This window comes from Mytilus edulis, chromosome 1 (genome assembly GCF_963676685.1).
Source record: "Mytilus edulis chromosome 1, xbMytEdul2.2, whole genome shotgun sequence".
Lineage (NCBI taxonomy): Eukaryota > Metazoa > Mollusca > Bivalvia > Mytilida > Mytilidae > Mytilus > Mytilus edulis.
In genome coordinates, this window is record NC_092344.1 from 101938727 (window position 1) to 102227084 (window position 288358).

At 32.0% G+C, this 288358-nt stretch overlaps 9 protein-coding genes across 34 annotated transcripts in view; 3 read left to right on the forward strand and 6 right to left on the reverse strand.

Annotated features, from left to right (window-relative positions):
- Nucleotides 1-2718: 2718 nt before the first annotated feature.
- LOC139495167 (uncharacterized) lies at nucleotides 2719-4421 on the forward strand. Its single transcript, XM_071283396.1, has 4 exons — nucleotides 2719-2978; nucleotides 3245-3301; nucleotides 3664-3765; nucleotides 4353-4421. The coding sequence occupies exons 1-4, from the start codon at nucleotides 2802-2804 to the stop codon at nucleotides 4419-4421; spliced, it is 405 nt and encodes a 134-aa protein (XP_071139497.1). The 5' UTR covers nucleotides 2719-2801.
- Nucleotides 4422-10821: 6400 nt separating this feature from the next.
- LOC139516420 (NADH dehydrogenase [ubiquinone] 1 alpha subcomplex subunit 12-like) lies at nucleotides 10822-17760 on the forward strand. Its single transcript, XM_071306501.1, has 4 exons — nucleotides 10822-10978; nucleotides 15472-15554; nucleotides 16021-16093; nucleotides 17501-17760. The coding sequence occupies exons 1-4, from the start codon at nucleotides 10881-10883 to the stop codon at nucleotides 17667-17669; spliced, it is 423 nt and encodes a 140-aa protein (XP_071162602.1). The 5' UTR covers nucleotides 10822-10880; the 3' UTR covers nucleotides 17670-17760.
- A 5280-nt stretch (nucleotides 17761-23040) lies between these two features.
- LOC139516335 (haloacid dehalogenase-like hydrolase domain-containing 5) lies at nucleotides 23041-35662 on the reverse strand. The gene is made up of 8 exons (XM_071306388.1): nucleotides 35118-35662; nucleotides 29874-30080; nucleotides 29005-29208; nucleotides 28550-28586; nucleotides 27333-27507; nucleotides 26173-26218; nucleotides 25592-25731; nucleotides 23041-24510 (listed from the first exon to the last, which is right to left on the reverse strand). The coding sequence occupies exons 1-8, from the start codon at nucleotides 35229-35231 to the stop codon at nucleotides 24117-24119; spliced, it is 1317 nt and encodes a 438-aa protein (XP_071162489.1). The 5' UTR covers nucleotides 35232-35662; the 3' UTR covers nucleotides 23041-24116.
- Nucleotides 35663-50882: 15220 nt separating this feature from the next.
- On the reverse strand, nucleotides 50883-177255 carry LOC139516163 (dedicator of cytokinesis protein 3-like). 23 transcript variants are annotated; one of them, XM_071306064.1, is made up of 57 exons: nucleotides 176940-177108; nucleotides 174918-175013; nucleotides 162529-162569; nucleotides 159035-159090; nucleotides 158266-158368; nucleotides 156550-156695; nucleotides 149340-149460; nucleotides 147491-147657; nucleotides 145903-145984; nucleotides 145452-145512; nucleotides 144329-144397; nucleotides 142349-142418; nucleotides 141271-141419; nucleotides 134518-134649; nucleotides 133729-133755; nucleotides 131471-131595; nucleotides 130916-131014; nucleotides 130481-130544; nucleotides 129613-129719; nucleotides 129021-129204; nucleotides 128190-128287; nucleotides 127321-127413; nucleotides 126421-126521; nucleotides 126074-126152; nucleotides 123407-123462; nucleotides 121753-121864; nucleotides 121054-121246; nucleotides 119889-120022; nucleotides 119206-119235; nucleotides 116891-117016; nucleotides 116031-116174; nucleotides 111496-111612; nucleotides 109537-109635; nucleotides 108700-108794; nucleotides 108098-108176; nucleotides 105867-105967; nucleotides 105568-105626; nucleotides 99830-99978; nucleotides 96188-96276; nucleotides 83983-84081; nucleotides 80827-80887; nucleotides 75427-75672; nucleotides 74866-74952; nucleotides 74332-74487; nucleotides 73597-73738; nucleotides 73058-73227; nucleotides 72510-72776; nucleotides 71867-71950; nucleotides 70947-71081; nucleotides 69910-70004; nucleotides 69219-69291; nucleotides 67342-67479; nucleotides 63583-63634; nucleotides 62936-63043; nucleotides 62255-62361; nucleotides 61736-61828; nucleotides 50883-54793 (listed from the first exon to the last, which is right to left on the reverse strand). In XM_071306064.1, exons 1-57 carry the CDS (start codon nucleotides 176983-176985, stop codon nucleotides 54266-54268), a joined length of 6540 nt encoding a protein of 2179 aa, XP_071162165.1. In that variant the 5' UTR covers nucleotides 176986-177108; the 3' UTR covers nucleotides 50883-54265. The 23 variants fall into 23 exon arrangements, with proteins under 23 accessions (XP_071162165.1, XP_071162173.1, XP_071162182.1 ...); XM_071306072.1 differs by lacking the exon at nucleotides 133729-133755 and having other exon boundaries at nucleotides 176940-177255; XM_071306081.1 differs by lacking the exon at nucleotides 119206-119235.
- On the forward strand, nucleotides 177165-226381 carry LOC139516326 (zinc finger protein 277-like). The gene is made up of 13 exons (XM_071306375.1): nucleotides 177165-177312; nucleotides 183970-184159; nucleotides 186590-186681; nucleotides 187142-187224; nucleotides 191331-191422; nucleotides 193215-193279; nucleotides 195292-195337; nucleotides 196664-196796; nucleotides 197598-197674; nucleotides 198851-198950; nucleotides 200343-200435; nucleotides 205364-205488; nucleotides 226059-226381. Exons 1-13 carry the CDS (start codon nucleotides 177219-177221, stop codon nucleotides 226249-226251), a joined length of 1383 nt encoding a protein of 460 aa, XP_071162476.1. The 5' UTR covers nucleotides 177165-177218; the 3' UTR covers nucleotides 226252-226381.
- Nucleotides 226382-236047: 9666 nt separating this feature from the next.
- On the reverse strand, nucleotides 236048-261577 carry LOC139516276 (uncharacterized). 3 transcript variants are annotated; one of them, XM_071306295.1, is made up of 2 exons: nucleotides 261483-261577; nucleotides 236048-238945 (listed from the first exon to the last, which is right to left on the reverse strand). In XM_071306295.1, exon 2 carries the CDS (start codon nucleotides 238904-238906, stop codon nucleotides 236312-236314), a length of 2595 nt encoding a protein of 864 aa, XP_071162396.1. In that variant the 5' UTR covers nucleotides 238907-238945; nucleotides 261483-261577; the 3' UTR covers nucleotides 236048-236311. The 3 variants fall into 3 exon arrangements, with proteins under 3 accessions (XP_071162396.1, XP_071162381.1, XP_071162387.1); XM_071306280.1 differs by lacking the exon at nucleotides 261483-261577 and adding an exon at nucleotides 243149-243386; XM_071306286.1 differs by lacking the exon at nucleotides 261483-261577 and adding an exon at nucleotides 240249-240459.
- An 8239-nt stretch (nucleotides 261578-269816) lies between these two features.
- LOC139516366 (chromosomal protein D1-like) lies at nucleotides 269817-275256 on the reverse strand. The gene is made up of 3 exons (XM_071306430.1): nucleotides 274780-275256; nucleotides 271440-271995; nucleotides 269817-269954 (listed from the first exon to the last, which is right to left on the reverse strand). Exons 1-2 carry the CDS (start codon nucleotides 275254-275256, stop codon nucleotides 271492-271494), a joined length of 981 nt encoding a protein of 326 aa, XP_071162531.1. The 3' UTR covers nucleotides 269817-269954; nucleotides 271440-271491.
- Nucleotides 274938-282097, reverse strand: LOC139516266 (trichohyalin-like). The gene is made up of 2 exons (XM_071306269.1): nucleotides 282026-282097; nucleotides 274938-278698 (listed from the first exon to the last, which is right to left on the reverse strand). The coding sequence occupies exon 2, from the start codon at nucleotides 278696-278698 to the stop codon at nucleotides 275300-275302; it is 3399 nt and encodes a 1132-aa protein (XP_071162370.1). The 5' UTR covers nucleotides 282026-282097; the 3' UTR covers nucleotides 274938-275299.
- Nucleotides 282098-287218: 5121 nt separating this feature from the next.
- Nucleotides 287219-288358, reverse strand: part of LOC139516448 (microtubule-associated protein futsch-like) — a 28946-nt gene continuing 27806 nt past the window's right edge. For both annotated transcript variants that reach the window (XM_071306572.1, XM_071306582.1), the window contains one exon: nucleotides 287219-288358. This exon is cut by the window's right edge and continues 1736 nt beyond it. The gene's annotated coding sequence lies outside the window, so the exon portion shown is untranslated.

The window sequence follows — 288358 nt, forward strand, 5'->3', positions numbered from 1 at the left end:
CACACTGATCAAAGAGGTTAAATCCCTTTAAATTTACTTCTGCCAACTCGCCCCAATTATGAAACTAATGGTTAAAATCTCGATGAATAATTATTATACGTCTGCCGGCAAAGTCGCCCCACTTATGAAAACGTATCGTCACATAATAAAAAAAAATCGAAATTTATTACATGATTTTGATTGCAATTCAATTATGTTTCACTTCTTGAAGGGTCTATGTATTTCCTGCAAAATTTTAGAGCACACAGAGACATATATATGTCTCTGGAGCACATAATTGCAAGCTACATCACGAAACACCTTGAATCCAACAACATACTTTGTGACTTGCAACACGGCTTCAGGCCAAATAGATCATGCGAATCCCAAATGATATCACTAATTCACCAGCTGTGTTCAAATAACGACAAAAACATACAAACCGATCTAATCATGATGGATTTCGCAAAAGCCTTTGACAAAGTTCTACACAACCGTTTACTATATAAACTTAATTTTTTCGGTGTATCAGATCAAGCCACAAACTGGATATCTTTCCTTTCAAATTGTTCACAAACAGTTATGCTACAAAACCATTCCTCTGACAACATACCAGTTACATCAGGTGTTCCTCGGGGCACTGTATTACGTCCAATATTATTTTTACATCGAGCGGATGACCTTGAGGACATTCCGATGTATTGCTATCGCCTCAATTTCCATTATGCAAATTAGTTTTGGGTTTTCAACCGATCTTTAAAAATTATAGACCCGCGGACAATATCTAGTGCAAAATAACATTACTTATCGCTTGTTTTAAATTATTTTTTTCAATGGATACTCCTAAAAGTACTTTTTTTAAACACAAATTAATAGTATGAAAATGTTTTGTCGTTAGAGATATATATAAAAGTAAAAAATTATTGATAATTTTTTTGGAACATTATATATACATGATACTGTTATATATTTAATATAATATATAACAACAAACCAGTGTATACTCTGAGACTATTATTATATTCGTATAATTGTCCCAGGTATACTGATTTGTATCACTACAATATAGTTATTACGGTGCACAAGAACTTGTGGTCATCCGATGTTCTTTGATTAATATATACATTAATGACTTACTTGACTATTTACATCACAGTTAAATCAGGCTCTTTGCTGACGATAGCATCATTTACCGACAGATAAAATCAACATCAGATTGCCTTAAACTCCAGGAAGACCTAGAAGGGGCAATCAAATGGGAACAAGACTGGCTAATCACAGTTCCACCCTGACAAATGCAACATACTTCGAGTGACCACAAAGAAAACACCTATCCATTTTTTTTATAACATGCACGGTCACATTCTTGAGTCAGTTTAAAATGCAAAATATTTAGGTATAGCTATATCATCAAATTTAAAATTCAAAAGCAAATAAGACCCTTGGATTCATCAGAAGAAATTTAAAAATAAACTCAATAACCATCAGAGACCGAGCATACCAAGTCCTTATTAGACCAAAACTTGAATACTGCTGCACTGTCTGGGACCCTTACACAACAGAGAACATTAACTCCATAGAAAAAGTCCAAAGACGTGCAGCGAGATATGATGCTCCAACTACAAATATACTGAAAGTGTAACAAACATGATTAACACACTTCACTGGCCAACATTACAAGAAAGGAGACTCAAAAGCAGATCAAATATGTTCCATAGAATAACAAACAACAAAATTGCCATACTGACAAGTTTATCTACAGGATGAAAATGATAAATATGATTCTTTAAGTCAAAAAATTAATTATATATAGTTAGACCTGATTTTGACACACTTTAGTAGTGTGTTTTGTGTGGTACGAAAACAGTTTTTGGATCATGTTTACATAATGGCCATAAAAGGACTATACAAACAAGGTCTATTTACTTTAGACCTAAGTCTATTTACATAGTGGCTCTTATCAACTCTTAATTAAACAAAGTTTGTTTACATAGACTAAAAATAAACAATCATCCAGGTTACGTAATGCACAAACTGATCCAAAAGTAATAAACTGAGCAAAAACAACCAAAAAAAAAAGGGGGGGGGGGGGGGGGAGATTGATAGATTGATTGTTGGTTGCTTAACACAAAACAAAAAAAAAAACCCAAAAAAAACAATAAACTTCGTTAAGCAAATCCTGATATTCAGGGTCTAGAACTAAGTATTCATTAATTTCATAGTGATTTTCCATGTTTACTTTATTATGTTTTTATCATAAAATGATATTTTTGCTATATATATTTTCAAGACTAATAAAAAGATTTTATCATTTATTACTTAGAAGAGGCATATGCATGAGACAGGCAGTTTTATTAGTCATTTTTATTACCCTTTTGAAACTTCTTGAATTTTATATTACACATGTCATATACAGTTCAGCTAGATATATTTAGCCTACTCACAGTATTCTTTTTTGTTACTTTCCAGAGGTGTGCCTGAGACAAAGGTTTTATATATATACTAATATGTGATAACTGTTGTTTCTTATTTGTGTTTGTAACTTGTGTTGTTTATTATATTTGTAAAAGAATATTATATTACAATGATATTATATTATGCTCCTTGTGAGCCCATTTTATGGAAATAAAGCATCTTCTTCTTCTTCTATACAAACACTGGTAATATAAAGTGTGACATGGTATGATAATGTAATAATTATCTTGTTAAAGAAGTCTATTGATTACTTACTGTACAATTAGGAACTTATCTATTTATTGAACCATGGAAGTATTATATTGACAATACTTCCATGGTTTAACCAAGACCAGCCAAAGGCTACAATGAAATTTGGTAGGAACAAAAAAGTTACAATAAATTCGTGGAATGGGTATGTTGACATTCACTTGGAGAACATGCCAAACCAAAAATCCATTTCATTAGGGGCAGATGAAATGGAACAGTTAATGGAAGTCTTTACAAGAAATTTTGCGGATACGAAGAAAGTGATTGAAAATAAGGTAGAGTAAATTTTTATTTCAATTACTAAACGTAGAACTTTGCGACTTTTACTTTTCAAAAAAACATTTAGCGAGATTTCATAAAAACAAAAAAGAAACGTCTTCATTTGAAAGTTGTATGCATTGCTGAAAATATTGAAATAAATTTTTAAAATTCAAAGATTTAAGCGTAGTTGTTTATTTTATGTTTTTTCTTTTTCTTTTAAGAATAAAAAATTATATCCCAACAAGGAAGTGATTTTTATGTTATTTTTTTTTCATTGTAGACCTCCTCGCAAAAACCTCCCCAGGAGGTAGCTACATCGCCAAAATCAACCAACAAGGTGAGGATAACAAATCTATTTATATGAATTTCATTGATAATTTAATATTTTTCAATATTTTATTGGAAAGAGCACAATAGAGGCGTGATCCAAATACAGACAATTATAATATTAAACAACATATAAATGAAATAAAGATGCATATAACAAGTCATAAGCCAATTCTATGTATACCAACCAATACATTATAAACTGATATTGATACCATAAACTTATACATCAGTATATTATTCTAGATAATAGATTGTTTTTTTTTGTCTAAATAGAAAATTGGTTTTCACGATTTTTATATAATATTGTAAACCTAATGTAAGCAAAACTTTGAATTACATTTCTCCTGTAACTTTTTTTATTTTCTTCAGATCACCAAACGAAAACGGAAACTGACAAATGTTAAGAACAATCCCATTTGTTCTGAGCGAGGCGGTAGAAAGTCGCCACAAAACTCAGAAAGTGAAGAAGTGGTAAGAAACACTATGTTGAATAACTTTTTATTATCTATGTTTTTTTTAGTTAAACGTTTACATATTACACATACACAAGTTCGATATTTTTTCTCTCACTTTGTAATGTTTTTTATAGAACCGTCTATTTGTGAGATACATCTCCCACAATCGCAAACTTTAACTTTTCTGTGCATGGAACTAAGATCGGTTTAGGTCGTTTAAGATGAAATTGTTGAAATATTGATGTTGAATTTGAACGATCAACAACCATTTCTATAACCGCTGCCATAGAAAATCCAGTGGAATGTATAGGATCAGAGATATACCTATAATTTTTACTAAAAGAAAAGTTCTACTATTCACTGATCTTTCAAGATCGTTTAGATTGTTTTCTATTATATATCATCCATGATTGTGAACTGATTCAAAATATACTATTCATCTCTTTTTTAAACCCAATTTCAAACATGATTTTATTTTTATTTACCATTTGATTGGTTTAAAAGTAAGAATAGCAAGTATAAATTAAAAGTCCTACATATGTATGGAGATAACTTCTTAGTTTTATAATTTCTAAAATATTTCTTATTTTTTTTTAATTTCAGGAGCAAATCTTCACCACAAAAAGACCAAAGGTTATTGAAATAACGGACTCCGAATCGGATTTCGAATGAGAATTATATACATGTATAAACATTTAAAGAAAAAACTTATGTGAACAATTTTGTTGTAAATATATATAAACATTTAGAGAAAATACCATACCACAAAAAGACCGAAGGTTAATGAAATAACGGACTCAGAATCGGATTTCGAATGAGAATTATATATAGACATTTAGAGAAAATACCATATGTGAACATTTTGTTGTTAATCAAATATAATTTTGTAATTGGTATTCAAAACTTGAATATTTGGTTGATATATTTTTTTGTATTCTTATTTGAATAATCTGATCTCATTATTTTTGTATTTTTTTCTTTATTGATATACTATCAATAATTTACCAATGACAATACAACAATCACTTTTTCAATTGTCCATGGAAACACTTTATCGGATAAGTAGAACATGTCAATCCTCAGAAGTCATTAGATATTTCTTGGTAACATTCCCAACTTTGATTTTAAAGCAATTTGTAGATTATTGCTATGATCAATTTATACAAAGTTCTAACTTCTACGATTTAGATATTTTTTATGTTGGAGAAGAGTTGATTGATCAGCGTAACGTCGATTTTAACAACATGAATTCTTCATATGCTTCATGTCTATTACATATTGTAAAACATTGCGGGTATTTACGAGAACAGGAGATTTTATCATACTTACAACATTTAAATGCCGTGTTCGTTTTAAGAGATTTCAGGGGGTGTTTTAAGAGAGATATGTGGCATTTTATTATATGCAAAGCTGTACGGAGAACATGTAGAAACTAACTAATCTTCATATATGAAAATATTAAGCAATTGTAGAGTAGATATCAGATGTTGCTGGTGGTATTTTATGTTCACATCAACCAAGAATATGTAATTTTATCTAATAAAAATATTAATATGAATGTAATTGTTTTTGTTTTGATTTGGTTCCTTTATATAGTAATACTCAAAACATTTTCTATCAGTTTATTGTTTGATTGCATACGAATGAAGATGTCGTGATGGGAGACCAAAAGCCTTGTACCTTTTGAATGTCCAACAGACTTCTATGCTTGTTGTCGGATCTACAGGTTGTGGCAAAACATCCTTTGTTCAACGACTTCTTGAAAATGCAAATGGAATGTTTAAAGTTCCCCCAGTGAGAGTTCTGTATTGTTATAGCTTTTGACAGGATAAATTTGAGACAATGATGCATACCGTTAAAAATATCTCCTTTCATGAAGGATTACCCGATGAAAAAGAATTCAGTCCCTACAAAAAGGAACACACTGTATGTGTAATCGATGATTTGTTAGCAGATGCAAAAGATAACAAATTACTACATCAGATGTTTTGTGTTCAACTTGGATCTCATCACAGTTTCACACCCATAATTTTTATCATACAAAATTTATTTCAAAATGGTAAAATTATGAGATCCGTGAGTTTAAATTGTCACGTCTTTGTGTTGTTTAAAAACAAGAGAGATCAATTGTAAATCAAAACTCTCGCACGTCAAATGTATCCTGGAAAAGCTTCAATCTTAATAGACATATATATATAGTTATTCGAAAGCGACTGATGATGAGTTGTTTGGTTATTTAATTATTGATATTTCCCCGTCCTCACAAAAATATCAGTTGAGAACACAAATTTTCCCGGTTGAGGATGTAGTTATTTTCAAACCAAAAAAATTTAAAATCAACTGTTCTGAAAAAGCACTACTTGATTTTCTACAATATTCTTCTCATGTACTAGTTAGTGTTCTCATTAAAACTTTAGAAACGAAACAGCTTAGATGTGTGTTGGATATTATTTACAATGTGTTGAAAGGTGTTATAAACATATCACAATCTGATAAAAAAAAACGTTTGCGAGAAAACAAGTCAAATATTTGATGAAGGGTTAAATGTTAATCAGCGAAAAACAAGATTGCAAAAGATATCCAACATTCTACCATTTCTAATCAGTACACATTTTCAACATGCGTCAAGAATTAATACTGATACCAAAAGATAAACACAAACAATTAATTAAAACTGAAATAAAATTCAGAATTGAAAGCAAGGGAAATAAGACTTCCGACGAGGAAGATTCGATCAACCATCCACCAAAACAAATTGAAGATACCACTCCACCTATAGCTGACCGTGAAAATAAACAAGCGGATGATATGTTACAAGAAGGCGGAGCATTTGACGACAGAACACACCTATCAAATTTAGAAACGCCTGTAGATGTAAAGGGGTAGAGACTACCTTTACTACTACTAAAGAGAGAGTTAAGATGACACCGCTTACTTTCCTTAAGCGATCGAAACAACAAAGAAACAAGAGCGAACGAAGTGTACGAACTAAATGGTTAACATTCCGATTTTAGTTACTGATATTTTTGGTGGTTGACAATGGATGAACTTATAGCTGACTTGTGTGAAAAGTATCCAAACGATAACACTGAACTTAAAAATGAAATACAAACACTAAAACATAAACTAGATGAAAACTTTAAGTCGCAGACTGTTTGAAAATATTCAGCAACCACTCAAATCTGAAGAAGCATCGAAAGAAATGTGGTATCAAACATATACATGCAAACATTGTAGTGCAAAGTTTAAAAACTGTAGTGACTTGTTTGAACACGCCAACACTCATCATCCTTTACCAAACAATCAAAGTCAAACAGGTAGTGGTAATGTTTCGAAAAGTGTACAGAAACAAAACGTTCGCAAAACTAAAAAATAAAGATACAGCTGCTCTAGATGATGTTTCAAACAGACATACAATATACCCGTTATATACGTTGGTTGGAGAAGAAAAATACGATTTGCTTACATTTTTCACTGACGTCAGAGATGATATTGTTAAACATTTACAAGCTAAAAGACAAAAGCTCAACCATCTCAAATACTATATTTCAATAAAAGTACAAATGAGTCGACAAAAGGAAGATGGAGTAATGGAAACTACTGAACCGCATTTTTGCAGCAAAATTGACCATATTTTGACGGCCGAGGATGTGCACGAAGAACATCACCTAAACGCATCCTTCCAGAAAATGTTCAAATCATTCGATGAATTCATTCGAAGAGGTTCATCCTGGACATTGAAAAAGATTATACACATGGACTTATCTACAGGAAAATACAGCCCTATCGGTGGAAAATCTTTCTTTCCACTACCACTTTCTCTAAGTAAGACTGGTGCAGTGTTGAATATTCAAAATAAAGATGATAAATGTTTTGTGTACTCTATCTTAGCATCCATCGATCCTCATTCGATAAATCCTCAGAGAGTGAGCCACTATGTTGATCATGAAAAAGAATTAGATATGAGGGGTATAGAACTTCCCGTTACACCTCAAGTTTATCCAAATTTGAAACCCAGAATAAGATAAGCGTAAATGCTATCGGATATCAAGACGGAGATCTATTTCCGCTATATATGAGCAAATTAAAAGGGGGGAACATCAAACATGAAGTTGACTTATTGTATATCACAAAAGGAACACAAAAACATTGGTGTCTTATAAGGAATCTGAATCGACTTTTGTACAAAGTAAAAAGTAAAGGTAGAACTTATCAATTTTGTAGACGATGTTTTCAAGGGTTTACCTCTAAAAAGGTTCTACAAAAACACAGTGAATATTGTAACAAACATGACATACAACACACAATAATTCCAACTGCGGGATTTTACAGTTGAATCAGTATGGGAAGAAACTAACCGTACCATGTATTTGCTATGCTTATTTTGAAACTTTCTTAACAAGTATGAAGACGTGTTACCCCAACCCCGATGAATCTTCTACCACTGCGAGCGCAAGTCTCCAACCCTGCGGATTTGGATACAAAGTAGTTTGTACAGTTGATGATCGATACACCAAAGAAACCAAAATTTATCGAAGGCCAAATGTGAGTAAAACGTTTCTTGAATGTCTTTTGCAGGAAGAAAGAGAAATTCAGGAAATATTAGAAAACAAAATCAAAGAACCCTTGCAAGTGACAGTTGATGATGAAATTGCTTTCAATCAAGCTGTAAAATGTCATATTTGCGATTGCAGTTTTGATGAGTCGACGATTCGAGTGCGTGATCATTGCCACGTGAGTATATAGAATTGTCATAAATCAAGTCAACCATTTTCTCAAATCGACACACAAACATTTGCATTTCGACTTCGTCCATCGTGATATGACACTGATCTCGAATGAATACTATTATAAGACCTACTTATTGTACATATTGTTAACTTGTTCTTGTCCTGAATATGCATGAAATATTTGCCACTGGACGTTAAGCAACCAACAATCAATCTATCAATTTCCCCTCCCCCTTTTTTTGGGGTTGTTTTTGCTCAGTTTTATTACTTTTGAATCAGTTTGTGCATTACGTACTGTTTTCGTACCACACAAAACACACTACTCACTTTGGTTCTCTAAATAAATGAACAACAAGAAGAGATTATTAGTCAACTTTGTGATTACTGCACTAAATGTGGTTATTGGTATATTTGACTTGGAAATCCCCACTAGGGGCTACACTAATAGCACATTTTCAGGTGCGGATCCAAGAATTTGAAAAGATGAGGGCCTAGCTAGCCAATTTTGGACTGTAGCGATACAATGGGTTGGTGGGCTCGATCCCTGCCCTCCCTTTAGTCCACCTCTGTTTTAAATATGTAGCAAATAAAAGTAAACGAAATAATAGATTTTTTTATATTAAGGGCTAGTTCCGTATTTGTTATTTGCGCATTTGTAACTTATCGTATGAGAATCGGGCGTGTAGTGAGAGTTCCACGGTCCCTTTACAAGTTAAGAACTCATGCAACAACTCGTTGGTTGCCAGTTGCAGGTCAAAATTAATTTCTGTCCTTATCCAATATGCCCTCATTTTCCAGTGGGGGTCTTAAGTTTGGCGACTTTCGTCCGGCTTAAGGGTTTCTATTACAGGACCTCCCTATTGTATTAATTTATTTTTCATTTGATATCGTCCTGAACATGCATATTTCATGAACGTTCAGGACGATATCAAATTAACAATAAATACAAAAGGACGTTCCTGTAATAGAATCCGTTCAGGATGAACTTTGAGGTCTGCAAACTTTAGATCGTCACTGGAAAATGATGGTATATTTTGACACACTTTGATTCTCTTAAATAAATGAACAGCAAGCAGAAATTATTTGTCAACTTTGTGATTACTGCTTTAACTGTGGAATATATGTCTGTATATTGGACAGTCTTGGATACCTCCACAAATAGCTTCAATTATGGTACATTTTTCATCGGCAGGTGCGGCTCCAGGAATTTGAAAAGGTGAAGGCTTAGTAAATTTTCTTTCGTTTCGTTCCGTTCTTATTCCGTTTCGCATTTTAGTCCTTTCCGTTTTCCAGGCTACATTTTATTAAAAAATCTAAACTTAGTGATCAAAAACTGTAGTTCAGTTGAGTATTGGTAAAGTTTGCTTAAATATCTAAACTATTTAATTTTTAAACATAGTTAATAATTCAAAAATTGTAATTATTTGGTGAAATTTTTCAAAATTAAAAAAAAATTATACATGTAAAATTGAGAATGGAAATGGGGAATGTGTCAAAGAGACAACAACCCGACCAAATAAAAAACAACAGCAGAGGGTCACCAACAGGTCTTCAATGTAGCGAGAAATTCCCGCACCCGGAGTCGTCCTTCAGCTGGCCCCATAACAAATATATAGTAGCCCAGTGATAATGAACGCCATACTAATTTCCAAATTGTACACAAGAAACTAAAATTAAAATAATACAAGACTAACAAAGGCCAGAGGCTCCTGACTTGGGACAGGCGCAAAAATGCGGCGGGGTTAAACATGTACATACAATACATACAACACGTTATGCGAGCAACTACAAAAGTGATTCTGTATATATTGGTGGGGGATAGTACTATTCAATATATAGTGTACATATATTCTTGCAATCATGGTGGTGGTTTTTTTTCTACATGCCGTAAACATACTGTAGCGGTGTGATTGTCCTTCAAAGGATGTGAAGATTTGGAAGAAGAAGATAAAAAAAATCCAAAAAACAAAAATTTGAAAACTTTTTAATATTTTGAATTGTTAAGTGCTACACGGACTGCAGTCTGAAAAAAAACCAACCCACACTTTCCACTTGCCTACAAACGCAAGTGGATAGTCGTGAGGGGTTATATTTAATCTGACTTGTCTCATTTGTGGTCACACTCAACTAGTAAAATATCATGACAATTTTCATAATTTAATTTTTGAATTTTTAGTCACAATGTAAATCATTGCAATGTCTATAAACTATCTCTAGTATATCTGTGACATTTTCATTTATTGAATATGTCAAATTCATGCCTTTTTAGGGTTTTATCTTGAATAAATATATATTTAGGTACGAACGAAATTATGTGGCGAATGTTCGCTATTAACCGGCAGGAAACCAGTTTGTAATTTGATGGTAACCAGTCGCAGTTCCGGTTATCTCAAAACTCAAAATGAGCTTCATACGACCTTATACTGAGGTCTTCAGGAGCTTCGGGCGAATAATTAAACAGAATGGAGGCATTATGAGTTCAGTTAAAACAATGTTTTAGTTAGTATTTATTTAAATATGCATGGAGATTTAAATAAAAGGTCATATGAATCACATAATCATAAGGTCTATAATTTTACTTGACATTGATTGACCCAAACAAAAATAAACCACAATTTTGTATGTGTGTAATCATTTAAAAGGCGTGAATGATGTACAGGCTTTCGAAATGGAAAGGTCACCCAATTTTCCCTCTGTCTTGTCTCTTTAATTTTAAATCAAACATATGGACACCAACTGTATAATGTTTTACACCTACATTTTTTAATGAGTATGTACATAGTGTAACCGGAGAGCATGAATTTCATTGCAAAATTGCATTTCTCCACTGGGAATCGAACCCGTGACATCTGTGTTACAAGGCAGTTCATTAACCGACTGAGCTTAAGAAGTACTTCCTTAGCTCAACCGCTTACGGCTGATAAAGTATCTATTAAGTTTTCTAAGGGAAGCAATCCTGGCACAATAGTCAAACAGGCACATCCATCAGGAGTGTACCCATTAAATAAAACCAAATGTAATTTAAACATAAAGGTTTTTTTTGGGGTCAAAATATTGTTCTCTTAATCCTTATTCTGACGAGACCCCCCCCCCCCCCCTCTTTATTATCAAATCCTGTATCCATTCAAAATTGCATGATGATCATCAAAATCTGTAAAAGGGTTCAACCTAAATTTTAACCACCTATGTATGTGAAACTCAAAATGAATGTTACTTAATTACTTCTGTATATAAAGGTTCAATGAAGGTGCTACCACTTAGGCTTTAAAACATTTTCCTGCTCCACAGTTTTGTCATATAGTAATGAACCATATTAAAGGAGTATTAGCTGTGAAAGTCATATTCACCAATTTTACTCAAATTCTTATATTTGATTTATAACATACTAATTGTATCTCCAAGTTACAAATAGGTCCAAAAGAAACAATTTACAATGCATGGGCTCTCTTAGCATTTTGTACATATTTTAGATCGACCACCATTTAATTATCTATTGAGATGACTTCCTACCATCATATAACCACATATATATATATGAATTTGTAATCTGTCTCCAACTAAGGGGTGAAATCGAATACAAATTCAACTAGGGTTAGAGTATAGGCTTGCAAGTCAATAATTCATCAGTGATGTTTTAGCTTTTTTGACAAATTTTGGCCCAACAAACTGCTTATAAAACACAATATTATTTAAATATTCAGCTTTTATTAATACTTTACACAAAAAGAATTGTATTTTGATTGTTTGTCTAAATCGTACATGTAGCTTATTTTATTTTATTTAGCAAGCATTGATGTGTTCCTTGATTGCTTGAAAAAAACCAAATAAAGTTGTAATGTCCTGATATTATAGATATATTGTCTTAAGAAGGGTGGAATTGTTTTTATAGGGACATTGCAACATTTTTTCAGGGTATTTATAAGATAATTTAACAAATTTTTTTAGTTTTTGAAGTACAGAGAATTTTTGTCTAAATTGTACATGTAGCTAATGCCCCTTTAATGTGCATTATTTGGATGGAAAGTTGGCTCATTGGCACTCACACCACATCTTCCTATATCTATTAACAAGAATTGATGTGTACCTTGATTGCTTAAAAAAAAGAAAATTAAGCTGTAATGTCCTGAAATTACCGGTATAGAATATAGATATATATAATATTGTCTTTAAAATTATGGAATTGTTTTTATTGGGACATGCAACATTTATCAGGGACCTGGGTATTTAACATAATTTCGTGTATTTGAAGTACAGGGAATTGACAAATGTGACTGTTTAATACAAAACATAATTTACTTTTAGTATAGACACCTTGCAACGCTTTAAGGCATGGCAGGACATATATGTAGAAAGAGTACAATTTAAATGCAGTTTTAGAGATTTAAAATCTTTCCAGGCTTTTAATGCCTTTTTTAGCTCACCTGGCCCATAGGGCCAAGTGAGCTTTTCTCATCACGTAGTGTCCGTCGTCTGTCGTCATCATTAACTTTTACAAAAATCTTCTCCTCTGAAACTACTGGACCAAATTTAACCAAACTTGGCCACAATCATCATTGGGGTATCTATACTAGTCAACAAAAGAAACGATACACGACTTTGAAATAAAATTTATCAAAAAGTATTAAATATAAAAAAAAATGAGATACACTATTTTAAAAAGCTTTCATTTGCAATGTATTCACATGTGATAATGAAACTCAAAACTTGTCAGAAAGCATCTAAATTCAGTGTAAACGATCGTAGGGTGCAAATTAGTTTTGCAGAAAGTTGAATAAAAAATCGACACATAATTTTCTAAGTTCTAAATAAAATTTCTAATTTGTTTTAAAATATTCAATATGCTAATCAAGTAATGTTCATGTGGTAAGTAATGAGTTGAAATATTGTTTTTTTCAAATTTTTGGGAAAAATGTGTTTTTTGAAATCTCAAAAAATCCAAAAAAATATTTTTTTATTTTCGTCTCAAATCAATGCTTTAGATATGAAAACAACACACTGTAAATTTGGAACCTTTCGGATAAGTTTTAAGATTGTTACCGCTTTTTGAATATCACTTTACACAAACTGTCTATGGTAAATCAGTTGATAATGTATACATTTTAACGATTTCTTGTGGGGACAAACTTTGCTTAACAAATAAACGAAGAAACTGTATGATTATTAAAAACAATTTGATGGCAAACACTGTCTTTACCTTTAAATAAGAGGTTGGCATCATTATTTGGAACTTCTTTTTTTAAAAATTGTCGTTTTATGTAAATTTTGTAAAAAACAAAAAATCGCGAAAAAAACGTCACGAAAGGAAAAAATATATTTTTTTTAACGGATTTATATTTCCATAATGATTCAGTATTACTTCTTTCAATATTGGTCCATTGAATGGAAAACTTTATCTTTAATTTGAAAAAAAGTCTTGTATCGTTTCTTTTGTTGACCAGTATAGTTTCAAAAATGTGTCTGCTGACCCGGCCAACCAAACAAGATGGCCACCATGGCTAAAAATAGAACATACTGGTAAAATGTAGTTTTTGGCTTAAAACTCTGAAACCAAAGCATTATTATAAAGCAAATCTGACTTAAGGGTAAAATTGTTTATCAGGTCAAAATCTATCTGCCCTGAAATTTTCAGATAAATTGGAAAACCGGTTGTTGGGTTGCTGCTCCTGAATTGGTAATTTTAAGGAAATTTTGCCGTTTTTGGTTATTATCTTGAATATTATTATAGATAAAGATAAATTGTAAACAGCAATAATGTTCATTAAAGTAAGATCTACAAAAAGGTTAACATGACCAAAATGGTCAGTTTACCCCTTAAGGAGTTAATGCCCTTTATAGTCATTTTTTACCAATTTTTCGTTCATTTTTGTAATCTTTTACAAAAATCTTCTCCTCTGAAACTACTGGGTCAAATTAAACAAAATTTATCCACAATCATAAATAGGGTATCTAGTTTTAAAAATGTGGGTGGTGACCCAGCCAACCAATCAAGATGGCCACCACGGCTAAAAATAGAACATAGGGGAAAATGTAGATTTTGGCTTATAACTCTGAAACCAAAGCGTTTAGAGCAAATCTGACAGGGTTAATTTGTTTATCAAATCAATATCTATCTGCTATGAAATTTTCAGATGAATTGGACAACTGGTTGTTGGGTTGCTGCACCCTAGTTGGTAATTTTTAAGGAAATTTACGGTTTTTGGTTATTATCTTGAATACTATTATAGATAGAGACAAACTGTAAAGAGCAATAATGTTCAGCAAAGTAAGATCTAATAATAAGTCAACATGACTACAATGGTCAGTTGACCCCTTAAGGAGTTATTGTCCTTTATAGTCAATTTTTAACAATTTTCATTAAACTGGTAAATTTTTGTAAGTTTTTACAAAATATTTTCCTCTGTATCTAAAGGGCCAAGTCTCTAGTTTGTTTAAGCCAGCAGAAACAGGTATAAAGCTTGGGATATTTGAATGCAACACCTGTTTGTAATGCAATTTCTCTTTTATTAAAGTATATGCATTTATAAAAAATGATATGCATTAACACTAAATGGAAATTAATTTTCATAAAATGTAATATTAAAATAACTTGTTTTAATAAACACTTTTGTAAAGTTGACGTTACAAAGTCAATGTTAATATGCACTCTTAAAATATGCAAAGCAAAATATGCCTTAACAGTGGCAGATCCATACAGTTTCATAAGTGGGGGCCCACTGACTGCCTAAGAGGGGGCCAGCTCCGGTCACACTTAAGTGATTCCCAATATAATCAACCAATTTTTTTCTAGATAAGGGGGGGGGGGGGGGGCCTGGGCCTCCCCTAAATCCGCCTCTGCTTTATTACTTACTTTTCCAAATACATTGTCAGTTGAAATTTGTGTGTACCATATTAAAACCACCAAAATTCACATTTTAATGTTTGTTAGTGGTGGTAATATTTATAAGATGATATTACATATATATGTGCTAATCTTCAGTTTTGTATCCTTGTAGTACTGATGATCTCAAAGAAGGAACATTAAAAGGCACAGATAAATATGGAAACAACTATTATGAAAATAACAAGTATTTCATAGGTTAGTTGATTAATGGACATTAGGGAAATGTATTTCCAAGTTAGATTTAAAGATTACTTTTCCTAAGATAAAGTACAGACATGATGGATTCCTAGTTCAAGATAATCATCAGGCAAATGTCAGATGAAAAAAATATTTTGTATGAAGGGAGATTTAGGGTGTAAACGAGACAGCAACACAATTAAACCTTTAATTTGATTTTTTTATCCAATGGGAAACAACTACTAGGTAAGATAAATGTTGGTCCCTTTCTTATCAGTTCATGAGTCACAACCATGGTGTATTATGCAGGGATGATAATAATTTCACTTCTTATTAGAGCATCACATATTTATGGTAAAAAGGAGATCACAAAAACAGGTGGTTATGCAGTTAAAAAAATTCAATTTGAATGACATTTACATGTACATAGAGGTATGCCTAGAACTGTATAATCATGATTTAATGCTACATTTTTGAATTGCAGGTAGAAACCGTTGGATTGTTTATAATAGAAATCAAGGATTTTGCTATGATTCATCTCAGATTCCTGCAGAGTGGTAAGTAAAAATCATCCCATACAGATCAATTAAACTAAATTCACTTTTCTTTAAGTTGTAGAATTTTACATAGCAGAGATTTAAGTGTTAGCCGTGACCATCCGTCTGTCTATACGTATGTATGGACCAAAATAAGTTTTAGTTCTCTTATTTGGTTTGCATTGATCAACCAAATGTTATGAAACTTATACACAATGCTTACCGTATTACCACAAAACCCAGATCAAGTTCAATTTTGGTGGTGCCACTTTTATTGGTCTAGAGTTATGCCCCTCTAGAAAGTTATATGTGATTAGGGCATCATCTGGACATAGACTCCATTTATTTTTAATTAGGATTTAGTTAAATCACCTCCAGCTTTTTTCTGCAAGCTCGGTAAAACATTATGGTATGTTAAAATATGCAAAAGCACCTGATTTAACCATCTTCACTAACCCAGGGTTACTATCCAGTCCCCTTCTCACCACCCTTTGCAGATTATGCCAACATTTGTGATTTCAATGCTGCACCATCGGTAGATAGAAGTGATGCCATACTGACATCATCATTCTTGACCACTTGAACTCTCTTCAGTGTAGAGGTGTAAAACTGGTTATGTCAAGTGTCTACAAATTTCCTCAAGCAGGAACTAAAAATATATGTTGTCATCCATCATTTGCACGAAAAACATACCCAGGAACTTCAATTAGTTAATTAAGAACTTTAAAATTTGTTCTGTGTTTTGGAGATTTAGACTTGTTGCACAATCAGCATATGTCAATTGATTATTTATATTTTCTACATTTACACATTATCATCTTAAAGATGCTTTTTGATAGGATGCAGCCAGTTATAACTGTGGCTAATAAAAATCATTACCTTGTGTTCCAAAATGCTATCTTAATCTGTCAAGGTTAGAGAGGAGGGGACTGGGTCTTTGGTTAGCCAAGATGCTGGTATGACATTCAGGGGGAAAAACAAAGTTATCTACCTGACATTTATGGCAAGATGTGTATAAAAATACAATTTCTGTGACTGTTCCCTCCAGAAATATGAAATATATTAAACCAGTGCAAATTTACTTATTATTAACACCTTTGCAGTATATAAAATGGGTACATTTGTAGATATCAAATTATTCCCAATGGCAATGAGACAACTATCAATGTCCCAATGGCAATGAGACAACTATCAATGTCCCAATGGCAATGAGACAACTATCAATGTCCCAATGGCAATGAGACAACTATCAATGTCCCAATGGCAATGAGACACCTATCAATGTCCCAATTGCAATGAGACACCTATCAATGTCCCAATGGCAATTAGACAACTATCAAACAAAAAAGAAAAGGAAAGGGCAGTAAACATGAACAACCTGACTTTGCTTTTTTGTATGTATTTAAAATCCATTGTTTTATTTTTCAGGCATGGATGGCTCCATTATTCAACTGATGAAACCCCTATCGATAATCCTCCAGTAAAAAGGAAATGGATGGTAGATGTGCACACAGAAAACTTATCTGGAACTAAAGAATGCTATGTACCATACAGTACCACAAGGCCAAAAATAGAAAGTTGGCAACCTCCACAATGAAGTCAACAGTTTCTGTAGTGATGAACATATTTATAATGGACATGGAGAGTCGAGTTGTTTTCGTGAATTGATTAAAAAAATTAAAATTAAATTTGTATGATTATTATTATTCTCTATAAATATAAACTGTCATTCCATCTCAGAAAGTAGATGTAATACATTGAAAATTAAGGACCATACCTATCTTCCTGGGTCAGTTACTCTGAATTAGAAGATAGCTTTTGTATAAAAATATTTGGTTTACATACTAGTAATCATTGTTTTAAATACATTACCGGTATGTCAAAGATTGTATATGTGAACAAATTTTACAAAGAATTCAAAATAGTTATAGATAAAAGCCTTAAACATTTGATTTTTTTAAAGTTAATTTGAAATGTTTACAACAAATATACATACATATTGAATCATGAAAAACGATCTATTTTTGTCTAATAAGGGCAATAACTCCTATAAGGAGTAATCTGATTAGTTGATCCATATGGAAAGTAGGAAGAAATTGACATTCTGAGCATTTTTACTATGTCTTATTTTCTCTTATCATGATTTAAATTTTGAAATTATCTTGCATTTTATTAAACCCAATGTATGATTAAAAACCATGGTGGCCATGTTGGTTAATAGAACAAAATACTGTGGTCTAGACATCTTAAGGATCAACCGTGTAAAGTTTAAATTGTTTCATGGTCTATTACTTTAAGATAAAGCTTTTAAAAAAACAGAGGATGGACAATAAATGATGGCAACACCTATATATAATGACCCTAAAGTGCCAGATGAGCTTACAAGAGAGGGTTAGAATTGACTGTTTCTGGAATTGACTGGGGCCTTTATGCGGTATGAGCTTTGCTCATTGTTGAAGGCCGTACGGTGACCTATAGTTGTTAATGTCTGTGTCATTTTGGTCTCTTGTGGATAGTTGTCTCATTAGTAATCATACCACATCTTTTTTATGTTGATAAAATTCTACAACCTCACTATGGTCAATAACAAAGAATTCCTAAAAAGAAAACTAAAAATCACCTGGTCTCCATTGTCCAACACTTCTATATTCTGGTACAGAAGCTAGAAAGTGAGTTTTATTGTTTGAACTCTTTTTGGATCTGTCAGGTGCCTACAGTTAATTGCTTTTTTTCTTATACAAACTTGGTAAGCATGTAAACAATAATGAATCGTAATGTAGGAGCACTTTCTAGATATGTTACACCTCCTGGTTTTCATTACCGTTGGAGGTGGAGGTAACGTTACCATAGAATATTAACACATGCAAATTGTTGTTTGTTTTTTTAAGATATAAGAATTTTTCATCAATCTTCATGTAAACAAGAGTGCACATGCTGAAATGTCTGTCCTTCTTTACAAACATTGATGTTATGTTGATAGTCCCAAATATAAAGCTTTACTACAACTATCACATCATTTTAACATGATCCAAGAAAATGAGGTCAAGGTCAGATAAACCGAACTTCACCTTACAATCATTCAGACATTCTGTACACCAAATACGCTTTAAATATAGTTGACATTTAGCACATAGAAGAAACAAACTAATCTGATGTTCAGTGGTTGCCGTTGTGGTTAATAAATGTTTCTCGTTTTTTTATATAGATTAGACTTGGTTTTCCACATGTCATTTTTGGGGTCATTTATAGCTAACTGTTCAGTGTGAGCCAAGGCTGTGTTGAAGACTGTACCTAGACCTAATATAATTGTTTACTTTTACAAATTGTGACTTGGATGAGAGAGTTGTCTCGATGGCACTTATACCATATCTTCTTATATCTATAAACCAAGAAAACTAAAAATTTATTAATGAACCATGAAAATGAGGCCCATGTCAAGTGAACGCTGCTAAACAGACATATACACCTTACAATTGATAATGTTTTAAATATAGTTGACCTTTTGTATATATAAGAAACAAACTAAACCAGGAAAACTGAAGATTGACCAATGAATCATGAAAATGAAGCCATGGTCAGATGAAATTTGCCAAACCAGACATATACACCTTACAATCATTCCATACACTAAATATAGTTGACCTTTTGCTAATAATATAAGAAAAAAAGACCAAAATACCAAAAATCATTGAGATGAGGTTAAGATCAAATAAAACATACCAGACTGACAAGTTCATTGTAAAATATTTTCACACATCAAATATAGTTGATCTAAATGCAAACAGTATTAAAACAACAGACCAAACCGCAAAATACTCAACTTTCACAACTAAACCATGAAAATGAGGTCAAGTTCAGATGACATGTGGCAGTTGGACATTACAGTAGACCTTAAAATCCTTCCATACACCAAATACAGGAGACCTATTGCTTATAGTATCTGAGGAATGGACTTAACCGTGTTCACTGATCCATGAAATGAGGTAAAGGTCAAGTGAAAGCTGTCCGACAGGCATGATAACCTTGCCAGGTATGCACATACCAAATATAGTTGTCATATTACTCATAATAAGAGAGGACCACTATCCCTATGTGTCCAGCTTTCTGCAACAAAAGTTGCATGGCACACTTTTCATTTCCTACCCAAAATATTTTGTTAATAAATGTATTATAAAAGGATGTAAAGGTAAAATATCTTTGTGGGTACAGAATTGGCATTTAATGTCAAATGTGTAATTTTTGCATGTTTTCAATTCAGAAATTTGCATGGTGGATTTCATATGTTATATCCTGTTGTTTTTTTGTAATTTGGAGAATTGGGTGTTGCTTGAAGATCACTGATATCATAGTCTCTCTTTTATTTTGCTGTGATAGACAAATTATTGCAAGCATTTATTTTCATGATATTGATATGACCAACTAAAATTTAAGATTCATTAGTGTGATTTCAGGAGAAGCTACAAACAGATATATATGGTTCTTATATTGGAATGCAAGTTTTTTTTATTGTATACTCATCTAATGGCATTAATTCAAACCTCAGTCACAATAATATCTGAATATTTAGCAATTACAAATTTTTTAGACCATGCAATTGAAAGGATGATAAATTTTATTGTCACCTTTCTATTTTTGAAGACTATGTTGATCACTAGATGTCTTTAGGTCATGTGTTTTTTTGGTTTACTGCCTCTTTAATGTATACACTCCATATCTTTATAAGAAAGAAGAATAATCAAATCTGTATATATAACTGGACTTATTAAAGAGATAATCTTCCATGTTCAAAATAATTTAAACTTTATGAGCACACTATCACATTAATATTGTCACTGGGCAAACAAAATCTTTCCGATTCCCAAGTTCCCTAGATATGCACATCAATAAGTTTCATGAAATTCTGTTGTGAGGTTTCAAAGGAGATGTGATGACAAACTGTTTAGTCAAAAACTCAAGTTCAAAGGGCATCTGTTGGGGTCAATAAGTGCAAAGGGGCATAACTCCTAGAAAATCTGTTGCAGGAGGTATAATAAGGTATAATAAGGATTTAAAAATGGAACAGGAAGAAGTTCAATTGACCAGAGACTTTCACTTAGTTGATTTCATAGCAGGTTTCAATGTTTGTTCCTTCTGGAATTCATATGTTATATTGCCATGACTTAATTTCACACTTGAGTGGTCTGCTTAAATGTCCTGCATGATGTCTGTAACTCAGCAACTAGAAATGGTAGTACAACATTATCTGATCTTGTCCAACAAATGTCATATGGCCTTGACCTCAATCTTGAGCTATCAGATCAACTTTTTATGGTGGATCAGGGGTGGATCCAGCCATTTTAAAATGAGGGGGGTTCCAACTACATGGCCTCATTCAAATGCATTGATCGTCCAAAAAAAAAAGGGGGGGGGTGGTTCCAACCCCAGAACCCTCCTCCTGGATCTGCCACTGTGGATGTTGGTATGGAACTATACATATCTCAACAATATCTTATGTAACAATTGACTATGTGTGCATCTTACATATTTCATATGACCTAATTTTCATAGTATTTGTCCAAAGCTCAGGTCATTTGTGTTGTTTTGGTTCCGGTCTCTTTCTCTTTCCACCGACTAGACTTATATTTCAAATAAAATGAATTCAATGTAACCCAGACTCCAGATGAGTTTTCCCTATGTTGTAATATATGTATACAAGAACAATTTCAAATTGAATCCTGGTTGATCAGCCTTTGCTCTTAATCCTAAATGCTGCGTGCTAAGTGGAGAAGCAGCAAACACCAAATGTCAAGTCTTTGTTTTGCCCAAGCAGGTGATGCTCCTGCAATCAAGGCTAGCAAGCTGGCTACCACAAAACCATCAAGACAGTTCAGTAAAAATAACCAGATGCTCCGCAGGGCGCAGCTTTATATGACCGCAGAGGTCAAACCCTGAACGGTTGGGGCAAGTATGGAGACAACATTCAAGCTGGATTCAGCTCTGAATTTGGATTGTGATTAAATAGTTGACATAGCATAGGTTTCTGCTGATGCCCCCCTAACATATAACATTATAAAGGGACATAACTCAAGAACTGTAAAAGTGAAGCTGCCAAAAATTGAACTTGAACTGATTTTAGAGGTAAATAGCATTATATACACATTTCATGAAATTTAGTTGAGACATACTTAATTTAGAGAACAGAAACGAAAAAATTCTTCAATTTTTCCACTTGTAAAGGGGCATAACCCTAGAATGGTAATCAAAGTGCTTGTAATCACTGAATGGTAAAGATTGTTTTAATTTATCAGTTGGTAGTAAAAGTGAATATTGCATTGTATATTGTATATAGCATTGATTTAAGTTGATTCAACTGCTATTCTGGAGAAAGAAAGATAACTCTAATTTTCAACGAATATTTCATAGAGCATTGGTTTTAAGTGATTCAACAACCATTCTGGACAAAGAAAGATGACTCCAATTTATTGTCTTGAAACTACAAAATGCTTGTTTTGGCCCCTTTTTGGCCCTTTATTCCTGGACTGTTTGCCCCATAACCCTTCAAATATATCCCAACCTTTTACTTATGGTATTAAACATTGTGGTACAATTTCAGAACAATTGAAATACTTATACACAACTTATTGTCCTGACACTAGAGAAGTGCTTGTTTTGGGCCCTTTGGGCCCCTTATTCCTAAACCTTAGGGACCATAACCCCAAAAAACAATCCCAAGCTTCCTTTTGTGGTTATAAACATTGTGTTAAAATTTTATTGGTTTCTATTTACTTATACTAAAGTTATTATCCGGAAACCATCCGTCTACGGACGATGCTGACGACGCTGACGTGATACCAATATACGACCGCAATATTTTGCGGTCGTAAAAAAAGCACATAAATGAAACAGAATGGAAACTAACATACCTAGTCAGGTGATAGTTATATGGCAATATTATTAAAATGTTAGATGTGAAAAATTTACACACAATATTCAATATACAGTAGATCTTAATCTATTTTATTTGTTTAATCATGACATGCAAGCCCTACGGTTGCAATAATTTTAAGAATGCAAGCTGGAAAAAGAAATAATAGTCGGTCATATGTTTTAGGAATTTTCTGTCCTTGTTCTTTTGACTATTTTATCTTTTTCAGATACTTTAATTCATTGTTCAACTATAATTGTAGTAATTCAAAACTACTAAAACCAAAATATTGGAATTTTGAATATTCTTGAACAATAGATTGTTTTTTAAATTCCAGTAATTTTAATTGTGAATGCACTGGGTTTTTTTCTCCAAAAATTTCCAAAATTATAGCAATTCATTATAAAACAAGGAGATGTAGTATGATTGGCAATGAGACAAATAACCAAGAGTTCAAATGAAGCTGATTTAAGCAACTGTTGGTCACTGTACAGTCTTCAACAATTAGCAAAACCTTGACTGTATAGGCAGTTTAGTTGCCTATATATTAATTTGTAAAACTGTTCGTCAGCTGAAGAATTCAAAATTCAAATCATGTAAAACCAATAGTGAATATGCAATATAAAATATTATCTCCACAAGTCGCGAAAAAAATAAATAATCTACAAATTCAGTACTTTTGACAGAATACAATGATGGACTTTCCCATTTATTGTCATTTTTTTATAAAATGTTACAGTTCTGAAACTTCAGGAAATAATTGCATCATTCTGGAAATATTATCTTTCTGAATTCTATGAACAATATCATTTTTAAAAGGGTTCTTTAAAACAATCTTAAAAATATTGAATTATGCATAAACAGTTTAAAAATCTTTTCAGTCATAATATCATAAAACTATTATTGCAATCATGTTTTGATTATCAATGAAATGTATGATAGAGTCATGAGAGTAATCTATGCAATTACAAGTACTCACATCTCTGGAATAATGATATAACAAAGAAATAATAATAACAACAATCTAAAGATGACCATTTAAAAAATAATAAATAATAATGACAATAAAAACAATAAAAGGAAGTGTATACATTAACAAGATTCTTATCCTTAAAAACAAATCCACTAAAATCTTTAATATCATTGTTCTTTTTGAAAGACTAATTGAACTGCTTCATGGACATTTTGCACAACATAATTTGGTTGTTTTAGATGAGGGTCTAAAACAAAGTCTCTATGATTATGGTTGGACGGTTTCTTGTTGTCATAAGTCACATAGTCCCGAGACGAACAATATACTCCTGTGCATACTAATATTGAGTGACAGTTCATAGCGTAATTACTCTCTAACTCTTCGTCCTCTATAGTATTGACAACGGAACTAATAAGTTCATCATCATCTGAGTCCACATCAAGAGTTGAGGAATTCCCTGCTATAACTCTCTTTTTCTTCATGTTTCTCATTTGGTAGGCACGATTTTGTAAATATCTGTTATATAAATTGGCACCATAAATATCTGTTTCTGGATTATCCCTACAATATAAAATCAAAGCTTAAAAACACATAGAAAATCAACAAGGACCTTGAGTTGAGAATTTATTTTCTACATAAGAATTGTAATTTAAAAAATTCAGACAAACCTCAATCTTTGTCAAATTTATTTACTAAGGAATAAAAGAGAAGACTAAACTATATTTACACATATCTAAAGGAAGCTTCATCCTTTAAAACTACACAAGTACTCAGTCTAGACCTGTGTGAACAAATGTATAACAATACAATGATAAGTTAAAGGAAGTTGATGAGCAAATGATGTGAACAGAGGTGGTTTTAGGGGGAGAGGTAATCCTTATGGAGCTACATATATGGTTAATAAATTGGCCTGTATTTTAACAAGCCCCATCTTTCACATTGCCTAGGGGACCCCTCCATGTCATTATAAAATCCTGGATCTGTTAAATCAATATTTCCTACTCAACAAAAATGAGGTTAAGTTAAGATAAACCCTGTCTGAAAAATGTATATCTAGTTTCTCAAATTTTTATTTAGATTAGACCGTTGGTTTTCCTGTTTGAATTGTTTTACACTAGTCATTTTTGGGCCCTTTCTTACTGTTCCGTGAGAGTAAAGGCTCCATGTTGAAGGACATGCTTTGACCTATAATTGTTCACTTTTTATACATTGCCTTGGATGGAGAGTTGTCTCATTGGCACTCATACTACATCTACTTATCTATACTTGCAATGATACAATTTACCAAATATAAATTCTTAAAACACATAAGTGAGAATCTAATGTGATAAAAAAAAAATATCAGCATAAGAGACAAAAACACAAACATCTATATAAAAGTTAAGTTTCCATATCAAAATGTATTTTTCTTATATATAGCTTTATGTTAATAGTTTACACTGTCACATCCACTTTGAAGTCTTTCGGATGGCATTTGTTGAAGCAGGACAAAAATTAAATAGAGAAGTCAAAAGACTAAAAGATGACAACTCAATCGTAGTGCCCCATATCTACAGTTTTACACACCATATACTTTCAAAGACATGAAATAGAATAGCTATAGACTGAAATATAGTAATTTGTCTATTTTAGTATTACATACCCTATACAATATATATTATCTACATTTTCCCATCCTAATTGTTTGGCTTGCTGATAAAGTAGATGGTCTGCATGATGGTAAGTTATTTCACTTGGTTTACCTATCAATGCTGTGTATTTTAATTCTCTGCCTGAAAGTTTCTGAAAGAAGAAAAAACACAATTGATGAAAGCAGGGTTACATCTTGTAGAAAGGTATTTAAGTCTTTGATCCAAAATGGAATTCAAACTTTTATTAACTTTTATGACAAAATCATTTAGACTTTCATAACTATTTTAATACTCTCACAATGCAAAATATCCTTCTGCTTCTGTGTTTTACAGAACAAATCACTATTGTGTCTAAACCTGTATGATAAGTAAATAAATCAAATGTCTTTACATCAACTTAAAACATTTTTTATCCTTAAACATTGAACTTAATAACCAGAGCCAAATATGGTCCTTACCGAACATTCTCCTTTTTATGATAAGTCCTAATTTTTGGCGACAATATAATATTATTTTTAAATTTATTAATGTTGAATAAAAAGTTAATGTAGAAATATTAAACTCCTTTAGCTACTGTATCTGACACACTTACTTGGTAGAGTTGTTCTAAACATACAAGAAAACATCCATGTCCAAATCTGAAAATAATCATAATAAATGTATATAAAACTGTTTCCATAAAGTAACTGTTATAAATCTTAATGCTTTATCTGAAATACACAACTGATACTATTTCTTTACTCTAAAGAAATAAACTTTATCATCAGTTCAAAGTATTTCAAAAAATTACTTTAATTTACTTGTGTGTATGATAATCAAAAAGACATTTGTATAAGGCTGCTACAATAATGGTATATGTTTGTTATATCCTTGCTGCATCTAAACCAATGGTAAACAGCTATAATGTCATTGAAGGAATATATCCAGGAATTGAAAATAAATTGCATATAAAACAGGTACCACAAGATTTTTAAACCATAACAGCCAGAAACAGACAAACATTTTTAAGTATTGCAGTTATACTTTTGATGTTTGCTAATACTCATCATATTGTCCTGTACATGTTTGTATGTACAGATTTATTTTATATATTGTAGAATAATTATAACACGAGTGATGGAGATTACATTTTACTTATGTGTATTTTCCATGTTATATTTCTATAAGACAGTAGAAAACAGTCCATGTATAAAGATGTCACACACAAATTTCTTATTTTATAAGCTACTTTTTTGTAATTTCAGTTCCTAAGTCCAATTTGATATATTTTGATCAATTCATTGAACCTACATATATTCTACCGATTCCAGTTCTAATTAGAGGAGGATTTAGGGACGAGACCCCTTTAAGGAGCTATATATATGATAAATGCTTAGACAAAAACAATGCATCATTCCAAATGTTAGCTTGCAAGAGGGTCCTCCCTTCTTCAAAATCCTGGATATTAAAGACTTCTGTTCATTTTCCACATCTATAAAAAGCTTAAAAAACATACAAAACAATATGCTGCCTTAATGCAGAAAAATATCTCATTCACATGCACACATGACATGTAAATTTGTACATGTTTTAAAATACGCCTGGCAGCCTATATCACATGATACAAGATGGAAGCAAGGAAATCTTACCTTGATATATCACCTGTAACATATGAACATTTATTAACATGGGAATCTCACATTTGTCCTATATGTATTATTCACAATGAGTGAATTATAACCAAAGCTTAAAATGAAAGAAATATGAAGTTACCTAGGCATGGAAGCTTCTGCCATCCATAATAGATCCATATTACAGGCTAGAACTGGAAGATGTGGATAAGGGATTTCACTTGGGGCTTCGTTGGGTTTTCCATTGGCCAATAAAATGTCAACTACCAGTTGTAAATGTGTCTCCCATCTCACTGGTTCCCCAAATAATATCACAGCTGCAAAATAAAATATGGAAATAATTTTTTACATATAATAATCTTTTTTATCCCTTTGGATAACATTGAGGAGAAATGTCAAATTTATTCCTTAGACAATGTAGTTGGGTATATTAAATGTTATTGACAGATTCCTTCAAAATAATGTATAATTCACTTATTTATACACATATATTTGTTTCTCAGAATCTAATGTTAATTTTAAAAAAGTAATTCATGCTACCATTTAGTGACCAATGGTTTTATTGATGTCTTTTCTTTAAGGTTCTTTCTTATGTTTATGATGTTCTGATAAGAAACTATGAGTCATCCCATTTCAGTGAAAATTTATTATACTGCTTATATGGATATTAAACATATTGGTTTTCAAAAGGCACTCATAAAGGCTGTTTTAAATGTTTGTCAGCATCTTATTTATGGCTTCATCTGATCTAAGAAAGAAAGGAGTAAGTTCGGTAAGTGCCATATTTGGCCCCAATTATAAAGTTCATGGTTACAAGACAATAATTGTTTTAAGTTGCCTTAAAGACATGTGAAAAAGTTAAACAGAGCTGTTTTTGTCAAAGTTTAATTCTAAAACAACGATTTTTACATTCCAAAACGGTCAAGATAAGGGATTTTGGTGAAATTTGACAACATCAGCGGGATTTGAACCAAATAAAGGACCAGGAAACATAGAGCGCAGGCGTCGACAAGCTTAATATTCAAATAAGACATGTTAAATGTCTTCACAAACATTATTTTAAAAGATCTTTGTTGTCGACGTATGCGCTCTATGTTTCCTGTCAAATAATCCTTGGAAATTTACCCATTTTCATTGATTTTTTCGTGAAAAATCAATATGAGTACAACTTGTGACGTCATAATGAAACGCAGAAACGTAAAATTTTAAACAAAATGGCTTATATCCTATCTAGTCAATGTATTAGCTATAATTTATCGTGATACATGTATTGGTCAATAAATCCGAATTTGAAATTTACGCTAAAAAAGTGGGCCATTTTAGGACCTTATCGAACATACTCCTTTCTTTAAAACCTACCCTCAATTCTTGGAAAGTAATCTTGAAATCCACACGGCTGGAAAAAACAAACAGAAAATCATAAAATTACCTTATAATACAAATTAAAATAAAACTCATTCTTAATTTAGAGGCAAACAATTTATTAAAATCCATGTTTTCTTTTTTTTGACAGCTGTTGTGGAGATGGGTATAGTTCTACAGATTTGGCATTGTATGCATCTCATTTATAAAAGCAATTGTTCCAAGTCAGGAAATTTGTTAGTTGTAGTCTTAAGTTAGACCTGATTCGATACGTCAATGAATTTGTTGTGAGTGGCAGATATTTGGTAGTCGTGTATAATACTAGTCTAGAACATATTAGGATATCCATATACATGATATATGTGATGAATTGTAAAATGTGGTTTACACCTAAATACACTTGTGCATATGTAAATTTTGTGGTTTAATGTCTTTGTATTGTGGTAACTTACAGCAGATTTGCGACGTTCATGATCTACCATATCAAGATTGGTAAATATATGTCGTATCTCGTCTACTGTTATCACATCATTGAATCCTAGGCCTTTAGCAATATCTACAACTGGCCCTTGTCCTGTGACTAACACTTTTTTGTCATGGAACTGTCGAAACATTTTCAGAGGACTGTGTGACATCACAACCTGATCTGCGTCAACCTGAAATAAGCATCAACAATTACTAAAAAAATGTGTATAATTATTTATCGTAATAATATGGATGGATAATTTAATTAACTACACAATTATTGAATTGTAATATTATGACAAATCTATTCAAACATATTATACTTAGATTTTTGTTACTTAATTATTAGAGAATGAGATTTTGCCACTAGAATTAGGATATAAAATTCACTGACACTCTTTTGTTTTTTATTTTAATTCTGAAAAAAATAAATCAATTCAATGAAAAATGATTTTAATCAGCTTAATTTCAGTTTGTACATATTTATTCAAATCATGGTATATTAGAATAACTCTACCAGTAAATGAACAGCTTGTATTCTAATTGTAAACTCAAGTGAATCCACTGCAAATTCTTGTACTTTTTAGTTATAGAAAGACAAATTTGGAAAACAAAAGTTGTTCAGACAAAAACAAGAATATGTCCATAGTACATGGATGACTCACTTACACCATCATTTTCTATGTTCAGTGGACTGTGAAATTAAGGGCAAAACTCTAATTTGATGATTATTTGTGTAGTTGTAACAGTAAAATTTACAGGAAATAAAATGCACTTTGTAAATTCAAAGCATTTTGTAAAAAGGCTATAACTCATAAAACAAGTTCCATAGGAATACTTGACAACAAATTAATACCTTTATTTTTAACCATTCTGATAGCTGTTCAGCTTTTTGTTGTCGTAAACTATTGCCAGCATTTGTAACAAAAAGTGTAGGAACTTGAAAATGTCCATGTCGATCTATCAGCAGTTCAAATGCAGCTCTAGCTGATGGAAGAAGACGTTTTCCTCTTACAATGACACCATCAATGTCAAAAAGGAAACCAAACTTACCACATCGTGTCTAAAACATAAATAAACACAATAAAATACATTTGTACATGTACATAAAAAAAGATCATTAAGATTAAAATAATCATACAGTACAACTAACTTGTATGATATATTACTTCTCAAGGTGACTACATTGACTCAATCCAAGGTCACAATCAAGGTAACTTATACTGGTAATTCACTTTTAAAATAAATCGTTGTTCAGATTTTCAATTAATGAATGTTACTTTTATCACAGAAAATATATCGCTGTTCAAAAGGAATATGAGAAATAATGTATAGATATCTGTTCAAAGAAATAAGCAAAGAACATTTTAGCATTTACCCGACAAAAAAAACCCAAAAATTATACTAGAAATGTTCCTTTTCCCTAATATACATGTAGTGCATTCCTGGTTTATTTCATCTGACAAAACATTATTTAATTTATAATTACTCACATGATTTACAAACTATAGGTTTAAATTTACTTTTTATTATCTTATGGATCTTATTCTGCTAATTTAAACTAATCTTAAGTCAAGTAATTAGACCTAAAAAGCAACACTGCATTTATTTATATCAAATTTTGTTCAAGACAGTTTTACAAAGGATCAGAAGATTTGGTCCCAATCAATAAGGAATATCAGTATTATTAACTAATATAGATCTTTTTAAGCTTAGGTGGCTAGGCCTAGGGCTTACTTAAACCTGGGACACCACAGTATTTTCAAGTACAGACATTTTAACCAACAAGATATCTTACTTACATGCAATAGGATTTATGGTAAATTAAAAGACTTTTTCAGACAACAGTAACATTTTCAAAACTGGGATACTGAACAATATAATAGTCAAAGCTTATATATAAAAGCTTTAATTGGTGAGCATTTACAGGAAAAATAAAATTACATATATAGTAATAGTTAAAACAATTTTGTAAAATGATTAATTTTTTCGATTTTCAGCCTAATGCAATTACATTCTGTTTTTACTTAATTAACACAGCACTAAATGAGAGTTGTAATTATCTAAACATCAGTATGAATAAAACTTGTTTCAATACGACTTCAAAACTTTCTAAGTCATCTTAGCAATTTTCTCTCCTAAAACTGTATATAACTGCCTTATTTTCCTCTTAATACTACCAAGGGAAGACAATAATTGAATCCCAGCAGGTTATATTGATTGATTGTTGGTTGCATAACATCCAGTGGCACCCAGCAGGATATAGACATGATAGAAGTTTGTGGAAACTTTTAAAAAACCCAACTTCAAGTCATTTTTTATAGCCTTGAATGTCACAGGTTATCAGAAAAGACAACATTGAATATGTCAAATTACAAAATGATTTTGAAGAGGCTCACAAAAAAAGGCTCTTATAAATATATGAACAGAAACCAAATATTATAGTTTGCTTAACTTCATGAACTTTCAAAAACATAACATATCATGAGAAGGATGGATTGAGTGTTGGTCCAGTGACAAATATCTCATGCATGTTCAGGATGATAAAAGTATCATTTTAAAAAGTTAGATGTGAAAAGAAATTCAAATTCATAAATAGACAGAAGAAATAAATTAACTATTCTGACATCTATACAGGTCTATTTTACTTTAAAACCAAATATTTAATACTCAATTCTACTGCAGAAAGAACAGATTGATTGAGGAACAAGAGGGGATAGAGGTCTTATACAATATATTAATACACTATACAGCTGCGGATCAGGGGGGTGTCTGGGGGTTGGAATGATCAATGCATTTGAATGGGGACATGTAGTTGGACCCCCCCCCTTTTTACCCTGGGTTGGGGCCCCCATCCCTTTTTAAAATGGCTGGTTTCGCCCCTGTATTATTCCATGTTTTTATTTTTAATATATTATCTTTCATACAAGAAAGAAGTGAGGAGAGATGATTTTAAATCAAACATTTACTTCAATCACATGAGAATCATGCTGTTTCTTTAAAAACAAAGCTTGCAATTTTGCTTCCAACTTAATCTTAGGAGAATCTAATTTTCATACTGTGTACCATACATATGACAAACTGGGATCTCTTATTGACTTTAAAATAAAAAAATATACAAAATTTAAATAAAACTGTATGCAAAATACTAAGGATTTTCTTATCCAAAATATAAATAACCTTAGCCTTATTTGGCACATCTGTTGGAATTTGGATCATCAATGCTCTTGAATTTTGTACTTGTTTGGCTTTCTAGCTATTTTGATCTTTTGCAATATTTTGAATTAAATAAATGCAGATTGTTGCAATGGTTACACCAAAAAGAGATTATTTTTCACCATTATCACTAATAAAATCTATGGAAGATGCTCATTCCATAAATACAAACATGCATAACACAAATAGTAAGCCTTATTTGTTAGATAGGAAGGAAATAATTATGAGTGTCAATTTTACGTTTTTTTTCCTAACTGTGTACTGCTTCCTTATAAGACGTGATTCCGACTTGGGTGACTGGAAATTTCAGTATATATAAATGGTGTGATTTTCCCCACTCACACATTTACTTGTTACAAACAACTCTATATGCGGTAGTTGTGGTAGTTGTTATTTTACCGGTAAGTTTTTGTTTCTATGTAATATTTTAATGAGTGTGGTAGATTCTTGTAACAAGCTGTCTCTATTAAAAGCCTCTAATGAAACTGGACTACATGCTGTTTTTAAAATCTCACTTATCAATAGCAGTACATGGCAAATGTACATGAAGATACAAAACATTTGCTTGGCAATGAATACATGTATCATTGATAATGGTGCAGTTGCAAGCAAAAGTGAAACTCACAAAACAAATTTTCCTGGTTAAAGATTTACATCATGATCTACATCATGTACATGTACATACTAGAATACAAAATATTTGTTTTTTCGAATTTAGTTCTATAGATAAAGGAAGATGTGGTGTGAGTGCCTAGTCTGAATTTTACAACATGAGAAGTAATCAAGCTTGTTTGTCTTTATTTTACTTGTGAATGATGTAGGCTATATTTATTGTAGATCTATAATCTTAGACCAATATTAACAAGAACAAATGCAGAAAAAGGAGATGTTTTATTTATTTCCATTAGGGCTCATAAAGCATATAATTATTCAAACATCAACAATAAACGATAATCAATTATACATGTATACAAAGAAAATTTAAGAAAAATCTCCTTCTTAGGCACACCCCAACATGAAAAATCACTTTTAATAAATTGGCAAATTTTGTTGCTAAATGTATGTAACTTAAAAGCAAATGCCACCCAGGGACAGTGCTGCATGGTAAGGTTGGAGACAGACACACATGGTAAATATATATGTATGTAGACTGTAGATCATTTGTAGATAGACAATTTAGATTAAATATTATGAGCTTAGCAGATGCGTAAACCTGGCTTGTTATCCTTGTGTCTGGTGCAGAGGGGTTGATACATTTTGTACATACACATGTATTACATGTATAAGGTGTCCCGACTGTACGACTGGACACCAAGGGAGGGTGACATGTCCAAGTATTACATGTCTTTACATTGTATATACAAATGTATAGTACATATGTACCAAATAGAAACAAACATGTACCTAAATATTAAAAAAATGTGGGAATCATTCTGTTGGTCTATCATGTCTATGATTAAATACATTCAAAACAAGAATGTGTCCATAGTACACGGATGCCCCACTCGCGCTATCATTTTATGTTCAGTGGTCCGTGAAATTGGGGTCAAAACTTTAATTTGGAATTAAAATTGGAAAGATCATATCATAGGGAACTGTGTACTAAGTTTCAAGTTGATATAACTTTAACTTCATCAAAAACTACCTTGACCAAAAACTTTAACCTGAACTTCGCACTATCATTTTCTATGTTCAGTGGACCATGAAATTGGGGTCAAAACTATAATTTGGCATTAAAATTAGAAAGATCATATCATGGGAAACATGTGTACTAAGTTTCAAGTTGATTGGACTTCAACTTCTTCAAAAACTACCTTGACCAAAAACTTTAACCTGAAGCGAACTGACACGCGGACGGAGGCACAGACCAGAAAACATAATGCTCCTCTATTATCGTAGGTGGGGCATAAAAAAAATATATTATTAGCGAGTCTTTAGAATAGAATAGTATACATGTATATTTATTTCCCAAACTACAGGGCCCATTAGGGCATAAAATCAGATACAATTGATTGACATAATAGACAACTTTCAAGTTAAATGCATTTCAGTCAAAAACTTTGGTTTTAGTGAACACCATTGGTGCGTTTAGGGGTATCGTCACTTCCGTTCATATGTTGAGTGACTGGTTGGAAAACTATGATGATATATTGCACGAATTATTCGGCAAATTGAATTCTCATAGATGATAATCAGCACTGCTGTCATAAGGGAATTGTGATTACATACCTACATGTACAGATCAAACAATATTACTAGTTTATCCTGCACAATAACTATTACTAAGACGCTTGATGAATGTTGAAAGTGCAGGGATACCGGCAATTCCCTTTATCTGGTAAATGAGATCTAAAAGGGGTGCATAATTGACGAGTTTTTTCTGGTGAAGGAAAAACTTAAAAGTGGTCTATTGGCATGATTGATAGAGGGTATTTCCCATGTAATCCTCATGCCTAGTGCAGATCGAGAAGCTAGATCTATTTTGCCTTGATCAATCAAATCACAAACAAATTACATTTATCTGCAATTTGTACATTATCCTACTATTAAACACATTAGTTTATGTCTTGGAAAACCAAATTTGGGTGAAAACTATAATTATATATTATTACTTCCCCTTGCATATAATTTTGTGTATAACCACGCTGTATTTGTGTAAAAGTATAGAATATTGAACAACTTATCAGGACCATACATCATTCATAAATACCTTTACACATTTTTCTTCCCTCTTCCTATTTTTTTATTTGTTCATTTAACACTAAAACTGGCGAATGTTTATGAAAGGTCAAGTTGGGACAATCAGCTGATTTAGTTTTCAAAATTATCTTATAATTTTAAATTTATGAAACAGAATTGAACTAAAGTATAATGAATTACTTACGGAACTTGAAATCTGTTTGTTGAATTGTCGTTTACAGCAATGTTTAGCCAATCTCTTCACACATAAGTTCAAATTATTCAGTTCTTGAAAGTTTAATTTTCCAATGATCGACATTTCTTTAAATAAAGACCTTGACCTCGGATAAACAATGTGGAAGGTGTGACTTCAGCGACCAATCACTTGTTCAGAAATGCTAAGACATTAAAAGACTGGTTCTTCGACGACTTTTTTTTCCAATAGGTGATCGTAAAGAATCAAAACATCTAATGCTAAACCGGTTGTTCAGCATTCGGAGCACTCTTTCTGTAGCAAGTAAAGATAAAACCAAAGAACTTCCGAAAGTTTTGTATGATGAAATTCTTGCATCATGCAGGGACTTTCTATTCTAATATTATATACTATATATATAGTAAAAACTGTCACTGCATCATGTCATGTTGTTCTGATCTGTATCATTTACATCAACATTTAAAAGAAATGTTTATTTACATTTATCAATACTAATAGTAAAAAAGAAGGATTTGTATAGTGCACTATACAAATCCTTGTAAAAACCAAAGCAGTGTTTGTTTTAGAGACCCTGTTGATAGAACTTGCCTGTCAATGAAAACTCTGTGTGGAATTTAAAGATGGATCTTCTCTGAAATGACATGCCGTTCTATCTTAATAGATCTATAATTTTTAGGGGGGACTTATGATCCAATTTTTCGGTCTGTTTTTTAGTTGTAATCTCTGGACCTACCTTTTTAATTTTTACTCTTTTCGGTCCTGCCTTTTTATTTGTTTGTCCTGACTTTATATTTATGTCATTCTGCCTTTTTTTTGCCAAGTTGCTCATCCTGCTATTTTTTTTACTCAAATTCCTGCCCTGCTTTTTTCAAATTTCACCCTGTCCCACACAGGCATTTGTCTCAGAAAGAAATTTCCTATATCCTAAATCCTGGACCGCCCATAAAGGCAGCATTATCATTGCTTTAGGGTTACCTGTTGCCTGTAAACGTAGCCAGCGCAATTCCCATTTTAAAAAGGCAGTGGCTATTTGACCGGCACCGGCTAAATAGCAAATTTGCTATTTGACCGGCACCGGCAAAATAGCAAATTTGCTATTTAGCCGGCACTGAATAAAACTGTTCATTGATGTGATTATTAGAGAATAAAAAAGATTAATAATAATTTAAAATCATTTTATCATAATATCAAGCATTAAAAATATAGTACAATAAAGAAAATTATTGAAGATGTTCATAAATAAATAATTTATAACTTTATAATATTAATTAAAAGCATGAAAACACATTTGTATGTAACATTACTAAATATATTTTTTACTAAAAAATATTTATAAACCAGATGCTCCGCAGGGCGTAGCTTTATACGACCGCAGAGGTTGAACCCTGAACGGTTGGGGCAAGTATGGACACAACATTCAAGCTGGATTCAGCTCTAAATTTGGATTGTGATTAAATAGTTGACACAGCATAGGTTTCTGACACAGAATGAATGTGTTCTAATGAACTTAAAATTTGTGTTTTCTCTTAGAGCAATTCACTATGCTGTTGAATATTAATCCTCTCAAAAAAATGTTTGAAGAAATTTTCTTTTTTATTTATGAAATTTCAAATGAGAAAAATTGAACCCAATTTTCAATTTTTTTAATCACATCCCCCTTTCCCTTATTCCAAAACTAATCTCAATTAAAATTTCTAATGGAGTTTGCAACAATAACTACTCATTTAAATACATCATAAAATATTAAGATGTAAAAAAACTGCTTGTTATCACTGAATGGTAAAGATTATTTTAATTTATCAGTTGGTAGTAAAAAGTGAATATACATTGTATATTGTATATAACAAAGATTTAAGTTGATTCTGGACAAAGAAAGATAACTCCAATTAAAAAAAAATCTTGCTATTGCACAATATTTTGCAATTAGATATTTCTTGCTTACTATTCTGGACAAAGAAAGATAACTCTAATTAAAAAAAATTTTGCTATTTCACAATATTGTGCAATTAGATATTTCTTGCCATTGCGCAATACTGTGCAATTGAAAAGACTTGCTATTGCACAATACTTAATATAATAATTTTAGATCCTGATTTGGACCAACTTGAAAACTGGGCCCATAATAAAAAATCTAAGTACATTTTTGGATTCAGCATATCAAAGAACCCCAAGATTTTAATTTTTGTTAAAATCAGACCAAGTTTAATTTTGGACCCTTTGGACTTTAGTGTAGACCAATTTGAAAACATGACCAAAAATGAAGAATCTACATACACAGTTAGATTTGGTATATCAAAGAACCCCATTTATTCAATTTTTGATGAAATCAAACAAAGTTTAATTTTGGACCCCGATTTGGACCAACTTGAAAAATGGGCCAATAATCAAGAATCTAAGTACATTTTTAGATTCAGCATATCAAAGAACCTAACTGATTCATTTTTTGTCAAAATCAAACTAATTTTAATTTTGGACCCTTTGGACCTTAATGTAGACCAATTTGAAAACGGGACCAAAAGTTAAGAATCTACATACACAGTCATGACAGTTAGATTCGGCATATCAAAGAACCCCAATTATCCAATTTGGATGAAATCAAACAAAGTTTAATTTTGGACCCTTTGGCCCCCTTATTCTGTTGGGACCAAAACTCCCAAAATCAATACCAACCTTCCTTTTATGGTCATAAACCTTGTGTTTAAATTTCATAGATTTCTATTTACTTATACTAACGTTATGGTGCGAAAACCAAGAAAAATGCTTATTTGGGTCCCTTTTTGGCCCCTAATTCCTAAACTGTTGGGACCTAAACTCCCAAAATCAATACCAACCTTCCTTTTGTAGTCATTAACATTGTGTTTAAATTTCATTGATTTCTATTTACTTAAACTAAAGTTATTGTGCGAAAACCAAGAATAATGCTTATTTGGGCCCTTTTTTGGCCCCTAATTCCTAAACTGTTGAAACCAAAACTCCCAAAATCAATCCCAACCGTTCTTTTGTGGTCATAAACCTTGTGTCAAAATTTCATAGATTTCTATTAACTTAAACTAAAGTTATAGTGCGAAAACCAAGAAAATGCTTATTTGGGCCCTTTTTGGCCCCTAATTCCTAAAATGTTGGGACCAAAACTCCCAAAATCAATACCAACCTTCCTTTTGTGGTCATAAACCTTGTGTTAAAATTTCATAGATTTCCACTCACTTTTACTAAAGTTAGAGTGCGAAAACTAAAAGTATTCGGACGACGACGACGACGCAGACGACGACGACGACGACGACGCAGACGACGACGACGACGACGACGCAGACGACGACGACGACGACGACGCAGACGACGACGCCAACGTGATAGCAATATACGACGAAAACATTTTCAAATTTTGCGGTCGTATAAAAATCTGTACTACATCACTACTCCACATTACCAGATTTTGCTGAACACTTTCTGATCGCCTTAAATTCTTTGCGAACAGAACGAGACCTCAAGACAAGTGGTATATTTCAAAAGAGGACTGTTTCAGCATTCTCCGGAATGATTCACCTGAATATAGATATCAAGAGTTGGTGACACCATATGCTTGGGCATATATCCTGAAACAGTTTTCACTCAGGTCTGAAGTAAAACTGGAGCAGAAAGAGAGATTATATGGACAGCTACAACAAGCCAAGGCCAAATGAGGGTCAATTCAAAAAGTTACTCTTGTATCTTTCATCAAAGTGTGCTTCTCCCGTGTAGGCATATACTCAAACTAAGAGAAGTTAATCACGAAAATTTGTTTGTTGAAGCAGTGTCAAATCGTTGGAAGATTAACACAGTCAGGACATCACATAGATTATTTGATGATACCAGTCAGAGGCAGATTTAGGGGGGGGGGGGGGTAGGCCTCCCCCCTTTTTGGGAAAAAAATGTGTTGCTTATATAGGGAATCATTGAAGCGTGACTGGGCGGGCCCCCTCTTAGGTCAGTCTGTGGGCCCCACTTATAAAAATTTCTGGATCCGCCAATGCCAGTCATCAGTGTGCTCTATCATATGTACACCAAAAAGAGTGAGAAAAATTTCTCAAAGCACAAAAAAACAGGGAGACACAAATTCTGTTACATGATGATGATATAAATGTAACAGACAATAAAGAAAATGATACTGATAATGTTCATATATTCGAAAAATCACGAAAACTAGTCTCGCAAGAAGAAGAACGAGATACTGCTCAACAAGAAGAACACCTATTGGATTCCAGTTGAACTTTGTGGATCGTGTGTTTCGCATATATTACTTCCACCAAATATGAAGAAACGTGGAAGGCCAAAAGGTTTGACCCAAACTGTCATCGGTCTTCAAAAAAAGAGTACCCGAAAAAGCAATTGTGTGCCATTTCATAAGAAAAGTTCCAAAGAAATCAGGGCATTTTATGAAAAAATGGTGGGTTGAACCTGGTTTTGTGGCATGCCAAACCTCCCGCTTTAATGGCAGTGTTAATTACGTGGTTAATTATAACATTAATATGACAACATTACACGACAGGGTTACAATAAATAGGAGAAAATATAGGACAGAGAAACAAACAAACAAAAGTCTTAAAAAGTGTGTCATAATAGAATCAAATCGGTAATTGGCAAATGGGCTATTGTAAACATTGATTTAATTATTGTCGAAAAGATGCATGAGAAGCTATTAAGAGCGTTTATAAAGAGAAGAAAAAGAACCCTACCTACATATGCAACATATGCACACATGATGCAGATTCAAAGGAAGCCAGTGTATTGTGAAGTTCCTGTTTGGAGTGGCAACATTTATCTTGTGCTAGATTAAAACAACTTCCAAAGGCAAAGAATTGGTTTTGTAACAATTGCAAATGTTAAATCTGACATGTGTCCTTTTGAAATTCGTAGCAAACAACTTTTAATATTGTCTTTTTTTTTTTTGATGTACGGTGTAGTTTTACATAACACTATTTTTATAGCATGGCAGGATATTTAAACCATAGATTTTACACATCTTCAATATTACTATTTTTTATTGTACTGTATTTTTAATGCTTGATATTGTGATAAAATGATTTTAAATTATTATTAAGCTTTTTTATTTTCTACTTATTACATCAATGAAGTTTTATTCAGTGCCGGCTAAATAACAAATTTGCTATTTTGCCGGTGCCGGTCAAATAGCAAATTTGCTATTTAGCCGGTGCCGGTCAAATAGCCAGTTATCATGCAGATGGTCTTTTTGAAAAATGAGACTGAAAGCCTTGACCATGCACATATAAATGTGTAATACATATCTTTTTTTATATTGATTGGAGAGTTTGTTGCTCGTGTTATGTCACAGTTTACTGCGGAAATTTAGACAAGGAGTTCAACTCAAAACAGAGACATATACTTCGTAAAGTTATGTTATTGTTACATATAATGTATCGATTTTCTAGATTTCGATATTTCCGTTTCCGACACACCGGAATCTCAATAGAAAAAAAATACGACACTGTTTTCTCTTTTTTGGACGGTGATCCTTTGACGCCTTTTTGCGAACACTTCACAACTTGTCCACCAATGGGTCTTCAATGTAGCGAGAAACTCCCGCACCCGTTAAGCGTCCTTCATCTGGTCCCTTAAAACTATGTATACTAGTACTGTGATAATGGACGTTATACTAAACTCCGAATTATACACAAGAAACTAAAATTAAAAATCATACAAGACTAACAAAGACCAGAGGCTCCTGGCTTGGGACAGGCGCAAAATTGTGGCAGGGTTAAACATGTTATGAGATCTCAACCCTCCCCCTATACCTCTAACCAATGTAAAAAAGTAAACGCATAACAATATATACGCACATTTAAAATTCAGTTCAAGAGAAGTCCGAGTCCGATGTCAGAAGATGTAACAAAAGAAAATAAATAAAATGACAATAATACATAAATAACAACAGACTACTAGCAGTTAACTGTCATGCCAGCTCCAGACTTCAACAAAACTAATTGAAAGATTATGTCTTCATCATATGAATATCAGGCACAATCCTTCCCGTTAGGGGTTTAGCATCATACTATCATAAAATATATGAGAAGAACATAACCCGTGTCATGCCAACAACTGTTTTTTTTTTTAAATAAATGTGTTTAGTTCCGATGCAAAGACCCTACCAGTGAATCAATATTAAAGCCAAAATATGCAATCTTTAATGACCTGACGACAGTATCGTAACTATATCCCTTCTTAATAAGTCTGTTTAAGGTTTTATAAGCGTTTGAGTTGAATTCTGACATTTTTTGCATGAACCCAATCAATTGCATGCCACAGGTTTCACCGCATACAACATCTACCATGACTAAAGACAACTTCAAATACGAGTTGGGAACATATAGGCATTCATGTAGGAAACAAAATATAAAGATATGATAGTTAAAATAAATTCATCAAGAAATCCAGACTATAAAGCAATCTTAGTGCATAAATTTAAATTGCGATAGTTAAATTGTGCAATTTGGTAAGTTGAAATCAGGATTTGCCAAAGGGTTATAATCGGAAAAATTATGTACATTCCCAAGTAATAAATAAAATATTCGAGCTTTAAAATAACAATTCAAACAGAAGCTGTAAATATATATTTTCATCTGGCTTCTTCTATTCACAGTCAACTATATATCTGGGAACAGTATACCTAACTATATATGTTCCTGGTTATATTTACTAGTTTGTGATATCGAAAACCCTGGTGTAATAATTTTTCAGTAATACATAAATTTCTCTCGCTAAAATCAAATTAAAAGATGAAGTTACATGTTGATTTCTTATTAAAACTAGACATGGACAATGTCACCCCACCCCTCTTCTGGTCTGCCATATGCATGATATGCGTGGGTATAGTTCCACTTATTATAGATTTGACAAACAGTGATGTTGTAAATACAATTTGAAATTGTTACGCTGTCTTTATGTAAGACACCAATGATTCCCCCGTTTAGCTATAGGAAATTATAAATTTAACACTATGTATGACGATGTAACTGTAAGGGGATATAGCCGAAAACACCATGACCTCTTTGTGCAGCTAGTACAAGCAATTAACAAATACCTGTCGGTATGTTGAGTATAAAAATAAAAATCCTGTGGCTATGCACACCTTCATAATGTGTATCAACATCCTACAAAATATTAAAGTTGTACCTCCGAAACTGTAGGAGGAGATAGCCAAACAAGCAATCTATCCTAATCAAGACTGACAGACGGACGGACATGGTTAAATCAATATGCCCCTGTCATTTTGTCGGTTGGGCATAAAAACCTGTATATCAAATTCTTACATGCTGTTGTTTATAGAGACCGTACATTTAGATACCAATACGATCAACGATCCTTGTCTTTAATAGCAGAATTGTGTTTTCAGTATTATGACCAAACTCAGTAAAGACCCGTCTAACTTGCATTTAACTGATAAATTTTGCAATACTTATCGTTATCTCGATGATATGTTTACGTTAAACAATCAAGAATTTTCTCTCTATATATATACTGCCGAAATTTACCCAAAGGAACTTACTCTAAATAAATCAAATCATAATGTAAACGGTAATAAGAGGGGGTGCAATAGGTGGGTGGTCCGTGAACATGTTTTAAACAACACCTCGATTTTGGTAAGAATAGTTTACGACAAGTGCAAAAATGCTGATAACAGAGAACACAGTGGGTTGAAAACAGTTAACAGTTTAGATTTATAGTTAACAACACCTTAAAAAGGGCCAAAAAACAGGTAAATATATAAAGGTTTTGCCTCCCCCTAAATAAATGTCATTTCCTAGATTTAGACATTTCAGTTTTACACGTTAAACTCCACACTAACCTTGACGACAAAAGGAACGTTTTTAGTTTCCTATTGTTAATTTTCCTTTTCTGGATGGTGATGTTCCTTAGGCACTAATTTAGTATATCTTACGGTGTTTATATTTACAGCTCATTTCCTATGCGCGTGGCTGTTTTGACGTTTTGGATTTTGATTAATGAAATCTATGTATTATCGGTAAATTATTAAGTCACAAATTACTAAAAACCTTTACTAATTCTTCCATAAGGTTCGGGTTTGAAGTTTGGTTGTACCTTTAGAAAACCCGGCCACGTCCTCTCTTTTTAAACTGATTTTCATAGTTCGTTATAGATCTTTATATGTTGTCCTGTTACACCACTGTCCCAGGTTATAAGAGGGTAGGGACCCCACTAACATGTTTAACCCCGCCATATTCTGTATGTATATATATATATATATATGACCGTCCATGTCAGGAGCATGTAATTCGGGGGTTGTCGTTTGTTGTTGTGATACATATTTGGTTTTCATTCATTTTTGTTTGTATATATACATAGATTGGGTCGTTGGCTTTCTCGTCAAATTGAATTGTTTTGCATTGTCATTTCGGGTACTCGTATATACTGTGTAGTATGGGCTATGCTCGGCATTGACAAAGTCCTTGCGGTAATAGGTCATTTACACATCTTCTGTTTTAAATCAGTAAATGCGAGTTTTTTTTTCTATCGCAGGTGCTTTGTGTCGATTGTTTGTATGTTCTTTTTTTTCGAACTTCGTACCATCGGATGTTTACAATTTTTTTCAATATTGAACATGCTGTTAACATATTTCTTCACTGGTACAGCTCACGGTTTCAATGGAGATCCCTATATATTAGTACCTTAAGACCAGGGTATCTTCATGTACACATTTGTTCTTTATTCGTTTGTTGATCTATCAAACTACTGTTACAAAGGTTAAGGTGAGGGCTGCATGAAAATTCACAGGCATGTTTATCCCTGCCACATTCTGTTTGTACCCGGCACTGGCAGTTCCAAATGCGGTAGTTACTTGTAGCCTGTAACTTATTGCATATTGTTGATTCAGACCTGTCGTTCTTGATTTCCTTAAATTGTGTTGTTGAGATTAGCTATTATTTTTTCTTTAGAATTGTTTTAGATTTTTCATGTCGGGGTGTTTTGTAACTGACCGTGCTATACGTGGATAGTAGTTTCTTTGTCTATCACACCTCATCTCCTTGTTTTTATTTTGTATTCATATAGGTAGCACCAGCTCAAAGTAGATTTTAAGCAAACTTATATTTGAGAGGGAACTGTGTTTGGCATCCACGACCTTACACAAAGGTACACAAATATTGATAACAAAATTTTGTCGAAAATATACTGCGTATAAATTGTATATATGAATTCTTTTTGTTGCTGTCTCTTATATCGTTATTTTTAGAAATTGAAATTTGTGTTATGGTTATAGTATGTCCCTGTTTTGTACGCTTTGTATATATACTAATCGACACTAAATCAGAAGTTGTCGTATTATGTTGATTCGTTGTCAAGATGTTTGCGCTGATGTCAGATCTTTGATTGTTTCGATAAAATCATTTCCAACATGGGACGATCTAAAGCTTGAATTATTGCATAGACACTGCCTGTCAATTGTCGAAATATGTACTTTTTAAATTAGTACTCGCTGCCTCTCTTCTACGCATGGGACATTTAGTAGTTAGTGCAAACCGAACTATATTTATAGGAGTAAAAAGTATATACATATGTCAGATGGGTTAATATGTCAACCTTTAGTCTGTTACCTCGGAAAATACTTAATGTATGATTAAATAGACGGAACCTTCTTGTACGAAATAATGTTCATATAGCCATCGTTCCGGATATAAATGTAATACTTGTCACTGGTTGATAATATCCACACATTTGTTTGTTCAGCTATACTAGATTTACGATTCTGCATGAGAAGCATGACATGTTAATCATGACTTCACATTTTTAAATGAAATTGTGAACATATAATGTTAAAACTTGTGAACATAATTGTGTTAAATATTGTTGAGAAAAAGATAATTTATTATTTGAAGTCATCATCTCTGAAATAAACTATATACAAGTACATGAACAATACAAGTGCTTATCATTTATCATGAAAAGAAAACACTTGTGACCAATGAATATCAGCTTCATTTTTTGTCGAGCCTTCGACTTTAGTCGAAAAAGCGAGACTAAGCGATCCTACATTCCGTCGTCGTCGGCGGCGGCGTCCACAAATATTCACTCTGTGGTTAAAGTTTTTGAAATTTTTATAACTTTCTTAAACTATACTGAATTTCTACCAAACTTGGACAGAAGCTTGTTTATGATCATAAGAAAGTATCCAGAAGTAAATTTTGTAAAAATAAAATTCCATTTTTTCCGTATTTTACTTATAAATGGACTTAGTTTTTCGGCGAGGAAACATAACATTCACTCTGTGGTTAAAGTTTTTAAAATTTTAATAACTTTCATAAACTATCCTTGATTTGTACCAAACTTGGACAGAAGCTTGTTTATGATCATAAGAAAGTATCAAGAACAAAATTTTGTAAAAATAAATTTCCACTTTTCCGTATTTTACTTATAAATGGACTTAGTTTTTCTGCGAGGAAACATTACATTCACTCTGTGGTTAAAGTTTTTAAAATTTTAATAACTTTCATAAACTATCCTTGATTTGTACCAAACTTGGACAGAAGCTTGTTTATGATCATAAGATAGTATCAAGAAGAAAATTTTGTAAAAATAAATTTCCACTTTCGTATTTTTCTTATAAGTGGACTTAGTTTTTTTGCCAGAAACAAAACATTCACTCTGTGGTTTAAGTTTTTAAAATTTTTATAATGTTCTTAAACTATCCTGGAATTCTACCAAACTTAGACAAAAGCTTGTTTCTGATCATAAGATATTATTCAGAAGTAAATTTTGTTAAATTTTTTTTCACTTTTTCCGTATTTTATACTTATAAATGGACTTAATTTTTCTTCCAGTTAACATTACATACAGTCTGCAGTTAAAGTTTATAAAACATTTATTAGATTCATATAAACTATCCTGGATTTTTTACCAAACTTGGAAGCTTCTTTCAATCAAAAGACAGTATCGAGAGGGAAATTTTTATTGATGTTTTTCCTCATTTTTGTTGAGTCTGCGATTAACAGCAAACGTAGGCGAGACACTGGGTTCCGTGGAACCCTTACGAATTTTTTATCACAGTATTAAAGTCTAAAATATTAAAATTAAAGGATTTAATATCAAAGTCTTAAAAAATAAATGGAGCTACTACACACTACTTACTAGACATGTTTACAAAGCATTTTTGAAATGAATTTTACTACATGGGTTGAAGGCTGGTGAAAGTATATATAAATTGAAAGTATATCATAATACTTATTAATTCACATTCACAGCGGGTCTCTGTTAGTACAACCAGACTTTATTGATGTTAAAGTGGCATAAATAAGTATTTATGAATAAGTACAATAATCATTACCTAGATTTACATTTTACTTTCAATGAATTTAGAATTATTTGTATGTACCTGCTTCAATTTATTTGTAGCTTTACAGTAGGTGTTACATAATCATGTAAATTTATTTTCTGATCCTTATTGTTAATATTGTGCATATATTCAATTAAGATTTTTACTGTATCAATATGTATGATATACATATGTGTATATATGAAATGTCATTATGTTAGCTTCTTGAAATCTGTCATGCTTCACATGTTTATGATGAATCATGAAAAAAATGATAGTCAAACTGAAAATAAACTACAAGGAATGGTTGTACTTAAATAAGTCAGAAATACACATTTACCTTTTAAGGGCATACGATACAGTTACAGGGGGAGGTAATGACGTTGCTAACGAAAAATGTTATTTTCGCGACGTCAAACTATGACATATCGGGAAAAGATGCATTTTTCGACTGATTTTTATCATTCAAACTGATTTAATTTGAAAACGAGTTCATGGACCCCTATTTTTTAAAACGGCAATTTGTTTCATTTTGCAAGGAGATTATGTGACCCAAATTTTATAAAACTGTAAATAGCGCAATTTTTTTAATTTTGATAAACATGCAGCAAAAAATGACGTTTTTTCCTCTATTCATGAACATTTGATAAATATGAGTTATTTCTGAATAAAAATTGCATAATTTGTAATGATACTTATAAAATACAGAAATTACCGATTATTTAACAAAAAAACAATTTGTGTTTATCTTTTAAAACAAAAAAGTTATGTCTTTCTTTCGAAAAAGAAAATATGGACACAAATCTGAATTTTGAGCAAATATACAAAATTTCGACCTCATTTTACTCAAAAAGAAGCACATGAAGGTATATTTTTTATTACATATTTGATTTAATCAGATAAAAAATAGCCTATATGCAAATCTTCATCAACTTGTAAATACAGGTTCAAAACTGTATCGTATGCCCTTAAAAAGATTTATTGATAGAATGAGTGTTGGTTGCTTAACGTCCAGTGGCAAATATTTCATGTATATTCAGGACGATCCATAAATTTTATTTTTTAATTAATCCTATGCTATATACGGATGGGGGTACATTCCTAATTATAGCTCTAACAGGCTTATCAACAGGAAAACAACAAAAAAAGACGTAACAATGGGAAATCAGTAAGACAACAAACTGTTAAGCCTAGATCATACTACATGTCTCACTTCAGAACAATTATTTTGATATCTTAATTGACACTGTATTGGAGACTCTTTATTACCATTAAAGGTGACGAATATTGTGTTTTTTTAGATGTTGAAGAGGCAGATGTGTAAAATAAAAGGCACAAACACCAAAAATCAAAGAGGTTGTAAGAACTGAAGGGTAATGACTGCTTCAATTGATCAGTGTGAAGTAAAACTAAACATGGCGTTTGTAGTTGAGTCAACTACACTTATGGACAAAGGAAGATAACTCAAATTTTAAAGACACCATTCGATCTTTTTAGAACACATATTCGATTCCTGCAGCTTGCACACGTTATGCTTTTTCTTGATAAGAATAACATAATTTTGTAACTTGAATATCTGAGCATATTTTTCATTGATAAATTTCTGGAAATGTTCATGGATAGGATGTATAAAATTGAGAATGGAAATGGGGAATGTGTCAAAGAGACAACAACCCGCCCAAATAAAAAACAACAGCAGAGGGTCACCAACAGGTCTTCAATGTAGCGAGAAATTCCCGCACCCGGAGGCGTCCTTCAGCTGGCCCCTAAACAAATATATACTAGTCCAGTGATAATGAACGGCATACTAATTTCCAAATTGTACACAAGAAACTAAAATTAAAATAATACAAGACTAACAAAGGCCAGAGGCTCCTGACTTGGGACAGGCGCAAAAATGCGGCGGGGTTAAACATGTTTGTGAGATCTCAACCCTCCCCCTATACCTCTAACCAATGTAGTAAAGTAAACGCATAACAATACGCACATTAAAATTCAGTTCAAGAGAAATCCGAGTCTGATGTCAGAAGATGTAACCAAAGAAAATAAACAAAATGACAATAATACATAAATAACAACAGACTACTAGCAGTTAACTGACATGCCAGCTCCAGACTTCAACTAAACTGACTGAAAGATTATGATTTCATCATATGAACATCAGGCACAATCCTTCCCGTTAGGGGTTTAGTATCATACCATCATAACATATATGAGAAGAACATAACCCGTGTCACTTTATTTATGATCCTCAAAAGTTGTGAAAGACCTTGGAAGATTTAGATATCAATTCAGTACCATAGGGTTTTGAATGCATTTCATGTAAGCTTTACCCAAAAAATGCTGAAACTGTCATTTTTAAGATCATTTATGTGTTAGGGTAATACATTGTTTTGTCGGGAGCAGCTGGATACTACCGCTGAGGTCCAACCCTGAACAGTTAGGACAAAAATGGACACAATATTCGCTCTTGATACAGGTCTAAATTTGGATTTTAATTAAATATTTGACACATAATTGAAGCCCCCCTAAAAAAAAGCCCAACAAAAAACCCTACCTTTTTTGGGCAAAAATTTTGAAATCTGAAATGAAAAAAATAATGGCCCCCTTCCCCTTTTTTTCCAAACAAAAAATCTTTCCCTCAAGATATGGTCACAATCTCAAATTTTCAATAGACAATTTAAAAGCAGTGTAAGGAAGGTAATACAACATTGTACAACATTTTACAATTTCGTTTTTGGATTACTTCCCTTACACTGCTTTTAAATTGTTCATTAACTAGGAAACACTTGTTTTCACCCCTTTTTTGCCCCTTATTCTTAAGCGGTTTGAGCCATAACCCCCAAAAGCCAATCCCAACCATCCCTTTGTGGTATGGAAACTTCTGGTATAAGTGCAGAGAGATCCATACACCTATCCACAAGTTATTGTCTGGAAACTAGAAAAAAAGCTTTTATGGACCCTTATTCCTAAACTGTTAGGACCATAACCCCCAAATCAATGCCAACCTTCCTTTTGTGGTTATAAATCTTGTGTTTAATTTCATATATTTCTATTGACTTATACTAAAGTAATTGTGCAAAAAACAAAAACAAATGTCTTCGGACGAGACAACATGTTACCAATATACAACCGCAATTTGTATTGCGATTGTATTAAAACTTCTATGAAGGATAGACAATCCAGTGGCGGATCCAGAGGGGGGGTTCCGGGGGTGCGCACCCCCCCTTTATTTTGGCCTATCAATGCATTTGAATCGGGACATATGTTCCCCCCCCCTTTGCCCTGGGCTAGCACCCCCCCTTTCGAAAATTCCTGCATCCGCCACTGGACAATCAATTTCAGTAATATTGACTTATTTAAAGGTCATGTCTTGCTGATTTTTTGCCTCAATTAAAGTTTCTATCTATCCTTTAAAATTTCAAGATTTTGTAAAAGTTAACATGAAATTGCGAACAATGCAATTTTCCATATAATAACAATAACTCCTTTTTTATAATTTTAGTGGAAAAAAGAGCTCATATAGTTTTTTTACAAGAACGATTTTTTGAAAATAAGTAATATTGTGATATAAGCTATGTGATGTAAGTTTGAGTGACAATTACTTTCATTTTCCCATATGCTTTGTTTCAAATGATGTCAGTGATCTTGGTTGAAAGACCCCAAAACTCATACTGGCCTGCAGACAAATGGGCAAAATTTGATGGCTTTCAATATTTCTTCTTTATCTATTTAAAGAAAGGTAATGACTATATCATTTCTTCTTCTTCTCTTAAAAGAAATATATTTATCTACATTATTTCTTCTTCATCTCTTTAAAGGAATCTATTGACTATATTATTTCTCCTTCATCTCTTTAAAGAAATCTAATGGCTATCATAATTTTCATTTGAGTTTGTATTCTGGTCTTAATACTGATCATGTGACCTGATGCTTTAAGGTATAGAACTACTTATTCAGGACCTGTCGAAAAGAACATACATGAAAGTAGTAAATGTTTTAAACTGAACTTTTTTGGTAGTTTTGGTGTCATCTGTAAGCTTGGGGATTTGGGATCACTGTAGAACCCTTGTTGAAAATTTCTTTTGAATATTAAAGAAGTATAGGAGGACACATTATCCCTGTTGTTTAGATCAGAAGTACCTGTTTTTGTACTATCAAACTTCCAGGAACCAGTACGCTCTAATATGTAATTAAAGGTATGTTGAATTTTTCACCACAAGTCAGGATAAGGTATACCGGTAGTTTTGATATGAAATAAACGCCACTTTATTTGAAATTAAGACCGAGTAGCCATTACAGCTTGAAATTGAAATTTTTTACATAGAAAGCAATGGGGCTATGGATTAGTGGTTTTATACCTTAAGGATATTAAAGGTAGTCAATATTGATCTTTATACAAGTCTTCTGTTAGGTAGAAATTAAATAAACAAGCAAAGTTTTCAACAATTTATTGTCCACCATAAGACATCATGACTCTCTCATTCTTATATTATGCATAAATACATGTTATCTGAATAAATAAACCTGTACATATGTAAAACCTATTTACAATTTAGTCACATTTATTTGTATATTCCAGTTTATTCAAATCTACGTTTTCATTTCATTTCATTTCATTCAAATTCATTTTTGCTATAGCAGATGAATAAAAATACATTTCATCTTTTTCAATTATGTATAATATAAAAAGTAGGTTTTGTTTCATTCACTTGTAAAATTAAAAAAAATATCTATTAAAGCATATAATAGACTATGATTATTTTCAAGGCTCATAATGGTTTACAAAACATATTTTTCACTTGTAATTTCAGTTCACAAAAATATCTCAAACATCCAAATCAGCCCAGTTAATTATTTGTAAAGTTATATGATTTTTGTTAAAAATCATTCTCAAATATTTTGCAGTAAAACCATTCTAAGCATTTATATAACATTGAAATTATAATGTAGCCTGAGTGATTAAGACAAGGTAGATATTTTTTAAATGTTCTGTTAAACTTTTATTTTTTGAATCGGTTTTAAAAACATACAGTGGTTTACTGTGTTCTTGTTATGAATTAAATAACAAAACCTAATCACATTTTAACATACTTAATTAATTCCAGTGAGAACATGTCAATATTTCATTCTTTTTCAGAGCTGCTTCCAAAAGCAAAATCTTCAAAACAACCTTAAAACATAACAATCTTGTAAAAAAAAGCATGGAAAATTATAAATTAAAAATTCTGTGGCTATTCTCACAAATATAACCATATATTTATCTTTAGCTACCAGTAGAAAAATGATGTAAATGAGTATATTTCAAATATGCTTATATACCGTTATTCAATTTCTTTGATTATTCACACATACACTTTAAAGCTTATCATAAAATGTCCTACACAAATCTTCTATTACATTGTAGGAAAATACTTGTGACATTGTTTGATAATCTGACCATATTCTATATAAAAACAACAACTCGTCATGGGTGTTTAAAGTACATTTCCTTTCATAAAATGTTCACTTCTTTTAACAAAAGTTGGTTAACAATGGTTTCAAAAACATGCACACTTACATATATAGAAAAAAATAAAAATATGTTAATCTAAAATTCATTATCTTCTCACTAAAACAGCACCTCTGACAGAATTCCCCCTTTTTTCTGTATATTAGATTGCAAAAGATATAGCTTGTTTATTTGTCTTGTGCACAAACAAATAAAATACCAGTGGCGGATCCAGAGGGGGGGGAGGGGTGTTCCAGGGGTTGGAACCCCCCTTTTTGTTGGATGATCAATGCATTTGAATGGGGACATATGGTTGGAACCCCCCTTTATTCTGGGTTGGGAACCCCCCCTTTTTAAAATGGCTGGATCCACCCCTGAATATAATTCCTATCCTCTATCATTTAAGGCCACAATGATCTGCAGAAAAGATATTTTATACCACCTCAATATAAAATTAGAAGAGGAATTTAACATTTTGACTTTTAAGACTAACCCTGCTATTTTTTAAATAAATACTGTACTTATATACTTCCCGTTTTCAATAGTTATCTGTTACTTTAATTGAGTTTAATGAGATTTTGAATTGAATGAGATGTTCTACCTTTCAGCAGTATTTTTTATAAAATGTTAACAATCTATACATATATAAAATACATAAAAAAAAACAAAAAAAAAAATACAATAATAATATACATCAATAATACACAAAAAAATACATTAACAACATTGACTGTCATGTCAGGAATGTTATACTAAATAACAGAAATAAAGCACTCACTCAGATAATTCTCTGATAGAAATAAAACTATAAACACTTTCAGAGTCAATGTGTTATATGAAGCAGTTTATCAATTACTAAGATCTGGACCTTAACCTATAAAGTAACAGGAATCAAGCATCATTAAAATGCAAGTAAATGTCCAAAAGAGTCTACTGACAATATATGTATATGATACTTGCTTACATTGCAATGCATAACAGACAGTTAAATTTGTGTAAACTATGATTATTAACCAAGATCAGCCTATAATAGCAGTCATCTCTACCAGGTATTTTTGCCTATTTTGATCCATACTTTAAATAAGGAATAAATTGTCCTTTATGCATCAAGAGAGATCAAGGTGAGATATTTTTATCAATCTTCTTCAACATAGAATATATTCATTGATAATATAATGTCAACCAGAATTTACAATAACAAAACAGAAGTTATCTCCCCTCGTTTTGGTATGAGATGAATAAATATGGATACTAATCATAGACATCTCCAAAATATGAACAACTACAGATTTTCCCCAGATTAAATAACCTTTCATTTTGTAAAATTTTGCTTTAGAAAAGAACATGTCCTTATTTTTATCCAATGTAAATGGCAATGCCATATCAATTAACTTGAATGAAAAAGTTACCATATGATAAACTGTAGTGAAAAATCCTTGAATTAAAAGACTAAAACTACAATGACGAAAAGTTCCTGACAATGACATATCCTTTTATTCATAATACATTGCCACAGATTTTGAAAAGTGGTCATCTGAAGGTTTTGACCATCCAAAGTTGCAAAGTACAGACACAATTTTGGAATTTCCCCTTACAAATAATACTAAGACCAGCAGGTTTTCTTCAAGAACCACCAATGAAATTTTTTTTCTCAAGAACTCTGATGCTGTATTCCATAATTATGTGACCTGAACAATATTTCTAAAAACTTGATAAACTTATGAAGCAAAATCTAAAGATGGACATGACAACAAACCCAAACTACTGGTAGGTTGTCTTACACCAAATGTGAGATTCTAAATGAGATTAATAATTTGCATACATCAAATCTAAAAACATGTATACATGAGCACCTGGTACTAAATGGAAGATTCTTATTGGTTTTTTAATTTTTAAAATTATCATTAAAGCTGATTCCAATTTATCAATAGATAAATATAATAAAAAAATCATTAATAGCACCAAATTGCCTATTCGTTTCAATAAAACATTTTTTGGCAAAAAATAGAAGAAAATGAAAGTTTTATATTTCCAAATACTGATCAACCTTTACAATCTCATACAACAAACGAGTAAAAACAGACATCATTTTCTTAAGAATCTGTTCACACAATAGTTCATCCAAGTTAGTAAATTAAATCGATAAATGATATAATGTGCATATAGGTTTTTAAGAATGAACAGTTTTTTTCATTCTATGATAAAGTGAAACCTCCATGAACAGGCCAATACCGGGTAAAAATAATTAACTTATAGTTAAAATATGTGGCAATCATGATTTTCCACTATATAAATATTACAAAATGAAACATAGATATAGTAAATAATTTAAAGACTGGATGATTCTAATTCTAGGTTTGTATGTGTTGTACTAGATGATGCATTAGATGATTGTGACGAATTTGACAGTCTGGTTGGTCTTTGAGGAATAGGTGGAGGAGGCTCATTCCCTAAGAACACACTATCATGTGACCCACTATCACTGATGGTACTAGTCCGTGATACTGATTGTTTGTTACCATTCACAACATTTGTTATATTTATAACTGATGGTCGACAAGGATTGCAGTTGTTATAGTTACTATTGGCAGGCTCACTGTCTGATGGAATTCTTCCACTTGGTATTGCTGGCATTCTGCTAGAGGAATGAGATGGAATAGGAGGAGGTCCAGATCTAGGACTTGTTCCAGGAGAGAATTCTAGTTCATCTGAAGTGTTAGAATGTCTTGGTGAAGATTTGTCAGTATAATCCAGAGCCACAGTATTACGTATTAGCACTGATCTTCTAGGAGGAAGAGGTGGCACAGGCGCATTTGATTTAGAAAATCCATCATCTGTTTTCTCTAAGTTCAACAACTGAAAAAATAATAATGAAATAATTAATAAATCTATTAAAATATACATACATTCAATCATTGACAGCATATGGGAAGGGTAAATGCATATAGTATATAGTTGTAAAAGTTGTAACATAGCTGATTTATTTTTGAAAAGTGTTAATAAACACTACTAGTACCCATGCAATAACTGTTTAAACAATATCCTTAAACTCTTTACTGATTTATGCTTTTACCAACTCATTGTTTATCTATTTTTTAATTTTGATAATTATTGATATTATAACAAGTGTTTTGCCTGTTTTAGATCTTCATTGGTTGAATTTCATCTATAATGACAAATACCATTCATTGCTTTCAATATTGTGACAACATGCAAAAATTGCTTGTTTGATGATGTCATGGGAACAGAACACATTTATTTTACATTGATAAAGAAGAGCCCCAAGTTTGCCTAAATAGCTACTAATAAAAGATAATTTGAAACCAATTCTACCACTTCATCTTCAGAAAATTTGTCATCTACACTTGACAGTTGAGTTTCAAAAATATTATACTGGTAAACACTTTTGAAGCTTTGTTTTTAACATTGAAAAAGACTGTTGGCTTTTATGTGCTATTGTTTCTTTCTTAATTGAAAGAAGAATCTATGTTTCTCTTTGAATGATCTGGAGTTCATTACTTTAGATCTTTGACTTTAACATTTTTTAACCTGAATTTCATTTTTATTTTCAAATGTATAAGTAAATTTTATGATATAAAATTGAACAAGAGTGCACACGCTGAAATGTCTCGCCTTCTATATTAATCATTGATATTATGTTGATAGTCCTAAGTATAAAGCTTTATTACAACTGTCTCATTAACTTAACATTAACCAAAATAACTAAACAAAGACCAATGAACCATGAAAATGAGGTCAAGGTCAGATGAACCATGCCAGGCAGACATGTACAGCTAACAATGCTTCTATACAACATATATAGTTGACCTATTACTTATAGTTTAAGAAAAATTGACCAAAACACAAAAAATTAACACTGTGCAATGAACTGTGAAAATGAGGTCATGGTCAAAAGAAACCTGCCCTACTGACATAAAGATCATAAAATATTTCCATACACCAAATATAGTTGACCTATGGCATATAGTATTAGATAAATAGACCAAAACTCAAAAACTTAACTTTGACCACTGAACCATGAAAATGAGGTCAAGGTCACATGACATCTGCCCGCTAGACATGAAAACCTTACAATCATTCCATACAACAAATATAGTAGACCTATTGCATATAGTATGAAAAAAACAGACCAAAACACAAAATTTTAACTATAACCACTGAACCATGAAAATGAGGTCAAGGTCACATGACATCTGCCCGCTAGACATGTACACCTTATAATCATTCCATACAACAAATACAGTAGACCTATTGCATATAGTATGAAAAAAACAGACCAAAACACAAAAATTTAACTATAACCACTGAACCATGAAAATGAGGTCAAGGTCAGATGACACCTGCCAGTTGGACATGTACACCTTACAGTTCTTCCATACACCGAATATACACGCCCTATTGCTTATAGTATCTGAGATACGGACTTGACCACCAAAACTTAACCTTGTTTACTGATCCATGAAATGAGGTCGAGGTCAAGTGAAAACTGTCTGACAGACATGAGGACCTTGCAAGGTACGCACATATCAAATATAGTTATCCTATTACTTATAATAAGAGAGAATTCAACATTACAAAAAATCTGAATTTTTTTTTCAAGTAGTCACTGAACCATGAAAATGAGGTCAAGGACATTGGACATGTGACTGACGGAAACTTCGTAACATGAGGCATCTATATACAAAGTATGAAGCATCCAGGTCTTCCACCTTCTAAAATATAAAGCTTTTAAGAAGTTAGCTAACACCGCCGCCGTAGCCGCCGTAGCCGCCGCCGCCGGATCACTATCCCTATGTCGATCTTTCTGCAACAAAAGTTGCAGGCTCGACAAAAACTCATAGCGATATTGCTAATACTGTTTCATCCTATACACTTCTGTCATATACAATAAACACACAAAACATTTTGTTATTTACATAAGCTGAGAGGTATGGATGCAAAAGCATGAGCTTGGTATTTTCATTCAAGAAGTAACAATGCAAAGGTGAAAACATGCAGTTATATCTTCAAAAGGTTAATCTTAGAAATGTACGGACAATTTTCATTTCTACCTACACAAAAAAAAAGATAACGACAACTGCTTTAAATTAAATTTAAAAAAAAAATTAGTTTCTCCTATATTTAAGAAACTGTCTTGTGTATTTTAGGTAAAAATGAACAACCATAGACCTTTAGACAATACTATTTGAATGTGTGTGTGTTGGGAAGGAGGATTTTTTTATTTTTTTAAATCACAGCAATAATGGTAGGGAGTTCTTTGAAGTCTTTTAGAACCATTTTTAAAATATAGGGTATAATTCTATTTAAAACCAATTGAAATTGACAAATTTTCATAAGTTTTGAGCTCAATTGGCACAGAGAGGAAGCATAGCTTTGAAACAGCTACACATTTCATGAATATTGCAACCTCAAAATAATCATTTTTATATAATTTATATCCTCAGATAGTTTCAACAATCCCAGATGAACATTTATAATAAGAAAGAATAGGTAAACTAAAACCACCAATAAAAAAATATATTTCAATTATTGTGAAGTTCATTTGCCTGACCAAATGATTTAAACAGTGTGTTATTGATATATTGTATATTGTGCAAAATAACTAAAAATACATAAGTTAAATTTAGTTTTTTTCTTTTTAAAAAGTGGGAAAAAGTCTATCTTTATTGCTGTTAGGAAGCCAAATTAAAATATCTTGCGATAACAAAAGCATTGTCAGAAAACTATCCTATTGGTGAGACATTTCTCTAAAAAATTATATTCAATGGTGAAAACACCTTCATAAACCAAATCCCTGCCATAAAAAAAAACAATTGGACAGTACTCGACTGAAACATGCTGACATTGTTACAGAATAACTATTATTCATTAACTGATAATTAACATGGTGATGAAATATGAAATGAGTAGTGAATTTTAAGGCTGAAAATGCTCATAACAATTCTGCAAGCAAACTTGAAATATTGTTAAAATTAGTCAAACAAAGGAAACTATGGTGTTTGCTGTTTTAAGCATGGTTGTTGGATTTCAATACTTTCCTTTTTATACTACTTGACATTTTCAGTGTTACTCTCAAATTTCTGCTTTTACATTTTTAATAAAGTTGCCATTAGTTCACTAAGGAATATCACTTGGTGTCTATTGTTATCTTATTTTCAGCACAGGAGTAAAGATAAATAACTCTTGCTGGAAACAAATACCTTGTTTTCTCAATAGAGAATTTTTAATTTGCATAATCAATGATATCTATCAATCCTCAAGCATATTTGAAAGAAGAAGATCATTTATTACTTTTGTGCCTGATTAAAACAATGATATTCTTGTTGTTTGAAATTTGAAAATAAATGAACACCTGACTATTGTAGATGTCTTTTGTATATTTGTGTTGGGTTGCTGTTTCATTGACAAATACCCCACATCTCATTTTTATTTATAAGCATATTATATGTTATAATGCAACATTAGATAAAAATTATATAACAGTAAGGTCATAATTAAATTTATTCGTAATCTCCAATCTCCATTCAATTAATTTTTGATTCAAATAGATGTCACCCAAATCAAGTTCAGTTTTTTTCTCTCTCAATAAATGTAAGTAATGGGTATAATTATGACCTTATATATGAATTGCACTATCAAATTGAAAAACTTTCACCTAAAACAGCATTGCAATAACTCACCAAGAAGTCTTGCTAAAAATGAACAATGTAACAAGTTGACAGTTTGCATTCATGCTATTAAGTACTTGAAGAATTTTTTTTAGTGTAGGCAATAATATCATATATAACCTTACCTATTTACCACTCGTAGATTTCAACTACAATTTACAATTTTATGAATTTGTGGAAGTTTACCGGTAGTTCTTTTTCTGCCTTATTATTGTCAATGTGCAGTGAAAACTAGAAGGAATTTAGTTTTTAAAGAGTAGAAAATCCAGGGAATCTGACAAGATATTAAGAAGTAAAAGTCACAACACTAAGAAAATAAAAAAAAACAAATGCCTGGTATAGTTCGCAATATAATCAAACACAGTAGTATGATAAATTGTCATATTCCTGCGTATATCCCCTTTAGAAACCATGAACACTCAACCAATCAGTAGCAGTCTATTAACTGTGAGATAACTTTTAAAACAGCATAGTATAATGATGAGAGGACAACATCAAATAAGTCTAGAGTGGGGCGCCCATATTCGCCGGGGACACAATTTCGCCGTTATATGATTTTGGGGTGTAAAAACTTCAAAGGATGGCTGAAATGAAGAAATATGCTGGTGAATTATATTTTTATAACAAACATGATTATTTTTTAAACTGAGACAAAATTTTGGCAATTACCGCAAAGGACCGAAAAACAGACAACGATTTTGGGCCGATTTCCTGAATGAAAAACACGGTTTCAAAGAGGCATTTCTAAGTAATTCTTTGACTTGATTGCCCTAAATTTCAGTTCTTTACACCTTTAAAATGTCTGCTATTCATCTATAATGAAATTGATTTGATAAACATTGTTTAAAGCTGCAGTTATTTGGTTTTAAATAGATGTGTAAAAACGGCGAATATGTGTCCCCCATTGACAAAACATCAGGAAATTTCAAACACCCTTTAGTCTCACTTTTAAGATGAGTATTTTCAAACAAACACGTTTTCAAGCTTAAGAATATTTTGCATTGGAAGTTATCTTCATATAGAAATATCAGTTTACTTCAAAAACATATAGACCGGAACATAAACTGTAGAAAACATTGAAAGATATGGCGAAAATGAGCACCCCACTCTATAAAGAAAGATTTTAGCTTTTGAGAAACTTACAATAAAAGCACTGTCCTTGATTAAGGATAGAAAATATCAAAAAGCTGAAAACCCTAAACAAAACAAAACAAAAACATGAAGGGCTGAAATAAATGCCCATTAAAATACTGAAAGAAGTCAGGAAATCAACAGAAAAATATTTACGCACATAGAATTTCACTCAGAAACAATATAGTGATATACATTTGTATAAGGTACTATCACAAAGGGAACATAAAATAACACAATGCAGGGTAGATGTATGAAAACATGATGTAAATAATAAATACATCTAATATATCAACTTTTCATGCTGTGTATTCACAAACATGCATACATATATATCCAGACACTGTGTACATGTTTACATCTAATCACTAACAAAACCACACATTTATTCCTCACACATCTTGATCAAACTTTCACTAAAACATTTTACTAAAATGGGATCATTGTAAAAAATTCACTAAAATGATGAAGATGGAAAGATATGACTTCCAGGGTTAAGCATTTGATCCTCAAAGACAAAAGCTTAGCTGTAATCACCATCTTAAAACATCAATAATGAACCATTTTTTTAAGTATAAATTAATAGTATTTCATTGTTCTACTAAGGTATAATAATCTAAATCATATGTATATGCATGCATATGTAATCGGAATAAATTCATCATATGTATATTCATATGCATGCATATATTATTGGCATTAACATAATATATGTACGTCTAAATGCACAGTTACCAACTTAACATATGTATATTTATTTGCATGCACATACGGTATACGGTAAATTCAACATATGTATTTCTATATGAATAGTTATAAACTTTAACATATGTATATCTATATGCATGCATAATGTTTAGGGTATGTGTATTTAAAATTTCATGCATTTTTCTTAAATATTTTTTAGACTAAGACCTATAAATATATATAACCAAGAATCAGGTTCAGGAGGGGAATGGCAGAAGAGGCACTTTCTGTGTATTGAAAGCTAGGGATAAGCTGCTGGAATAGTCACTATTTCAAAGTTTATAATTTATGTGAAAAGGACAGAAATTTAGATTAATTATATGGAAATGTTGCTGACTTTATCTGAAATTACTATATCATATATTAGTAATTCATAAAGATGTGGTTAAAAGTATTTGTAAATACACCTGACTATTTTCAAATCCATTTTAACTCACATAGAAATCATTAATGTATAAACCCATCTATGATGAAATGGATTGAAATAAATAAAGGTCTACTTTTTGTCAAAAAATATATAATGGGGTTTGCATTTTTATAATATGGATACATTCTTTAAAGGATGAGGTCCTGGGTGTTTAAACTGCTCACTCTTATCACAAAAGAAGTGGGTTCAAAAATTTAGAAAAGCCACAAGTAAATTTAATTTTGGAAGAAATTCATTTATTCTAAAAATGTTTTTTTATGTGTAAATTGAAAATTAATGAAGTAAGAAACTAGTAAAAACACTGCATATCAAATATATACCTTCTCTGTTTTTTCTTTCTTGGGACAAGAAAATCAAAATCTTGAAAGCTGATCTTATTGGAAATAGTTGATCAGATGCAACAGTGCTCAATCAGCCAGGGACAATAGTAGCATCTGCTTATGACAGAGTACAACATGTTTTTACTGTTTCTCTATCTGTTTACTTGACACTGATCTTTCGGTCTTTTTTACTTACCTTTGTTTACTTTAATGTTAAATTTCTTTCTAAGTATTCAGCTTCATTTGAAGGATAATATTAGTAGTCGAAAACATTTTTTCCATGATCAATGCATTTTCATACTGAGCTTCATGTTAGAAGGTATAAAAAGTATCAAAGTTTTCAAACAACTGTATGAACCTTTATTTGACAATTAAAATCAGTTTCAAGTAACAGATATTAACAGTAGATGCTGTTTACCTATATAAAGCTGTGTAGTATATTGATACATATATAGATTATGTGTGTGGTGGGATTATTACTTACAGTGTTTTCATAAGACTGAGAAACAGTCTTGTTTATTTTGGAACTATCCACTTTTGGAAAGTTAACTGTCTGCCTGTTTGTTAACATTCTCACCTGTATTTTACAAAGTTAGTATAAAATACACTATAACCAATATATGTGTATGACTTTTGTCCACCTTTATAAAACTTAAGGATTAAATTGTACAATTTATATGATTTTAAAAGGGGGAAAACTTATGTATTCACTAAGCTTTTATCAAATACACAGCTTTTCCATTATTTGTTGACACCAATAATCCTTTTAAAACAGAGTATAATCATATAACTAAACTAAATTCAAAAGTTCTTTTTTTTTTATCATAGCTTCTACTTTTTCTGTAGCATAACTATTTGTTTGTATATGACAATACATTGTGTTGTTAAAGATCAGACTTAAACACATTAGTACATCATCTATAACATTCAATGTACAACAAGAAGTGCAGATACATTTGTACATGTACTACAAATATGCCACAAGGTATGATAATTTGTTTACCTTAGATGTACTATGTTTGACGGGTAAATTAGGTACTGTATCTTCCTCAATGATGCTAGATCCGTCTGGACCTGGAAAGGGTCGTGGCACACTGGCTGGAAAAGGATCTTAAAGAAAACATTCAAATTGAATTAATTCTACCAAATTGTTGTGTTCTATTTTTTCTACAATTAAAGTTGTTATGAATATTAAAGAAACTGGGTCATGGTCAATCATATATAGACCTAAGTTTTTCAAGGACTAACCAGTTGGTTGTCTTAGTTATTTCTAATCTTATCATTCTTGAAATTGAAATACACTAAAACTGGATGTTCTTTAGATATGGTTCATATCTAAAAGAAAAATAAACAATAGATATAGGCAGATGTGGTGTGAGTGCCAATGAGACAACTCTCCATCCAAATAACAATTTATAAAAGTAAACCATTATAGGTCAATATACAGCCTTCAGCACAAAGCCTTAGCTCACACCAAACAACAAGCAATGTATAGATGTTCACACATACCGATGTATGAAATAGCTATTTAAAACAATAGACAACTAGTTTTAATGCATAATTTTTGTCATCTGACTTTTTCAGTAAAATGTAACAAACTTGAGAATTTATCATACATGCTTGGTCTCTGGTGAATAGATTGTTAATCATACCACCACTCCATATTTGTATAATGAGTAGTTACCTGATCGTTTTCTCTCTGGAATAGGAGGTTTCCTAGTATATGCTACAGATTTTGTCCTCAAGTGTTTAATAGCAGAAGTATCTATGGACACATTACCCTTGGCTGGAACTATAGAATATCAAATAAGAAAATACATTAGGAACTGTATTTCATGATCTGTATGTAGAAGTTAAACAGTTACCATTGATGACATTTTTCAACTTTACACTTTTTGACACACTAACTATTTCAAAAGTAACAATATATTTCTGATCCATGATTCTATATGTATCCCCACTGGATGTTAAGCAACCAACAATCAATCAATCTATATATTTTTATTTAACATAAATTTTGAAATAAAAAAGACTTAGAGCCCATGGATAATAATGATTCGATGATTTGATGACAGATGAAATTTGTATTGGTTCTGTAGATGACCATATAATGAAAGTTCGTACTTAACAAATTGACAACAGAATACTTTTTTTTAATATCTTGGTTTAACCATCAAATTTGCTGCTGTTCACTGTAAAGATCCATGTTTTGTGGAAGAAGGAGATAATAATACTGTACAAAAAGATTTTTAACCCACCATTACACTGTCAAAACCACCATAAATGGGAGGAAAACTAAAATCTTCACCTGTTTCTATATTATTAACTTACCCTTTGGTTTAGGTGACTCAATGTGTGTTGGTTTACTTTGTGGACTTTCGGCCTGAAAGAATATTTTAACATTTTAAAATGTACATTAAGAAAATAGTTTTGTTTTTTTCAATTTCAAGACTTTTATGTAAAAATTTATTACTGAATTATATTGGAAATTAGAAAAAACAAATTTAACAGAAACCAAAGTGAGTTTACAATCAAGTTTGCCTTGCCTACCATAGTTTGATATGCTGTTGTGAGTTTTTGATCAAGTTTGTGTTTTCATCTGAATAAATTTTCTTCTAACAAGAGCACTATGTCTTGTACCTAATACTTGTATGATGAGGGTATTCAAATGGTTCGGGAGGATATGTGAAGGCAATTCAATTTCCTCTTTTTTGTGATGAATATGAGAAATTGAAAGTACACTAAAAGTTTTATGCTCAGTGCTGTTAATTTTGTAAACACATAACTTCCCCCAAAATCTAATACAATTTGACTTTGGTAAACAAGAAAACAAAACTACTTTGATATGGTATGCATTTGTCCATGTCTTTTACAACATGTATTATCATCACTTTCGTTGCATGCAAATCTGTTCACAGTCTACTATAATGTTAGTCCATAAATGTATCTATGGTTAGTCTAAGATCTAAAGAATTAGTAAAGAAATCTACTCTGAGACTATAGAAAAGCTGCTATCAACATATCAAAGTGTAGCTAATCTACTTCTAAAGTATCAATAACTTGCACATGTTAGATATATTTTAAAGACATCTTGTTTAAGAAATCAGATAAATGAAATAACTATGGTAATATTGGGACATTCATTCTTTTATTTTATTTTCAGATTTTAAACATGTAGAACTTTTTTGTATATCAAACTGTCTATTTTAAATGGATGACATCTATGGAATATATGCAAGAGGTTTGATCAGCTAGAAAAGTAATTTATGGTTTAGACGTTTAATCCAGATTAATACTTTAGATGCAATAATAACAACTTTTTGTCCATATATCTTACTTAGGCCATCGGATTAATAAAATATATTTGGTTTTATTATCCCATTTTATTACTATTAAAAGAATAATAGAATCAAAAAGATAATTCTAGTTGATGTCCTATACAACAAATGTCTTTGTGAAAAAAATTTCTCAGGCTAGCTTAAATCAATGTGATTCCTGTAAATAAAATAATATTCCTTATACCATTCAAACAGAAATCAATGCAAAATAAAAACACATGCAAAAACAAATAAATCACCATTGTTCATCATGCTTCCTAATCACAACATTAATATATCTGACTGGATAGGTTAAAATAAAAATAATACATAACTAGAGGCTCTAAAGAGCCTGTGTCGCTCACCTTGGTCTATGTGCATATTAAACAAAGGACACAAATGGATTCATGACAAAATTGTATTTTGGTGATGATGATGTGTTTGAAGTTCTTACTTTACTGAACGATTTTGCTTCTTACAATTATATCTATAATGAACTTTGCCCATTAGTAACAGAGAACTATATTTGGTAAAAATTTACATAAATTTACCAAATTAATGAAAATTGTTAAAAATTGACTATAAAGGGCAATAACTCCTTAAGGGGTCAATTGACCATTTAGGTCATGTTGACTTATTTGTAGATCTTACTTTGCTAAACATTATTGCTGTTTACAGTTTATCGCTATCTATAATAGTATTCAAGATAACCAAAAACGGCAAAATTTCTTTTAAAATTACCAATTGGAGGGCAGCAACCCAACAACCAGTTGTCCAATTCATCTGAAAAATTCAGGGCAGATAGATATTGACTTGATTAACAATTTAACTTCTTGTCAGATTTGCTCTAGATGCTTTGGTTTCATAGTTATAAGCCAAAAACTGCATTTTACCCCTATGATCTATTTTTAGCCGTGGCGGCCATCTTGGTTGAATGGCCAGGTCATCGGACACATTTTTCAAACTAGATACCCCAAAGATGATTGTGGCCTAGTAGTTTCAGTGGAGATTATGTAAAAGATTACTTAGATTTATGAAAAATGGTTAAAAATTGACTATAAAGGGCAATAACTCCTAAAGGGGTCAACTGACCATTTTGGTCATGATGACTTATTTGTAGATCTTACTTTGCTGAACATTATTGCTATTTACAATTTATCTCTATCTATAATAATATTCAAGATAATAACCAAAAACAGCAAAATTTCCTCAAAATTACCAATTCAGGGGCAGCAACCCAACAACCGATTGACCGATTCATCTGAAAATTTCAGGGCAGATAGATCTTGACCTGATAAACATTTTTATCCCATGTCAGATTTCCTCAAAATGCTTTGGTTTTTGAGTTATAAGCCAAAAACTGCATTTTACCCCTATGTTCTATTTTTAGCGGTGGCGGCCATCTTGGTTGGTTGACCAGGTCACGCCACACATTTTTTAAACTAGATACCCCAAAGATGATTGTGGCCAAGTTTGGATTAATTTGGCCCAGTAGTTTCAGAGGAGAAGATTTTTGTAAAAGATTACTCTAATTAACGAAAAATGGTTAAAAATTGACTATAAAGGGCAATAACTCCTAAACGGGTCAACTGACCATTTTGGTCATGTTGACTTATTTGTAGATCTTACTTTGCTGAACATTATTGCTGTTTACAGTTTATCTCTATCTATAATAATATTCAAGATAATAACCAAAAACAGCAAAATTTCCTCAAAATTACCAATTCAGGGGCAGCAACCCAACAACCGATTGACCGATTCATCTGAAAATTTCAGGGCAGATAGATCTTGACCTGATAAACATTTTTATCTCATGTCAGATTTCCTCAAAATGCTTTGGTTTTTGAGTTATAAGCCAAAAACTGCATTTTACCCCTATGTTCTATTTTTAGCGGTGGCGGCCATCTTGGTTGGTTGACCAGGTCACGCCACACATTTTTCAAACTAGATACCCCAAAGATGATTGTGGCCAAGTTTGGATTAATTTGGCCCAGTAGTTTCAGAGGAGAAGATTTTTGTAAAAGATTACTTTAATTAACGAAAAATGGTTAAAAATTGACTATAAAGGGCAATAACTCCTAAACGGGTCAACTGACCATTTTGGTCATGTTGACTTATTTGTAGATCTTACTTTGCTGAACATTATTGCTGTTTACAGTTTATCTCTATCTATAATAATATTCAAGATAATAACAAAAACAGCAAAATTTCCTCAAAATTACCAATTCAGGGGCAGCAACCCAACAACCGATTGACCGATTCATCTGAAAATTTCAGGGCAGATAGATCTTGACCTGATAAACATTTTTACCCCATGTCAGATTTGCTCTAAATGCTTTGGTTTTTGAGTAATAAGCCAAAAACTGCATTTTACCCCTATGTTCTATTTTTAGCCGTGGCGGCCATCTTGGTTGGTTGACCGGGTCACGCCACACATTTTTTAAACTAGATACCCCAATGATGATTGTGGCCAAGTTTGGTTTGATTTGGCCCAGTAGTTTCAGAGGAGAAGATTTTTGTAAAAGTTAACGACGACGGACGACGACGGACGACGGACGACGACGACGGACGCCGGACGCAAAGTGATGGGAATAGCTCACTTGGCCCTTCGGGCCAGGTGAGCTAAAAAGGGAACAACACCAAAAACAACTGGATTACCACTCTTTACCATCAAACAACACCAAAAGTACTTAAGCCCACACAATTCCAAAACATTGAATTTATTACAATACCATGCCCACAAAGGTTTCATACCAATGCTTAAATGGTATACCTTAATGACAAGATGATCGCTAAACTGCAGAGACAGAGGTCGGCTACGATGATGATGTGACAGATTCCGAGAAGGAAAATGGTGGCTGTACCTCCGTCTGTCCACCGTGGTAGGGGAGGTAATAAGTATTGGTATATCCTGTATGATACATGCAGATGAGCAATAGACAATCAACTTCATTTTGTTTTAATATTGTTTATAATTCAAAAATTATTATGTTAGTACTAATCTTACTGCGTTATTCAAAGTTACGTCAACTCTGTTAAATATAAAATCATTAGTATGTATCTAAAGTCTGTACAGATATTCTGAAACATGGCAAATCCAATTCTGATGTTTAATAGAATTTATCATTTTATCATATATCAAAACTTTAATCATATTTATCATCATATTTCGCAGTTAGATGGGCAATCCACTTCTAAATACATTTTTTTAGGTTTATACCTGAATCAAGAATTATATGATAAAATCAAATTTAATTTACTTAGTTATAAAACACATTGTGTACAGTATTTTACCAAGACCACCATACACAATTTTGGAGATACAACAGGGGCAATTATGAAAGTTTAATCAATTTCATTATAAAAAAAAATGTTTTCAGCATTAAAAATGATATGAAATTAGTCAACTTGAAAGACCCTCTAATACAATTTTGTAAATGGACATCTTTATTTACAGATAAATATTTTCAGCCATGCAATTTAATTTAGATTATAAATATGAAGCTTGATAATCTTTTCTATTTATGCTTGGTGCATTATACGCTACATGATCAAGCATAAGCTAGCATGAAAATCTACACAAGCAAGTCTACTAGTAAAAGTAATAAAAGCTAGGATAGAAACTAAATTGACATAAAAATAAATTTATATAACAGAAAATATATTTTTTTTCAGTAAGCCAGCAAAGGAAAAACAGGCATTTAGAATATAGCATGCATATTAGTTTCTAACTACTGCAGTTATAAAGCATTACTTAAAATAAGATATTGCAGCTCTATATAGACTGCAGCAAGACAAAAAAGACAGAAAAAACAAAAGCTATAGCCTAGCTCATCAAAAGCAAGAGTTTTGATTATTAAATGTTGAAAAAAGTTTATGAATGTAATTACAGATTAGGTAAGAGTAAATTATTAAAATGCAATGCAGGCAAAACTTTATAAAAATACATTGTGAAAATTATTCCAATTAAAAATAACATCTGCATAATGCATTACTAAATTTCGAGTAGAAGCTTATTTCAATAGAATCATATTCAAAACAGTGTAGCTGTGGCCATTGATTGACGACCTTAAATTATCCCATTGACTGGGGCAGATTATGTGAACGTTTGTCTGTAACGACCGCTGCTCACTATGTACTTGTTAAAGACACTTAAACTGTGGGGTCACAAAAGGTTCTCAACACCTAAATGAAGAAATTAGAAAAACTAATCAGGAATAACACGATGTTTTGATTTATATCAATAATATAAATCAAAACGTAGAGTTATTCCTAATTAAATTTTCGAATATTTTAATATCAAAGGAGTTAAGAACCTTTGGTGACCCCACAGTTTAAATTCTATAATAAGTAAGTAGTGAGCAGGTGTCGTTACAGACACACGTTCACCTAATCTGTCCCGGTCAATGGGATAATTTAAGGTCGTCAATCAATGGCCACAGCTACACTGTTTTGAATATGATTCTATTTGCAAAGTAATACCTTAAACTTTTTGGATTTATTTCAAAAATGACAGTTATTTTTTATTAGACAAAATATTAATCATTTCAAAACTTTATAGTTTCTTAACTTTTTTGATTGTTAAAAGGTTGCTGTCTTTTCTTGAGGATGTGAAAAAGTCTGTTGAAAACTTAAAATTTTGATACATACCGTAGAAGTGAGATCTATCAGATCGTCTCGGTCATTTGATCTGGAATCTGATGATATCACTGATGATCTGTTGCTAAAAATAGACATTGCAATTCATTTCAATTAAAACAACTTTGACCAAGTGTTTGACCTTGACCTTAGCTATACATTCTGAATGTTTTCATACTTTTCTAACCAATTTGAAAATATCCTATAGACACAGTGAACAAATATATGTACTGTCACAGATATTTTTTGAGGTGTTCAGAGTTGTATGCTGGAAATAAATTGTATACTTAAATCTGCATTGTTTATAACAACACTTGTGACATAAAAGTTTGGAATTGGAAGGATCATATAAAGTATCCCTAGATGTCTTATGAATTTTGTGTTGTTACATTGTTGTTTTATGATGTATAACTTACATGTTACTTCATTCAATCAATTTCTTGTAAGCTTTCGCTTTCAAATTTCTTATCATGAAACAGTATCATTTTAACTCAGAAAAGTTCAGTTAAATGTATAAAAAGTGCTCTGATTTTATCATTAAAGTATATGATTAGATTATTAAGACACTGTAATCATTACTGTTGAGGGCAGTGGATTACAATGATAAGCTGAAATTTCTTTCTGTAATTGGTGTCGGAAACAGTGTGTCCTTTCACAAATTGGTAAATTTGATACATATCTTGTTATAACTTGAGATACATACCTTCCACTTGAATGTTGAGAATTTGGTGTTCCTGGTCTTGGATCTATAAAACTTCCCATCCCAGAGTCCCATTTCTTTAACTCACTATGCACAGCCTGAAATTGTTAACAACAAAAATATTATTATTGCTTTTGTTTTTTCCATCCAGGAGATAAAGTTAAATAAAATAATTTCCTAATTATTTTTTTGTCAATTTAAAACACTTTATAGATATTAATATTTTCTGTTGTTTGTTATCATTACATAGTGAATCATGTGCTGTCTGTTATCTTTACATAGTGATTCATGTGTTGTCTGTTATCATTACATAGTGATTCATGTGTTGTCTGTTATCATTACATAGTGATTCATGTGTTGTCTGTTATCATTACATAGTGATTCATGTGTTGTCTGTTATCATTACATAGTGATTCATATGCTGTCTGTTATCTTTACATAGTGGTTCATGTGGTGTCTGTTATCTTTACATAGTGGTTCATGTGTTGTCTGTTATCTTTACATAGTGATTCATGTGTTGTCTGTTATCTTTACATAGTGATTCATGTGGTGTCTGTTATCTTTACATAGTGATTCATGTGTTGTCTGTTATCATTACATAGTGATTCATGTGTTGTCTGTTATCTTTAAGTAGTGATTCATGTGTTGTCTGTTATCATTACATAGTGATTCATGTGTTGTCTGTTATCATTACATAGTGATTCATGTGGTGTCTGTTATCATTAATCATGTGTTGTCTGTTCCTATTTCTTAGTGAATCATGTGTTGTCTGTTGTTTTTCCATAGTGAATCATGTGTTGTCTGTTGTTATTCCACAGTGAATCATGTGTTGTCTGTTGTTATTCCAAAGTGAATCATGTGTTGTCTGTTGTTATTCCAAAGTGAATCATGTGTTGTCTGTTGTTTTTCCATATTGAATCATGTGTTGTCTGTTGTTATTCCATAGTGAATCATGATATTCTTTCTATTAATGTATGTTTGTGTTAAGATGTAACCAGTACTCTTCTTTTACCATAACAAAATGATAACAAAGAACTTACAGCTCTTTTTTCTTTTCTAAAGCCAACTTTTTTCATTAATTTCTTTAGTTCTTCATCCAAACTTTGGACTAACATGACCAAGCCTTCACTGTTATCTTTCTTCATTACAGCAAGTCCTTGGTCCAACAAGCTAATCTAAAAAGAAAATGATAAAATTGTTTCCTATAAAGCTTAACTAAAATCAAGGAGCCTTAGTGAGCAAGCTTGAATACCCCCACATGACACATAAAGAAAGCTTCAAGTGACCTGTTGGCATTGTATTTTCTATTTACTTTTAATAAGTCCTTGTTTCTGCAAAATGGTTCCCACATCACATTTTCCCTGACTATAAATCTCCTCTGTGGATTTGATTAGTGGATAATTTATAAAAAACAAGAATGTGTCCCCAGTACACTTGCACTATCATTTTCTATGTTCAGTGGACCGTGAAATTGGGGTAAAAACTCTAATTTGGCATTAAAATTAGAAAGATCATATCATAGGGAACATGTGTACTAAGTTTCAAGTTGATTGGACTTCAACTTCATCAAAAACGACCTTGACCAACAACTTTAACCTGAAGCGGGACAGACGGACCAACGAACGGACGGACGCACAGACCAGAAAACATAATGCCCCTCTACTATCATTGGTGGGGCATAAAAAATCTGACAAACAATGAAGGCCCTATTTTGAAGACTTAATACATATGGGATATGTTTTTAGGTCCTTACTAAAAATTGGTCCCTTTTTGAAATTTGAATAAGCTATACTTCAGATTAAAAAGTGATGATGTATGGATTGAGGAATAGACATTTTGATGGACAGAGAGATTAATGGACAGATGTTCCCACCTGAGCCAACACTTGTTTGCAAATTCGTAATGGACTAGAATTGAATATATGTACCTCATAATCTAAAACAGTTTAATAAGATGTTACCTGTAGGTTTATCTGATCTTTCAAAATTTGAACATTGTCACTTTCTGATGGATGTGACCTTGTAACTTCTTCAGAGAAAAATGCCTAAAATTAAAAAGTTTTATTACAATCAGCTTCGACAATACAACCACAAATTACGAAGTGTTACTATATATAACAATGAAATGATAACATATAAACTACAAAATTTAGCTATATATTACATCATAATGATATACATGTATAAAGTTACAACAATCTAATCATGCTAATGATTGAATGTCATTGACACAAAAAATAGATAAACAAATGCAGTCCTTTAGATTAGACATTTTAATTTACTGGCCCAAAGTCCTTACAGCTTACAACTCATCGCTGCAAATATGATGACTACATATGAATTCATTTAGTTTTGTAGTATTTGAGAAAAGTGTGATGAAAATCTAAAGTTGATTCAACATATCGAAAAATTCAAAATATCTTCAAATAGAAAGTAGATATCTGACAAATCTCAAAGTGCTACCATGTTTCAACTCATCACTGTCACATTTCTGAGCAAATATGAATTTGTAATGCTTAATAATACTGGAGAAAAGTGTGATGAAAATATTAAAAAACTGTATGTACATAAACAAATGTATTTATATGCTACTCTCCTAATCACCTCTTGATATTTTGGTATGCCTCCCTGTACTTGAGCTGTTATCATGCCATTAAGTTGTCTGGATAAATCCTTCATGTTGTTGTCGCTACAACTTCTACGACAAGTTTCAATGCTGACCTGTAACTCATGACAGGCACTGTTAACAGCATTAATAGCGGTCAAAACAGGACTAAATATATTTGTTTCACTCTGAATTACTTCATACCATTGTAATATTCCAGGAAATTTATGGTTTGTTTTCATTACAGTTCTTTCTGTACACAATGTCTGTAAAGGTAAATATATATTTTTAGACATCAGCATTATTTTAGAAATTATATGATGAAATACTGCAAATTCTCATGAAATAAATTTGGTACAACTTGAAAATAAAAGAATGACTTTCACTTTCTTAATACTTAGGTACTGATCATTTTAAACTTAGTGTTAAAACAATGGAAGAATGTGTGAGGAATTTTTCAATAAGCTTTGCTGTAGTTTTAATTTTTTGTTTATGAATGATGCAGTTAAATGCATTTGCTCTCGTCTCTCCATAAATGTTTTCTTACTTTGAATTCATTATCTCTATCTTTCTTTCCCTGATGATATGATCTGTCCATCTGAAATGTGTCTACATCATTACTTTCATAAAACTTTTCTACTTCTCTTGGTACTTTCTGGTCGGAGGAGTAGGCATTTTTTGGATCAGGTACAGGTTTCACACCACTTATTTGTATGTCTATTAATCAATTAAGGTTTTATAACTGACACTTTGTAGAATGATTTAATAATATCTCATAAAAATTTCAACGACTTTGTAGGAAAAAGTTCTGACCATTCAGAAGCAGATGTAAAGAACTAAAATTAACATTACAGGTGGCTGTATAAAAAAAATTAGTACAGTTTATTTTAAAACTTATATGTCTTATTGGTACAGAAATTATTTGTTACTCCCGATACATGCACATGCAACTAAAAAAGATTTTGATGTGAGAATTTTTAAGCTAAACATAAGAATTCTTCGAATTAGAATGTGGAAAAAATATGTCCAACACCAGTGAATACTTATAAATGTGACAAACTGAATAATGCTAATCTGAAAGGATACATTGTGCTTCTCCATATTTTTTACTTTCTTCCACAGGATTGTTGGTCTTTAGTATTTCTGCTGATGGGAACTCTTGTGTCAATTGATTTATAATGTCCTGAAGTTTCAGACATTCATCCCCTCTATAGATAAATGCTTTATTCTGGAAAAGAATTAAAAACTTGAAAATAAGTTAAATAATGATTATGATTAAAAATTTGTGACAATATTTCATAGATAAGATAATTATTTACCATATTGGGACCAAAAATTTTATATGGAATTAAAAGAATTTTCTTTTTAAGAAAAACAAACTGAAACTCACTATGGGCTATTCAGAAACATGACATATATATAAATATAAATGATGTGGTACGATAATCAATATAACAAGTATAAACCAGAGACCAAAGGATGATGAGGTAAATGTTAAGTTGCAAAGCAGTTTGAGAGGGTATGACAAACATGTTAGTGCCAATGGCGGCCATCTTGAATAACAATGAGTGCAGTGAATTATATTTTTTTAATGGGAACCACAAAATTCCTATACATGTACAAGATAATGCTAGTTCCAATTCAGATCAGATAATAATAATGCTAAAAACTCATTGAAATTCACAGCTGCTAAATAACACTACATTAAAGCTATAGCTTTTTTTATATTCCCATTTTAGTTGTTTATCTTAGACCATGATATGTGAGTGTTTAGAGTGTAGACATAAAACTATTTGAGAACAGAAAATTATGATAGATCACCTGTACAAATGGTGGAAATGACATTCCATAATATGCCACTCTAAAGTATGCCGATTGTTGTCTTGGATAAAACTTTGGTTGTTCCTGGCTGGAAGTTCCAGTATCATTTACTTGTACACCATCTAAAATCTTGGTGAAAAAAGATGCTTCTCTTTGCTGAAAGACAATACAACATATCTTAAACTTATTGTCCATCTCTTTGGAGAAATAAAATTTACATTTGTTGTAATGCAAGTTTTTTCATTTATAGGAAACAAAAATTCAACAAAGTTACTTTTTTCTACTTTCACCTTGTCAACAAGTGGAAAGTCTGTAAAAAAGCAGGATATTATACAAATAATGTCTTTCGATGAGGTAAATATGTTGTTTCATTGACTTTTGAAAAACTGATATTCAATGAGACCAAAGGCTGAGAATGATTCCTATCTAAAAGGTATGTTTGTTGGAAATTATGTCATTATACATGCAAAGTCAAATGATCTAGAATACTTTAATCTTTACTGGTTACGACTTTACAACCGGTGTAATACTTACTAATATCTCACTCAGTTTTCTGTACATCAACCGACTTTCATAGTAGCTTGCTAAATCTTTACAAACTGGGATACCATACTCCCATAACTGAAAATGATGACAACATTAACTATAACTCAAATGAGAACAATTTAATAGCAGTCCCTTAATTGGTAAAGACTTATAAAAGATAATGACTTCTTATAGAACTTGGAATCCTTATATATCGATGTGGGACTCTTTAAAAATGTTTTTATCAAAGTACTACACAAGAAATTTTTCAGCTATTATGGATATAAAGTGACAAGTCCTTGTTGATAGAAAATTTGAAATTGAAATATTTTTTCTCATTATTGTAGTTAATTACAAAGAGTTTCATGGCTTCACTTGGAATATTGATTTTTGAAACTTTTTTAAAATCTATGATTTAGTGAAGTTTCTCTAGCGCAAAGTTCACAGGATATACCGGTAAAATGAAGCTAAAATGTACATTGATTACTTTACTCTAATATTAATATTGAAAGGATGTATCCATCTGTTTGAATACACAATTCTTTGGCCATAACTATAAATGCTTCTTACCTTTCCTTTATCAAAACATTCAATAATTTCCTTCAGTAATTTTTCTTTCCTATCACACTGTGGTTCCGGATGAAATCCCATTTCACTGTGGATCTCGTCACTTTTCCATTCCAATAACTGTACATACAACTGAAGTGTAAGTCCTGCCTCTACGTAATTTCTGGATGAATTATGAAGGTCGTACAATTTCTTAATATATTGTGTGTACATTTCTCGTCGCTTGTCTTTGTTGTCTCGGTAGAAATTCTGAATAGTTAAAAATTCAAAATGAAATATTTCTTGAAGTTTACAGAAAGTTGATGTAAAAAAAATCTGTAGCTGTAAATATCGTAACATTAGTATAGTTTAAGATTTCTCATCAAAGTGGGAAGCTGTATGAACAGTGACTTAATATGGAAAAACACTATTGAAAATGACATCAGTAACTTTTAATAAATTCTGAACAAGTCTTCCCACCTAAATATGACTTCATTTTGTTTTTACTGTTGTGACTTGTTCTTCAGATTAGCATCAGTCATCATTAGGAATCAATATTCATTTACCTTTTTATCATCAAATAGAAAAGCATCAATTATTGATTTTTTTCCCATTATGTTGATCCTCTTAACTATTTATTTTTCATACTATGATTACATTGGAATTTTTCATATAATATGAATTAATAATATTTTATCATATGGGCATAAGTTTCAATATTTCAAAAAACAAAATTACCTTCATCTTAATAGTTTTAAAATATTACATAAAAAGAGTAACACAAATCAATAATATTGGACAGTCAAACCACCAAAGTCAGACTCAAAAAGGAACAATACCAAAATGCTGTGGGAATGAACCAGTTTGTCAAAAAAAAAATTGCTCACTGAAGTCTTCAATACACCTTTAAAATTAACAATAATACCAGCTGATAAGTATCAGGAATACTTTGAGCATTTTCTTGCTGAATTAAGGGGTCCAGGATAATATACTTTTAATGAACACAGGTGCTTATATCCAACATAACTGAAAGTATTTCAAAGTATTAATCAATAGAAGGAAATTTGTTCATCTGTTTGTTTATTTAAACAATTATAAGATAAATCTTTTCTGTTTTTTTTTTCCATTTGCTATTTACTTGTCAGTGAGAAATTATTGTCAGACAAAAGTAATCATTTATCAATAAAGAAATGTCAACTAGGAAGTAAAACTAAAAAATAATGGCATTGTGCATATCTCATTATTCACTTTCCAAACAATGCTTCAAATATTGATGCTTGTGTTACCACTGATATGGTTAGTTAACTTTTGACAAACAAGGAACAAACAACAAAGTTATCTTATCTGCCATTCAAACAGGTGTACATGTTTTTGTCTTCAAACATTTTAATCAATAATGGGGTTAATGATAGAACATCAGAAACAAGCTTCTGATCAACTATAGGTCACTGGTCTGGTTTTCTAGGTTATGACGTAGTTCAAGGCACTTGAAAATATGTAAACCCTCAAGGATTATTACGAGATGATCACTAAATAAAAAATCTATCTTGTCAGAGAAGATTTAATTTAAGTTAGTAAACATCATATTACATAATAATGTATCAGTATTTTTAGGAAAGGGTTTATGAAAAGTGGGGAACCATCCTTTAACATTTAGTTTTTCTCTATCAAAGCCCCATTCCTTCAAAATTCAAGATCACATCCTGTCAGTAAATCAATTTATTTTCTAGGAAAAACACTAATGTTCAATAATTATAAATAAAACCATAACCCAAACATCCAAAATTCTCTGTGTTTTCATTGTATAAACATGATTTTGATATAAAACATTTAAAAGAACTGGCACCTCCATCCAAAAGAAAGAATTTAACACATCAAAGGTGGTGTTTTCAGATCCAAAATATACATATACATGCATCACCTCGGCAGTGTTAAAATTCTGTTCTAAATGGATATTCATCCTTTTTATCATGTCAAATTTAACTTCAATGCTTATTCTTTGTGTATCTTTTTGTGTAGCCTTATACATTGTAACATGAATGAGAAACACAACAGAACTCGAAAAAGATGCAGTTGCAAAAGAGTCTGTTTCTTTCTTCTTTTACAGCATAAAAACTCTGAAAAGTTAACTGAATATCTTTTGTGATTTTACTTTTTAACTGCTCAAGGAGTCTCAGTGTGTGTGTGGTCTCAGTAGCTAATCTACAGTGATCACTAGCAGGTCAACTCTGACGTTGTAAGTTTGACTCTTATCTTAATCAATGAGGGCAGAGAAAGTGGTGTTAAACACAAACATGTAACTAATCAGTTCAATTCAAAGTTTGATAAAAATATATAAATGATTTGTTAAAAATCTCCATCCAAGTTACAATTTATAAAAGTCTTGGCTGTGGGTAATACATGTTTGGTTTATGCAGTCTTGAAAGCAATGGGTTCAAACCATCAATTGTCTTGTTTATGATTGTTAGAGTTACTGTGATCAAATTATAAAAGTTAGAAAATAGATATTGTACTTTTACAGCTAAGATTGACAGAATTATATTAAAGAACTAATGGGTAATAACCAACATGTCAGCTAGCTAGTTATCACATAACTAATGGGTAATAACCAACATGTCAGCTAGCTATTTATCACATAACTAATGGGTAATAACCAACATGTCAGCTAGCTAGTTACCACATAACTGATAGAAGTAATGGGTAATAACCAATATGTCAGCTAGCTAGTTATCACATAACTGATAGAACTAATGGGTAATAACCAACATGTCAGCTAGCTAGTTATCACATAACTGATAGAAGTAATGGGTAATAACCAATATGTCAGCTAGCTAGTTATCACATAACTGATAGAACTAATGGGTAATAACCAACATGTCAGCTAGCTAGTTACCACATAACTGATAGAAGTAATGGGTAATAACCAACATGTCAGCTAGCTAGTTACCACATAACTGATAGAAGTAATGGGTAATAACCAACATGTCAGCTAGCTAGTTACCACATAACTGATAGAAGTAATGGGTAATAACCAACATGTCAGCTAGCTAGTTACCACATAACTGATAGAACTAATGGGTAATAACCAACATGTCAGCTAGCTAGTTATCACATAACTGATAGAAGTAATGGGTAATAACCAACATGTCAGCTAGCTAGTTATCACATAACTAATAGAAGTAATGGGTAATAACCAACATGTCAGCTAGCTAGTTACCACATAACTGATAGAACTAATGGGTAATAACCAACATGTCAGCTAGCTAGTTATCACATAACTGATAGAAGTAATGGGTAATAACCAACATGTCAGCTAGCTAGTTATCACATAACTGATAGAAGTAATGGGTAATAACCAACATGTCAGCTAGCTAGTTATCACATAACTGATAGAAGTAATGGGTAATAACCAACATGTCAGCTAGCTAGTTATCACATAACTGATAGAAGTAATGGGTAATAACCAACATGTCAGCTAGCTAGTTATCACATAACTGATAGAAGTAATGGGTAATAACCAACATGTCAGCTAGCTAGTTATCACATAACTGATAGAAGTAATGGGTAATAACCAACATGTCAGCTAGCTAGTTATCACATAACTAATAGAAGTAATGGGTAATAACTAACATGTCAGCTAGCTAGTTACCACATAACTGATAGAAGTAATGGGTAATAACCAACATGTCAGCTAGCTAGTTATCACATAACTGATAGAAGTAATGGGTAATAACCAACATGTCAGCTAGCTAGTTATCACATAACTGATAGAAGTAATGGGTAATAACCAACATGTCAGCTAGCTAGTTATCACATAACTAATAGAAGTAATGGGTAATAACCAACATGTCAGCTAGCTAGTTATCACATAACTGATAGAAGTAATGGGCAATAACCAACATGTCAGCTAGCTAGTTATCACATAACTAATAGAAGTAATGGGTAATAACCAACATGTCAGCTAGCTAGTTACCACATAACTGATAGAAGTAATGGGTAATAACCAACATGTCAGCTAGCTAGTTACCACATAACTGATAGAAGTAATGGGTAATATCCAACATGTCAGCTAGCTAGTTATCATATAACTGATAGAAGTAATGGGTAATAACCAACATGTCAGCTAGCTAGTTATCACATAACTGATAGAAGTAATGGGTAATAACCAACATGTCAGCTAGCTAGTTATCATATAACTGATAGAAGTAAAGGGTAATAACCAACATGTCAGCTAGCTAGTTACCACATAACTGATAGAAGTAATGGGTAATAACCAACATGTCAGCTAGCTAGTTACCACATAACTGATAGAAGTAATGGGTAATAACCAACATGTCAGCTAGCTAGTTATCACATAACTGATAGAAGTAATGGGTAATAACCAACATGTCAGCTAGCTAGTTATCACATAACTGATAGAAGTGATGCAGTTTTATTTTAGGAATTTTATTTCAATGAACTGAAGAAAAGTTAAACTAAAAGGAAAGAAATGATATTAACTCTGGACATAAAAACATCTATATATGGAATTTAAAGATTTACTTGACAGAACTGATGAGTATAAAAACAACTTCATGATGATTTTATTTCTTTCAATGCTGCAGAAGATTGGATTTTTACTTGCCTAAACAATTATATGTTCTATAAACAGAAGTTTCAATTTTTACTGAGGAGAAATGAACCAAGACTTTGACTGAAAAAAGTCTGCTGTGAACAAAAAAAAGATCACCTGAGAAAAAACTCATTTTTTTTAATCTACTCTAAAACTATAAAAACTTGTTAACACAAATTTTGAAACAATCGAAGATCTTAATATCTGAAATGAGAAGATAGAACAGTATCTAGATTTCTATACCCAATACACTACTTTGCTGACTTCTGCAGAAGCTTTCCACAAGTTTTATATGAAAAACACTATTAAACCTAGATTTTTCCACCAACAAGGAGTAAAATACCTACTTCTGGAAAATCTCAACAGAACTTATCCTATAAAAATACATCTGTATGCACATCTGTATGTTAGAATGTTTTATAAACAATTTCACAAAAGATTTACATGAAAAATTAGAGGTTCTGAATCCAAACTAATTCAATTACCCCGGTGTGTCCAATACTGTGTTTTATCATCTGTAATAACAATCATAGAACACAAAGAAATGTATGTAAAAAAGGATATATCAAACTTCATGAAAAGACAAGACTATTTTCTCTTATACTGAAAACACTTAAAAAAATATTGAATGTTGCCTTGTCAATATGCCTTGTATATAAAGTGCATACATGTGCTTTGGCAGACCCAGGGGGTGGGACCCCCCTTTTTCATTTTTTTTATGGTGATCATTTCTTTGTGTTCTTTGAGTTGGAACCTCCCTTTTCAAAATGTTTAACCTGTGCCTGCATGTGCCTTGGACAGACAATACTTACAAGTATATTGAATGTACACTGCATGCGTTTGTCTCTATTTTCTTCTCCATCATAATTTTGTCTGTAAAAGAAAAAAATCAATTCTCATGATCTTAATAATTTTTCTGACCTACTGATACATGTAAATTGTGTCATATGCTTTACCTTACTTTCAGTTTCTCTGTGAAAATAATACTTCTGTTGGTTTCATCAGTAAAGAAGTTATATATACCTTTGAGCTGAAGGATTATATGCATCAAAGTAATAGCCTTACGGCAGCATTGAAAACCATATTACAACAGAAGAGGTTCTCATGGTACAATGCTCTGTAACACAGGGTACACAATTTGATTTCAAAGATGATCTTTTATTTTGAACAAAAGAGAAAACTTTCTAGTTCATTAACAAGATATCATATATATATATATATACATATCTGCCTTTGATAATAGTTAATTTTTTATTGCTATTTAACCAGTACATGTAAAACCTTTTGACAATTACAATGTATTTGAATTAGAGTATCTTTTCTATAACCTTGACACTTGTTGATTTCTTTGGTACTTGAATTTCTTATAGTGGTCAGTGACAGTCATTACCAAGTAGCCCTTTAATTCAATTTAAATGTGATTTGTAAAATCCACCCCTCAAGGGCTCTGTCACAAATCAAAGAACACAGTTATCTGCCCCTAGTCGTCAATATATGACTGATTACTTTACAAAGTATAACAGTATCTAGTGTCATTACTGTTTATAATCTCCTGGCTATCACAGTATGTGTGTACCATTAAAGAGCTGCTTTATAGATAAACCTGGATTTATCTTAAGCATTACTAATTTTATTTCAATTTCATTGTAGTATTGTAGTAATATGTGTTTGTGGTTGTAGTAAAAATTTCTGAGTACATCTATGTAGGGTAAAAACAGGCAAAAAAGACTAAAAACAGAATGTTGTATCTTCAAATCTATGGAGTAAAATTGAAGAGTTACCCATAATTATCTGCTTGATCACTAGATAATCAGAACCATATCTATTCTAACAACTAAAAACATTGTTTTACTAAAGCCTAAAAAGTTTCAGAAAATCCATCACATACAAGTCAGTAAACGCAAAATTTAAACCCTAATTAACCATCATTATCCTTTTTACCATGTTTTATAAGATATTCATGAAAGAAGCACCTAAAAATTTGTAGTTGATGCATCTGTACATTTGTCTTCCAAAAACATTCAAATCTTTAAAACATTTTTCCACCATCTGTATTTTAACAGATACTTTTTGACCTAACAGATTAAACTGAAGAAATATCATCACTTACAAAGCATTCAGAATTAATTTGAAAGGATGTAATGACTTCCTCAAGAGTAATTCTCCTGTCAATACTTATAACACAGTTGTTCTTCAACAGATGCAATTTTACAAAACATAAACTCTTATTATCTGGATAGGAAAAGCATTTTTCCACCAATTAAATAAAATGTTATGATTTTGTTTCTGGAATTTTCTTGTCTAAAGTATTTATGTTAAAAGTGATACTGAAGTTCTGAAGTCTGTTTGAAAGATGTGTTGATTGAAGATGATGCTTTTGAATTTTTCCACTAAACAATCTAAAGAGTATCTGAGGAAAACTGTAGCATAAACTACGAGATGATAAGTAGAGTCGAATCCGGGTCCGTCCGCCCTGATTTCGGTTCGCCCTAGTTACTGTTCGCCCTAGTTCCGTTTCGCCCTGAGACCGTTCGCCCTGATACCTGTTCGCCCCGGGTATGTTCGCCCTGATTTTTATTTTTTGTTATAGTGTTGTGTTGTGTGTATCTAATTTCAAATATGTTGCTCAAGAGATATTGGCGATGAATTTCACTACATTTTGTCATGCAATTTTTTTAACATTGAAAGAGAAAAATATTTACCACATTATTGTAAACAAAATGCTAACATTATTAAATTTAAAAATGTATTCTCATCTGAAAATGTTGTAGAACTAGAAAAATTGTGTAGATTTATACGATGCATATCATTGAAAGTCTGTCCTCCTGGTCAGAGGAACTGTAATAATATTATAATGTTATTTATTTTCACACATGCGAAACAAAATATGTATTATATATGAACTGTTATTTTCTCTGTAGCTATGTACCAGTTTATGAGAATAAAATCATTCATTCATTTAGTAAAAGGCAATTCAAATCTTTGAAGATTACATAATCTTAATATACCAATCAATGACTGTCATTAAAGAAGGTGTAAAATAACGATTAATCCAATTATGAAAGTGTCAAAGGTGATTACAGGTATTTAAATATGTGATTGCTTGTTAATCCAACTATTAATTGTTTTATTATCTTATTGGAGTCTCACCACTTGTAATATACCCATCCAAGCTGACTATTTTATTTGAGAAAAATGTTATTTTCATTATTAATCCATCAAAGACAATTCATATAACAATCAGTGATATCAAAGATTTCCAATTATACCTAATCAGCAATCAAAATTCAATCAACAATAATTATAAAATAAAGTGTGACAATGCAGCCAAGAATTTTATTTAATTAATATTCTGTATTTAACTTTTAATAGATATACATAAATTTAGATATATATAAATATATATAATGTAACATATATACATAACATAAATGAAAAAAGGGCGAACGAACCCAGGGCGAACGGATTACCAGGGCGAACAAACTCAGTGCGAACGAACCTAGGGCGAACATGTAATCAGGGCGAACGATCCCGATACCAGTAGAGTCCATAACTAAAATATCTACTTGACTTCGATGATTTAAATTTCCTAAACTAAAGTAACCCTATAATTCCTGCCCACCACAATACATGCTATTGCTACAGTTATTGTACTCTTTTAATTTTAAATCTCTTTGATTTCATTTTTTTCATGCTATAAAGTAATAAGCATTTATTATCAGGGACGGATCCAGCCATTTTGAAAAAGGGGGGTTCCTAACCCAGAGTAAAGGGGGTTTCCAGCTATATGCTCCCATTCAAATGCATTGATCTTCCAAAAAAAAGGGGGTTCCAACCCCCGGAACCCAACCCCCCCCCCCCCCCCCCCCCCCCCCCCCCTGGATCCGCCAATGATTATTTAAGACACAACATAAATTTTCAACAATTTTAAAAGAAGTTATAAAACACAAAAAATAAAGGTTACTTACCGATAGTCTAGTAACTTTTCCAGCAGATTAGTAACTGATACAATAAACTGGGATCCAGTTTCCTTCAAAGCTGGCTCTGACTGGACTCGATCCAAAAGTCTGTTAAAAAATTTCATTTTTAATTACTGATGCAAACAAATAAGCTAGTATGTTAACAAATCAAGTTTTTTTCTAAAAAGAACACACCATGATGCTGACATTAATCCAGTAAAATCAATATATATTTTCACTGAGCCTAATTAATGGTCAAGTTATATATCTTCTTTTACTCCAAGGAGATCATCGAATTGTCACTTATTGTAAAATTCCAATCAATTCAATGTCCGTCAAAGCCTCATTAACCTCTGAATGACCCCAATCAACAGCACAATTTCTTAAGTTTTAGACACTTAAAAGAAACTCTTCTTTATTTTGCATCTATTCCATAACAGACTGGTAACATTTGTTTGTTAGCATACATCTCACAGAACAAGTTCGATAAATTAGTATATATATAGTCTGTATAATGAAAAATTGTTCTGTAGGGCTTTTTTTTAAATAAATTGTCACAAATACTTGTTAACTTATCCTTTAAATTTTTGTGGCATGGAATTTGTTAAGTTGTATATAAACATATATCCCATGTTATGTAAAATTAGGTAGATTTATTCCTCTGCTAAAATTGTTTGTCAACAAATTGACTCAATTGACTATAATCAATACATTTTGATTGGTTCCAGGTAAATACCAATGATGTCATTGAGGGTGACAAATCCTTGTATTACCCCTAAACATGACATTCCCTGCACTCTCTAGGCAAACATAGATGTTCCATTACAAATTCAAATCCACCATTACAATCTTGAAGAGAAAGTCAAAGAAAGGCAAATGAATGCCCAATTCTTTCCCTGATATAGTTTTTCTTTTCTTAAATTTTTTTCAAAATTAATCACTTGTAGTTAAGATTCTGCTAAATATCCTTGATTTGTTTTTATAAAGATTTTCCAAATTAATCTGTTCTGGTAAACTATAGCTAAGATTCTGCAAGAAGTAATTATTGTGTAAGGTTGTAAACTGCTTCACCGACTGATGATAGTGATGTAAATATTAGCCGTTAAATTGCTCCTATTAGCCTCAGTGTAGAATTGATCTATACTGGGAAATAATTGGAAAAATAAACTGGTCTTCCTGCATGATAAAAATAACTTCAAACACATGTGCAAAACTCCAGGGGAGGGGCAGAGTAGTTCCTTGCCCTCAAGGAGATATTCTTATGTTATTTTCAAGATTAAAAAAAACATCTGTTTTTGATGTTATTTTAACTCTATTTGAAGTACCTCCATTTTTATGTTCATGTTTACTTGTAAATCAAAATATGTCATAATTTTATGGTTTTAATTACTTTAGAACAAATGTGTGAAATTTTAGAACTCCAGTTTTCTGAATGCTGTTTTATGTAATCAAATAGACCCCTAATGTTTAAAGGGTAGGTGATACATGTATAATATGGCCCAAGAGAAATCAAATTAATGGAAAAAATATTTCAATATTTATACTGATGTCAGGTCTTTGGATATCTCTGGAACTTTACTTAGGAAAGGCATAAAAATTCAAGAGCTTTTAATAAGTGTTATAATTTATCCATGGAAATATTACATCAATACAAGGAATTGTATATTTAAAATATACAATTCCTTAATAAATAGCATGGTGACTACTAGTTCTCAACTTGGTTTGTTGGGTTGATGCCTCAATGATTTTTATATTGCATCTTTTTTCATCAAGGATTTGTTTACAAATTATTGATTTAATTAATCACATTTCTGCAGCCAATATGGTTACAGAAAAGTGGTTTGAAATGTTTTAATGTAGTCACACAAATTTAGGTCAATGCATATTGCATAAACAATTTACAACCACCGCCTTACACTTTAAATAGTTATACTTTTTATAACTAAACAAATATTGATAATAAAGAGTTGCAGTTGTAAATAAGGTAATGGTCTCACTCAGCTGTTTATCATATCTTAACTTCTGGTAAAATCATTCATGCATAAAATTTAGGTCAATAAAATTGAGAATGGAAATGGGGAATGTGACAAAGAGACAACAACCCACCATAGAACAGACAACAGCAGAAGGTCACCAATAGGTCTTCAATGCAGCGATAGACTGACATATATTAAATTAAGCATAACAGGTAGGTCAGAGTTATCTAAGCTTTGTACATGCCTTTGTCTATAAAGGCATTCAAGACAGTCAGCTTACACTTCTCTTGCTCAGTTGCATAGGTCAAGTTGACACAAGTTTTATTAGCCAAGACATGTAAACTTATAAAATATCCTTCTTCTTTTCTTTCTAGAAATTGATTAGCTCCTAATTTTAAGGAAAACCATTTAACAAGCCATTCATACAAAAAAAAATAGGTCAAGGTAACCCATTTTCGGGTGAAAACTGAAGTTATTATTACCAGAAACATATATATTGATATACTGTTCCCAGTTATAACTGAGAAAATAACCCTACATTGAACTCCAAATTTTGACAATGAGTATAGAAACAACATTAAACTTCAGTCTATAAATGAGTTTCGATGCACTATAAGGTAATCTGCTGTAAATTTGATAGCATTATGTAAAAGTAATTCAACTTAATTAAGAACTGCATTTTATATGACATTAAAGCTTTGTGATGTAAAATGAAACCTTAATTATGTTGGCCTTTTTTAAATTATCCAGGGTGAAACAAATGATTAAAATCTAGAAATATCTCAACCTATGGAATTGTTAATTACTATTTTGTTTTTACCTCTTTTGAAACATTTAGATTTATATATCAAGAATTATATACGAGAAAATTATTTCATCCTTTATAGCTTTATAAACCCCCTGATATTACGCCTCTTTAATAAAGCGAATTATTGGTAATTTTCTTGTAAAATGCAAAATATCTGGCAAAACTTCAACACTAACATCCTCCTGCTATAAATATCTTCACATGGTCAAACTCAAGGGTTTGGCTCTTTTACAAAATATGTCATAATCTTAAAATATTTTTTATGTTAAAAGTTATATACACAATTTGTATAATAAACTTATTGATTATAAACAAGAGATTCCACTCTGATTCTATTCAGATTCAAGGCTACTGTGGTCTCCTTTCTTTTAAGTAAATAAATCTATATGGTAGGATGCATCCTATTTTTTTTTTCTCGGCAAATGCATTATTTGCAACTAAATAAACTGTAGATTTTCCTTTACCCATAATTCTTGTCAGAATTTTTTTTAGGCACTAGTTTTAAATAAAAATACTTTTGATTTGCCAAGGATTTGTATAGTTAGACTAACTATACGAATCCTTGGATTTGCTTTACAAGAAAATCTATAATAAAAAAAAATATGTATTGATTAGAAAACTAAATTTACCTTGAAAGTCTTCGTTGTTTTAGACTTTTTGGTCTCTGGTTAAAAGAAAAACTACATGACCGTATCAGTTTATCCTTTGTTATCTTTTCTGGATACATGCTTTATTTGTCAACAACACATAACCATAAACCACAATTGAATAATTTCTCCAAATTAGGCACTTATACCACCAAATAGAATAAATAGCTCCACAACGTGGTCGACTTTTAAAATATCATCTATTGTTGACTTTTTTTTAAATATCAAATTCAAAAGCTGACGCTATAAGTACGACCTAAAAACTCTAGCAGATATTGAAGTCCCAATGGTTAAGTTAAGTATTATTTAAAGGGAAGATAATTACACCCTATTGAGAAAACCTTGAAGATTACTTTAAAAAGGTGTTATCATGCTGTAGGGGATTTTAACAAGAATCCATAACTGTTTACCTTTATGAATACATAATTGACCAGGTATGATCAGCGATAAAAAACAACAATAAGAACCAACATTCTAACAATTGATAAGATCTAAGTGATTTCCTGTTTGCTAATTGTTCAAAAAGAGTTTTAATTTAAAAACTTAAGTGCAGATGAAACTAATACACATGCAAAGACATTTAAAACAAAGTTTTCTCCTATGTTTTTTTGTTTCATATATCTATTTCTTCCCAAAAGGAAGTTTTTTACTATGTTGCATTTGAAATAGTTTATGTAAATTACAGATTAAAATACCTCTATCTATTCTCCTATTTTAATTCCTTAATTAATCTAAAATTGTATAAGACCCTGATTTTGAGCAAAAATTTAGAAGAGATATATAGGCTCCTAGGAAAAGCATTACATTTTAGATTTAAAAAAAAAGTAATTAATAATTTTTTTTTAAAGACTTTTCAAAAAAAATAATTGATAAAACTCTAACCTGTTTATTAACTTCATCTCTACACATGTACATGTACTTTCAAGTTATAAGATTTATCTGAGGATTGTTCTTTCCCTCAAACAATATATACAAGACAGAACATAGAAATAAATAAACAAAATGTCAAATAAATAAACAAACTGGCATATTGAATTGTATAAAGAGGAAATACAAGTTGAGGACAATAAACAAATCCAGAGTAATTTTGACACCCTATGGTGACCTCTGTGATGGGTTTTTGCCACCCATTGAGTGTTTATATCAATATTTGAAATAACCTTATCAACAATTTAAAGTTAAATTCAAGTGACCATTAACAAGGGGTTTGTTATATTCAGTTTTTAAAAATTATCAGAAATGTAAATGCTCAAAACCCAAAGCAGCACTGAACAAGTTTAAATTTAGTTTTAATTGGAATGAAGTATTGAAATAAAAGATTTAACTCCAGTGCAAGAATAATGAATCAATTCAATAAGAAATCACGATTTTGTAAAACTTCTTGTTTACAGATACCTAAATTTAGTGAATATAGAAGGGATATTGAACAAAGAAAATTGATACATGTATTTTATAACTGTATAGGCCTATTGCATGTTAGTTTTAATTTAATTTCCAAAATGTTAATAATAAAGTTGAACAAGGACATGTAACTAGATAGTGGTATATATTTTCAGTGGCAGTTTAAAGCACCTTAATTGTTACAAATCATATTTTCATACCTGTAAAATTGATATAAGACATTTATTATCTGTTTTTTTTTTGCTTCAGGCAGCAAATGGCATATCAATTTAGGTAATTAAACATGAAAAATAACAAATTGTAAAGTACATGTGCCCTATCCATTACATGACAACCTTGTGATGTTTTACTAGCTGTTCAGTGCAAATCATTTGACCATAGCTAAAATTGATGCCACAAGTTAATTCACTTCAACCATAGAATACTCTCAAAATACTTCAACCATGGAATACTCTCAAAATACTTCAACCATGGAATACTCTCAAAATACTTCAACCATGGAATACTATCAAAAAAACATATTTATCCTTTCTGAACTTTGTTTCTTTTCTTTTTGTTACGTTTTCTGTCACTAGAATTACCCAGAACACTTCTTTTTGGTTTAACATTACAGAGGTCTTTGTAAAATGTGTTATAAAGTAACAAAATGTATATAACAAAAATGACTAAAAGAATGTATACTTTTTATATTTATTTATTTTTATCAAGAATGTGGAATATGAATTAAAAACTAAACGAATGACAGTGATAAACTTAAGTTTATATTTCATTCCAAATATTGGTAAGAACAAGATTTATAAGAATTAAAATAAAAGACATGTGATATGCGTTGCTAATGAAAGATCTATCTACCAAGAGATAAAATGACAAGAATATCAACAACTACAGGTTAAAATAATCTATTTTAATATTGGAAAATATATTTCAATAAATGATTTGTAAATATTTTTAAATGGTCTACACTTATACATTCAAATGACAAAATTTTTGGTTGTAGACTTTTAGGGCCAATTTTTGAAGCAAAAATAATGTTAAAAGGGCCAAAAATACATCAAGTTAGGACCATCATTCAAAATTCAAACAAAGCTTTACCCAGTAACACAAATTTGATAACAAATAATTAAAGGAAATTGAAAATCAGTTGTTTATACTTTTCTGATAACCAAAATGATAAGAATACATACAATATTAAAAATATTTCTTGAGCCAGGAAAATAAAAAATTCCTACAATTTAATTACTTTTTGCATTTTTGTTGACATAACATTCTTTGTGTAGGCATTGTTTGAAAACAACTACATTTTTGTAGTTACCAAAGATCTTCATAACAGTTAAGAACAAATGGCACCTTTCCTAGGTTTATTTTTCATTTAATTTATCTCATATTATGGTCAGTTCTACTTTAAACTTAAGAACAGTTTTAAGGTATGCATGGAAATCATGCAACAAAGCCTAATTATCCAACAGTTGTTATCAAAAAGAACTTATAGGTGAGATACCATCTTTAACCTTTCATTGTTTCTCGGACACAATGGCTGATTATGGTAGGAAGATAATAATAATAAAAGAAGTCATTATAATTTTTTTTTACTAAAACCACTTTTTTTTCATTGACAAATCAAGATAGACAATGGAAGGGTCACTGAAAAATAAAGAGGGCCTATGGTCAAAATCTAGAACCAGGTGCTCCGCAGGGTGCAGCTTTATACGATTCCAGTGGTTGAACCCTGATTAGTTGGGGCAAATTTGGTCACAATATTCAAGCTTGATTCTGTCTGAATTTGGATTGTGATCAAATTTTTGACATAATATAGGTTTTTGTCACAAAATTAATGTGGTCAAAGATCTAACAAATCTATTGCACAATACTGTGTAATTGAAGATTTCTTCTTGAAACTTCTTTGAAAAAAAAGGAAGCCCATCAAAAAATGGTAAACAAAAAATCCCCCCCCCAACTTATTGAACCCCCCTTGGAGCAATAACCCTTAAACTCAATCCAATGCTTTCCATTGCAGTATTGAACCTTGTAGTACAATTTCAGAGAGATCCATACACTTAAACACAAGTTATTGTCATGATTGTTTTGAAACTAGAAACATGCTTCTTTTTGGCTCTTTTTGGCCCCTAATTCCTACATGTTTTGGGCAATTAACCCAAAACTTAATCCCAGCCTCCCCTTTGTTATATGGTACAATGTGGTACAATTTCAGAGAGATGTATACAATTACACATAAGTTATTGTCTTGAAACTAGAAAAAAGCTTGTTTTGACCCCTTTTTGGCCCTTAATTCCTAAACTTTTACTCTATAACCCCTATAATGAATCCAAACCTTCTACTTGTGGTTTTAAACATTGCGGTATGATTTCAGAGCAATTGAAATACTTCTAAACAAGTTATTATCCCGAAACTAGAAAAATGCTTGTTTTGGGCCCCCTTTGGGCCCCTAATTCCTAATCGGTTGGGACCATCATCCCCAAAATCAATCCAAACCTTCCTTTTGTGGTAATGAACCTTCTGAAAAATTTAATGAAGATCTATTCGCTTAAACTAAAGTAATTATCCGGAAACCAATGTGTCTTCGACGACATCATACCATTATACGACCTTTGGGGTCGTATAACTAGAGGCTCTAAAGAGCCTGTGTCGCTCACCTTGGTATATGTGAATATCAAACAAAGGAAGCAGATGGATTCATGACAAAATTGTGTTTTGATGATGGTGATGTGTTTGTAAATCTTACTTTACTAAACAGTCTTAATGCTTACAATTATCTCTATCTATAATGAATTGGCCCAGTAGTTTCAGTGGAAAATGTTAGTAAAAATTTACAAATTTTATGAAAATTGTTAAAAATTGACTATAAAGGAAAATAACTCCTTAGGGGGTCAACTGACCATTTCGGTCATGTTGACTTATTTGTAAATCTTACTTTGCTGAACATTATTGCTGTTTACAGTTTATCTTTATCTATAATAATATTCAAGATAATAACCAAAAACAGCAAAATTTCCTTAAAATTACCTATTCACGGGCAGAAACCCAACAACGGGTTGTCAGATTCATCTGAAAATTGAAGGGCAGATAGATATTGATCTGCTAAACAATTTAAGCCCATGTCAGATTTGCTCTAAATGCTTTGGTTTTTGAGTTATAAGCCAAAAACTGCATTTTACCCCTATGTTCTATTTTTAGCCCATGGCCATCTTGATTGGTTGAACGGGTCACGCCACACATTTTTAAAACTAGATACCCCAAAGATGATTGTTGCCAAGTTTGGATTAATTTGTCCCAGTAGTTTCAGAGGAGAAGATTTTTGTAAAAGATAACTAAGATTTACGAAAAATTGTTAAAAATTGACTGTAAAGGGCAATAACTCCTAAAGGGGTCAACTGACCATTTCGGTCATGTTGACTTATTTGTAAATCTTACTTTGCTGAACATTATTGCTGTTTACAGTTTATCTCTATCTATAATAATATTCAAAATAATAACCAAAAACAGCAAAATTTCTTTAAAATTACCAATTCAGGGGCAGCAACCCAACAACGGGTTGTCCGATTCATCTGAAAATTTCAGGGCAGATAGATCTTGACCTGATAAACAATTATACCCCATGTCAGATTTGCTCTAAATGCTTTGGTTTTTGAGTTATAAGCCAAAAACTGCATTTTACCCCTATGTTCTATTTTCAGCCGTGGTGGCCATCTTGGTTGGTTGACCAGGTCACGCCACACATTTTTTAAACTAGATACCCCAATGATGATTGTGGCCAAGTTTGGTTTAATTTGGCCCAGTAGTTTCAGAGGAGAAGATTTTTGTAAAAGCTAACAACGACGGACGACGACGACGGACAACGGACGCCAAGTGATGGGAAAAGCTCACTTGGCCCTTTGGGCCAGGTGAGCTAAAAATGTATTGAACCAGAGAACACATTGAAATATCTCGCTTGCTTTATGAAACAGGATTGAATTTTATACTGTTAGTCTTTGAGATCAATACCTTACTGCATGTATCAAAAACTATATTATCAATGAACCTGAAAATGATTGATTGATTGTTGGTGACACTTTCAGTTCTATTGGCTATTTCATTGCAGCATTATTTTTGTGTGTACAGGAAGCTTGAGTACCTGAGAGAACCAAAGATCTCAGGCAGCAATCCAAGCCAATTCAGATCAGAGTTAATCATAACCTGCAGCAACATAATTTTGAACTCAGAACCTGAGTGTTCACAGCTTAGTGATCACTGTAGATGAACTAAGTTTTTGTAAATATAAATAATGCAACAAGGTGAGTATCGCACTAATACAAAATTCAAATTTTTATATTTTATACAAATGTTTATGTCCAGAAAATCGCAATTACTTATGTTGCATTTTTGTCCATTCTTCATAAATTGCAATAACGAATGACCACATTTATTTCTGATTGTACAGTATAGGTACTTATACAATGAGGCATCTCCCCCTTATAATGAGCACTTTACAATCATTCATTCAATGTAACATGATGTCAAGTTCAGATTAACACTGCCAGATGCACACCTTACAACCATTCTATACACTGAGTATTGTTGACCTGTTGCTAATAGTATCTGAGTTCGGGACCAAACCATAAAACATAATGTTGACCAATGTACCATAAAATTAGGACAAGGCTAAATGAACACTGCCAGATAGACATGTACACCTTACCATCCTTCTTTCAAGCATATTAAGTTGACCTATTGTTTATAGTTCCTAAAAAAACTTACTTGGCATTGAACCATTATATAGGTCAAGGTCAATTAATCCCTCCAAGACTAAATACTACATGGAGTTGACCTATTACTCTTTTAAAATAACCTAACAAAAAATCATGGGATAGTTTTTTAAGCAATCAAAATGGGGTCATGTACAACAGATACATGCCAGACAAAACTTCATGATTCATCGGTGTTTTAGACAGCTGTCATTCCTTGCACTTTGTTCAAGCATTTTAATTTTAAATGCATGATACCTTCTATTAACTTTGAATGTAATGATATCAGAAATTTGCCTTTAAGAAATCATTTCATCCTATTCAGTATTTTGTTTCTTCTCCACTATAAAGTCCTGTTGAAATTCAAAATATTTTTATTATATCCTCATCACTCTCTATTTTTTATTACCAGACATATCCCTAATGCCTACACATCTATTATTCAATTATGCACTTTTAAACTGTCTTAAATTGATTGACTTCTTCCTCACCAGCAGATGACAGTTACATGAGGGTGGACAAGTATGAAGTTGATAGTAATCTCTAAACAAACCAAAGAACCAGTTGTATACTGACAAATGTTTAGCCATCTTGTAAAACTAAAACAAAAAGTTGCTAAACTAGATGGAAATAATGTAAACAAAAATACAAGAAAACGGAAATATTCTTAATATTTTCCCACATACAGAAAGCAATTCAACTGCATTAAAATATGGCACCAGTACAAACTACAAGAAATCATCAATCTTCTTTAATTTCTGGCAGAAACCACAACAATACCATCCAGTACAGAAATAACTACCGCTTTATTCTGGCTAATTTCACACAAATTACCTGTAACACCTTAATTTCAAACTGATTAGGAAGTGTGGAAACTATTTACTGCAGTATGTTTGTAGATCATTAAGACTTAATGCTTTAGTCATTAATTATCTTCTGTTAGTTTTCAAGATCTTTCAGGAGTTTGTTTACTGTGAATAGTTGAGATAATTAATACTTCATTGAATTATGGGTCTATTGACTGATTCCACTGTATCAATCTTCACCAATACAGTATAGCTGTACTATTCCTTAGGCTATTCTGTGTCTATCTAACAACATTCATTTTGTATTTATCCTGAGACTCATTGAATTTTTAAAAACATAAACTGTAAATTTTCAATTAATGTGGGATACTGAAAAATATGATTATTGGTGAAACCTTTTTAAAATAGACAAATTTTATGAAAAAAAGTAATACCATGAAACTAATAATAGAACAAATAACTAACAATCCCTGCTTCTAGAACTAACCGTCATGAACCAGAATAAGCATGATGACTGTAAGAAGGCATGAATCATGCATAGTTTTATATAAGATAAGCCAGGTATGTAGAGTTGCAAGGACACAAAGAGCATACCTAGTTCAAAGGTCAAAACTTTATGAGAACATCCAGTCTATAGGCACATCTGGCTATTAAGATCTAAGCTATATTTTTTCACTGTATTGGTAAAAGCCTGAAAAAATTCTATAATACAAGAGGCTTTAAAGTGCCTGTGTCGCTCACCTAGGTCTATGGGCATTGTTAACAATGGACACTATCTAACATTATGGACTGCAGCATTCAACAGATCTTAATTTAACAGTTTTACTTAAGAATTGAATGCTTCTTTTTGTAACTTCATTGGGGTGTAAAAGCGTTGACCGAAGTACATTTTGTGCGCTTCATACTAAAAATGTGCGCACGGTCAAACTTTTACAACCCTATGAAGTTACAAAAAGAAGCATTCAATACTTATAATTACATTTTTTAAGCTATGATCATGAAAACTCAAATTTTATTATTGTTTTATTTAATTAACCTGTGCACTTTATTGTGGGACCATGTGTTATCATGAACGAAAAGTTTTATTGAGCAATGCAATTGCTTACGGAATAACAGGTGATGTGCAGTTAGCCAATCAGAATAAAGTATCATAATGAAACATACATCTAATGTAATTATAACATGGTATGAAATTCATGTTGTACATGCCCATACAGGCTGGTTTTGTATGCAGTGAATTTTACAGTTTGACAGTCACTCATCTTTAACAACCATAGTGTTAAAAGATATAGGAAGATGTGGTTTGAGTGCCAATGAGACCACTCTCCATCCAAATAACAATTTATAAAAGTAAACCATTAAAAGTCTGTTAAAATTCCTCTTCAATGAACTGAAGAAATTTCTCTTGTAGACAGCAATATTACTCCAACTAGATTTGAGTTGATAGATTTCAATTTTAAAAGGACAATAAAATACCAAAGAAGTATGTGTACTACAAATACCACATTAGTGATACTAAAAAACAATCATTCAATTATTACTCAACAAGAATGTGTCCATTATACATGAATGCCCACTCACGCTATATTTTCTATATTCAGTGGACTGTGAAACAGGGTCAAAACTCTAATTTGGCATTAAAATTAGAAAGATCTTATAATAGCGAACATGTGTACTGAGTTTCAAGTTTTTACTTCATCAAAAACTACCTTGACCAAATTCTTTAACCTGAAGCGGGACAGACAGACGAACAGATGGACGAATGAAAGAACAGTCGCAATGACCCAAAAACAAAATGCCCCTAGGTGTGGTATAATAAAACATTGTTCTTACTTACATGGAATAGAACAATTGTTTATATTCATCGTCTCCTTGGTTGTCCATGGTGATGAACTGATCTAACTTCTCTATAATCTCTCTTTCAACCTGAAATTTAATAAATTAAACTGTTGTTACAGATCTGTCTTGCCTGTTTATAACCTTTACAGTATAAATATTAAAATTATAATGGCTTTTAAAATCATGACAGTGCAGGGCCAAATAATTGAATTGCCAATGCTAATACAAATGCATATCAAATAAATTTTGTATTTAAGCCAGACATGTGTTTCTTCTTTAAAAGACTCATAAGTGACGCTCACTTCCAAACAAGAGGCTCTCAAGAGCCTGAATCACTCACCTTAAATTTTTTGCTTAAATCTTCCATGAATGATTATTTTGGGTTTTCAATTTATATAAATGGTTCTTCGATTCTGTCATATCTTCTTCAAAAGCAAAAACAAGAGTGGACACACTGAAATGCCTCCTTTGTCTCGTGTTCATAATATAATTTATGATGAAAGTATAAAAAAACATTGTATACCCATAGCATTACATTATTGCTGTTTACAGTTCATCTACATCTATAATAATATTCAAGATAATAACCAAAAACAGCAAAATTTCCTTAAAATTACCAATTCAGGGGCGGCAATCCAACAACAGGTTGTCCGATTCATCTGAAAATTTCAGGGCAGATAGATCTTGACCTGATACACAATTTTACTCCTGTCAGATTTGCTCTAAATGCTTTGGTTTGTGAGTTATAAGCTAAAAACTGCATTTTACCCCCTATGTTCTATTTTTAGCCATGGCAGCCATCTTGGTTGGAAAGCCGGGTCACCGGACACAATTTTTAAACTAGATACCCTAATAATGATTTTGGCCATGTTTGGTTAAATTTGGCCCAGTAGTTTCAGAGGAGAAGATTTTTGTAAAAGATAACTAAGATTTACAGAAAATGGTTAAAAATTGACTATAAAGGGCCATAACTCCTAAAGGGGTCAACTGACCATTTCGGTCATGTCGACTTATTTGTAAATCTTAATTTGCTGAACATTTTTGCTGTTAACAGTTTATCTCTATCTATAATAATATTCATGAAAATAACCAAAAACAGCAAAATTTCCTTAAAATAACCAATTCAGAGGCAGCAACCTAACAATCAGTTGTCTGATTTATCTGAAAATTTCAGGGCAGATAGATCTTGACCTGATAAACCATTTAACCCCCATGTCAGATTTGCTCTAAATGCTTTGGGTTTTGAGTTATAAGCCAAAAACTGATTTTACCCCTATGTTCTATTTTTAGCCATGGTGGCCATCTTGGTTGGTTGGCCGGGTCAACGGGACAAAATTTTTAAACTAGATACCCCAATGATGATTGTTGCCAAGTTTGGTTCAATTTGGCCCAGTAGTTTCAGAGGAGAAGATTTTTGTAAAAGATAACTAAGATTTACGGAAAATGGTTAAAAATTGACTATAAAGGGCCATAACTCCTAAAGGGGTCAACTGACCATTTCGGTCATGTTGACTTATTTGTAAATCAAACTTTGCTGAACATTTTTGCTGTTTACAGTTTATCTACATCTATAATAATATTCATAATAATAAACAAAAACAGCAAAATTTCCTTAAAATTACCAATTCAGGGGCAGCAACCTAACAACGGGTTGTCTGATTCATCTGAAAATTTCAGGGCAGATAGATCTTGACCTAAAAACACAAACTTTATTCTAGATACCCTAGGAATCAATTAGATGAAATTTGGTTTGAATTGGTTCAGTAGTTTCAGAGGAGAAGATCTTTGAAATAGTTGACGACGACGACGACGGACGACGATGGACGGACAAACGAACGACGACGGACGCCAAGTGATGGCAAAAGCTCACATTTCCTTTTGGAAAGGTGAGCTAAAAAGTTAAACAGGCCAAATAAAGTACGAAGATGAAGAGCATTAAGGACCAAAACTCCTAAAAGTTTTGCTAAATACAGCTAAGGTTATCTATTCCTGAGGTAGAAAAGCCTTAGTATTTCAATAATTCCTAAAGTTTTGTAAAGAGTTAGTTTATAAATATGACTATATCAACGATAATTCATGTGCTGTTATAGTATTGTGCTGATGCTTACAAATTTCCAGTAATATATATATATATACAATGTATATACACAAGTCTAAATTGAAAACAACGTTGAAACCTATGATTGTTTTGGATAAAACCGCAATTTTTATACGTGTGCATGTAATACAAATTTCGTTGTAGCAGGGTCTAAATACAGAACAAAATACATTTTCCAAAAGACCAAAAGAGTGAAAATGTATATTTTAACAAGAAATTTGACTAACAGGTCAAACAACTGATGTTCTTAAACCCTACTGACTGCAATTGAAGATTGCCAAATAAAATTATCACAAGCTGTAACAAAATGGATCTTTATATTAATTTAATACAAAACAGAAATCAAGAAACTTGCGGCAAAGATTGTATTCCACAAACATGAGGTGCTAAAATTTGTACACCATATCCGGACTTCAACAATTAATGTCTCTTCAGTGATGTTAGGGATCGAAACAGTATTTGGAAGGCCATATAATTTACCTCAATTTGGGATAGACTCTTGAATTTTAAATGAGTCAAGATATATATATAGAAGGTATTGATACCAGAGACTTCCCTTGAATTCGAGACAGATTTTTTTTATGTTCACTCTTGCGTTTCACATAGTATTATGTAGAATTCCTGAAATTGACAGGTCAAGGACGTTATTTATACATCCTTGGACAGGTAATATTAAATGTAGTAACCATGTCAATTTCTAAACAGAATTTTCAGTACTTTTTATTAATTCTACTCTATACATTTCAATCAGAGTAAAGTCATCCTCATTTTCAAATTTCTTTAGATTTATCTTTTGCATAAATCATACTAACAATATTGAGACTGTCATAGGTAGCAATACACAGTTAGGAGTTTGGTTTCGCATTTTGGCCCAGGTGGATTTTTCAAATATGAAAGTTATTGTGTAACTAAATTCATTTTTAGACAGCTGAGTACTAATTTAGCCTTCAAAGATGGTTTATAAGAACATCAAGACTATTTTTTACATGTTTTATGGGCTATTTTCTGTTTGACTCGCCACATTTTCATAGCTAACTGGCAATTGGTCCAGAAATTAATGTCATGTTTACAAACACTTTTATTCTACACAAAGTTTGGACGCAATTTTACAAAAAAATTGAGACGAAAGACATATGGTTTTCATTGGATGTATTGAAAGATATATGTAGACAGTTTCAGAAAAGGTATGACTTCAAGTGATTGAAATTATACTTTTGGTCAAATTTTGGGGAAACATGTGACACTTTTTTGCAATATTTTATATTAAACAAATAAATGCAGATTGTTGCCATGGATACAACCAAAAAAAATTATATTTTACCATTTTATATACTGATGGGTGATTCTGATTACATACATATGCATATATATGATACAAACATTAAGCTTAATATTATAAGAAAGCAATGAAAAGGGAATGGTAAAACTTATGAGGGAAAATTCTAATATTTTTTCCTTCTGCTTATTGCTACCAAAAAATAAGACAAACCTTGTTCAAGGTCAAGTAAAGGGAGGTAACTAATCATAAATCATAATGCATACCAAAATAAAATGTCCACTTGTTTTCTGTTCACATTGTATCATATCATAAAACATTGGAAGAGTTGCTGCCCTTAGTTCTTTTTCCGGAACCAAAGTGACCTTGAGGAATGGTCCAATCATGGATGGAATGAAATGTCTTCTATTGGTCCCTGTAAAGTATATAAATTGGACCATTAGCAGCTCCCCTGGATCTTTGTGCATTTCCCACAGACACTACTCTCTAACATTACACACATATTGTTTTACATTTAGAGTAATGTCAGGGCCTTTTATAGCTTGTATAAGTATTGTTCATTGTGTAAGGCCATCTGCAAACATATAGTAGCTTATATCTATGACATTTGGTCTCTGGTGGATAGTTGTCTCATTTGTAATCATAACAAGAGGCTCTCAAGAGCCTGAATCGCTCACCTTAAATTTTTTGCTTAAATCTTCCATCAATGATTATTTTGGGTTTTCAATTTATATAAATGGTTCTTCGATTCTGTCATATCTTCTTCAAAAGCAAAAACAAGAGTGGACACACTGAAATGTCTCGTTTGTCTCGTGTTCATAATATAATTTGTGATGAAAATATACAGTTTATCTACATCTATAATAATATTCAAGATAATAACCAAAAACAGCAAAATTTCCTTAAAATTACCAATTCAGGGGCGGCAACCCAACAAAAATTTCAGGGCAGATAGATCTTGACCTGATAGACAATTTTACCCCTGTCAGATTTGCTCTAAATGCTTTGGTTTTTGAGTTATAAGCTAAAAACTGCATTTTACGCCTATGTTCTAATTTTAGCCATGGCGGCCATCTTGGTTGGTAAGCCGGGTCACCAGACACAATTTTTAAACTAGATACCCTAATAATGATTTTGGCCATGTTTGGTTAAATTTGGCCCAGTAGTTTCAGAGGAGAAGATTTTTGTAAAAGATAACTAAGATTTACGGAAAATGGTTAAAAATTGACTATAAAGGACCATAACTCCTAAAGGGGTCAAATGACCATTTCGGTCATGTTGACTTATTTGTAAATCTTACTTTGCTGAACATTTTTGCTGTTTACAGTTTATCTCTATCTATAATAATATTCATGATAATAACCAAAAACGGCAAAATTTCCTTAAAATAACCAATTCAGAGGCAGCAACCTAACAACGGGTTGTCTGATTCATCTGAAAATTTAAGGGCAGATAGATCTTGACCTGATAAACCAATTAACCGCATGTCAGATTTGCTCTAAATGCTTTGGTTTTTGAGTTATAAGCCAAAAACTGATTTTACCCCTATGTTCTATTTTTAGCCATGGTGGCCATCTTAATTGGTTGGCCGGGTCACCGGACACAATTTTTAAACTAGTTACCCCAATGATGATTATTGCCAAGTTTGGTTCAATTTGGCCCAGTAGTTTCAGAGGAGAAGATTTTTGTAAAAGATGACTAAGATTTACGGAAAATGGTTAAAAATTGACTATAAAGGGCCATAACTCCTAAAGGGGTCAACTGACCATTTCGGTCTTAGTATGAAATTCAAAACAGTGTAGCTGTGGCCATTGATTGACACATTAAAATCATTCATTGACTGGGACAATTTAGGTGAACGTTTGTATGTAACAACCAATGCTCACTATGTACTTTTTAAAGACACTTTAACTATGGGGTCACCAAAGGTTCTCAACACCTAAATAAAGTAATTCGAAAAATTAATCAGAAATAACACGATATTTTGATTTATATCAATTATATAAATCAAAACACAAAGGTTATTCCTGATTAATTTTTCGAATTATTTTATAATTAAAGGCGTTAAGAAACCTTTGTTGACCCCACAGTTTAAATGTCTATCGTAGGTACGTCATGAACAGTGGTTGTTACAGACAAACGTTCACGTAAATTGTCCCAGTCAATGGATGATTTTGATGGGTCAATCAATGGCCACAGCTACACTGTTTTGAATTTCATACTATTTGTAAATCTTACTTTGCTGAACATTTTTGCTGTTTACAGTTTATCTACATCTATAATAATATTCATGATAATAACCAAAAACAGCAAAATTTCCTTAAAATTACCAATTCAGGGGCAGCAACCTAACAACGGGTTGTCTGATTCATCTGAAAATTTAAGGGCAGATAGATCTTGACCTGATAAACAATTCTATCTCTGTCAGATTTGCTCTAAATGCTTTGATTTTTGAGTTATAAGCTAAAAACTGCATTTTACCCCTGTGTTCTTATTTTAGCCATGGCGGCCATGTTTTTTGATGAAATGGTAATTTAAACACAAACTTTATTCTAGATACCCTAGGAATCAATCAGATGAAGTTTGGTTTGAATTGGTTCAGTAGTTTCAGAGGAGAAGATCTTTGAAATAGTTTACAACGGACGGACGATGACAACGGACGACGAAAGGATGCCAAGTGATGGCAAAAGCTCACATTTCCTTTTGGAAAGGTGAGCTAAAAATGAGGAGACGTGGTTTAATGGCCAATGAGACAACTATCAACTAGAGTTGAAGAAAAAAAATGATGATTTCTGCTTTAAGACCAATCTTGAAAATCTTTTTTTTTAAAGAACAAAACCCCCTAACTCAGACACGCTATATCTGAAATTTATAAAAATAAAAAGGGAGCTTACAACTATAGATATAAACTATTCATTTAAATGACAGAAAAACTGCTCAAAGTATTTTTGAGTTATTGTCCAAAAAATTGGAAAACCACCTTTTTATAATGAATAAAACTTCAGAACTCAGAAACATAAAATCTATAATTTATAAAAATTGAGTGGAAGCTCCTGTCAATATATAGTTTCTTGCAAATTGGTGAAAGCGTTTTTGAGTTATTGTCAAAAAACTGAAAAATCACCCTTTTTGTAATGAATAAAAACCCATAACTCAGGAAGGTAAAATCTAGAATTTATAAAAAAAAAAAAAAAAAAAAATCTCATGTCAATAGATATAAACAATTCACCAATGTTTCATGCAAATTAGTTGAGGCGTTTTTGAGTTAAAGTTCGACATGTTGATGAGTGATGACGGATGGACAACGGTTTACCATAATATGTCATGTAAACGGCCTTATAAAAACCAGGTGAAAATATCTCATCATGTTTGAAGGCTTTGTGTATTTTAATGTGAAAAATATCTCCTCAAGTAGGCTAAATCAAACTGAAATATCTTGGAAAGGTGAATAATGTAGGTACTATTTTTTCGGTAAGGTGGTATGTCATTCACCTAAGCACATTTTTTCCTTTTTTTCTCTGTAGACTTGTCTTTGTTTTTTAGCTCACCTGGCCCGAAGGGCCAAGTGAGCTTTTCCCATCACTTGGCGTCCGGCGTCCGGCGTTGTCCGGCGTCGTCCATCGTCCGTCGTCGTCGTTAACTTTTACAAAAATCTTCTCCTCTGAAACTACTGGGCCAAATTAAACCAAACTTGGCCACAATCATCATTGGGGTATCTAGTTTAAAAAATGTGTGGCGTGACCCGGCCAACCAACCAAGATGGCCGCCATGGCTAAAAATAGAACATAGGGGTAAAATGCAGTTTTTGGCTTATAACTCAAAAACCAAAGCATTTAGAGCAAATCTGACATGGGGTAAAATTGTTTATCAGGTCAAGATCTATCTGCCCTGAAATTTTCAGATGAATCTGACAACCGTTATTGGGTTGCTGCCCCTGAACTGGTAATTTTAGGGAATTTTTGCTGTTTTTGGCTATTATCTTGAATATTATTATAGATAGAGATAAACTGTAAACAGCAAGAATGTTCAGCAAAGTAAGATTTACAAATAAGTCAACATGACCAAAATGGTCAGTTGACCCCTTTAGGAGTTATTGCCCTTTATAGTCAATTTTTAACCATTTTTTGGTAAATCTTAGTAATCTTTTACAAAAATCTTCTTCTCTGAAACTACTGGGCCAAATTAAACTAAGCTTTTCCACAATCATCATTGGGGTAATTTGTTTAAAAAATGTGTGGCGTGACCTGGCCAATCAACCAAAAAGTGCTACGGCTAATAATAGAACATAGGGGTAAAATGCAGTTTTTGGCTTATAACTCAAAAACCGAAGCATTAAGAGAAAATCTGACAGGGTTTAATTGTTTATCAGGTCAAGATCTATCTGCCCTGATGTTTTCACATGGATCGGACAACCCGTTGTTAGGTTACTGTCCTGAATTGGTAATTTTAAGGAAATTTTGCCGCTTTTTGTCATTATCTTGAATATTATTATAGATAGAGATAAACTGTATACAGCAATAACGTTCAGCAAAATAAGATCTACAAATAAGTTTACATGACCAAAATAGTCAATTGACCTCTTAAGGAGTTATTGCCCTTTATAGCTAATTTTTAACATTTGTCATAAATTTTTGTAAATTTGTAGAAAATATTTTCCACTGTAATTACTGGGCCAAGTTCATTATAGACAGAGATATTTGTAGCAACAAGAATGTTCAGTAAAGTAAGATCTACAAACACATCACTATCACCAAAACACAATTATGTCATGAATTTATCCGTGTCCATTATTTAATATGCACAAGACCAAGGTGAGCGACACAGGCTCTTTAGAGCCTCTAGTTTTATTACCGTGTATTGTCAAGCTTGGTTACTAATAATTGTTTCTCAGTCACTCAATGTACAATGTAGTTCGAAACTAGAGCTGCTGACCCTGTTTGTTCACATTAAAATCCAATGGTGTCTACACGATGTGACGCATTGAATTGTTATACCTAATCAAATGCTCTATTGTAAATTAGCTGATATTTTTAGACTAAGGGAATTATATTATTTGTTTGTGTGATATTGCTTTGAATAGTTTGCAATAGATTGGGGGGTTATTCAATAGGAAACCTCATTATTAGCCATGAAATTCCACATCAAATGAATTTTATATGAATATTTATCTATGGTCAGAATATTGATCTCTTTATATTGAACCAAATGGTTTTTTTTATGAAAAAAAATATGTATATTACTTTTATTAACCTACTCTATATTCCTGAACAAAAATATGGCATGATCATTGTTTTTTCTGGAAAGTTTTTCTTTTATTTTGGATGATTTTTTTTCACGGGAAAATTGCGTTAGACGTTAGGTGCTTGTCATTTTGAAATTCTTAAAAATACGATTTGCTTGGCCAGTTTTGTCTTGTGTGATAAGTACAAATTATAACAAATTCTGAATGAACCAAAACTTTCCATGCATCTTTTGATAGTGCATATATAAATTGACTTTTGTTGAAATTTTATGGAAAAATCAATAAGCCATCAAACCTGTATTGTATGCCTTTAACTACAAACAAATATGAACATTAAGGATGTCTGCTGCTCTAATTTAAAATAACAAGGATTTCATGTGGTTGCTTAAAATGAAAACAAATTTGATATTCAAACAAAATAAAGTAATAAAATCATTAGTCTCGTGTGTAGTTTTCAAAATACGAGACATTTAGAAAATGGCGGGAAAAGGGTTTTCTTCAGACTTTACTATTTGTTTAACATTGGAATTGTTTTTTACCCTTTAAACCAAGAAAAAATAACAAGGGTTTCATGCCGCCGGATCACTAAATCTGAAATGATCTATTGAACAGATTTATGAAGACAAAAGTGGGGTGTCGTGTAAAAAAAAATTTAATACATTTGGATGGATAAAACCTGAGAAAATCGAAAATATGACAAAAATTCAAAAACATGACCAGCAGACATCCTTAAAAAGAAAAGCTTTTTTTTTTTATTTTTACCTAATTTTTCCCACAATGTCTGTATCTGATGTCCCATCATTATTCTCATATCATGATACCTGAGGAAAAAAAATATTAACTTTAATAATCATGAGTAAAAGTTTGTGTTTGAATTTTACAATTATCAAGAGATTCAAGACATGTATCTTATCTTCCTGAGCAAATAATTTGGTATCAAGAGCACAAACATTCTCTTTCAAGTAAAATTAAAGATTTTGTATACTGATTTCTATCATGCTAATCAAAACTAGAAAGATGAGCACTAACAGTATTAAATAATAATTTGCATTTTAATATACCTTTCAATAAACTTATTCCTTTTACTTTCTGAATATTCCTCTAACTGGAGACTAGGTTGTGTTATAAAGTCCACTGCAAGTCTGAAGTAAAGGTTCCATAACTGAAAATACAAATCACATAATATAAATACCAATGTAAGGAAAATCAAACAAGAATGTGTCCACAGTACACGGATGCCCCACTCGCACTATCATTTTCTATGTTTAGTGGACCGTGAAATTGGAATAAATTCTCTAATTTGGCATTAAAATTAGAATGATCTTATCAAAGGGAACATGTATACTAAGTTTCAAGTTGATTGGACTTCTACTTTATCAAAAACTACCTTGACCAAAAACTTTAACCTGAAATTTGCACTATCATTTTCTATGTTCAGTGAACCGTAAAATTGGGGTCAAAACTATAATTTGGCATTTAAATTAGAAAGATCATATCATAGGGCACATGTATACTAAGTTTCAAGTTGATTGGACTTCAAATTCATCAAAAACTACCTTGACCAAAAACTTTAACCTGAAGCGGGACAGACGGACGAACGAACGAACGAACGAACAGACGGACGGACGAACGGACGCACAGACCAGAAAACATAATGCCCCTCTACTATCGTAGGTGGGGCATAAAAATATTCAGGACAATTTCATGTTAATATGTGATGAAAAGGAGTAAGTTCACAAAGGGTTAAAATTGGCCATAAGAATTTTATGTTTGTTTTAATGTGACAAAATAGTACCAATTTCACATATAAATAGTTGTAATATAACTGTTGATTCAAAATATCTTCAAAATACCTAGAATGTACTTTTTTTGGAATTCAGATTAAAAATGATAAAGAAATGACCCCTCAAGTAAGCATTTGTATTTTAATGTCAACTTTAATAAAAAAATTGACTTCACAGCATTTTAGATCCTAACTTTGCATCCTAGGGTTTCCTCAAGATTTTAGATTAAAAACAAGAATGTGTCCATAGTACAAGGATGCCCCACTCGCACTATAATTTTTCATGTTCAATTGACCCTGAAATTGGGGTCAAAACTTTAATTTGGAACTCAAATTAGAAAGATCATATCATAGGAAACATGTGTACTAAGTTTCAAATTGATGTGACTTCAACTTCATCAAAAACTACCTTAACCAAAAACTTTAACCAAAACTTAAATCTAAACTTCGCACTATCATTTTCTATGTTCAGTGGACCGTAAAATTGGGTTCAAAACTTTAATTTGGCATTAAAATTAGAAAGATGATATCTTGGGGAACATGTGTACTTAGTTTCAAGTTGATTCGACTTCAACTTCATCAAAAACTACCTTGACCAAAAACTTTAACCTGAAGCGGGACGAACGGACGAACGGATGAACAAACGAACGAACAAACGAAAGAACGGAGGCACAGACCAGAAAACATAATGCCCCTCTACTATCGTAGGTGGGGCATAATAAAAATGCACAAAATTGTTGTTTTTTGACAATATTTCTAAAATGTGCTGACTTTGAAGACTTGAATGTACTCTTATGAAAATATTTTGTTAACCAGTAGCAAGTCTTAATAGATCTATTTTAATTTTATGATAAAGATAAAATTCAAGGCCATATTTGGCCTAAAGAGAACTTTTTCCTTTGCCTATTTTGATAATATTCAATAATTAAACAACACTCCCTTATATAATTGTGATGCCAGAAAAGCATAATAACCATATAACAGCAATGAAATCGATCATTAAAAAATGTTAACACATGCATAAGAAATAAGGCAATAATAACAACAATTTTGAGGACTTTCATAAATGAAGTCATAATGGTGTCTTATCATATCATCAATAGTCCTTAAAAAAAGTCCAACAAGAGAAGAATTGATAACGCAGGTGCTGCAAACAGTCATCTTGAGATAAGTAAAAGTCACAGATATTTTGTAGCTTGAAAAAAGTTTCACTGATTAGTGACGCTTGTCAAAATTTGAAGAGGGAGGTAAAGGGTTATTTTCGTACAACGTGATCGGCGTTTTCAATTTGACGTTCAACGTGTTTTAATTTTTTATTTGACGTTCAGTCGTGCAAGACAGGTGCCTTGTTCAACGTGTTCTGCATATTTAATTTAAGTGCATCGTGATCTTCAAATGCTTATTTTGCGTCCTCAGTATTTTTCAAATAAAATTCAAACACTTGTCAGAGGTCGTAAAGAAATACGATTTTAAAAGTCGCAACATTACAGAACATATAGACATACTTACATGTTGGTCAAAGTACTCTCCTTCAAGGAACTGGTTCTTTAAAGCTTGGGAGAAATATTCAACAGCAGAAAATATCACACTGAAAAACAAATTGATTATTTTGAAGGATTGTTGATTGATATTTTTAATTTGCATGAAAATTAAGCTATCTGTCAGAAATGTCTCAAAATATTCATTACATATGTAATTTTCTTTAAAAATTGTACGATATAAAGATATATATATCAAATATATTTTAATTCATTTATTCTGAACTTATCTATGGTTTCGATAACTAAACACGAGTTATTATCTGGGCTATACTATAAACTATGTAAAAGATTGGTGTTTGACGCCACTTTCAACACTATTGTTCTTTTTCATGGCAGTCAGTTTTTATTGATGGAGGAAGCCAGAGTGCTCAGAGAAAACCACAGATCTTGTGAAGTTAAACTGACAATCCCAGTGAATTTAGATTACAGTCTAGTGCACTCATGGTATGAACTAACAACCTCATTGTTGACTGGCTAGTGATTACAGTAGAAGAACTACATAAACCACTCAGCCACTGAGGCCCCAGTATGTAAATAAGGGAGGATTCACTGATCTAAAAAAATACATACTTGTTGGTCTCCATTCTCATTATGGTCCAATCTGCTGATAACATTTCTGGTTTGAGTAGTTCTAGGAATGTATGTAAAACCTGAGTTAAGAAATCCTGTAAAAGAAAGTACATACTAAGTAAAAATGGTGCTGATAATTCTTTAGTAACTTTTAGTACTTTTAAAATAATTAATTGATTTAATTATTTTGTTTACATGCATCAATTTGGACCACTACCAGTATTGACTTACATTTTGAATTGTGAGCCAGGATTTTAATTTATCAAAATGAAAATTGCATGTTCAATCTACGAGACACTCTCTCAACAGTGTTCTACACAGTACAGCAACAAACAGTACAATTCTATGTACTGCCAAGAAAACTAATTTGTTTCAAACAATAAGATTTGAGATATTTCTTAAACATATATTTAAACAATTTCACACATCTAATAATGACAAATGGTGTCTGTAAGAATTTCGAACTCTACATGAGTCGATTTTGCAAAAAACATTACGACTAACTTAAGATTTATTATAAGTATACAGAATTGTTCATGACTTATAATCAATCTTAGTCATAAGTTTTTTGTGAAACCAACTCCTGGATCCTAAGTTAATTCTGAAGCAGAAGGTTTAAGGAACAGTACCTATTTCAATAAAGTATCTTACATACATATTAGTTATAAATCATTTAGTTTGGTAACATACAATTAATTTAAAGCATACAATTTTTGTTTGAAAAGGGCTGTTGCTGTGTTGTATTATTGCATCAAAATAATAGGGTTCCATCAATATGGGTTTTACTGCTGTCACCCATAAGATCTCCATGAAATAATAATGGACTTAGAGTATTACTTTTAAAGGTGGTCCTTTGGGATGGATCTGTATCACAGCTGTATAATGAGTTTCTTCCATCAGACGTAAAAGTTCTGTCAGACAAGCTACCATCTCACCCTGCAATACAAAAGATAACTTAAAAACATGGATCAATCTGTTTCAAGTAAATACCTATCTTATCCAGGGAAACATTGCAGAAATACACCATAGCATTTCAAAATTCATAAGAATAAACCAAAACTACGATACCTAATACAGGTATGTTAGATGTTTTGTTTTTCCACTAAGTATACTGAGTTATTTTTTTTAGCAATATATATTTAAAATTGAAAAAAAAAAAAAAACATTTTCAAAGTTCAAATCTTTATGATAAAGTTTTTGCAAAGTAAAAAACTGCATGTTGTGTTTTCATTTCTAAAATGGTTGACTATTAACTTTATCAATAATTTCAAGATGATCAGCAAATATTATTCATTTCACTAATTTTTAAGAGAATTTTTCCCCAATATAAATGAGGCTTACATTTAACAGATAATAAGGAAAAGTGACACAGAAAGACAACATTATCTTAAAGAAAAATATGAGAGTCAAAATTTTAAAACATATTATACAACACTTAATGAAAAGAATAAAACATGTATAACCTTTTTTTTTTTTTTTTTTTAAATTAAACATCATCAAAAGAAAACACACAGTAAATATAAATTAAATTGACGGAATAAAACATCCCATTTTCATTGTTGTCAATATGGATTTTATTGACTGCCATGATTCTGCAGAAATATGAAAGTAGAAATGCATGAATGCTAAGCAATATAAAGATCTATCCTAAGCGCTTATTCTGAAATGAACCTTGTCCAAAACCTTATCAGCAGGTGTTTTCTGCAACCACATTTCTGTAAAAAATTATATCTATTTCTGGCTTCATGACAGGAAAGAAAACACAAATGCAATCTCTTATGCTTTAAACATGCCAGTGTGTTTGCAGAGAAAGACAGTGTAGTGGTAAGAAAATTCTTACAGCAAACAAACACAGAAAAAAATGCTTTCATTTCTTGCTTTTGTTACTAGTGGCATAGTGAAGCAACAATTAGAAAAAGATAATTAATGCAGAAATTTCCATGAATTACTATGCAGACAAAAATAAACCACCTATTAAAAAAATATCTTAAGATGCATTCATGCATACATCACAATAACAAGTTTAGTGCAAAACTATCTAGGGTTTGATGGTTTTTCGAATATATATACCTAAAATGTCACCTTTTAATAACAATACTATTATACACTCCCTGATCTATTAGTATTTCAGAACTCATGTTAATATCATCAATATATGTTACAGTTGTTAATATTTAAATGAACTCCTGTTAATAAGGTTCTTTAGATTTTGTTAATATCAATTGCGTTAATTCTTCAAAAGACATCCAACCTCTACATAACCAGTTAACCATCTAAACTATTCTTTCTTGAACATGCTGACATGACAGTCATATAATTTTGGCCATTCTAAATTACTCAGTTTATATGCAAAATGTCAAGTTAATAAAATGGACACTTTTGTTCAGTGTAGAAGGGAGATAACTCTCAATTTTTAAATAAAATAAAATTATACATATATATTATATACAATGCATATATCCACAACATAGCATGAAAGCATTCATGCTTTTATAAAATTAAAATAAAACATAAATTGAATATCTTTCGGTTAATCTACAAAAATTTGCATGGAAACAAAAAAAAATCTATTTCTCTATACAAAAACAAAAACTTTTTCTCATAAAGATTTTTGAAGGGATAACCCATGAAACAAAGAAAGGTAACTATTGTAAGGCATCATGAAAACTTTGGAAAAATAAACAAAACAGGGGCAACTTGAGATTTTGCAATTTAAACTTTCTCACATTGAGATCAGTACAAGCCACCAACATGCATTTAATCTGCATGCAGATGCAGAATATTTAAAAGTTTTACACAGTATGCTTGTGGATCATCATTAAATGGTAGACTTTGAAGCTGTGATGGCAACAGTTGTATGGTTAAACGTCGTGGTGATTTAGCTGGCAATGTCTTACTTTTATCTTCTTCTGGCTTCAAAGGTTAAAGTTCAAAGGTCAAGGTACATATCAACATATTATTAATTCAGGAAATTATATTAAACTTGTTCAGGCTATTGACATCAGCTATTTCATGTATTCCTTCATTAAACTGTTTGAGGACAAATAAGTAGTCTATTTGTTCTGTATCTGTATCAAACTTTTCAAATTACTTTCAAAGACCCTTCAAATCAACAAAACTTTTATGATAAAAAGATGCAATGCACATTATTGATGTTTATCAAAAAATATAATCTACCCATATGTTACTTTATTTGGATGTATTTAAGGATTCTTTATAATAGGAATATAAACTTGTTGAAATCTCTCTAAGGAATAAATATTTGTTTTCCCAGTTTTCTTATAATAACCAAAGTCATGAGGTGTGCTTTACACAGATCATATAAGTTAGTAACAAAAGATGATATTCAAATAAAACAAGGCTGACCCTAAGGTAACAGAAGTTTTTATGAGTAAGGGGAAAAAAAGTGATTTTTCAGAATTTGAATGTTAATTGAGAATAACTTCCAAACAGAAAATGTTACTATGTTCAACATTAATCTTAATCTTAAACTATGTAAGATGTATATCAGAAATGTCCAATAAAGTAAGAATTGTGATCAATGAAAACTCAAGTTATCATCCAGAAATCATTATATCAGAGCTAAAGACAGATAGATAAAAATACATAGATGGCATCTAAATGCTATTAAAAATTGACAAAATTAAAGAAAGGTAAAATTTTCAATAGTAATAAAATCTTATTAAGGGGGCTCGCGGGTCTAAATCAAATTCTTTATTTAATATAGGATTTCTCTATATTTTTCTATAAATGAACTTTATCTTATACCTAATAGAAAAATGAAATAAAAAAATGGGGTCACCGTTCATTTACTCTCACAATCTGCTTTCGAAAGAAGCATACATTTTTGTTAATGTCCTTTTTTTCTGTTGAACTAATAGAAGAAATAGCGGTAATATTGATATAAAAAAAGAACTAAATTACAAAAATCGCTTAAATTTTACAATTATTTAGTTTATGTACAGCTTATTCGAAAACAACAATAAAAAATATAGGTCACCGATGAGTTAAAAAAGATATTTCAATTTTAATGCCAAAAAATGGCATTTTTGCACCAAAGGGAGATAATTTGGAGCTTTATCAATGATATCTACATTTTAAAAGTCATCTGGGGCCAACACGAATTAATTTTTTGGAATGATTTTTGTACCATATGAAAAAGTAACAACTACTTAAGTTAATAAATAAAATTTGTAATGAAAAATTAATGTTTATTTTTTTTTCTGAAAATCTTATACCCGCGAGCCTCCTTAAGGACCACAGATGGCAAGTTTTGGCAATAGTCCTTTTTTTTGGGCCAGCTGAGCTAAAAATGAAACTGATTAGAAACTTTAACATTTAACATTTTTTTCAATTAAGAATCAAAAGTCAACCATTCTCTTATGTCTAAACAGTTGCTTGATATTACATTTAAAAAAAACAAAAGTAACAATTCATTTGTTCATGCGACCTTCTTCTTCTGACATATACTCAAACTCTTTTTTAAGAGTTTTGGACAAATATTCTAGTGCCTGCAAACAATGAAATAGATACCAATAGTCCCTACCTAAGGCTGAATCAAACTAAATTCAATAAGTTATCCAGTATATCAGTTAGGCTATCCAGAATATAAATAAACAATAGAAACCAAATCACAAAAAAATTATAAAAATGTTTTTTGTCAAGAGTGTTCTTCTTGAAAAAAGAAAATGTTAAGGAGAAGAAAGTTTATAAGACACTGTCTAGCAAATTCAGAACAAGAAGCAACATTAACTAACCAGGTGCTCCGCAGGGCGCAGCTTTATACGACCGCATAGGTCGAACCCTGAACAGTTGGGGCAAGTATGGACAAAACATTCAAGCGTGATACAGCTCTGAATTTGGATTGTGATCAAATTTTTGACATTACATGGTTTTTTTTTACACAAAACAAATGTCAAGATTTTACAAATCAATTAAAGATTTCTTCTTCAAACTTTTTAAATCTAAAATTAAATAGTTGATACAGCATAGGTTTCTGACACAGAATGAATGTGGTCTAATGAACTTAAAAGTTTTTTTTTGCCTTTGAGCAATTCACTATGCTGTTGAATATTAATCCTCTCAAAAAAATGTTTGAAGAAATTTTCTTTTTATTTATGAAATCTGAAATGAGAAAAATTTAAACCCCCCCCCTTTTTTTCACATCCCCGTTTCCCTTTCTCCAAAACTGATATCAATTCAAATTTCTAATGGAGTTTGCAACAATAACTACTCTTTTAAATACATCATAAAATATTAAAATGTAAAATAAAGTGCTTGTTATCACTGAATGGTAAAGATTGGTTGGTAGTAAAAGTGAATATACATTGTTTATTGTATAAAACAATAAAAAAAACTTCATCAGCAACATTTTATATTGGCAAATTTCCAATGAAGTTATTTACATAAAGTTATTGGCAAATAAAAATAGAAAATGACATCATAGTCATGTCTGGCAAATGTCCAACATACATTATCTAAAAACATTTTAGGTAAGATAAGGAAAAAAAGCTTCATCATCAACATTTTATATTGGCAAATTTCCAATGAAGTTATTTACATAAAGTTATTGGCAAATAAAAATAGAAAATGACATTATAGTCATGTCTGGCAAATTTCCAACATATATTATCAACTACTATTCTATACAAAGAAAGATAACTCCAATTGAAAATTAATTGCTATTGCACAATATTGTGTAATTAGATATTTCTTGCTATTGTGCAATACTGTGCAATTGAAAATTTCTTGCTATTGTACAATACTTGATATGGAATCCTGATTTGTACCAACTTGAAAACTGGGCCCATAATCAAAAATCAAAGTACATATTTAGATAAAGCATATCAAATAAGCCCAAGAATTTAATTTTTGTTAAAATCAAACTTAATTTAATTTTGGACCCTTTGGACCTTAATGTAGACCAATTTGAAAACTGGACCAAAAATTAAGAATCTACATACACAGTTAGATTTGGCATATCAAAGAACCCATTTATTCAATTTTTGATGAAATCAAACAAAGTTTAATTTTGGACCCCCATTTGGACCAACTTGAAAACTAGGCCAATAATTAAAAATCTAAGTACATTTTTAAATTCAGCATATCAAAGAACCCCAAGGATTCAATTTTTGTTAAAATCAAACTAAGTTTAATTTTGGACCCTTTGGACCTTAATGTAGACCAATTTGAAAACGGGACCAAAAATTAAGAATCTACATACATAGTTAGATTCGGCATATCAAAGAACCCCAATTATTCAATTTTTGATGAAATCACACAAAGTTCAATTTTGGACCCTTTGGGCCCCTTATTCCTTAACTGTTAGGACCAAAACTCCCAAAATAAAACCCAACCTTCCTTTTATGGTCATAAACCTTGTGTTTAAATTTCATAGATTTCTATTTACTTATACTAAAGTTATGGTGCAAAAACCAAAAATAATGCTTATTTGGGCCCCTTTTTGGCCCCTAATTCATAAACTGTTGTGACCTCAACTCCAAAAATCAATCCCAACCTTCCTTTTGTGGTCATAAACCTTGTGTTAAAATTTCATTGATTTCTATTTACTTATACTAAAGTTATTATGCGAAAACCAAGAATAATGCTTATTTGGGCCCCTTTTTGGCCCCTAATTCCTAAACTGTTGGAACCAAAACTCCCAAAATCAATCCCAACCTTCCTTTTGTGGTCATAAACCTTGTGTCAAAATTTCATAGATTTCTATTCACTTAAACTAAAGTTATAGTGCGAAAACCAAGAAAATGCTTATTTGGGCCCTTTTTGGCCCCTAATTCCTAAAATGTTGGGACCAAACTCCCAAAATCAATCCCAACCTTCCTTTTGTGGTCATAAACCTTGTGTTAAAATTTCATTGATTTCTATTCACTTTTACTAAAGTTAGAGTGCGAAAACTAAAAGTATTCGGACGACGACGACGACGCCAACGTGATAGCAATATACGACCAAAAAATTAAAATTTTTGCGGTCGTATAAAAAAGGAAGAATAAACGTTAAAACATAATCTGATAGGAGAAAATTATTAATATATCCTTTTTTTCACATTCAAGATAACTTTCAACTCATCAATTTCTTCTTTAAAATATTTTTGTTGTTATAGAAATATAACATGTGAAGACACAACAACAGATGGGTTGGGTTAGAAGATAGAAGTTTTAGGAACAATGTTTTAAATCAAACGTTGATGAACAAGAAAAGTTAATTATTCAGCATTATAATTATTATAGCGAAACAAACAATGTTCAGAGGTTGACAAAAGCTGACAGAGTTATACAAAAGTTTCTGGATAGTAATTTAAATTCAAACCATACAAGAAATTTAGGTGTATCATCTTTGGTTGTTATAACTTCAGAAGAAGGTCGACTAACTCCCTGAAACAGAGTTCGACTTCGTCTACTTTTTCTATCCAAGGTAGAACATGGACTACTATTTTCTGACATAGTTGGCTTTCGAAGCTAATAAATAATAGATAAATTTCATATGTATTTCAATACCAAAATGTAAACAGTGTTAAAAGTTAACGACTGTAGATATTAGAATATTTTTTAACTTAAAAATAAACATGTTGTTGTGGGATTATTTCTGTTTTTAAAGAAATTAAATAATCATAGGGTTAACAATTTTGATGTTAACATCATTCAAAGTGAAGAAATACAAAAATACCCATATTTCTATTTCTTATTTATAAAAAAAAATCTTTTATTTTGTAGCAGCATATTAATTCTTTTCAGTTAAATAAATTGATTGGTTTTTGAGAAAGGATAATTTTGGGACAACTCTTAAGATATTTTTTTTCGCTGATTTCAATTGCATTCTAAACAAATAGGAAGGTATATTAAATCTAAATGTTTACATTTGATAATATATAAACAAAAACACAAAAAAAAGCACACCTAACTTTTCTTCATTTTTACTTTATGTTTAACATCCCAATGTTGCATGCAAACTTATCAATATCTGTAACATAACCCTTTCCAAATTTTATAAAATATTCCTTTCCAAATTTTACAAAATATTCTTTTCCAAATTTTATAAAATATTCCTTTCCAAATTTTATAAAATATTCCTTTCCAATTTTCTAAAAAAGATAGAAACAAAATTCAAAGATAACTGTAGCAGAGACACCATTGCCAAAGAAAAGTAATTGATACTGTAAAGAGAGACAACTCACCATGACTTGAGGATAACTTTGTGGATTTGATGTAAATTCTCCATCAGCTATCCTTGATATACTCTGTATAAGTACTTCAAACAGGGACAGAGCCAATGTATTGATATCTTGGGAAATACTCTTCACCTGAAATCACAGAAACAATGTAAATTAAGACTACAAATTGCTAAAGATTAATACTATCCTTATGAAAGGTATTAAAATAGTCTGTTTGTCTTTTACATATTTTCAGAAAAAAAATCTCAAAAATCCAATTTTCCGATTCAATATTTTTTGATCTTGATTTTTGTTAATATTTTATATATACGAACTCTGTCTATTAGTTTCATAATTTTTGGCTATAGTATGATTTAATAATAAGATACTAATTTGGTTTCTATGTTATTTTTTTTCTCGTGGTATTAAATACTTGATTAAGTATAAATAGTCAAAAGGTCTTCCAATCAAAACAAACAAGAATGTGCCCCAAGTACACGGATGCCCAATCCGCACTGTCATTTTCTATGTTCAGTGGACCATGAAAATGGGATAAAACCTCTAATTTGGCATTAAAATTAGAAAGATGATATCATATGGAACATGTTCAATAAGTTTCAAGTTGATTGGACTTCAACTTCATCAAAAATTACCTCAACCAATAACTTTGACCTGAAGCGGGACAGACAGACTGGTGGACGGATGGACGCACAGACTAGAAAACATAATGGGGCAAAGAAATACACAGTGTTCTTTGAATATCTGTTGCTGAAAATTATTTCAAAATGGACACACAAAATGTCTAACCTATAAAATTCATAACAGAATGATATTTTTTTAACAACTAATTAAGATCTTGCATCTTATTATTAAGGCTGAATATATTTAACCTATGACAGGCAATGACAATCCCATAAAAGACTACAGATATATCTATAAGATGTAAAACATTTGGTTAATAAAGAACTGGATATAAGGTCTATTAGACTACTTTTTTAAGGTTTAACCTAAAATTGAGAATGGAAATGAGGAATGTGTAAAAGAGACAAAGACCCAACCATAGAGCAATCACAGGCAAGGCCACCAATGGGTCTTCAACACAGTAAGAAAATCTTGCAACCAGAGTCAGGCTTCAGCTGGCCCCTAAGCACAAACATGTACTAGTTCAGTATCGACTACAGAAATTTAACAACTGATCCATAAAAAAATATGTGACTGAATAAATGTACAACAAATTATCTAGTAACAAATGTCTACCAGGTATGTACCCATACACCTTATGTATAATTTTGCAAATGAATAAATATACTTGACCTATTACATATACATGTAGATAAACGACCAACCAAGGTGTGCAGCATTAAGAAGTAAGAGCACAGACTGGTTGTCTTGGTGCCAGAATAATGTATGGGTTGGGCGACATGATTTCCTGTAGACTGTTACCTTGTAAACTAGCACATTAAAAATCTGGCTCACCTTATTTATCTAGTACTTATCAAGGTTCATATTCATATCACAAATAACATGTTCTCATCATTGATACGTATAATATAATTGACTTAATACCACGCCATATTATTTATGTATGTGCCTGTCCCAAGTCAGGAGCCTGTAATTCAGTGGTTGTCATTTGTTTATGTGTGACATATTTGTTTTTCGTTCATTCTTTTATATAAATAAGGCCGTTGGTTTTCTCATTTAAATTGTTTTACATTGCCTTATCAGGGCCTTTTATAGCTGACTATGCGGTATGGGTTTTGCTCATTGTTGAAGGCCATATGGTGACCTATAGTGGCTAATGTCTGTGTCATTTTGGTCTCTTGTGGACAGTTGTCTCATTGGCAATCATACCACATCTTCTTTTTTTATAGCATATCTATGTCTTGCCATCAGCAACTTAAATTACAAGCCAGACAAAAACTGTTTAAGAACAACACAACAGATTATTCCAATATGTAGAAATGTATATTCTGTACACTGGCTTGATATAATTTATCTAGTTAGTATGTTTAATATATTGTTCGGAGACACCTTCCAACGACAAACATATACAACTATAAATGTTTCTTTTTTAACATAATGTTATGTTAAAATAAAATAATAATTAGCTAGCCAGCAAATACTGTACATTAAAGCATATATTTAAAGCAAAAGCATTTTAGCATGAAAACAAAGAATGGGAAGGGACCTCATGATCAAAGATCATCTCCCTGCAAAACTAGCGCTAGAGAACCTTTTTTTTTAAAAAATTATATGCAGATTGATTCTAATGTTAACGAAATGCACACAAAATGAATACATGTTTACAACAACGATAGGTTATAGGACTGAGTACTTACCTGAACATGTGGAGGACATAATCTTTTGGTCTTAAATTCACAATTATATCAAATATTACTTACTCTGGATTCATATATTTTTATGGATTGAATAAAAATTGTAATTTCGTGAATATTAAATTTTGTGGTTTTGATAAATTTCGAATACAAGATGATAAATGTGTGTTTCCCACACGATTGTTAATGATTCCACAGTATCTAAATACAGTTAACAAGCCTGAGTTAAGACATTTGACATTGTTCATGTGCTTATTAATCTGTATTTTTGTTTTGTTACTACTTTAAGGGAACAAATTTGTGAAATAATCTTTTAGCTATTGGAATTTTTCGCATTTCTTGAACTGATGTCATTTGTATCATTTAAGAACATCCCCCACCAAGCATGCCAAAAAGCATTTTTCTGAAACTATACATAAAGCTTCAAACAAAACTAAAAATCGAATGCTTATGTCATACAAATATTTTACATTTAAGAATAGAATTTGAAAATGTTGACCATGACTTAAATTCTATCTTAATGATTTTTAATCAATAGCATACTTTTACAGAAATAGTATAGTCAAAAACTTTTTTTTCATTGAAGTTTAAAATAGTTACCAATATTTGATTGTGTAGTACAAAATCTTTATATGGTCAACTCTAATAAAGCTGATGTGTAATCTAGTATTAAATAATAATTGTACCTCTTTCAAGTTAAAAAAAATCTCCAGAATATCTCCAAGTATTGAAGTAGCTATCTGTATATCGAGAAAATATCGCTCTATCAGACATGCCTTTATATGGTTCAAACATAAGGATAACAAAGTACTCCGAGATTCTGAAAATATAACATTTCCAATTTAGACAAAAGCAAATAAAATTATAATCTTTATCAGCTCAATATTACCAATTATAGGAAGAATGATATAAAGCATTCTGCACTTGTAATTAAAGAACCTTAGTGAGTACGCTCACATACCCCACGTCCCCACATTGTCATTGGAGAAATTAAATAAGTGTAAGAAAAAAAAATTGTATAAGAAAAAATATTGAATAATAATTTCCTGTCAATATGCACATCAACATAGTATGTCCTTATTATCTACAAAATTTCATGAAATTCTGTTGTGTGGTTTCAGAGGAGTTGAGATGACAAACTGTTGCAGAAGTACATTGAAGCAAATAAGTTCAAAGGGGCGTAACTCCTAGAAAAAAAAATTGAATCATAATTTCCTGTCGATATGCACGTCTACATAGTATGTCCTTATTATCTAAAAAGGTTTACTGAAATTCTGTTGTGTAGTTTCAGAGGAGTTGCGATGACAAACTGTTGCAGTAGTACATTAAGCAAATAAGTTCAAAGGGGCGTAACTCTTATAAAAAAAATTGAATCGCAATTTCCTGTCGATATGCACAGCTACATAGTATGTCCTTTTCATCTGAAAAGGTTTCGTGAAATTCTGTTGTGTGGTTTGAGAGGAGTTGCGATGACAAGAAACAGGACTGACGGACAGACGGACGGACGGACGGACTGCAGACGCACGGACTGACGGACGGACGGGTCAAAAACATTATACCCTCCGCAACTTTGTTGCGTGGGGTATAATTACAAGAATATGAGCACTGGAAGTGAATGTTTATTCAATATATTGGAAAATTTAAAGTATTGACAATCAGGAAGTAGTTGACAAATCAGAAAGCAAACAAGACACAACTTATCATTGTCAAGCAGCTGAACAAAGTATTATGTAATTCTGTTTTAGAGTCGTTTCTGAGAAAACCAAAATCGAACAGACAAGATGATTGCAATATAGCCTAAGTTTTAAAGTTGGGATATAATAATTAATTAAGCAATATATGAATTCATACCATCATCTCTAAACAGATCCGAGTTGACAGTTTTCTGTATAAATTCCATCTTGGTCCTTCTTATTTCAACAGGTAAATCTTTGGCTTTAGGTAAATGTGTGATCACATCTCGGACTTGGTCTGCTAATTCTCTTTTGGTTATTAACTCCATCAGAGGTTCATAACATTTATGTAGATTTGATAATAGTTCCATCTGAAAAAAAGTTTTATAATCATTTAAAACTAACAAACCTTAATTTTGATACATTTGTATTATCAAATGATGAAATTTAAACTCTGTATGCAACATGGGATGGTTACCTAAATTATAAAAGTTTTCAAGTAATTATCTATTCATTTACAATGTTAGAATATACAGTAGGTTACACTTTTTCAATGTAATAAGAGGTATTTGCATTTTCCACCTGATAAAAATCACTTGCATAGCTACAAAAATCTTTCAATTAAATACAGATGCTATTTAATAAGTGATAGTTGACATTTATATCACTCCATTCAATACTTCAAACTATGCTGACAAAATTTGAGAGTGTCCACTTATTTGAGTTTTAACTGCAAAGAAAGCCTTTGTTGACAATGTAGGAAGAGCATTCATACATATCCAAGTTTATGATATGGGCAGAGGAATTGAGGAAAAGGCAACAATTCCTGCCTACCTAAAATGAATCTGATTAAATAAAGCATATACATTCATCATACCTGAGAAATTTTCAGCTTTTCATCCTGTTGTGAAAGCAGTCGTCCCATTTTTTCAAAGAGGTGCTGAAGTTTTATTCTAAATTCTTTTTCTTTTTCTCTGTCATTAAAAGGACTACAAAAGACAAAAAGTTTAATAGAACCATAGAACTGTATCTTTCAACTTTAAGTTTTCCTAGTTCATAGCCCTTCAAACTTTATTACTACTACAACATACTGTAGAATCATGTTTCTTTTGGATATCAATTTTTCTCTGATTGTGAAAAACTTGTACTTTCGAGGATATGTGATGTCGAGGTTTGGCCAAAATCTGTACACAAATCTACAGAAAGTGTGTATATTTTTGAATATAAATTTGTGGAAAACATAAATCAAAGAAATTCATGAAAAATTGTATCCCAAGAGTACAAAGGAATACACAGTAGTATCACTACGATGTATCATCAGTAAACTAAAATTTTAGAACCATTTTATTAAGGTAGCACAATACAAAGATTTTTCATCCCCAATCATACATCTTTAAACTGATGTAATTCCACTCATCTTTCTTTGAATTTTATAAATGAGGTACCAAAAGAAAGAAGAAGGATTAATCTTTCAAATTGTGATAATTTCATTATGACATAATTATTACATAATTAATTGTTATGTAATTAGTTGCCATATTGTGATGTCTATACTTGAATGAATTTAGCTTCTTTGTTTTTCATAGCATCCCAAAATATTTTATAGATTCTTGCACAACACAGTTTGACCTCCAAAACTGTGTCTCAGATTTTTCCTATTGTATTTCATTCTCTCATAAATCTTCAATGAAGTTTGCAACATGCAATTCATAAGAGACCACTAAATTCAATTGGGTATAAAATTTGTTCTATTGATGTTTTTGGAAATCTGAGACACAGTTTTGGAGGTCAAGCTGTGTTGTACAAGAATCTATAAAATATTTTGGGATGCTATGAAGAACAAAGAAGCTAAATTCATTCAAGTGTGGACATCACAATATAGCAACTAATTACATAATAATTAATTATGTAATAATTATGTCATAATGAAATTATCACAATTTGAAAGATTAATCTTTCTTCCTTCTTTTGGTACCTCATTTATAAAATATAAAGACGGATAAAATGAATTACATCAGTTTAAAGTTGTCTGATTAGGAGTGACAAAATCTTTGTATTGTGCTACCTTAAACAAGAATGTGTCCTTAGTATACGGATGCCCCATCCGCACTATCATTTTCTATGTTCAATGGACCGTGAAAATGGGGTAAAATCTCTAATTTGGCATGAAAATTAGAAAGATCATATCATAGGGTACAATGTACTAAATTTCAAGTTGATAGGACTTCAACTTTATCAAAAACTACCTCAACTAAAAACTTTAACCTGATATTCAGGAGGGAGGGAGAGACGCACAGATTACAAAACATAATGTCCATAAATGGGTATAAAAATACCTCAATCATGATTAATTGCAGAAAAATGTATAGTTATTCATTTGATTTAATCCATAAGAATTAGCTACAAAAGAAAACTTTAGAGAAAAAAAGTTGAAGTATTGGATAATGAAATAATAGGAATTGATACAAACTGAACTATAGTTCTGTTAAATAGTTAACAAAATAAATGTATTACAGTATTGGTATTTTTACCTTTCCTTTTCTAACTGTCTTGATCTTGTTATAAGTCTCATAAGTTCTCCAAGTACCTACAGTCAAAATCATGTATCTTAAATTAAGATTTAGTATTTCTCATCTATGCAGGTAAAGGTATTACTGTTTGGATGATAAATGTTTTTATATTAAAAATGATATGTTTGTTTTTCAAATATTTTCAATGCACACAAAGAATATTTTTTCATGATTTAAAGCACTTCAAGCGTAAACTTAATGTGATAAAGCAATTTTCATAAAACAAATCAATTTGTAAATAATACACAGAACATGAACATTCACAATGTCAACCAGATGCTCCGCAGGGCGTAGCTTTATACGACCGCAGAGGTTGAACCCTGAACGGTTGGGGCAAGTATGGACACAACATTCAAGCTGGATTCAGCTCTAAATTTGGATTGTGATTAAATAGTTGACACAGCATAGGTTTCTGACACAGAATGAATGTGTTCTAATGAACTTAAAATTTTTGTTTTCTCTTAGAGCAATTCACTATGCTGTTGAATATTAATCCTCTCAAAACAAGAATGTGTCCTCAGTACACAAATGCCCCACTCGCACTATCATTTTCCATGTTCAGTGGACCGTGAAATTGGGGTAAAAACTCTAATTTGGCATTAAAATTAGAAAGATCATATCATAGGGGACATGTGTACTAAGTTTGAAGTCGATTGGACTTAAACTTCATCAAAAACTACCTTGACCAAAAACTTTAACCTGAAGCGGGACAGACGGACGGACGAACGGACGGACGGATGAACAGACAGACGGACGGACAGACGGACGCACAGACCAGAAAACATAATGCCCCTCTACTATCGTAGGTGGGGCATAAAAATGTTTGAAGAAATTTTCTTTTTTATTTATGAAATTTCAAATGAGAAAAATTGAACCCAATTTTTTTAATCACATCCCCCTTTCCCTTATTCCAAAACTAATCTCAATTAAAATTTCTAATGGAGTTTGCAACAATAACTACTCATTTAAATACATCATAAAATATTAAGATGTAAAAAAAACTGCTTGTTATCACTGAATGTTATTTATTATAATTTATCAGTTGGTAGTAAAAAGTGAATATACATTGTATATTGTATATAACAAAGATTTAAGTTGATTCTGGACAAAGAAAGATAACTCCAATTAAAAAAAAATCTTGCTATTGCGCAATATTTTGCAATTAGATATTTCTTGCTTACTATTCTGGACAAAGAAAGATAACTCTAATTAAAAAAAAATTTGCTATTTCACAATATTGTGCAATTAGATATTTCTTGCCATTGCGCAATACTGGGCAATTGAAAAGACTTGCTATTGCACAATACTTAATATAATAATTTTAGATCCTGATTTGGACCAACTTGAAAACTGGGCCCATAATAAAAAATCTAAGTACATTTTTGGATTCAGCATATCAAAGAACCCCAAGATTTCAATTTTTGTTGAAATCAGACTAAGTTTAATTTTGGACCCTTTGGACTTTAGTGTAGACCAATTTGAAAACAGGACCAAAAATGAAGAATCTACATACACAGTTAGATTTGGTAAATCAAAGAACCCCATTTATTCAATTTTTGATGAAATCAAACAAAGTTTAATTTTGGACCCCTATTTGGACCAACTTGAAAACTGGGCCAATAATCAAGAATCTAAGTACATTTTTAGATTCAGCATATCAAAGAACCTAACTGATTCATTTTTTGTCAAAATCAAACTAAGTTTAATTTTGGACCCTTTGGACCTTAATGTAGACCAATTTGAAAACGGGACCAAAAGTTAAGAATCTACATACACAGTCATGACAGTTAGATTCGGCATATCAAAGAACCCCAATTATTCAATTTTGATGAAATCAAACAAAGTTTAATTTTGGACCCTTTGGGCCCCTTATTCTGTTGGGACCAAAACTCCCAAAATCAATACCAACCTTCCTTTTATGGTCATAAACCTTGTGTTTAAATTTCATAGATTTCTATTTACTTATACTAACGTTATGGTGCGAAAACCAAGAAAAATGCTTATTTGGGTCCCTTTTTGGCCCCTAATTCCTAAACTGTTGGGACCTAAACTCCCAAAATCAATACCAACCTTCCTTTTGTAGTCATTAACATTGTGTTTAAATTTCATTGATTTCTATTTACTTAAACTAAAGTTATTGTGCGAAAACCAAGAATAATGCTTATTTGGGCCCTTTTTTGGCCCCTAATTCCTAAACTGTTGAAACCTAAACTCCCAAAATCAATCCCAACCGTTCTTTTGTGGTCATAAACCTTGTGTCAAAATTTCATAGATTTCTATTAACTTAAACTAAAGTTATAGTGCGAAAACCAAGAAAATGCTTATTTGGGCCCTTTTTGGCCCCTAATTCCTAAAATGTTGGGACCAAAACTCCCAAAATCAATACCAACCTTCCTTTTGTGGTTATAAACCTTGTGTTAAATTTTATAGATTTCCATTCACTTTTACTAAAGTTAGAGTGCGAAAACTAAAAGTATTCGGACGCCGGACGACGCCGACGACGACGCCGCCGACGCCAACGTGATAGCAATATACGACGAAAATTTTTTCAAATTTTGCGGTCGTATAAAAAGCTTACTTTCAATAATATTTGACTATTTCTGAGTTTGATAACAGTACAATTCTTACCTTCATTGCCATTGACAAAGTGAACGCTTTCCCTTCACAGAATTGTTCTATACCAAAAGCAAACTGGTTCATTAAATGTCTGGTGAAAAAAAGTTCAAATTATCATCTGAATGTGAATTTACTGAATAACAGTTAAAAAGACAATAAAAACTTCCTACAGTAGAAAAATATATTTAATTCCAATCCTTCTAACTATACAAATACTTGACCTATCCAAGATGCAGTGGTGTATGTTCAAAGATATGACATTGGAATTGAATAACGAAAGTATTCTGGTCTATATTTTCAGTTTAAAATAATAAAATTATCAGTTAAATGAATATTAAGTCATATGACATATAACTTACTTGTAAACATTAGGAAAAGAAAAGGTCTTTGCTAAGTAGTCCTCATAAACTGGTCTAAAATTCTCAAATCTTGTGTCCAATAATAAATTCAATATAAATACCTATAAAAAATTATATAACACATAATTAATAATATTAAATAACACATACCGGTAATTAATAATAGCCAAATCCATCTGAGGTCAACTTTGCCTGAGGGGGTTGAAACCCTAGTTTTGATAAATTATGGAATAATTTGTTTGCTTTTATTTGTTTACATATTAAACTCCTTATTGTTCTATAATTCTATGAAATTTACCCCAAATGAATCCCATCCAAATGAATATGGAAGCTGCTTTGAACTAGACATACATGCTAGCTGGTTTTTTAAAGTGCTAGTTCATAAGATAATTGCAAGGAGACATGTATATTTGTTTTGATATATTATTTTGACCCGATTAACAAACACCAATGTTCAAGTCTTTGGTTAACCTCGTGGAGGATCCCAAAATTTTTGTCATAACGTGATAAATAAAGTGCATTATTTTGGTATAATGTTGTGGTCAAAGATAAATGTTTAATAGTTTAAATCAAATAGATAAATGGGACCAACGTATAATTTTGTGTTTTATCTTAATTGACATGACTTTACGTTAGCAGTTACTGCCCCGATCTTAGATATTTGATATAAATTGCTAACTCAAATTCATATCCATATCACAAATCTTGTATCACCCAAATTTTATCGTCCCCTGGTTAGGAAACCTTAACCAAAGTGCTTTACATTTGTTTTAAGAAGAATTCCAAAAGCAACAGAATGCAGAATATAAATGATAAATTGTGTATGGGAAAAGAGACTCTAAATATAGTAAAGGTGTTTTCATATGTAGCTGCTTTATGGTTCTTAACAATTATACTTACAATAACTTGGAAGACTTTGGAACAATAAGGAGCTTTATTTGTACATCCATCATCCAACATCTCTAATAAACGGTCCATTATATTCTGTAAAAACTGAAAATCAAAACATATATCATGAAATACTTATATATTAAATAAGAACACACAAAGCAAAAAGGATGGGTCGTTCAGGATCAGTTACAATATCACTTATTTGTGATAAACAAATAGCTAAAAAGGTGTTTTACATGTAATTTTCCCATTTCAGCCAGGAGGGACCACTATAAAAAAAGAGAAAAGTGAGTGAAAACCATACAAATAACTTTACAATTTGCAATTACAGCTAAAGCTGCTATTAAGCTCACCTCTATCAAGCAATCAAAGTGCTAGTGAGCAGTGAAGGGTGAAGATTGTTTTAATTTTTCAATTTTGTGAACATTGAATTTCATTTTGCTAGACAATTCACATTGAGTTTGAGTAATCCACGTTCGTTCATGATTTATACATTTGTAGTTGATTCTATGTGTATAACAGATTTATACACCATGCATTAATTTTGAAGTTTTTGATAAAAAAAAAATGTTTTCTTGACAAAAATTGTAATTCAAATATACATCTTATTGTAACTTATATATCACCAATAATTTGCATGACATTTACTGGATAAGATCTATATAATGATCAGTTGACTGCACTGTTCTGTTTAAACTATCCAAGGTAGTGATAAACCTTGGAAGATGTAGATATCAAGTCAGTCCCATGAATGCATGCAATCTTAACCTAAAATCCTGATTGTTGCTGAAGTAATACCTATGGACTTTGTTTCAAAGGGTGACCTTCAAATAAATGTTTCCTGTACATTATATATCAGATATCAGTGACATACATACCTTCATCACTTCAGTGCCTTGTACACTCATCAGTTCATTCAGATTTTTATCTATATGACTTTTTTCTTCTCTCCAGTTTAACACACCAAGGAGCTCAGCTGAAAATAAAAGAAACAAATATTATACATTTATTTCCCATGTCTGAGATATGAAGATATTTTCTTTGTTAGCACTGCCTCTTCTTTGTCTGTTACTTATACACATAAAATAATATGAGGCAGGCATTACCTGTAAATGGGGACGAAGTCTGTATGAATTATTTTTTTGTAACTTAAATATTTGTTTAAAAAAAAAGATACGGAAATACCGTAAAGTTTCCGATTTTGGTTCTGTTGTTAGGGATTTAGTTGTGACGTTATTTAAATTATGACGTCATATGCAATGTAAACAAAGAAACGCTATCATCAGGTAACGTTTTTTCATATCAAGGAATTATTAAAAATGAAATTGGTATTGCGCCTTGCTTCCTATTTTATACTAGACTGATAAATATATATTTTACTCAAAGTTTCATACAAACGAGACCGGAAAAAGGAAGTACATTGTACATTTCTGCGCAGGTCCGGTATTTCAAAACACGACAAAAAAAATTTGAACGATTTTGAGTTCATTAGTACAATGAAAAATTCGGGAAATTTTCCCGTATTTTTTTTTTATTGAATTTTCTACTGTTATTGGGGACTCCGTCCCCATATTAATGTACATACACTATTTCCTATCTACTTGTTTTTATACCTAAACACAACATTGTTGTATTGTTTACAAAGCTAAAAAAAGAACACATTATTAGAACTAGTATTTAATATGTGTATAATTGAATTTCTATCTTACATGTTTGTGTAAACTTTGTAGAACATAAAAGAGTTCTAATTCCTATGTGTTCTCGCTGATGTCTGTCATAGGGTGCTGATGTTGGTGACTGTGCAGATGACTGTTTAGTGGTCTCGCCATAATCTTCTGCCAGAAATGGTATTTTGCAATATTTCTCAAATTTGATCTTCTTTTCATCTTCACACTATAAAATAAAACCAAGTCCTGCATTATTATAAAATGAAATAATATTTTATGTAAATTTATCAATTACTAATTTGCTTTAATTCTTCTCTTATGCTGATCATTATTTGTATTGCAGAAAAAAGGAAACATTTCTTTATCCTAATGAAAAATAAAAAAATAAAGGTAAAATTCAAGAGTATATCATTAAAATACAACTTTTATGTTGATGCAATAGAGTTGATCCAATGAAAACATTTCAAGAATAGAATAAATGTATAGAATAATGACACATACTAATGTAAAAGTATCAATTACGTTTTCCTTGTTTTACGACATAGTTTAATTAGAAACAGTTGTTGCCATTGAAATGATAAATAGGAAATGTTGGAATTAAAAAGGTCAGAATTCAGCCACTATCTTTTCTTACCTTAAATATACAAAGATTATGAGATCCATCTTTTATAACAATTTGTAAATTATTTGTAACTCTCATAAAAGCAAAACCATACAGTTTCTTTTCTGCTCTGTTTCTGGCTGAAATTGAATAACATTAAACAGATATAAAGTATTGGATGAATGGCATTTAAGTATATTTTAAGCAGAACATTATTAAAGTCAAAATAATTCTTGTGAATAACTTACTTTTCTTCATCAAACTGTCTCAGACAATTTATTAGAGCACTCAAAGTCAATGACAAAGGTTTTAATTGTCCCTTATGAATTGAGAGTTTAGTCTTGATTTTATTTGTCAAAATTTACAACTTCATTACTAGAAATGATCAAATTCATGGTGTGAGCACTTGACCATTTTGAAAGTCTATAGGTTAACTTTAGATGTGAGCCTTGGTTTACCTCATCTCTTTCAAAAACAAAAAAAGATCTAAGGGACATTGAATAATATAGGCAATGAAGGAAAGGTAAACTGACATAAGAGGTCTCTGAACACATAAGTTGGAGCTTTCGTTAGTAGAGGCCATATAAATTATGTGTATCAGTAGGATAGATGTGAGAGCATAAAACTACAGTATATGCCAATACACATAATTAACAGCGCCTGGTGATGTTCATAGCCTGACCAGTTTCGGTCCAGAACGGACCTTCATCAGATGCAGAATGGTGGATTAATGTTTGCACCCTATTTATATAGATATGGTCACCATGCTAACCAGCAGTTCAGTTATCCAGCGGTTCAGAGTTAACTTGCTGTTTAAAGTTAACCTATATAAATAGGGTCAAAACATTAATCCAATATTCTGCCTCTAATGAAGGTCCCTTTGGGACATTGAATAATATACCTTGACAATGGTAAACATCAAATCTAATGTGAGATCCAGGAAGTTCATCCATTGGTAATGAGATCTGAAATTATAACAAAATCATAAGTTTCACTCCCATTCATTTTAAAGATGTATAGTCATATCCAAAAGTTCTTCTGTGATCTAATAAATAATGTATTGATATTGCTGACTAATTTTAAAGGTATTCTATTTTTACATTATTTTTTTAAATTTTTTTTAGTTCATTCAACATATTGACAATTAAAAGTATTGCTACAAGTGGCAGGTTTATGAAAGACCTAAAAAAAAATCTTGAATAGATGGTATTATAATTTGCTATCAAACTTCTCAAGACTGAAAATTTCATTGTAAACTGTAGTTCCCATGCTTGGGTCCTTCCGTAATATAGTTATATGAAAATCCATTATGATACTGACACTTAAATATACATACCTTAATTGTTTCTTGCCATTTTGGCTGGTTGTCATGGTAAAATACACAGGACGGAAAATGAATTAGGGGATCTTCTCCGCAACCATGGTGTATACACTTCTAAAAAATAAATAAATACCTTTTAAACAATGAGTCAAATCTCTCAGCTGTAGAAAAATTACAATGTTATTGAAATTATGATTGAAATATGAAGCATAACGATCTTATTGAAGAAAAAAATGTTGGATGCTTATGCAATAGCACACCAAATAGCAGCTTCTTCTTCATAAACTAACATTTTCTTATCAATGTAGAGCTTGACATTTATAAGCATGCTTGTTGTGGTCTGTTTTGCAGTCTCATATTTTGTATGGCTCTTGTTATCCTTGTAATGTATTACTTGTCTATTTATGAAGAACAGATGTCGAGATATAGATGTTTTGTGACTACAAAAACACAGGGTAAACATTTATCACAATTCAAAAACAGTTCTACTTTTGAATAAACTAATATTACAAAAGCTCCAAAATGATGCTTATTTCCAATTAAGTTTAATCTTGTTCTTCATACACTTACCTCAACTACTTTTCCTTTAGAATTATAAACTGTTACAACTACTTCAACATTCTTTTGAGATTTTTTATTTCCTCTTTCAAACTGAGCTTCTGACAAGGTCAAATAGATGTCATTTCTTACCTCCCCTGAAACAATAGTAAAACACTGTCAGTAACATGTGAAACCTGTTATGGTACATCACAGTAATGAATGATTCCTGTTGAATTAATACAAGTACATAAATTCCATTCCCTTTGAAGTATTTCAAATGGTGAGTCAAACTCTCAAATTTGATTTAACTGATGCATTTTTACATGTAATTGTTCATCCAGGGAGCTTAAATAAAAAGACTTTGATTTGAGAAATGTGTGTTGGAATTCATGATGAGCTATATAATCAAAAGGGGTTTGAAAAATAGTTGAAATTATCTAGGATCAACTTAGCTTTAGGTGATAGATTTCTATGTTTATTCTTAATTTCAAAAGACAATTTTAAAATCTTAAGTACAGTAAATATATCAGAGGTATCCAAGTGAAACTTTTAATGCTTTTTATAAAGAGGTGTAAACAACGATAAAAGTGTATGTGAGACATTTTTACACTCTAACACAATTACAGGGGTTGGGATGTCTATAAAGCATTAATTATCGAATCATGCACACAATGCATTTCCTACCATTTATTACAATCCAATGTCATGCTTTATCAAATTTACAAGACAACAATTTCTTTTAAGGGAGCAACCACTGAACTTCAAGGGCAGTAATAGTTTTTTGTTCAAGTCAGAATTTTTTTAGGGGGCATCTGCGAACATTAAAAAAAAAAGTCCAACCCTATCAATAACATAATTGTTTTTTTGACATCTGCTTAAACACAATATTTTTTTCTTCATGGGGATCAGAATATTTTTTTACAGAAAAAAACATAACCACCCCCCTTGAAGTTAATAAGTCATTCCCCCAATACAATATTTATCTTTTTTAATTTATTTGTGTTCTGTTATTAATTGAACTTAAAAGCTTTAATTTTTCAAATTTTTACACTGGTCTATTTGAATCCATATATTTTTGTTTCTTTTACATTGCTGATAGTTTTTCCTGTTTATTTTGTATATGAAATGAACAATTAAGTTAACCTATACACTCTTTCAAACATGCTAATAATACAAAGATTGCAAAGTTAAATATAAATACAATAACTAACACATAACTTGTTACAAAGCAACACATATACATTTACTGTGATTTACATCTACATCACGGTTGAAAGGTCACAGAGGTCACAACACCAAAACACCTATAACTTGCATTGAAAAAAAGTAAAATAATCACATTGTTACAAAATAATCTGCAGTAAATGTAATTAGATATTTCAGTTGTTCTACATTTTTCTGTGAAGCAAAAACCCCCAAAAAGCAAGGATGAAACAATTGAGGAAAAATCCAGCATAAACAAAAGAAGGCTGTAGGCTGACCATACGAGAATTTTCAACATAAATAATACGTCTGTTGTACCATTACCAAAGTTTAACAAAAACAACCAATGATGAAATAAGTATGATCAAAACTTAAACAGGAAGTGCAAAATTTTACTTCCTCTTAGAGTAGTCTGTGTAAATAGATATAAGAAGATGTAATATGAGTGCCAATGAGACACATCTCCTTCCAAGTCACAATTTGTAAAAGTAAACAATTATGTGTAAGTTCCTTTTGTTTCTGTCAAATAGTGTAGGAGTAACTTCAGGTTATCAAGTGTTACAAAGATGGTGGACAATAGCATTCAGTTGAAGATTAAAGATTGTGTTTCTTATGTATTAACTGTGTAATTTTAAGACCCTATATTTTAGATAAATATAATAATGATAAAATCTTGATTATCCTAGTTTTTCTTGTGAAATCTTTATCCATGAATTCAATAATATTTGGGACTGTGATTTTACTCTCACAAAATTTGAGTCAATCTTAAAAGTATAGATTTTATTTTGCTATTTTGCCAACTACCACTATTTTCAATGTTGATCAACAAAAACAGACTAATCTAGTTTTGAAATGAACACATAACTATATATTATTTCAATACTAACCAGTAGGAGTGAATTTTAATTCAAGACATTCAAATCATAAAATAGACTATAATTAACTAATTTCAGCATTCCAAAGTAAGGTGCCTTCTCTTTCATCTACTCAAAAACCTAAGGTAACTTGTAACTGTTTCATCAAAAACAAGGAATGAATATGATAAACTAAAATAACATTATTCTTTATCAAAACTGTCAAATTACCCCTGATCACTGTGTCCACATAGAATGCTTTGAAAAAAAAATTCAAGATTATTTAATAATTATGTGACAGCGGAAATAACATTTTGTGTAATACCTAGGTCTCAGCCTTTTCAATAATTTATGAATAAATCTATGAAATAAAACATACATGAATGCAATGAACAAATGAATGAATGAACTCTACAAACAAACTTATTCCAAATATGTGTTAATGTTCAATTGATTAGTTTTATACAGGGATTGTGTGAACATAATCCTTTCTTTTCCATTGAATGTTTAAATGAAAGTACAAAAGTACATGAATGAATGAATGAATGAATAAATGATTAAATGGAACAAATCAATGAACAAATCAACAAAAGAAAAACAAAAGAATCTATGAATGAACAAATGAACAAAATAATGTATGAATGAATTGACAAAAAAAAGAGTGCTTGAATGAACAAATGAGCAAAATAATGTAAGAATGAATGAATGAAAGAAAGAAAGAAAGAAAGAAAAAATGAATAAATGAATGAATGAACTAACTAGTGTACAGTTCAAATGTTTTACTTGAACCATAAAAAAACAACAGATGAAAGATTCTCCTACCTTATCTACATTTCATTCCTTAAATAACAGCCATAGATGAAAAAGACTGGATGATAAATGTAAATATGATAAATGATAGATTTCAAAATTGGTTTGACTGAAATTTATATATACTGCATACAATCTTCTAGGAAAGGAAAGAAAAAATGAGTCAAGTGAATGCAACATCTTTGATTTAACATTGAAAAATTCATTTACCTGGATTAATGACATCAAACTGGCTAAGCTTTGGTATAATGGTGATATCTTTTGTAAACAGCACCGGGTAATCTGTTTTTACTGACTGAAGGTCACCATCATAGACAGACACATCAAAGGTCAAGGACATTCCTTCAAGTAAAATCAAAACTTCATTTTATCATACAAGCTAAAAAATAAAAAAAAGAAAGCGGATAGTTTTGGTTTCTCTCAATTACCATTTTGTTTCTGTAAGCTCCGAATTAATTTTTAAAGTATTTTTTCATTGGAATACTTTTTTTGCAAACCACCATTGTAGCATTATCATGAGTGCAAAATGGTGACCAAGAAATCAGATCTCAACGAAATGAGAGAAATTATTTCTGTAAAAAAATAAAAATTTGTCCTGAATCCCCATCTGTTGTTTAGGACTTTAGATTTCAGATTTGGTCATGTGTGGCAAATATGATCATTTAAGGAGGTTGAAAAATTCAAAGATGACTCACAAACATTGCGTCAGTTGACAGGTTTGAATTACAATATATTCACAAGATTTACAGACATTTAAATTTACTTTTTAAATTGTTATTTGTATGGAGAGTTGTCTCATTGGCACTCACACCACATCTTCCTATATCTATTTATTATGACTATTGTTGATTAATAGACACTAATGTGAGATTCATTATTGCCATTATAGGAAGTACTGCATACAAATAATCCAATAATCAGAAGAAGCAAACACAGAAACATTTCAATCTGTTCAAGATGGTAAATTTGTTTGAAGAAATTGAAAAATTGCAAAAGATAGAATTTGGGTTGAGCAGCATGTATAATATTTGAACTAGATTACACTTTAAAAAAAAACCTATATATTTTAGGAAGGAAACCTTGAATACTCTTTTTTTGCCTTATCATAAAGACAGAGAAATTTAAATCTAATCATTAGGATTGTAAGGATGCTTTCTTGTTGAACTTTGATAATTAACATTAATGACTTGTCTATAGAAGTTGGATTAAGTATCTGACATGTTAAACACTTTGATTGGATGAAACTGCATATAGAGAAACAATTGTTGCCCATTATATTGTTGTTAAGTATCTGACATTTTAAAAACTTTAATTGGATGAAACTGCATATAGAGAAACAATTGTTGCCCATTATATTGTTGTTAAGTATCTGACATGTTAAACACTTTGATTGGATGAAACTGCATATAGAGAAACAATTGTTGCCCATTATATTGTTGTTAAGTATCTGACATTTTAAAAACTTTAATTGGATGAAACTGCATATAGAGAAACAATTGTTGCCCATTATATTGTTGTTAAGTATCTACTGTATCGCTTTTTGAATAACTATTGTTTTGTTGTTTTATTATCTACTGTAGTTTTGTTTGAGTACCTCTCATATTGTTGTTTTATTCTCATATTGTTGTTTTATTATCCACTGTAGTTTTGTTTTGAGTACCTCTCATATTGTTGTTTTATTATCTACTGTAGTTTTGTTTGAGTACCTCTCATATTGTTGTTTTATTATCTACTGTAGTTTTGTTTTGAGTACCTCTCATATTGTTGTTTTATTATCTACTGTAGTTTTGTTTTGAGTACCTCTCATATTGTTGTTTTATTATCTACTGTAGTTTTGTTTGAGTACCTCTCATATTGTTGTTTTATTATCTACTGTAGTTTTGTTTTGAGTACCTCTCATGTTGTTGTTTTATTATCTACTGTAGTGTTGTTTGAGTACCTCTCATATTGTTGTTTTATTATCTACTGTAGTGTTGTTTGAGTACCTCTCATATTGTTGTTTTATTATCTACTGGAGTGTTGTTTGAGTACCTCTCATATTGTTGTTTTATTATCTACTGTAGTGTTGTTTGAGTACCTCTCCTATTGTTGTTTTATTATCTACTGTAGTGTTGTTTGAGTACCTCTCATGTTGTTGTTTTATTATCTACTGTAGTGTTGTTTGAGTACCTCTCATATTGTTGTTTTATTATCTACTGTAGTGTTGTTTGAGTACCTCTCATATTGTTGTTTTATTATCTACTGTAGTGTTGTTTGAGTACCTCTCATATTGTTGTTTTATTATCTACTGTAGTGTTGTTTGAGTACCTCTCATATCGTTGTTTTATTATCTACTGTAGTGTTGTTTGAGTACCTCTCATGTTGTTGTTTTATTATCTACTGGAGTGTCTCATATTGTTGTTTTATTATCTACTGTAGTGTTGTTTGAGTACCTCTCATATTGTTGTTTTATTATCTACTGGAGTGTTGCTTGAGTACCTCTCATATTGTTGTTTTATTATCTACTGGAGTGTTGTTTGAGTACCTCTCATATTGTTGTTTTATTATCTACTGTAGTGTTGTTTGAGTACCTCTCATATTGTTGTTTTATTATCTACTGTAGTGTTGTTTGAGTACCTCTCATATTGTTGTTTTATTATCTACTGTAGTGTTGTTTTGAGTACCTCTCATATTGTTGTTTTATTATCTACTGTAGTGTTGTTTGAGTACCTCTCATATTGTTGTTTTATTATCTACTGTAGTGTTGTTTGAGTACCTCTCATGTTGTTGTTTTATTATCTACTGTAGTGTTGTTTGAGTACCTCTCATATTGTTGTTTTATTATCTACTGTAGTGTTGTTTGAGTACCTCTCATATTGTTGTTTTATTATCTACTGTAGTGTTGTTTGAGTACCTCTCATGTTGTTGTTTTATTATCTACTGTAGTGTTGTTTGAGTACCTCTCATGTTGTTGTTTTATTATCTACTGTAGTGTTGTTTGAGTACCTCTCATATTGTAGTTTTATTATCTACTGTAGTGTTGTTTGAGTACCTCTCATGTTGTTGTTTTATTATCTACTGTAGTGTTGCTTGAGTACCTCTAATATTGTTGTTTTATTATCTACTGTAGTGTTGTTCGAGTACCTCTCATATTGTTGTTTTATTATCTACTGTAGTGTTGTTCGAGTACCTCTCATATTGTTGTTTTATTATCTACTGTAGTGTTGTTCGAGTACCTCTCATATTGTTGTTTTATTATCTACTGTAGTGTTGTTTGAGTACCTCTCATATTGTTGTTTTATTATCTACTGTAGTGTTGTTTGAGTACCTCTCATATTGTTGTTTTATTATCTACTGTAGTGTTGCTTGAGTACCTCTCATATTGTTGTTTTATTATCTTCTGTAGTGTTGCTTCAGTACCTCTCATGTTGTTGTTTTATTATCTACTGTAGTGTTGTTTGAGTACCTCTCATATTGTTGTTTTATTATCTACTGTAGTGTTGTTTGAGTACCTCTCATGTTGTTGTTTTATTATCTACTGTAGTGTTGTTTGAGTACCTCTCATGTTGTTGTTTTATTATCTACTGTAGTGTTGTTTGAGTACCTCTCATGTTGTTGTTTTATTATCTACTGTAGTGTTGTTTGAGTACCTCTCCTATTGTTGTTTTATTATCTACTGTAGTGTTGTTTGAGTACCTCTCCTATTGTTGTTTTATTATCTACTGTAGTGTTGTTTGAGTACCTCTCATATTGTTGTTTTATTATCTACTGTAGTGTTGTTTGAGTACCTCTCCTATTGTTGTTTTATTATCTACTGTAGTGTTGTTTGAGTACCTCTCCTATTGTTGTTTTATTATCTACTGTAGTGTTGTTTGAGTACCTCTCATATTGTTGTTTTATTATCTACTGTAGTGTTGCTTGAGGTATCTACTGTAGTGTTGTTTGAGTACCTCTCCTATTGTTGTTTTATTATCTACTGTAGTGTTGTTTGAGTACCTCTCCTATTGTTGTTTTATTATCTACTGTAGTGTTGTTTGAGTACCTCTCCTATTGTTGTTTTATTATCTACTGTAGTGTTGTTTGAGTACCTCTCATATTGTTGTTTTATTATCTACTGTAGTGTTGCTTGAGGTATCTACTGTAGTGTTGTTTGAGTACCTCTCCTATTGTTGTTTTATTATCTACTGTAGTGTTGTTTGAGTACCTCTCCTATTGTTGTTTTATTATCTACTGTAGTGTTGTTTGAGTACCTCTCCTATTGTTGTTTTATTATCTACTGTAGTGTTGTTTGAGTACCTCTCCTATTGTTGTTTTATTATCTACTGTAGTGTTGTTTGAGTACCTCTCCTATTGTTGTTTTATTATCTACTGTAGTGTTGTTTGAGTACCTCTCCTATTGTTGTTTTATTATCTACTGTAGTGTTGTTTGAGTACCTCTCCTGTTGTTGTTTTATTATCTACTGTAGTGTTGTTTGAGTACCTCTCCTATTGTTGTTTTATTATCTACTGTAGTGTTGTTTGAGTACCTCTCCTGTTGTTGTTTTATTATCTACTGTAGTGTTGTTTGAGTACCTCTCCTATTGTTGTTTTATTATCTACTGTAGTGTTGTTTGAGTACCTCTCCTATTGTTGTTTTATTATCTACTGTAGTGTTGTTTGAGTACCTCTCCTATTGTTGTTTTATTATCTACTGTAGTGTTGTTTGAGTACCTCTCATGTTGTTGTTTTATTATCTACTGTAGTGTTGTTTGAGTACCTCTCATATTGTTGTTTTATTATCTACTGTAGTGTTGCTTGAGTACCTCTCATATTGTTGTTTTATTATCTACTGTAGTGTTGTTTGAGTACCTCTCATGTTGTTGTTTTATTATCTACTGTAGTGTTGTTTGAGTACCTCTCCTATTGTTGTTTTATTATCTACTGTAGTGTTGTTTGAGTACCTCTCATATTGTTGTTTTATTATCTACTGTAGTGTTGTTTGAGTACCTCTCATGTTGTTGTTTTATTATCTACTGTAGTGTTGTTTGAGTACCTCTCCTATTGTTGTTTTATTATCTACTGTAGTGTTGTTTGAGTACCTCTCATATTGTTGTTTTATTATCTACTGTAGTGTTGCTTGAGTACCTCTCATGTTGTTGTTTTATTATCTACTATAGTGTTGTTTGAGTACCTCTCATATTGTAGTTTTATTATCTACTGTAGTGTTGTTTGAGTACCTCTCATATTGTTGTTTTATTATCTACTGTAGTGTTGTTTGAGTACCTCTCATATTGTTGTTTTAAAAGTATCAAGCATACAGTTCTTTTTAGAAGTATCTACCATACTATTATTTTAGTATCTAACATACTGTCTATCTAGTAAATATCCTATTCAAAAGCAAGCTTCCTTAAACTAGAGGCTCTCAAGAGCCTGTATCGCTCACCTGATTCTACTTGGGTTTTTGAAATCATATAAAAAAATATAAAATTTGGCTAAAAGTGACAACACAACCTCATTTATAAGGAAAGGAACATGTTTAATTTCATTCAAAAGTCCCCCACTGGCGGCCATCTTGGATGACGGATCGGCTACAAAGTAACAACACTTGGTCAGCACCTCATTAGGAACATTCATGCCATGTTTGGTTTTATTCCATTCAGTGGTTCTCTAAAAGAAGTCATTTGTATGCATTTCCCATAGGGTCCTATGTTAAACTAAGTCCCCTGCTGGTGGCCATCTTGGATGATGGATCGGCTACAAAGTAACAATACTTGGTCAGCACTCATAAGGAACATTCATGCAATGTTTGGTTTTATTCCATTCAGTGGTTCTCTAGAAGAAGTCATTTGTATGCATTTCCCAAAGGGTCCTATGTTAAACTAAGTCCCCGGCTGGCGGCCATCTTGGATGATGGATCGGCAACAAAGTAACAACACTTGGTCAGCACCTCATAAGGAACATTCATGCCATGTTTGGTTTCATTCCATTCAGTGGTTCTCTAAAAGAAGTCATTTGTATGCATTTCCCATAGGGTCCTATGTTAAACTAAGTCCCCCGCTGGCGGCCATCTTGGATGATGGATTGGCTACAAAGTAACAACACTTGGTCAGCACCCCATAAGGAACATTCATGCTATGTTTGGTTTTATTCCATTCAGTGGTTCTCTAAAAGAAGTCATTTGTATGCATTTCCCATAGGGTCCTATGTTAAACTAAGTCCCCCGCTGGCGGCCATCTTAGATGATGGATCGGCTACAAAGTAACAACACTTGGTCAGCACCTCATAAGGAACATTCATGCCATGTTTGGTTTCATTCCATTCAGTGGTTCACTAGAAGAAGTCATTTGTATGCATTTCCAATAGGGTCCTATGTTAAACTAAGTCCCAGCTGGCGGCCATCTTGGATAATGGATCGGCTACAAAGGAACAACACTTGGTCAGCACTCCATAAGGAACATTCATGCTATGTTTGGTTTCATTCCATTTAGTGGTTCTCTAGAAGAAGTCATTTGTATGCATTTCCCATAGGGTCCTATGTTAAACTAAGTCCCCCGCTGGCGGCCATCTTGGATGATGGATCGGCTACAAAGTAACAACACTTGGTCAGCACCCCATAAGGAACATTCATGCTATGTTTGGTTTTATTCCATTCAGTGGTTCTCTAAAAGAAGTCATTTGTATGCATTTCCCATAGGGTCCTATGTTAAACTAAGTCCCTGGCTGGCGGCCATCTTGGATGATGGATCGGCAACAAAGTAACAACACTTGGTCAGCACCTCATAAGGAACATTCATGCCATGTTTGGTTTCATTCCATTCAGTGGTTCTCTAGAAGAAGTTCAAAATGTAAATTGTTAACGACGACGACGACGGACGACGGACGCCAAGTGGTGAGAAAAGCTCACTTGGCCCTTCGGGCCAGGTGAGCTAAAAATGGATCTTTGTGACTCTAGCTGTTAAATAAGTAGATATACTAAGAGTAGCTTCATTAGTTGACAAAACCTACCCACGTTACCTCCTGCTTTACTCAGTGCTGAACTGCTACCTAACTTTGCACTACTACCTATATTAGCACCAGAAGAAACACCTGGATTGCTCAATTTTTTAATCAGATCTTTATGTAATTCTGGAAAAGTTCCCTCATTTTCTATACAACTGAAATATAGAAGAAACTATCAATAAAATATTCATTTAAGCGATTAAGGTATTTACAGAAATATTGTAAAAAGATTTTTTCTGAAACTGAAGTCATTTATATTTTAAGAATTAAACAAGTTACATTTCTCAAAATTGGGAAATCTGAGAGAAAAAAATTAGGCTTACACTAGAAAAGTTACAAAACAAAAAATTCAAACTTAAGGTAAAAGCTATTGTGTGAGTGGTTACTCAGTTATCATACTGTGACAGGATTGCCTCTCTTAGAAAATGCGGTAGATACTTTAAATTCTGTCTGGTTACATACATTAAGCATAATAAATGTAGCTGACATTATCTTATAACCAAATTTGTCTTCTTACACAAAAAATAGTTTACATCTCTGAAACTCTATCCTAGTGATATTCTACTGTTTTTAACTCTATCACACAATTTTCAATAGGGACAAGGAAATATGATTTGTTATTGGTATGACACTTAAAAATTATCATGACATGATAACAATATTCAAATTAATTGATTGGACAATTGATATCACATTTTATCATAACACTCAAATAAAGAACCGTTAGAGTGTTACCTAATTTTCTGAAATGGCTCTATAAAATTAAATTATGGTAATAGGTCTTGTGAAAACATAATAGAACTAAGGATTAAAATTCGAATTTCCTATTTATCAAAATCAAAAAGTACCTTCTCAGTGGAGGATCAAAAAGAGGGGTGTGTGCCCCCACCCCATTTTTTTTCACTATCAAGGCATTTGAATGTGGACATTTAGTTCAACCCACCCTTTATCCTGGGTTGGAAACCTCACCTTTTAAAAAAGACTTAATCCTCCGTGCTTCTGCCAACTAAATCAGTAATAATGGGGTATAAAATTCCTGTGTTGGATTTCTAAAATGACTTAATGTGTATGAATATTTGATTACCTTGAAATATTAATTGTACAAAAGCAGGAATCCTCGTTCATCCCATTCTTAACTTCCTCTATACTTAATACTGAAAAAATAAAGTAGATCTATATGAAATCAACAGAGAACTCTATGTGATAAAAGCTGACAACTGAAAGAGGTACTTAATCAAAGCTTATGTGTATTTATTTTATGAACAAGAATAAAGTGTATACACCTTTTTTTTGTGTTGTAATTTTTCAATTTTTTAGATAGATCAATATAGACATTTTAACCAATTTCACAAAAAATGAACGATTGACCAAATACATTTTCCTGCTTAAAGTAGAAGAAATTGTATGCTGACTGTTACTCCTTATATTTTCTTTTAGTGTATTTAGTATTTGGGAGATCTGTTTGTACCCACTCTTCAATATTCCCAACCAAGGCCTGCTTCAGCAAAAACAATATCATTAATTTGCTTTTAGTGCCTCAATGAACAGATTGTCTATTTAGTTTGTTAACATCCATCTGTACAAATCACACCAGTTTTTAAATCAGTTGCAAAAATACCAAGGAATATTTGATTGCTGGTATGCTATTTGGATTTACTTAGTAAAGCAGGATTTGCTTGCCCTTCTATGGCATCTGAGATCTCCCTTAGTTTTTAGTGGTTTTCATGTTGCTCAGTTTTTAGTTTTTTGTGAAGAGTTTTGTGTACTGTTGTTTGACCTTTCCGTCATTTTTATTTTGTTTTGTATTTTACCATGTCATTTTAAGTAGTTTTCAATATTTGAATATCTCTTTGGTATGATATTGTATGTACATCTTTAAAGAGGTTTGAGGTTCACTGTTTAAACTTAGGTTATATCGTCTAATGAGTCCGACTGTATGATATTGTATGTACATCTTTAAAGAGGTTTGAGGTTCACTGTTTAAACTTAGGTTATATCGTCTAATGAGTCCGACTGTATGATATTGTATGTACATCTTTAGAGAGGTTTGAGGTTCACTGTTTAAACTTAGGTTATATCGTCTAATGAGTCCGACTGTATGATATTGTATGTACATCTTTGAAGAGGTTTGAGGTTCACTGTTTAAACTTAGGTTATATCGTCTAATGAATCCGACTGTATGATATTGTATGTACATCTTTAAAGAGGTTTGAGGTTCACTGTTTAAACTTAAGTTATATCGTCTAATGAATTTGACTGTATGATATTGGATGTACATCTTTAAAGAGGTTTGAGGTTCACTAGTACTGTTTAAACTTAAGTTATATTGTCTAATGAATCCGACTGTATGATATTGTATGTACATCTTTAAAGAGGTTTGAGGTTCACTGTTTAAACTTAGGTTATATCGTCTAATGAATTTGACTGTATGATATTGGATGTACATCTTTAAAGAGGTTTGAGGTTCACTAGTACTGTTTAAACTTAAGTTATATTGTCTAATGAATCCGACTGTATGATATTGTATGTACATCTTTAAAGAGGTTTGAGGTTCACTGTTTAAACTTAGGTTATATCGTCCAATGAATCCGACTGTATGATATTGTATGTACATCTTTAAAGAGGTTTGAGGTTCACTGTTTAAACTTAGGTTATATCGTCTAATGAATCAGACTGTATGATATTGTATGTACATCTTTAAAGAGGTTTGAGGTTCACTGTTTAAACTTAGGTTATATCGTCTAATGAATTTGACTGTATGATATTGGATGTACATCTTTAAAGAGGTTTGAGGTTCACTAGTACTGTTTAAACTTAAGTTATATTGTCTAATGAATCCGACTGTATGATATTGTATGTACATCTTTAAAGAGGTTTGAGGTTCACTGTTTAAACTTAGGTTGTATCGTCTAATGAATCAGACTGTATGACATTGTATGTACATCTTTAAAGAGGTTTGAGGTTCACTGTTTAAACTTAGGTTGTATCGTCTAATAAATCAGACTGTCTGATATTGTATGTACATCTTTAAAGTTGAGTTATTCAGTACAAACATATAAATTACCTCCTACACCAAAGGGTCTTCTGTATGGACGTGTTGGAGACTTCTTTGAATTGTCAGAAAACATACGGCCTAAAATAATATACAGTTATATATGAGTTTAAACGTTTTTTGTCTACATAAACAATAGCAACTATCAAGTTCATCATCAAAATAGTCCATATATTTAGACAATATACGTATATTGTTTTTATACTGAAATCGATAAAAAAATAAAAAAATAATAAAAATATGAAACAAATATTATTAAAAAAAAGTGTTTGGAATTTCCCCCTTGGGGTACTATTTTGGGGTATTTCCCTATGAGCGTAGTCTAGGTGGTAAGACATTGACAATTTAAGGAATTAGAAAGGGAAAATGAATTTAATTAATAACATTTGATAAACATGGTATATAAATTACAAATTTGAAGACATAACAAGTTTAAATTCATAAAAGTTTGACCATTGTTACTACACGTTGTCATGGTTGTGACGTGACGTTGTATATATAAGTAGGCGGGGCTTATAGGTGAGTTGAGGTCATTTAAGAAATGCCTGTAATATTTTTTCTGTCTATGAAGAAATAACATTAAAAATTTGGTGCACACTGAATATCGAGCGTAGCGAGTTATTTAACAGTGTGCACCATATTTTTTATGTTATTTCGAATAGACAGAAAAAATATTACAGTCATTTCTTATAATTTAATTCTAAATTCCATTTTAAACCGTAGAAAACCATGAAAAAACGTTGATGACGTCACGGTCACATGACTAAATTATGTCTATTGGCTCATAACAAAATAAGGTCAGCCAATCAGAAGACGCGTTACATCCAAAATTAAATTATTGACATATAAAGCTAACGTTTATACGTATAGCTTTATCTGTATAGTAAAATAGCTAATTGCAGTATAATTTATAATACATATTTGATATAAAATAAGCAATGTGTATAAGTTTCATAACATTTGCTTAAGCTAAACCAATTTTGTGACAGAGGTACAGATGGAAAAGAGTAACACTTAATACCCCATAAAAATAGTACCTTGACTTCTTTTAATATTATAAGATTCTGATAACAGAAACGACTGACCACCTTAGAAGACCAATATAGCATTAAATGATCTGTTAATGACTACTTACCAATTCTGTAAATTCTAACAACTATAAACAAATACTTCTGATATTCATCAAGTGGTAATTCCTGAAATTAAAGGAGTTAATATTCAGATTTTTCTGTTTACGATCCAACCAATCCAGTAGCTTATTCAAATAAAAAAAAAATTTTGAAGATTTAATTTATGTTAAACATTGTAGTTTTAAAACACTTCTTAGCAGCAAAACATGAAATCATTACATACAATAATAGAGCATAGACTTCTAAACATTCATCTGCTTAAGAAATAATTAAATTTAGCTTGAAAGTACTTTGTTAACATAAGAATATCTAATGATATACTTTTTTGGTGTACTTGATTTGCTGTCTCATTGATGTACACCTAACATCTCCTTTTTCACAGTAATGATAATATTTAATAATCATGTATGATAATAATTATATTATATAAAAATATGAAAAAAATTGTGTACTTACAGTAAAGAGACCAAAACAATTATCAAGTTTTTCTGGTTTCATTGGAGCACCATTTTTGTTCATTCTAATTATAAACTGTTCACTACAAGAAACAATTGTATAAATGGAACATTTGGTTATATTTGTTTATAATACTGTCATTATATTGGAATAACCTAGAATTGTCTCAATAAACCAAAATATCAAATTGACTTTGGTTACAATACTTAAATTGACCCAAACAATTATAAAGATTTATTTTATAACATTTTTATTTGTTCTTTTTAAAGTTAAAAAAAAAGCAGCAAAATATTTTTCAAAACAATAAATTTATACCTCAAATTACCATAAATTTAGAAATTTTGGGGTACGGATATTTTGGCGGTTTTCTCTCGAAAGGCATGTGTTTCATTTTGGTGTATGTAATTTTGGTGCTTCGTCCAATTGATATGTTTAATTTGGAACAACAGTGGTGAGCAAGTTCATTCCTTTATGTCTTTATTTACAAACACAACAAAATTAACTTTAAAGACAGAATTGGATACAGATGCAATTACAAATAATTCTGTATATAGTGGTTCAAAGCTAATAATATCTTAAACATTAAAGTCACTTTTTAAATAGATTATTTGAAATAAATTTTAATCATGTTATCTATAGCGGTACATGTTAATCTATTGATGATTTAAAAGGATTTAAATTTTAATCCGTATGCCTCTGGTAGTACATATTAATTAACTAAAGATAAAGGATTACAAAGAGTTTTGATATTCTTAGTGTCAATAATGGGGTCTTACCTGGCATATTTATGACATGTGTGAATAAAAATTCATGTTGTGTTTTCTTTACAATTTCAGAAAATTAACAATTAAGTAAAAATTGCATAGTGCTTTTGGTGAAGGATACCAGGTTTTTATTTGCAGAATTGGCTATATGTATAGAATTGTAGGAATCATACAGAAGATATAATAACATAAAATATATTTCCCAACAATTATCATTACGATATTGTCGTACCGGTATGCAATTTTGACGTTTCAATTTTTTGTGTTTGCTTTATTTTCATGTGTTTAAATTTGGCACTTTCATCGGAAGCACCACAGAAACCAAAATAAAACTGCAACCAAAATAACCCAATTTACGGTAAAGCTGAAAGAGATTTTGAGATCAATTCTATCCATCATCTGTTTTCTTAACAAATATCTATGGTTAAACTCACTATTATTATTAGAAAGTACAATGATCTGCAGCAGTTGAACTCTGTTCTTGGGTTACTGTCTTATTGATATATACACAACAATTACTTTCATTCATAAAACATTAATTATTCATAAAAATCACAAGTAGATAAATGCTTCTGTAACTATTGTGTAAGGAGCACCAAACCTTTGACTTTCTTGTTTGGATTGTTTTAGATGTGTCATTTCAGGGCCTTTTATAGTTTACTATGTGGTATGGGAAAAGCTCATTGTTGAAGGCCTTCTGTGACCTATAGTAGTTAACTTCTACTACATTCGGTCTATGGTAGATAATTGTCACATTGGCAATCATACCACATCTTCTTATTTTCATATTAACCTCATATCCAGAGAATTAAAAAAAATCTTACCTAACAAATTTCTGATCTCTGTTATCATAAACACTCATCACTATCTGAGATTCATCCCCAACATTACACTGAGATACTTTCAAATTCACCAAAACATTAAAAACAATATCTGTATCTTTTGGAGTATTGACAGAAAGTGATTTGTGTCTTTTCTTGGAGTATTTTGGCTACAAATACATAGAAAATTGTAATAATATGTGCTATAAATTACACTGAAGAGACATATATTGTCGAAATGCGCATCTGGTGCAACAAAATTGGTACCGTTGATTTTATTACAACTTTAAACATTTTGAAAATATATCATACCAACAAGAGAGCACCTACTGAAATGGCATGTCATCTTATATTTTCATAACTGAATAGTAAGTTGTCAAGTAAAGGACATGCCATCATCTGGGAACTTTCTCTATGTTCATGGTACCGGTAGGCCTTTCTACAAAATTACCAATATATGTACCATAAACATACATTGATCAGTCCATCTAAATGTATTTTGATTTCCTTTACTGTAAGGGTCCCAACATTACTATTTACTAAAAGTATCACATTAACCTTTAAACACTATCAAAGTTCGATGATAATGAGGCCATAGTCATAATAACCAGGTCAAACAATCATGTACACCTTCCAATTATTCTATACACCATATATTGTTGACCTGTTGCTTGTTGCATCTGATAAACTGACAAAATTATGAATACTTATCATTGCCCAATGAACCATGAAAATGAGGTCAAGGTCAGAAAATACTTGTCAGACAGACATGTACACCTTATAAATGTCCCATAAACCAAATATACCTACTGCTCAAAAAAACCCAGATCAAAACACAAAAACTTAACATTGACCAAAACCATGAAAATGAGGTCAAGGTCAGATAAAGTCTGCCATAATAATATGAACCCCTTACAGGCATTCCATACACCATATATGTTTGACCTATTGCTTATAGTATCTGACAAATCAACCTTATCATGTACCATTTAACCTTAATCAATGATCCATGAAATGAGGTCATGGTCAGATGTATGCGTTGCAAGGAACCTATACACCAAATAAAGTTATCCTATTACTGATCAAATATTAATTGAACCATGAAAATGAGGTCAAGGACAATGGACATCTAACAGACAAAACTTTGTAACATGAGGTATCTGTATACTAGGTATAAACAAGAATGTGTCCTAAGTACAAGGATGCCCCATCCACACTATCATTTTCTATGTTCAGTGGACCATGAAAATGGGGTAAAATCTCTAATTTGGCATTGAAATTAGAAAGATCATACCATAAGGCACATGTGTGCTAAGTTTCAAGTTGATTGGACTTCAACTTCATCAAAAACTACCTTGACCAAAAGCTTTAACCTGAAGCGGGACGGACAGACGGACAAACGGACAAACGGTACAGACACACAGACCAGAAAACATAATGCCCATAAATGAGGCATAAAAATCCAGGTCTTTTTCCCTCTGAAGTATAAAGCTTACAAATCAAATCACAGGACTAATCTACAAACACTAGGTAGCTTAAACTACGAAAATTATGTTTACAATATTTTTTATAGAAACTTCCTTTAGTTAGATTTTGTGGTAAACAAAAATTTTTTAACTTTCATATTAAAAAAAATCCCTATTCTAAGTTTTAATTGGTCTATTATTTCTTGAAGTTTAACCAGTGTACACTTAACACTACTTTCAATATTGGCATGTTATAACAAATTCAGTGAACATGAACCATGTTACAAGGTATCAATTTACTTAATAACAACAACCTATCACGATATACTCAAAAGGAACAGTTTCAACTTTTGTGATATAACTTTGACATGCTATAGTTCCCTCACCTGTGAAGATTTGGCATTTTCTGCACTTTGTAAGTGAACCCTGTATAACCTGACAATACTACATCTATCAACATCCACCTGTTCTCCATCAACTCTTGGTATTAAGTCCATTCCCAATTGTCTGAAATGTCCAATAATTCATCAATTAAAAGCAACATTTGGATAAATCAAACAAATCTAGACAATTCATTAATTGAAAGCCAAATTCCAACTTTAATGAAATTGTTACAATATATATCTCTTATAGAAATAAAAATGTTACTATCTAATAGGAAAGTAAATTACATAAATAAAGAATATGCAGAGAGTCAACCCAGCCAACAATGCATAAAATTATGTCCAATCTGTAACGGCTTGTAGTTTAACAATAGGACAAAATTGGCAAAATATCATTGATAAATGTAAGTCACTCAAACAAGAAATGTAGGTCACTGTGACAAAAAGTAGTAGGACTGATAAATGCTTATTTGTATTCAATGTTCTGAAAGCTTAATTCTGTATTTTCATCTATATACCTAAAAGGGTTGAGGTTCAACGGGATATAAGATGTTCTCTCAAGTTTTGATATTTTTGATAGAACAATAAGTTGTTTTTTGCAAATCTCAGATATTTTTTTCAACATACAATTAAGTTTCAGTCCCTGCTCCTACTCACTTTGTCGTCCAAACAGTCGCTAGCCAACCAAAAAACTATATATTTTTTTAAATAATGCAAGAGGGGGAAATCAATATGTGGAATGAACCATGTGAAATGATATTCAATTTATTTCAATTACTTTGAACAAGAGTGCACACGCTGAAATGTCTCGCCTTCTTTACAAATCACTAATATTGTATTGGTAGTCCTAAATATAAAGCTTTATCACAACTGTCACATAAACTTAACATAAACCAAGAAAACTGAACATTGACCAATGAACCATGAACATGAGGTCTAGGTCAGATGAACTATGTCAGGCAGGCATGTACAGCTAAAATAAAAAATAAAAAAGAAGATGTGGTATGATTGCCAATGAGACAACTATCCACAAAAGACCAAAATGACACAGACATTAACAACTATAGGTCACCTTAAGGCCTTCAACAATGAGCAAAGCCCATACCGCATAGTCAGCTATAAAAGGCACCGATAAGACAATGTAAAACAATTCAAACGAGAAAACTAACGGCCTTATTGAAGCAGATGGATTCATGACAAAATTGTGTTTTGGTGATGGTCATGTGTTTGTACATCTTACTTTACTGAACATTCTTGCTGTTTACAATTATCTCTATCTATAATGAACTAGGCCCAGTAGTTTCAGTGGAAAATATTAGTAAAAATTTACAAATTTTATGAAAATTGTTAAATATTGACTATGAAGGACAATAACTCCTTAGGGGATCAACTGACCATTTTGGTCATGTTTGACTTATTTGTAAATCTTACTTTGCTGAACATTATTGCTGTTTACAATTTATCTCTATCTATAATAATATTCAAGATAATAACCAAAAACAGCAAAATTTCCTTAAAATTACCTATTCAGGGGCAGTAACCCAACAACAAGTTGTCCGATTCATCTGAAAATTTCAAGGCAGATAGATCTTGACCTGATAAACAATTTTATCCCATGTCAGATTTGCCTTAAATGCTTTGGTTTTTGAGTTATAAGCCAAAAACTGCATTTTACCCCTTTGTTCTATTTTTAGCCATGGCGGCCATCTTGGTTGGATGGCAGTGTCACTGGACACATTTTTTAAACAAGATACCCCAAAGATGATTGTGGCTAAGTTTGGATTAATTTGGCCCAGTAGTTTCAGAGGATAAATTTTTTGTAAAAGATAACTAAGATTTTTGAAAAATGGTTAAAAATTTACTATAAAGGTTAATAACTCCTAAAGGGGTCAACTGACCATTTCGGTCATGTTGACTTATTTGTAAATCTTACTTTGCTGAACATTATTGCTGTTCACAGTTTATCTCTATCTATAATAATATTCAAGATAATAACCAAAAACAGTAAAATTTCCTTAAAATTACCAATTCAGGCAGGGGCAGCAACCCTACAACGGGTTATCCGATTCATCTGAAAATTTCAGGGCAGATAGATCTGGACCTGATAAACAATTTTACCCCCGTGTCAGATTTGCCTTAAATGCTTTTTGAGTTATAAGCCAAAAACTGAATTTTACCCCTATGTTCTATTTTTAGCCATGGCGACCATCTTGGTTGGTTGGTCGGGTCATTTTTCAAACTAGATACCCAAATGATGGTTGTGGTCAAGTTTGGTTTAATTTGGCCCAGTAGTTTCAGAGGAGAAGATTTTTTTAGAAAAAAGACCAAAAGTTAACTTTGACTACTGAACCATGAACATGAGGTCAAGGTCAGATAACACCTACAAGCACGACATGTACACTTCACAATCATGCCATACACAAAATATAGTAGATCTATTGCATACAGTATGAGAAAAACAGACCAAAACACAAAAACTTCAACTATAACCACTGAACCATAAAAATGAGGGCAAGGTCAGATGACACCTGCCAGTTGGACATGTAAACCTTAAAGTCCTTCAATACACCCAATTTACTAGACCTATTGCTTATAGTAACTGAGATATGGACTTGACCACCAAAACTTAACCTTGTTCACTGATCCATGAAATGAGGTCGAGGTCAAGTGAAAACTGTCTGACAGGCATGAGGACCTTGCGAGGTACACACATACCAAATATAGTTATCCTATTACTTATAATAAGAGAGAATTTAACATTACAAAAAATCTTAACTTTTTTTTTTCAAGTAGTCACTGAACCATAAAAATGAGGTCAAGGACATTTGACATGTGACTAACGAAAACTTCGTAACATGAGGCATCTATATACAAAGTATGAAGCATCCAGGTCTTCCACCTTCTTAAATATAATGCTTTTAAGAAGTTAGCTAAGGTCACCCCTGCCGTAGCCGCTGCCCCCGCCAGATCACTATCCCTTTGTCAAGCTTTCTGTGACAAAAGTCGCAGACTCGACAAAAATTCAATATTTTCACCAAATCTGAATTTGATAGATACTTTTAATACAAAAATTACCAAGAAAGTCAATATTACATCTCATTGATGTTTAAATCTTTTTACTACATTTAATCTTTTTTTTTTAATTTGAAATTACAATATCACTAGGTAAATGTCACCTCTAAAAGTATTGTAAATTGAATCTGAGACCAGTAGGGTGTGTTACAATCGAAGAGATACTAATACACAGCTATCATGTTTACAAAAGAATTAGTTGACATTAACAAAAAAGTTCCTTTCTGTTTTCTTTAGATGGCAAAACTTCCTTCTTAAAAAGATGTACACTTGATTGGATAACACTAGAACATTGAACTGAAGACTAAAGTTTCTCTTCCCTTTCCCATTTCTTGAGTATATATTTTGTTTGATGTTACATAATTCTTTACCTATGGGAGGCTATGTCACCATTTATCAAGTTCGCATTAAGTTTAAAAAAAAGTAATTTAAGCCCATTATATTTAACCATGTAAAACAGTATCAAATGTAGTATTACAGTTCACAAAGTTTGTCAAAATCCAGAGTAATCGTTGAATAAGTCATTCCATGTATATCTTATTACTTTTTAACAAAAAGCAATGTCGAACTATGTAAATGTATACTACCAGCACTTCTTAATATGTAAATAAGCAGGTAAAACATTTTGATTATCAAATAATTCTTTTTTTTAAGAAATTACAACATTATTGGAAATAATTTCACATCAATTCTATAAAATGGTGAGATTTTGGCCAGATTTGTTCTATTTTGATCCACCTTTTCCATCTTATTTGTATATTATTTCATAGCTAAAAACTGATATACATTGTAACATGTTTTATTAAACATCAGCTTTAGTTAAATATCCAAATTGTTATGGTAAAATTGGTTCAATGAACTGTCAATCAATTACCTGTAACATTTCTTATGCAATTTCGCTTAACTAAAGTACAGGTGCAATTACTGGGACTTTTAAAGAATAAAAGACAAGAGTTTCTAATCTATTAAACCACTGTTTACTAATTGGTACAAATATTAAAAGTTATACATTGTATAAATTATATATTGTGCACATGATAGGAAGAAAACTTTTGATTTATATTCCAGATCATCATTACAAGAAGAACAGATACATATGTTAACCTGGAAGACTTGTTATTTTATTCTTCTTATAGTTACTAGCTTTTGATCATAAACACGCTTCTGCCATATTGGTGTAAATCCAGGATAGTTTAAGAAAAATATTAAAATTTTAAAAACTTTGACCACAAAGTGAATGTAATGTTAACTGGATGAAAAAGTCCATTGATAAGTAAAATATGGATAAACCGTTTTTTTTCTTTCAAAACCTACTTCTGGATACTTTCATATGATCAGAAACAAGCTCCTGTCCAAGTTTGGTAGAAATCCAGTATGGTTTAAGAAAGGTATTAAAATTTTAAATACTTTAACCACAGAGTGAATTTTTGTGGATGCCGCCGCCGCTGCCAACGTGCCTTTATTAATTTCAAAACATTTTTTTACTTATTTCTTAGTGAAATTTTCAAAATTCAATTACATTCACACAGTTCCAGAAAATTTATCCCAAAACTGGTTTTCTTTTGTGAATTGTCTTTAGAGATCAAAAACAAAAAGTAATTGGAAATTGTCCCCTAGTTCTGGACATTGACATAAATAACCCATGTTATTGTCTGTCAGTAACAATCTCTATAATACTGCAGTCTGACAATTTTGTGAGTAAAAAAAAAAGATACTATCAACTTCATTCCAAGAACAACAAATTCTCCAAATAATGAAAACTTGATCACATGACAAAAAGTAACCTGTGATATGGTTCCAGACTTCTGACAAAAGCTTTAATATGTGTCAATGTTGTTTATCAAAACATAACACAAATATTTATAAAATGCAATCATTCCTATTTTTTCTAAAATAAAAAAAAAAGGATGAATATAAAAGTACAAAGTCCTTTTTAAAACAAGATTGGCTAGTCAATGCTGTTTTATAATATAGGACATTGGATAATTTAAGTTTTAAGGCAGAGGGGGAAACATATGAAACATTGAGTGCAGAGACCTTCCAATGTTATTTCTATAACAGTACTTAAGCAATCAGGGAAGGAAGAACCAATTTTAAACCACTTACATCACAAATTCAACAGGGTGGACAATCCATCATTTTATGTACTTATGTTATCAGACATATTAGTATTAAGCTTATTTTACAAAGAAAATCTGAATTGTTGAATGAAAAGGCACTGGTTTCTTTCATATTTTTTGTAAAAAAAAATCCTGTACGTCTGTTTTAATATTTGATTATTTACCAGTGCTATCCTGGTCTAGTATTTTGATCTTGTTTTTGATTTTCAATGAATTTTTTGTATTGAAAAGTATTAGGATATTATCACTATGTTACATTCAACATTATAATGAAAATACAAATAAGGAAGGATCTTTTTTTTTTTTGTCATAAGGTCATCTTAAAATGAATAGAAACCATGAGAATTAGTAAATTATAACTTTAAAAGTTTGTTCTACACTTTTGTGAGTCATTTTTTTAACAACTGTTAAATTTTTTAAAAGTTTTCAATGTGATACTATGTAATTACATTATGAATTAACTGTTTACTTGAGATGAATGAAAACAATGATCTATTAACCTAATGAATAATGACCTAGATTTTTCATCACCTGACTTAAATGAAACTTAAATTAATGACTTGTTTAACCACAAATTAACCACAAATTTATAAAAATTTTGATTGCTTCCTATCTGCAAAAGGGTTTTAGTGCATAGTCCTTTTAAAGTAAATAAAAAGAAGTTTTGTGGTTTTTCTGTCCTTTTAGTACCAAAGAAAACTTTATACATGTATATACAATTGCCACTTTTTAAATAAGAACAAATCATTTATTGAATGAATCACTCTTAAATAAATATACTCCTCTTTAATAATAACTGACATTTTTTTTTTTCATTATTACAATCAAAGAAAATTTTATCTGTTAATTTTCTTTAAGTAACTGAACTATTATTCCATGGTCCTGATACAGGGGCGGATCCAGCCATTTTAAAAAGGGGGGTTCCTAACCCAGGACAAAGGGGGGGGTTCCAATTACATGTCCCCATTCAAATGTATTGATCGTCCAAAAAAAAGGGGGGTTCCAACCCCCGGAACCCCCCCCTCTGGATCTGCGCCTGTGATTTATCATTCTCATTCTCTCTGTCAAAAGTTTGTATTCTTTGTAATAATTCTCTTTCTAAGTTTATACCAATTTCTGGCGTCATATCCTTTAATTTCTAAGGTATCCATTACCCTCTTCTAAAATATCAATCTTACTCTTACTTTCAATTCCCAAGTCTACAAAATCCCTCTCTAACATGCATACTTCCATAGTGAATGATATTACTCTCTCTGACCTCTCATTTCACAGTCTAAAAAACCTTCTACTAAGCCTTTTCATTTCCCACTCCAATAACAGCATTCTCTAAAAGTCATTTGTATCCCTCTTTTGGGATAATAGAACGAACAAAAGTTTAACTAGATTGACCAAGAGGAGGGATTCAGTGGAAAAGGTTCCTTTTGTTCGTAAATAAAATTTCATGGTTCTAAAATTCCAAAAGTTGTTCTTTTCTTTAGCATGTTTAACAGTTTGGCATCATCAAGATCATAGGTCCAATTTCAGTGTGAAATGTAAGCACTAGATAAGTATTGTGTATACTTCAAAAAAAATTACAAAAAGAAGTTCCCAGTTGCATATTGTTCATTATTTAAGAAAACACATTAAAACATTGCTATGAAGGAACAGCAATTTGTCATGACTTCTGCTATTCATTATTGACCTAAAAAGATGGCCGATGGAAATGTCACAATTTTGTTTCACATTGCTGAAGAGCTCTATTACTTAATACATTAAGGGTATGACTTATAAATATCACATTCAGTTCAGTGGTATGAGAGATATATAACAGGCAACAACCATAACATAATGTTTTCTTTCTAACCAAATATTTCTTCAATCTATTGATAATTTCCTTCTCAAACTTAACCATTTTCCTAATCTACTCTATCTTTCTCTATGAAACCAATAACAATCGTCCAAGTCTATTGTAACTTTTCACTTTACCTTGACTATTTTTGAAGAGTATTGTACCAGTATATCTCTCTCTCTCTCTAACTTACCCATTCCCCCAATCTACAATATCAGCTATTTCTTCTTTCAGTTCTACCATACTATCCTCAGTTAACATATTACTCATTAGTTTTCCTCGTAAAAGAATTAATTCATTCATTGTATGGTAAATTTGAGTCAGAACTATAGTTTGTCCCTGAAAAACAAAATTAAATGATGTAAAACGTAAAGTCTCATGGAATCAAACTGCATGGTTCCACAGAATTCTTCCTTAATTTAAGAACTCAGGTGAGCAAGCTTATAGTACCTAATGGCAATGCTATAGACTATTTCTTACAAGTAACTAATGGTATATTCATTGTTAGGCAAAGGATTCAGTCCATTTATTGTGGTGTTATGTTTAGTATGCTCAAATGTTTTTTGTTCCTTTTACATCCCAGTGTTTAACAGATTTTTTTGTCAAGTGCTGTATTGAATGACACTATTTTTCAAAATTGTATTCTCTTTCTTCTGGCTGTGATGTAGACCTTTAGAAGCATTAGAAATCAAAACTGATCTCTCTCATATTTTAATTCATTTTTAGTATAAAGACCTTCAAATGTAACCTCGAAATCAATGAGATCTTTCTCTTATGTATTTATGTCCAAAAAATATAAATAAGCAAGTGTAGTTTTAATCCCATGTAAATTACTATGTTCATCACCTTGAAACTTTATTTTTTTTGCTTGAATTTTAGGATATTTTTCTTTAAACTATGACCTAGACTTATGGAACGTATATCTCAAAAATAAAACTTTTTCTTCCATTATATATATCCATATAAAATGTATGAATATTTCATTGCAATCTAATGTAAGGATCTAGAAATGTAATCTCAAAACTCCTTTCAGATATTAATTTTGGTCTATTTATAGTACATGAAGTTATGACCTTGACATAAGACAAAGTGACTCAATATAATTAGGGATCTTCCTCCTTTTATAAATATATGACCATATCAATTTTTAAAAAGGAAAATGTATAAAAGAAAATCAATTTAATAATTTTTTGCACCAGATTTAAAGCAGTTCTAATTTTAGTGACAAATAACATAAATATAATGATGTGGTCAAACTTCATCAGATACACTATATGCTAGAAGCTTTCCAAACCACATACATGAAATGCTTCCAAACATAAAAACCAACCGGATCTAAATACATGCAGTAGCCTTAAGGTGTCGTAGGTCAAGTAATCTATGCCTCAAATCTAGGGAGTTGCAATATTAGTTTGAAGTACAATTACATAACTTATCATAACTGAATATATGCCCTCAAAATGTGTTGTTTTTGTCATGCAAACACTTATGAATTGTCTTCTGGAAAGAAAATATCATCTGAAACTGACATATCATCAGCAACTGTACTGAATGAATAGTAGTATGTAAATTTATGATACAAAATTTAATGCCCAGTCAGATTTCTGGAAAAGTCTTTATACAGTGCACTAAATATTTAACCAAAAGTTTTGAAGACACCATACTGCTTTAGTTACTCGTGAAAAATGTTAGATTAATCATTATTTGTTGGATACCAATTTTTTTGGGTTTCATGGGTACAGGTGAACCACAAATTTAAATGTTTAACGAATTACAATTTTTTTATAGACTTTGTAAGCAGAGATTGGCAAAACCATGAAATAAAATATCCATGAATTTGCAAGATTTCCTTAATCCAAGAAAATAGATAGCCACAAAAACAAATGAATTCCTAGTATACTAAACAAACCTGTCTCAGAAATGAATTTTTCCATGCCACCCACCACTCTCTGAGGGTAAAGGTCAACTCCATTGCCATTGAATCTTCTTTTGATTTCACTGTCTCATATTGTCTGTAATAAAAAATCAGCTGTAATTTTTCCTGTCAATGAATGTGAACATATTTCAAAAATTCCATATCCACTCTTGGTAAGACTTACAAAATTTCCAATTAGGTCATCAAGCATTCAAATAAAGGTAACAACGATCCAATTCTTCTTGAATGCAGACAACTAGTAAAATTTCAGTGTTCTATTTACACAATGTCAGAAATGACATTTATTCATTTGCAGCCATGCAGAATCTCTTTTCAAATCTAATCGTGTTGGGTTTCTGTCTCTGTCTCATTGAACAATAACTCTAATCTCCCATGATTCATACCTACTGAATAGCTTAACTCATCATATGAAAAGATGTAAATCCTTATATAAAAATTCAAGATGCTATTTTAACATGGTCAAAGATCTGATGATACTTGAAGTTGACCATGTAAATTAATCATAATTTTGTGAAAGAAAACTATTAAAATGTATTTAAAACTAACCTCAAATATAACATGTGAGAGAGTACTCTAAAACATAGTATAATATGTAGTTTTTTTTATGTACTATGGGTACACTCGATTTGAAGTATTGTTTGAGGCATTATTTTTTGGATCATTAAGCTTTATAAAATCATAGTATCCATCTTACAATGAATACAATCTTTGTAGATGTGTTTATTACACATATAAAGCTTACCCTGGATTTTCTACATCACAGTCTTTGGTATGTATATACATCTTTGGAAATATTCCCTGAAAATAAATATAAAGTAACATTCTACAACTGCATCAAGTGAGTTTTGATATCTTTACACTCGAACATCAAGACAAATTACTTTTCCAATTTTAAAACACAACGTCAGCCAAACATTGTTGTCTTTTCTATAGTCAGGTTGTTGTCTCTTTGACACATTCCCCATTTCCATTCTCAATTTTATCACTAATAAAGTGATATTTTGTCACGTGTGTTTGTTTCCTAAGGTTTGGATAATCCACTTTTAACAAACTCATTTTTGTGAATACTTTTTTGTTGTTGTGTTAAGAGTGTTCTAGTCTATTTTACGGCAAATGAGGTTTTTTTTGTAATTTTTTTACTTTGTTGATGCGTTCATAGAAGAGAAGAGTAACTGTAATTTACCCTTCTGTTATAGCACTGCCCGAGAGTCATGAAAATAAATCCTAATGCATATTAGTTTGCCAACAGTACAGAGAAACTTTGATTTCTTTACTGTGATTGTGTTATGTTACTCACAAGACATAGGGTCTAAATGTGATCTGATTAGTTTTAATTTGTTTGTCCCATCATATTTTGGATAGTTCTTTGCTAGATTTGATAAATCATAAGGATTAAATTTTAAAGCCTTCAAAAATGTACCTTATATAGTAACCCCAGGTTACAAAATATGAAGCAATGCAAAATCCCTGATTTGTGCTAATAACAATAAAAGTTTAAGCAAAAACAATTATTGGTAAAAGTTACAATAAATAAACCAGCAATTTAATCATCAGTTTCCATCCCAAATTTTAATTGCTTATTACATTTAATTATTGAGAACAATCGCATTATTAATTTAAACTAAAGCATCTTGTTTCTGATTGTAGTTTTGGTCATTTATGTTAGGGTTATTTCACAATGACAGAACATATAGCAGCCTTGAATAGTTTAGGAACATGTTAATGCTTCAAAATAATGAAAGCTTATGGTTAATTCACAATGACAAAACGTGTAACAGCTGTAGCATAGTTTAGGAACATGTTAATGCTTCAAAATAATGAAAATTTAGGGTTATTTTACAATGACAAAACTTGTAGCAGCCGTAGCATAGTTTACATGGTTTAGGAACATGTTAAGGTGGTACCTAACACTTCAGGGAGATAACTCTGTAAAATTCAGCTAATCATTTTAATCACATTGTATTGTAAAAGGAAATATTAAGCTTCTCAATGATAAAAATTAGTGTTTGTCAAACGACTCTTTATCCAATGAAATTTTTCTGAGAAAGAGTGTGGTTCAAAGTTTTGAAATTTTTATATTTTTGTCAAGGTCAGGGTAAATATTTTGTGGAAATTTTATGAAAATTAAACGATCAAAATTTATCTAAGTCAAGGTCTTAGGTACCACCTTAATGCTTTAAAATAATGAAAGCTTATCAGCAAATTACATTAATGTAACCTCTTGCAAGAAGAATATATAGTTAATATATTTGTTTGAGGAAATCTTAAGTTAGAGTGCAGAAAGAAAATGGGATGGACAGAATGATGGAAGATGGTCAAGGGTAACACTTAATGCCCCCATTACCTACAACGGGGGCATCCCCCATTGCCTAAGAAAGGGGCATAAAAACTGAATATGTTTTATATAATTAAATGGTTAAGTTATGCTGCCAAAGACAAGCACATAGAACTTCTTTTTGAAAAAAATTCCTTAATTCTATCTTAATTTTTATAATTGCATTGCTATTAAATTATTTTCTTATCTTACTCTCATTTGCTGACGGCTTTTCTATATGCAGTCACCCTAACCGTGACACCTTTAGTAAGAAATTTGGCAACTGCACAGCCTAATTTAGTGCAAGGAAAAATATTATAATTACCAAAAAATCTTTCATTTGACTCTAACCAGGACAGATTTTCCAACAAAGTTTAGAGTCAAGTACATTCCTTATTTTTTACAAGTTTTGTGATGTCCTGCATGTAATCCCTATATTATCTTTTCTTATATATACAATCCTTGATACAATCAATTTATAGAACTAACATTGAAACAGTGTCATCTGTACAAAGGGATTTAAAACTTCATCATTTACATGTAAATGGATAAAGCTGTACAAATCTGTCTACCCTAAAGGAATTTAAAAATTATTGACTTTAGTCCCGTAATAAATCACATTTATTCACATTTCATTTATAAATTTGCCCTATAAACATTATAAAGTAACTTTTTAACCTATGAGAAGGACAGGTAGATAAATCTCAAATTCATATAAAGTCATATTTAATATATAGGATTATAGATAAGAACAAAATATTCATTAATAGTACAAAATGACTTGTAGATATATTAATCTGTGACCATGACATTCAAATCATATGACAGAAATGAATATTCTCAGTAATTAATTTTTGTTTTTCGACCACCTGTCTGTATATACACCTTACGGCTAGACAATTGATGTATGTAAATCCAACAGGCTTGTCTATGACTTCATTCATGCCTGAGATACATCTATTTTCAAGTCACATGTAAATTAAAATATTCTCAAGTCACATGTATATTAAAATATTTTAAAGTCACATGTATATTAAAATAAAAAATCTTTAGTTTTAAATTTGGGATAATCCTAAATTTAACCCATTTACTAATTGCTGTTGCCTAACACTATAAAGTGATGCTTGTCCCTAGAAGAGTAACAAATGTTGATCCTTTAATTGCTTGCTTTTTGTCCTAATGATCATAGTTCCTGAAAAACTTTAAAACCTTTAACATTCAGTTTCTACCCATCAATGATGCCTGATCCCCACATATTTTTATGTTGAAGGCGACAGGTTTATATGTATGCACAATAAACTACTGTCAAATGACTAACCCATCATGACATAGTTACAATATATGTGTTGTCTTCATCAGTTTTGACCTTGTATTAAAGCAAGATATTGGGCCTATAGATTTGTTTTCATACATAACTATTTTGTTTATTTGAAGTCATTTTTATCAATAGAGAACTATCACAGATAAACCATCAAACGTTCCACAGCCACCAGTTTCAACTAAGATAGATCTAGTACTAGAGAGAGCAGCATGCCCAGATCTAAAAAAACTTTTATAACTGTAGAAGTGCAAGACTGATTTTTTTCTAAAGACAGATAGACTAGTGACAGAGTTTAATGGCTTTAAAATAGATGGCCCTAAAATATATATTAATTTTCCAGATTACTGTAATTCAGAAATTATTGCGAGGTTTTTATTATTGCGAAAAATGCGACAGAGTTGTAAACGCAATAATTTAAACTCCCATTCTAAAATATTTCATATGAATTCAACAGGATTTTTCTCAAAATCGTAAAAATTAAAATCACATTTAAGTCTAAAATGACAAAATCGCAATAATGAATGCATGCAATAATTTCTGAATTTACAGTATGCCATCATCACATTTGACCAAGCACAAGGCTATTTATTCCTTTACTTACCACCTGGTTTCTGTTTGAAAGTAAATGTCCTCTAAACCATCCTAAAAAAATATCAAAAAGAAGAAATGTATTGGAATCATTTAGTTAAATTTTTAAACTGTATTGAGAAAAGTCTTATGTCATTATATATTATCTGGCAGGAATTGAATATTGAGAGTAATAATGATGCAACTTTTCATATCATTAATGTTTCTAAGGGGCATTACACTTAAAAAAATAAATGTTCAGCGTCAAATTTCAAACTTGTCCATGACATTGCTGCTATAAACCTATGATATAAGTTTTATAACAATCTGGCAATAATTGTTCACCTGACAGTGACCTGAGAGGGTAAACAATTGCTGACGGAAGGACGCCAGGTGTTTCTATGTCCCACGCAACCTGTTGCCAGGTTGCGCAGGAGACAAAAACAAACCATACAATAGGTAGTTTCTGAAAAGTTTGGATAAAGACAGGAAATTTCAACTGCAAACAGAAAATGATAGTATTTTCGATAAGGGACAGCAGTGCACATATGTATCCCTCAGAAAGTTGTTGCAAGGGTACTTTAAAGTGTAGAAAAAATGGTATTTGCCCTGCATTGGGCATCCCATTTAATGTCCCAAATCTAACTGCTTAAACAGGCAAATTATAGCCCACTTCAGCAATCTTTAAATGACTTTGATTAAAATTCTCAAGGATATACAGATCAGAGCAATGCACACTCTCTGGTTTAACTTTAAGCAATCAGGATATAAGTATAGAAGATAATTGATGTAATTATCCCTAAAAGACTTGAGGAAGAACATGAAATGAACAGAAACTGGATTTTTTTAAAGTTCATACCTTAGTGTAGCAGTTCTTGTCATTTAAGAGTAGTTCAATCCACACACCGATAGAAATATAACTTCCACAAATAAAAAGATTTATTTCCTAGAAAAAGACGACTGTGAAAGCCATACGAAAATTGATAAAACCCCATAATATTCAAGTAATGTGTCCTCTTGTGTCAAATAAGATTGCAGAGGTATGTTTGTTTTAGTTTGGTCACTGATTTTAAATCTTAAATTTATGTAAATGTAAACACACTGGTGAAATTTTAGTACTGAAATTCTTCTTCTAAAGTTTTTGTTCCAGGACATTTTATGATGATAGATTATCAAACAGGGAAGGAAACTTATTATCTAAAATCTCTATCTAGTTATATCTGTGATCTAGTTCTGTAGTTAGGACATAGCAGGGCAGGGATATTATAACTGTGGATTCATTATTATTGTAGGGAACCAATTTTTGTGGATTTCGTGGGTAGAGGTTGAACCATGAAATTAAATATTCACTGAATGCAAATTTTTTATTGGTTTGTGTGCAGACTTTTGCAAAACCATGAAAATCTAATATCCATGAAAATGTAAGATTCCTCAAACCCCAAAATTGGTTCCCTTGAAAAAAAATGAATCCACCGTAGCAGGTTACAGATACAGCAGGCAACAAATTTGTACCTTCTTATGATATTTTTTTTATTTGAACCTGGTACTATCATATTACACTGTACATTTGTATTAGTATAATAGTCCCAGTTTGAACCGACTATATCTCATTTTCAAATTATAATTATTAATTAAAATTATGATCCAAATCATGTGAATATTTTCCACAACAAAAATCTGTAATTTGAACTTAATGTGGTCAGCAAAATCTACAATATTCTTTATAAATTAAAATGTCCATGAATTTTGATGAAACAAACAGGTTTTGTGGTTAAAACATTTGCCAACTTATTTTACCAACACTAATTATGTATTCAAACTGTCAAAGATACAAGTAAACTGACTAATAATGATGACTGAACCACAAATCACACAATACTAACACAAATTTACAAAATACTAAATTACAGCTGCAGTGTATCTTTTCTGGTAAAAAGTATCCGTAAATATCAAGTTCCTATTTTCAGACTCATATCTACATTAGAATTCATTAGAGAATATTTGGTACAATTTTACAATTATCAGTGTCTAATACTGAAATGAATAAATTATGATACTACTTAAAATAATTATTATAAGACAGCTGTTTCAATAGTAACTTATTCCACATTGATCCAGGTAAAATGTGAAAGGGGACCACCCTTGAGCACTAAAAAGAAATACTAGTTAAACCCTGCTTCATAATAAAGTGCTTGTTCCAAATCAAGCAACCTCATCCATGTTTTTTCATCAGTGGTATTTGTTAATAGTATATTGGTTTTCTTTTTCTTTTTAAATTTCTGTGTTGGTTGCAGATCTTTAGTAGTCTTTGTCAAATTTATTCATCAAAATTGATTTAGAGTTTCACATTTGAATAGAAATTGTGTTTTTCTTGGACAATATCTTAACATCCAGATTTTGTAGTTTTTGTATGTGTGTTATTTATTATTTGACATACCAGTATTAATTAATATGAATAAAGAGAGATGTGGGATAACCTCTGACGAGACAGCAACCCAATGACATAAAAATTAGACATGTTGAGGTCAAAATATATAGTAATCAACACAAGACAATTGAGTTAATAAACAATATGACTTTTAGAGCTTTCAATTCTCCCCTAAGGCTAATCTGGAACAGTAGTATTACAGCACAACACAAGATTCAACTATAACAAGAGTGCAATCGCTGAAATGTCTCACCTTCTTTTCTAACCATTGATATTATGTTGATAGTCCTAAATATAAGGCTTAAATTAAAATATTGTTTGTTTGCAGTTTACCGACCGACCCTTGAAAAACCTCCCGACTGTGAAAATTTTATTGCTTTAAATTTGAAGAATTTTTTTTTAATACTTCTATTGACACGATCCGGGTCCTTTCCGGAAATGATTTAAAGTCTGGGTCAATTACGCATTTCAAGTTCGGTTTTTCTTAGCTTCCCGTCAAGCGTTCATGTGAACATTTAATGATAAAGCACATGGAAATTGTTTACAGGTATCCATGAAGTCACGGAGGAGTACTTTACGCTGTCGTCTCGTGTCAATTTTAAGACAAATAACAAACAAAAAAGTTTATTAGTAAACTGTTTATACAGATTCAGGCATATGTAATGATGTGTGATGATATCATTGACGATGATGCAGCGGATATTCATAACTGACACGATAACCATTCTGTCTCAAACAAATCGGGTACAGAATCTGTGGAGCCTGACTTTATGGAACCAATTTCAGTGGTTAAATAATTCGACAGCAGCTTGAAGTATGGCATATTTTCTACAAATCGTAGTGAAGATGATAAAGATGAAACCACTCCTTCGTGACTTAAATCTTCATGGATATCTGTAAACACGCCTGTACGGAGGAAGGGCTCATTTGAAATGTTAATGGATATAGATCATGCCAAATCAATAAGAAGCAACCCTAACTACACAAAGATGTAGAGAAAATGAATGGTTAGCTTGAAAAATAAATATAATCTCTCTATATTAAATCTATCTTCGATTGCAATGAGTATGCTCCTTTAGGATAAGGGGGGGGGGGGGGGGGGGGGGGCTGCCCCACTCATTGTTATTATTCTCTTTCTTACAATATTAAATATACCCAAACTGTGTCATGTGTGTGGCCTGTGTGAATTCAATTAAAACATGTCCTTAGGAGCTATGCTGCCAATTTTTTTTTATGCATTAAAAATATTTCAGTACAGACCATTTTATACTTTTAATGGGGTGCTATGGATTTCACCCCAAACTTTAGATTTCTTTGGTTTTCATTAAAGCCTGGCAAAAATATAACCTTATCACATATAATTAAATATTGTTAGAAATATGAAAACAGGCGAATGTCTTAATACTTTTTTTTCAAGTTGCCTTTTTTTCAATTGAGGAAGATTCAATGGTTATTTTTTTTTTTTTTATTAAAAATACACTCTTTAATACATTGTCTTATAAATCTTTAATATCTACATTGTTCTGATGAAAATACTTAACTCATGAAAACATTCTGGTCAAGAAGCATACATGTCTGAATATATTTCTTTAAAACAGTTCTAGTCATAATGACATTCCTTGTTTATAAGTGTTCCAGTATTTAATAATTAGGTCTTTCCACCTTTCGTGTGGAAAGACCTATTGATTTTGTTCTGATTATTTTTTTTTTCTTCCGCCTAATTTTTTTCTTGCGGTGTAAAAATGTTTCAAAAGATGTCGCTTAGTTTTTTTGTATATGAGATCATACAGTCTATACGCTTTTGAAACTCACCCTGTTTAACCGAACACTTTTCTTTGTAAGAGTTATCTCCCCAAACACTGTTTTTCTTGTTATCAGATCTCCTCCGCAACCGTAAAAGAAAGCGACAAATTTATTTTTCCAAATTGCTCGTTATATCCTCAGGATGTTACGTTTTATTTTGACCGAAGCTTTACGAAGACCCCATATGAGAGTAATTTCCCCTTTTGTATTGAAATAAGTGAAATAAATTTGTAACTGGAAAACCATAAGTGATAGAGGCCTAGGGTCTTTTGATTTGAGGCCCTTGCTCAAAAAGTATGAAAATGAGGTCAAGGTCAAAGGTCAAGGTCATGTTCAAATTTTTGATTTTGGCTTGTTATCTCTTATTTTCAGAAATCATACAAGATATCGACAAAATATTTTCACACAATTGTTAGTTACGACATGTCGTAACACATAAATTTTAGTCGAAAAGGTACGTAGACATTTGACGCGAGTTTTCCCCCTTTTTATATCTAATATCATACGTATGGTAATATAACTCATTAACAATATGAAGTAGAGGACTAGAGTCTTTTGATTTGAGGTCCTTGGTTTATGACCTTGAAATTGAGCTCACGGTCATATGCTAATTAAACGTTCTAGATTTTGACCTTTGCTTTTACCTCATATGTACACATGATAAAGCCATGGGACTTTTTGCATTAAGTTGTAAGCAATGTGACCTTAAAAAACACAACCGGAAGTGACCTTTTGTAAACCGGAAGTAGCTATTTTTTGTACTAAATCAATGTAAAAGTATATAGAACCATATATTTTTGGAATCAGTGTCAAGTAAACTATCAAACAATACCGGAAGTAAACTTTTTAAACCGGAAGTAAAAGATTATCTCCCTTTAATATATATTTTTTTTATAGAAACCATATATTTTTTTAATAAGCTTTCAAAAAGCTGTCATTTGGAGCTAAAGGAGGCTCGAGGGTATAAAAATTTCAGAAAAAATTAAACATTTGTTTTTCACTACAAATTAAATTTATTACCTTTTGTAGTTGTTACTTTATCATATGGTACAAAAATCATTCAAAACAATCAATTCGTGTTGGCCCCAGATAACATTTAAAATATAAAAAAGGTCTTAACTGGTGGAAATGGTTCTCTGAACAATTGGTTTTTAATTATACCATATTTTATGTCATAAATTGGATAATGACACTATGTTAAAGTTTCAGTTTTTTATCTGAAAATGCCTGTTCATTTGATGTTGGTTTTCAGCATGTCCAGTGTTTGTTGTTTTCAAATGTTTTTTTTTCTTTACAAGAAACTTCATTTAGTGTAACTGCTTGTTTAAACTGTATTTTGGCTGATAAAATAAAATATTTTTCCTACCTACCGACCCTTCAGTCTGAAGGTACAGTCGGAAAACTGCAAACAAACATATTTTTAAGGTTGGCCTAAAGTATCACATAAACTTAACATGATTCAACTAAATGAATTTAGGGTAAGATGAACCAGACGAAAAATACATGTACACCTAACAATCATACGAAATACCAAATATAGTTGACCTATTGCTTATAGTTTCTAAGAAACAGACTAAACCAAGACAAGAGTGCACACGCTAAAATGTCTCGCCTTTTCTACTAATCATTGATATTATGTTGATAGTCCTAAAAATCAAGCTTTACTACAACGATCACATAAACTTAACATGATCCAAGAAAATGAGATCAAGGTCATATAAACCAAACAAGAAATACATGTACACCTTACAATCATTCATTACACTAACTATATTGACCTATTGCTAAAAAAATATACTTTCTATGAAACAGATTTAACCAAGAAATCTAAACATTGACCAATGAACCATGAAAATGGGGTCAAGGTCAGATGAACCATGAAAATGAGGTCAAGGTCAGATGAACCATGCTAGGCAGACATGTACAGCTTACAATTCTTACATTCAACAAATAGTTGACCTATTGCTTATAGTTGTCACAGAGATATGTCTCGCCTTTTTGTAATTTTGATTATGCAAATGTTGAAATCAAAATAGCAATACTTTAACATCTTACACAAGTTGTGCAAATATTCAAAGTCAATGAACCATGACTGAGTTACATGGCTAAACAATCTCCATGTAAATGAGATGTGCCAATGCTAATACAACTGCATACCAAATACCATTGACTTACAAGTCGTTCCCAAACCTAAATACAAACATTAACTTGTTCACTATGTTAAAGTTTCAAAGTCAATGAACCATGAAGAGGGGGGAAGGGCTATACAATCTCCATGGAACTGATACTTGCAAATGCAATTTTGCATTTGCATACCAAATATCATTGACTTACCATTAGAAGTTCATCTTAAACTGATTTAATCACAAAGTAATACATGTACATTGTAAACTAAGATAAGTTTCAAAGTCATTAGACTGTGACTGAGGTGCGAAGCCAAATATTTTCCATGTAAATGAGATGTGCCTATGCTTATACACCTGAATACTAATTAGCATTGGCCTACCACTAATGGTTCCCCTTCAAATGACCTAATCACAAACTAATACATGATAACTTAGAAAAAAATTCAGTCAATAGACCATGACTAAGGGGGCGGAGCCAAATTATCTCCATGGAAATGAGGTATGCCAATACTTATACATGTACAACTGCATACCAAATATCGTTGACCTACCACTTGTGGTTCCCAATAAACTGACCTAATCACAAACTAATACATGTAAAATAAGAAAAAGTTTTCGAAGTCAATAGACCATGACTGAGGGGGCAGGGCCAAATAATCAGCATGGAAATGAGATGTGCCAATGCTTATACAACTGCATACCAAATATGATTGACCTACCACTTGTGGTTCACCATAAACTAGAACTAATCACAAACTAATACATTGTTGACCCCATTGCTGCCGACGTCGGAAACAGCATACCTACCGGTATGTCTCGCTTTTTGACTCTGTCAAGGCGAGACAAAAAACCAGACCTAAACACAAAATTTTAACACTGGGCAATGAACCATAAAAATGAGGTTATTTTAAAGTGTGCACCACATTTTTTATAATATTTAGAATAGAAAGAAAAAATATTACAGTCATTTCTTATAATTGAGTTCTAAATTCCATTTTAAACCGGGGTAAACCATGAAAAAAGTTGATGATGTCACGGTCACATGACAAAATTATGTCTATGAGCTGATAAACAAAAGAACGACAGCCAATCAGAAGATGCGTTACATCCAAAATTAAATTATTTAAATTTAATTTATTTTTCTAAGTAATACATGTATTGTCAAATTGAAATGGACCCAAAATTTCAGCTGTAGAGTCAGACACTCCTAAAACCTTGAAATTTATACAATAATATATCTGGTTTATATATATGAGTGGTGTAGCATTTTAGTAATTTATAAAAAAATATATACTAAACAACACATGCTACAAAGAAATATAAATTGTTTCATTCATAAAAAGATTAAAATCAATTATAAGTACAGCAACAGGATATTACAAGATTTGGCTTCCTATATCAGCAAGGTCATAATGAACATCTTTAACCAGAAAAAAATGTTTATCAATTTAGGAAGTTATCTGTTAAACAAAGATAAAGCTACCTGGTGTTTTACAGAACAGCTGTGAAGTTGTTAACCCAATTATATCCCTAAAATATAAGCTCACATAAATATACAGTACAATGCTAAAATATTGATACAAAATAAATCAGACATGTTTCTTTTGTTTGTATTGTACAAACAACTGGTAACAAGAATGTGTCCACAGTACACGGATGCCCCACTCGCACTATCATTTTCTATGTTTAGTGGACCGTGAAATTGGAATAAATTCTCTAATTTGGCATCAAAATGAGAATGATCTAATCAAAGGGAACATGTATACTAAGTTTCAAGTTGATTGGACTTCTACTTTATCAAAAACTACCTTGACTATCATTTTCTATGTTCAGTGAACCATAAAATTGGGGTCAAAACTATAATTTGGCATTTAAATTAGAAAGATCATATCATAGGGCACATGTATACTAAGTTTCAAGTTGATTGGACTTCAACTTCATCAAAAACTACCTTGACTAAAAACTTTAACCTGAAATTTGCACTATCATTTTCTATGTTCAGTGAACCGTAAAATTGGGGTCAAAACTATAATTTGGCATTTAAATTAGAAAGATCATATCATAGGGCACATGTACATGTATACTAAGTTTCAAGTTGATTGGACTTCAACTTCATCAAAAACTACCTTGACCAAAAACTTTAACCTGAAGCGGGACAGACGGACGGACGAACGAACGAACAGACAGACAGACAGACAGACGGACGGACGAACGGACGCACAGACCAGAAAACATAATGCCCCTCTACTATCGTAGGTGGGGCATAAAAATCGTGTTTCAAATTCTCATTCCCTTCCAGGGGTAGGTTTAAAGGGGACAAGCCCCTCTTCCCCCATTATGGCTCTTCATATGTATAAGGTTGGTGGTTTCTCCAGGCACTCCGGCTTCCTCCCCCTTAAAAAATGACATTTATGAATATTAACATATAGATTTTATGGCCATGCCCGTCAAAAGAAGGAAAGGTTTAACTTTTCTACGAAAATTGCATTTTTCCCCACATTTTGTGAATGGGAAAATCCAAATTATGAAGAGCATGCAAGTACCACAATAAATATTTACATGACAGTAGTTGTTCATATTGGAAGATAATTTAGTTGGTTCAAAGACATGCAGAAGGGGATTTTCTAAGAAGCCAAAACTACATTTAAGGTACTATCTAGAGTGGATCATGGATTGGAAACTACCTGCTTTTACTTTTTATTACCTTATCCTAAAAATAAACATAACTGGAAATAAAAATATTAAATTTCAGTCAAACATTAGGCCAAATTAAGCCCTTATCTCTCCTTTATTCCCCAAATATATATCTAACCATGGCCAATATCTGAAAATTTGAAAATTGTTCCTTTTTTAAAAACACATCATGATTGCTAATTTTAAAATTCTTCATCCTTGATAGAACTTTCATAAGGACAGGAAGATCTAATTTGATAGACCACTTAAGTGTCACATTATAACAGATAAAACAGTTTAAGGAAACAATGCATTTTTATGATTTTTAATTAAACATGTTAACAAGAGATACAGTAACATCATGTACATAATCTTTGAAAGTTTTGTCTTCCACGAAAACTGTTTCTACTAAAATAACATGTTTTACAATGTTTTATAGCCATATTTATCGACTTTTCACACTTTTTAAAGACAATTATGTACGGAATCATGTTCTAAAAATGTACTTAACTATATCTGAACAAGGTCAATGAACAACTTCCTCTTTCAATAGTATAAAGTACTTTAGATATTAGGACAATTTTTGATGGTTTGTTTCTTCTTCCTTAATTCAACACTTCAAATATGTGAAAATTAAGATACCCAATATTATTAATTACATTCCTGATAACATAGACAGTCAAGTGGAAATCACTTTAAAAAAATCTTGTATGAAACCTATTGCCTTTTATAAACATGACAATTCATTCAACTTTACATTTCCCTAAAATATTATTTGCATACAATGTACCATAATGGAAAAAATAACAGCTATATATCTGTTTCAAATATATGTATGGGTTCGAAAAAACAAGAATGGGAACCCCCTATTTTCAATCTATTTACTGAAAGTAAATTGATCTAATCAAACTAAAAATCTTTTAAAAAACACTACTAACTCAAATGGTTTCCCCTAAAAAATGTGACTTTTTTTAAAATAGTTATTTGGATGGAGAGTTGTCTCATTGGCGCTCACACCACATCTTCCTATATCTATGAAAACCCATTGGTTTAAAAAATTAGAAGATGTGCTATGATTGCCAATGAGACTACTCTTCATAGGAGTTAACAACTACAAGTCACTGTATGGAGTACATTCTTCAACAATGAGCAAAACCAATACAGAAAATAAGCTATAAAAGGCCCTGAAATGACAAATGTAAAACAATCAAAAATAAAACTTAACTGCCTAATTCATATAAAAAGAAATAAACGGGGGAAAAAATATGATAGCTCAATTTAGCAAGCATGAATCTTCATCATATAACATAAAATAAAGGCTCAGCAGTTTATTTCTTAGTAATCAGAAAAGATGCAAGGCACGCACTAAGTTTCTAAAAGCTTTTTAAACTGCAGTAAAAATATTTTATCACTAGGAAGATATTTAATTATTTACCAAAGTGATAATCTGAAGGTCAAACTTCCATCATAGTATGTAGGTATCTATAGATATTTTTTTACTTCCTGATCTCATTTAATTTACGTTGTTGACTTTTTAAATACCTATATTCAAAAATGTGTTGTAAAAAGCAATAAATAATGTTCAAACCAGGTCAACAGAATAACTTCATATAAATTTGACAGTTTAAAGAAATAGATTTGGCCACCATATGAAACAATAACACTACCAATATATGTATGAAAACATAAGATATGGGACCCGATTAAGTTTTATAATTTACATACAAGTCCCAACCCAATTGCTTCAGGTAAGTATAACTGACACAATTTAAAATCTTATGAGATGTAGACAACATTTAGGCAAAAAAAAAGTATGTGTGTTTACTGTACCCCTACCTACCCTAATTTTTATCCCCTACCCTAAAGTTTTTTTGGCCATTTTTGATTAAGGACTACTAAAGTCACAATGTTGCTCCCATAGACTCAATGTAAAAAAAAAAAATCCCTACCCTGGTTTTTTTTTACAGCATGTGACAGTATAACACATACTTTTTTGTTTGGCCTTATCATATCATATAAATGTTTTGAAACTTTTCAAATGGAATTTCCTATATATATATAACAGTAACAGGTTTCAATTTACAAGTTTCCTGATAATGAAAGGACATCTTTTGTCTACAATCTTAATCTTTAATTCTTTTTCTATAAAAGCTATTATTCCAACAGGACTGAACTACTCTATCACCATTAAATCTTGTTTTTCGGTTTTCTAAAGTTAACTTACACAAATCATATAAAAGAAAATTTAAATTCTATCTCTTTTGTATACATGTTAGAAACCAATGTTAATTCTATTAATAGTATGTATTGATATGATAGGGTAATTTCTTGACTTCCTGGTTAGGGTTTTTTTTAACGAAACTGGCATAAATATTGTGTCATCCTTATTTCTATATGATGGAATGCAAAAGATATATATTGTCATATAATAAAAAAGACTAATATGATATTGTATTTTCTCCTACAAACTTCTACCACAGAATAACAAGATACCACAAAGCAAAATTCTCTCCTCATTTACAGGTCATGGCTGAATTTATTTTGAATATTTTAAATTTATAGATAGATGTTTTACTACAAATATCCCCAATTATTAACAATCAATGTAATTGATTTCAAGTTCAGAGGTAGTTTACCACACATGTACACCAAATTCAGTTGACCATTAGCTTATAACAACAAAGAGAAACAGACCTAACCATGAAATCTTAACATTCACCAGTGAACCAAGAAAATTAGGTCAAGGTCGGGTGAACTCTTTCAGATGTACATGACTTCTGTTTACTCATTCCATACACCAAGTATAGTTGATCCATTGCTGCTGATATATGACATGTATGAGTACATTCCTAATTAGTCACAACAATTCCAATAAGTCATGGAACATGCATGACAAAGTATATATCATTGAAATCTGAAAAAATGGTAGCCTGAGCCAATAAAACCATTCAGTACACTATACCATTGAATCGGCACTGATTCAGAAATTTGTCAAATTATTTTGATGTAGTGTACAGGTGTGTTGAAAGGAGGAATAAATAGGGGACAATCTTCTCCCATTCAAGGGTACATGTATGATATGAAGACTTTCCATGCCAATCTAAAAAAGCTGATAAGGTGTAAAATTGCACCTAGAATACACCACAAAATAAAATATAATTTGTCATGTTTGTACTGTGTTAACCATATAAACCATGTAAACCAATTGATAACATATTTAAACTATAATTACATGTATACTAAATTCAAATTGATTTAGTGTTTTATATGTTATATGAAGCATGTAATGAGTTTGTAAGTTTGAATTTCAATCCAGATTTTAGGTATCAGAATAAAATATGTAAAGAATCAAGCAGAATTCTGTAAGTAATTAACTTCAAAGCTTTGTGATACCTGTGTTTCCAGATCCATACTCCTCAATAATATGCACAACATCACCTACTGATAAAGATAAAAATTCTGGTCTGATGGGATCGTAGTTTACCACAGCTGAAACGAAAATTTTTGTATATATTAGAAGGCTTGCAGCATGGAAACTTTAAAAATAGTTAGCTGTCTAAGATGTCTTCAACAGGGATCGATGCTCTATGCATTTTCGGGATATTTACTTTCATAGAAAATCTAACAAAAATATTAAAGCCTTCAGAGAGTTGTCTCATTGGAAATCATACCACATCTTTTAATTTTTATATTTTTATACAAAAAATTAGACTGCAAAGATTTCTTTCGCTATAAATGATACAAAAAAGATAAATTTTATCTATCTTTAATCAATTAAAATTCAGATCTCACACTCTGCTCTGTTTTTTTTAGGACAAACTGGTCCAATCAAAATAACAAAGCAGAGTGGGCTTTATTTGAAAATAAATGAATTCCTTTGACCAATCACAAAATTTATTACAAACAATGACAAGGCAGTGTCTTTGTCATCTCTATCACTTCACACAAAAAATGCTTAGGGAGCTACCATTTGATTTTTATGGGGGGGCTAGGATGAAATTTGAAAAAAATAGGCAGGACAGGAGTTTTGAGTAAAAAAAAAAGGCAGGATGAGCAACTTGGTAAAAAAAAAAAGGCAGGATGACAATTTGTGTAAAAAAAGTAAGGATAAACTAGTAAAAAAAAAAGGCAGGACCGAATAGAGTAAAAAATAAAAAGGCAGGACAGGGATTACAACTAAAAAAAAATGCAGGACAAAATTTTTCATCCTAGCCCCCCCATAAAAATCAAATGGTAGCTCCCTTAAATAAAAAGGTCATGTAAACATGGTAAAAATGGAAGTTTTACGATAGATTATTTCTTAGTCTGTTTTTAAACTACATATATATATATTTTTAATTTATTTATTGTAATAAATGTAGATGACAGGTTTGTTAATTATGGTTCACTAAGTTGAACACTTCTGATGTAACTTTATCAAGTACCTCCTAAGGATCTTTTCTGCCTAAATTACTTTAAAGAAAATATGTTTTAGTTAAATGATGTCGTAATTTCCCCTTATTCTGAAAAAGCATGTACATTTACATGAATTGATACATGTGTATATTTATACACATAATAAAGTCTATACTGTTCACCTTTCATTTTTTTTTATAGTAACCATAAAAACAGTAAGAAAGCTCTATAAATTACAATGTTAACAGTACAGTGCCACATGTGGAGCAGGACTTACATGTATACATCATGTACATTTTGTACCCTTCCAGAGCACTGGATATCACGTACCCCATGTTTTTGTTTAAGTTTGTGTTGCTTAGTCTTTAATATGTGTTTTGAGTATTGTTGTCGGTCTGTCTGTTTGTATTATCCTTTTTTAGCCATAATGTTGTCCCTTTGATATCTTTCGCCTCTCTTCTAGTATAAAGTGATTGATTGTTTAAGTTATACATCCAGTGGCAAGTATTAGAGGAAGAGCAATATTAATTATCAATACAATAGGAAGGTTCTGCAAGATGTGTTGACCAAGATGCGGGATAAAGGGCTGGAAACTTCGACTGTTACTGGAAAATTGAGAAATGTTTGAGCCTCAGGCTACAACAGGAACCCTGAAAGATTTAGGAGGCATAGAACTAGAAGGCGTTCACACCTTCCCTTTGATTGGCAAATTTATAAAGTTTTAAACATTAAATCATAAAAATATAGTTGAATCTCAGTTTCACTTGCCAGTATCATCTTCAGTTTTATGGATTTACGCCCCCATGAGAATAGCAAACAGATTCACCCTTTTATAACAATGTTTTCTTCCAGACTGCAGATAGTCCAGGGAAGAATGTATAACGATACATATTTCTATACCCCAGTCAACCATAGAGGTTTAATTTTGCAGTGTATACATCATGTACATGTACACATGGTACCACTGTTGTTCAATAGACGTATTTACACTAGTAGTAATTTTGAATATATCTTTCTTACCAACTCCATATTTATGACAAGATTTATTCCATGTATTTAATTCCATCGTAATTTTAACACAACAGTACTGTTTACTTCCGCATTTTGTAAATCCCTCTCATTTGCAATGTCACTGATTCATCAGTTCATTATCAGTCCATTCTCATTTCACCAACTTTATTTTCGGTACTACACACGATTGCTAATTTTGAAATGGTTTTAATTATTTATATATCGTGAATCTGCCAAATAATTGTTCACAACAAAGCCGTGTCAGCCAGACAATAACCTGTTAGAAAAATGATGCATACAAATTTTCCAAATTTATTTATAAATTATTCACTGCGGAACTTCAAGATGTCAGCGCCCACTGCAGCTGATTCGACGGTTGCAGGTTTCAACATTTTAACATGTCAAACGATTATATCAAACTTTCAGATTACGTTTATTTGCTCGATGTATTATGTTTGCATTGATTCTGTTATTTTTCATGTCTATCTTTTTTTTCACTTTCTGAAAGGTTCATGTGGACCCTATGGCTGAAATGGCCGTATTTTCACCTCAAAATTTACTCTGAATACAGGCAAATCTGTGCATTTGGAAAAGTTTTAAGGCATAGCATGCCCTAGATAAATAGAATTCAAATGCATTGTATGATTTAGAAAATTCATAACTTAACTGGATTTTACCGTACACTTTTTTTCGTCCCTGCAGAAGATGATAAAATTAACAAACAGTTGTGTTTACCTTGATATGGTCCACTCAGGTACACAGTTTAAATAACCAATTATTGTCAGGTATCTATTGTCCATCTCATGTCCATGTCAAACAAAACAGCTCACTTCAATAATTACCTGTGGGGGAGTTCTCAAACCTGTTTCCTAACTTAGTTTATTTTGGCACCTTCTGGAGGAATGAAAAAAAGTGCACAGAAAAATCCTGGTGAGTTTTTATTTTTCTAAAACATAAAACATATTTGAAATTTATTTATCTAGGGCATGCTATGCCTGAAAATGTTTACAGATGCACAGATTTGTCTGTACTCAGAGTAAATTTTGAGGTGAAAATACGGTCATTTTAGCCATAGGGTCCACATGAACCTTAAAGGCTTAGACTGCATCGACAACTCTAGAAGGGGTGAATATATACCTATCTGAACACCATCTTAGCCCAGTAACATCATCTGTACAAACTTACTACTGGATAAAAGCTGTAAAAAAACATATTCAATTGACTCAACAAAAATTTAAAACTGTCCACGAGAGGAGTACACACAGATTCAGTGGCGGATCCAGAAATTTTCATAAGTGGGGGCCCACTGACTGACCTAAGAGGGGGCCCGCTCCAGTCACGCTTCAGTGATTCCCTATATAAGCAACCAAATTTTTCCCCCTAAATCCGCCTCTGAGATTTCCTTGCACGATATGCCAAAAAGCATGTAAAATAGAATCCATAGCTTGTGACGACTGTGATAAGTGGACACATAGAAACTGCATTGGTATGTCAACATTAGAATACAGCAACCTAGGCAAAAGTGAAGACACATGGACTTGCCCATCTTGCTGCAAACCAAACAATTCTTCAACAAAAATATATTTTATACCAAATGGAGATGACAGATAAAGGAAAAAGTCCATACTACACCATGAAGGACATAAAAATTAGTACCAACGGAGTCCACAAATTGTTAAAAAACCTGAAACCCCATAAAGCTACTGGTCCCGACTCAATACCAGCCTTTATACTGAAAGCAGCAGCAGAACAACTTGCTCCGATACTCACAGACCTATACCAAACATCATTGAACACTGGTGAAGTCCCGCAAGATTGGAGAGATGCCAATGTACATGTAGTTCCACTTTTTAAAAAAGACGAAAGGCACCTAGCATCTAACTACAGACCAGTATCTCTAACTTCCATCACAAGTAAGGTCTTAGAACATATTGTACATAGCTACATCATGGACCACTTTGACAAAAATAAAATACTAACTGATGCACAACACGGATTCCGCAAAAGACGATCATGCGAATCTCAACTAATCGTAACCATCAACGACATTGCATCAAAATTAAAAAGCAGCGGCCAAGTAGACATCATCCTGCTAGACTTTGCAAAAGCATTTGACAAGGTACCACATCACCGCCTCCTACACAAGCTGGAATACTATGGCGTCAACCCCAAAACCAATAAATGGATTCGCTCTTTCCTACATAACAGAAAGCAGAGCGTGATATTAGAGGGTGCTGTCTCCTCACAAGTACCAGTACTCTCTGGTGTACCCCAAGGCACAGTCCTTGTTCCATTACTGTTCCTGGCCTACATTAACGACATGCCAGAAACAGCATCTACATCAGAGACCAAATTGTTCGCGGATGACAGCCTACTCTTTCGTACCATCACCAACCAAGCTGACAGTGAACTACTTCAAAAGGACTTAACAGCATTGGAAGACTGGGAAAACAAATGGCAGATGAGTTTAAATGCCAAAAAATGTCTTGTCATCAGAATATCCCCAAAAAATAGACCAGTGATACAAACATCGTACCAGCTACACGGTCATACTCTAGACACAGAGGAAGCAAGTAAATATCTTGGAGTAACCATCAGCAACAACCTAACATGGGATAAACACATAGACAATACAGTAGGCAAAGGAAACAGAACGTTGGGATTTATACGTAGAAACCTCAAAGGCTGTACAAAACCTGTAAAGGCAGCTGCGTATGTATCCATGGTAAGACCTGCAGTGGAATAGGCAAGCACAATATGGGACCCAACCGCCCAAAATAAAATCAAGGCAATTGAACAGGTACAGAAAAGAGCTGCACGATTTGTGAATAACAACTACACAGACCGAACACCTGGCTGTGTCACAAATATGGTAAAAAATCTTAAAGGGGAAAGTCTCGAAGAACGGAGGAAAACTAATAGATTATGCATGCTATTTAAGATCCAGCATGATCTTATAGATATAGACCGTCACCAATTTTTGACCCCAAATGATAACCGGACCAGAGGTAAAAACCGCTTCTTCCAAGAAAGAACAAGTACAGACACTTACGGCCAATCTTTCTTCCCAAGGACAATCGGGGACTGGAACAACCTACCAACAACAGTTACAGTGACCAACACCGTTAAGGGATTCAGAGCTGCCCTGAAGGCATGCTCTGAAAGGAAGTAGGAAAACCCAGTTGTAAATAATTTTAATTGTATATTTTTGCGAACGTTTAAATGTATTTGTAAATAGCCAAGAGAAAGCTTTCTGTGTTGCCCGACACTGCGTAAAGTTTTTCGCGCGGAACCATGAACATTCAGCATTGAATCCGGTTCCTTACCTGGAAGAAGAAAAAGAAGAGGCTGAGGAAAAGACGTTTCGGCCATGGGTCCGGTTCGGCCTTGGTCGTTTCGGCTATGCTTCACTTTGGCCAAAGTGATAAAAGAATTTGTTGTACCTTCCATAACCCATTTACGATATTTAATCAGTGGCGGATGCAGGAATTTTCGAAAGGGGGGGTGCTAGCCCAGGGCAAAGGGGGGTGCAGGGGGGGGGTGCAAACATATGTCCCGATTCAAATGCATTGATCGGCCAAAATAAAGGGGGGTGCGGACCCCCGGAACCCCCCCTCTGGATCCGCCACTGTTTAATTCAGATTCAGTCCAATGAGTTCTGAATGTATACTATAAAATTTAGTAAAAAGCTGAAAAATCAACAATGAAAATAATGTTCCTGTAAAATTTTAACACCACAATACAGTGGTGAATCCAGGAGTGTGGTTCCTGGAGTTGCAAGTTGAACAAATGTCCGGAATATATGACCGTTTTGGAAGCCTTGGTTGCAATCCCTTCTTTTTTAGCTCACCTAGCCCAAAGGGCCAAGTGAGCTTTTCTCGTCACTTTGCGTCCGGCGTCCGTCGTCCGGCGTTAGCTTTTACAAAAATCTTCTCCTCTGAAACTACTGGGCCAAATCAAACCAAGCTTGGCCACAATCATCATTGGGGTATCTAGTTTAAAAAATGTGTGGCGTGACCCGGTCAACCAACCAAGATGGCCGCCACGGCTAAATATAGAACATAGGGGTAAAATGCAGTTTTTGGCTTAAAACTCAAAAACCAAAGCATTTAGAGCAAATCTGACAGGGGGTAAAAATGTTTATCAGGTCAAGATCTATCTGCCCTGAATTTTTCAGATGAATCGGTCAATCCGTTGTTGGGTTGCTGCCCCTGAATTGGTAATTTTGAGGAAATTTTGCTGTTTTTGGTTATTATCTTGAATATTATTATAGATAGAGATAAACTGTAAACAGCAATAATGTTCAGCAAAGTAAAATCTACAAATAAGTCAACATGACCAAAATGGTCAGTTGACCCGTTTAGGAGTTATTGCCCTTTATAGTCAATTTTTAACCATTTTTCGTAAATTAAAGTAATCTTTTACAAAAATCTTCTCCTCTGAAATTGCTGGGCCAAACTAATCCAAACTTGGCCACAATCATCTTTGGGGTATCTAGTTTAAAAAATGTGTGGCGTGACCTGGTCAACCAACCAAGATGGTCGCCACGGCTAAAAATAGAACATAGGGGTAAAATGCAGTTTTTGGCTTATAACTCAAAAACCAAAGCATTTTGAGGAAATATGACATGGGTAAAAATGTTTATCAGGTCAAGATCTATCTGCCCTGAAATTTTCAGTTGAATCAGTCAACCCGTTGTTGGGTTGCTGCCCCTGAATTGGTAATTTTGAGGAAATTTTGCTGTTTTTGGTTATTATCTTGAATATTATTATAGATAGAGATAAACTGTAAACAGCAATAATGTTCAGCAAAGTAAGATCTACAAATAAGTCAACATGATGAAAATGGTCAGTTGACCCGTTTAGGAGTTATTGCCCTTTATAGTAAATTTTTAACCATTTTTCGTAAATTAAAGTAATCTTTTACAAAAATCTTCTTCTCTGAAACTACTGGGCCAAACTAATCCAAACTTGGCCACAATCATCTTTGGGGTATCTAGTTTAAAAAATATGTGGCATGACTTGGTCAACCAACTAAGATGGCCGCCACGGCTAAAAATAGAACATAGGGGTAAAATGCAGTTTTTGGCTTATAACTATGAAACCAAAGCATTTAGAGCAAATCTGACAAGAAGTTAAATTGTTAATCAAGTCAATATCTATCTGCCCTGAATTTTTCAGATGAATTGGACAACTGGTTGTTGGGTTGCTGCCCTCCAAATGGTAATTTTTAAAGAAATTTTGCCGTTTTTGGTTATCTTGAATACTATTATAGATAGCGATAAACTGTAAACAGCAATAATGTTCAGCAAAGTAAGATCTACAAATAAGTCAACATGACCTAAATGGTCAATTGACCCCTTAAGGAGTTATTGCCCTTTATAGTCAATTTTTAACAATTTTCATTAATTTGGTAAATTTATGTAAATTTTTACCAAATTAGTTCTCTGTTACTAATGGGCAAAGTTCATTATAGATAATATTGTAAGAAGCAAAATCGTTCAGTAAAGTAAGAACTTCAAACACATCACCATCACCAAAATACAATTTTGTCATGAATCCATTTGTGTCCTTTGTTTAATATGCACATAGACCAAGGTGAGCGACACAGGCTCTTTAGAGCCTCTAGTTTTTATCATTTATGCTTCTGAGCAATACTTGAATACTCTATATCTTGTAGTTAGATCACTCAATTAAAATCGGTAAAAGGACAGAAAGCCACAGGACAAAAAGTCACAGAACATAATATAAAGTCCTAAATTTGATAGGACAAAACGTCGCAAATAATTTGTTGGCAATTGCTTGTCTTGTTCAAAGAAAAATAATCTCAAAACTGAATTGTGACTTTTTGTCGGTGACTTTTGTCTGTGAGTTTTGGTCCTGAGACTTTCTGTCCTACATTCTTAAAATCATCCCTACAGAACCCTGTAGATTAATTTTTTGATGTACAGTATATCATAGGTGGATCCAGGGGGGGGGTGGGGGCCGGGCCCCCCTTTCGTGGGAAAAATTTGGTTGATGATATAGGGAATCATTGAAGCATGACTGGAGCGGGCCCCCCCTTAGGAAAAGTTCTGGATCCGCGGCTGGTAATACATAATTTTAAGCCTTTACGAGCATGTTCTCTAAGCTAGGTCAATCAACTTAAAGCTTCATCTCAGCTTATATTTTATATTTATAATTCAACATGCAGAAATCTTGGTAATTGGTACATACACTGAAATGATTCAAATTACTAGGGACTAAGTGCCAAAAACTGTTGCTTTTTTACAACACCTATGTATTAAAGTTTATAGTTGTTCAAGAAAACATCAGTATCATGAAAACAAATATTTTTTTCCCAGTATCTGGAGGTTAAATGTAATTTTGTTAGATAGAATAATCATGGCCGGATATGGAATGTCAGAATACTGCATAAAGTACAGGACTAACACATTTATAAAGGATAAACTACACTTAACCTAATTATGTTCATTATATCTATGATAACAATTAGAAGACACTGAATATTATATGTTCAAAGGGGAATAACAAACAAATGAAAAGTGAAAAAATCGAAATGGGATGAAACAAAAATGAATGTGTAAGAAAAACTAACACTGATGGAGAGTTGCCTCATTGGCACTCATACCATATCTTCATATTTATACAGAACTGAAGCTTTATCTACAATGTAAATTTCAAAAATGGCTTTTTATCATATTAAATGTATTATCACAACATAAATCATCTGAATGTCTTTAAACTATAAGGTAGAGATTGATTTTGTTCTTAATACACCTTATCGCTATTTGTCCACCATTACTGGACATCACACAGGTTCCTGTAAAAAAATTATGTCATTATACAAAATATCTGACGCCACAATGGAAAAGTGATTGTTGTATGACGTCAATAGTTCAAGCCGCCAGATTCTTGAGTCAGCCATGAATAGCGATAAGGTGTACATGTATATAGTCATAGTGGCTCATATAGCATCCAGGTATTTTCATTTATGATCAATCACAATGTTTAAGTTGTTGTTTTTTGTCTACTTTCAGAAAAATTGGTTCTGGAATGCCTCAGTTTATCTCACATTGATGGTGACTCAACTGAATTAAATGACAGAGCTGTCTTCTCTTGTTTATTTTGCAACCAGACTTTTGATGAAAAAGATAATGTTCAGAGACACTTGGTGAAAGAACATAAACTAGTGATAGCAGATGTTAATCTCATCAGTCATTTCCAAAGGTATCAGGAAAATGCATTGCTTTTTTACAATTTAAACAGGAGTTTAATTATACTTTAAAGGAATATTTTAGACACAGGCAACAAAATAAATTTTTAAATATATATAAGAGAAATGGATATTATGTAGCATAGACAACAACCCAACAATAAAGCATAAATACCTAACTAAATATCGACAACTATACACCTGGAAAAAAGTATTGCAACACTTCCATTGAAAGCAATGTAAAATGACATGGGTTTTACCAAATGCTTTTAATCCGTTTATGTTTTAAAATTGAATTCATGGTATCAGCTTACTTTTCATTCAATATTAATACTACATGGATAGGACATAATAGCTACACAGAACTAGTTTTTCGCATTTTTCACAAAAATGCAAATTTTGCAGGACTCATTTTTCCAAAACATTAGTTCTACAAATAATTCAGATTTTTTTATGCATAAAACTCATTCAGAACTGTTTGAAATGCCTAGTTTAACACACATTTTCTGTGTCAGATGTTTAGTTTGTTGTAAAAAATTCCTTTATTAAATGTCGGTATAGAAGATAATACAAAGCTTGAATAACTTTTGAAGTACAGCTCTAATGATGTGTCTCTCTAGTCCTGATTTTGCCTGAATTGTAAGTTTCATTTAATTTTAAAACCATAAACTGATTTAAAGTATTTAGGAAAATCCCAAATTATACACTTTCTATAATCATGTCATTTTACAATGTTTTCAATGAAAGTGTTGCAATACTTTTTTTCCAGGTGTATAGATGTTGCACATACAATATATTTCTAGGTTACAAAAATAGAATAAATTTGGTGTAAAAAACATTAGATAGACGCCACTTTAAGTCAATTCAATAAGTAAAGCAATAAAAGTTTGATGATATCTTCTGTGTATAAAGGCATATAATACAGTGGCCAGGTCAGATAATGAATTTAAATTAATTGTTTTGTGTTTATGATGTCGTAAAATTAGATATTCAAAATTCATGGAAAATGCACTGATGTCATCAAACCTGGCTGGTGTGCGAATTTGAAAGATTTTCTAAAAGGAAAACAGATATGCTGTTTCTTAAATCAGCTAGAGGGAAGTGAACTCTAATTCTATCAATGATATATTCCAATATATGACATTGAATTGGTATTATGTCAGGAAAACCTTCACAATAATGTTTCAAATCAACTGTAAAAAGATGAAATAATTTCAGTTGACATACTTTGAAGGTTGAAGATAAAGATAGGCGTGTTATTACTTATACACTGTTTTGTAGATAATTTAGGAAATATTTGTAGTCCAGTCAATCTAGCATTAATATGACCCTTACCGTAAAGTAATTGAAACAGAAGATTTTTAAGTTTTAATCTTTAGCATTATACCCCAAATATACACAGAAAAAAGTCCAATAAAATATAACTTGATGAAGCCTTAATATCAAGATTTTAAAATTCCTATGGAGATTTGCATTGAAATGGGAGATAACTCTGCAAAAAAGGCAAATATATCAATAAAATTTATACAAAATTACAACTTTACGGCTTATGTTCAGCAGAATGTATTGATTCTTGATATTTTAGCCATCTTTAGAGTATAACAATTAACTCTAAAGGTGTAATCATATCTATTTTATTAAGCTTCTACCTAGATTTCGTATTTCATTAGTTGACCATTTATTAAATTTTTCAGCATGTCAAGGTAAAGAATCTCAAATTTAATAAAAAAAATTAATCATATATTCTTCTTTATGTGGTTTAAAGTTTCTTTTGAAAAGGTAGATGCTGAACAAATATAATTTACAGGTATACCCAAACAAAATTTTCATTATTTTTTCAAAATGGTCACAAAGCCACAAATTGGCAATTTTTTTTTAATGAAAAATGCACAAAAAAAAATTAAATACCCATAACACTTGAGTTTTGTACATTTCATGAGGGGAAGATGATATGATATAGTCATATACCAACTTGTAACCCAATCAAAGTATCATGCTTTACATGATTTTAAGAAAATCAACCAAAAACTGACTAAAAAAAGACCAATTATTGCAGAGTTATCTTTCCTTTCCAATGTTAATTTCAATAGGAAATTAAAATGCTGATTTTGAGATTTCATCAAGTTAGATTTTATGGGATTTTTTTCTGTGTATATTAGGGGCTTACTGCTATAGATTAGAACTTAAACCTTTTCTGTTGCAATTAGTTTGAGGTTAAACCTTAGTGTGACTGGACTATTGTGACATAACAAGTTTCAGTGGTATATACAACCTTTTAAACGAAATTTAACAGAAGTTCGCGACAAGGTTACATTTCTCAAACACGATAGTTTAGATAAAGATAAAAAAAAAAATTCTGATACAAGTGCCTATGGAAAGAAACAGGTTTAAAAGTCAAGTAATGGATGGATTTACAGATATTTAATTTTTATTTTTATCAACAGGTACCTCCTATATTGGAAAGCCAGGTTTAAGGAACAGCCAGTAGAAGATTTTTGCTCCATTATACTTACTAATTCTGGTGATAAAGATGAAGGTGAGTACTTGTAGCAGAGTCCTACATACCAACTGCTGTAAATTCCCAAAAATTTTGCAATGTTTTTATTAATGGAAAAAATGTCACAGTATCAGGTTTGCAATGATAAAACTTGCATTAAAAGTGTTGTTCCATCATAAAATGTAAGCAATGATTGGCAAGGGCATTAATTAAATTTTGCAGTTTTGTGTGTTGTCAAGTATTTTCCATAATAAATACACCATACAGACGTTATACTTACACCATATTTTTCATACCTTATCATATGTTTAAAAAGTGATGTGGATTATATGTTAATGGGACAACAGCCAACTATCACAAACAGCCAAGAAACAACATATTTTATAATGAGTAACTGATGCCAAGAGAAAAGAGAGTTAAACATAAAGAGTCTCATATTATTTAAGTAAAAATCTGACTTGAGCTTATCTTGTACGATGCTTTTAATTTTTATTTTCAGGTCCTAAAGATCAGTATTATTTACTCAGTGATGTCTTGTCTGAAGATAAAAGTCTGAGAAATTTCTTACAGAAAAAAACATTGGTTTGTTTGCTTTATAAATATAAATATAAAAACTTGCATTTTAAATGTTAATAGGTAAAACTTGATAACAGATTATTCTTTGAAGAAGAAAAAAGAAAAGAAAAAAAAAATTAAACTGTCAATTGTTCTTGAACAATTGAGAGGTCTTTCCTTTTATAATGTAAAATACATGTTCCAACAGACGTAGAATGTATTGAAAAGGTCAAGGTCAACCTTGAAAAGCTCGAAAACACACTAAAAATCCTTTATATAAGGTTAAAACCACTAAATTTGCTATCTGGGACATGACCTTGACCTTTGACCTTTTGACCTTTGTCAAGGTCATTAGTCCCCAATGTCATTGCTGAAGACCCCATGGGTCTAGGACCTTTGGTTTTATAATAAAAGCTGATTTTGTCTTTCCAGAAACCTAAAACAGGGGTTATGCCCCTTAAGAAAGGTCAAATCTCTTCGGTCAAAATGAAACAAAGTTGCGCTGTAATGACTCAAACATTTTCCACTATTTGAAACTTCTGTAAGTATAATAGTTTCTGAGATTATCCCATAACAAGGTGTTAGGTCAAAGGTCAAGGTCAACATACAAATTTGACCTTGAGGTATTTTTCAAAGATACATGAATTGATGATAAATGGTGAAGATCCTAGGTGTCTACGACTTACGGTTTCTGAGTTTTGGTGGTCAACCGACACCGGTTAATTTTCATAGGGGCATAACCCTACCAATGAGTCGTTGAATCTTTTCGATCCAAATGTAACGAAGAACCGGGGTCTGGTCCTGAACAAATTTCACCCTCTGTTTTTTTTCTACCTATTACGGTTACGGTGTTGGAATGATAACAAGGTTTTTGGGTTTCGGAGGGATTACTCCGAACCGACAAAATATTTCGACTAACAGGGTGAGTTCCGGATAGATATTCATGACACCGATACAAAGTGTGAACATGAAAGCGACACGTCTTACGGTTACGGAGGCTAACTTCATCAAAGTTTAACGGAAGAATAATAATAATAATAATTAAACTGTCAATTGTTCTTGAACAATTGAGAGGTCTTTCCTTTTGTAATGTAAAATACATGTTCTAATAGACGTAGAATGTATTGAAAAGGTCAAGGTCAACCGTACAAAGCTTGAAAACCCACTAAAAATCCATTATATGAGGTTAAAAACACTTAATTCGCTATCTGGGACATGACCTTGACCTTTGACCTTTTGACCTTTGTCAAGGTCATTAGTCCCCAATGTCATTGCTGAAGACCCCATGGGTCTAGGACCTTTGGTTACATAGTAAAAGCTGATTTTGTCTTTTCAGAAACCTAAAACAGGGGTTATGCCCCTTATTAAAAGGTCAAATCTCTTTGGTCAAAATGTAACAAAGTTGCGCCGTAATAACCCAAACATTTTCCACTATTTAAAACTTCTGTAAGTATAATGGTTTCTGAGATTATCCCATAACAAGGTGTTAGGTCAAAGGTCAAGGTCAACATACAAATTTGACCTTGAGGTATTTTTCAAAGATACATGAATTGATGATGAATGGTGAAGATCCTAGGTGTCTACGACTTACGGTTTCTGAGTTTTGGTGGCCAACCGACACCGGTTAATTTTCATAGGGGCATAACCCTACCAATGAGTCGTTGAATCTTTTCGATCCAAATGTAACGAAGAACCGGGGTCTGGTCCTGAACAAATTTCACCTTTTGTTTTTTGTCTACCTATTACGGTTACGGTGTTGGAACGATAACAAGGTTTTTGGGTTTCGGAGGGATTACTCCGAACCGACAAAATATTTCGACTCACAGGGTGAGTTCCAGATAGGTATTCATGACACCTATACAAAGTGTTAATATGAAAGCGACACGTCTTACGGTTAACGCGGCTAAATTTGTCAAAGTTTAACGGAAGAATAATAATAATAAACAAAAGAAATACAGTAAGGTCTTTCCCTTTTGTAAAAGGAAAGACCTTAATAATAAACAAAAGAAATACAGTAAGGTCTTTCCCTTTTGTAAAAGGAAAGACCTTAACTATGCGTCTGTCAGTGTGAGATCTGAATTTGTAGTGAAAAACACCATAGTAATATCACTGTGCTTAAACGGCCGTGGGTAACTTAAGTCACCCACAGCCCAAGATGGCGGACTCTAAACTCGTTGAGATGATAGTTGATACGAAATCTACTTTTTGCAACGTTTTCCATGATCTATGTAAATATTGATAGGATTTTAGAATAAAGAAATCACTTACCATCACTACAAATTTGTTAATTTTGACTTCACTTTAGCGCAAGGCCAACTTTTAAAAAATGCATAAGATGTTCATAACTTATAAGTCAAAAATAATCAGACTGTCCGTAACTTTATATTCGGATGTGGGTAACATTTTTTTCAAAATGGTAAGATTAGCAATTTCAACACTTAAAGGACAATAAACACTAGCAAACCAATTAATTATTACATAGATTTATACAATAACGATAAGCTTCAAACTAAACAAGAGAAAAAAGCAAACCAGAGTGTCACGGATTTTCCGTTAAATTTTTTTTTTAAATTCCCAGGATAAAACGGGATCTGACGGTACGGCTAAATTTATCTAACATTCTTCTAGCTTTGTAGATTGTTCACTGATGAGTCCTTGGCCTGTGTAGTCGCGGTAAAAAATAATATCCTTTCCTGTAAATAATTTCTGAATTGTTAGCCAAAAAAGTATGGTCTCTTCACTATATCTAGTGTGATGTGTTGTTGATTGTGAGAAAAAAATGCCAATGTCTAAGAGTAGATGGAAGGCTATATTGTTGAACAGGTGTCAGTTAGGTAGATTTAAAATCATCTAAAAGTTTCATTGACCTCCGGGATTGAAAAAGATCAGGTATCAAATCATACATATCTTCTTTAGAGGTTTGGACTGATTCATCTATGTATTTCTGCTAAGGATTGACCTCTGAACTTGTTCTCCTAAGGTGATTTTCATATGTTCACTATTAATGTAATTTCTACAGTTGGAAATGGTGAGATTTATAACCTGCATGTGATGATTTATCATCTAAAACTTTTAAAGCAGTTAACAATCTATAAAGCCAGTAGAATGTAAGATACATTAATTTTGCCGTACAATTTTCTTCATAAGAAAATGCCTGTACCAAGTCAGAAAAATGGCAGTTGATATCCATTCGGTTGATCTTTGGACTTTTCCATTTGATAACGGACTTTCCTTTATGAATTTTCTTCAGAGTTCAGTATTTTTGTAATTTTACTTTTTAATGTCTGTACCAAGGCAGGAATATGACCGTTGTTTTCCATTCGTTTGGTGTGTTAAATTGAGCTTTTGGCTTTGCCATTCCATAAAGGACTTTCCGTTTGAATATTTCTAGGAGTTCGGTATTTTTGTTATTTATCATTTCTTTTTTTAAATAATTACATCCACGAATAAAGATTCTTTGAAAGTTACTGACATTATGCTAAAGTTACGGACATCCCTATTGGTATAAGGAAAAAAGTTACGGACAAGTTGTTTTGAAGTTACGGACATCATAAGTGTTTTGGCAAATCGTGCTGTTATCGTTTATTTTGCAGTAACAAACCATGTTTTACATTGCAGAGTTTCCCCAAAAGATTTATATAAATTTTTAATTACTGAACATTTCTTTTGTATACATGGTATTGTAATTATAAAGGAGCAAACTTCCTAACCGAAGCCAGGCGGCTCCATTTTGGGCTGTGGGTAACTTAAGTTGGTAACTTAAGTTACCCACGGCCATTTAAGCACAGTGAATATGTTATTATTTTCATTTATGTTATATAAAACAATTTAACTAAAGTAACTCATTTGTAGGGCTGCCGTCTCATTACAATCCATGTAGTAGTTTATTTTCTGAGGCTATAAACTCTTTTCTGCAAATCTTGATTTTTTTTTAAAATATCTAATAATTTTTATATTAAATTTTGATGAAGGCTATAGTTGTATATTTTGCTGTCTTAGTCCATTTGAAAACTTTTAGTCTAGGTGCGACTATATTCAAAATGGCCTGTAAATAGACACAGTAAAAAATGTGCCTGTTATTATAAAGTCAATTACAATATTGGTATGTTATATATGGTTTTGTTCCGCTGTAGGAGGATGTTTTGAGTATCCAACAGAAAGAAAGGGATGACTCACTGCCAGCCAGAGATTGTCTATTCTGTAGAGAGAAATTGGAAGGAAATAGGTATGGTTTTCTATGTTATGATGGTGTAATATTTTATACAGACATGTGTTGCATTGCACATTTTAAAGATCAGATTTTTTTGGGGTAATTAATAAGATACCAGAGAAATTGATTAATTATTGACATGTTCAATAACAATTACTGTACTTGTTTTAAACTTTATCATTCTTACCACAAAAGATATGCATTTTGACATATACCCAGTAATCTCTTTTCAGTGATGCTAATGGCCAAAATAATTGGAACTGAATATAAATGTTGAAGGGCTAAATAAATATAACCAAAAAGGACATAAAGTATAGCCAAACCAAGACATGATATCAGAGTAATACATGTGGAAGATACATTTCTGTATTTTAAATGATGTGCTAGGTTTATCACAGCAAATTGTTTAAAATTTATAATTGTATGATCATGTGATTGCCCTTAGTACTTGTTTCTGGGTTGGTGATACACTCAAGGAATTAAATTCCACTAGCAGAGGTATAGACTCAGTGGTAATGGTGACATTAAATACATTTTACTTAACCTGATGTGCATTTCAACATATAATGTTCACATTTTTATTCCAGGGCTTCCAAAAAATATTTGAGCCAGCCGGACATTTCATATGATCCCGATTTTAATCCCTTAAGACTAAGTCACAAAAGGCAATTATGGTAATCAGATGGCCATTCCAATGATTGACATTACATTAAAAAAGACGATTTTAAACTTTACTTTGATATGATATGAATTTGATGTACGGATGTAACTGTTAAATTGACAGTGCATCATTCAAAGTGTGCACATAGGCGTGCTCATATCTGCCTTAGACTTTTTATTTGTGCAAAATGACATTGTCAAAAACTTTACTTTCGTTTCACATTGTTCTAACCGGAGAGGTCAACCGGATGTTGACTTGACAATGGTAAAACACGGACCATAAACGGATACGTAAAATCCGTGTACGTTTACAAAGCACGACTGAGTGAAGAAGCTCCTATGTTATTTCTTAACCAAAATACTTGAAATGAACGTTAGATACATGTATCAATGATAATTTTAGCATTTTTTAAGAAATTTAGGATGCATAATTAAATTTCACACCTGTGCACATGCGCATACCTGTTCTAGTTCATATGACGTAGTTCTGACGATTTTTCATTTAAAACCTTTTTAAATTTTTCATCAAATCATGTTTATAAACTAAGTTCTAATAATTTTAATCTTTTGGACTAAACCAATTAGAAACAAACCGCTGAAAAGTAAGAAAAAAATTGTGAATAAACCGATCAATTTATACGATGTCCGGTACTGAACATAGTTCACCTGTCACCTGAACAGGTAGATTTCAGCTGTCCAACTACTAATTAGCCTTGATTAAACTTAGAAGGTATTGAAGTAGGTGTTGTTTTGATAGTAATTAATCATCATGTCACATTTATGACCGGAAATGTGATGATGTTAAAGGCAAAAGGTTGGGTCAAAAAGATCGTGAAATATGTAAAAATGACCGAAAAATCCTTGAAAACTAAAAAGTATATGACCGTTTCATGCTTTGACAAGCCGGACTTGTACCGGACATTATACAAATGACCGGAATATATGACCGTTTTGGAAGCCCTGTTTTATTCATGTTATTTTCATTTACAAAACTGCAATAAAGCCCTACAAAAATTCAAGACCCTGACATATTTATTGATATGAAATAATCATCACAGCAGAAATATATAATTATTTATCAGATTTGACAAATGAAAACTATAAAAATTGAATGGTTTAAAGATATGTTGTTTCCATTGTTTTGCAGGGGATTGTTGTTTGATCATATGGCTCATGATCATGGATTTAATGTTGGACTGCCAGACAATATAGGTACTTTAATTTCCCTTACTTTTTTCAGCTCATATAACTAAGAGATTTACACATCTTTACTAGCCATATGAGCTTTGTGGTAATAAGCATTGTTTAAAAGTTTCATAACATTTAGTTGAGGCAAACTTAAGAGAAATAAATATTTCAGCATTTTTTCTATTTGTAAAGAGACATAACTCTAAAACTTAATGATACTGATTACAACAGAAGCAGAACATATTTACAGACCTGTTGAAAATCTTAAAAACCTTCACTTTTTTAACGCCACATACATTTGTATTCTTTGGATGCAGTATTTTCCTATAACTGTAAAGTTATTTTGATTCGTGCTTAGTGACTGCTATCATGATCTTTGTAATGATCATTTAAACCAGTAATTTAGATAATAAACAAATAAAAATGATGTTTTAATACAGTTTTCAATGTGGAAGTTTTTAAACTTTGCAGTAGTATAACTACGGATCTTAATAAATAGAAAATTTGTATGATATAACTCCAATTCATGTTTAATGGCACTTCAGGACAAGGTTATCTGTGTGTGATTTATAAAAAATGTAATTGATTGCATGTAACTATTTGAATAAATAGTTTTATTGCATTTAACTGTTTGAATAAATAGTTTTATCCTTATCAGGTTTATGTGCAAACACATTTGTAGTAATTTAGATTTGGTAAGATTGTGTTTTATGATAAAGCGTTGCTTTAATACAGTAATACATGTATCAACCTCAAACAGAGTTTTCTTAAAATCAATTTGACTTCTTTCTGCCTAAGTACAGTTATTACTGCATATTTTTTTTCTTGACTATAGAACATTCAAGGAGGTGAGACATAGAGATTCTACATATTGTCAGCATTGACAGTTTTTATGTTTAGATGTGGTTAAAAAAATATTGAAATTGACACCACCAAACACAGATCAAGTTTGAACTTAGTTAGCATCACTTTCAAACTTCATGAGTTATGTCCCTTTATAAACAGAAAAATTGCTGAATTAGCAGTTTCCACACTTTAACTTTACTTTGCCTTAACCAACTGTTATAAAACTTATACACAATGTTTATAACCACCTACATCATGTACATGTAGCACAGATCAGGTTTGAATTTGGGTTGCTTCACTTTCACCGTTCTTGAGACATGTCCCTTCATAAATGAACAAATTGCTGAATATGCTATATATTTACAAGAGGGGACAACTATGTCCCTTGGACACAAACTTCTTATATTTTTCCTTTTTCCCCAAGTCAACATTCAAGAACAGTCTGTGGTGAAAGAGTTTAAAAACCCAAATACCTGTCAAACCTTTATGGAATTTAGGTAACATGGTCAGAAGCTTCTTTATTTATAAGATATATATCAATCACCCTGTGCAAATTTTTGAATATCTGTATGTTACTAATAAATAGGATTATACATTTTACTTTTATACTGACATCTGCAGTTGTGGATGAGACATAGGGTTCAATTGAATCATTTATGCATTTTTGTTCTCTGTGCAACACAGAGGAAATTGTCATATTCTCTTTCCACCCACCTGTCCGCCTCAGACACATCAATTCTCAGAGACCATTTGACATAAAGCTTTAACATTTGGGAGGAATTTTTTTTTTAGTACGGTAATGTAACAATGATACCTGTTGACACAGCTCCTGAATCAACTTGCTTATAGCTCTTATGCTTGGTAGAATTGTTTGCTATCATGTGTAGTCCAATAAATAACCCCCATTTTAATGACTGTTGGACACAATGACACACTGTGACACACTATTTCATTCCTAATTTGCAGTTTTGGGGATATTTTGCTATTTCACAGTAATTTTGTTAGTCTTTAAGCAAGTTTAAGCATTTCTTTGGATTTTTGACTTCCAATAAATGAATAAAAATTTCCTACATAACATTTTTTTCTTTCACAAAGATATGTATCCATGAGATAAAAGAAATATTACATTAAAACCGAAATCGACTGTATTATAAAGAAAATTATGTGTTTTCATATGTTTTATATTTCAGTATATAAAGATGAGTTTTTAGATTTATTACAAGAGCAGTTAAGCAAGTAAGTTAATATTTCAATGTAGGAAAATTTAACTGAATATCCACTAATGATATTAAAGTCAAATTCACAAATCAATGGTCTATTATAAACTATTATAGCCTGTGTCATCAAAAGTTATAACCAAGCTAGTTTCTTCCTAATAGAATACATATAAACTGGTATATATAATCTAAAGTTATTTACATTTAAATTAACTAAAAAAAAACAACTCATGTACCCACTGAATGACTGACTGTCAGTATATTATTGATTGCAATAAATTTAGAACAATCCTATAGGTTGAACTTCTGTAAATATAAACAACACAATTTCCCATGGTAACTCCTTTTACTGCTAGAACTGTGCAACTTTTAGGATGACGTTAAAAAAATTTACAGTTTGTATGCCCTTTTATTTTTTGCAAATGTTGTGCGGCATATTTTGAACATTTATATGCTTCTCTTAGAGTTTAAACTTGTACCAATATTCTGTACTATCAATTCCTTTTACTTTGAGTCTTCCTAAAGATTCAATTTGTCGGCTATCCAACACAACAGAATTTATCGTGGTAGAATTCCAAAGTTGTATCTCTATGAGATGAAACATGGAGATCATAGATCGGTAGGTTAATAAATTACATTTATAAATATTAAATATCTCTCCAAAAGAAGTGAGGGGCCTTGATGGCTGAGTGGTCTAAGTGGTTGCTACTGTGATCACTAGCAAGTCAACACTGACGTTGTGAGTTCGAACCCCGCTTGTGCTGGCGCACACAACTCTAATCTTAATTGACTAGGACCATCAGTTTTCCTATCGAAGGTTGGTGGTTTTCTCTGGACACTCTGGCTTCCTCCACCAATAGAAACTAGCTGCCACGAAAACGCTATATGCGGTGCTTAAAAGTGGCATTAAAACACCAAAAATCCAAATCCAAAAGAAGTGTGGTTTGTGAATCAGCTGTTTTACAAAGTAAAACCTTTAAAATATTTAGTTATGATAACACAATGCTTTTGTTTTCAGTTCCAAAGATTTGATTTGGAAATACTGAAATGATATAACTGAAACACTGGACCAGAATTAGTTTATATAAAGCATGTATTGTTTCTGTTATATTGATGAAGAAAAACCAGACTTACATTATTAATTATGATTTAACAGTCCTGAAAGTCTAAGTTATAAGAAGTGAGGAAGTAAATATATATAATACCGGTAGGTTCTAAAGATTAAATTTCAACCAGCCCAAGCCCCTTGCTCAAGGGAAAGTTAAGCAAAGCATTTCTATATCAGTTCTAAAATTGTACATATACTGTGTCTAAGAAATAATTTGTCATTTTTATATCTTTTCAGTCTGAACTGTTTATATTGTGAAAAGACATTTAGAGACAGAATTGTTTTAAAAGAGCATATGAGAAAGAAACAACACAGAAAAATTAATCCTAACAATAAAGTTTACGATAGATTTTATATGATAAATTATTTGGTGAGTAAAAAATGTAATACCATTACGTTCTAGTAATTTTTGGAAAATATCATGTGTATCAAGATTTGTCCCAGGTAAGAGGGCGGGTTGAACGCTCACAAACATGTTGAACCATGCCAAACTCTTTATGGCCCTGTTTCAAATCAGGAGTGTAGTTTAGTGGTTGTCATTGGTTCATGTCTGTCATGATTTTTGTTCATTAATTGTTTTGTTACAAATTAGGCTGTTGGTGTACTCAATTAATTTTTTCCAACTTCATTCCAAATCTGGTGTATAGTTGTCTCATTGGCAATCATACCACATCATCTTATTTTTCTATCCAGTGGAAATCTCAAAGGAAAAAATTCCATCTTCTATGAATAAAAAAATTCTTAAAACTTCCAAGAAATATTTTAGACAAATAGATATTGTGTTTTTAGTTTTAAAGACTAGTAGGTGCTTTATTAGGAAGCTGTACATTAAAATTAGACTTGTCAAGTTATACTAGTGAATAGCAGGGGAAAAGTCCTGAATATGCATTTATTCACTTTATGACATTAAGTAGCAATGTTTTAACATGGTTCGAAAAAACAATAGGTAGCAATAATCTCTGAAGTCAGCACTAGGATTGTCTTAATGTTGCTGTTAGTGCTGAACTTATGGGGTATTTTTTTATGACAACTGGCAAGGTAAAAATTTAAAGCATTTCATTACCACAATATCTTTAATACATCCAAATGTAATTTGTCAATACATGTAGATATTTATAACACATGTCAAATAGTAAAACATCTAGAAACTAGTTTTATAATATTTTCACAGGAACTGGGTAAGAATTGGGAGGCTATACAATCAGAAGATGATACTGCCATAGATAATGATGCTGAGTCAGAAAAGGAGTAAGTTATTAAAGTGAACTTTGTATTGAAAACATTCTTTGTGGCCCATTGGTGGCCTTCAGCTGTTGTCTGCTCTTTGGTCAGATTGTTCAAATGTCCCTTTAACACATTCCGCATTTCCATTCTCAATTTTATTCTCCATAAGTGTAAGACATATGAATTAAAGACATTCTTCATGCCTGTTAAAAAAAATATAGCTTAACTTAAGTTATGTACCGGTATGCGATTCCAGTGACAGTCATCAGTGTGATTTTGACTCCCTGCTGCAGCCAATGGGGTATAAAAGTGTTACTATCGTCCATTAGTCTGTCCGTCTGTCCATACATATGTCTCTGTTTCTGTTCTATAGTTAACCAAATGTTATGAAATTTATACACAATGCTTATTACCACAAAACACAGATAAAGTTGGAATTTTGGTTGTTTAAAGTCATGAAACGAGTGACCGGTGAAAAATAATGTTATTTTAATTCTTGTACCAATGCATACAAACATCGTAACTTAGTCTTATGTGCACCATTTTATCATTTTTTGTGTGTTTTGAAGCCGAAGTTTAAAGATTGTCACCTGTGTGTCAACAATCAACAAAAAACATGGATATTGAGCACATGTTTAACATGAACAATCAGATAATTATAGTTTATTTTAAGGACATCCATGCGTATTGCGATCACATGATTTTTACGAGATGGGTCACGCTGAGGTCACTCTGCATATGGAAAATATGTCAGGGAATTGCTTCCTGGAAGGTAGCAATTAACATAAAGTAAACTTCTTCTAAATATGAACAAATTAAAGAATTTTCTTCAGAAAAAAGAATATGTACATAAAGTTTTATGATGAAAACCATCCATTGAGTTATAAAAAAACATATGCATTATTTTTATTATTTTGAGTTTTCTTATGATTTTAACGTTTAATGTTCTTGAGTTATGTTCCTATTAAACATTATATGCTAGTTATACCTTAAGCTATATTATATTAAAATATCTTCTTCTTTTTTAAAGTGACCAAATATTTGTAGTAAGGGGGTTAAATACTATAAAACTACATTACTAAACTGCTACATTGAGATACACATCTAAGGAACTAAGTTCACAAAGTAATCATGTTATGCAAGTGTTCATAATTATCTATGTATGTTATAATGTGAACACTTTTTTTTTTAAATGTATAGAGAAGATTACAGTGACTGGGAAGAAGTAGGGGCCCAGGCTGTTTGTCTGTATTGTGAATTCTCCTCCAGCATACCTGATAAACTTCATGCTCACATGCAGGTAAAGTACACCCCAGGCAGGGGTCATGGGCCGTAGGCACATTATAGCTGAAAATGGCCAATTCTAATCTGACATGCTTCTTTCGCTTTGTGAATATACCCATGCTCTAAATCCAATAAAATTTGTTTGCACATGCATATATTGACTACTGCAGACTAATGCATTTTATCAAACGCATGCATTTAATATATTTCATTGATTAAAAACACTTCCAAAGTCTTAAATGATGCAAATGTTGTTACTAATACATTTGTTATGACTGTAATGTGTTGCATTTGGAAATTGACATATTTCACCGAGATACGACAACCGTTCATACTAGCTGTTCAAACTCCTCCTTCTTAAAAATCACATTGCCAGTCGTTTGCTGGTTTACAAACATAAAGGGAGGTTCATGGAAGAGCCTACACAAACACGCTACACTTATTACAATCGGATATAGAAATTACCCTAATTGTCCTAATCAGAATCGAAATAATTAATGCAAGCTTCAACTTTATTGTAGTTTTAACATGGGTAGGCATTATATTCATGTTATTTTAGCCCTCACTATCGCTCGGGCAAAAATAATCACGAATATAATGCCTACACACCCTAAAGTCTAGCTTGCATCAATTATTTCTTAATTAAAATAATATGATTTTACAAAGAATCTACCAAATATGACTTTAAAATTTATGTAAAAAATGCTGGACTTGGCCCATTGTGATAATTTCTTCCCAACCACTGCTCAGGGTGGTTGTTTTGATTTGAATGCTCCTCCAGGACACCTGATAAATAAAATTTCATGCTTATATGCAGATAAGTATACCCCTGGGTCTTTGTCTTTATTGTGAGTTCTGCTCCAGTATATCTGATAAACTTTATGCTCATGTACAGGTATAATACACTCAAGGGTTTGTGTAATGCTGAGTTTTATGCTAACATGCAGGCACAGAATGGAGGTATTATGAATTCTCATCCTGTAAAAAGTAATGAGTTTTATGTTCAAATCAAGTTTAAGAAAACCCATCTTTTATTTCGAAGTTTATCTCAGTATATCTGATAATTATCATGCACCCATCCAGATACATTGCAACCCAGCTGTATATCTGTAAAACATCATTCTGACAGTCATTTCATTCAGATATGTTGTTAAGTACCGGGTAACTATAAATCATAGGTAACATAGTTGTATGAATTTATACAATTGATGCACAGTGTAACTATTTTTAATTGATTTATCCCTCATACTTCTCATCTTTGAAGCAAAAGGGTATATCTTCCATATTTAAATTCCTAAAAATAAGAAATTTATACACGTTTACATATATTAACTTTTAGATATCATTATAGACATTTTATGTCTACAGTATTCCAAGAGCTATTATATGTCTAAATATTTCTTTTTAGGAGCTGCATGACCTTGACCTGAAGGAAATAAAACTTAGACTGAATCTCAACTTCTATCAACAAGTAAAGTTAATAAATTATATTCGAAGACAGGTAATGCTTCTCATGTTTTAACCTTAATTATTAAACTTCATTCTCTCTGATTTCTATATTGTTGACAAACATGACAAAAAAAAAGGATTTTCTTTTGAAAACATAATCTAATTATGAAATCTTTGTTAACCGTTAGTTAATTTGTATGGTGCATTTTTTACCCTATTTACATGTGTTCTGCAAGAAACTGTAGTGTTTTTTTGAGATTTTTATTTATGCCCCCTGCCATAGTAAAGGGGACTCTCAGTGTTATCCTTGTCTTTTCGTCTGTCCTGTATGTCTATCCAGAAAATCCCCCAAATTGGTTTCTGTTCTCTAATTTTAGTTTACCTCAACTAAATGTTAGAAAACCTATACCGTATTCGGCCGTGTATAGTACGCATTTATGTATAGTCCGCACCCCCTTTCCATCCCCTTAAAATCGAGAAAAAAAGTTTTTTTTACATTTTTTTTTTTTTTTTTTTTTTTTTTTTATATAAGCCTAGTTCAGTGTAAAAGTCCATTGAATGGGACCTATTCTCAATGTATTTTATAAAAAAAAAAATTGTTTTATTTATTTCATGAAAAATAATGAAATGGTAGAGCTTTTCATCAGGTAATTAATATTAAATAATTTTATAAAAGTAGTTATTAATCAAAAGATCCCTGTTAAAATCAACATTTGTCTAAGTATCTCCAAGCTGATATAATATAACAAAAATAATTTGAATATTTTGGAACAAAAGAAAAAAGAGATCAAACATTTCTCTAAATTAATTAGCTGTAATCAAAATGTTAAAACTATTTAATCTTATATAATCTTTTCATTGATCATGTTGTTTTTTTGCCTGGGATTATAATATGTAACACCTTTCAAAACTTGACATCATTATTTAATTGCTACACACCCATACTTAATCCTTAATTACCCCACTTGATTACCTTTGCAGGATGTAACACCTTTACTTTGAATAATCAATTTTGAAGAGAAAAGTTAAAAAAGAATAAAAGAATAAGAATTAAATGAAATAAATATAATAAACGTCTCCAATATACATTATTAATGCAAAAAAAACGAGATTAAAAAAAAAAAAAAAAAAAAATTTTTTTTTTATAAAATTTCAATAACCGTCTATAGTTGTGTATAATCCGCACCCCTTGTACAAACTACATATTTAAGGAAAAAAAGTGCGGACTATACATGCCCAAATACGGTACACAATGCCGATTACCACAAAACATAGATCGAGTATGAAATTGTGTGGCTTCACTTATACTGTTCGTGAGTAATGCCCCTATTTGTACCAAGTCAAGAATATGACAGTTGTTCATTCTTTTGATGTGTTTGAGCTTTTGATTTTGCCATTTGATTAGGGACTTTCCATTTTGAATTTTCCTCAGAGTTAAGTGTTTTTGTGATTTTCCTTTTTTTTAAACATAAAAATTTTGGATTATTTTGTTTTTCGTTATCTTACTTTAGTTTGACTCAACCGAATGTTATATAACTTATACACATTGCTTATTACCTCTAAACACATATCAAGTTCGTATGGGGTGGTGTAACTTTTACCATTCTAGAGTTATGCTGATTTTTTGGAAAATGACGCAGTCATTGTTCCATAACTGCCGACCTGAACTTCATTACATTTCTCTGCCTACCGCGCTTGGTTTCGTATTTCCTATTTTCCATACAAACTGGAATCTGCTTGTGTTATCATTATGCATCATTGTGTAGTATTAAATCAGCCAGGACCCAGTTTACACTGGTTTTTGCTTGTATTCCACTACACCCGAACAAAGTGTTGTAGTTTGACGGGAACCAGTTTTAGAATTTGTAAACTACAAAACGTAATCGGTTATTGTTCATTCCGTTTTGGTGTTTCATACCGACTTATATGGTTTGAATAAGCTAAAGACCCTTCAAACATTAATGTGATAGGTATATTAAAGATTGTTTTACAAAAGGATTGAACTGTTTTACTTTCAAAGTCGTACTATAGGGATATCTGTCATATACGGATTTCCACTCTCACCGGATAATTTCTTCTTTTACACGTGCTTTGGAAACTTCCTGTTTAATCGCAAGTTTTAAAATTGTTTTTGAGTGAATTAAACTTATTTTAACAATCATGAAGCGTTCCAGAATCATTTTAAAGCAGTTTCTTCTTCTCTTTGATGATGGAAAATAGGTTTTCTCAAGAAAATACCGCAAACGATCGCAGAGGAATTGAAACGTACAAGTCAAGTCGGCACCTGGTTAAATTGGCATCTAGTCAAATCGGCACCTATTTGACGTCAATTCGGCATCCAATAATATTTGTTATAATATTTTCTATTCAATTAATTAATTACTGTTACCAAGTACATAGTGAATATGTTGTTGTGTATTTTGGTAAACCACGAAACGAAAGTGAATATGTAGTGTATAAAGGTAAACAACGAAGCCCTTACCAAAGCTGTTGTTTTAACAATTAGACAATTTGTGTAATTGTAAAAACAAGTCAATTATTAAAATAAAATGGAAAACTATGAGTCCCTTTCAATAAATCAAACTTTCATGCCAAATAATTAGCAAATTTAAGGTGTTTGTTTTTCAGTAAAGTTTAAACAGCATTAAACCAACAATCCTGTAAATAGCTGCGGTATCGTAGCTCTTTAGGTCCTTTTGTTATTTTTTTACTATTTGCGGACCATAGATCTATGGTCCGCAAATAGTAAAAAAATAACAAAAGGACCTAAAGAGCTTTTTTTACTATTTGCGGACCATAGATCTATGGTCCGCAAATAGTAAAAAAATAACAAAAGGACCTAAAGAGCTACGATACCGCAGCTATCCTGTAAAATGCTCAACTGGTTAAAATAATGCAGAAAAATACACAATATCTCATGTATTAGTCCAAATAATTATGACGTCTGGCAAGGCTATTTTATTATTTTTCTGGGACGCCTTCCTACGACGTTCGTAGGAAGGCGTCCCAGAAAAAAAATTAACATAGCCTTGCGGTCATAGGAAGGTGTTCCAGAATTAAATTAAAAAAGCCTTGCCAGACGTAATAATTATTTGGACTACTCATATATATATATATCATTAAAAATACACCAAAAAAGTCATTAGTTGAGAAAAATAAATATATACAAAATGTACATGAACACCCAAAAATGTGAAAGTTAGTATTTAACTCTTTTTGCTTAAATACTGAAAAAAATTCTGGCAACCCCTTTCTTATTTTTACCCTATTGCTTAAAATACTGTTAAAAATATATATTTAACATGGGTGACTAATTGACTATATCAGGTGTCGATTTTAACCAGGTGCTGATTTGTCCAGGTGCCAATTTAACTAGGTGCCAGTTTGACTAGAATTCTTTGACAAATGTTTGAAACTATCTGAGTTTCATTAGACCTTTGATAGCAGTAACAAAAAGATTATTTACTAAATATTTTGTGGGAGAAGGGGGTTCAGACTGTGTGGTATCAGGTCTGTTTGTGCCCAATTCATTTTCGCACCCTACACGTTCGCACATTCACACTCCACTCATTCGCGCCCAATTTTAATTCAAATTCAAGTTGAATAATTGGAAAATCATGGTTGTTGTTTTAAATTGCTTTGGTGTAAATACTGAATGTATTTATAGCTTGGTATGAGTAAAACATTGAAGATTTTAAAGGAAAAAACACAAAAGATAATTGTTTTTAACAGCTTGGTCCCATTGATCTGAAACAACGAAACAATAAAACATAGAAACCAAAATATAGCAATCCACTATAAATATAACCAAAACATGATAAAATTTATTCAACACGCAGAAACAAACATAGTCAGAATCTCACTTCATTTTGAAACAAGTCAATGAAACAAGTTATAGCAATACACTAACCAAAACATGATTAAGAGTTATTCAACACAAAATAAAACGTTGACAAAATACCACTTTATTTAGAAAGGATTATTATTATTTTTAGCAATACCTTATCCAAAACATGATTAAGATTTATTCAACACAAAAAAAAAATTGCTGTCTCACTTTATTTTGAGACAATGACAACAATTATACTTATAAGAAAACACTTGCTTACAGAGTTATTAAACACAAAACCAATTAAGATTAGTTGCGAACATGTAGGGTGTGAAAGTGAAAGGGGTGAAAATGAGTGGGCGCAAACGTGAATGGAAGCGAACGGACCCAGATTCAGACTATGTACCAGTGAGAAATATACAAGCCTTTCTACGGTATTTATTTGTACAATTCAGCTAGTCTTGACCTATTCATTTGTCTTAAAAAACCAGCCAGTTGTCACATTCACTTCACACACACACACATATACGAATATCAATTATATGCTCACGATACATGTTGCATTGTTAAACTAATTACGGTATGTGAAAATCAAGACTTGCATAAAAACTATCCCAATATTAGAGACAGTGGCGTCATTTTTCTTCAGAGCTTTCAGCTCTTTGATTTTTCATTTCCATTCTATAACTTAAGTTGGTCTCCAACAAATGCTATGAAACTTACACACAATGCTTTATTACCACAAAACACAGATCAAGGTGGAATTATGGTGGTATCACTTAAATCGTTTCAGAGTAATGCTCATTTGCTAAGGGAAAAACTGCTGATTTATTTTTTTTCAATTTTATACAGAAAAGCCTATCAGATCATTTACCTTTAGATATACTGTTCCCAGCCTAAACCAAATGTAATGAAACTTATACACAATGCTTATTACCACAAAACTCAGATCAAATTTGGGTAGAGTCATTATACCATTCTTTAGTTATGTCCCTTTATAACTATATGCTATGCTAGTGATGGCATCATCTGTGTCCTATGAACACATTCCTGACTTATAAAAAATCACAAATTTTGAGAAATTTCTGAATGCAAGGATTTCAACAAAAATTGATACAGTGATGTAATTACATGTTTTTCCCTTTTACAAGGTGCATCTTGGTATATGTATTGGATGCCAGGAGAAGTTTGAAGACAGAAAAGCTTTAACAGACCACATGCATGAGAAGGGCCACACACATGTGATACCTGATCTGTTGGCATGGGATCAGCCGCAGTAAGTACATATCTTTGAGTAAAAATCAGGACCATAAAAATGTCAATATTACCATTTTGATGGCTTTGGACAAATCCTCTAATTATTTATTCAATTCAGGTTTCAGTATTCATCGCATTTTTCCTTTCTTTTGAAACTACCAGGCATAATAGATCAAGAAAACATATGTGAAAATTTGATGTTTCTTAAAAAAAAAAGACAATTTTTAATTCTGATCAGTAAGTTTTCGATTTCCATTTTATATGAAACTATAAGGACAGCACAAATTTTCATAAGAATGATGACACTACAAATATTCCCCAGTGCATGCTTATTGGAAGACAATTAGTTGAGATTTTAGCTGAGAAAAACACTCATTGTTAATCTATAAATATGTTCATTGAACCACATGAAAAATTGACTAGTGTCTTCTGTAAAACCAGTTATCCAATTTGAATAAAACTTGACAAAAATTATTATATGAAACACCATGTATAAAATTTCCTCCAGCATCATAAACATTGTTACAGATATCATTAATGCTTCTTAAAGGTTTTTGAAATTCCTTTTTCTGAGACTGTACAGTTGTAAACCATATATTTTCAAACCTAACATAAATGACTATCAGAGGGCAATCTTCAAAGATTATTGCATACAGAATAGATGGCATACTTAGGAGCAGTTGGTGATACATATATTCCAATTGATCTTTATGTAAACTCACATTATCTTCTCCTAAAATACTTGAATCTCAGTAATTGCCCTTAGGATTCCATTTTTGCTTATTATCTTGAAATTATGAAAGATAGAGAGAAACTTTATTATGTTTCAAAAATGATCAGCAAGACTAGTTTTACAAATAAGTCTGCTGGTCAAAATTGTCAGTTTACTCTTTATTAGAGCTATAGCTCTGTGAAGCAATTTTTACCATTTTTGCGTTTTTGCCTTGTGTTTTGAGCAAAACCTTAACAAAAGTAGAGAAAAACTAAACAGATGTCAATAATACAAGATCATTAAAACAAATTTTTGTCATGAATACTATTCTGGTCTACAATATTGGTGAGCATCCTTTGTTAAATATGCACATAGACCAAGTGCTACTCAACACATGCTCTTTAGAGCCTCTAGTTTTAGTTATTTAAGGAATGACTGTAATATTTTTTCTGTCTATGAAGAAATAACATAAAAAATTTGGTGCACACTGAATAACGCGCGTAGCGGGTTATTCAACAGTGTGCACCACATTTTTAACCGGATTTTTGTGACAAAAATGTCGGTTATTGATTTGGGGATGTACGGCGGGCGGCCGGGCGGCCGGGCGGCCGGGCGGTCGGGCGGGCGGGCGGGCGGGCGGCAATCAAATGTTGTCCGTGCATTAACTCATGAACCGTTCAACCAAAGCTTTTAAAATTTTAATATGTTATTACTGACAACTATACGAAGGTCAAGTTCAATAATGGCGATTTTGACTTTTACCGTTCAGGAGTTATGGTTCTTGAAAGGCGGCAATCAAATGTTGTCCGTGCATTAACTCATGAACCGTTCAACCAAAGCTTTTAAAATTTTAATATGTTATTACTGACAACTATACGAAGGTCAAGTTCAATAATGGCGATTTTGACTTTTACCGTTCAGGAGTTATGGTTCTTGAAAGGCGGCAATCAAATGTTGTCCGTGCATTAACTCATGAACAGTTCAAATAAAGCTTTTAAAATTTTAATATGTTATTACTGACAACTATACGGAGGTCAAGTTCAATAATGGCGATTTTGACTTTTACCGTTCAGGAGTTATGGTTCTTGAAAGATTGAAAAATGGAGTTTTCAGTCATGTCCGTGCATTTACTCATGAACTGTTCTACCAAAGCTTCCCAAATTTTAATATGTTGTTACTGATGACAGAATGGAGGTCAAGTTCAATAATGACGATTTTGACTTTTACCGTTCAGGAGTTATGGTTCTTGAAAGATTGAAAAATGGAGTTTCCAGTCGTGTCCGTGCATTTATGCATGAACTGTTCTACCAAAGCTTTCCGAAATTTTAATATGCTGTTACTGATGACAAAATGGAGGTCAAGTTCAATAATGACGATTTTGACTTTTACCGTTCAGGAGTTATGGTTCTTGAAAGATTGAAAAATGGTGTTTCCCGTCGTGTCCGTGCATTTTCTCATGAACCATTCAACCAAAGCTTTTGAAATTTTAATATGTTGTTACTGATGACAAAATAGAGGTCAAGTTCCATAATGTCGATTTTGATTTTTACTGATCAGGAGTTATGGTTCTTGAAAGATCGTAAAATGGCGTTTCCATTTACGTTGTTGCATTTACTCATGAACCATTCAATCTAAGTTTTTCAAATATTTTTATTTCAAAATGTTGATACTGATGACAAAATAGAGGTCAAATTTGATATTGATGATTTTCACTTTCACCATTCATCAGTAATGGTTCTTGTGATATTGCCAGGACACAAATAAATGTAAATAAATCCGGTTTGCTGTCGTTGTGACAGCCTCTTGTTTATGTTATTTCGAATAGACAGAAAAAATATTACAGTCATTTCTTATAATTTAATTCTAAATTCCATTTTAAACCGTAAAAAACCATGAAAAAACGTTGATGACATCACGGTCACATGACTAAATTATGTCTATGGGTTGATAACAAAATAACATCAGCCAATCAAAAGATGCGTTACATCCAAAATTAAATTATTTTCATATGAATAGAAGAATTTGTGAGGTATTCATTAATGATGGATCAATTACTCTGCTAATTGCTGCATTGACCTGAATTTAGACTTATTCAACTTTCTGAATTAAAAGCACCTATTAATGACTCATTTTCACACTTACTTCTCAGTTACTCATGTAACTTACTTTTGTACTCATGTGCATCACTGGCTAATTCATAGTTGTTGTTTATCCAATCATGTACACAATTGATTATTTTAATTACTGATGTTCACCACTTTTGACCATATGGTTTTTTGCAAGCACTACTTTCTGACTTTTCGAGTCATATACATTATTAGCTCATTTATTTCACTTGCCCATTATTCATAAAAAGTTGAGTTAGAAATGTACACTATGGAAAGCCATTATACTATTTATTCTAATAATATATACAAGTTTTTATAAGATATCTCATATATTATAAGAGATATCTTATACACTAATATAAAGTTCTTTAATTTTAAAAATGCAATGGGTGCTAATGTCCAGAGTTTAAATATTCAACAATCATCTGCTTATGAGGGCATCTGTATGTGAATAAACCATTTTAAATTACCTACTTTTGACTCTTGGAGTATGTAATATTTTTGCATGTTACTTACTTTGTGGTAGCACATTCTGGTCCTCAGTCAATAAGATCAACTAAAAAAAGTAAAATTAAATTTATAATCGTTAAAATTTGTGGGAAAAACGTAGTGTTTTCTTATGTTTTTGTCATTTAAGAAAACATGAAACAGCAAATTTTTATTTGAATGCCTGTTTAGTTTCAACTTTTTTTATTATTCAAAATGAAAAATGGATCAGACACAAGTTTCAAACTTAGAAACATCTTCTCCAAAATCTGCTTGCCTGTGATAACACCACCCAGAAAGCATATTGAAGGACAAGGTAATGCAAGTTTTAGATGACCTTTAAAACTGAATATAAAACTACTGGCATATCACGATTACTGCAGTTCTTGATGAATTCAAAACAAATTGTCATTCTGCCCTCAATGTACATCTGTCTTTCTCATCCAAATTATTATGCAATTTACCCTCTCTAAAATCTGATTATCTGGCAATTTTAAGGTAGGGTTTTAAAAGGTATTTTTAAGGATTTTGACGGAAATAAATACATATTTAACGTCCACTTAGATTGATAAATGACTGGTTTAAATCAAGAGTTAATCCCCTTTTGTTGGTAAAATCAATGCAAGCATTTTAAATGTTCATATAATGGAAAGCTTGAAAGTAATATGTAAATCCAGAATGAAGTCTTGAATAATGATAGATTGTTTTTTGTTGTTGATTTAGAATTAAAATCACATTTCCCCTTCTTTTGGTTTCTAATAAAAAGTAGTGTGAACACATTTGTTACATGGATGAAGCACAGAAAATGATTTATTTTGTACTTTAATACTTTTACTTTTACTTTTACTTTTACTTTTCTACATTGGCTAGAGGTATAGGGGGAGGGTTGAGATCTCATAAACATGTTTAACCCCGCCGCAATTTTGCGCCTGTCCCAAGTCAGGAGCCTCTGGCCTTTGTTAGTCTTGTATGATTTTAAATTTTAGTTTCTTGTGTATAATTCGGAGTTTAGTATGACGTCCATTATCACTGTACTATTATGCATATTTTAGGGGCCAGCTGAAGGACACCTACGGGTGCGGGAATTCTCGCTACATTGAAGACCCATTGGTTCCCTTGGCTGTTGTTTGCTCTATGGTCGGGTGGTTGTCGCTTTGACATATTCACCATTTCCTTTCTCAATTTTATTACTTCCTGCTGAGTGCAAACTGTTAAAGTTTGTTGAGAAAACATGAAATTATGTCTATTTTTATATGTTTTATTGTCTATAAATACATTGTAGTATTATCCTTCTGTTGTGAGCAATTTAAGATATTTTTTTACCTTTTACAACAATATCACTTTTGAAAGTGGAGAACTAAAGTCTATTGTAAATCATCAGCAAAACCAGTCTTCACGATAAATTTCTATCAGTCACAGACCTGATGCAGATCTTTTTTAATTCATGTACAGTTTCTATTTATCTGTTGAAAAGATTCTTTCAGGCTGGAAAGAAATACAGGCCTTGGCTGCTGAGTTGATGGTTAAGTCGGAAGAGTGCTAATGACAAAAATTCATGGTTTCAAGTGAAGCTGTCAAAAATGTGAAGGCATAACAAATTAGATATCTGGAAAAAAAAATTGCCATTAATGCAGTAGACTTTTTACCAAGAAATTTACTCTACAGGAACATTTCAATGCATTGTCCCCTCCAAAGGCCATGAAACAAGAATAAATAACACAGCATGTGTCATTTGGTCTCCTGTGGAGAGTTGTCTCATTGGCAATCATACCACATCTTCTTTTTTATACAACAGGTCAGATATCTTACTAACTTATCTAAGGCCTAAACTGTAAATAAATATAGGGTTTACATCATAACATGAATATATCATTCATAAAAGTTAATTGGTAGTGCTGTGGCTCCAGTCAGATGTCATGTTGATGGTTCAGAAACATCATGGTCATGGTGATGTTCCAATGAGATTGCACTTTTCTCAGTTTTAATTATTACACATACATGTCCTCTGTTACTCATCAAAATTCTGTAGTAACTTTATATCACAAAATTTTTATTTAACAGGACATAAAAATTCTTTACTTCAAAACCATAGACATTTTGACACTAAATTATAAATTTTATGAAAAAAGATTACAAAATGTTGATATCTTTTCTATCAATGTTTACATTAGAACACAATTTCTTTATAATTCTTTATAGAAAAAACATTGTCAGCAAAAACAAAGAACCCATTGAGATTTAAACCACCAGCATGATACAATAATGATCAAAAGGCAGATTTTTGTGGTATTTTTTATTCAAAAGTACACAGAGTTTTATTGATTTTAAATAAAAAGATCAGATATGTATTGGCACAGTGCATTCCCACATTGATAGCATTGGAGATAACGAGACTGTTACTATTCTCCACAAGGCCTCATGTTATTAAGTACTTAAAATTCTAAACATGTAGCCTTCTCAAATTTATGTATACCTGGTTGTAAAGGTTACATATAAACCAGGGTTAAGTAGCTGTATGGGCACAGAAAGGATATATTTTATTTGTTAAAAACAAGTATTTTGTCCTTACAGATAACTTTATTTGGTAGTTTGTGAAGCATCAAATTTCAATTTTGCAACTTGACGTTAGATAAAAATTTACTTTTTATATCAGCTTAAGCTGAGGATTCAAATTGGTAAAATTGGGGGTGTAAATAGAAAGTTTTGATTATTGCCTCACACTCTAACCTATATTCTACCTACTTTTAACAGCTATCTCACATTTTGACCTACATAACTCTTACTTTTGACAGCTGTCTCACAGTGTAACCTCTATTGGCCTCAATTTTGATGACTGTCTTACAATTTAACCTACATTACCCTTACTTTTGACAGCTGTCTCACAGTGTAACATATGTTGCCCCTACTTTTGACATCTATATTACAGATAACCTATATTATCCCTTCTTTTGACAGATACTTCACAGTTTAACCTATATTTCCCCTACTTTTGACAAATATCTCACAGTTTAACCTATGTTGCCCCTATTTTGATGGCTGTCTCAGTTTTACATATTTTGCCCTATTTTTTACAGCTGTCCTACTTTTTAACCTATTTTGCTCTGATTTTTGTATAAAATAACATATACAAGTCATAGGTTTTTGGCAAAAAATAATTTTTGGGGATAATTAAGATTGTGTTTACACATTTAGACAACTGCTTTTGTATTTCCCCTTTTTATGTTGCTGTACCATTGACTTCTCATCATCTTCTAAAACTATGAATAAAAAGATCTTTAATTCCATTTAATTGGAAGTACTGTACATTGTAATAGATAATGGTTAGCCATGTTGATACCACCAATAGTTCTAAATACACTGGGTATTAAAGGAAATAAAAATGTGCTTGTAGTTGTTTTGCAATTTACCATTCTACCTTAAAACTGACTTTTATAAAACAATTGCCTTTATTTTGTGATACTCCAAATTATCATAAAAGTGCATTTATTTTCAAAGTCAACAGTTAATATGTACTTGTAGTATAAAAGGGTCATATGTTATATATGCTCCAATTAAAATGCTAGTCTGAGAGATCAAGAAACGATAAAGTTTTCCTAAGGTTTTGAATTTTATTCATATGTGTAAAAATTAACATTAATAATGGATGTTTTAAAAATACCATATTTTTATGGATTGTCTCCCTTTCATACTATAGTCTGGTCTCTAATGGAAAGAGTCATAGAGCTTTTCTGTGCAAAGTTAAAACATTAAATCTGCAATGCTTTACTTACTTAGCAGACATATTTTTCTCTATTTAGCCCTTGTGTAGCCCCTTTACATGGTATTTTAACAAAAAGTAACAGCTTTATATACATGTCATTAGTCAAAGGACAGTTAATTATATTTAATTACCAGTATCCTTTAAAAACTTAATGGCCCATATGGTCTACAAGAAGACATCTATTTTGTTTATAATTTGCATTTACAAAAGCAGCCATCTTTTAAAGTGAAGTAATAAAAAAGGTATTATGTTGATGTGCCGTGACAGGGCGTTTAATAGAACCAAGAGTGTCGCTAATGTTACGTTTACCACAATATACTTTGTTGCGATGTTTTAGGCTGTATTTATACATCAGATATAATTATTTATTTAGTAAAAGTCTGCTTCAATAGGTTGCACCTGCACATAATGATACACAACATATAATTTTATATGAGCCTCCTGCTAAGTAGAAATATAATTTTATATGAGCCTCCTGCTAAGTAGAATGATCATTTTGTTTGAGGAACAAGGACGAGTCTTTAGATATTGAGCACATTACAAAAACTGTTAAAAATTCATTTCCTTGCAATTTCCTATTTTTAATCTGTTAAATCTACATTATCTACCTGTTATTTCTAAAAGTGTGGTTTTATATTTGATTTTGTATACTATTTTGGCAAGAATAAGCAAAATATAATTGCCTATAATTGCTTATATCCACTTCATTTGAACTTTGGTGGATGGTAACTGAAAGTCTCATTGGCTATTATACCACATCTCAACTCATCTCCTTAGTTTTTTAAAAATTTGAAATTTAAACAGATTTGAATTCAGGCATTTGTTTGGATGTATCTTGATACAATTTAAGCTCTATAGCATTCTGTTGGTGTCAATAACCTTTCCACATTATTTTTTTCTGAAACTGCTGTGAACAAATGTTGGCAGAAATATTCTGTATGCAAGAGCAATCTTTTCTTTAAGGCAAAAAGTATGACCACCAGATGGAATTCTTGACTCCTAGTGGTCATTATAAAAATTTCGTCTGATAAAACATATTGCCAAGCCATTTCAAACTTTCTATAGAGTAATGAACAATTTGGAGACGCCTTTAGTTTCAAATTAATTTTGTTTCATTAGGATGAAAAATATGGTTGACTAGGACAGTTTTATTTTCCAATTGTTTTTTCGTATGTAGGAAAACATTATTGGGTTGCAAACATGACATTTAGATAGCCGTTGAACTCTATGGGAAACCACATTTTCTTCTTTGCCTTTGCAACGGCTTGGCCAATCTGAACCAAACTTGGCAGAATAATGCGTAGAAGTGTATTTTAAAAATGTAAATATTCTGGTAAGATATAAACAGATGTCTGATCTGAGGTCTGGTTGTTGTCTCTTTGACATGTTCCCAATTTTCATTCTCAATTTTAGAGCAAAACATAATATGCTATTCATAAATTTAGAAGTTATTCATTTAAGTAGATTGTCCTGCATAAATTTTGCTCTATAAATTACAATGTTTCCAGACATTACCTTGACCAAACCCTACATATACTTAACCCCGGAATTTTAGTGCACATTATCACTAACATAAGAATTATAAAATTTGTTTCACATCCTAAGATGATTGTGTTTTCATACTTTATAGTCTGTTAAAAGAGATTTTAATGGTTTCATTTATAAACATTCTACCTGTATTGTTATAAATATTTAAAATAGTTGAGGTTTTACATCCACTTTGACAATAATTTAACTATTTTATCGGGTAACATATGTAAATTATTTAATTTTCTGCATAATTATGTTAAAGGTGAACACTTAATTCCATTTTCAGTATATCTAAAACACTTTTTTGCATGCTATTTAAAGAAGATTTCTTAAAGTATGCCTGGTGAATATTATAATCTACTCAATTAAATTCTAAAAAAGAAAGTAGCCTATTTTTTTCTCTCCAAAAATTGCTAAAAGACATTGAATATAATAACTTCTTACAAGAGCAAAAACTATGTAACCTTCAGTTTAATTCTATATTAATAAAGCGTCGCGTGTATCAGCCATACAATAAAACTAACAATTACTGCTAGTTATTGGTCTCTTTGTAAAAATTATACCTTAAAAACTATAAAAGGAATTTTATGACTTTCCATTTTATGTGCCTACAAAATCTAAACTTTAATGTGAAATAAAGGGTTAAATGAGTTTGAATGGCAGTTCATTTATGTATTGAAATGGACACTTTGACGAGACTTTGTCAGTTTCATAGAGTTTTATGACCAAATCCATACATGTATTAACCAATTTTACTTGAAAAAGTTTTAATTCTATTTAAATTCTTACCAAACTTTTTTTTAAAGAAATATGTATAATTTTTCTCATGGATCTCAATAAAATGATGTCACTATAAAACACCTGCTTCACATTTATAAGTAAGATTGATTTCAATATCTTACAGTTGTTAAAATACCTCTTGATTATAATTCCAGTTTAATACAAGAAAATTGGCTTACAAATACTTTTTTCAGTTATAACATTTTCTCATTATGAAGTGCATCAACTTTTATACACATGTACAACAGAATTTGAAATATCGTTTAGCTTTGTACTATTGTAGTAATTAAAACATTTTACAGATGCTTCATACACTGGACTTCTTCGATTTTACTCTTATCCTTCTAACCTATAAGGTAGACAAGTCACATGTTACAATGCATTTAGATGTTATACAAACTTTCAATAGAGTAATGAATGATTTAGGAACGCTTTGAAAATTTGAAAAAAATATAACAACTTCTATTAATAATTAAATTTACTTTTAACACCCCCCTCTGGATCCACCACTGAATTGCCACACACATTTACCGTTGCTAAGCTTGTGGTGTTTACAACTGTGAAATATATTTTAAATAACTGATATTTTGAGTAGAAGGGCTTTCTTTCATTAAATATGGATTAAAGAACTTTTTGCTTACTTCCAGTAACAGCAAGTTTTCTGTGATACAGTATTGTATAGTTTTGTCATCAGTGGTAACAGTTATCCCCCAAATTTCATCAACTGTAGTATTATCTAGTATTGTTGTCAATGGTAACTGCAAACTACCAGCTTTCAGTTACTGTAGTATTATCTAGTATTGTTGTCAATGGTAACTGCAAACTACCAGCTTTCAGTTACTGTAGTATTATCTAGTATTGTTGTCAATGGTAACTGCAATCTACCAGCTTTCAGTTACTGTAGTATTATATAGTATTGTTGTCAATGGTAACTGTTAACTACAAGCTTTCAGTAACTGTAGTACTATCTAGTATTGTTGTCAATGGTGTTATCTACCAGCTTTCAGTTACTGTAGTATTATCTAGTATTGTTGTCAATGGTAACTGTAATCTACCAGCTTTCAGTTACTGTAGTATTATCTAGTATTGTTGTCAATGGTAACTGTAATCTACCAGCTTTCAGTAACTGTAGTATTATCTAGTATTGTTGTCAATGGTAACTGTAATCTACCAGCTTTCAGTTACTGTAGTATTATCTAGTATTGTTGTCAATGGTAACTGTAATCTACCAGCTTTCAGTAACTGTAGTATTATCTAGTATTGTTGTCAATGGTAACTGTAATCTACCAGCTTTCAGTTACTGTAGTATTATCTAGTATTGTTGTCAATGGTAACTGTAATCTACCAGCTTTCAGTTACTGTAGTATTATCTAGTATTGTTGTCAATGGTAACTGTAATCTACCAGCTTTCAGTAACTGTAGTATTGTCTAGTATTGTTGTCAATGGTAACTGCAATCTACCAGCTTTCAGTTACTGCAGTATTATCTAGTTAAGTTAAGTGTTGTCAATGGTAACTGCAATCTACCAGCTTTCAGTTACTGTAGTATTATCTAGTATTGTTGTCAATAGTACTGTAATCTACCAGCTTTCAGTAACTGTAGTATTATCTAGTATTGTTGTCAATGGTAACTGTAATCTACCAGCTTTCAGTTACTGTAGTATTATCTAGTATTGTTGTCAATGGTAACTGTAATCTACCAGCTTTCAGTAACTGTAGTATTATCTAGTATTGTTGTCAATGGTAACTGTAATCTACCAGCTTTCAGTTACTGTAGTATTATCTAGTATTGTTGTCAATGGTAACTGTAATCTACCAGCTTTCAGTAACTGTAGTATTATCTAGTATTGTTGTCAATGGTAACTGTAATCTACCAGCTTTCAGTTACTGTAGTATTATCTAGTATTGTTGTCAATGGTAACTGTAATCTACCAGCTTTCAGTTACTGTAGTATTATCTAGTATTGTTGTCAATGGTAACTGTAATCTACCAGCTTTCAGTAACTGTAGTATTGTCTAGTATTGTTGTCAATGGTAACTGCAATCTACCAGCTTTCAGTTACTGCAGTATTATCTAGTTAAGTTAAGTGTTGTCAATGGTAACTGCAATCTACCAGCTTTCAGTTACTGTAGTATTATCTAGTATTGTTGTCAATGGTAACTGTAATCTACCAGCTTTCAGTAACTGTAGTATTATCTAGTATTGTTGTCAATGGTAACTGTAATCTACCAGCTTTCAGTTACTGTAGTATTATCTAGTATTGTTGTCAATGGTAACTGTAATCTACCAGCTTTCAGTAACTGTAGTATTATCTAGTATTGTTGTCAATGGTAACTGTAATCTACCAGCTTTCAGTTACTGTAGTATTATCTAGTATTGTTGTCAATGGTAACTGTAATCTACCAGCTTTCAGTTACTGTAGTATTATCTAGTATTGTTGTCAATGGTAACTGTAATCTACCAGCTTTCAGTTACTGTAGTATTATCTAGTATTGTTGTCAATGGTAACTGTAATCTACCAGCTTTCAGTTACTGTAGTATTATCTAGTATTGTTGTCAATGGCGTTATTTACCAGCTTTCAGTTACTGTAGTATTATCTAGTATTGTTGTCAATGGTAACTGTAATCTACCAGCTTTCAGTTACTGTAGTATTATCTAGTATTGTTGTCAATGGTAACTGTAATCTACCAGCTTTCAGTTACTGTAGTATTATCTAGTATTGTTGTCAATGGTAACTGTAATCTACCAGCTTTCAGTAACTGTAGTATTGTCTAGTATTGTTGTCAATGGTAACTGCAATCTACCAGCTTTCAGTTACTGCAGTATTATCTAGTTAAGTTAAGTGTTGTCAATGGTAACTGCAATCTACCAGCTTTCAGTTACTGTAGTATTATCTAGTATTGTTGTCAATGGTAACTGTAATCTACCAGCTTTCAGTAACTGTAGTATTATCTAGTATTGTTGTCAATGGTAACTGTAATCTACCAGCTTTCAGTTACTGTAGTATTATCTAGTATTGTTGTCAATGGTAACTGTAATCTACCAGCTTTCAGTAACTGTAGTATTATCTAGTATTGTTGTCAATGGTAACTGTAATCTACCAGCTTTCAGTTACTGTAGTATTATCTAGTATTGTTGTCAATGGTAACTGTAATCTACCAGCTTTCAGTTACTGTAGTATTATCTAGTATTGTTGTCAATGGTAACTGTAATCTACCAGCTTTCAGTTACTGTAGTATTATCTAGTATTGTTGTCAATGGTAACTGTAATCTACCAGCTTTCAGTTACTGTAGTATTATCTAGTATTGTTGTCAATGGCGTTATTTACCAGCTTTCAGTTACTGTAGTATTATCTAGTATTGTTGACAATGGTGTTATCTACCAGCTTTCAGTAACTGTAGTATTGTCTAGTATTGTTGTCAATGGTAACTGCAATCTACCAGCTTTCAGTTACTGCAGTATTATCTAGTTAAGTTAAGTGTTGTCAATGGTAACTGCAATCTACCAGCTTTCAGTTACTGCAGTATTATCTAGTTAAGTAGTGTTGTCAATAGTAACTACAGTTGTCAATAGTAACTACAATCTACCAGCTATCAGATACTGCAGTATTAAGTTTTGTCATTTGTGGTAATTTTAATCTTCCAGCTTTCATTAACTGCAGTATTATCTAGTTATGTTAAGTGTTGTCAATAGTAACTGCAATCTACCAGCTTTCAGTTACTGCAGTATTAAGTTTTGTCATTAGTGGTAATTTTAATCTACCAGCTTTCAGTTACTGAAGTCATATCCATTTTTTGTCATCAGTGGTATATACTAGCTTTCAGTAACTGCAGTATTGTCTACTCATGATTTCTGTTATCAGTTAGTGCTTTTGTCATTAGTTAATTTCGTGTTGATTTAGTTCTACAAGTTGTCTCTGTTGAGTTTATTCATTATTTGAACAGAATTCAGGTGACCTAATGGTATGAATGATAGTTCATCCAACCATAAGTTGAACTCTAGATTACTTTATTTATTCACCTTCATTGTAGCATTGACAATGAAAATTGATGAATAAGAAGAATAAAAGAATTGTATATTGAATTGTATTATTTGGGAAACTTCCACTATTTATTCTTTAAGTTGAAAAAATATATTGTAAAGTTTAGTTAAATGTTGTTTTCATTATTTTGTTTCCATAGTTAAAAGGTTTAATAGATGTTTTGCTTTTTCAAGCAGCATTTTCCTATCTTTTATTTTCTTAGAGTAGTATTTAGCCTTCAATTCTATTTGAGAGTAGTAATTAGTCTACAAGTTGTGTTTGCTATTTATATTCTCCTTAGTATTATGGATTATATATTGTGACTTTGTTTAATGTGATGAAATAAGAAAACATTTAAAATCTTGCTTTTTAATGACATATTAGAATGAATATGCATTTAAACACTGGTTGTGAAGACATTCTCGGAAGTACAAGTCAATTGAGTATTTGCCTGACATGAACAATTTACGTTTTTAAATGGTCAAAGTGTATACTGTTAGATGAGAAGCAATATTTAATCAAGTACTATCTTTGTGTACTGAAAAGTGATCGATCACCTCAAAGATTATTATTGAGAAAGCTTTTATGATCTAATTGAATTATTTTGTTGGTCTCAAGTGAGGTTTCATTACATATCTGTGTTACTTATTGAATTCTGTCAATATAAAAACTTAATTGTGACCGTAATTTTGAAATCTTTCACAACGCCTATCAGCCCTCAACTTCTACACCATATCTGTCGATCTTGCGTCTTTGTTACCTGTAATATTGCCACAATCATTTATATCTTATGCTTCGCTTAGTTTAAAATTAAATCAAAATTTTCTTTTCAAATTTGAAAGAAAACAATTAAAAGTGTGAAGTTAATATCATTTTAGATCTTTATAGTGGTGCTTTGTAGTATTTTATCACTGACAGATATTTGATAAAGGCTCTTTACTTTACAACACACATAAACCTCTGTCTGATATACAAACTTTTACAATTTGTCTGCTCAAATTTAACTTCATCTTTCTTTTTGTAAAAAAAGTTAATTTAAAAATTGCAGAGAACTTGTGGTTAGGATGTGTCAGATAATCAAATTGCAATAAAATATGAATAAAGCAGATAGATACTCACACTCTTAAACTTAGGTAAAATTAAATATAATTTAATATATACTGGTACATGCAAATAAAGGTGTTCTTTCTTTTATATATCATTAATGCAGTATCGGAAATTCGCCAAAAATATGAAAACTATAAACCATCAAACTAATCTCATGTGTACATCAAAATGTTTTTGTTGATAGATTTGTAATACATGTACTTTATTTTAAAAAATGGGGCAGCTGAAAAATTAAAACAACCAGAAACTCACGAGTTAAAATTTCAAGATCTTAAGGAACCAACCATGCTTTCAACTTTGAGCGATAAACTATGAAGCCTTTTAATGTTTTTATACGTCTGCAAAAAAATTTTTGCGTTCTTATAATGGTATGATGTCGTCTGCGTCGTCGTCCGAAGACACATTGGTGTCCGGACTCCGGACAATAGTTTAACATAGGACCCTATAAAATTACAAGATCTTAAGGAACCAACCATACTTTCAACTTTGAGCGATAAACTATGAAGCCTTTTAATGTTTTTATACGTCTGCAAAAAATTTTTTGCGTTCTTATAATGGTATGATGTCGTCTGCGTTGTCGTCCGAAGACACATTGGTGTCCGGAGTCGGGACAATAGTTTAACATAGGACCCTATGGGAAATGCATACAAATGACTTCTTCTAGAGAACCACTGATTGGAATGAAACCAAACATGACATGAATGTTCCTTTTGAGGTGTTGACCAAGTGTTGTTACTTTGTAGCCGATCCATCATCCAAGATGGCTGCCAGTGGGGGACTTAGTTTAACATAGGATCCTATGGGAAATGCATACAAATGACATCTTCTAGAGAACCACTGAATGGAATGAAACCAAACATAGCATGAATGTTCCTTATGAGATGCTGACCAAGTGTTGTTACTTTGTCTCCGATCCATCATCCAAGATGGCTGCCAGCAGGGGGCTTAGTTTAACATAGGACCCTATGGGAAATGCATACAAAAGTCTTCTTCTAGAGAACCACGGAATTGAATGAAATCAAACATAGCATGAATAGTTCTTTCTTTATGAGGTGCTGGCGAAGTGTTGTTACTTTGTAGCCAAATTTTATCTGTTTTTATAAGATTTCAAAAACCCAAGTAGAGTCAGGTGAGCAATACAGGCTCTTGAGAGACTCTAGTTTTTTGGTGTCAGAAACTTATAGTATGTCAAAAATATGATCACAATCCAAATTCAGAGCTGTATCAAGCTTGAATGTTGTGTCCATACTGTCCCAACTGTTCAGGGTTCCACCTTTGCGGTCGTATAAAGCTGCACCCTGCGGAGAACCTGGTATAATATGCAGTGAAGTTTACTCTTGTACATATTTCTAATGTAACACTAGACAAAATGTTCTTACAATCAGCCAAGGCATTCATATATGCTGCTAAGTTCTAGTAAATCTGATAAATAGGATAGCTTTATACCCTTTAAAAAGTAGACCCTTATAAGGGAAAATACAAAATGAAATAGAGATTATTAAGTGCAGTTTTTCATAGATGAAGTGGGTCAAATATAATTTGTTGTATATGACTTGGTGATATCTGTTTTTCTATTTGTTTTATCTTACTGTCATCTTTTGTTCTTGTTGTTTGCTACAGGAAGCCTGAATTCTATAGAAGAGAGCAGTGAAGTGTTTGTAATGTCAAAAATTGGAGGTCTTTTCCTATTGTTACAGTAGAGAACCTTATCCATTTGTGCAATAGATACTCTACCTAAGTTATCTAAGCTTGATCTATTGATATTAAAATTGCCACCTATAAAACCTTAATTTACAACAAAACTTTAATATCAACCACATAAAATTAATGTTACAGATCAGATTTCTTACTGGGTGACTTTACGGGTTGACGTGATCCATTCAATATGAGGACAAGTCAAAAGACATCCACGTAAAAGTAACCAGAGATGGGGTTTAGTAAAAGAAATTCGAGGTTAAGACTTGTCGTCTTTATGTACAGAGCTTGTCATAGTATGATATAGCCTGTGTTCATCAAGTTTTCTCCTATAGGACCCTCATTTACATATGAACAAATTCTCACTTTTGATCTTCTACTTATTTTTGTAATAGTGAGCCCTCTGTCTTCTTAAATCCAGACATTTAATTTCTGTTAAGACTTGGTAAGGTAAATAAAATGACCTAGTATTTTTTGTTGTTTGAAGTTTTATCTGTTGGGATGTGTATTTTGTTACACCTGTGACTTTAAAGGTTTAGTGCTCACCTGACAAATTAGATTCAAATTAGTCAATTGTTAGGAAGGGCTGAAGAAAAGTTAAGAAAAAGTGTATTTAATTTGAGTTTGAATATTAACTGTTTTGAAATGTAGTGTGAAGGTTTGGTTGTTATGAGCACACAAAGAGGTCTTGTTTCACTTTTTATCCATTTAAGCTGTAAGGAATTGATATTTGAAGTAGGTAATCTTGACTCAAATATCAAGAAAGTCATGTTTGTTTGTTTAGTGTAATGGTCATTTGTTTGTTAAAGTGATACATAAATAACATTCTTTTAGTGTTTCATCATATTATTTTATGGTTGGAAATAACTCTCATTCTAAGTTAATTTAGAGGAAAACATACAATGTTTTGATTAAAAGCAGGCTCTTTGTTTGGAGGCTGATATATTATTTAAAAGTGGAAAAGAATAATGAAATGCAAACATCAGTAATGACATAGTTCGGAGTAATAAGAACTGCAGGAATCATGGTTTTATGATATAAAAACAAGGAAAATTAAAACTCTATGAAAACATATGTGAAAAGATTTTTTTCATTTAACCCTTTATATATTTTTGTCTTTGATTTACAAAAGAGAACTTTTTATTTTCCTAGAGTATTTGACATTTAAATTTGTTTAGGACTCGAGGTACAGGAAATTGTTTTTAGTTATATATCAATTTTTGGAGAATCATTTCATGAATATAATTATATACATGTATCTTTATAAATTTTATGAATAAAACTTATTAAAAGGAGATATTTGGTTTTAAAATGTCAATGAGAAAACCACACATTAAAAGCCAAAAAAAAAACCCAAATGCACTGTAGTACTCCTAGATAGTACTGGTTTGTAAGATATGATATACATATTTCATAGTCCCAATGCCAAAAGTTCAAGTACTATCAAAGCATCAGTAGCCTTGGGGTATTAGCACCTAAAGACATCTTATCGTATCAATTATGATGTGTGGTACACCATAGCAGTCGCTAACAAAAATATAGCAAACATATACCGTGCTTTAATAAATAGCTTCAGGTTTTATATAACAAAGAATCTCCCGAACTTGATGATGGGTGACACATATTTTGTCAGACCACAAAATCTGATAATTATTTAAATTGATGCATTATTCAAATCAATAACTTTTTGTACGTCTCAGTATTCGTCATAGTAACATTATGTTGATTGTATGGGGTAAATTCTTGTTTAATAAATTCTGTTAGATCAAGCAAAAAGAGGGAAATTAGTTTTTGATTTAATGTAAACTTCCCATATCACCTGTATATCAATATAATTTTATGATCCGTGTTTGTCAAAATATGTTCGATTTCAAATTGATAACTGAGTAGATGAATGCAGTCTTTTTATTATTGTATTCATAAGATCATGTCTATGTGTTTTCTCAGGATTTAATTTTTATTTATTAGTCCATGGAGCTCATAAGGATTGAATGGATCTGTTATTAAAATTTGAAAATTAAATGTTGTAAAATGATTACATAGATAAATGTAATTAAAATATTTTTTCCAGATCTAGCCAAAACTGCTCTGTATTTTTTATAAGTGGGTATTAAACAGGATACACAAATTTCTGCTGGAGTTCATTTAAATATGGAACCTTTTTTAGATGACTTGAAATTTTTAACCGGATTTTTGTGACAAAAATGTCGGTTATTGATTTGGGGATGTACGGCGGGCGGGCGGTCGGGCGGGCGGGCGGCAATCAAATGTTGTCCGTGCATTAACTTATGAACCGTTCAACCAAAGCTTTTAAAATTTTAATATGTTGTTACTGACAACTAAATGAAGGTCAAGTTCAATAATGGCGATTTTGACTTTTACCGTTCAGGAGTTATGGTTCTTGAAAGATTGAAAAATGGAGTTTCCAGTCGTTTTCGTGCATTTACGCATGAACTGTTCTACCTAAGCTTCCCAAATTTTAATATGTTGTTACTGATGACAAAATGGAGGTCAAGTTCAATAATGGCGATTTTGACTTTTACCGTTCAGGAGTTATGGTTCTTGAAAGATTGAAAAATGGAGTTTCCAGTCGTGTCCGTGCATTTACGCATGAACTGTTCTACCTAAGCTTCCCAAATTTTAATATGTTGTTACTGATGACAAAATAGAAGTCAAGTTCAATAATGACGATTTTGACTTTTACCGTTCAGGAGTTATGGTTCTTGAAAGATTGAAAAATGGTGTTACCAGTCGTGTCCGTGCAATTTCTCATGAACCATTCAACCAAAGCTTTTGAAATTTTTATATGTTGTTACTGATGGCAAATTAGAGGTCAAGTTCAATAATGATGATTTTGACTTTTACCGTTCAGGAGTTGTGGTTCTTGAAAGATTGTGAAATGGCGTTTCCATTCACGTTGTTGCATTTACTCATGAACCATTCAATCTAAGCTTTTCAAATTTTAAGATGTTGATACTGATGACAAAATGGAGGTCAAATTTGATATTGACGATTTTCACTTTCACCATTCATCAGTAATGGTTCTTGTGATATTGCCAGGACACAAATAAATATTAATAAATCCGGTTTGCTGTCGTTGTGACAGCCTCTTGTTTATTTGTGTTTTGACATTTTTTTAAATCAATGTTTTTGAAAAAGTTTGAATGGCAAGTCTGTTATATCATAAACTTTCAAAAACTAATCAAGAATAAAATGTACTACTGACCGTACTAGAGATGTATCTCTGAATGACTGTCATGAACATTTACCACCATAAATTACAATAACACCATTGTCCCACTGACATATTAGTATAAGTAACACTGTTTCTATCTCTCAACCCATAAACACTATGTAGCAGAGACATATCTGTGTCAAATTTCACTGATTCAATTCCAAAACACACGAACACAATTTAACAGTGACAAATCTATAACAATTGCAGTGATACTATTTCTGAACACTTAAACACTATGTTGTAGTGATACTATTTCTAAACACATAAACACTACCGGGATATGTTACAGTGACAAATCTGTAACAATTGCAGTGATACTATTTCTAAATACATAAACACTACCGGGATATGTTACAGGGACATGTCTATTACAGTTGCAGTGATACTATTTCTAAATACATAAACACTATGGTACAGTGACATATCGGTATCAAAATGCATTGATACAATTTCTAAGCACAAATAACAGTGGCATATCAGTATCAAATTGTAGTTATACTATTTCTGAACACTTAAACACTATGTTGCAGTGATTCTATTTCTAAGCACATAAACACTACCGGGATATGTTACAGTGACATATCTATTACAATTACAGTGATTCTATTTCTAAACACATAAACACTACTGGGATATGTATTTATTACAATTGTAGTAATACTATTTCTAAACACATAAACACTATGTTACAGTGACATATCATATCAGTATCAAAATGCATTGATACAATTTCTAAACACACAAACACAATGTTATAGTGACATATCTTTTACAATTGCAGTGATACTATTTCTAAATACATAAACACTATGTTGCAATAACATATCTGTATAGTTATTAATAATGAACGGTGTCCTTGTTTGTGATTCATTTGACCTTGAAATCTCATTCACAGATCATTGATAATGTGAAGTATATGTGATATCTTTACTTAGACCTTCATCTCAAAGATTTTCATCATAAAACTTAAGTATAACCTGCAAAGTATGTGAAACATTCAGTGATTAACTAATTTTCAAGCAGTGTTTATAATTTATCTAAGAAGGCTTAGATAATGTCTTTACTTTATTAAAATCAAGTGTCTTGGTTTTTCAGTAAAATTATCAACAACTGATATGCATTAATCATTACTGATATTTCCATTTTTGCAGGTATTTCTTCCCAACATATGAAAATGACAACTTATTATGTCAGCTTGAAGATGATGACAACGATCAACAGATGAATAAAGATGGCAGCACTACTAGTTGCCATGGTAATGTGACTGTGATAGCAGAAGACAACCCTGTAGAAAACACAATCTTAACAGATGAGAAACTGAGACGTGAAATACTAATGTCATAGTTCAAAATGGAGATGTTCAGATAATTCTTACTGTGATATTAATTACTGAAAAAATGTTACTATGCACATACATAGTTGAATACAAGTGTATATATATTGGTGTTATTTAATGCATTAAAATTGAAATTGACCCATATCTCTAATTTCTGAGAGTGAAAACTGTGCTCTCTGAGGCAAGATTTAAGAAGAGGGGTTGATTCACAAACAGCAATTTTCATTTATGTCAAAGAAGGGGATATATTTACACCCTGTCCCACTTGTATGCTGATCTGAATAACACACTTTGAGTCACCATTTGATTGACTTTTGACTACTATTTCTTATTGATTCCAGAAGTTGCTTCATTTGCATTGTAAAAAATGATTTCTATTGACTGCTGAGACTAATGTTTATCATCATTGCAGAATTTCTGAAAAGGGCTAGGAAAATCAACAAAATGTAAACTTCATTGGAAAATAGTGTGTCAAAATAGTTTGTGTCTGTGGTATTTTTATGTTGAGTTTGTCTTTTATAATTAGGAAACAAAAGAAATACTTTGTGTTATGTAATATTTTAGAAAATTCAAGCTCTAAATACTATCAATAACATCAATAACTCCTACAAGGAATTTGAATCCTAAACTATTGTATATAACAGAGATTCTGAATGTGGGCATGTATTCTTAGCTGCCTATGAATGTAAGAATAAGAAGATTTGGTAAGATTGCTAATGATTAACTAACCACAAGAGAACAGAGACAAATGTCAACAACGAGCAAAACCTATACCATATAGCAAGCCGACCTATTAACTGTCAAAGTGTTGTTCTCATTGAAAAACAAAAATAACTTATGTTGGATCTATGTGCTGGTTCAATAAGTTTTGCCTCAATTGTGTAACTGTGTCTTGTAAATACAGTTTGCTCTGCATCTGCATTGTCAACACAATTCTTCTAACAAGATTATTGTAAATAGAATCTAGGTCTTGCATTGTTTGATTTTTTATAAATATATATAGATGTTCATGGGAGTAAATTGTTGATTTGTCCCTTTACTTTTTAAAGATTTATGCTGTTTGAACTCCAAAATGTCTTATATGTCCAGCACCAGCATGTGACATGTTAAAGTATGACGTCTACATGAAACCACTGGACTGGTATATCCTGATATACATATGTGCATGGGAGATGTTATTCTGGTCAATTGAGCTTTCCCTTTGTTATACCTTTAAGCTTGTAAGTTTGGAGCATGTCTAACACCCACCTTGCCATTGTGTTTGTTCTTGTATTGTAATGTTTTTTACAGGAAACGTGGTACATTGTCAGATTCTAATACACAGGTTAACATGTGAGTAGCAAGTGCTGATTCATTTAGTTCCCAAGTGAGTTTTTATCCTGTTCGAAATTTATTTGCCATTAAAAATTGCATATCCTGTTAATCATATCTACATGAGACTAATTAAATTAACTCTATGCATTTGGGTAGAATGCTCTATTGAAGTTATGAAAACCGGAGTCAAACCTTCATATCGAACATGTGCAGTTCTCTATACTATTGCAGCTTATACCCTTATAGGTTAAGTTATATGTGGAACCTCTCTCTATTTGATATGACTTCATTAATGAGAGGAGGATTTTCGTAGATGAAATGCTTCACTATTATTTAGGACAAAGTAAATCATTGTCGTTTCATTACAAGGAACTTGTTTGACATTTCTGTAAAATTATCTTCTAGATGTCTCAGATCTTCAATGCCAGTTTCAGACATCTAGATCTGTGATGTTGAAAATTACTATTGGTCCCATGTTTAATCATCTTCATCAAACGTATTGCAAATGTAAAGTAATGCCAAAACATTGATAATTTTGTCAACATCGACGCAGAACAAATGTATAAAAGCTTTGGTTTGTATATGATCTGTTTACACGCGTTCTTAGGGTGATCTATTGTTGTTTTTATAATGTAAATCTTTCATATTAAATAAACCACATTACCAAACATTTTCAAATGATTTCTGTAAACATTCTTTAATCTTATTTAACCTATTAAGTCATGAAGTATTACAGATGGTTCGTTTTGATTACTTATTTAAATCGTTAATGAAGAAAACTAGTCTTGCCCTCGGTTAAGATATACTGTAAATGGTCTATTGTAAGGTATCTTGTTAACCTTTTTGAAAGAAGATTTGCATGGACGGGTTGGAGGTCATCTTTGTTTCCTCAAAATATTTATTAAAACAGGTTAGATAAACATAAGTTTAAGATGGCAAAACCGATAGCTTTGTAACGATTTTTTAGAAATTTTAAATCCTTGCCTTATTCGTAACATCGCAACCATGACGGTGATAAAATTATCTCCATATCATTGGAAAATTTAATCCCTTTTCTGAACAATTGAGTTTAAAGTAGTTTTGTTGATCGGATGGATGCGTCTTCTATCCCAAATAAGTATGAGAAAAGGAATGTTTCTCTATGTAACAAGCGGGTTAAGTAGTTTGACAATTGCTGAAGAGAAACATGATACATGCATTCAGATTCTATAGAATAATGCACCCAATGGGGCATGGGCAACTATGTAATGAGAAAATTATATATTGGATCAGCATTTGGTGGTCTTTTTAATTTCTTTGGCCATCTACAAAACGTTTGAAAATTTGTCAATGGTTGGACCACTTAAATATTGATATCTAGTGTTTATGCATATTGTTGAGGTATAATGTAACCTAAGTTATTTATTAGGTCATCAGATGAATGGTGTCCTCTATACAACGTTCTGGGTTTTTTGTCCAAAGACATTTGCGCCTCTCTGAAATTGTAGAGTAGAAATATTGTAGGAATGTGTATCTATAATGTAATAATGTCACTTAATCAAACAATACTATGTTTTCTTTAAACATTAGATTATAATTTACATGAAAATCGTTTCGAGCTTGAAAGAATCTTAAAGTACTATGAATTACGACTAATCCAAAAATCAAATAAAAATTTGAAACAAATTTAGCTGACTAATTTTTCATATTAAATATATAACATATTGAACTAGATTTTAAGTTCTTAATCATGTAAACAGCAGAGTATATGATAATATACATATACCCGTAACAATAACGCCCACCTAACTTATTTTTATTTTTTGACTCAGTAGAGGATAAGACATAATTATAAATTCAGTACAAAGTTGTAGATAATATGATGTAAGGTTACATCTTATTGTTCAATGTTAATTTTTACAGATAAACGTCTTTGTGTCCGTATTTGTTTAATACAATGGTTGTATGATACAACAGCCCATTCATAGTGAAGCCTGAATGTTATGAACATGTATGATTCATTTATTGTATAGACAAATTACCATACTGAAAAGTATCCTCGTTTCATTTAGTGATTTTTTTTTCGAAAAATTAAAGAAAATATTTAGTGTCATGAGTGTTATATTTTTAGAATCATCGCTATCTTTAAGGGAAAGAAAGTAGAATCACTAAAATACTGAACTCCGAGGAAAATATAAAACGGAAAGTCCCTAATCAAAGGGCAAAATCAAAAGCTTAAAAGCACATCAAACGAATGAATAACAACTGTCATATTCCTGACTTGGTACAGGCATTTTCTTATGTAGAAAAAGGTGGATTGAACCTGGTTTTATAGCTAGCTTAACCTCTCACTTGTGTGACAGTCGCATCAAATTCCATTAAATTGACAACGATACGTGAACAAAACAAATAGACATAATAGATAAAAATGTCAATAATACAGCAGTCAACATTGTGCTATAATCCTAATCACAAAAAAACTGGTGACATAAAAACATGCAACAAAGAAGCACAAAATGGCATACAGACCCACGGGCTTCGGTCACAATTTGTCCACAAGATATGCAAGTGGTTGTTCTGTGCAGCTTTCAATGGTTGCCTCATACTAATGATAATGTATGTAATCTGTTGGTTTTTATACGACCGCAAAAAAAAATTATGGGACCGTATAATGGTATGATGTCGTCCGAAGACACATTTGGTTTCCGGACAATAACTTTAGTTTATGAAATTATGTGAATGGATCTCTATGAAATTTAATAAGATGGTTCAATACCACAAAGGGAAGGTTGAGATTGATTTTGGGGATGCTGGTTCCAATCGTTTAGGAATTAGGGGCCCAAAGGGGGACCAAAACAAACATTTTTCTACTTTCAGGATAATAACTTGTGTATAAGTATTTCAATTGCTCTGATATTATACCACAATATTTAATACAACAAATAGAAGGTTTGGATTCATTTTGGGGGTTATGGTGCCAATAGTTTAGGAATTAAGGGCCAAAAAGGGGCCAAAAACAAGCAGGCCAATAACTTGTGTGGATTCATTTTGGGGGTTATGGTGCCAACAGTTTAGGAATTAAGGGCCAAAAAGGGGCCAAAAACAAGCAGGCCAATAACTTGTGTTTAAGAGTATGGATCTCTATGAAGTTGTACTACAAGACACCATACTACAAAGGCTGGGATTGAGTGTAGGGGTAATTGCTCAAAGGGAGGATTCAAAAAGTTTGGGGGTTCCAATTTTTTTAAGAGGTTCATTATTTTTTTTCTCAAAATTTTTCGAATTTCAAATTTTTGATTTCAAGAAGAATCTTTAATTGCACAGTATTGCAAAATAGATTTGTAAGATCTTGTCATTTATTTTGTGTCAGAAACCTATACTATGTCAAAATTTGATCACAATCCAAATTCAGACAGTATCAAGATTAAATATTGTGTCCAAATTTGGCCCTGCTGTTCAGGGTTTAACCCCTGCGGTTGTATCAGGCTGCGCTCAGCGAAGCAATTTATTTTACTAGATATCAAGGATTTATGATTAACATACAACACACGTCCTTATTGGTATACATATATTTCCGTCTTGGTAAATGTATTGCTTAAATGTGTCAAAACATCAATAATTCTAAAACCTACATCAGCATATTTATCTTCTATAATTATGATGTTGCATTCACGACCAATCAGACAACATAACATACAATACAGATGCTGCCACGCGGTAATGCGGTCATGTAAGTTTGTAATGTTGCAAGATTGTTACAAGACAAGGAAGGGGTGGTGCCAGCAAGAATATTTAACCCCACCATTTTCTGTAGGTGCCTGTTCCAACTCAGGAGCCCGTAATTCACTGGTAATCGTTTGTTGCTGTATATCATGTTCGTTTTTCTCTTTGCTTTGTATATACATTAGGCAGTTGGTTTTCTGGTTTGGATTGTTTTACGTTTGTCATATCGGGCCTTTTATAGCTTACTATGCAGTATTAGTTTTGGTCATTGTTGAAGGCCGTACGGTGACCCATAGTTGTTACATTCTATTTAATGTAGCCTCTTCTTTGGCGATCATACCAAATGTTATTTTGATAATTAAGCAATATGCCAAGATTTAAATCGCCCAATAATGTGATACTTAAATTGGAATCCATGTCATCTGCAACGAAAGTATGATTTAGGAGCACAGGCACTCGTCTCGGAATTTTTTTTTATATACGTTTATATAACACCTTTTTATATAACACAAGGTGTTATATAAAGGTATATAGGACATTTTTTTTCTGAGACGAGTGCCTGTGTTTAGGATGTAGGGATGTCTACTAAAAATATCCAGGACCATGGATTGACAGAGCCAGATAATATTAGTAATTTACTTTTATATTTGAATATTTCATACTCAACTAGTAACTTTTACTTAAATGTATATGTATCATTGCAATTCCGTTGCCAGCTATAAAGTTGTGCATTTTTGGGCCTGCTTTGCTTTTTCACACAAATGCCGATTCGTCGCTGATTTATTGAACTGTTTGCTGATGTAAAAACATTAAAACAATATAATAGTACTGATGAAAGCCATGGTGTGTATTTTTAAAAGTAGCAGATGCATCATCCCACAACTGATAAAAAAACATCAGTCCTTGGTTAAACAATTATTTGGGCTCCATAATGCTGAATAGGCCATATACCCTGTCAACTTACATATCCTTGTGGATAAATTGTGACAGAAGCCCGTATCACTTGTATTATAAGTTATTGGCAATGTAAATATATGATTTGACAAATAGATCAGGTACGAAGTACAAGTTATCCCCAAATTTTGAATTGGATTAAAGTAGGATTATATACTGACGTATCGGCAGGAGGTTCCTAATCGGATTGGCGTCTCTAAAATCTATTCACAGTCACTATACTTCAACCACTCTGCAGATCATTCTACTTTGTAATGAAAGATTATCAAGGATAATTAGTTAACACAGAAAGTTCTTACTGTTTTCTTTAATCCTTCAGTCAAAATTTTACCGTGGGAAAGTGTTGATAAAGGACCAATTTGGTCTCAAAATCTTAATCCTATATCACCGTATCATTTGCTTTTCTCTTGCAAGTTGTTTTTGGTCTGGCGTATGAAAGCTATATATGAGGAAAACTTCAATACCAATAATATTTTTAAAAAGGTCAATAAGTCACATTTCACATGCGGGTATCTTGGGTAAATTCTGTCTCATATATTTTTCGTATTAGATTTCCTACACCGTTAGTTTTGTATATTCTAATGTTAACTTATATGGCCGAATGATCTGTAATGTTTTTAATTTATATCTCAGAAATCTCTATGTTATATCGACGAAATTTTATACTGCTACTTTTGGTGTGTGAACGAGGCGGATACTGGTGTGTTCGAGGGTAGTTACATGTGTTTATCCACCTATTTCGATTTATTTATGGTTTAGCATTAAACGACGTTTGAATTCTTGCATATTCACTCTCTACCATATACTGTAGATTTGTCGTTTAAAAGACTGTACTAGTTAAACAGGTGCCCCTCTTTGACATAAGTTTGCTGCAGAATGAGAGAAGCCTAAGTGACCATATTCCATACCGTTGTCATTAAATTATAACTACTAGCTTAAAATAAACTCGGTCACCCTTTTATATGTATAATATTTTTTTAGATTACACGATAAAAAATACACTTTGGCAAAGTACTATCAGTATCTGTTTAGTTTACGATATATTGTGTATATAGAAACGTTTGATGATATGCTTGTCTTCCCAGAAAACGTATTTCTATTCTCCATTTGGCCCATGGGACCATTGGCACCTATTGCTACCAGACATTGCTACTGGCATGCGTCTTAAAAGACCTTTTGATTTTTCGCACTTGCGAGATTAATGGAACAGTTTAAACAAACTTGATATTCTTCAATTCTGACAAAAAAAGTGACCGCCAGAAACACACGTTGGGCTTATTTATCAACTTTTCAATTTTATTTTCTCAAATACGACATAATCGCTTCCTTTCAAACTCATCAGTCTTGCAACGATTTAGTCATGTATATGCAAACAAATGCCACGGATTTTTAATATATCATATTTTATATGGAATTTCATTTAATCTGAAACAAGGTGACCAATGTGCAACATACATTTAAGAATGGTATATTGCATGTCTTTTCAGGATAAATGTTTGTCTTTTTGAAGTCAAACTTGAAAGGAATCATGATTAGGAAAGATGTCTGCAATACAGCATGCCGGATAACGGAAAGTGCACATATATATATATGTATAATTACGTGAATAACAAAATTTCAAAAGTTTTCTCTTTTATTCCAAAATACCTGCTTTAAGCGATTTCATGCAAGTACAAATATTATTAAAGAGGTCTTTTTCGTACATGTAAATAAGTCGCAAAAAGGTCATATTGAATTAAATATTTATTAAAATAGATCTTCTTTAAAAAGTTTGAAATTAAAAACTAATCTTTGTGACTTTTAACGGTTCCATAAATCCTAACCTGTGGGAAAATAAACGACTATCCAGCAATTAAAAACCAACGATTTATAAGAAGTGCCTGGGAGCTGCACTATTTACCCTTCCTATACTTAACAATTAATAAAAGGTTGCAAAAAGAGGTGTAAGAGGATTCATAAGGAAAAAAGGACATGTTTGTATGATCAAAATTGACCTAATAGTTCTAATTTATATAAGTCTTATCGTAGTCTTTTTGTATTGTGCATTTAATGTACGCATGCAGTTTAATTGTATTTGAATTTTCAGTAGATATATATAAAGGTGTTTTATTGTAAAGTAATGGTTAAAAAAGAAATGATGATGGTGCTGCAACAGTATTTTCTATATATCTGGAGTCTTTTGTATTGATCACGATCAACATTTATTGTTCAGATGTCATGTTTAAATAAACAAGAGCAAAAACATGCTCTTGTTTATTTATTCTGCATGTGCGTGGAGTAAATGAATTTTACATCTGGTTTCTAGTTTTCTATATTCATTCAAGTTTTCTGTGCATGGTTTAGTCGGACTTTTTGGTTCGCAATATTACATGGGTGTCTTTTTTCATGACTGTTTAAACCATGCAGTACTAACAGAAGTAGCATACAATATCCATAGAATTAAGTCACAAACTAAACAAGTACAAACAATACATAACATAAATCGTGAAATTGTCGGGTAATTCAGTATTTGTAAGCTTTATACTGTAGCTAGAACTCTTCATGTGATCTCTAACTTCCAAATATAGTAACTGATAATTCGTGCAATTTCAATATCATGCCACGTCACTTGTCTTCTAAATTTTGTGTTACGAATTATTTGTATTAAAATGCATTACTTTAATTGTAATCATTTAAGCTGCAGTACAAAAAACTACTTTTGGTAATTGTCAAAAAAATATAAATTTGCTGGAATTTAGCACGAAAAGGTGGAAGGGATCGGTTAACCTCACCCTTCCCTAGTTACTAAGCCACATACACAAACGTTGATACTTTTTTTCTGTTTTGTTGTGGTTCGTGTTGCTCAGTCATTGGTTTTCTATGTTGCGTTTAGTATAATTTTGTTTGTTTAAATATCCCTTCAGCTTTGTTGGCTTTCGCCTCTCTTTTAAATGTAAAGACTGAAAACGTATTTCTGAAATGACTCTGTAGGTGAAATAAATATGCTTGCTTTGCGAATAATTTTAAACCTGCATGTACTTTTTGCTTCTTGTATTGTTGTTCGCCGCTTGGATGGGTCAGGCCCTATCCAACTGACGGTGAACAGTTCGTTCTTGTGTTGTGCTTTTTAACCACTGTTTCAAGCTTAAGTTAAAACCACTGTTCCAGATTAGAAATTCTGCGTTAACATACATGTTTTACTCCGGCACTTTTTTTTTGTGTGTCTGTCCCAAGTCAGGAACCTGAAATCAATTGGTACTAGTATACCTATAGTTTTGGGTTGCCGTCTACATTATTGTTTTCTATTTTGAATTATTTAACATTTGGCATGTCGGGTTGATTTATTTGTTATTCTCTTGAAATAAAGAGTATCTAAAATTTATATAGCTTACTGAAGTGTATACAGTATTGGTTTTGTTCATTATTGAAGTTTTTAAAGAGATCTGCATACTGGCATGTGTTATCATTATCATCCTTTTATCTCTGGTGGATAGATGTCTCATTTTAATAATACCACATCTCATTATTTCATTTTATAGAAAGTTAAAAAAAAACACACATATTTTAACCAACATCTTACTTTTGTGGAAATAGATGTAGAAGATACAAAGATATTGCAAAGATCCAGTTTCAAAGATTCAGACCCTATATATTGAACGTATATGAACCGTTCAGGCAACAACTTTAGCTCAGAAACAAACTGAGAAAGACAACCAGACGCAGATTAAAGCAATTAGAATCTGGGTAAACCTGGGTTGCTATCTCATAAATGTTTACCAACTATCTTCCACAACTGTTTCATGTAGTCCCTTTTCATTTTTGGAACACTATACATATGTGAATGACTGTAAAAAGTTCAAAATTTCAATTTTTAATGTTTGTATATTTAAATACAATTATTAAATAATTAAACACAACTTTCACATTATCACAAATACATACAACAATAAGTATTAACAATCACAGTCATTTAGCACTTTCTACACGACAACAGTATATGTAGACCATTTTTCACATTTGTTTGAGATCAAATCTTGCACCTTTAGCCGAATGCTATATAAAAATTCGGTCCATCATGCAAAAGCATTTAAAAGAATTCATGATTGCACATAATAAGGGTCAAACATAAGTTGATTGCATGTTGTGTAAACCCCCGGTACAAAAAGGCGGCGCTTCAGAAGGATCATTATCCACTGTGGTATAACCGTCCTCATCCTGATGTGGACGTCTGCTCTCGTCCAAATTTATTCCCATGTCTTTTATTTTATTTTCTATCTCAAGAGACTCTGAAAAACATGCTCTTTTCTGTTTACTATCCAATAAGAAATAGAAATTTTCTCTTCTCTTCGGTGGAGGTTGTCGAATGCCATCGATATAGTTCAGCAAGTCAGCAGCCGACCACCTCGAAACGAATTCATTCGGAACAGTTTTCGAAGGATCTGATGGATCGTATGAGAACGATCTGGGTTTACTGAGTTGATGATTTCGGTGATTGCTTGAGGTAGAAATAATGTTAATGTCATTCTGCAAATTTTGTTGGAAATTTGGATTAGATTGAATTCTTTGTTGTTGCAAACGAAAGTTTGCATTGAAGTCTGTTCGAATAGGCTCGGACATTTTTCTATCATTTATATTTCTTGCGGGTAAAGCTGGAGGGTGATATTTATGAGGAAGCAACCCATTCAACCTCATTCTTAAAATTTCCTCATATTGCAGAAGATCATCTCCAGGAATAGTTTCATACACATGATCATCTTTCTCGTCCCTTCGTGGCGTTTGACATCCAGGCAATCGAGTTGTTGCATACGGTGAACAACCTGGCAGTTTAGTGGTTGCATATGGCGCACAACCTTCGAACACAATATGATTTCGTTTATCCCTGGAATCAAACGAATGATTCATATGAAATTTTTCTGAGTGAATATCATGTGATCTTATCTCTGGCTCACTAAGTTGTCTTGAAAATTCAGGATAAGAAGTTTTATCAAACTCTGAACTATGAGGTAGATATTGTCTATTTTGAAATGAAGGATCACTCCCCAATGGCCGCCTCACACATCTAACGGACACTTTCCCTTGTGACGACAAGAGGGCGGGTTGAAAGTTTTCACGAGATTGTTCACAATTTTCCTGTTGACTTACGCTTGTATTAACACCACTTTCATTTTCAATGTTTTTGACAGGTTTTCTTAAGACATCTGGCCTGTCTTTCCGCCATTGTACATGTCGCTTAAGTTTCCGAGATTTCATTTTGTTTTCCTGGTCCTTTTCAGCCTGTAAATCGTGTATAATCTCAAACATTGAACGCGCGACTTTTGTTAGTTGATAATTGTTTATTTGTGCGGGGGAGAACCTGGTTGGAGTTTGATTGTCCGTTTGCTCTTGATGTGTCTGCACCGGTGGTCCTGTCTCCTCTGTAATTGATTTGTTTTGTTGAGATTGTTCATTCAATTCATTTTGCACAAACGTCTCTGGTTTACGTGTAACAATTGCACTCGTACAGATGGGTTGTCCGTGGGGTGATGGATGACTGTCCGACATTGAAAAATAGTCTATTGGTAATTCCATTGGCGGAACAGGTCGATTGTTTTGTTTTTTCTTTCCGTTCACAAATATATTGTCTATATCGGCTTCGTTTGTCGGCAGGGAATCACTCTCGTATCCACTAGATATCGTTACTGGAGAAGATTCACACGACAGTGTTTTGGACGGCATTTCTTTTTCTGGTGTAATTACATTATCAAATGACGCAGACCGTGTCAGGTCAGAATTTCCAGTTGCACCACTAAGTTCTTCTCTAGAACATACCCTTCTTGGGCTTTTTGGTTTATTTTTTGTATTTAAGTCCAACTTCAGGCGAAATCTTGCACTTTTTGAGTCTCCTGGATTAAAAGCTGAAACATTTAGTATATTATTACGGCGATCCAAATCGTTTGTCAAATTAAGTGAGAGTGGAGTATTAGTAGCGCTACAACTTAGATTTAAATGGTTATTATGGATCTCCTCCTGAGGATAAGCATTAAGAGGACTAAATCCCACACAGCGATCAGCTGTTCGGTTTAAACACCCATTTGTTATTCTCAATGCCGGATTATCACGCTGACATACTCTATTGTCGGGTAGGTTTTTGTTCCTCGGATTTTGCTCACAGCCATTATGGTTCACTAATTGATCAGTTAAATGACAATTTCTAATTATATCTCCCGATTGACGGGTCCTCCATGAATTGCCAAACCCATAGTCCTTTGTCAGAGTGACATTAGATCTCTGATCCTTTTTTCTACGTTCATGCATCCTATCTCTATCACGATACGGCATATCAATGTTATCCAATCCGAGACTGTTTAAATCATTAACACCATGCACACAGTTTGAGGTATTGTCAGACGGTGTATTGTCCGAGACCGATCTACCGAGGCGACGTTTTCTGGCGATTTGATGCACACAGATAACCTCTCCAATTCGAAGTCCCAACTCGTTTTGATTCAGATGTTCATCACCAAGATTATGTTTCAGTCTATTTTCTTCACACGTTTCTTCGATTGCTTTATCTGGACTATCGCGGTGACGTTTATTAGATTTACGTCGTTTTGCTGAGATTGGTCCTGTATTGATATAATTGTTTATATCCACGCGAGTTGATAATACTGCTGCTGATTTTGTTGGATAGGATAGACATATAAAATCCTCAAAAGTAACATATAACAACCACATCTGATTTGTCAACTCCTTACTCTGATCTCGTAGTTCATTCTGTAAAATAAAAATAAATAGTTAGTTATACTCTCAAAAGTAGCATGACGGGAAATAAAGCATTTAAAAACTTAACCATTACATAAACAGTTTTTGGGGGTGTCACAGTTTGTTTAATTTTGTTTAGATTGTGGTTATTGTTTTGTTTGTTGTTGTTGTTGTTGTGTTTTCCTTCTTGTTTTACTGTGGACGGTTTAAAGGGTCGGTTGTTATAATTTTATCTCGACATATACATGTAGCCAATGAACAATGTGTACAAAAATAAGTTGCTAGTACTGTACAATTCAGATTTCTTAAACTAACATTTTACATGTTTCAGGTTCTAAGTTCACTATTGGTAGTTTTATTTTAATACCCGAATCAAGTCCAAACTTTAAATATAAAACATCAATGATACATCTGAAACTGCAGGATGTGGATGTACAGCTATGAAAAATCGAACTACTGAATATCTAAAAACTCTACATGGTCAATATGTTTCATATATCTCTTTTCTACAGCAAAATTATATTGCACTGAGGGGAAATGCATTATGGGTCATCATATATACATTAAAACAAGGATTTGTGTAGCAAGAGTTTAGACTATACAAATCCTTGATTAAAACATGAGAAATTGAAAAATCAACTCTTCAGAAAATCTTATAAGGGACATGGTCGGAGGTTATAAAGACATGAGTTAAGTAGTATGAAAATCTAATACGTTATATGCTATTTACTTCACCTAAATTAAATAACTAATTTGCATTTTATGAAGTGTGACATTGAGAAATGGCCGTTGGATAACGCTTTGATGAAGAATTGTTATTGTGTTGTTGTTCAGAAATAATTATTTAAAGATCCAACACCTTAGACTGATCAAAGATGGATAGAAAGGACAGATAAATTATCACTTAAAATCCTGCCTCGCAATTTATTCGTTTTTCTGTTTTCATCACTGAAGTGTAACCTGTAATTATTTTGGTATAAGTGGAGATTCGTTACGAAAGGAGTCTTCGTGAACAATGTTATACGTACTATAACTTGTACACAGCAATTCATCAAACTTGATAATAAAACGAAACAAATTGTAGCTGTAGAATGGTAACGAAACAAATAAATAATAAGTTTCTTTTTTAATTACTACCCCCCCCCCCCCCCCTTTCCAAATAAAAAGTTTGTTGAATGCTATAAACACAAAGAAATCGTTGGCGTCATATATTTCATTTTATAATTGAATGAACTAAAGTAATACTGACAAAGTTATCAAACATTGGAAACGACTAAAAAGTGTGTCGTTTTTCAATATTATCCTAATCGCTTACCTTTTAAGACAGTATCGTGACTGATATTACCATGATAACAGATTTGTTTAAATCGTAATTAAATTTTTACAGTTTCCTATTTAAAACATGTTTTCTACGCCGTGTTTGTAATGAATGTGTTTACCATCAAAGAGAAAATGTGTGGTTTTGTTGATGACATGTACACATACTATGATAAAAGCCGAGGAAGTGAATCCTGCAGTTTCTTAACAAAAGAATTGACATGGATCATTTTTCACACCTGATGAACTTGAATAAGGTATATAGGTATAATTAACATTAACTATCATAAAGTTTGTCATCTTGTTGGGTCACAGCTTTATCATATCGACCACTTTCCTGACATTAATGTCCATAATTGATTATTATAGCATTAAGTTTCACGGATTTTCTGGTTTAGTCTATTTTTAACCATAATTATGTTTTGTTTTCCAGAAACATTGTGGAAAACGCACTTAAAGTATAGCATGCTCATTTCCATTTACGTCAAATTAATTACGCAATATTTATTTTAATCAACTAGTAACGGATACAGCCACTGGACCAAAGTATGCCAAACTTGTTCCTCCAGCTTCCGATCCCCGATGTACCATGTATGGTTTTGTTAACTATAAACAACCCCAAAAACAACCATTCAAAGAAAACGACAAAAGTATCAGGATTTTTACTCATGTGTATTAACATATTAATATAATGAAATATTTACTTGATATAGTCTTTAAATGTAAAATAACAAAAATACCGAACTCCAAGGAAAATTAAAAAATGAAGGTCCCTTATCAAGTGGCAAAATCAAAAGCTCAAACACATCAAACGAATGGAAAACAACTGCCATATTTCTGACTTGGTACAGGCATTTCCTTATGTAGACAATGGTTGTTTCTTGATCGTTTTCTTTGTCAGGTTTAATCTTAAAAGAATTGTGCTATGTTTTTTCTAATTAATACTTTTTTTCGTTTTTATAAGAATTTTTCGGTTGATTGTTGTTTTCGTAACGTCCAGTTGAAAATATTTCACTCATATTCAGGACGATCGTTAATATGAAGAGTCACCAAATATCAGTTTCATCATTCATATGCAACATGAAACTTTGTATCGAATTCATGCAAATTTTGTCCTTTTTTTACTTTTTTTTATTGACAAACTAGGAGTCATGTTCTAGTGCAATGTAATTGATCCATCTGAACAGACGTACTGTATAATTATAGCAGTCTCCACAGAAACTAAATCTTAGAAGCTATATATACATGTATAGATAGTACGTTAATTGGAAATAGCTTGATGCTTGAAAAAACTTAATATATTTTTATAAGCGAGACAAATAGCCTATAAATGCCAGGAAATTACCAATATATACATATCAAAGGAAAACTGAAAAGACTTCTTTCAAATCTAGATATTATCATGAAACTAATTGCTAAAATTCTGATGAAAATTTCAGTTACTTGGACAAAAACAACATTTATGAAGACGCTTAGAAAAACGGTCGCAAGCCCCTTCGCGGTTACAGAGAAAATAATTTCTTGTTCATTAGAGAATCCCACTCCTTCAATATACTTTATATAAAAAATATTCATTTATTCCGTTTCGTATATATAGCTCCATATGTGATCTATGAGGTTCTAACAATAGTATGACTTCTTTCTAAACAAATGAACTGAACTGAAGAACAAAATCGCATTATTGAATTTTTTTTGTTACATTTCAAAAATGTATTTAAAAACAATATAAAACTAAACTAATATTTTTTTAGAAATAAAGCTACATGTGTATATATTGTTTTTTCTTTCCCAGATGAAAATAGTTTCATTTTGGTTAGAGAAGCAATTCAATTCAAAATTCAAAGGATGAATAATTTGCATCCAACCGCCTTCAAGATCAATATCATGTAGTGCTGAATTACGTAGAAATATATTTTGCGTGGAAATATGTAGAAATTTTGAATAATGTTTAGTAAGTTTAAGTACAATATATAGATTCTGTAGTATTCGAATTCCATAGATTTGACAAGATTTATTATTTGAGTCTGCGAGTGAAAGAATTTTAAGTGAAATTGGTCTAACCTATATATTGTTTGAGATACTCATGTATTTTTGGCATTAGTCTTTTTTATTTTTGCGTCTTATAATTCCTTATAAAATTGAAATTACGTACGGATTAGTACAGTTACAATCAATCTTGCTGTAAATGTGATCCGTCCGCCTACAAATTGTATATGTGTATTTAACTTTCAATTTAGATTACTGTGTTCATCTCATTTATCAACAGTTTTACAAGTTCGTTAATAAATGATCTTCACTTGATCACAAATTTAAAAGGATTGAAATTGCTAGACTAGGTTGCCATCTACCCGATGTTATCTGTAAGATGACCGAGGAAATTGATTTATGTTTTTAATAAAGTGGTCAGTGGCCTTATAAGTGTTAATTTCAAATTAGATACCCATTAAAACTATACTATAACATTTTATAGACCATTTATTTTAGCGAATCTGGAAAACTAGGTATAATAAGCAAAAGGAGTTCAATTTTCTGAATTAAATTAAGATTCAGAATAATGATTTATTTATAAATGAAAGTTGTAAAAATAAATTCTGCGCGACACAAACAGTCTAGAATACATTGAATGTTATTGCTCGTTTCAATATTTTCAGTGCAAGAATCCTGCCTCGATTATTTAGCATCATAAAATTGAGAATGGAACTTGTTCCGCGAGAATTTTTTCTTACCAAAGCCTGATTTTGGTAAAATAAACTTGCGATTAGAAACATAGATTTTGAAATAAATACACTTCATTACAAGAGTAAAAACACGTTAAACATACCAAGCTCATAAAGTTTCCTAACTTCTCAACGTCAACTGTAGTACTTGAATTAAAATAAAATCAACAAAAAAACTTACTTTTCCTATGGTTTGTAAATCCGAGCCATATCCATTCAGAATAAATAATAAAAAGCAGTAATAATAACTTTTCCAGGGACGTTTTAAATATGTAATGTAAATAATAACTTTATAGTATTCCAGAGATAAATTATTTCCTGTGTTATAGTCAGTGCATATCTTCTACTACTAGTACACCTGAGATTTACCTGGCTAATGTTGTAACGGATGATTTCATTGGACTACTTAAGGTGATATAGCCAAATCTAATCACAATCGGTGGCGTCGAAGCAAAACATTAGCACAAAACCTCGAAGAAGACTCAGATCACATTGATAAACTTCAAATGTGCATCAATAACAATTAAAATGAATATGAAGTCTATTTCTCACGGAACAATATCATCGACTTAACAACAAAACCGTTTCATTCTAATTATATATACAATGATTGACAATTTGGGGTAATTTTTTAACTAAAGACGTGTTTTATTCCAGTTCACCTGTTCTGTACAGGTTAAGTAAATCTATACCTATTTCATTGTTGTTTCCTTGGGCTGTTTACTTTAATTATTATAATTTCTTTCAATATTTATTTTACCAAATCGCAATGAACAGATCCGAGTGTTGATTTTGATCAGGTTCTAAACCCAGATCAAACAAACTTTAGGAACTAGTTTTCTGATATTTCTCACTGTAAATGTATTAAAAATTAAATCAATTAGCACATTCGTCTTGGGATGAATTAATTGCTATGTCCTGGGGGAAATTGCTAAAAAAACATTTATTTGAAGTAGCATTGGTTTCTTTGATAATAAGATTACCGGACTAACCAAATTAACGAACTGATTAAAAGGTATCACCGATAAATAAATTAATATCTATACGCTAATCTAATTTTCCATAAACTATAATTGAATCACGTAATTGTTGGAAATGCTATATTCATTACTATTTATTGTTCTCAGATAATAACTATTCTAAACAGGAAAATCGTTTAGAACGAGTTGGCTCCATTTCTTTTAAATTTTGAAAAAAATCCTATCGGCATCTTTCCACGTCCCAATCAAGACCAAATTCTTCCATTTTAGTAATTTTTTTTCTGATTTTGGTGGGAATCTCCAGCCGACACCTGTCATACCCCCTGTCGAAAATCCCGGATCCACAACTGTTTCCAATACTAGGATTATATATATAAGTAAGTCAAACGAACAATGGTTAGTTACCTACTTGACATCCGTTCTTTGTGGAACTTTCTTTGGGTTGAAGATGTTATCAATATGACACGGATAAACCCCCAATCCTAGATACGAACAAATTCTGATTATGGTAAAGATAGGTTAGTAGAGGGATTTTACGGGGATTTAAACCTTTTTTATCCTTATTTTGTTTTCTAAGCTGTACAAATATTAATAGTTCGTCACCTGTCAATACAGGCTAAATAGAAAGTATGTAACATTACATGTGACATAGATATATTAGGATGTCACATATCACGGGGTATGATTGATTTCAATCAAATCCATACAAATAAAGACAGGTACTTTCAAAACACAAGTTTTAAGCTACATGATGCCTCCAACTAAACACAACCTAGTTTGCAGCGCATTGATTCTAGTGACGACGCTGTGAATTACACCGATGATACTAATTTTAGTAATAAGTGGACGTTTACTCATTTTTGTTTGAAAAGCTTAAAAAAATATAATACTTTAAAAGCAAGTAACACAGGCACTTGTTTCTATGCCTGTGGCAAGTAGTCCTATATTCGAGGACGTGCCCTTTCTGCAGGTGTTATTTTTTTATACGAATTCCAGTTAAAAGAACATGCATTATATTTTTCATTTTTGTTTAAAAAGTACTAATATACGCAGTGTAATACTTTTGAAACCAAGCAGTCCTGAAGTTGAGTGAGTGTCTTTCTCAGTATATTGTTTCTTTTAGTTTTACTTTCTACCACACCCAAGTTTGCTTCAAATATAATATTTGTATATCTCAGCAACATAGAGTAAAAATAAACTGTAACAGTGATGTGAACTTGTAAGTCGTGGTCATATTTGGTTTTTCCCAAATGAATCAAGACCCTATGGGAAATATATCAACATTAACCTTGATTTCTATATATAAATATACATTACAAGAAAATAATAAATAATAGATATCATTTTTAGACACGATTTAAAACAAATGGGGAAAAGAATGGGGGCATTCAGGTAGATGAGATATAAAAAAAAATGTAATGCAAATATTTCATGCATGTTCAGGACGAGAACAAGTTAACAATAGATACAATAGGTTAGTCTTGTAATAATAGAGGTCATCTTGGATGATGGTCGTGGAAATTTGGACTGGAACTAGAAAATGAGGGTATATTGAGTAGGGACAGAAATTTTGCCGTGCAAGAGACCACATGTATATGGACAATCAAAGAGTTGTTGCAAGGGTTCTTAACGTGCAAAGAGCCGTTATTAAAAACTATAGTTCTGGTAAATTAATACTTTGCAAATTATCTAAAGCAGAACCGTCTTTCCATCTGGAGAACTGTTTTTATTATATATACAGGATAAGATATTAAAGGACGTACTTGATAGCATATATACGTTTGTGTTTCGGCAAAGTTTGAAGCTAAATGTTAACATCAATATCGTACTTCGGACTGCAAATATTCATTCTTGACCTGTCATATGAGATTTCTATTTTGATGAGTTTTAATCAGAATGAATTGTTTGAAATCGACTGCAATTTTGATTATTCAAACTAAGTCTTTAATGCAAAAATATCAGGCACTTTATTTTAATTAAAAACCAGAAGAGTGTATTGAATTTACATTAGATTAAATTGATAAACGGATAGAAATAAAGAAATTTTATACATAAAAGTAGACCAATTATGAATGATAAATATTACATAATATTTATACTGTCCTTAAAATGGCAACAAATGATCCGATTTAATCTTGTTTTTAATATTTATTGCCTATGATTGCTTTCTCTTAAAAGGGATCTGACAAGCGGAACAAACGAAGTGTCCGGAATAGCGAAGTGGAACTGAAATTCAATGTCGGGAATATAAAAGGGTATCAAAAACTAAAATTAACGGCTTGAAATATATAATTTTCCTGCATGTATTCTCAATCAAATGACGATGACCGAAAGTTCAATGGATTCTGCTTCTTTGTCGAAGTATTGTTACGAATTATTAATAAGATGCAAAGCAATAAAGAGAGTGACAATGGTACGTTATTCGGGAGCAGTGACCGTGATCACAGTTGTCACGCTATAAAATGATGTATTCACTAACACTATAATAGTGGTAAGTTTGAAGATCGGACCTAGAGAAATAAGAGATTTGTTGTATGTATCAACGAGAAAACAACAACTTCTAACAAATCACAAAATATATCATTTTTTTAACAACGTATTTATAAACAGGTCTAAACAATACGTAAATCTCTTAATCGTCTGAATTAAAAAAAAAAATGTATGATTTATCAGAGACTCATTCACTGAGCATCGCCATGAACGACGAATTTTTCAAATGACAAAATAAAAAAAGAGTACCCAATCTGAAATGTCTCGTCTTCCTTACTGACCATTTATTTTATGTTGATAGTTCTAAATATAAAGATTTACTACAACTATCACATAAACATAACATGAACTAAGAAATGAGGTCAAGGTCTGGAAATACACGAACACCTTTCAATCATTCCAGACCCCAAATATGCTTTAGATAAAGTTGACCTATTGCACATAGTATTAAAGAAAGTTAACCAGGAAATTTAAAATTGTTCAACTAACCATGAAATTGAGGTCCAGGTCAGATGAACCGTGCCAGACAAACATGTTCATCTTGAAATCATAACATGCTTTAAATATAGGTGACCTATTGCATATGGTATCTGAGAAACAAACGAAACTAGGAAAACTTAAGATTGACATTGGAATCATGAAAATGAGGTCATCGTCATATGCTTATTGCCAGACAGACATATACACCTTACACCCATTCCACACACCTTATATAGTTGACCAATCGCTTATAGTATTAGAAAAAAAATACATTGATCAATGAACCGTAAAAATGAGGACAAGGTAAAATAAAAGATTCCTGGCTGACATGTACTCGTAAAATATTTTCATACACCAAATATAGTTGACACACATATACACATATCAAATATAGTTATCCTCATTACTGATAATAAGAAAAAACATTAAGAATTCTAAAAATCTTAACTATTTTTTTCAAGTAGTCACTGAACGATGAAATTGGGGTCAAGAACAATAGACATATGACAGACGGAAAAACTCATAGCATAAGTCATCTATATACAAAGTATGAAGGATCCAGGTCTCCTACTTTCCGGTAAAATATTAAGAATAGTTAAAGAAGTTTTTAACGCAACCGCCGGCGGATCACTATCACTATGTATATATATAGCTATCTTCGACAGATGTCGCAGGGTTGAAAAACATAACCCTACTCCCCCTAAAAAATCCAAAACAACAACAACAAAATAACACTTTAAGATATTATGATAAACGACAGTTATTCGTCAAGGTTCATTCCTCAGTGGAACATTAGAAAAAAACATGTGGCGGAGTTAATCTGGTTTTTTTTACTCTGAACCCTCTATTTAACTTGGGATTTTTGCAATAGCAAGTTGCAAACGTGAGTTGCAATTCATGAATTGCTTGAACTTTATTACCACTTCTTTCGTATATATGCGGCCCTATATTCCATGTAGCAAATACTCCTTTTATCTGCCTGTTTAAGAAGTTATGCTTACTGATACGGTTTATCAAACCAATGTTATAAATAGTTTGTATGAGGTCGACTTCCATGTCCTTGTACAACATTTACACAAACATTTTTGCGCGGTAATGAATAATTACTGAAGGTGTTTTGGATCTCATGAATTCTTCAGAAAACCAACACCTGTTTCAGTATTAAATTAATTAGTTGACAAGAAAACATAATATATTCCACAAAAGACATAAAAATGTCATCCCCCAGAATAACCATAATTATCTAATTAATTATTTATTATAATTTAATATGCAATGTAACTCTAGTAACAATTTATATATTTTTTGTAGAATATATTTTAAAGAAACCACTAAAAACCACTAAAAATCATTCTCCTTTTGTTTTATGATGGTTCCATGGTCTGAACTTATTTCATATATATGTATACCTTACTTTCGTGTCCCATTTTTCACAAAGTACAACTTTCGTGCTTGCATTAGCCCGTATTGTTATTGCTTTTGAAATTGAAGTGCTAAAGATATTTTTTGGCAAATTCTTAGGTTGTTTTTTTTTATCATAAAAGATATACCTTGTTCTGCGTCCATATGTAACAAATGGTGGACACAGAGATATGTCTCGGGGTTTTTTTTCTTCAGTTTTTATAGTTATTACAAATTGTTAAAATAAAAAAAGCAATATGGCAAGCATGACTAGACTGCATGGCCTAAAATCTCACTGAAACTACCAATGCTACTGCAAGTGCTGTACAATTACCATTGTCATACCAATACAGTAGTTCCCAATAAACGGACCCAATCACAAACTAATACACGTAACTAAGCAAAAGTTCAAAAGACAATAGATCATGAATGAGGGCTTTATTGTTTTGGGAATTGATCAAGACGTTAGCTTTATCGTTTGAATGGTATAACATTTTTCATCACGGAGACTTTTATAGCTTGTTGTGCGGAATGATATAGGTTTTACTGATTGTAAAAAGCCGTACGGTGACCTTTAGTTGTTGTTTCATTGGTAATCTTACCTCATCTTATTCTCATATTGAAAGAATTGATCTTATTTTATTCAAAAAGCGAAGAAATAAAATGAAAAATGAAATTCATTGTGCTGAGCCGTGGTGTAGTGGTAAGCGCATCGGACTTCTAATACAAAGGTACCTGGTTCGATCGCCGCTCCGGTGAGAAAATTTCAGGGACTGAATTTTCGGATCTTCCTTGACACCATTTGCGAGTATGGTCTCGAGAAACGATGATAGTCCGTCGGAGAGGGAACAATAAATGCATAACTCGTGTTAAGAGAGAGCAATATCTCTTGCACGTAAATGACACCCTTGTAAAATTAGAATAGAGCAAGCTAATGCCGCTACAAGGCAGCACTCGCACCCTCAAAGATGAAAGGGATTAATATAAGTTGTAATAACTTGTTTCCCAATCCACTGTAAATAAATATGTTTAAAACGAACGGTGGTTCATGATAGTATCCGTCGGGTTTCATCTTAACATTACTTTTACTCAGTAGATTTGTAAAGTGAGATTTTGTTATAAAAGATGCAGATTTCTCTGATTTTCCAAGTTCGACGGTTTGATTATTGTCCAGGTTTAATATACAATGGAAACAGTTCATTGGAATTTCCAGAATATAAGCGTTAATTACTATTTTATTCCGCTAATATTATCACCTTTTCGGGAAAAACCATTCATTATTAAACAACTGTTACACATTTTTAGAGTATGATTAAATTGAGAATGGAAATGGGGAATGTGTCAAAGAGACAACAACCCGACCATAGAACAGACAGTAGCAAAAGGTCACCAATAGGTCCTCAATGCATATATATAATAACGTTTGTAAAATATACAAAAGAAGAGGAAAGTCCATCGCACTTCATGAATCCTATATATATATTCACTTTCTTCGAGTGGGAGATATTGTAACAGTATACAAAGTTACGTCATGTTATTGGATATCGTACGAAAGAGTTTTACCTTTCAAGAACTTTCAGTTTTGAATTTGGTTTGCAATCCATTACAACGATACAAGAGACAGTTTGAAAGCATGCATACAAAATGTACCTGAAACACCTTTTAATTCATAATTGCACGCAATGCATAAACTTATAATACAAAACTATAAATTTGTTTTTCATAAATGTATTTAATATTAAACCCCAAGTTGTTAAGTCGCCATTCTGACCCTAAATACATAAAGCAAAACTATCAAATGTCGACAGATAGACAAAAAATACATACATTCAAACCACGCAATGCACTCAAATGTTCTTTCATCGGGGAAAATATCTTCAAATATTTAGAAAATTGAAACCAATTGAAGTATTAATTGTAACCCAGCACCAAATGTTAGGGTGGTTAAGCTATAGATGGTGAATAATGACGTAAACATTTTGCATGTCCACAAAGAAAACAATGGTTTTATTATTAGTAATGTCCACTTAAGAGTCCAGTAATGATTTTTACATATGTAATGGTGACATATTATTACCAAATGACACATACTGACTCAATTACTGAGGCATAAAACTGTCAATTTTATGTTCGTAAATGTAAAAAAAATGATGAAAAAGTTATCAATGAATTTTGGCAATAAGGTGTTTGTCATATTGCCTTGAGTGTTTGATGTTACAAAATCTGTATTAGCGAGAGCTTGCACTATATCTGTATAGCCCCCTTAAACCATTTGATATCTTCGGTTCTGTTCGATAAAGTCCATAAATCATTTTTGATGATTGCTGACAACATATTTTCCATTATAGCATTTTTCAGGGAATTCCTTTTCATGACTAAATGTTATTTAGAAAAAGGATATTATTGATTTCCATTAGATAATAGATTAAAAGTGACCTTAACGACGCCGTTCTACATTTTGAAGTGCTTAAATGTTCGATCTGGGAATTTGGAAATTTAATACTTATCCTCATTAATTGTTTTTCTTGCAGCTTTCATGTATTGCATGTCTAGTCTTTATATATACTGTACAATATATTGAACCGTATGCGATGAATCCGATATCTTGATTTTATACCTAAGAACTTGTAATTCTTATATGTTGCATAACGCAGTCTTTCCGTTGGTAAAAAAAACAACAACAAAAAACAAGATTCCATACATCGTCTTTCTGCAGTCAAAAGGAATGTCTAGGTTTGCCAGACAGCATGGGATGTCTAGTACAAGTCCACTATAATATGAAGCAATATCACTGACCACCATTTATTGGACTTCATACGAGTAACGCAACTGGTGAAACTAAGTGCTATAGGGACTAACGCACTAACTCGATTCCATCCTAAAGTGGTTTATTGGGAGGGGATTCGTTTTGCTGATTCCCCCCCCCCCCCCCCTTGCAAACTTTGTTATGGACATCTGTAGTCTACAGAAATTATGGGCCGATATACAGAATGTGTCTTATGTTTTATTTTTAGGCTAGACTATTTGACAGAAATCAAATATTTACATCAAAAGATCAAACTGGGCGTCGAGTGTTCAAATGATAAGTCCCAATTGAGTACTATAAGAACGTAGTTTCTCAGACAACGTGCTGGTTAGAACAAAATGTAAACATACATAAGCTATCTCTAGCATTATACAGTATCGACCTTATTTTAGATTTTCTGGAGGTTATTATCCAGATTTACCTCTGAGAGAGCTAACTCCAGTAATTTTTGCGCGGCAAACACCCTTAAAGACAGTTCAATGATTTCAAAATACACGTGTTCAACAACTTGAATGTTATATAAAATATTGAGAATGGAAAAGGGGATTATTTCAAAGAGACAAAACCCCGACCAAAGAGCAGACAGTATGTGGGAAAAATCTATTCTGCCATTTCACGAAATACTTCCCGTTTGGCAGGTTGGATGCAACTGAGTGCTCACTTGATTAAGAGCCTGAATAAAACTTACATAAAAGGTTGTTTTATTAAATTTTTGCTGTTTCAGACAGATCATTAGGTAATGATAGTGTGTTTAACCTCCAGTGGAATTTTTTCAATAATGCATATTTAGGACGAAAAACTAATATTTACAATGTTGGACTGCCATTGGAAAACAAAAGTATGTTGGATAGGGACAGTCTTTGCAATATAACATGTGAGGATTCTTAAATGAGTGGCTGTAAGGGTTTTAACATACGGAGAGCATAACAATTAATCTCTCGACATTTTATATATTTGCATCGAATTTCACTGTGACGTCCTAGGCTATTCTGATCCGATCTCTGTTCTGGATCAAGCACACATCTAATGGCAATGTCAGTATAATTAAAATATACATGTATATATAACGAAATCAGAGGTGGAAATTGAATGTAAGAGGTCATTATTTTGTTATCCCATCATCATTTGAAGATATCTGAACGATGCTATATCTGACAATCAATTCATGATGATCTATCTTACACAAATTTATTTAACTAGACTATACAAGACATTCATGTTTTTTTTATCAGCCACATATGTTTTATGAACCACAGTGACATGCCTGGCTGTTGGGACTTATTTCTTGATCTTTTATACAAGTATCTGACCACCACCGTTGGTAATGTATTATGACATGTTTTATACGAGTACATGAGGTGAAACCTGGCTAGTCAGGCATATTTTGCTGAAGAGCAAACGAAGGTGTCGTATTAAATTTCCTCAAAAGGTCCTTATTGAAAAATAATTCCGTATTACATTACTTGGAATGCTGCACATTTTATAATTTAAAATTTCGTCCAATAAATAATATTGGCAAATACCCCCTTATACACGTGTGTATTACAAATGGTTCTGGGAATATAGCCCAGAACAATACTGTGCCATTTATCACAATATTTACCTAGCTCAGGTGAAATAATTTATGAGCAAAACTACATTAAGTTGCGAATTACGAAGAGAAATTATTGTAACCCAATCCTGTGAGATACCTTGTTAAAGACGACATCACGCGAGGTGGGTGATAGTGGATATTATAGATAAAATCTCGTTTTTACAGGTGTCTGACCACAACCTTTGGAACTGTGTCAAATCAGATGACCAACAGAAAGAACATGTCAATCACAACCTTGTAATTAGCATGAATTAATTACAGTGAGAAAGCATAATTAGTATGTGTATTGGATACAAGATTTATAGGAACACAATAATTACGTTTTTTCCAGCTTCCTTTTTTCTCGTTTGTCATTGCTAGAAAAAGGGTGAGATTCTTTTACACTGACGATTTTCCAGTTGAGTATTGATACTAATCTGCACAAACAGACTTCAAATACTTGTTAAAATGGAAATACTTTCTGTGTATTGTGTCGTAGACTCTTTAAGTTTCCTGTTACATTCTTATTTTGCGGGTTCATGGTGAGTGGATCAATTTAAGGATGAACTGCTCGTACTTTTGCTTTCACAGAAGAACAAAAAAATAAGGGTATTTCCAACAGTGCATGATCAATGTAAAATGACACAGACATTTGGAACAAGTCTAAGGACAAGAGAACAGGTTAATTGCCAAAAGAAACCGAAACGACTAAAAAATGAAATATTCTGCTTTGAAATCACGCAGAAATCAGTTCTGCACATCTTTCAAGATAAATTTAGTAAAAATCTGTAATCAACTCAAACAAACATAGTAATTGTACATGTAAGGCTGTTTTTTTGTTAGAAACTTTAATAGTTTGAAATGATTAACATGAGTTCATTGTAACAGTAAAAAGTTATAAACTGAAGTAATATCTACTGTTGTTGAATTTGTAAAATTGTAAAATCATTTAAAGTCCCCCACAAAGACGATCGTTTTGTGTTAAATATTGACTGTTCCTGTTAAAATACCAACCCCCATCAACAAATATTTGAAGTCAACATAAAGTACAAGAAAAGTAACTTTAGTACCCGTACCTAATTAACCTGGACTATCTACCTGAGCCTTCACCTGAGTGACAACCAGCTGATACTTATCTACTTTTAAGTGATTTTAAACTTTCCTTGCTATCGTTTTCTATCAACTATTCTCACTTTTGATGTTTAATAACGATTGTCAACACAAATACAAATCTTACCATAAACACCATATCTTAAATCTCAAATAAAATCAGAAGGACTTTATACTGTTATTTATTATTGTCCACTTGTCAAATCGAGATAATAAATTGATTTTGAATTATTGGTGTATTAGATTCTTCAAAATTTAATACATATGCATACCAACTATCCCGTAATCCATGCGGTATGTCGTGGCGAAACTAAGGTGACCAGTGAATTTTAATTGAAAACGGAAAAGTAAAACCTGTATATTTATCATGGTATTTGTATGAATATGATATTTTCCCATGGTAGATACACGCTTTCTAGACATAACACTGGCTACAAAGGTACACTGACCGACCCGACTTAACATTTGACTTAAGATGACAATCTTTATCCCATATGTAAAGCACTGGTCAGGAAAAATAAGCCATACAAGGACCTATAAAGGAATACCCACATGGTTATCTTCAAAATAAACGCGTATGCTGCTGTGTTATATATTATATATCTATTTTTCGTTCATTATTTTGTTCATAAATTATGACGTAATTTTTTCTCGTTTGACTTACATTTGTCATTTCGGGGCCATACATAGATGACTATGCGGTATGGGCCTAGCTCATTGTTTGAAGCCCGTACGTTCATTTCTGTGTCATTTGGTCACTTGTTAAGATTTGTCTCATTAACAATCATATCACATCTTCACTTTTATATCTTTGATAATTGTATTACCAAAACCCACTCAATGCTGTATAAACATGTATGCATCACAAGGAATACAGCATCGATGCCAATTGTTGAGAAGGGTAGATTTTGTTTGATTCCATTAAAGACGTATGTTAGTATGACGTCCTAGGTCCCACATACAAAATGCTGCATATGGCATGATATGCATTAGCAATGACAAACAGAGACCCAACTGATAAGGAGACTATAACCGTATATTTGCAACTGTTTTATCGACATAAGTATTTTTGAATAATTTCCTGTTAAAGCTATACTATAGATATAGTTTACCATATATAAATATAAACTAAGTTGTGAATGCATTTTTTTATAATCATAAATATAATACACAAATATGAATGAATCATAGCAAACTTCACAACAAATGTCCTTCAATTAATACCTATACAATATATACTCTATCTACCCTTTGTTACACATTGTATATATAAGATATGGATCTTGACAATAATAAATCTCTTGTATATTTAATACTATATCACACGCCATGTGTATAGTTATGGTAAACACTGATTAATTACCACACTGAACAGTTCAAGGGGGTGTATACCCTCACCAGAAAAAAACATAACAAAAATACTTGCTCTTTAATGATAAATATAAGAGGGTCACTAGGGTAAGTATGCATATAAATACATATATAGTTAGAGTTTGGTTAGACTTGGTATATGATTATATGAAATAAAGGAAGATGTAGTATTATGAGTGCCAATGAGACAACTCTCCATTCAAGTCACAATTTGTAAAAGTAAACCATATACTGGTCCATTTACTAGTATGTAGTAATTCCTATCGATATTTCACCGCTTTTTTATTATTAAAAGAAGGAGTTATATTTTTAACTGAGCACTTTGCATGCAACACTGAGAAATTTAGAAGAACACTATCAAACCGTTTTTTGTTGTCGGTCATTTACCGGTACGTAATTTGTATAATCAGTACTGACAACCCTACATACCAGTGGCGGATCCAGAAAGGGGGGGTCCGGGGGTAGGACCCCCTTTTTTGGACGATCAATGCATTTGAATGGGGACATGTAGTTGGAACCCCCCTTTTTGTCCTGGATTAGGAACCCCCTTTTAAAAATGACGGGATCCCCGATATTTTCATACTGTAAATCAAATCAGTCCGATCGAGGAAAGTTTCAAGGTATCGTCTTCAATTTTAAAATTACAATGAAACATGTACATGATGTATACAAGTCAGCAACTGATGCCTTCATATGATGCTAAACAATCGTTGATTAATTTCTAATGTTAAAAATATTAAGCTAACTTACCATTTCACATCTCAGCTGAAGTAACAAATTATCCATATTCGTGGACTGCATGTCCATGCAGGGTACAAAGTAAAATAATTGATTTTTTTTTAAATCAAATAACACCCATAAGTGAAGTGTGGTCAATATATATAATTTACACATTTAGATGCATGCCATATGTGTTGACATTATAATTCTCAGCATACTCATTACAACCATAAATTAAATTTAAGGACACCTTAAGCAAAAATGTGTAGTTACTATTTTGACACCGACGATAATGGCAGAAATTAACATTGTTATCTATGTTGTATCAATTAATTTTATGGTCTAAATTAAACTCGTTTGTGTCTCATGTTGTTCGGATGGCCATGGGTTAGTATTTTTATCCAGTTAAAATCAGATTTATTATTTTGTAAAACTAATTGCTGTTTGGCATTCAAGAATGATCTCGGGCAAAATCTTAAAAAATAATACAATTTAATCTGAAATATTTGCGTCTATTCGATTTGTGTACCTATTTCGAGAGAGAGTGCAAACGAATTTCCACTGCAAGTAGTTATATTGTTGAAGTAGTAAATTTAAGGTGAAAGTCATTTGACCTATGCCATACAGACAGATAATGCTTTATCTTGCAATTATTTTTCTAATCTTCACGTTAAGCGGCAACCTACAATCAATTAATAAATACACTCTTCATTTGCTTTTTCTTGTTTTTAATATGTATTGAATCAATGACAATGATACAGAAGCTAGAAATCGAAATATCGTCACAATAAGTCAGTCTTACAAGAAGACCTTTAGTCCAGTCGATTTGTGAAACAATTGCTCAGATTGTGGTAAAAGCATAAAATTTGGCAGAGTGTTAGTTGAGGTCATAACTAACATTTATAGCTATGGACCCAATTCAGAAAATTAAAATGGCGGCTCTGGGCGGCCATTTTGAAATCATGTTAAAAAAATTAATAAAATTATCAAAAAAAATATGAAAAATATATAACTTTACCAATTTTGATAAACTTTAGTTTATCTTATGACAAAGGATATCAACTGAGGACTATTGAAGTATTAGGTGGCCATCTTGAATGGTGGCCATTTTGGAAACGTAAATTTCAAAAATATCATTATTCGCTATCCTAAATTGTTTTTGGAATTAATACTAAGTTTTATATGCATTTACAACTAGTTTTTCTTATCATTTACTTATATGACTGTTGCTATTCATATAGGATATATTCACCAAGTGCTGAAATAAGGCATGCATATATTAACTAATAAATCTATTTAAAAAATATGCGTAAATTCTTTTCTAAAATTACAGTTTAGCATGTAGGGCTTAGTTACGTTTTTACCACCAAAAAATGCGTATATACAATATAAGTTATGACCACTGTATGTTGAAAAGGAATAACACGTAGGTATTAAGTCAATGGACCTGAAAAAATAATAAATAGACTGGAAAGAATTCCATAACGCCAAGAGAGGACACATGAGGATTTACAATGTCAATCAAATACAAAAAGAGCAGACATCGACATTTGAGCTGGTAATCAGTCATTTTCTGTAAGCATACAACTGTTCCAAGTTGATGAAGGCAATGTAATGGGATAATCACAAGGCAAAAGGTACTTATCCTGTCAAAGCAAATCTTAAGATCAAAGTATATTTTGTCAGGAAAAACGAAGAAAATCTAAGATGAGTCACGGATTGAAAATAACAGTAAAATAACCAGCCACGGTTGTGATGAATTAACAAGAACAAAATGATTGCAGGAATTTATTTTCTTTCATTGTGATGAGGTATCTGACTATCATCATGAAGCCTCGACAATTATGATCGACAATACAGTATGTGACAGTCACTTGAACTACTAACCATTGTTCTTTTAGAAGACTCAGTGCTTGAGATTAATATTTCAGGAGCAGATATCATGCTAAATGTTTGTTAAAACTGCACGACAGGGCAATTAGACAGAATTCGAGACACAGAAAAAAAGTCAAGAATCTGTTATCCATGGAATGGGGCTCGCCAAATTGATAGAAAACAGTGACGGCTCACACTATGTAACAGATATTGTTTTAATATTTGAAATTGATGATATTGGTAAATTGTACAGTAAACGTTCTTAGTAAATATGAGTTGTCATGGAAGGAATGATTAATACAACACTTCTGAAAAATTGAATACTAGCTGCCATAGATGATATGCAAGCACAAATGAAAGGTTGCGTCTTTCTCCGGATTCTCAACGAATATGTTGGGGAAACAGGCCATGTCTTTTAGTCGTGATGATGGAGGCCTCTTCATAGTCAAAGTAACTAGAAAAGTTTGAAGAGTTAAGCTTGTTCCTATACAAAGGTTTACAGGGACATTCAATGTAGGCTTTCCAAATGAATCAGTTCCACAATCTTTGAGACATGTTACTCTCTATCTGAGGACTGATAAGTTGCAGTTGTATCCTTTCAACGACGAGTTGCACAATTGAATTATTATAGCTGAAAAATGGTAAGTCTTGTCTGCCACTCAACGATATTTCTGGACTGTGTCTTGATGTTTGGCCATCCTCTATCATTTTAACTAAGGAAACTTGTGTCAACAACTGTTATTGAGTGTCCCTGAAAAGTTATTCTTAGTATCAAGCATATATATTTTGCCTGCTATGGCTATGGTGATGCCTTCATTTTTACCCTTTTTTATTAGGTCTGTTTCAGAGCTTCACGATTACATTTGTTGAAAATGAAGAGCACTAATTTATCTTGCTTGTATGCTTATAGATATCCTATAGCAGCTACATTTCAATTTTGTTAACTGCGTTGTATCAGTTCTTCCTTCCATCATGATAACTCCAAGATCTTCCAGGCGTTTACTGTACAATTTAGCGTGATCTGCAAGCTTGGAGATTGGTACAATTCTTCTTCCAGGCCGTGTGCCATCAATGTATTTCCTTATTTGGGAAAGCACAACTCCAAGGATAAAAGATTCCTGGCTTTCTTTCTATGTCTTTTATTCTGCCTATTTGCTATGTTGTCAAGTTTCATCAATCATCAAGCATGATACTAGTGATTTGACATCTCCAGCTCTTACTTTGGCTTAGGGAATATGTCTTGTAGTACAAGTGCACAGTCATGCCCTATTTTTGTCGATTCGAAAATGTCGATGTATCATGGAGATCTTCAAATACATCACCACAGAAAAAATACATTGCAGTCATTATTCTTTTTGATCCAGTTACACTTTACAGTGTCTGGTTACTTATTGTTTCCTTTCAATTGGCAACTTATCTTCAACATTATAACGTCAATTGAGAACATTTGAGCAGTTGATGTTCTTATAACATTACTTGTATTATATAAAATTCATTATGTCTGCAATCAAGGTTTTTGAAAGTTGTTTCAAATGAACAATATCAACAAAACGAATTATCCAGTAATCAGCCAACTATTATAAACGACAGGTATACAAATATTTTCTTGCTTTATTTCTACGTATAAAATAAAATTCTCCTGTTATTCTATGTTGAACAAGCGGTAGCACAACTATTGCTTTCAGAGTAATAGTTCATTTTATGATCCTCTTCGTGTCCGCGTTTTAATGCTTTTGTTCCCGCTACAAAACAGAAGAATAACTCGGGGGAGGGGGATAGGCTAGCTTCTTGTCCTGTTTATAAAGCTCAAACAAATACATTTGTATATATCTTCCACAATGCATTTTTTTTTATTATATCGAATAATGACTACATATTTTGGCTTAAAAAAAAAGATTTTTCAAGATGGCCGCCATTTAATATGGGTAATATTTCCAAAACTTTTGTTCTACAAGACAATTGGATTCAGCACTGTTATTCTATCTACCAGATTTCATGTCAATATCTTCTCTAATATCATTTTCATGAGTTTCTATTATTAATCTATTGAGATCAAACGGCCGCCATTTCAAAATGGCCGCCCTTTCCGCCAATTTCAATTTTCAGATTGGGTCCATAGCTTAAAATGTTGTCCATGACATATACTACTACTATGCCAAATTTCATGCTTTTACCACAATCTGAGCAATTTTGTCAAAAATCTGCACAAATCGACTGGACTACTTTACTATGGCTCTAGTTGAGTAGTACACTTCTGGTCTTACTTTACACTTAATGACAATAATAACAAATTGTCCTGAAAATATTTCAAATATCTATTGTTCATATAAGCAAGCAATATTCGAATAAGAAGATAAGTTTGCACAGACAATGGTGGTATCATAAAGACACAGACGTGATTCTCGTTTTCTATTCGAGACTACTTTTACACAGTGGTGTAACGAGGTTCTCATGATAGAAATGTAACAAAAATTCATACAACAGTGCATTAAGCTTAGGTAGAAAGTGGGAGGAAAAGAAGATCTTCACATTGAAGAAAAGCAAATCAAGCATATCAATCTTGATATATAACATTTCATTCTTACCGAAACTTAATATACCAATACTTGTGCTTGGGTACAGGGAGACAACCAGAACGAAAATTCGTTATTAGAAATATTACTTCACAGTTCACAATAGAAGCCTTTTTAAAAACAAATCTTATAAATCCACAAATCAGTCATAGTAATAGTATTCAAATACTTTGCAGTTGGGGAAAACAGAATAGGATCACTTATAGAAATTTCATAAGTGTACACTTGATAAAAAAAAATCTTAAGGGGTTCCGCGGAACACTAGCTGTGTCTCGCCTACAATTGCTGCTGTCAGTGTTAAAGTAAGTCCATTTATCAGTAAAATACATAATTTAAACAAAAGTGCACACACTAAAATGTCTCGCTTTCTTTACTAACCATTGATTTTGCGTTGAAAGTCAAATTTAAAGATTTACTACACTTAACATGATCCAAAAAAGTTGAGGTCAAGGTCAGATAACCCAAACGAGAAATACATGTACACTAAATATAGTTGAACTATTGCTTATAGTTTCTAAGAATTAGACTTATTCAAGAAAGCTTAATATAAACCTTTGAACCATGAACATGAGGTCAAGGTCAGATGAATCATGCTAGACAAATATTTACACCTCCCAATCAATCTATGTAGTACATATATGACCTATTGCTTATAGTATAAAAGAAACAAATTCAACCATGAAAACTTAACATTGACCAATGAACCATGAAAAAGAGGTCAAGGTCAGATGATACCTGCCAGCCAGACATATACACATTACATACAACAAATATAGTTGACATATTGCTTATAGTTTTAAAAAAAAACCCAGATCAAAACACAAAAACTTCATTCATTATTAATAAGATTCCCTGTAAAACGTTGAGGTATAGGTAGGCATTATATGTTCCAGAGCAGAGTTATTTTTTGTGTTAACAGCAACTGACGAACTTGCGCCAAGTGGTGAAATTAGCTCAGGTAACCCTTTGGTTGATGAAGTTAAGCACACTGAGATTAAACATTGAGCTTGACTATATCACTTTATCTTGAGGGCATAAACAGTGGTTTGACAAAATGGCTTGCCATACGTTACCCAACTGTCATGACTTGTATAGACAGAGAACTATACAAATTGTAAAGACATGCTAATTCTTACCCGTTGATGAAAATGCCAAGTCTGTATTCGGGTCCTTTCTCACTAATGAAAGAGGAAAGTCTTTAAGTCGAACTAAATGTTGTGGCCTTTTTTGCTGATGGATTGAGGAGGATTCGTTCAATGTCTTCATTTCATGATTCATCATTGATGGATAACAGACGATATGTCAAAGTATCTGAACTGATCCACTCTCGTTGATGGATAACAGACGATATGTCAAAGTATATGAACTGATCCACTCTCGTTGATAAACGACAGACGATATGTCAAAGTATCTGAACTGATCCACTCTCGTTGATAAACGACAGACGATATGTCCGAGTATCTGTACTGAATTACTCTCGTTGATAAATGAAAGACGGTATTTTCGAGTATCTGTACTTATCCACTCACATTGATTGATGAGAGACAATATATTCGAGTTTCTGTACTGATCTACTCTCGTTGATGAATGACATATTATGTCCAAGTATCTGTGTTAATCAACTCTTGTTGACGATTTAAAATCGATATGTCCAAGAGTTCTGATCTTCTCTTGTTAATAAATGACATTTTATATGTCTGAGTATCTCTACTAATCACCTCTCATTGATGAATGACAGACTAAATGTCCAAGTATCTGTACTGATCCACTCTTAATGATGAATGATATACAATGTGTCAAAGTATCTGTCCTGATCCACTCTTGTTGATGAATGACAGATTATATGTCAAAATATCTGTCCTGATTTTCTCTTGTTGATGAATGACAGACTATATGTCCAAGTAATGACAGACTAAAGTAGCTATACTGATCTACTCTGATTGATGAATAACAAACTATGTCAGAGTATCTATATTGTCTATTAATCTTCTTTGATGAATGATGAACTCTATGTCAGAGTATCTGTATTGGTTCATTCTCATTGATCAATGACAGACGATATATCAGAGTATCTGTACTGATCCACTCTCGTTTAGGAATTTTATCGATATGTCCAAGATTTCTGATCTTCTCTTGTTGATGAATAACATATTGTATGTCAGAGTATCTGTATTGATCCACTCTTGTTGATGGATGACAGACTCTATATCTATATTTACCCACCTTTATTGATAAATTATAATGGCAGACTAAATGTCAAAGTATTTGCACTGATCTACTCTGATTGGTGAATGACAAACTATGTCAAAGTCTCTGCATTGTCTATTGATCCACTTTGATTAATGAATGAGAGACTATTTGTCAGAGTATCTGTATTGATCCACTCTCATTGAGACAGGACATTCTTTATGTCAGAGTATCTTAATTAGATCGTTCTCACTAGATATTGACAGGCTTTAAGTCTGAATATCAATATGATCCACTTACGTTGACGAATGAACCTATATATTTAAGTATCTGTACTGATCCACTCTCATTAATGAATGACAGACTATATGTCCGAGTAGCTGTGTTGATTCACTCTCGTTGACGAACTGCCATAACAGATTAAATATCAAAGTATGAATGACAAACTATGTCAAAGTCTCTGAATTGTATATTGATCTTCTTTGATTGATGAAAGACGGACTCTATGTATGAGTATATGTGTTGATCCACTCTCAATGATGAATGACAGACTTTTCCACGAATATCGGTACTGATCAACTCTCAATGACGAATGACACGACTATATGTCAAAGTATCTGTACTGACCCATCCATGTTGATGAATGACAGATTATATGTCAGAGTATCAGTACGGATTCACTCTTGTTGATTGATGACAGATAATATGTTCAAGTATATGTACTGGTCCACTCTCAATGACGAATGGCATATATATATCTAAGTACATGTATCTGTACTGGTTCACTTTCGTTGATGGATGACAGACTATATGTCAAAATATTTGTCCTGATTTTTTTTGTTGATGAATGACAGACCCTACGTCAACGTATCTGTACGGATTATCTATTGTTGATGAATGCCATAGTATATGTCAGAGTATCTGTACGGATTCACTCTTGTTGATTGAAAACTGTTACAGATAATATGTCCGAGTATCTGTACTGATCCACTCTCATTGACAAATGACAGACTATATATCTGAGTATCTGTACTGTTCCATTCTCGTTGATGGATGACAGACTATATGTCAAAGTATTTGTCCTGATCTGCTCTTTTTAATGAATTACAGACTGTATGTCAAAGTTTATGTACTGATCTACTCTCATTAATGAATGACAGACTAAATGTCAAAATATCTGTACTGATCTACTCTTGTTGATGAATGACAGACTAAATGTCAAAATATCTGTACTGATCTACTCTTGTTGATGAATGACAGACTAAATGTCAAAATATCTGTACTGATCTACTCTTGTTGATGAATGACAGACTATATGACAAAGTATCTGTCCTGATTTGCTCTTGTTGATGAATGACACGACAAACTATGTCAAAGTATCTATACTGATTCATTCTCGTTGATGAATGATTCTCGTTGATGAATGATAGACTAAATGTCAAAGTATCTGTACTGATCTGCTCTTTTTGATGAATAGCAGACTCAATGTTCAAGTATCTGTGCTGAACCTGTCTCCAGCATTAATAACAAACTGAATGTTAAATAATCTGTACTGGACCACCATCATTGATAAATGGCAGACTATATGTCAAAAAGTATCTGTATTGATTTACCCTAGTTAATGAATGACAAAAAAGGAAGGCCAAAATATCTGTAATGATCTAACCTAGTTGATGAATGACTGAGCATTTGACAAAGTATCTGTGGTGATCCACTCTTGTTGATGAATGACAGATTATATGTCAAAGTATCTGTCCTAATCCACTCTTGTTGATGAATGACAGATTATATGTCAAAGTGTCTACTGATTTTCTCTCGTTGAAGAATGACAGACCCTTTATCAACGTATCTTTACTGATCTACTCTTTTTGATTCATGACCGACTATATGTCAAATTATCTGTCCTAATTCACTCTTGTTGATGAATGACAGATTATATGTCAAAGTGTCTACTGATTTTCTCTCGTTGATGAATGACTATATCAACGTATCTGTACTGATCCACTCTTGTTGGTGAATGACAGATTATATGTCAAAGTATCTGTCCTGATCCACTCTTGTTGATGAATAACAGATTAAGGTTAAAAGTATCTGTACGGATCCACTCTTGTTGATGAATGACAGATTATATGTCAAAGTATCTGTCCTGATCCACTCTTGTTGATGAATGACATATTATATGTCAAAGTATCTGTCCTGATCCACTTTTGTTGATGAATAACAGACTAAGGTTCAAAGTATCTGTCCTGATCCACTCTTGTTGATGAATAACAGATTATATGTCAAAGTGTCTGTACTGATTTTCTCTCGTTGATGAATGACTATATCAACGTATCTGTACTGATCCACTCTTGTTGGTGAATAACATATTGTATGTTAAAGTATCTGTCCTTATCCACTCTTGTTGATGAATAACAGACTAAGGTTTAAAGTATCTGTCCTGATCCACTCTTGTTGATGAATGACAGATTACATGTCAAAGTATCTGTACGGATCTACTCTTGTTGATGATTGGCAGACTAAATGTCAAAGTATCTCTACTGATCCACTCTTGTTGATGAATGACAGACTCAATGTCAAAGTATCTCTACTGATCCACTCTTGTTGATGAATGACAGACTAAATGTTAAAGTATCTGTACTGATCTGCTCTTGTTGATGAATGACAGACTAAATGTCAACGTATCTGTACTTATCTGCTCCTGTTGATGAATGACAGACTAAATGTCAAAGTATCTCTACTGATCCACTTTTGTTGATGAATTACAGACTCAATGTCAAAGTATCTCTAAAGATCTGCTCTAATTGATACGTGACAATATATGTGTGAATTTCCTGTATTGGTCTTTTTCACTAACTAATGACAGACTTTTGATGTTTCAGTCATCATTATTCATCATCATGTTGGTTGATTGGCTAGAACTTTAAACACAAATATCCTACAAGATAATGTAATGATCATTCTTTTCAAATTTGGTTGAACTAAGTTAAGTGGTTTCAGAGAAGACCTTTGAAAAAGTTAACAACTGACAACAATGATTTCCAATTCAAAGTTGCAGCAATAGCTCAAAACTGATTTTTTTTATCCCACTCTATACGACCTAAAGTGATTTATTTTACATAAGTGAATATAGATAATCAATTTAATATTCAGTTGAAATTATAATTATATTGTTGTATATGGAAGATGTAATGAGTATCTCTTTCTTTTAAACACTATTGATAGAAATTCCCTTTAATGACAGTACACAAATTCAAGTGCTTGTAGGAAATCTATTCATTTACATCAACACAACAGATACATTTTGATGAAAAAAATGCATCTGTGAAATTAAAACCACAATAATGAAAACATTAAATTACAAATATAGTTTGGCCTCCAAAACGGAAAAAAATCAAAGTGCTTGAAAGCACTGAGGGTATAGATTGCTTCAATTTATCAGTGGGAAGTAAAATTAAATATTGCATTGGTTATAGTTGATTTAACAGAAATTCTAGACAAAGGATGATAACTCCAATTGTTCCAAGATGAGTTAAACAATGACATCATTGTATTTTTAGAACAGATATTAGATTCTTGCACCTTTCAAAAGTTATGTAATTTTTTGACAAGTGTAACATCATTTTGTGCCTTTAATATCTGAGCATATATAACATTGATAAATTTCTGGAAATGTTCATGGACAAGCCTTGGAAGATTTATATATCAATCCAGTCTCATAAGGTTTTGATTGCATTTCATGCAATCTTTACCTAAAAATCAAAAGCTATCAACATTATTCTGGCAAAACTGATTTCTACATAAATAAGTTTACATTTCACTAATATAATGAGAAACTCAACAAAACTTAAATGCATGTAGTTTTTTTAAAACATAAATATCTGGAGTTTAACATCATTTATTCTCAATAATTGACATCCACAATAACCTACCAAAAGCAATGATTTTCTGGTAGATGCATCAAGTATGTCTAAAAATATTGAATAAGAAACTTATCATACAATGGACAATGAAATACCTTGATGGAATGAATTAAAATGAAGTCATCTCCCCAACCTCTACTATTAAATTTTCCAACTAAAAACAAATTGTTCTCAATAATAACTTGCAGTAACTTAAATTTTTTGAGCAGAGATACAACCCAAAAGGATCTGAAACAGATTTAATAAAACAGTCAAAGTAAAAAAAAGTTTTGTCATTAACAGTACATAAGCACATAGTAAAAGATTACACAATAATCTTAAAAACTTTCAAGTTAGAAAAATAGAGACAAATAATTAAAAAAATACTATCTGAAGTAAAAGGAATAAAAAACAAATATCAACTTATTAATAATCAGTGAATCACTTTCAGAAGTATAACAATTAAAAATGAATTAACCTCTATCACTAAATGATTACAGAATCAATCAAACATACTTATAAATAAAACTGACAAAGAATATGTAATATAACTAACTTGAAAGCAATTTAAAAACTAGATGCTCCGCAGGGCGTAGCTTTCCACGACTGCAGAGGTCAAACCCTAAACAGTTGGGCAAGTATGGACACAACATTCAAGCTTGATACTGTCTGAATTTGGATTGTGATCAAATTTTTGACAAGTATAGGTTTCTGACACAAATCAAATGTGGTCAAAGATCTTACAAATCTATTGCTTATTTACTGTCAGTGTGCAAATGAAGATTTTATTTTGAAAACGTTTCAAAAATTTGAAAAAAAATATGAATCCCATTAAAAAATTGTATCCCTCCCCCCAACTTATTGAAAAAAAACTTGGAGCAATAACCCAAAAACTCCATTCCAGCCTTTCCTTTGTAGTATGGAACCTTGTAGTACAATTTCAGAGAGATCCATACACTTAAACACAAGTTATTGTCTAGAAACTAGAAAAATGCTTCTTTTGGCCCTTTTTTGGCCCCTAATTCCTACATGTTTGGGGTTATGAGCCCCAAACTCAATCCCATTTTTCCATTTGTTATATGGAACAGTGTGGTACAATTTCAGTGAGATTTATACACTTACTTAGAAGTTATTGTCAGGTTTTTGACCCCTTTGTGGCCCTTAATTCCTAAACTGTTGGCCCCATAACCCCTAAAATGAATCCCAATCTTCTACTTGTGGTATTTAACATTGTGGTACAATTTCAGAGTAATTGAAATATTTAAACACAAGTTATTATCCTGAAAATCTTGTTTTAGGCCCCTTTTGGGGCCCTAATTCCTAAACGGTTGGGACCATCGACCCCAACCATCAGCCTTCCTTTTGTGATATTGAACCTTCTGAAAAAAATTCATAAAGATCCATTAACTTAAACTAAAGTTATTGTCTGGAGACCAATGTGTCTTCGGGCGATGACGACGCAGACGATGCAGACGACAACATCATACCATTTATATACATCCCAAAATTTTTTTGCAGTTGTATAATAAGTTGTAAAGTAAAGCTGATAAAATAAATTTAATCTAATTAAAATAATGTCAATATCATAGATCAGCTGTACTCATTAGAAGCAACATGTTTCCAAAACTTAGTCACCTGGCAATGCCTAGAAAACTTAAATTATCATAACTTCCAAAACCATTTCATTTTCCAGACATGTGCAACAAATTATGGATTTTTTTTTATTCTGATGATGACTGAAAAGAACATCAATATATGGGTTAGCCTCTTTTATATAGTATAAAACAAAAACATTTGGGATGCAGATTATCTTATTGTTATGCTATGTTGCAGTGGGACATCAAGGGCGGATCCAGCAAATTTTAGAGGGGGGTTCCAACCTAGGAACAAGAGGGGTTCCAACTATATACCCCCATTCAAATGCATTGATTGTCCCAAACAAGAGTGCACACGCTGAAATGTCTCGCCTTCTATACTAATCATTGATATTATGTTGATAGTCCTAAGTATAAAGCTAAGCTTTATCACAACTGTCACATAAACTTAACATTAACCAAGATAACTAAACAAAGACCAAGGAACCTTGAAAAGGAGGTCAAGGTCAGATGAACCATGCCAGGCAGACATGTACAGCTAACAATGCTTCTATACAACATATATAGTTGACTTATTACTTATAGTTTAAGAAAAATAGACCAAAACACAAAAACTTAACACTGTGCAATGAACCGTGAAAATGAGGTCACGGTCAAATAAAACTTGCACGACTGACATAAAGATCATAAAATATTTCCATACACCAAATATAGATACCCTATGGCATATAGTATTAGATAAAAAGACCAAAACTCAAAAACTTAATTTTGACCACTGAACCATGAAAATGAGGTCAAGGTCACATGACATCTGCCCGCTAGATAGGTACACCTTACAATCATTCCATACAACAAATATAGTAGACCTATTGCATATAGTATGAGAAAAACAGACCAAAACACAAAAATTTAACTATAACCACTGAACCATAAAAATGAGGTCAAGATCAGATGACACCTGCCAGTTGGACATGTACATCTTACAGTCCTTCCATACACTGAATATACTAGCCCTATTGCTTGTAGTATCTGAGATATGGACTTGACCACCAAAACTTAACCTTGTTCACTGATCCATGAAATGAGGTCGAGGTCAAGTGAAAACTGTCTGACAGACATAAGGACCTTTCAAGGTACGCACATATCAAATATAGTTATCCTATAACTTATAATAAGAGAGAATTCAACATTACAAAAAATCTGAACTTTTTTTTCAAGTGGTCACTGAACCATGAAAATGAGGTCAAGGACATTGGACACGTGACTGACGGAAACTTCGTAACATAAGGCATCTATATACAAAGTATGAAGCATCCAGGTCTTCCACCTTCTAAAATATAAAGCTTTTAAGAAGTTAGCTAACACCGCCGCCGCCGCCGTAGCCGCCGCCGCCGCCGGATCACTATCCCTATGTCGAGCTTTCTGCAACAAAAGTTGCAGGCTCGACAAAAATTGATCGGAACCCCCCTCTGGATCATCGCAATAATCATGTATGATAAAATTAAATGTAACTGTCCTTTACACATAAAATACAAAAATATAAATGAATTTAATAGTTCATATCATCTAAAAACCAACAAAATTATTTTAAATTAAAAACTATTCCAATATAACTTGATGTTAAAACCAATATCATAATTGAGGGTGGAAGCCAATATAATTCTGTTACAAATAAAAATAATAAAATTATAGGTAGTGGCAAGGGGTCTTACCCAAAATGCTGCCCAATGGCATTTAAAATAGAGAGCTATTACTTATTTATAACATAACATATGTGTACCAGCATGGATGCATGTATTCAAATACTATAACAATCTTAACAGACACAAAGAATGTTACAATGCTCAGTACACAAGGAGTTCTATCCCACATTTAGCTGCCTTGCCTGCTTTGTCCACAGATGCATGGCCTAGGAAATGGGCATCTACAAAACAGAAATAGTTTAATCATTATAAGCTACATATATTTCAATATGTCTAAATCAAGCAATACCATGATAAAACTTGAAATTTCAAGCAGGGGCGGATCCAGCCATTTAAAAAAGGGGGGGGGGGGGGGTTCCTAACCCAGGACAAAGGGGGGGGGGGGGTTCCAATTACATGTCCCCATTCAAATGCATTGATCGTCCAAAAAAAAGGTTCCCACCCCCGGAACCCCCCCTCTGGATCCGCGCCTGTCAAGGCCATAAAAATGATGTAGTATTGACACTTTAAATAAAAAATTGAAAACAATACTTGCATGCATGCTATTGATATAGTATAATGATAATTTAAAAGACAAAACTAAAATTATGCCAAAAGTCAAGGACCATGATTCAAAGGATAAGCAAGATAATCTCAGAGTAAAATAAGATGGGACAATTATAATTCATCTGCCTACAAAATATCACTGACTTACCAAAAAGTGTTTCCCTTAATCAACCCAAATCACAAACTTTTTAAACATCTAAACTAAAGTCAAAAGTTAATAAAAAAACAACCTGATAAAAAACATATTATGAAACAAAAGATTTTTCAGAACTCATTTTGAAAACTTCAATTACCATTACTACCCATCTAATATTTTTTTTGTAAATTTAATGAAACCTGTTAAAAAATGCATACAATTAATATGAAACCATTAAGAAAAGTAAATGTTCAAATTTTTTAACTTTGTTGTTATTTTTAGGTATAAGATAACAATTAAACAGCTATTGGATTAGGCCTGGTAAAGCTCAGAAGTAGAAGCATAATGTGGGCATAGGCGGATCCAGGGGGGGGCCCTGGGGGGCCCGGGCCCCCCCTTTCGTGGGAAAAATTTGGTTGATTATATAGGGAATCATTGAAGCATGACTGGAGCGGGCCCCCTCTTAGGTCAGTCAGCGGGCCCCCCCTTAGGAAAAGTTCTGGATCCGCCACTGGTGGGGGAAATATTCAAGTACTGGTGCCTTTGCAAAGTTCATTTACATTTATGAGTTGGAGGAGCTAGTCAGTATTCCTGTCCTTCTTGCACAATTCAGGCATTGAGGAAAAAGATATGTATTTTGGCAACAGACAACTTTATATATGGTCATTTAAGGATAGTTGTCTTATTGGCAATCATACCAAATCTCCTAATGTTTTTATAAAAATATTGTAGAAGCAATTTACACTGTTATCAACTTGAGTAGTTTTCTAATTTATAAAATATGTATAAGATTATGTTAGGCAACAGTAGTTTCCCAATCTTGTAAATCTATAAGGGAGAACAAATCAAGGTACCAAGCACCAAATTGTTGACACTAAACTAATATATAGATATGGTGTTTCTTATAGTTGAGTTGTAATTATTAAAGCAGATAGCTATACCAAATTTAGAATGAATTTTGTACATGTACCAATCTATAGATAAGTTATGATCTAGTCATTAATAAGGGGACATAGCTTATTACCTCTTAAATCTGGAGCATAGGTTACCATTACATCCTAATCTTCTGTGACTAGTCAACCATTACACAACACATCTATTGAATGTTCACTTGATTGATTGAGAACACCAATACCTGCTCCATCCTTCTCGTCACATGTCATATCAAAGGTCAAGGCCACCTTTTTAGGTCGACCAGGACCTCTTTTGATTACTCCATGTTGAGTTGATTTACTAGGAAATTGTTTGCTTTGTTCAAAGTCATCCTCACTAGTCCGATCTATACTATTATTCATTTTTTTAGGTCTTCCTCGACCACGTTTTAAAATTTCTTCTGATGCAGAACTTTCTTCTTGCGAATCATCACCATTAAAACTGGAAATTTTCTTTGGTCTACCAGTTTGATTCTTCTCAGAATTTTTACGTCTTCCTCTGCCCTTTTTTTCTGAATAGTATAAATTATTTTTATCTAATTCTTTTTCAGTAAATAATACATCACATTTGTTCGTTCTACCAGGGCTTCTTTTATCATGATCTTCACTCTTCTTATTTTCATCATTCTGTGAACTTCTTTCTTCTGACTAAATAAAAGTGCCTTTGTTAGTACAGTTACATTCACATTTGTTTTCTTAAACAAGAGTGTAGTCCTATAACATATGACCTCAGGGGCATTATTTACTATTTCTATTTACTGTCCTGATAAAAAAGAAGTTACTATCAATGCACATTCAAAAAATTTAAAAAATTAAAATATCAGTATAAAAACATTAAAAATTGAATAAGAATGCGAAGTCATATGTAATAGGGCTAAACAAGAGTGCACACGCTTTAATGTCTCGCTTGCTACACAATTCATGATTAATTTTATGTTGATAGTCCAAAGATTTAAAACAAGTATCACATAATCTCAACATTATTAATGGTCCTTGAAAATGAGGCCAGTCAGTTAAACCAACTCATACAGACATGTACACCTTAAAATCATTCTATGCACCAAATATAGTTGACCTATATGACTATTAGAGAAACAGACCAAACACATAAAAACTTAACATTGAGAAATGAACTTTGAAAATGAGGCCAAAGTCAGATGAAACTTGCTGACTGCCATGTACATCTTACAACCAAAAAATGTTGGAATAGAATTTAACAATATTCTAAAATAATTGAAATAATGCTTAAACAACTGCATGCCAAATATCATTGGCTTATCATCAGTGGTTCTACTTAAACTTAACTAATCATAACTTAAACATATGGACTATGCTACAGTTTCAAAGTCAATATGTAGTTTATGTACCATGACTGAAAAGGCAGAGTCAAATAATCTCTAAGAAAATGACATGTGAATGCTTACATAAATGCATACCAAATATCATTGACTTGGTTCCTCTAAAATTGACTTAATTGAAAACTTTTAACATTTAAACTATGTAATCGTTTTAAATTTTATAGGCTGAGGGGGCAGGGCCAAATTGTCTCCATGGAAATGTAATAGTAAAAATCAACATTTCTAAAGCAATAACTCCAAAACAGGATTGTAAAAAATACTAGATTAAACAGATCTTATCAAGCTGATCATTTTTGCAGTTTATAATTTAACCCTAGCTTACATGGTTTTCAAAGTAACAGTAACAAATATTTAAAAATGTATATTCAAGGGCAATAACTCCAAAACAAAACAGGTTAACAGATTTTTCAGAAATGTTCAGGGTTAATAGACTTAACTGCACCATATGGGCATTTCTACAATTTTAATAGGGAATATTCTTCCATTATATGTAACCATTATTCTAAGTATGATTGCAATGTATATGATATCAATTATTGAGTTAGCACCACAAAACAAAAGTGTCTTGACAGCTGGACTTTTCATGATCAAAGAAGCTCAAAAGTAAATTAATATATGCTGTACAATAATTTACTAAGAATCTATTAAACTAGAGGCTCTAAAGAGCCTGTGTCGCTCACCTTGGTCTATGTGCATATTAAACAAAGGACACAAATGGATTCATGACAAAATTGTATTTTGGTGATGGTGATGTGTTTGAAGTTCTTACTTTACTGAACGTTCTTGCTTCTTACAATTATATCTATAATGAACTTTGCCCATTAGTAACAGAGAAAATTATTTGGTAAAAATTTACATAAATTTACCAAATTAATGAAAATTGTAAAAAATTGACTATAAAGGGCAATAACTCCTTAAGGGGTCAATTGACCATTTAGGTCATGTTGACTTATTTGTAGATCTTACTTTGCTGAACATTATTGATGTTTACAGTTTATCTCTATCTATATTAGTATTCAAGATAATAACCAAAAACGGCAAAATTTCTTTAAAAATTACCAATTGGGGGGCAGCAACCCAACAACCGGTTGTCCAATTCATCTAAAAAATTCAGGGCAGATAGATATTAACTTGATTAACAATTTAACTCGGGTCAGATTTGCTCTAAATGCTTTGGTTTCAGAGTTATAAGCCAAAATCTACATTTTACCCCTGTTCTATTTTTAGCCATGGTGGCCATCTTAGTTGGATGGCAAGGTCATCGAACACATTTTTCAAACTAGATAACCCAAAGATGACGTTGGCCAAGTTTGGATTAATTTGACCCACTAGTTTCAGAGAAGATTTTTGTAAAAGATTACTTAGATTTACAAAAAATGGTTAAAAATTGACTATAAAGGGCAATAACTCCTAAAGGGGTCAACTGACCATTTCGGTCATGTTGACTTATTTGTAAATCTAACTTTGCTGAACATTATTGCTGTTTACAGTTTATCTCTATCTATAATAATATTCAAGATAATAACCAAAAACAGCAAAATTTCCTCAAAATTACAAATTCAGGGGCAGCAACCCAACAACGGATTTACCGATTCATCTGAAAATTTCAGGGCAGATAGATCTTGACCTGATAAACAATTGTTTCCCTTGTCAGATTTCCTGTAACTGCTTTGGTTTTTGAGTTATAAGCCATAAACTGCATTTTACCCCTATGTTCTAATTTTAGCCGTGGTGGCCATCTTGGTTGGTTGGCCGGGTCACGCCACACATTTTTAAAACTAGATACCCCAATGATAATTGTGGCCAAGTTTGGTTCAATTTAGCCCAGTAGTTTCAGAGGAGAAGATTTTTGTAAAAGCTAACGACGACGGACGACGAGGGACGATGACGCCAATCGCCAAGTGGTGAGAAAAGCTCACTTGGCCCTTCGGGCCAGGTGCGCTCAAAAGACTACCTCTCAGTGCTATGTGTCTACAAGGAAGTATATAAAGTATTATTTGTTAATTTGGGATGGTTCATATTTTTTTCTATATCAAAACAAACTTACACTACTCAATCTAAATGTTATACTTACAGAGGCTGATGGTTGACCTCTCTTTCTCATCACAGGGGAATAAGTACTGTTTGGAGGACATTTTCTTACTGAATTTATTTCTTCCAACCCATCAGTGGATTTTGGAGGTAGCCCACAGCTTCTCTTTATTTGAGGTTCTTCTTCAACCTCATCACTTATTTTTCTAGGTCTCCCACGGCCTTTTTTTACTGACTGTTCTTTTACATCCTTATCACTTATTTCATTGGGTCTTCTTCTACCTTTTTTTACTGGCTGTTGTTGTTCCCCCTCGGACATATATTCATTTTCACTGTCAGATTGTTCTTCAAAAATATCTTCAACACTCTCTGGCTTGTCATATGAATTTTTTAGAGGTCGCCCAGGACTTTTTTTCACTGTATGTACCTGATATTCCTCATTAGCATTTTTCCGCGGTCTGCCTCTACCTCTACTTACTGAATGTACTTCGTCCTTCCCATAAGAAGATTTTGGAGACATCCCAGGGCTTTTCCTAATTGACTGAACTTCTCCCAACTCATCTCTATTTATTTTTTTTCGGTCTCCCTCTGCCTTTTTCTACTGGCTGTTCTTCTTCCTCTTCGGACATATATTCATTTTCACTGTCAGATTGTTCTTCTATATCTTCATCATCTTCTGTGTAATCAACCCCCTTTGGTGATCTCCAAAGACTTTTCCACATTGGTTGTACTTTTTCCTCCTCTGAATAATCACTTTCACTGTCAGATTGTACTTCTAGATCTTCAGCATCCCCTGTGTAATGATCTTTGTAATTAACAGCTTGCTTTGAAGATCTCCCAAGAATTCTCCTAACTGACTGTACTTCTTCATCAACATAAGTAGATTTCAGAGGTCTCCCACGGTTTCTCTTTGCCTGTACATCCTCTTCATCCTCATCCCTTACTGTTTTAGGTCTCCCTCTGTCTCTTTTTACTGACTGTTGGTCTTCCTCCTCTGATAAATTTTCATTTTCACTGTTAGATTGTTCTTCAATACTGAAATCATCCTCTGTGTAATTAACATCTTGCTTTGGAGATCTCCCAGTACTTACTGACTGTACTTTTTCCTTGCAGTAAGTAGATTTCAGAGGTCTCCCACGGCGTCTCTTTATTGGCTGTTCTTCATCCTCTTCATCCCTTATTCTTTTAGGTCTTCCCCTACCTTTTTTTACTGGACTTCTCTTTGGCTGTTCTTCATCTTCCTCATCCCTCATTATTTTAGGTCTCCCTCTACCTTGTTTTACTGACTGTTGGTCTTCCTGCTCTGACATATATTCAGTTTCACTGTCAGATTGATCTTCTAAACTGAAATCATCCTCTGTGTAACCAACATCTTGCTTGTCATATGGATTTTTACGAAGTCGTCCAGGACTTTTTTTCACGGCATGGTCTTGATATTCCTTATTAGCATTTTTCTGAGGTCTATGTATACCAGTCCCTTTTCTTACTGACTGTACATCCTTCTCATCATCCCTTATTTTTTCATATCTCCCTCTACCCTTTTTTACTGACTGTTGGTCTTCCTCCTCTGAAATACATTCTTCTTCACTTTCAGATTGTTCTTCTGAATCGTTATCATCATATGTGTAACTAACAACTTGCTTTTGAGATCTCCCAAGATTTTTCCTTACAGTAACTGACTGTAATTTTTCCTCCTCTGACATATATTCATTTTCACTGTCAGATTGTTCATTTATATCTTCAGTATCTTCTTTGTAATTAACCCCTTGCTTTGGTGATCTCCCAAGACTTTTCCTTACTGACTGTACATCTTTCTCCCCATGAGTAGATTTCAGAGGTCTCCCACGGCTTTTCTTTATTGGCTGTTCTTCATCCTCGTCATCCCTTATTTTTTCATATCTCCGTCTATCTTTTTTTAGTGGCCGTACTTCTTCCTCCTCTGACATACAATCATTTTCACTGTCAGATTGTTCATCTATATCTTCAGTATCTCCTTTGTAATTAACAGCTTGCTTTGGAGATCTCCCAAGACTTTTCCTTACTGAATGTGCTTTTTCCTTGCAGTAAGTAGATTTCAGAGATCTCCCACGGCTTTTCTTTGGCTGTTCTTCATCCTCGTCATCCCTTATTTTTTCAGGTCTTCCTCTGCCTTTTTTAACTGACTGTTGGTCTTCCTCCTCTGACGAATATTCAGTTTCACTGTCAGATTGATCTTCTATACTGAAATCATCCTCCGTGTAACTAACATTTTGCTTCTCAAGTGGATTTTTCTGATGTCTTCCAGATCTTTTTGTAATGGCATGTGATTGATTTTCCTCTTTAGCATTTTGTGGAGGTCTCCCAGGACCCTTTCTTAATGACTGTACATCCTTCTCATCATCCCTTAAATTCTTAGGTCTCCCTCTACCTTTTTTTACTTGCTGTTGGTCTTCCTCTTCTGACTTATATTCTTCTTCACTGTCAGATTGTTCATCTATATCTTCAGTATCTTCTTTGTAATTAACAACTTGCTTTGGTGATCTCCCAAGACTTTTCCTATCTGACTGTACTACTTTCTCCCCATGAGAAGATTTCAGAGGTTTCCCACGACTTCTCTTTGGCTGTTCTTCATCTTCATTATACCTCATTTTTTTAGGTCTCCCTCTACCCTTTGTTACTTGCTGTTGGTCTTCCTCCTCTGAAATAGATTCACTTTCACTGTCTGATTGTTCTTCTATATCTTCAACATCTTTGGTGTAATTAACCGCTTGCTTTGGAGATCTCCCAAGACTTTTCCTTACTGACTGCATTTTTGCCTCCCAAAAAGTAGATTTCAGAGGTCTCTCACGGTTTCTCTTGGGCTGTACTTCCTCCTCCTTCTCATCCCTTATTTTCTTAGGTCTCCCTCTATATATTTTTACTGGATGTTTGTCTTCTTCTTCTGACATATATTCAGTTTCACTGTCAGATTGATCCTCTAAACTGAAATCATCCTCTGTGTAACTGACATCTTGCTTGTCATATTGATTTTTCTGAGGTTTCCCAGGACCTTTCCTTTCTGAATGTACATCTTTCTCCTCATTCCTTATTTTCTTAGGTCTCCCTCTACCTTTTTTTACTTGCTGTTGGTCTTCCTCTTCTGATGTACATTCTTCTTCACTGTCAGATTGTTCATCTATATCTTCAGTATCTTCTTTGTAATTAACAACTTGCTTTGGAGATCTCCCAAGACTTTTCCTTACTGACTGCATTTTTGCCTCCCAAAAAGTAGATTTCAGAGGTCTCTCACGGTTTCCCTTGGGCTGTACTTCCTCCTCCTTCTCATCCCTTATTTTTCTAGGTCTCCCTCTATATATTTTTACTGGATGTTTGTCTTCTTCTGATGACATATACTCACTGTCAGATTGATCCTCTAAACTGAAATCATCCTCTGTGTTACTGACATCTTGCTTGTCATATTGATTTTTCTGAGGTTTCCAAGGACCTTTCCTTACTGAATGTACATCTTTCCCCTCATTCCTTATTTTCTTAGGTCTCCCTCTACCTTTTTTTACTTGCTGTTGGTCTTCCTCTTCTGACGTATATTCTTCTTCACTGTCAGATTGTTCTTCTATATCTTTAACATCCTCTTTGTAATTAACAGCTTGCTTTGGAGATCTCCCAAGACTTCTCCTTACTGACTGCATTTTCCCTTCCCTATAAGTAGATTTCAGAGGTCTCCCACGGTTTCTCTTGAGCTGTTCATCCTCCTTCTCATCCCTTATTTTTTTAGGTCTCCCTTTGCCTTTTTTAATCGGCTGTTTTTCTTCATCCAACATATATTCAATTTCACTGTCAGATTGTTCTTCAAAAATATCTCCAACACTGTCTGTGTGACTAACATCACCCTCGCCAAGACTTGTTTTACTCCCATCATACTTCTTCCCAGAACCTTTAGGTCTACCACCTCGTTTCTTAGCAGTGGGTGCTGCCTTATTTTGCATCTGTAATAGATATTTTTTATATTTTAGTCAATTATCAACTCAATTGGAACAAGGTCTCAAAATATGCTTCTCAAGCATGCATCTGTTACAGACAGTAAAAGGCTGAAATTTTATTGAAAAAATCAAGGACTATTTGTTCAAATTGGGCAATCAAATATTGTAAATTTAATTCAAAAATTATTGCCTGCATCTGTTATTGCGATTTTGTCATTTTAGACTAAAATGTGATTTTATTTTTTGCGATATTGAGAAAAATCCTGTTTATTTCATATTAAAAAATTCATGATCCTAGCTAAAAAAATGTCACTATAAGTATTGAAAGCTTCTTTTTGTAATTTCATAGGGTTTTTATACCCCTGCTTTTAAAAAAGTGGGGGTATACCGGTTTACCTTTGTCTGTCCGTTTATCCGTCAGTAACGTTTGTCCCAAGTCAGGAGCCTGTATTTCAGTAGTTGTCATGTGCTGCTGTGTTACTTATTTGTTTTTCATACATAGGATAGATCAATGTACTGTTCCCAGGTTAATTGTATTAGAGACACTGTCACTTTCAATGTTTAAGGGTAAAATGAGTCATAAATGTATGTGACAAATCAGTGTACTATTTTGTCTGTGAATTTCTTGAAGGTAGTCCTTTACAATATTTGACCATAGAAGAAATTTTGTAGAATCGAATTGGTAGGAAATTTTTCTAGGCCAAAAAGGGGGGAAGTGCAGGGTTTCCTTTTTTTCTGTATCGTACCATTTACAACTACGACGCTGAATTCAATATCATGTGCCATTTCGACAGCTGGACAACCATAGCTTTTTTATGTTTTTTTCTTTGACTATTTGCGGACTACAGACTCTATGATCTTTAAATTGTCAAAAATATATCACAAAGATAAGAGTTATTGTTCCATAGCTATACCTTAACATCCTTCTACATCTTTAAATCTTAAGTTTTATATACATGTATATATATAAATAAGAGTATTTTTATATGTGTTTCTCCAGAGAAAAAAATATCTGAGTGCACTGTATAGCTTGCAGTTCTGTGTGACATATATAAGTGTTTACTTTTTGGATAGAGATCTAGAGTTGTCTCATTAGCAGTCTGTTTCTGGCATGTCTGGTAAAATAGTAGTTATTTTCCTTATATTCATAGATTTTATATTACTCATTTAATTTAATATTTCTTGTGTTTTATCGAGAAGTTTAAGTAAACACCCACACGTGCGTAAATGTAAACAAAGAATTGTTTATATAATTGCATATAATTTCCATAATTGTCACTGTATCAATGAAAAAGGTGTGTCATAGCATGTTAACTTCCAATCAAAGCCTGGTGACAAAGTTCACCTTCCGATATTTGAAGGATTGACAATTTGTAGCTCAGGTAAAACATGTCAACAAAAGAAATAGGTGTATCGTAGCGAGGTCACTCGTCTTTGTAGAAGTTCTGATCGTTTTCCAAAGTTTTAATACCACGGCACTCATTCAATCTCTTTAGTTGGATATTTCTAGTTTCAAATCATATAAAGTATTTTTGCTCGATTAATATCTTCATCAGTTTAATTTATTTACATAAAATCTTGAATGGATGCCATTGTTATTATCGATTTGTTTGCATGTGCGGTCATGTGACTGATATTCATTACTAATTAGTGACGTATCTACCGATCTTCGCTATTAGTTATCATAGGTACCAGGATTATAATTTAGTAGGCCAGACCCGAGTTTCTTCTACATAAGACTCATCAGTGATGCTCATATCAAAAAAGTTATATACAGCCAAACAAATACAAAGCATCCGCGCTTCAAAATGCGAGATTAAATTTTTGTGATTATAACCGTCACATCTTTCCAATAATGCCAGGAATCACATTTTATGAAGGAAATTGAAAGTAAAAATTTTGATTGTTGCACATGTGTATTCAGAAATGGTGACACAAATTAACCCGACATTGAATGATCAATAAATTAACGATCATCAAAGGTGATAAGTGGGCCATAAACATGTCATTTAAAGAAAATGGTTGTATAAAGATGCTACAGATGTAATTTGAATGAATACTTATAAAATAATATTTATGAAATAAAAAAAACCCAGCCAATATGAAACTATCATTTATTTCCATGAGAGGATTACGAGGAGATAAAATTAACATTTCATCATCATACATGTACATCAGAATGGAAGTCTGACTTCAGTACTTGGCGGATCCAGAGGAAGGTTCTGATAGTTTTTTTGGACGATCAATCACAATGTTGGACCCCCCTTTTATCCTAGGTTGGGAACCCCTTTTAAAAATGGGTGGACTTTCATTTTTCAAAACTTATTTTTTGTGAGAATTGATATGTAACAAGTCAACTTTGGTTATTCAAAGGTTCAAATCCTGTCTGAAGTTGTACATGCTACATTAATGCTGCTCCACTGCTAGTCCAAATAATTATGACGTCTTGAAAGGCTATTATATTTATTTTCTTTGACGCCTTACATCGATGTCTTGAAAGGCTATTATATTTTTTTTTCTTTGGCGTCAAAGAAAAAAAATATAATAGCCTTTCAAGACGTCATAATTATTTGGACTACTCCACTGCATAATAGTTCATAGTGCATTTGCCAATATTTGATGTTTTCTCTAGATCTAAATATACGTATCCGTGTAGTCGAACATAACACTACAGGGGATCTTTCTATGTCTTGATTTGGACAACAAATGTTATATTTCGTAGAACACTTAAATATTAGGTTAAAACCTTCAAATTGGTACCCCCATGAATTAAAGTACTTTCACAGTACTTACAAGCTTCATGGTAAAAAGTGGTGCAGTTTTAGCAGTAAATGGAGTTCCTACACTTTATCACTATTTTTTACAAAGTCAATCATGAAAAGTTCTGAAATTACAATTGACTTTTTAAAGATGTCACAAACTAGTTGAATACAATGTCTCTGGTATTGTGCACAAAACTTATAAAAGGACATGTTTAAAGCATTGTAAACTTTAAACAAGAATTTTTAAGACACTAAACAAAATTCCTTGCTTTATAAAACCTGGGAACAGTCTGTCTATCCACACAAAATAAATAATGCTGAATGCCTTAAAAAATAAATTCAAACTTGAAAAGTGATATGGTCATTGTAGGTCATTGTAGGGTTTTTTTTAATATGTTTTCAAATGTTTGTAAACAAAGCCATGTGGACGACCCCAAAATGCTTTAGTTTAATATAAATCTCCTTTATGAAATATATGAAGCTTCTAATTTCTAAAGGCAAATTGTTATAAACATTTATGAAGAAATGGGTTTGCATTGAAGTTATAATGGGAGATTTCTGATGAATTTACCTCTCAATTTTCGAGTATCAAGGAAATATACGTAGGACTAAACAGTAATGGGGAAGGAAGCGAAGATCGAACATGCTTCTTCTATGTATTTACCTCCTTTAAGTATGAGCACCACCTCCATATATGTGTTATAGTAGTCTCAGGTACAGCACATGAAAACGGCACTTAATTGTCTTATTGGCAACCATACAACATCTCCTTATATTTATGTAAATATTAAAAATGGTTAACAATACAAGTACACTGGTTTTCTTTTAGTGCAAGTCTTTATTAAAAATGTCAGAAATTATTGAATATGAAAATATAATATGGTCTGCATTAGCTCTGGGAACAGTACGCTAAGATATATGTTCATTCACATACCCCTTTGGGGTCTTGAGATATAAAAAGTTTCAAAAGTTTCCTGATTAGCTGTATCAGGGACTTTCCCAGGCTGCATCAACAATAAAAACAGATAGTATATTATTAATATTAATTAATAAATGATTAGATATGGTAATGATATACCTACATAAGAGAATCATAAGAGTTCTCTACACAAAGTGGCTCCAAATGGAAAATTTTGTTATTGGAAGCCACATTTATTATGTGAACCAGTGGAAAAAGTACATTTTATGATTTGAGTTTATCCTGTCTGATCTTGTTGGAGTTCTCTACACACAGTATAAGTAGCTCTATCAAAGGATACAGTGTTTTCTTTATTTGTTTATTTGTTTCGTAGCTAATTTTGCATTTTATATACAGATTAGTAGTAAACAGTATTCCTTCAACCTGCATTTTACTTCCTTTTTAGGTTTGACTGATTGTGTATTCAAACTGTTAGGAGTATCATTTTTATAGGCCACTTTCGAGTAAAAAATACTTTGGTTTTAGAAAACATCATTTGTGCGTTTAGGGGCATTTTCATTTCCTTCCCATGTGGAGCATGTGATTGAAAATAATTTGATGTTATATTCTTATAATTGATAATTAGCACTGATGTCATTAGGGAATAATGACAATGAACAAACGTCATTTTTACTCTATCCTACATAATGACAATCACGAAGGCGCTTAATGAACCTTATTAGTGCAGGGAAACAGGCGATCAACTCTATATGGCAAATGAAGTCATAATGGTGAGCAAAATGATGACTTTTTACAGTGAAGGATATAACTCGAAAGTGGTCTATTGTAAGATCATTAAATGGTCAAAGTCCCTTAACTGTGGAGAGGCACAAAAAAAAAAAAAAAAAATGAATGTTGTGCTACTTTCACTAATTCAAACAAGTATTTAAATTTCCATTACATTAATTCAAGGGAACTCAATTTAGTATGTTTTTCAGCTTCCTTTATTAATCCCAATAATAATGTAAAGTTTGAGGGAAATCAATCAAGGTATACTGAAGTTATGTGAAATATTGCCATCATTTCGAGGCCTTTTATAGCTGACTATGCTGTATGGGCTTTGCTCATTGCTGAAGACCATACTGTGCCTATAGTTGTTAACTTTTGTGTCATTTGGTCTCTTGTGAAGAGTTGTATCATTGGCAATCATACCACATCTTCTTTTTTTAAATTAATTCAAACAGTTTATTGATTGATTGATTGGTGGCCAGTTTTTATTGGTGGAGGAAGCCGGAATGCCAGGAGAAAACCTGTCTCACTGACTAACCTTCCATAGAAAAATTGACAATCCTAGTCAATTAAGATTGGAGTTGAGTGCACCCGCATGGCCAGGGTTCAAGCTATTTAAAGGAGTCCTTACCTCTGGAACAACAAAGACAAAAAATTTCAAAATCAAAGGGTGCTTTCTTCCATCATTCCTTATGTGGTGTTAGAAGGACATCATAATTGGTTAAAGCAATTTTTAGTTATTGTAGGAAGTGTTGAAGGTAGGACGACATTGGTATACCATTATAAATCTTTGATATGCCATATAATAAAAATAAAGTGCTTTAAGGACAACCATTTATTGACAGCAACACAACAGATATATATTTTGATAAGATTACATCTGTGAAACAACAATAATGAAAACATGAAAACTATATAACTAACATATTTTGGCTTCTAAAATTAAAATAATAAAAACAAGTGTTTTCTTTTAAGCAAGTTACTCAACCGACATTCATTATACACAAGTTGGTTTACATCTCATAAATTAGAAACTTCACAAAATTAGAGTTAAAAGTTAATTAGTAATAAAACCATTTGTACTAGAAATAAACTGTGGATTTGTAGAATTTCAATTGCATGATCAATTACAAAGAATGTGACTTCAATTTTGAATGAAAAGAATTTAGGAAACTTGAAAGAAATATTTGGTTGAGTAATATGACTAAAAGGACAAGACTGATTTAACAATGAATAAAATATTTTCTTACACAGACACTTCAGATTAAGCTAAAATGAATTTAATGTTTTTAAATATGCAAATGAATTATTTCTAAATTTATAAAATTTATCAGAAATGTATAAATTCCTAGAATTCAACTTAAAAACATGGTTATATAGGGTTTTCTCAGTTTGAATATGGATGGAAATTATATCATCAAGTAAACATAACTAGTGTACCGTTTGTTATTTTATGTGAGACAAAATAGAACAGTAAATGACCATTTCAAAGTTAATTTGAAATATCATGCAATGGAAAATGAATAAGTCGGATGAAATAAATGGAAAAAATAATTGTCTTCTTAGAAGTTTCCCTAGCTACACACTAAATATTCTCAATAATTACCTTCAGTACATGTTACATTTAATGATTTCCCAAAAAAATCTGTTTAAGACAACTTACAACCCAACATTGTCTTAAACAGATTCATTCAAACAATCAAAGTAAAAGATCATTTGTTAACAGTAAAAATGCACCTTTCTTTGAAAATATTGCACACAGATATATTAAGAGGAACACAGTTTTTATATTAATGCTGTAAGTATATAAATATGACTAGGCAATCATCTGAACTTCTTTTAGTTTAATGTAAAATTATAACTTGATAGGAAATAATTTTTGCTGTCATTAAAGAATTTTAGGTTTCAAAAAGTTTGACCAAGAGAAGACGAATAATCAATAATCATGTTTACAAGTGAATACAATAATGACAAATATACTAACTAATAAATAATCAGTGAATCACTATAAGACGTAAAAAATTTGTAAGGGTTCTGCGGAACCCAGTGTCTCGCCTACTTTTGCTGTTAATCACACACTCATCAAAAATGATGAAAAAAAATCAATAAAATTATTCCTCTTGCTACTATCTTTTGATTGTCAGAAGCATCTGTCCAAGTTTGGTAAAAATCCAGGCTAGTTTAAGAATCTTAAAAATGTTTTAAATACTTTAACAGCAGACTGTATGTAATGTTAACTGGAAGAAAAACTAAGTCCATTTATAAGTAAAATATGGGAAAAATGGAATTTTATTTTTACAAAATTTACTTCTGGATACTATCTTCTGATCATAAACATGCTTCTGGCCAAGTTTCTTACAATTCCAGGATAGTTTAAGAAAGTTATCAAAATTTTAAAAACTTTAACCACAAAGTGAATGTAATGTTTCCTCGCAGAAAAACTAAGTCCATTTATAAGTAAAATACGGAAAAGTGGAAATTTACTTTTACAAAATTTACTTCTGGATACTATCTTATGAACATAAACAAGCTTCTGTCCAAGTTTCGTACAATTCAAGGATAGTTTAAGAAAGTTATTAAAATTTCAAAAACTTTAACCACAGAGTGAATATTTGTGGACGCCGCCGCCGACGACGACGCTGACGCCGACGGAATGTAGGAATTAATTCTCTTCTGTCACATGACACTTACAGCATCAAACTATCATGAGGAGGGGTTGGTGGGGTCCTGAACCTGAAATCCATGAAATCCTGAGGTCTAGAAATTAAAGAAATTGAAATTCCTGACATCCAGAAATTTGAAAAAAGAATTCCCGGATCCTGAAAGGAATCCCAAGCTTAAAAACACCAGTTCCCGAAAAAGGTTCTGACCCCCTATCATATGTTTAAATAATATTGAGAAAAGATGTGTACTAACATCCTGACTTCAGTAACTTACATTCTATTAAGCAAACTTCACAAACAGTGTAAAGTCAAATGATTTTTAGATTATATATAACTGAAGCACCTTCCTAAAAATATGGAAAATATGTCAATTTTCTATGTAAGCTATATACTGCAGGTATTCATTAGAAGCAAACTGGTTCAAGACAAAAATAAAAGTTATATCCCCCAAACATATCATACTTAGTTGGCAAAATACCATGTGGACATATCAGTTGTATTTTCCTAAATAACACCTACAGATTTTTTTTGTCTATGGGTATCCAATGTTTTGCTAAAATGGAGATCATTTCGGGGTTTGCCTATTTCACATAATTAAGGGAATATTAAGGTGATATTTTTGACATGCAATTTCCCAAGAAACCACTAATTTGGGTTAAGGGTCTGGAATTGCCTAGATATCTAGAAATTCTTATGGTATATCTTTTAATTTCATTTGAAAACTTTGGTAAAGGCAAATATTATAAGTTTAAATATGATTTATGTACAGGTTGTACTCAACTTCAACCTTTGTAGTATAAAACTAAATGTACCAAAGATGAACAAGAGTTTTAATCATTGCATTAATTATCAAAGTTATTAAATTCTTTTTAAGATTAAATTCCCAAAATTGTAACACCATGAAATCTGAGCAAAAACCCTAATGTGATATACATTTAAAAGTTTACATCATAATGAAACTTTCAAATTGAATTAGCTCAACTTCCGAGACTCAGTTGCTTAAAACAGTTGACCAATAGATAAACTTGTTCACTTGATAAGTTACACTAATTTCAACATGATTTTTTCATTGGTAAACAGTTATAAAAGTTTCAAGCAATACAGTCCTGATAAAACTTCTTTTAACCAAAACCTTAACACCTGCCTTAAACCATTTTCAGATACTGGACAAGGAACAAACAGATGGACAGATGCATAGATGCACAAATAGGAAAACAAATACCTTCTGCTATTGTAGGCAGTGAAGCTGGTGTATTTGTCTGGAATTAGTTAGCAAGCTAATGTAGGTTTACAAAGAAAACATTTCTTAAATAATTAAAATTGTATTCAGTATGCTATTATAAATGAGAGTTCTGGAGAACCAGTAATGAAAGATGTTTTAAAAACAATTTTGGAGGACATTTTCTTATCAAGGCTTTTTCTTATAAAGCACATTTCACTTCTTATCAAGGATCTGAAATCAATTTACCAATTTGCTAAATCAACTAAAGGTAGTTTTCTCTGTCAGGCAAAATAAGCAGACAAGCCGGTATTATTAAATGTATTGTTCTTTAATCCCTCTAATGAAAATAACACTTGAAAAATTTTGTGTGTCCAAAGCACTTTTGTGGATTTACATTTGTGAGGAATGCTCAACTTTCCAACCCCTAAAGAAAAAAGCCATGAATTTATGGATACCACAGATGTCAGTAGATATATAACTAAAAGGGACAAAAAAGTTACAAGGACAATATGCTACTTGCTAAAATGGCTACATTTAAAGCTATCTGTTTTCCATACATTTTATAAAAAACAATATGCAACTAGAGATCATATAAAGTTTAGTTGGTTTTAATTATTGCTTCAAGGGAAGAGGATTGAGACAAAAACAACACAAGCCATACCTTGCTGTGTTAGCATAAACCAGATGACTGTACGACTACAATTTTCTAGCTCATAATATAGAAAATGCTTCCAACTCTTTTAATAATAGTAACATTACTCTATTCTTATTATACATATTTTGAAAACAATCCTCTTAAAAAAGGAAAATAAAAGTAAGCAATCTCATTTCTATTTTCAAGATTAAATTTAACAGTAAAATCACCCATGTTTACATGATTGTTCAAATAACAGAACATTTAGTGGCAATAAAGTGCATTATGATGTCTAATAATGATAGCTGACCTATAGACATTCAACATTAAGAAAAAGACTAAATGCATTATAACAGTATATATCATCTTAAAACTATTTTCAATGTAACATGATGATAAAATCAATTTCATAATTAACAATACTTTTTGTTGTAACAAAAAACAATTTTCCATATACAGGTAAGCCTTTGTACATAGAAATCTCTTAACAATATAAGCCTCATGATCTGTACATAGCAATTTCTAACATTTTCCCTAGTCAAGATAAAGTCTTACAAAAATTGTGTGTACCTAAGAAACAACATTCTTTGTTCATATGTTTCTGATACAAATTAACTGCCTAAATATCGTCCAAATTCAGCAACAAAAGTATTAAAGACGTGCTTATGAATCAAAATACTGCTTACAGTGATAAGCAT

What these genes read in the sequence shown, in the direction of transcription:
- LOC139516266 (XM_071306269.1), bottom strand. Translation starts at nt 278,698, where the DNA reads ATGCAAAATAAGGCAGCACCCACTGCTAAGAAACGAGGTGGTAGACCT.
- LOC139516163 (XM_071306064.1), bottom strand. Translation starts at nt 176,985, where the DNA reads ATGGAATTAAATACATGGAATAAATCTTGTCATAAATATGGAGTTG. An exon ending in GAGAGTACTTTGACCAACAT is followed by an intron (nt 105,968 to 108,097) that starts GTAAGTATGTCT and finishes TTGTATTTTCAG; the next exon opens with TTATGGAACCTTTACTTCAG. An exon ending in TCTCAACATTCAAGTGGAAG is followed by an intron (nt 69,292 to 69,909) that starts GTATGTATCTCA and finishes GTCTATTTTTAG; the next exon opens with CAACAGATCATCAGTGATAT.
- LOC139516276 (XM_071306295.1), bottom strand. Translation starts at nt 238,906, where the DNA reads ATGTGGTTGTTATATGTTACTTTTGAGGATTTTATATGTCTATCCTAT.
- LOC139495167 (XM_071283396.1), top strand. Translation starts at nt 2,802, where the DNA reads ATGAAATTTGGTAGGAACAAAAAAGTTACAATAAATTCGTGGAATGGG. An exon ending in AGAAAGTGATTGAAAATAAG is followed by an intron (nt 2,979 to 3,244) that starts GTAGAGTAAATT and finishes TTTTCATTGTAG; the next exon opens with ACCTCCTCGCAAAAACCTCC. An exon ending in CGCCAAAATCAACCAACAAG is followed by an intron (nt 3,302 to 3,663) that starts GTGAGGATAACA and finishes TATTTTCTTCAG; the next exon opens with ATCACCAAACGAAAACGGAA.
- LOC139516326 (XM_071306375.1), top strand. Translation starts at nt 177,219, where the DNA reads ATGATGCATACAAATTTTCCAAATTTATTTATAAATTATTCACTGCGG. An exon ending in TGGACTGCCAGACAATATAG is followed by an intron (nt 193,280 to 195,291) that starts GTACTTTAATTT and finishes TTTATATTTCAG; the next exon opens with TATATAAAGATGAGTTTTTA. An exon ending in GATGCTGAGTCAGAAAAGGA is followed by an intron (nt 197,675 to 198,850) that starts GTAAGTTATTAA and finishes TTAAATGTATAG; the next exon opens with AGAAGATTACAGTGACTGGG.
- LOC139516366 (XM_071306430.1), bottom strand. Translation starts at nt 275,256, where the DNA reads ATGTCTCCAAAATCTTCTTATGGGAAGGACGAAGTACATTCAGTAAGT. An exon ending in GAGGTCAACCATCAGCCTCT is followed by an intron (nt 271,996 to 274,779) that starts GTAAGTATAACA and finishes ACTTTTATTTAG; the next exon opens with TCAGAAGAAAGAAGTTCACA.
- LOC139516420 (XM_071306501.1), top strand. Translation starts at nt 10,881, where the DNA reads ATGAGCTTCATACGACCTTATACTGAGGTCTTCAGGAGCTTCGGGCGA. An exon ending in TCAGTTAAAACAATGTTTTA is followed by an intron (nt 10,979 to 15,471) that starts GTTAGTATTTAT and finishes GTATCCTTGTAG; the next exon opens with TACTGATGATCTCAAAGAAG. An exon ending in TCTCAGATTCCTGCAGAGTG is followed by an intron (nt 16,094 to 17,500) that starts GTAAGTAAAAAT and finishes TTTATTTTTCAG; the next exon opens with GCATGGATGGCTCCATTATT.
- LOC139516335 (XM_071306388.1), bottom strand. Translation starts at nt 35,231, where the DNA reads ATGTCGATCATTGGAAAATTAAACTTTCAAGAACTGAATAATTTGAAC. An exon ending in ACAAACAGATTTCAAGTTCC is followed by an intron (nt 30,081 to 35,117) that starts GTAAGTAATTCA and finishes TTTATGTTTTAG; the next exon opens with ACACGATGTGGTAAGTTTGG. An exon ending in CAGAATGGTTAAAAATAAAG is followed by an intron (nt 29,209 to 29,873) that starts GTATTAATTTGT and finishes TGCTTATTTCAG; the next exon opens with GTTGACGCAGATCAGGTTGT.